Genomic DNA, 238,241 nt, shown 5'->3' with positions numbered 1-238,241 from the left:
CCCAGGAGATTCAGACACAACCTGACACGTGCTGCTGGGCACTAGGGATCCTGGGAAGGTGCACCTGGTAGTCCAGAACAGAGCCGGAAGCTAGGTGTGGTGGTGCATGCTTATAATCCCAGTACTTGGGAGGCTGAGACTGGAGGATCGGGGTTTTGAGCTCAGCCTCAGCAACTTAATGAGACCCTTTTTCAAAATAAAAAATCAAACAACAGATGAACGGATTGCAAAACTGTGGAATATATACACAATGGAATTTTACTCAGCCATAAAAAAACTCAATTACATCATTTTCAGGGAAATGGATGGAACTGGAGGACATTATGCTAAGTGAGATTAGTCAGTCACAAAAAATAAGAAATCAGATGCTTTCCCTAATATGTGAGAGCTAGGGAGAAATGGGTCATAGGAGGAACTCTTGAAAGAGGAAATCCTATATAGGAGCAAACAGGACAACCTAAAGGAGGAGAAAGGAGGGGGGAAGAAGGAAAATCTCTAAAACACACAATGTACTTAAACATATCGAAGTCAACCACTAAGCCAAGCAAGGGAAGGAGGGACGGGGAGGGAATGGGGTGGGAATTGGGTACGGGCTAAATGGGTGATGTGTACATGTCTGTACACACAAGTTTTTTACCCCAATTATGATGTATGAATATAATGTACCAATAAAAAATTAAAAATAAAATAAAAACTAAAATAGGACTGGGGGCTGTAGCTCAGAGGTAAAACACCCCTAGGTTCAATCCCCACTATCACACAAAAAACCATTGATCAATTGCTTTTTATACAAAGGTGTAATATCATTTCAACAAGTTTGTAGATATAACATCAAAAGCAATATACATAAAAGAAAAAAATTACAAATTGAACTTCAACAAAATTTTAAAATGTTTGTTCCGTGAAGAATGTTGTTATAAGAATAAAAAGATAAGCTACTGACTGGAAGAATTATTTTCAAACCACATATCTGATGAAGAACTTATGCTCATAAACATATATTCATAAAAAGTCCTAAATGCTCTAAAACTCAAAAATAAGAAAAATCCAGCCGGGCATGGTGATGCACGCTTGTAATGCCAGCATTCGGGAGGCTGAGACAGGAGGATCGTGGTTCACAGACAGCCTCAGCTACTTAGTGAGGCCCTCCGCAACTCAGTGAGACCCTGTTTCAAAATAAGGAATAAAAACTAGGGCTAGGGGTGGAGCTCAGAGGTGGAATGCCCTTGGTTCCATCCCCAGTACAGAAAGAAAGAAAGAAAGAAAGAAAGAGAAAGAAAAGTCTGCACATGATAAATATGCACAAAGGATTTGAATACATACTTAATGAGAAAAGACAAATGGGAAAAATGTACGAGAAAACATGCTCAGCACCACTATTAGGAAAATGCAAATTAAAACCATAAGGAGATTTTATTACATCCTTAATAGAATGGGTACATTTTTCTAAATATTGTGGTAAGCCAAGTGCCAACAAGGATACAAGAAAATCGAAACTTGTGCAATCCTATTAGGAATGCAAAGTAGTCAAGCTACTCCCAAAGTCAGTTTGGCAGTTTCTCGCAAAATTGAACACTTTGACTCAGTAATCCCATTCCTGAATATTTTTCTCACAGAAGTGAAAACCTGTATTCACAGAAACCTCATATATGAATTTTTCTTGCAGTTTTATTCATAATAGCCCCAAACTGGAAACTAAATCAAATGTCTTCTGTGAGTGAATGGGTAAATAGGCTACACTACTCATCAATAAAAAGAATGAACCATCGATGCTTGCAACAGCATACGTGCGTTTCAAATGTGTTATTCTAAGTGAAAACAAACAGCCTCAAAAAGAATGAATACTGTATGATTTCATTTGTATAACACTGTGGGAAGGCAAAAATATAAGGAGAGGTTAGGAGTGAGGGGAAACTCTGCACTTAATCTGTGATGACAGTTACAAGGTTTTATGCATGTGTGAAAATTCACAGAGCTGTAGAGCAAGTAGCAGTTCATTTTGCTTTATTTATTTATTGCAGTACTAGGGATCGAACCCAATGAATGGCATTCTACCTCTGAGCTACACCTCCAGACCTATTTTGTATTATTATTATTATTTATTATTATTATTATTATTATTATTATTATTATTATTACTATTACTATGGTGGTACTGGGGTTCCTGGAAGCCCTTCTACCTCCAGGCTACGCTCCCAGACCTATTTTATATTTTTATTTGGAAACAGGGTCTCTTAAGCCAGTGCAGCTGGCTTCGAACCTGCGCGATCCTCCTGTCTCAGCCTCTCAAGCGCGGGGATTACAAGCATGCACAACCACTGGGCACACCCGGCTTGTTGTTTATTTTGAAACAGGGTCTCTAAGTTGCTGAGGGCCTCACCAAGTTGTGGAGGCTGCCCTTGAACCTGTGATCCTCCTATCTCAGCTTCCTAATTGCTGGGATTATAGGCATGCATCACTATGTCTGGCTTTCTATTTAAGATTTAAAATTTAAAAAATTACAGCACAGCTGAGGCTATAGCTCAGTGCTTAGATAACTTACCAAGCATGCACAAGGCCTTGTGTTCAGTCCCCAGCACCAGAAAAGAAAAAACAGAAGAAAAAAGGCAAAATCTCTAAAGCACATGGTATACTTAAACATATCGAAGTCAACCACTAAGCCAAGCATGGGAAGGAGGGATAAGGAGGGAATGCGGTGGGGATTGGGTAGGGGCTACCTGGGTGATGTGTGCATGTATGTCTACACAAGTTTTTTTTTTTTTTTACCCCATTTTGATGTATGAATATAATGTACCAATAAAAACTTCTTTTAAAAATTCCTCCTCTCTAGCCGGGCGTGGTGGCGCACGCTTGTCATCCCCGCGCTTGGGAGGCGGAGACAGGAGGATCGCGCAGGTTCGAAGCCAGCCGTGCTGGCTTTAGAGACCCTGTTTCAAAAATATAAAAAAATAGGTCTGGGAGTGTAGCCCGGAGGAAGGAGGGCTTCCAGGAACCCCAGTACCACCAAAAAAAAAAAAAAAAAAAAAAATCCCTCCTCTCACTATTTCTCTCACACTTATACCCTCCTTCCTCCCCTCTATCACCAGTAGTCTCCTAATATAGTATCTTCCCAAATTTTACCAGGTTTTTTCCTGACCATCACATGAATCGACTTATTCCTTATATGCGGATGGCTACTGACTTTGTGTCTCCAGCCCAATACTCTCTCCTGTGTTCCAGATCAGAACTACCTAATGCCGCCTTTAACTTCACTCTAGAACAAAATCCATACCCCATTTTGCTCTCTCTCCTTCACCCCAAACCCCATCTAATTCATGACCAAGGTATACTGATTGAAATTCCGAATATTTCTGGAAGCTGTGTGCAATATTCTGTATTCTTTTTATTTGTTCGTTTTTTGTGTGTGTGGTACTAGGGGTAGAACCCAGGGGCTTTCTATCTCCAGGCTATACTCCCAGACCTATTTTATACTTTATTTGGAAACACTATTTTATACTTTATTTGGTCTCACTAAGTTGCTGAGAGCTTCACAAAGTAGCTGAAGCTGGCTTCGAACCTATGCGATCCTCCTGTCTCAGCCTCCCAGAAGCAGGGATTATAAGCGTGCGCCACCACACCCGGCTAGTTTTTTTTAATAGTCTTTAAACATCTCATCTTTCATAAGCTTATACAATTTTTCCTGAGATTGATAGGTGTTGCTGTGAAATATTTGTGTTATCACCCATTTTCCTAAATATTTTACAATTTTTCTTTTTTTATTATTTCAGGGGATCTTTTCTTTTTTTTTATCGGTGCACTGTGAGGTTCACAGTGACAGAAATATAATGTTTGTTGTGTATTTTCCTCTGGCTCCCTCCCTGGCCCCTCCCCTTCCCCATAGAAAATATTTACATTGATATAGATCACTTTATATATGAATAAGTGATTCTTTGAATTGTTTCCATCATCAGATCTTTATTTTCTCCTACCCAACCCATTCCCCAAATCATGCTTCCCCATTCCACTAGTGTTTCCCCTCATTTATCTGAAATCCTCTTCATTTTCCAGTTTCTCTCTAGCTTGCACATATGAGTAAAGACATATGACTCTTTACTTTCTGTGACTGGCTCATCTCAGCATAATATTCTCAAGTTCTACCATCTTTCTGCAAATACCATGATTGTACTCTTTTTATGGCTGAATTAAACTCCACTGTTTGTATATACCATAGTTTCATAATTCATTTGTCTGTTGATGGACACTTAGTCTGGTTCCATACTTTGACTCTTGTGAACTGTGCTGCTTTTCTCTAAGTGCCATGACCCCTACCTAGATCATATTACATGTATCACTGCAGTAGCCTCTAGCTGGTCTTTCTGTCTCCAATCTTGTCCCCTTTCTGGTTCATTCTCCATATTGCAAGCAGAATGATGAAAAGCTCAAATTTGTTCATGACTCTTTCATGGGTCTCCCAAAAGCCCATCTCTCATTATTCCCAATTCCAAAGTTTCCTCTCCACCATTCCTATCCCCATACTCTGCTTGAACCACCCTATATTTTCAGCCTCTCATACATGCCCCTGCTATTTTTCATGACTTAGGTGATTCCTGGACAGCCTCTGACTTCTTCCTCTCCAGCCCTCTTCAACTGGCTACACTGTATTTAGCCTCCAGTTTCCCATTCCACTTGTTATTTATGGTATCACCAACCCTCACAAATCTACTCTATGTCCCTTCTGGGTACTACCATCATACTATTCCAAGAGACTTGTAATGTATACCATAAGATTCTGTTTGTCTGTCTGTCTCCCTCATTGTGTTGTAAACTCCTTGACGGCAGTGATTATGTCCTATCCTTATTTTAGCACAGCCCCAAGCACAATGCCTGGCATGTAGTAAACATTCAAGAAATATTTATTGGATGAATAAATGAGAAGGGAGGGAGGTGGAAAACAATTTTTGAGATGATAGGTCATATTTTTTGACCTTTCTGTGTTTTCCAAGTTTCAGTAATGAAATGTATTGCTTTTGTAGTCAGAAAATGACATGTGTTAGAATTAAATTTAAAAGGATATTAAGCCAGGAGTGGTGGTGCACACTTATAATTCCAGTACTTGGGAGGCTGAGACAAGAGGATCGTAGGCTTGAGGACACCCTCAGCAACATAGCGAGACTCTGAGCAAATCAACAAGACCCTGTTTCCAAATAAAACATTTTTTGGGGGGAGGTGAGAGTAGAATGTTCCTGGATTCAACCCCAGTACCACAGGGGGAAAAAAGAATTGAGACCTTGTGTTCTGCTTTGAATTCTGCTCTTTTCAGTAACACCAAAAGTAATTTTCCATTATACTGAGGAACTATTGTTTATTTAAACATTTTCCTCCACTGTCCAGCATTGATATTTTATCTAATTTTTACTGTTATGATTAAGGCTATAAATAATATTAAACAAAAATCTTTTTCTTTATGCATAACCATTTCCATAGGATAGAATCCTAGAAGCAAAATGACTCGTAAGAACTTTTAATAACTTGATGTGTATGGCTGAATTGTTTTCCAGAAAGCTTATACTAATAGCTATTCTAGGATCTCCTGCAAATACATTATTTGCCCAGAATTACTGAATTAGCAAATGTCAGAGATAGAATTGAATTCAGAATTTCTCAATCAAAGTTCATTATTTCTATGTAGGTTTCAAAACCAAACATTTTTGAAATATCAAATTATTATATATTTACTACAGAAAATGTGAGAAACGTGTTGAAAATAGGGAAAATGAAAAGTTACATTTTCAACGATTTAGTGAATTTTATCAGTCTTTTGTTTTAGATACAATTTAGGGGTTAAAAATAACTATAACATTGTATATATACTTTTGCATCCTGCCTTTTTACATTTTTCACTACCGCTCCATATTCTTCATAAACACAATTTGAACAGTTGCATATTAATGTCAAATGCATATTACTATGTGAATTTTAGATGATATTTTAATATGCTTTTATTGATGTATTATTCTGCTAAATGACATCAATCAAGTCTCAGAAAGTCAAGGATTACATGCTTTCTCTCATATGTGGAAGCTAGAGAGAAAGAAAATAGGCAACACTGAATTTCCGCAGTTGTTGAGCTCACTTGTCAACTTTTTCTTTGCATTCCCAGGATTCACCATCCTCCCATGAAGCTTACCGAGTTCAATGTTGGGAACCATTCTAATCGTCGAAATAAGTCACCATGTTGGACTGAAAGCTTCACAGTTTGAAAGCATTCCATCAAATACTTGCTGTACAGACGTGTCCGGACTTTACAAATTATTTAACTTACTGACTGCACTGCAGTTTGGTAACAATTCCTTCCAGCCAGTTTTCTTTTCTTTCTTTACAACCCTCCCCCAATTTACAAAAGCCTAAATGTAAAATATATATCTTTACATTCATCTCATCAGGCAAAAGGGGATTCCAAAGACTTCCCTGGAATCTTCAGTTCCCCCAGAAAGACTCTTAATCATATCTACAGGGGATTTTTGGTACTAAGGGGATCAGCATACATTTGCTGCTTGTGTGCATGTGCATTTATAAAAATGTATATGTGCAGCACATCTATACAAAATTCCGCTATAATGTTCTGAAAATCAAGGTTAAAAACGTGAGGCTTTTATTTAATTGTGCTTTCTTCCTAAATAGTGACTTAAATATTTGCTGAGCTTTGAACCATCCCTATATGAGGTATGTAAATTTTGAGAGGGAGATTCAATACACTGTGATCAAGGTCCTCAGACTGAAAATTGAACAATAATGTAAACCCTGTTCTTGTCACAGTGGTTTCTGAAAGCACCACAGATATAGAAAAGATCAAATCAGATCAGATTTCCACTTTATTAGACATAACAATTAGTGTCTTAAAGAGTTTTAATGCCAGGCTATGGTAAAATTCTCCAATTACCCTTATTCATTTCTCTCCTCTCTAGCTTTATTTTAACCTTCATAAATTACTTTTCTGATGAAAGAAAAACTATAAGATATAAGCTACGGACCATCAACTTTATAACGAATTTTAAGTGATTTTCAGGTTTAATTACAATATTGTTCAAAGGGGTAAAGTTTCACCACTGACATTAGCCTGTGGATTAGCTAAAGATCTATGTTTTCACATCAAGGGTTAATGTGCAAGTGGTGATGACTGAACAGTAATATGCCAGTTCTTTTTTTTTTTAAAGCTTCAGTGGTATATCAGCCATTAAGATCATTTACAACCATTTCCTCATTTATTTATAATCAGCCTTTCTTTCATTCCTAGTGCCTGGATCAATGAGTAGAGACACTAATGCTGCTTCTTTATATAATGATACCTAAGAATATTGATGTTTTTCATCTTTCAACCAACACTCTAGTGCCCAGTTGCTGACAATAAAAGCCCCAACTCTTACAGAGATCAGTGGGAGTTAGAGATGTTTTACAGATATCAAGGAATTAAGCTCCTAATATTACGGTCTGGGTTACTAGATTGTCCTCCCTGAAATCTTTTGGAGTAAAATCAAATTGCCTGCCACAAAGGAATCAGTACTAGGGCTCCAGTACGTTTAACTGAGAAGGGGAGCAATTCTAACAATAAAACCTGTTCATTTGGACCCCCTAGTTAATTTTGACCAAGGTGAGACTTTTAATGTAAAGTAAATCGAATGTGGTCAGGGTTTCATTTGAAAGAATATAAGACATAACTAAAAATTATTAGGGCCAGGTGTCAGGGACTGTGTCTCAAAACTCAGAAGACTATGCATACCAGATTTCATCACGAAATCTTACATGTTCAGATGGGAAGATTTTTCTCCTCCTGTTCTCCTTCTAAAATCCTTCTTTCATTTAGGTTTATTTTGAAAGTATATTTGGTCATCCACATGGTTTTATGGTGGACAAGCCTCGCCTTCTCTTCCTATACAGTGTACTTATTCCACAGCATGTGGGCCTCAGAACACCCTTTCCCTTTCCCATCTATCATCTTCTGCCAAGAGTTTGGGCAAATCCGCTGCTATCTATGATTCAAAGTCAGGAAAGCATCAGGAACTTCTCTGATGCAGAGAGTGTATCAGCACTCACTGAAATCAGGTCACGAAAGATGGTGTCAGTAAACCACGGGGAAGCACTAGAAGGGCAAAGCTCAGGGAAGCTATCGTGCAAAACTGATTCTTTAATGCCATAGGCTTACATTGTCTTCAAAAAGACCAAGTGAGTCAGGATTTTACCTGAAGGTTTGGAGAAAAAAGAAACCCTATTCTTGTCTTATCACCTTGATCCCATTAGTTTATAGACTCTGATATAAACCTATCTGTAGATTATTTGAGTATTGACTACTGTATTTAGGCATCCACCTGGTTGGTTATTGATCAAGAAGACAAAGAAGTTAGTTAGTTTGTTTATTTTTAATTCAGGGACATTCTACCTCCAAGCTATACCCCCAGTCCTATTTTTATTTTTATTTTGAAATAGGGTCTCACTAGGTTGCTGAAAGTTTTACTACTTGCAGAGGCTGTCTTCAAATCTGCCATCCTCCTATCTAAGCCTCCCAAGTACTGGGATTACAAGCGTGTGCCACCACACCCAGCTAGAAGTTTGTTTAATAATTAACACATGCTGGTTTTACACATCTGTAATCCCCTTACTTGGGAGGCTGAGACAGGAGGATGGTTTGAGACCAGCCTCAGCAATTTAGTGAGACCTTGTTTCAAACTAAAAACAAAAAAGGAGTGAGGGCATAACTGGAAGGTAGAATGTACCTGGGTTCAATCCCCAGCACCAAAATAATAATAGTAGTAGTAATTATAATAATAATAATAATTAGCACACCCTAATCTGGCTCCTTTGCTTTCTTTTCCTTGGAGTCCTGTCCAATAACTTCTATGGGATCTCATTGTTCCAATTTTTGGTACCCTTCGTTTCCCTTCACAAAATGAAGATGTACATTGTTAAGATTCTACATCTGAAAGGTGCTATGTAACTCCCTAGTGCTCTTATATGTCTTCAGTTGCAGAACTGGAATGAAAAGTTGAACCATAACAGTATTTCTAAGCAAACAAATATGTTCCATTCTTTCTTTTATATTCTCATTGCTGATATTTTTATTACAGAAATTAGAGTATTTTGTTAATGTTCCAACAGAGTCTTTAGAAAGAGACAGAATGGAAATTATTTTCCTATGGTGCCGTTGGAAAAATTAATTCCAGTGCCCTCTGAAAGTACATAGTTGTGCTTACAGTTACCATGTCAAATATACTGTTAAAGTGACTTGACTTCCTAATGCTGGAAATACCATGGAGCATCTTAGAATGCTGAGAGCAATTAGGACAGAATTGTATCCAAAAGAGTCCCACCTTGTCCCAAAACTTAAAGTCTGCAGTCCATACAACTCTTGTTTTCTAATGTAGTATGTGCCTCTTGCCCCCAGTGGCCCCGTGTGGCACACATATTTCACACCATATGGCATTGGCCAGTGCCATAATTTCCTAGGGCACCACAGAGCCCAATCTCAGGGCTGGTTTTGCCAGGGAAAAGATGTTCTTCCCCATGTTTATGCCACATTGCAGCAAGCTCAGACACTGAACTGAACAGAGATGTAAGCACAGTCTCAGCAAGTATGTTTTAAGAATATTGGATATATGTTATTGGAATGTACAGCTGAAATTTAGCAAGGCCCCAATTGGTAGGAATATAACAATAATTTAGAACCTATCCCTTTCACTTCATACAAAGCAGGCTGCCTGGTCAACAGGAGCAAATACGTTAAAGGAATGAATCTCTGTCCTCTCCTTTAAAAAATCATCCAACAATCACAGCAAGTGAAGAACCTTCCACTTATACATTTTAAAACCTCTGCTCTCACAGTAGCTAAGAGACTTACTTGATGCAATGGACATGTTTTTGTGCAGAGGCACAGAGAGCACCTGACAAGATTGCCAGATCCGTCCACAAGTCCCATGTTTGCAGAATATTCATGAGCTCCGTCCAATCAGTAGAAAATGGTTGATGGGGAATGGAATATCTGCATTACTCTAACCGTAGCTGTAGTTTACTGTATCAAATGGTAGCCTTTGCATGTAACTATTATGTAATATAATAACAAATGGATGGCTCCTCAAAGCATGCAACCTGTGACTTGTTTACTTCCCCCCCAAAAGGGCTAAGGCTGTGTCTGGCACAGTTTTCAAAATCATTGAATGTGTTCTTTTGGAGCAGCCTGGTACACAGCCATCAGCAGAATGAATTAAAACAGACAATGAATTCAATACATCAGGAAATAGATTTTTACTAGGAATTGGTGTTAAAGGGGGGAAAACAATAAGATAAGACGTATTCAATGAATAATTGCTTTCACCCTGCTGGCTAAATCAGCAGAGGAACACAGCAGGAAAACTGGGACTAGGTCTTGGTAATATATGAAGTGTATTGGAGATCCAGGAAAAGAAAGGCACTGGGGACCTCAGCAGTTAAGCTTAAGTTGCCAATTTGCTACAAATCCTTTTTTTCCACCAATCTGCTCAAAGTGATTGCATATCGTATTCTTAAAACCATGTTTCTTGCTGCAGAAATACTGACAAATGCTGGCAAGCTTTATCTTCCTGTGTCCTTATTAAAAGTATATGCATAAAATCGTTGTTTCTTGTCTGTGTCATGGTATTGTTAAGCAATATTGGCAAAGCCTAAAGTTTTAGATTACTCCTGTAGAAGTTTCTGTATAGCTCATTTCATGGGGGTATAGCGGCGTTTATTCATTCCAGGTTGATTGATGTGCATCTTAGAATGCTGAGAGCAATTAAGACAGAATTGTATTCCAAAAGAGTCCCACCTTGTCCCCAGACTTAAAGTCTGCAGTTTATACAACTCTTGTTTTCTAATGTAGTATGTGCCTCTTGCCCCCAGACTCATTTGAAACATCTCATGTTCTGACCACTCTCTGCCATGTGTTCAGTAGTTCTTTCTTAATTCCTACATAAATATAGTTTGGGAAGTCAATAGCAATGGCTTTTAGATAGAAGCAGACCAGCCTAGTGTCACTTAATCACATTCAGTCTCTGCTTATCCTCCCATATCTTTTCTCTTTCACTTTACCAATCTAAGAAGCAAAAAGACAAAGAAGTAACTTATTTTTCTGTATCTAAGAGTGATATGAACTCTGTTTTGCTTTTTCTTATGCTTAAAATGGGGTTTATTATTCCCCTGATGAAATGTCACCTGGAAAAAAAAATACAGCGGTCCTAAGAACACCGTAGCAAAATCATACATTACTCTAAATCGTACATTACTCTCAGAGAAATATTTGGAGAGATCCTTGTTAAGTAAACCCCAAATAAGGTGTCCGTCAATATATTCACCATTTGCACAAAGTCCTTGACAGATAAGATATAGGAATCCTCTCAATTAGCCAACCAAGAAGGCAGGAGTCATTAAAAACGCCAAGCACTGGAAGCTGAAGTGTGAAAAAGTCATTGGTGACTGAATAAATGATGTAAAATTTAAGTCTTTTATAAGGGGCTCAACCCATAGAGGTTAGGCATAACAGGAAATCAGAAAAGTCTGAGATTCAATTTAATCTTATAAAAGAGTGCTTAGTTTGTCCTAGGTGAAGCTCTCAAATATCTCTGCTGAACATCCACTATCTATATTCCAGCTCACCAGCTACAAACAGCTTGAATTTGTATCATAAACACCATGTTAAAAATCCCTATCGAGCCGGGCGTGGTGGCGCACGCTTGTAATCCCCGCGCTTGGGAGGCTGAGACAACATATGAGGCAACATAAGGAGGGGTATGGGAGGGGGAGAAAGGGAAATTCCCTAAGGAACATGATGTACATTCACAAACATATCAAAGTCAATCACTAAGCCAAACATGAGAAGGAGGGAGGGGGAGGGAATGGGGTGGGAATTGGGGAAGGGCTAAATGAGTGATGTGTGCATGTAGGCCTCCACCATCTTGTACCCCATTAAGATGGATGACTACAAGGCACCAATAAATTTTTTTTTAAATTCTATCGTGCTACAAGCAAAAGACAATAACTTTAAATAAAGCATAAAAAAGAAACTTTTATATAAGATTCTTATATATAAATTTACCAAAGAAATTTAAGGCATAGACACTTAAAAGGAAACCTTATGTAAATATAAATATACATATATAAAGCTTTACATATATAAAGCTTTATACAGAAACATGTAAACACATTAACATTCATTTTCTTCATATGATAAGCAACATAATTTTTCAAATCTAATTTTCTTACATATGCAGTGATATTGAAAAACTAGTCAGTTTGAATATTAAAATATTCATTCTCACTGAGTAGCACATTTTTATGTTTTTACTACCAACTCCAGAGGGCTGGGAAATTTATGACAGAAAAAGTACTTTTGAAGCAAATTTTTTGTGGTACTGGGATGGAACACAGGGGCTTTCTACCCCCAGGCTACACTCCCAGACCTATTTTATATTTTTATTTGGAAACAGGGTCTCACTGAGTTGCTGAGAGCCTCACTAAGTAGCTGAGGCTGGCTTCGAACCTGTGTGATCCTCCTGTCTCAGCCTCCCAAGAGCTGGGATTACAAGTGTGCTCCACCATGCCCAGTGTTTGAAGCAAATTTCTTTTTGTGTGTGTGTGTGTGGTACTGGGATTCCTGGAAGCCCTTCTACCTCCGGGGTACACTCCCAGACCTATTTTATTTTATTTATTTGGAAACAGGGTCTCTTAAACCAGCGAGGCTGACTACAAACCAGCGTGATCCTTCTGTCTCTGCCTCCCAAGTGCCGGGATTACAAGCGTGCGCCACCACAGCCGACGAAACAAATATTTTAAAAATATTTGAATATGTTTGTGGTTTGAAAGAAATTTTCCTCATAAACCTTAAATGAAATATTCAAATCAATTTTACAAATTAGGACAATCTCAGACCCAGATCCTGACAATACTCTAAAATAAATCTAGCTGTAGCATTTAGGAATTTCAATGAAAATGAAATACAATTCACTGTAGAGGGAATGCAGAAGTTTTCCTGTTGGAAAAAATAACAAGTCAAAAATTGTCATCAAATTATACTTACCAATCCAAGTCAGACCACGTGTAAATTGCTCTGTACAATTAGAAAGCACTTATTAATGTGGTTCTGAGGGGCCCAATACTATTGTAATCCTGAAGTTGCTTCTGGACCCCAAAGAGTCTTGTGTGGCAGGACTACTGGTTTCTGAGGGCTGAGAGTCCTTTGAGACCTAAAAAGATCAAGAAGAACTGGGCATGGTAATCCCAGTACTTGAGAGGCCGAAACAGGAGGATCACAGGTTTGATGCCAGCCTCAGCAACTTAGTAAGACTCAGTTTCAAAATAAAGTAGGGTAAGTTAGTCACAAAAAAGAATAAGAAATCGGATACTCTCTCTAATATGTGGAAGCTAGGAATAAAATGGGTCATAGGAGGAACTTTAAATGAAGGAGAAACTATGAATGAGCAAATAAGGCGAACTAACTGAGGGGATGAGAGGGGGGAAGAGAGAAATCTCTAATGTACATGAAGTACATTCACAAACATCGAAGTCAATCACTAAGCCAAACAGGAGGAGGGAGGGGGAGGGAATTGGGGAAGGGTTAATTGGGTGATGTGTGCATGAATGCCTCCACCATCTTGCACTCCATTAAGATATATGACTACAATGCACCAATAAAAAATTAAAACAAAGAAATAAATAAAATAGGGCTCAGGAGTAGCTCAGAAGTAGAATGCCTCTGGGTTCAGCCTCCAGTGCCATAAAACGCAAATAAGAGGGAACACCTGGGGAAAAAGCCAAGCAGTGATTTAAGAAAAACATTTTAAACCATTTTTACACTTGACTGTCATTTCCTCTAAATTTTGTAGTTATTTCTAGCTGTGTATTTTCCTCTTTTTTATTTGTATTGCTATTTTTTCATTTTTATTGGTGCATTGTATTCATACATCTTAATGGGATGCAAGATGATGGAGGCATACATGCACACATCACCCAATTAGCCCTTACCCGATTCCCACCCCTCCCCTCCCCCTCTCTCCTTCTCATGTTTGGCTTAGTGATTGACATTGATATGTTTGTTAATGTACATCATGTGCATTAGATATTTTCCCTCTTCCCCCTCCCATCCCCTCAGTTAGGTCGCCTTATTTGCTCATCTATAGAATCTCCTTCTTCATCTAGAATTTCTCCTATGTCCCATTTTTCTCCTTAACTTTCACATATTAGAACATCCGATTCCTTATTTTTTGTGACTGACTAATCTCACTTAGCATAATGTCCTACAGTTCCATCCATTTCCCTGAGAATGATATAATTGTGGGGGTTTTTTATGGCTGAAAAAAATTCCATTGTGTACATATCCCATAGTTTTGTAATCCATTCATCTGTTGATGGACACCTTGGCTGGTTCCATAGTTTGGCAATTGTGAATTGTGCAGCTTTGAACATAGATACACATACATTAGTTTGGTAGTTTGGTTTCCTTTCTTTGGGGTAAATACCCAGCAGTGGTATTGTGTATTTTCAATAAATAAAAATTACAGTTTTGTTGAGAATAAAGTTAATTTACTTCTTCTATGTCTATCCTATTAGCTGAATGATCCAGAGACTACTTAAGATTTGCTATCATTCTATCATTGCCTTAGCCTAATTAACAAAACCCACCTGGAACACCTACTTCGAAGTGTCTGTGTATATATGTGTAGTATTGGGGATTGAACCCAAAGGCTATACTCCCAGCCTGCCTGTTTTGGAACTGGGGTTTCAAGCAAGGGGCATTGTACCTCTAAGCAACATTCCAAGGTCTATTTTATTTTTTATTTTGAAACAGGGTCTTGCTAAGTTGCTGAGGGTCTCACTAACTTGCTGAGGATGACCTCAAACCTGTGATCCTCCTATCACAGTCTCTCAAATACTAGAATTACAGGCATGCGCCACCACATTGGGCCCTAAATATTATTTTTAAATACTTTCATTTGTCATGAAATTGCTTTTCTACTTCTACTTCTAATTCACCTACTTTGTATTACTATAAATATTCCCCCCTCTTTTTCCCTCCCTCCTTTCCTCCCTCCATCTCCCTCTCTCCTTCTCTCACTTGAGGCTGAGCCCCCAAACTCTATTATTTTTTAATTTATTTACTTTGGTACTTGGAATTGAATCCAGGGACACTCTACTTCTGAACTACACTCTCATTCTTATTTCATTATTTTATTTTGAAACAGGAAATTACTAAGTTGGGGAGGGTCTCACTAGATTGCTGAGATGGGCGAACCTGCATCCCTCCCGTCTTAGCCACCTACTGGAATTACAGCATTCACGATGACACCCAGCCTGTTTTGGTTTTTGTTTTCAAACAAGGTCTTGCTAAATTGCCGAGGGTCTCATCTAAATTGCTAAGGCTGGCCTTGAACCTGCCATCCTCCTGTCTTAGCTTCCAGAGTACTGATATTACAGATGTGGGCCACCACGACCTGTAATGACTATTTTCAAAGATTAACTACAGTCTTAGTTTATCAACGTTTTTGCAGTACTGGGGATTAAACCCAGGGCCATTCTAGCTCCAAACTATGCCCCCAGCCCCTTTTACATATATGTGTGTGTATGTGTGTTTGTGTGTGTGTGTGTGTATGTGTGTGTGCAGAGTTTCACTAAGTTGTGGAGAGGCTGACTAAGTTGCCAAGGCTAGCCACAAAACTGTCCCTGCCTCCCAAGTACTGGGGTTACAAGTATGCATCACCACACCCAGTTTACTTTTGGAGTTTTGAAATAGAGTCTCAGTAGGTTGCGGAGAGACTCTCTTAGTTACTGAGTCTGGTCTCAAACCTGTGATCCTCCTGTCTCAGCATCCCACATACTGGGATTATAGGCATACATTACCATGCCCAGCTCTTAGTTTATCATTCTTAAAATATATTTATTAGATGTGATCTTTAATGCTGCCCAATCTAACTTTTAAATCTAGTCCTTCATAATAAGAATCATCACTGACAAAAGTTAAACATCTTTTGAATACTGTTGACAAGAAATGAAGGACGAATAGAAAGGAGGTAGAGACAATGTTTGAAACCATTTGAGGTTGCCTTACACATTAGTTCAAACACCCCTTTCAGAATCTAAAACTATGGATACAACCCACATAGAAATACATGTGCATACAAGCGTACACACATACACACAATTTTACAATTTCAGAATGTTTCAAGAGAATCTTTGATACAGTCACATACCCTAGTTATGAATTCTACCTTGAGACTAAGTGCATGCTTAGCTAACATGAATCCTGGTGTTTTATCCCCAGTACCACAAAAATATCCCACCTTAAATTGTGTTCCATTTTTACATAACCATCAAATCAAATAAGTATACTTGAATGTGACCCTGTGCTACATAATCAAACCCCTACAAGTTAGTAATCAATGCAAAGTCTAAAACTAAGTTTATTATATTTTCAGAGTTGCTATTTCCATAATCTTACATCCCATTACCTGAGGCTTTGGAACAGTTGGATGAGCAGCAGCATGGTCGTTGCTAAGGATATCAGAGAGATGGGCTGTGTACACAGCAGGTACTATATAAAGTCCTCTCTTCAGACAACAGGGGACCAAATGCTTCTCATCAAATTCAAGGAATCTGAAAATGACAGCTCTTGGAATAGTTAGCTCATGTCAGTGTTATTTTTAGTGGCACTGACATTGGTTTTTAAATGTCAGAAATGGGATTTTAAAGAGAATTTTCTCTTACAGGCATTATATTCATTTTACTCAATAACTCTTTGTCATTTATTTGATCTTGAAAGTTGGATGCCTTGTTTTAATACCTCTTTAATTGTGTATGAACTACGTGACATTGTTAATTGTGTATGCTACATGACAGAGTTTCTGAATGTGTGGAACCCAAAGAACCACTCAGGGGAACAATTGTTGGAACTCATTTAGGGCCAGAAACAATTTATTTTTGCCTCTAGCCAGAGTGGAAAACCTGATAATTCATGGGTGATAAGCTAGTGAGTAGTTGGGAAAATTATGCCCAGACTAAAGGGTGCTCTAGAGCTGCTGAGCAAACCTTAAAACAAATATTAAATAGATAATATAGCCAGGCATAGTGCATTCCTATAATCCCAGGTTTGAAGCCAACCTCAGCAACTTAGTGAGACTCTGTTTCAAAATTAAAAAAATAAAATCAGTCTGGGTGGTATAGCTTGAAGGTAGAGTGCCCCTGGGTTCAATCCCCAGCACCACTATACATACATACATACATACAGACATACACACACGTGTGTGTGTATATATATATACATTATATATATATATATATATATATATATATATATATATATATATTCACAAATAACTTTACTGTGTCCCAAAACTCAACAATGTTTTTTGTACTGAGGATTGAATGCAGGGGCAATCTACCTCTTAGTTACATCCTCAGACTGATTTTCTTTTCTATTTTAAAACAGGGTCTCACTACGTTGCCAAGACTGGCCTTGAACCTACAGTCTTCCTGTCTAGGCCCCCCAAGTACTGAGATTACAGGCATGTGCCACCAAACCAGGCTTCAAGAATATTTATAGTAACAAGTATATCTATCACCCAATATAGGGAAATTCACAACATCTGGCATCCAATAAAAAAATTACCATGTGCTCAAAGAAGCTATGCAATGCAACCAATAAAGAAAATGCAATGAAATCAGACATAAAAATGACAGTGATAATAAAATCTGTAGAAAACACTAAAACAGTTATTATATCTATATTCTATATGTTCAACAGATAGCAGAAAATATAAGCTTATTAAGAAGAAACATGTAGCCAGGCATGGTGGTGTACACCTGTAATCCCAGTACTTAAGAGGTTGAAACATGAGGATCACAGGTTCGAGGACAGCCTTTGCAACTTAGCAAGACCTTGTTAAGTAAAATAATAAAATAATTTTATAAATTTAATAAATAGTAAGAATCTATAGCATCTGTAACACAGCCTTCTCCCTCCATTTGCAACACCACTACCCAGCTCAATATAACCTAAGCTCTGCCCCCATGTTGGTGCAGCCAGTTAACAGCAAAGACTCCAGTATCTTTGCTAGAGCTCACCAACAATTCCCACTCCATTCCTTCAATTCTGTGTGACAGAAGTTCTATTCTGGTCAAGGGTGACTTAGAACTTTGAGACTCTTCATTCATCAGCCTATGACACATGAAGATATGGTACAGAAAGTTCAACTCCAGTCAAGGCAGACTGAGAATATTAGTGCCCCACTCATCCTAATACACACTTCTTCATTCAGCAGAGATTACATACCAGGAGAAGCAAGGTAAGAAGACCAAAGGTACTATCCCCAGTCATACCCCTACTCATAAAATAGGGCTTTTGGTCAAGAGAGATAGGCCACTTTTCTGTGAGCAATTCTGAAGTAACTGGTAAGGATGTTTTGCCCAAGGGGAGAAGCAGATCATGAGAAGAGATAGCTCAAATCTCTCCACAAGGGAAGATAATTTATTTGAAATATGGTGTGGGAGAATTTGTTTGGAAAAATCTTTGGGAAAAGTAACACATTAGCAATTAATAGAGTCTAATGGGTAGGTATAATAATAACAGAGGGAGACAGTTTAATGGATCCGAGAAAGAGACAGTAAAATAAAAACAGCTCTGCAAAAATTATGTCATCCCATAGGGACTGTGTGCGCGCACAAGGCTGTATCCACAAGAGACTGACATATACTTCACATTGCGGTAGAAATAGACTTTACTAAAATAGTCTGAGTTTCTAAAGTAAAAAACAACAAACTCCAAAGACAGGGTGATCATTTCCAAGAGTTTTATCCCAAATGTCTGATTTTTCAACCTAAGAAATTATGAAACATACAAAGAAGCAGAGAAGTATGACCAGAACACAGGAAAATAATCAGGTTACAGAAACTGCCATAGACAAAGACTTCTAAGCCCCTAGAATGAGTATGTTCAAAGAATTAAAGGAAACTATGCTTAGAGCAATAAAATATGATGATAATATCAAATAAAGTACATCGTAATTTGCAAGGAAATGGATAGAACTGGAGAACATTATGCTAAGTGAGATTAGTCAGTCACAAAATGTAAAATCAGATGCTCTCCCTAATGTGCAGAAGCTAGAAAGATCGCAGGTTCAAGGGCAGTCTTAGCAAGTAGTGAGACTCATCAACCTAGTGAGACCCTGTTTCAAAATAAAAATAAAATAAAACCAGACTTGGGGTGTAGCTCAGAGGTAGAATGTCCCTGGGTTCAAACCCCAGGACTAAAAAAACTAGCATACGTAAAGACAGATATGGATGCTTCTGCAAGCAAAAGAACAGAGAGAAAAAGAATGAAGGAAATGAACAAAGAAATCATGACTGAAAACTTCCTAAATGTAATAAAAAAAACTTAATGAATTCCAAATAGGATAAAGGTAAAGAGATATACACACGGACACATAAGAGTAAAATATTGAAATCCAAAGACCAAAATAAAATCTTAAAAGCAGCAGAAAACTTAGCAATCTAGTAAGACCCTGTCTCACAAACCTTTTTTAAAGAGAAGAGTATATCCTAGAGGTACAATGCCCTGGGGTTCAAATCCTAGTAAAAAAAAAAAAAGATTAGCAGAGAAAAATGACTCAGTAAAAATAACACTTGATTTCTTACCTGAAACAATATAGGCCAGGAGACAGGAGAATGAAATAAAATGCTAAAAGAAAATAAAGCTATCAATCAAGAATCTTAAATCCAGAAAAACTATTTTTTCAAAGAACAAGTAATATCAGCAAAATTGCAGAATAAACATCCCCATTCTCTTGTTCCCCCACAGAAACATTGTCAGGGGGAGGAAAGCAAAAATTATCAAGCCCAATTTTGTCACAAATCTAGAAAACAGTCAAAGGTATACAACAAACAAGCACTAAATCAAGAAAAAGGGAACTTGAAAATGGCAGAAAAGCTTTGTGGCCTGAAGTAGTAGCAAACCATGTTCCCTGGGAGGGGCGGGGGTTGGTCTCTGGATCCAAAGGGAGTAATGAGGAATATTCACAAATTATTGTGCATGTCTGTTCTAACCTGAGGGACACCTGAAGGAGTGCTGCACGTGGGGAGCATTTCTGGAAAAATACTGCAAAGAGAACTAATAACCCACAGATGCCTGAGGCTAGAGATAGTTGAGACAGTACACCCCTAAGGCCAGAGAGAAAAAGCTGGGGAAATTGTTAGGAAAGTGAACACACTGAAAAGCAATCATGTAGCTGGGTGTGGTGACACATGCCTGTCATCCCAGGATTTGGGAGGCTGAGACAGGAGGATCACAGGTTTGAGGACACCCTCAACAATTTAATGAGACTCTCAGCAACCTAGTGAGAATCTTGTTTCAAAATAAAAAGGGCTTGGAGGTATAGCTTGGAGGCAGAATATCCCTGGGTTCAATCCCTAGTACCAACAAAAACAAAAAAGCTACAATTTACATGGGGTTATTTAGAAACCCATGTGCATATCCATGGCAAAATGCACGCTTAAAAATGCTGAAGATCCAAGCTTTCGTGTTTGGGTTATCCCTAGGCTCAGTACAAACCTATTTAAGTGTAGAAGGACTGACCTGCCCATAGCCATTCTGCAAAGACTAAGAGGTGTTTTTTCTTGGGGGGGGGTTGCTTGTGTGTGTGTGTGTGTGTGTGTGTGTGTGTGTGTGTGTGTGTGTGTTTTAAGCTCATGATACTCAAGAAAATCTTTGTCAAACATTACCTGAACATGAGCTAAAGAAAGTGTCTTTATCTGAGTGTGGTGGCACACATCCCATAATCCCAGTATTGGGGAGGATGAGACAAGAGGATCACAGGTTCAAGGCTAGTCTTAAAAGACAAAATAGGGCTGAGATGTAGCTTAAAGGTAGAATGCCCTTGGGTTCAATCCCCAGTATAAGAGAGAAAGAAAGAAAATAGAAAGTAAGAAGGAAGGACAGACTTGTCACACACACACACACACACACACACACACACACACAGAATAAAGTCTATATAAAAATAGCTCATAAAAGTCACTAAACAAAAGTACTACTAGAGCCTTCAAAACAAAGACAAAACCCCCAGAAAACCCTGATGTTACAGACTTGTGTCCTTCCCCCCAAGTTTTCATAAGTTGAAGCCCTACCCCCTAGATGTGATTATATTTGGATAAACAGCCTTTGAGAAATTGTTAAAGGTGTTTAGAGGTGTTTGTATCTCAGTGGTAGAGCACTTGCCTAGCATGTGCAAGGCCCTGGGTTTGATCCCCAGTGCCACAGAAAAAGTTTAAAAAGTTCATTAGGGTTAAATGAGGTCATAAGAGTGGAGTCCTAATGCTATGCTCATAAGAATCAGAAGACATCTAAAGAATAAGAAGGTGACCTTCCGCAAGCCAGGAAGACAGAGCTTGCCAAAAACCAACTCTGCCTGCACCTGCTGGCACTCAGGACCTTGGACTTTGAGCCTTCAGAACTATGAGAAAACAATGTCTGTTGTTTAAGCCACCCAGTGGTTAAAAAAAAAAAAACAACTAGAAAGTAATCACAGAATAAAAGAAAAGTCATAATTATGTGGAAATAAAATGCTGCATTATTAAATGAACAGTGGGTCAAAGAAGAAGTCACAAAGGAAATTAGATACTATTTAGATGACCATAGCAATTAGATGAAAAAGAAAGAAAAGGCATTCAAATTGGAAAGAAAGAAGTAAAACTATTCTTTTTTTTTTTCTTTGAGGGTTTGGGGATAGAACCCAGAGGCATTTGACCTCCGAGCTACACCCCCTGCCCAATTTTTTATTCTTTATTTTGAAACCGGGTCTCACTGAGTTGCAGAAGGCCTCACTAAGTAGCTGAGGCTGGCCTTGAACCGGGATCATCCGTTCTCAGCCTCCCAAATGCTGGGATTACAAGCGTGAGCCACCACGCCCGGCAAACTATTCTTATTGACACATGCTATAAAGAAAATCAAAAGGAAGCTATAAGAAAGCAACTAGATTAATAAATGAATGTAGCCAGATTACATGGTTCTGGAGCACTGGACAAGAAATCCATTTTGCTTCTATAAATCAGCAATCAGTAATCTGATAAGGATATAGAGAGTAATTCCATTTACAATGGTAACTTAAAACAATTTTAATTAAGGAGGTGAAAGACTTAAACTGAAAACAAGATAACATTGTTTAAAGAAAATATAAATACAGGGATATCCAGTGCTCATGGATAGGAGGCATAACATTGTTAGGATGGCAATACTACCCAAAGAACTCTATGCGATTTCTATTAATGTCCCAACAGCCTTTTTCAAAAATATGGAAAGGCTGATCTCTAAATTCATATGGAATCATAAGTGGCCCTAAATAGCCAAAATAATCTTTTTTGTAGTGCTGGGGATTGAAACTGGGGCCTTGCACATGCTATTCAAGCACTCCACTACTGAGCTATACACCTTGTCACTGTGAAAATAATCTTGGAAAACAGAACAAATTAAGGACATTTACATTTTTTGTTTTTTAAATTAGTGCATTGTAATCATACATCACATTGGAATACAAGACTTGAAAGGATATACAAGCACACATCATCCAATTAGCCCTCATCCAATCCCCATCCCATTTCCTCCCCCTCCCTCGATCCCATGCTTGATTGGTGATTATCTTTGATACATTTGTTTACGTACCTCATGAGTTTTAAAGAGGTTTCATCCTCCCCCATCTCATCCCCTCTGATTGGTCATCTTAATTGCTTCTCTATAGGGCCCTTTCTACAACTCAAACTCCTGTTACCCCTTTCCTCCTAGTTTTTGCTAATTAGGGGAAGCATCTGGTTTTTATTTTCTGTGATATTTCTCTGTGCATGCCGCATTGCAAGTTCCAATCCCACTCTTGACGGCTCCAGTAGAGGCCTGGCCACCCGGAGGACTCTGATCCCGACCTCGCTGGCTCCAGCACCAGCCTTGCCTCATGGGAGGCCCCGATCCTGGCCTCGCTGGCCTATGCACCAGCTTTACCCCTCGGCTGGCTCCTATCCTGGCCTCGGAGGCCCCAGCACTAGCCTTGCCTCACGGCAGGCTCTGATCCCGGCCATGCTGGCCCCGGCACCGGCCTAGCCCTTTGGCAGAGTCCAATCCCGGCCTCGGAGGCCCCAGCACCGGCCTTGCCTCCTGGCAGGCTCCAATCCTGGCCTCGCTGGCCCTGGCACTGGCGTAACCCCTCGGCATGCTCCGATCCCGGCCTCCGAGGCTTCAGTAGTGGCCGTGCCTCAGGGAAGGCTCTGATCCCGGCCTCTCTGGCCCCAGCACCGGCCTTACTCCTTGGCAGGCTCTCATCCCTGCCCCCATCACCGGCCTTGCCTCATGGCAGGCTCCGATCCCAGAATCGCTGGCCGGGCACCGGCCTAACTCCTCGGCAGGCTCTGATCCAGGCTCCAATCCCAGCCTCACTGGTCCTGGCACCGGCCTAACCCCTCAGCAGGCTCCAATCCCGGCCTCAGAGGCCTCAGTAGCGGCCTTGCCTCATGGCAGACTTGGATCCTGGCCTCGCTGGCCCCGACACCGGCCTTACTCCTTGGCAGGATCCGATCCCGGCTTCGGAGGCCCCAGCACTGGCCTTGCTTCATGGCAGGCTCTGATCCCAGCCTCGTTGGCCCTGGCATCAGCCTAACCCCTCAATTATTATTTATTGGTGCACGATAGTCTCACATCATGATGTGGATCATGTTGACAGTGACATATATTCACACAGTATTTGGTGTCCTCCCCCCTCCCCACTTCCCCCTTTTCCCTCCCTCCCAATACTGAGTGTCCAGGTTAGCTATGTTATATTCACATGTTTACACATATTCAAATGTAGCCTTTCCATTAATTAACATCAGCCTTCTTTCTCCCCTACCCCTCCTTTCTGGCTTCGCTGAGGTTTCACCTTCATTATCTGGAGTCCCTGTAGTATTCCCAATACTCCCTAGTTTGAGCATATTAGAGAAAACATATGGCTGGGCGTTGTGGCACACGCTTAGTAATCCCCGTGCTTGGGAGGCGGAGACAGGAGGATCAGGCTGGTTCGGAGCCAGCCTTGCTGTCTTAGGAGACCCTGTTTCCAAATAAAAATATATAAAATAGGTCTGGGAGTATAGCCCGGAGGTAGAAGGGCTTTCAGGAACCCCAGTACCACCAAAAAAAAAAAAAAAAAAAAGAAAAAGAAACTTATGTCCCTTCTATTTCGGTGCCTGGCTGGTCTCACTTACCATAATGTTCTCCAGGTCTTTCCATCTTCTTGTGAATGACATTATTTTGTTCTTCTTTATTGCTGAGTAGAATTCCATTGTGTATATTTCCCATAATTTTGCAATCCATTCATCCGTTGAAACCTTACTAATAAGCTAAAGTAATCAAAACAGTGTGCTAGAGGCTCATAGACATGTAGACAATGCAATATAAATGAGGATTCCCAAATAAATCCCTAGGTACATAACCAATTTATTTTTCACAAGTATATTAAATCCATTCAGTTGATTTGGGTGTGGTGAAATCCATTCAGTGGATTTGTGGTAGGTGTGGATCTCTTCAGTAGGAAGAAAGCAATCTCTTCAACAGGGGGTGCTGGTATAACTGGAAATCCACAGAGAGAAGAGGGAAGTTGGACCCCCACATTGTACCATATAAAAATTAATTTAAAAAGGGTCAAAGACTTAAATATAAAGTTATAACCATAAAACTTTTCAAAGATGTATTTACCCATTTTTAGTTACTATAACAAAATACTTGAAATGGATGCTTAATAAAGAAAAGATGTTTATTTAGCTCATAATATTGTAAGTTGGAGGGCACTGAGCTGGCATGTGTTCAGCTCTGGTGAGGACTTGTGAATGGCATCTGATGAGTGGCATCACACTGCAGACAATGAGTACAATAGGGAGATATGACGGGACAATATAGGAAGCTAAGGACAGGCCAGCCTCACTCCTTTATATTAACTAACTCAGCAAACTAACTCTACAAAAGCAGCATTAATTTCTTCTGAGGGTAGTGCTTGCAATGAACAAATCATCTTCTTACTAGGTTCTACCTCTTAAAGGCCTCACCATCCCTCACATTAGCCCACTGGGGAACAATCTTCCAACTCATAAACCATTGAATCACAAATCACACCAGAAGAAAACATAAGAAATATATTCATGACATTGGATTAAACAATTTATTTATTTATTTATTTATTTATTTATTTATTTATTTATTTATTTGGTGGTACTGGGGATGGAACCCAGGGGCCTTCTACCTCCGGGCTACATTCCCAGACCTACTTTATATTTTATTTGGAAACAGGGTCTCTTAAGCCAGCTGAGGCTGGCTTCGAACCTGCGCAATCTTCCTGTCTCAGCTTCCCAAGCATGGGGATTACAAGCGTGCACCACCACGCCCAACTTGACAATGTATTTTTAGATCTGATGAAAGAATTGCAAGCAAAAACAACAGCAAAAATACACAAATTGAACTTTTGTACATCAAAGGACATTATTGAAAGAGTAAAAGAACAATCCACAGAATTAAGAAATATTTACAATCATATGGTTGATAAGTTTGATATTCAGAATATGTAGAGCTACTACAACTGAACAGCAGATCACTCAATTTTAAAATGGGCAAAATGCCTAGAATAAACACTTATCTGAAGAAAGTATACAAAAAGACAATAAGCATATGAAAAAATGCTCAAAATCATTAGTCATCAGAGAAATGAAAATCAAAATCACAATGAGATACTACTTCGCACCTACTAGGAAAGTTATACACTCTAAAAACAAACCCAGAAAATTCAAAGTGTTAGCCAGGTTGTGGAAATATTAGAATCCTCAAACACTGCTATTGAGAATGTAAAATGATGCAGTCACTATGAGAAACACTTTGGATTTCATATGATACAGAAATTTTACTCCTACAAAGACATACAAAAGAAATAAAAACAGGGACTCAAACATACATAAAAGCAAGTGTGGTGAGTTTGAGGCCAGCCTGGGAACATAGTGAGACCCTGTCTTAGTGTAAAAGGGGGCAAGTAATTCTTCAAGCAGAAGAAAGTATGGGCAACCTAAGTGTCCATCAAAAGATGAATGAATTAAAAAAAAAAGTGGAGCTGAGTCTGGTGGCACACACTGTAATTCCAGTACTTGGGAGGGTGAGACAGGAGGAAAGATCACAGGTTCAAGGCCAGCCTTGGCAACTTAGCAAGACCTTAGCAGTGTAGCATGATTCTGTTTCAAAATAAAAAGGACTGGGTTATAGCTTGGAGGTAGAATGTCCCTGGGTCTACTCCTCAGTGCAAAAAATTGTGGTATATACATACAATGGATTATCATTCAGCCTTAGAATAAAGTTCGGATACATGCTACAATAGGGATAAACCTTGAAAACATTATGCTAGCATGCTGTGTTTGAGTCAGAAGCAGGAAGAGATAAGAATGTGTGTTCTGACGTCCTGACTCATGAGTCTAGCACTTATATGTTTATTTGCTGCTGTCAAATAGAATGTGATGGGGCTACAGAATGAAGGAAAGAAGTTGAGAAATTTAAGTGCCTGACTCGAGACCTGAAACAGTTCAACATTTAGACAGGTAATTGGATTCCAAACAAGAAAAATATTTGAATATGGATGCTATTCTTAGATTTATACAGACATATATTCAGAAAGAAACAAAATATCTGAGAACAGCAAAACCAAATGTATCAGCCTCAAAACAAATCTTAAGAGAGAAAAGGATACAAAAAAATCAATAGTTTGTTCAGACGTGGTGGCGCACGCTTGTAATCCCGCGCTTGGGAGGCGGAGACAGGAGGATTGTGCTGGTTCGGAGCCAGCCTCGCTGACTTAAGAGACCCTGTTTCCACATAAAAAAGTTAAAAAAAATAGGTCTGGGAGTGTAGCCCGTGGGAGTGATTCCCGGAGGTAGAAGGGCTTCCAGGAACCCCAGTACCACCAAAAAAAATCAATAGTTTGGTAAGATACTTTATCAAATTTGCAAGTAAAAGAGCACTCAGACTAAAACATCAGCAACTCTTGAATTATATCAAGGATACAGTGAAAAAGTTATCTAGTGATGTTATTTATGAAGCTGAATATAACAACATCTACTCAAAAATATTCTTTCAACATAAAACTACTGTGTGACATACCTAGCAACAGTAGTGAGGTGTGTTTTGAAGATTGGTTATAAATTTTTCCTGGTGACATGAAATTTTATCAATAAAAGCATTCAAAGGAAGGGAAAACATAATGCTAAGTGAAATAAGCCATACACAAAAGGCCATATGTTTTATGATTCCAATTATATAAAATATCCAAAGTAGGCAAATTCATATAGACAGAAAATAGAAATTAGAAAACCCTGAGGGGAGGAGAGAATGAGGAATTACTATTTAATGGTTAAGAAATTTACCTTTTGAAAATGGACAGTACTGATGCTTGCACACTGAGATGTACAAAACACCTCAATGGACATGATGTACATACACATATTTATCAACTGTCAGTCAATGTCATGCATGGGGAAGTGCAGAGGGAGAGGGAGTGAGTGGGGACTGGGGGAGGGCTCATGGAGCTTTGTGTGTACATATGCCTTCATTACTCTGAATTTCAATACAATGTATGATTGCAATGCACCAATAATAAATAATAAATAAATTACATTTATAATGCAGACTAAAAATAAAATGGTTAAAATGGTAAACTGTACATATACATAGTCTACCATAATAAAAATTAAAAAGAAATAAAGACTTCTTTAAGCAAACAAAAATGAGAGAATATGTTGATATTACCTAATTAATAAGAAATATGAGCTGGGCCTGGTGGTGCATGCTTGTAATCCCAGTATTTGGGAGGCTGAGACAGAAGGATATCAAGTTCACTGCCAGCCTCAGCTACTTAGTGAGGCCCTCACAACGTAGTGAGACCCTGTTTCCAAATAAAGAATAAAAAATAGAGCTGGGGGTATATCATGGAGGTAAAATGCCCCTGGCTTTAATCCCTACTTCTGCAAAAAAATTAAAAATAATTAAAAAATTAAAATAAAGAAGTTATTTGGCTTGAAAAAAGTAACCTCGAGAGTAATTTAAATCCACAAAAATATCATACAGTATTATAAAGATTATTATATGTATGCATGACCGAAATTTGTTATAATTATTATATAATTATAATTACTTATAATTGGTAATTATAATTTGTAACATTCTCCTTCTCCTAATTTTTTTGGTACTGGGGATTGAACCCAGGGGCATTCTATCCTCAAGCAATACTCCCAGCCTTTTTTATTATTTATTTTGAACAGGATCTTGCTAAGTTGCTGAGGGTATCACCAAGTTGCTGAGGCTAGCCTGAACCTGTGACCCTCCTGTCTCAACCTTTCAAGTACTAGAATTATAGGTGTTCACCATAATGCCTAGTGTTAACAATAAGTATATATTCTATTTTGGGGCTGATAACCTAAGGAAACATAATATATTTGGCAATAATGGAACAAAGGAGATGGGAGGGGGCAAATTTATATCAAATAATAAGGAAGTGATATTGAATCCACATGAAACAATGAAAAATACAAAAAATAATAAATAAAAATTCCAAGTTAGAATTTAGGTCTTAAATGTGCCTCAAAGGTATATTGTTGAAGGCTTAATTCCCAATGATGGCATCATGGGGAGCCAGTGAAACCTTTAGGAGGCGAGAGCCTAGTAGAAGGAAGTTAGGTCATTGGGGACATGCCTCTGAAAGATATATGGGCCCCTGCCCATTCTTTTTTCTCTCTTTGCTTCATGGACATTATGAGGTTAGCAACTTTGCACCACCGCACACTCCCCACCATGATGTTCTGCCTGACCACAGACCCAAAGTGATGGGTTAAGTGGCCATGGACTGAAACTTCTGAATCTGTGAGCCAATATAAATCTTGCCTTCTTTTCAGTTTATTTTTCTTAGGTATTTCGTTGTAGCAATAGAAAGCTGGTATGTTCTATAAATATATACCTGTTCTTTTATCAATTATTTTTAAGTCACTATCTTTTATTTATACTTTGTTATTTTTATGCATGCAGTCATACATCTTAATGGCATACAAGATGGTGGAGGCATACATGTACACATCACTCATTTAGTACTTCCCCAATTCCCACCCCATTCTCTCCCCTTCCCTGCTTCTCATGTTTGGCTTAGTGATCGACTTTGTTATGTTTGTGAATGTACATCATGTACACTAGGGAGTTTCTTTCTTCCCCCTCCCATCCCCTTCAGTTAGGGCACTTTATTTCCTCTATGGTTTCTCCCTTGTCTAGAGCTTCTCCTATGACCCTGTTTCTCCCTAGCTTCTGCATATTAGGAAGAGCATCCGATTTTTTACTTTTTGTGCCTGACTAATCTTATTTAGCAAAATGCTCTCCAATTCTATCCATTTCCCTGTAAATGATATAATTTTATTCTTCTTTATGGCTGAGTAAAATTTTATTGTGTATATATCCCAAAGTTTTGTAATCCATTCATCTGTTGATGGACATCTTGGCTGATTCCATAGTTTGTCAATTGTGAATAGCTATGCATGCATTACTTTGGCTTACATTCTTTAAAAGACAAAAAATTACATAAATTAATAAATGTGATAATATATCGATCAGTGTTCAACATATATATACACATAATATGCATAACAATGCTAGTAGAAAGGGAAAGAAGATGAAATAGAGCTACAAAAGGGTAATGTATTTATGTGTTATTGGAATTTACTATGTATTATACCTTGAATTTAACATGTCCCCCTAGACCTCATGGAGATAAGACAGTCATTTTGGAGGCAGGCCTTGGTTGCTGAGGAGGCATGTGGCCTTATGGATTACATGTGGTTATTTTTTCCCCTTGCTCGCTTTGGCCCCCATGTCGTGAGAGCACAGCCCTTGTGCTTGGCCTCAGCTTCCCACTACAGTGCCCTGAGTTCTGCAGATGCAACCTGGCCAAATGTGGATTGAAACCTCCAAAACTATGAGTAAATATTGGTATCAGGTATTTTTGGTCACAGCAGTGAGAATGCTGAATCTGTGATACTGTCATATAATGAAAAATAGTTATTTGGTTCTTGGTTCTTGGAATACAGCTTCTAAATCCCTTAGAATCTCTTGAGTATCAATAGTCTTTTTGCATGCTAATACAATGACTGATGGCTGAGAGATGGTAGCTTCAAGGTAGAGACTGATTACCTGGGAAATCATTTGTGTGATTAGTGTTGAAAATTTTAGCTTCACTCTCTCCCAACCACACCTCTAGGATAAGAAGAGAGGCTGAAGGTTGAATTGATCAAGAAAGGCCAGTGCTGTAATCAGTCATGCCTATGTGAAAAAAATATATACAGCTCTAAGAAACAGTGTTCAAGGAGCTTCCTGATTGGTGAACAAGTGGAGTTTCTTGGAGTGTGAAGCGCCTGGAAAGATCATGGAAGCTCTGGGCCCCTTCACACATACTTTGCTCTATGCATCTCTTCATCTGGCTATTCTTCTGTATTCTTTGTAGTATCCTTATAATAAACTAGTAAACACAAGTATTTCCCTGAGTTCATTGAGCCGTCTAGCAAATTGATGAAACCCAAGGAGGAGGTCTTAGGAGCCCTCAGTTAATAGTGGCTGGCCAAAAATACAGATAATACAATCTGGAGCTTGCAACAAGCATCACAAAGTGGGAAGTAAGAGGCAATCTTGTGGGACTGAGCACTTAACATGTGAGATCTGATGCTATTTTCAGGTAAGACAGTGTCAAAATTTAATTGAATTAGAGGGCATTCAGTTGGTGTCCAGTGGAGAACTGATCCCTTGGTGAAAATCCCCACACATCTGGTATCAGAAATGTGTTTAGTGGGCCGGGCGCGGTGGCGCACGCTTATAATCACCGCGCTTGGGAGGCAGAGACAAGAGGATCTCACTGGTTCGAAGCCGACCTCGCTGGCTTAAGAGACCCTGTTTCCAAAGAAAAAAATATATAAAAATAGGTCTGGGAGTATAGCCTGGAGGTAGAAGGGTTTCCAGGAACCCCAGTACCACCAAAAAAATAAAAAAATAAATAAAGAAATATGTTCAGTGTATGAGAGTAGTAAAACATCTTGTTTATTCCTATTCATAATGGAGTTTTTAAAAATATTCTAATAGAATTTAAAGTGTGGAGATTCCTCAGAAAACTGAAAATGGATCCACCATATGACCCAGCTATACCACTCTTGGTTTCCAAAGGAACTGATATCAGAATATTATAATAAGACATGTATATCTATGCTTATAGAGGCACAATTCACAATAGCCAAGTTATAAAAGCAACCTAAGTGTTCAGCCACAGATAAATGGATTACAAAATTGTGGCATATATACACAATGAAATTTTACTCGACAATAAAGAAGAAGAAAATTGTGTCATTTACAGAAAAATGAATGGACCTGGAGAACATTATGTGGAGTAAGATTAGCCAGTCACAGAAAGTGAAGGGTCATATGTTTTCTTGCATATGCAGACGCTAAGGAGTAATCAGGATACAAGAGGGACCTTAGATAATGGAGGAGAAACTGCAGTGGAGTCGGGGAGGGGTCTAGGGGAAGGGGGTGGGGGAGAGAGAGAATCAATGAAGGAATCACTTCCACTGGCATCATGTACATATGTGAGAATGCAATCTCAACCTCAGTACTCTGTATGGGGAAAGGGGACATAGTAGGGAGGGAGAAAAAGGGAAGCTCACCAAATGCTGTGTGCATGTATGTCACTATCACAATGAACTACATTATTATGTGAGGCTATAATGCACCAATGAAACTATAAAAAAGGCCAAACCTCCTAAAAAGAAAATTCCATTTGTGAGTATGTGGGGGTGGGGGTATTGGGAATTGAACTCAGAGGCATTCTACTGCAAAGTTACACCCCCAGCCATTTTTTAAATTTTTGAAATAGGGCCCTACTAGGTTGCTAAGAGTCTCACTAAGTTGCTGATCTTGAACCTGTAATCCTCCTGTCTCAGCCTCCCAAATACTGGAATTACAGGCAGCATGCAAAAGAAAGCATTTCTTTTTTTTTTTTTGGGGGGGGGGGTCTGGGGATGGAACCCAGGGGCATTGGACCTCCAAAGTACACTCCCTGCCCTATTTTTTATTATGTATTTTGAAACAGGGTCTCACTATGTTGCAGAGGGCCTCACTAAGTAGCTAAGGCTGTCTGCGAACTGCGATCCTCGGTCTCAGCTTCCCAAATGCTGAGATTACAAGCATGAGCCACCACGCCCAGCTAGCATTTGCTTTTATAATAGCATCAACATGATTTAAAGATTTAGGAATAAATTTAACAAAGGTCATGAGATAGTTTTACAATGAAAACTAAAAAATAGTTGAAAAATTTAAAGAGGACCTAAATAAATGGAAAGATATTCCATGTTTATAGGTTGGAAGACTTAATATTAAGATATCAATATTACACAAAGGACACACAGATTCATTATGATCCTGATCAAAATGCTTAATGTCAAAACTTACTACTGAGTTACAGTAATCAAAACTGGCAGAAATATAGACACATAAAAAAGTATTGAGCCGGGGGTGGTGGCGCACGCTTGTAATCCCCGCGCTTGGGAGGCTGAGACAGGAGGATTGCGCAGGTTCAAAGCCAGCCTCAGCTACTTAGTGAGGCTCTCAGCAACTTAGTGAGACCCTGTTTCCAAATAAAATATAAAATAGGTCTGGGAGTATAGCCCAGGGGTATAAAATCCCCTGCATTCCACCTCCAGTACCACACACAAAAAAATAGATTTAAAAGGAGTCAAACGTATATTTAAAAGGAGTCATACAATGTATATTCTCTGACCACAGTGGAATTAAATATGGAAACAATAATAAAAAAGAAATCTGGAAAATTCTATAAATAGTTGAAAGTTAAGTGACACACTTCTAAATAACCGTAGATCAAAGAAAAAATAAAAAGGAGGAATTAGAAAGTATTTTATCTCAATGAAAATGAAAATGCAGTACATAAAAATTTGTGAGATACAGCTAAATTGATCTTAATAGGGAAATTTACACCATTAAATGTTAATATCATAGAAAAGGTCTAAAATCAAAATGTGGTCCCCAGAACAATAACTTCAGCATCACCTGAAAACCTGGTAGAAATGCAAATCCTTAGGCCCTAACCTGGACCTACTGAATTGAAACAGTGGGAGGGACCAGAAATCTGTGACCCTCCAGGTGCTTCTGCTTCACAGTCAGGTTTTGAGAACCATTCCTAACTAAGTCATCACAAAATCTCAAGCAGAACTGGTTGCTGACACACACATTTTCTGGGTCAGGTAGATAAATATTTTGGCTTTGGAGTAAACTAAATCCACACTGCATCATAAGGGTTAACAGATAAAGATTAGAATTTCAGTAAGAACTTGAAAGCAACATTTGTCAGGGAAGGTAATGAGAGATCTATTAAACCCAGTTTGTCATATGACAGTCTCTAAAAATCATCGGGCGTGGCAGCGCACGCTTGTAATCCCAGCACTTGGGAGGCTGAGACAGGAGGATCACGCAGGTTCAAAGCCAGCCTCAACTACTGAGTGAGGCTCTCAGCAACTTAGTGAGACCCTGTTTCCAAATAAAATATAAAAAAGATCTGGGAGTATAGCCCGGAGGTAGAAAAGTCCCTGGGTTCTACCCTCAGTACCACAAAAAATATAAAAATAAAGGGGGGAAATATAGTTAAGTTCTAGTATTCTAGATTCAAGAGGTAATCCATTCTATACCAAGATATTCTTTCCTCCCCTCTAATCTTTGCTGACTTTCTTCAACTTTCATTCTAAGATACTGCCTTCTGTTCTTTTCTGTTCTTTTGAACAGAGGCCCACAGTAGCTGCCTATGGGACCATGAGAGTATAATTAATCAAGTAGCCACCACTGTTAAAATGTTTTAATATCAATGTAAAATGGGATCACAGTTTTACAAGCAAATTTTAGAACACACTGATTGATTTTTAAAATGTTCCTTTCCCTCTCAGGAGCTTAAATATGAACACAAATAAATCTTGGGAAATTTTTAAAGCATATTTTTTCCATTTTAAGACATCTACAATTGAAAAACATGCAAAATAATTAATCTCCAAATCAAATTATTTTCCTCTAGTAGAAGCATCCAAAATAAAATGAAGTATTTGCATTTACTTAATTGGTCATGAGATCCAGCAGGAAACTCCTCTTTCCTCCTTTCCTCACACTTCAGCAAAACTACCACCAATTCCTTTCTAGAGGATTCATGGCATTAATAATACTTTTCTCTCTCCCTTGTAAACAACAAGACATCGCTGGGGCTGGTCAATAAATTAATGTTCTAGTTCCAGTTACTGAAAGTGCCCCACCATCTTCTTCACTGTATTAGAGCTTGGCGAGGCAACTACCAACAATGCACCTATCTGGGTAACAAGTCATGAGAAACATGATGAGCAGAGTGAAGAATTAACCACACATTTGGATTTCCCAATTAATTGAGGATTATCAATGAACTTGTAAAAAGCCAAGGGGCATTGTTTTTCATTCCTCTCCAAGGTACTACTTCATACAGTACCAGAAGTAAAGAGAGGAAAGTGATGATAGCACATACATGAAACCACCCAAGAGCTAAAAGTACACTAAACAAAATGCAATCTTTAGTGAGCCAAAGAACTGACTCTCCTTTGGGTTTTATTTGTGGTCGAAAGCAACTTCTAAACTAAGGAGATCATGGATTAGGGAATAATGTCAATGCACTGAGGGTTCACCAATTTGCATTAACATATGATTTTAAATTTCCATCTTTTCTAAGGGTTACGGGTATGCTTCATTGTTGGATTTGGTATCAACTATCAAGAAATAAAATTAATTAACCCCAAATATTTCATTTTTACTATACCTACTTTCAAAGTTATAAAGCATCTTTAACGTATTTTTCTCTACTACTCCTCAAGCAGATTAGTAAACAAATAGAGACTCAAACCATTTAAGTGTAATATTATACAAGACATTTCATTTTCCTTCAATAACTTAGTCTGTTCCAAAGTATTTCTGTCCAAAGTGAGTAGGTGCAACAGGATGGACTTCAGTAGTTAAAATTGTGATCTCTGGAAATTCTTGAATGATTGATTTGGCACCTTCAAAAGATAAAAGAAAATCTGTTGTTACAGCAGGATTTTTGGAGAACACTAGGTGGAACTTAGGAATTTTAGAATCATTGTCACTAGCTCTAATATTGACAAGGCCAGAAAGCAATGGATAACTAGTCTGGTGTAGTTAATCTCCTCATTTATATAATGTCTGGTATCTGAAAAGCTTTGATAGTAGACAGACAATGCCCTGCCCTTTCTCTAATATATTTGTAGAATCAATTATGAATCATTTGATTTGTAAATCATATGGTTTATATTCGTGATCTGAAAATGAGTTATTGAGGTATAACAACTTTTCTCCTGAAGAGTCTGTTTTGGTTTTATTTTAAAGGTAGTAGAATAGTGAATACAGTTCTTCTTTAAAAAAAAAAAAAAAGAGCCGGGCATGGTGGCGCACACTTGTAATCCCAGCATTTGGGAGGCTGAGACCGGAGGATCGCAGTTCGTGGACAACCTCAGCTAATTAGTAAGGCCCTCCACAACTCAGTGAGACCCTGTTTCAAAATATAGAATTTTAAAAAATTGGGCAGGGGGTGTATCTCGGAGGTCAAATGCCTCTGGGTTTCATCCTCAGACTTGCAATAAAATAAAATAAAATAAAAATTAAAAAAAATCACACACAAAATGAAGGTTTCCCTAGTGGAACACTATGGAACACGTACAAAACTGGAACAGGTTTTGTACAGGTTCTAATGGAACCTGTACAAAACTGTTTTGGTGCATCAATGCAAGCTGGCTTTTTAAAAGTAACAACTCTAGCATTGGGGGAGGGAGAGAGGCAGGGAATTAAGACTAGCTGAGCCCCAGTCAAATTAAAAAGCCACTGCAAAACTGCCACAGAATGAGAATTTTTTCAGCTCTAACGTCAAAGAATAGTCTGCTAATGAGTACTATTACAACTAAAGTGATTACATTTTATTGCCAAAGGTGGATAATTACTGGATTATCTCAATGCTGACAATGCCATCAGTTATGATATAAAGGATATGATGATCAAGCAAATCACCCTTTGTCACCATCAATGTTTGAAATGAAGGTGATTTGGGGTTACAAAACAACAAAGTAACAGAACAGGCCATAATTCCTATACAAGAGCTTACTGAAAAGCAGCCTTCCTAACTAGGTACCCAGTAGCTTCTTCAGGATTAGATGGGACTTAGAATATTTGGAAATGAGGAAATACCCTGACTAGAGAAGCCATTTCTTTCTTTTGCTTTTCAATTATGAATCAAATACAAATCCATTGTAGGATAGTTATAAAATTCTCAAGTTCGCTTTAAAAATACAACTAAAATTGCCAAGAATCTCACTATTCTAAAATATAATCTTTATTAATACTGTGTGTACATTTTCAAACCAAAATTGAAATAGTATTGTTTATTGGTTTAGTGCCTCATGTTGAAGAAATATTTATTAGGTTCTTTATTAAATATAAGTCTGATTTTGATCATCAAAATAGTCATAATTTGTATTGGTCATCTCTAAAATTGGACTATTTTAGAGCCCAATGCTACAATTGTTTATACTGCTTTTTACATTTGTCATCGCTATTTTCTATGTGTGTGGTATTGGGGATGGAACCCAAGGGCATTCTACCTCTGAACTATATCTTAGCCCTTTATTTTTATGTCATAAAATATTTTTCAAAAAATATGATTTGAGCTGGGCGTGATGGCGCACGCTTATAATCCCAGCATTTGGGAGGCTGAAACTGGAGGATCACGGCTCGCGGACAGCCTCAGCTACTTAGTGAGGCCCTCCGCAACTCAGTGAGACCCTGTTTCAAAATAAAGGAATAAAAAAATGGGCAGGAGGTGTAGCTCGGAGGTCAAATGCCTCTGGGTTCCACTCCCAGACCCGAAAAAAAAAAATATATATATATATATATAATTTGACAGTTACATTTTTTTCAGTACTGGGGATGAAACCCAGGGGCACTGTACCTCTAAGCTACACCCCTAACTATATTTGTTTAAGTCTTTTTAACTTTTTGTGGTACTGGGGATGTAACTCGGGAGCATTCTAACTCCAAGCTTTACCCCCAGCCCTATTTTTTATTGTTTATTTTGAAACAGGGTCTCACTGAGTGGCAGAGGGCCTCACTAAGTAGCTGAGGCTGTCTGCGAACCACGATCCTCCTGTCTCAGTCTCCCAGATGCTGGGATTATAAGCATGGGCCACTATGCCCAGCTTACATATTTCCAGATGTATATTATTTACTCATTTCCTTGTTAGTCATTTATACTTTCAAATTTTTTCTTTTTAACTTTTTCTGTGGTACTGGGGATTGAACCCAAAGGCATTCTACCTCCAAGCTACACCCTCAGATCAATTTTCTTTCTTATTTGGAAACAGGATTTCACTAGGTGGCTGAGAGCCTCACTAAATTAGCTTGCAATCCTCCTGTCTCATCTTCCCAAATACTGGTATTATAAGCACGAGCCATCACACTGGGTTTCAAATTTTTTCTTATACTAAATAATTCTATGGTGAACATCCTAGAAACTAAAATCCTACAAGCATCTATGATTATTTTCTTAAGAAATGTTCCCATCTCTCCTAGATCGTATAGTAAAAAAAGCTAGATTCTTAAATTAGGCACCTATTTCACAGAAAATGGAGAACATAACTTTCTCGCTATACCCTTTTATTTGGGGGGATCTGGGGATGGAACCCAGGGGCATTCTACCTCCGAGCTCTACCCCCTGCCCTATTTTTTTCTTTAGTTTGAAACAGGGTCTCACTAAGTTGCGGAGGGCCTCACTAAGTAGCTGAGGCTGTCCGCGAACCACGATCCCCCTGTCTCAGCCTCCCGAATGCTGGGATTCCAAGCGTGCGCCACCACGCCCGGCTCATTATGCCCTTTTAGCGAGAGTCCAACTTAAAAAACTTTTCATCTTCTTGCAAATTCACAAGAAGATGGAAAGATCTGGAGAAAATTAAGTGAGATCAGCCAGGCACAGAAAGAGAAGGGACATGTTTTCTCTAATATGCCCAAACTAGGGAGTATTAGGGATACCAGAGGGTCTCCAGATAATGGAGGGAAAACCTCTGCAAAGCTAGAAAGGAAGGGTTGGAGAGGAAGAAGGCTGAGGTTGATTAATCGAGGAGCTACATCCAAATATGTGTAAAAGTACAAATGTAGTATGGTTAACCTGCACACTCATTGTTGGGAGAGGAGAAGGGAAGCAGGGTGGGGGGAGAGGGCACCAAGCACAGTCTAAATGTATGCCATTTTTAGTATGATCCACATTAAAAATAAATAAATAAATAAATAAATAAATAAATCTTTTTTTCATGCCGGGTGTGGTGGCACACGCTTGTAATCCCAGCGTTTGGGAGGCTGAGACAGGAGGATCATGGTTCGCGGACAGCCTCAGCTACTTAGTTGCCCTTTGCAACTCAGGGAGACCCTGTTTCAAAATAAAGAATAAAAATAGGGCTGGGAGTGTAGTTCGGAGGTAGAATGCCCCTGAGTTCCATCCCCAGAACCGCAAAAAAATTAAAAATATAATAAAAACTTCTTTTCACTTCACATTGCAAGGCTTACTTCAGAAAGACAACAAGCCTGACTAGAACCTTTAGTTTTTTGCTGTTTGGGAGTCGTTCTCAGGTTCTGGTGGGAAGCCAGAGGAAACAGGAACCTTTCAGCAATTTGCAGGCTCTTCCCAAATAGGGCCACCAGGAAAGCAACTGTAATTCTTTTCAACAGGGTTAGTTCATACTTCTTCATTTGAATTGGATATTAGAAGGGTATAAAATAAGCTAGGGATGGTGGCAGGTGCCTAGTTAGGAGTCTGAGGCAGGATCACTTGAGCATAGGTAATATAGGAAGACCACATTTTTAAGACCTCATTTTACTTTATTCATTGTACTGGGGATGGAACCCAGAGGCATTCTACCTCCAAGTTATATCCTAAACCGATTTTATTTCTTATTTTGAAACAAGATCTCACTAAGTTGCAGAGGGCCTCACTGAGTCGCTGAGGTTCACTTTAAACCTGTGATTCTCTTGTCTCAGCATCCCAAGTATTGGGGTTACAAATGTGCACCTCCACTCCCGGCGTTAAGACCCCATTTTAAAAGAAAAAGAATAAAGCCAGATGTGGTATGCACTTGTAATCCCAGTACTTGGAAGGCCAGGAGGATAGTAGGTTTGTGGCCAGTTTCAGCAACTTAGTGATACCCTGTTCCAAAATAAAATAGTTAAAAATAGGGCTGGGGGTGTAGCTCAGAGGCCAAATTCCCCTAGGTTCCATCCCCAGTACCACAAAATAAAATAAAAGAGAGAGAATGGTATGAAATATTATCACTAAACTTAGATGACAAACATAAATTATAACCACCAAAATTAGATTTAGATTCAGTACAGAGGTAACTAAACTTCTCCTCTGGATGACCAGCTGGACAGGCATACACTTAGCCAGCTCATGACATCTGGAGCTCTAGGTACCCCCAACACCATTCCTTTATTCTTGAATTTTTCAAACTAATTATTATAGTATGAACATAAATATAGGTTTTATCTCTTGCCAACCCCCCAAAACAAGAAGCACTATATAATACTACTTAAAGGAAATACTACTCATTAATTATAATTTCAATGATAATAGGCTTTTTAGCTTAAGTCTCAATTAATGTCATATTTTTTTTGGTGGTACTGGGGTTCCTGCAAACCCTTCTACCTCTGGGCTACACTCCCAACCTATTTTATATTTTATTTGGAAACAGGGTCTCTTAAGCCAGCGAGGCTGTCTTCAAACCTGTGTGATCCTCCTGTCTTCACCTCCCAAGCGCAGGGATTACAAGCAGGCACCACCACGCCCAGATCGATTAATGTAATTTTTATTTATTTTATTTTTTATTTTTGATGGTACTGGGGTTCCTGGAAGCCTCTACTGCCAGGCTATACTCCCAGGCCGATTTTATATTTTTTAATTTGGGAACAGGGTCTCTTAAGCCAGCGAGGTTGGCTGCGAACCAGCACGATCCTCCGGTCTCCGCCTCCCAAGCAAGGGGATTACAAGCGTGCGCCACCACGCCCAGCTTAATGTAATTTTTAAAAATCAATACTTTGGTAAAATTTTAGGCTTAATGAACTAGAAGCCTTCCTTTTATTTATATGCTTACCTACCATTCCCCAATACTTATACAGTACTTTAGCTAAGGCTCTGTATTGAGAAAAGGGCTTTTGTTACTGAATTCACTTAATACTTTTAACTATAATGGGCTTATTGGCTAAACCCTCAACTAACACAAATTTTAAAACTCAACATTTTATTAAAACTTTAGGTTTAATAAAGTAGGCCCCCCTTTCTATTCCTGTGCTTACCTAGCACTCCCCAATATTATGGAGAATCTTAACTAAGGCTTTATATTGGGGAATTTGGACTTTTTTCTGAATTTACTTTTAACTTCAATTATAATGGGCTTTATACATTCTCAATACTTACACAACACTTTTAGCTAAGGCTCTGTATTGGGGAAGTAATTTTTTTTTCTATTTTCTTGGTTAACTCACCATGAGGAGTAGAGAAGAGACTAAGTAGGATAATAACACTGGGCTGTACTCCATGTTCTATGAGAACCTTTACAGCTTCAATTACAGTATTTCCAGTGCCTGAAATCAAATCACAACAAAATGCATTAGTAACATTAACATTCATTTCAAAATGTCTTTGAAGTAAGGGCAATATAGCAATCTAACCTAAGATACCACTAGACAAGGTTTCATTTAAAGGTATTTGTTGTTTGGTATAGTTATTAAACACACAAAGATACTTAAATGCATTTAGTAGTTGAGATATCATGTTTAACATATCCCCTCTCACCTCCCTGAGAGACAATTATGATCTGGAAAAGCTGAAGAATGAGGATAGAATAAGAGGAAAAATATTAACTTCAGAGAAGATAAATCCTTGAGAAAAGTACCTCTGTACACATTAGGCCAGAGACAGAACATGAGTCAATGTATTTCCTATGTTCTATATATTTTGCGCCATTAGGTCTTTAGCTTAGATGTGTTCATTTCAAGAGAGAAGCTCTCTGGTGATAATAGTTTGACTATGTATATTCTCTTATTGCACAATGAAATTTCAATGGTGAACTACCTAGGGCCACTCCAAGTCCAACCGAGAAAACCCCTTTTAGAAACTGTTTTTGCCAATTGGGATACAAAGAGAGACTCCAGACAATGAGAAGAAACCTCAAGGAGCCAGGGAAAAGATATAAGAGTAGGGGTGGAGGAAGACGTAGGTTCATTAATAGAAATCCTACCATAGACTATGTGTATACAGGTGAATATATACTAACATCAATCTGGGTATTCTGTATTGGGAGGGAGGGAAGTGGGGAGGGGGGACCAAGAGCATGTGCAGGTATGTCACTGGCAACATGATTTCCATTACGATGTGAGACTATAATGCACCAATAAAAAGCACACACGAAAGAAACTGGATTTTGCCTTTTATGTAAGGGTTCCTAGGAGATAAGCACTAGGTTCAATTTGAACCCTAATGAAAGGTTCCAGGCTAAACTCCAGCCACTCACTGAGAATTGGATACATCAGAAGGACTTTTCTCCGGTAAATGTCTGGAGGAAACTTGGCATAATAGACTTTGGCTCTCTGTGTCTCCTCGTCACTCTGAATCAGGATCTTTCCGATTCGAATGGATCGACAGCAGTCTCGTAACCCTTGTTCCATTGCCTCACCTGGAAGAAGGAAATAAAAAAAAATCAAGGAAAAGGGAGGGAAAACAGGTTGAGAGACAGTCCTAAGGTCAAAGAAGAGTTAGTCACTATTATTAATTCAAAAGAGATATTATCAAGAAGGATGCAGTTCTTGAGGGGCTAAGAGCTTTTCCTTCTGATACACTCATTGTTTGGTGGCACTGGGGATGGAACCCAAGGGCATTCTACCTCTGAGCTACACCCCAGCCCCATTTTATTTTTTATTTTGAAACAGGTCTCGTGGAGTTGCTGGGGCTGGCCTCAAACCTGTGATCCTCCTGTCTCAGCCTCCCAAGTACCGGGATTACAGGCATGTGGCACCACATCCGGCTGTATCTATTCTTAATACACATTAATGAGCCAGATTTACTGGTGGCTTTTAAGTTTCAGAATTGCCATGCTTCCCTGATCACAGGAATAAAGTGTTTGGCTGAGCTGCTCTCTGAGCTTTTCCAATATCAGGAACATTTTTACTCCAGTTTTAAAGAAGCCTTTGAACCATCCAATTTGTCACTTTAATCTGAAAATATAAAAGATTCATGGAAGAACAGGAGCTGTACCCCAGAGGACCCCTTTTTAGATCACGTTGGTATCAGGAGACATCACTTAGTCCAGCAATGAGTTCACTGGCAGAGGTTTTGCTACAAACAGTGAAAATGTAGTGTATTGTTCACCCTCCCCCAGAGAACTGTTGCTGCTATCACGGTCTTGGTTTCTAAACACAGCTATTTCTGTGTCTGAATTCCTTTAAAGAAGCATTTGTCAAAAGTCCATCCTCAAAATTTCAAGCCATATCAGAATTCTATCAGTACTAGTGTTTACTTAACATTTTTTTAAAAAACTGATTTCATTTACACTTCTCTTTTTTTCTTCTACAGATTGACTGCAGAGGCATTCTACCTCTAAACTACACCCCTAGCCCTTTAAATTTTTTTTTTGTTTTACCTAACTTGGACAACCATTGGTGGGAGGGGGAAAGGGAAAACGGGGGTGGGGGGGAGAGGGCACCAAATATAGTTTAAATGTATACCATTTATGTTCAATAGAAAATTGGTTTAAAAAATATGTAAACTATTCCATGTAAAAAAATAAAACAATACTTTATGGACTTTGATAGATGATTTTATTAGGAATATATAATACATTTTATATATTTGTCAACAATAAAAAATAAATAAAATTTCTTAAGACAGTAAAAAAAATAAAACAGGGTTTTGCTAGGTTTCTGGAAGTCTTGTTACTTTGCCGAGGCTGTCCTCAAAACCGTAGTTCTCCTGTTTCAGCCTCCCAAGTCCTGGCGTAGATGTGTGTGCTATTAGGCCTGACTCATTTACATGTATTTGAAGAGGAAACTTTATAACACTACAGTAAACATAAACCAGCATGTGCAAGACTGTAGGTTCAATCCCCAGCACAAAAATGACCCCGAAAACAAAACAAAACAAAACAAAAAAACCTCAACTAAGTCATCTGGTACACTCTAGGGGTACAAGGACCGTGCTGGTGCCTCTACAGAAAGAGCTGGACTGAAAGAGAATAAATTGTTTCCATTGTCTTTATCCATTCTAAAAAGCTGAACATTGTCCTGAAAATGTTAACCATTCTTAAGAACTACCTTCCTTAAAAAGGCAGCCTAAGGAACTTGCTGTGGTGGCACATGCTTGTAATCCCAGTACTTGGGAGGCTGAGACAGGAGGATTGCAGGTTTGAGGACAGCCTCACCAAGTAGGGAGACTCTCATCAACCTATCAAGACCCTGTTTCATAACTAAAATAAAATAGGTGGCTGGGCATGGTGGCATACTCTTGTAATCCCAGCATTTGGGGGGTGTAATTCCAACATTCGGGAGGCAGAGACTGGAGGATCACGGTTTGTGGACAGCCTCAGCTACTTAGTGAGGCTCTCAGCAACTCAGTGAGACCCTGTTTCAAAATAAAGAGAATAAGCCAGGCATGGTGGTACATGCTTGTAATCCCCGCGCTTGGGAGGCTGAGACAGGAGGATCGCACGGGTTCGAAGCCAGCCTCAGCTACTTAGTGAGGCTCTCAGAAACTTAGTGAGACCCTGTTTCCAAATAAAATATAAAATAGGTCTGGGAGTATAGCCCGGAGGTAGAAAAGCCCCTGGGTTTCATACCCAGTACCACAAATTAAATAAATACATAAATAAATAAATAGAATAAAAACTTAAATACATAAATAAAAATAAAATAAAAAATAAGGCTGGGGGTGTAGCTAGGAGGTACAATGTCCCTGGGTTCTGTCCCCAGTACTGGAAAAAATAAAATAGGACTGGGAGTATAGCTTAGAGATAGAATACCCATGGATTCAATCCCCAGTAAACAGACAAACACACACACACACACACACACACACACACACACACAGCGCATTAAATTCCCATTTTACCTGAGATATTCAATTGTTCACAAACAGGACTGCATAGTCAGAGGAGAAAAGGGAGTAATGTGTATATATGTTTAAAAATCCTTGCTTCCAGTGCAAGCAAGCGGGACTTCCACTGCTTGTGAAAAAAAATCTTGTGAAAAAAAATGTTTGCTAAATGGAAATAAATATCATAATGGGTATAAGTTCAAATTAAAGGCATACAATTATACTGTACAAGTGTAAGGGACTCAAAAGATAAAATTAAAGCCGCGTGTGGTGGCACATGCTTGTAATCCCCACACTTGGGAAGCAGAGACAGGAGGATCAGCAGGTTCGAAGCCAGCTGCGCTGGTTTAAGAGATCCTGTTTCCAAATAAGAAAATAAAAATAAATAGGTCTGGGAGTGTAGCCCGGAGGTAGAAGGGTTTCCAGCAACTCCAGTACCACCAAAAATTTTTTTTATGTATTGAACAAGTCCAGTAGTAAAGTTCTCTGCAATGAAATCAGAGTTGGGTGTGATAGCACACGCCTGTAATCCCAGTATGGCCAGCCTTGGCAATTTAGTGGGGCAGCAACTTAGTGAGACCCTGTTTCAAAATAAAAATAAAATAGGGCTGGGGGAGTATCTCTGAGGTAGAACACCCCTGGGTTCAATCCCCAATACTGAGAGAGATAGAGATAGAGATAGAGATACAGAGAGAAAATATCTTTTCTTTAGCCAGGTATTCAAAAGTTATTCAGACTCTTGAATTTATGCCATATTATTCCTTTCAGTCTTCAATCTGTCCTGTTTTCCCAAGACAGTAGCATCACGTCTCTCTATTCTCCCACCCTCCCCTGAATCTTTTTGAAAGCTGGCTTGCTCATAGGAGCAGGCCATTAGAGAAGATGTTCTGCAGTTAAAATTAGCCAAACTTAGCAGCACACAGACCATGAGTCCAAGGCACCAGGAAGACAGGCAACACAGGTGGTGAGATTTAAGCTAAGGCAGGCTGCAATTATGACAGACAAGCCCACTTCTCTACTGGAAAACAGCAACCGTTTCTATGCATGCAAGAGACAATATGACACATTCACAAACCTACCGCTTCTCATTATGCTGACCCCACAATTCCCCTTCTCAAATTTCACTCCTTCATATTTGTGCCCTGTTGGGATATAAAACAAAAGAATTTATTTTTTTATCACTGGCACAACCTATATATAGGTTTCATCATTGGAGCACATCACTGGAGTGCCTACGCAGATGGGTACAAAGCAGCCCTTGTCCAGACACACCATGTAATGCCTAAGGTTCCCTGTGAAAGTAACGAGATGAGCTATGATTTTTCATAGATATTTCTTAATTCCTCCTACAAAACCCATGGGGATAACTGGGAGAAGGCAGACTTCATCGAATAGGAATAGCACTTATTATAGCACAATATTCACATACACGTTCCTCAAATTGAATTCAAAGGCAAATCCCTGCACTCTGAGAATGCTATAAACCCCATCAATTCAAACTGAGACCCCACTGAGAGCCACAGTAGAATTCTCCTCGTTCTATCCCTTTATATGAGCCTCTATTCTGCCTTGAAATAGGAGAAAGAAGCCGAAGCAGTTATTAAGCTACTCGACCTTTGGTCTCATCCTGGATCTGTGTCAATTCTGATGTTACAAGCGAGGCCCCCAATTTCCCACAAATTCAAGCCTTTGAATAGAACATTTTCCCATTATTTACTAAAGAACCACATCAGAATTTCAAATCCCCGAATAAGGGATTGGGGGCTATTTTCTATTGAAATAAAGCACTTTCTCCAATTTTCATCATTTTAAAATTTTCTTTTCTACTCCTCATCCCATTTTTACCTGCAGTCTCAATGACAAACCAGCTTCTCCCATTTGTTAACACCAGCAGCTTCCTACCAGAGGTGAAGATAAGCTGCCAGCAAGTCTTAACTCTGGTCCCAATGGGCCGTCGTTGGAGGCAACACCTGCCTGCTGAAGTATACTTATTAACCTTTAACTTGAATCGACAAGCAAGCCATTAACAAAAAGTCACCTGCACAGATTTCTTTACTAAATGTCTCAGAGTGTTTTTAAAAGATGTTTGAAAGAATAGCTCTCCTAGACTCCTCATTTTGCACACTGAGGTTACTCCGACTGTTTTCCTTCCATTTTCTTCCACACTAGCTTGGAATTGTTATAAAGAAAAAAACTGTTTTGTTATTAAAATAACTCTTTGTTCTTTTTTATAATTTTACTGGTGCATTGAAATTATGCATCATACTGAGATTCGCAGTGATCCCAATATACGTGCACACAGCACTTGGTGTATTTCCCTCTGGATCCCACCCCTCACCCTGCTTCCCCCTCCTCAAACATGTTAGCGGGATTGGTAGCGATACCTTCATACATGGACATTACATTATTTGAACTGTTTCCTTCCTCAGTTCTCCTTTTTCCCATCCTCCTTCCCCTGCTCCATTCCCTTCCACTGTTGTACTGGTCTCTCTCCTCATTTATCTAAAATTCCTTTTGTTTCCTCTTTTCTCTCTATCTTCCATATAACAGAGAAAACATACACATGACCCTGGACTTTCTGAGACTGGCTGTTTTCACTTAGCATACTATCCTCTTTGGACATAAAAAAGCAAAATTATGAGGAAAAATTGAAAATAGCATCTTGGGTACCTGTTGGAGTAGTCACCGTGCATTCCTTGTATGGCAGCTGATTCAACCCCTCTTCCACAACCAGTCTGATCTAGAAAGTCAAAGGAACAGTAAGTTGAGAGTCTGCTGAGAGTCCCCTGCTAGCTGTTAGCCTCAGGAGGGAATAGTAAACAGTCAGTAGCATACTAGGCAAGGGTTTAGCTTATGAAGGTAAGGAAGGGGTTCTCTCATGTGTTAGATGCATGGTAGATCCCAATGCCAGGCCTACTAGACATTCAACCTCTGTTAAGCACATGATCACCACCAAAGGGCTCCAATATGCCTTCTGATTCCCAACCAATCAGTCCAGGCCATGAGAGAAGCAAAACCCCAGCAAGCCACAAAAGTCACAGTGGGCACACTTATTAGTAATGTACTTCTGGTGACTCTGAAAATAGTACCCACTGCGACTTTCTCTGCTTTGAAATTGGTAAGTTGGATCCTTTTTAACAAAGGCCCACCATGATGCGAATGAAGCTTCCAAGCTCTTGTGAGGAAATAAATGAATGGATGGACTGAATGTACTGAGCCTGAAGGAGGATCCAGCAGAACGTACTGGAGCTTCTCAGCGAAAGAAAAGGCTCGTAGCAATCAGAATGTGTGATAGGGAGGAAAGAACCACTCAAAACTATAAGCAAAGGGTTCCCAAACCAGATACGGTATTCCTACAGGCAACAAAAGCCTACTATAACAATGGCAGTATCGAGCCTGCAAAGCACATTTTCTCCAATCAATATTACATTAGTGATTAAGAATCAGGAACAGCAGAGAGAAGCACCAGGCTCCGTGCACTGTTATCACAACACAACACCCTGCTGCCATTAAAAGAATCAATTCTAAATGGGCTAGCGCTCTGTCAGCCTGTGGCATCAGAGCGAGGGTCCAAAAACCTCATGAATACGATGAGCATACACACACTCATCTCCAGTCACCACCTTCAGTGAATATTTATGTTTCAATGAGCAAATTACAAGGTAGATGAGGATTCTTTCCCTTGAAGAGCCTAGACCTCTTCCTTTTTTTCTTCTCCTCCTCCCCCTTTTTTCCTCCTCCTTGTAACACTCCTCTAAAAAGAGTCTTGTCTCGAGCCCCACCCACTGCAACCCTGCGACAGAAGTTAGTATATCTAAATATTACATAAAGACCAAAAGACAGATGACGAAAATGTAAAGGAGCTGGGGGTATATGTCAGGGGCAGAGAGCATATGCAGGGTCCTGAGTGTGATCCACAGTGGGAGGGAGGGATGGAGGAAGGGGCTGGTATGGTGGTGCACACCTCTAATCCCAGTACTTGGAAGGCTAAGACAGGAGGATCACAGGCTCAAGGCCAGCTTCAGGACTTAACAAACCCATTTCAAAATTAAAAATTAGAGCTGGGTGTGGTGGTGCAGGCTTGTAATCCCAGCATTCGGGAGGCTGAGACAAGAGGATTACAGTTCACAGACAGCCTCAGCTACTTAGCGAGGCCCTTTGCAACTCAGGGAGACCCTGCTTCAAAATTAAGAATACGAAATAGGGCTGGGGGTGTAGCTCGGAGGTAGAATGTCCCTGGGTTGCATCTGCAGTACTGCAAAAAATTAAAAATTAAAAAATTGGTTAGGAGTTTAGCTTGGAGGTAGGATGCCTCTGGGGGGGGGGGGAGAAATCAGTGATCTGAGGGCTAGGGAAGCCAACCCTGGCATATTCAGGATATAATTAATGTCTACTATAATGGGACCCCTTGTGCTAGAGGAGATGGCATAATAGAAATCCTCAACAATAAAAACCTGAACAGCTGGAGGCTCTTCCACAACCAGGGCAGAAGCTCCCCCACCCCATAATCAAGTCGTTCAAAGCCAACTGCAGAGAACAAAAAGATCCAAACTACCATCCTCTCAGGTAAATTATGCCATAAAGTCCTTATTATCTCATTTGGCAAGGATAACAATGCCTGCTATTTCATGGAAGTATTTTATAATAACCACGCACAATTAACTCCTACTTCCTATAGAAAAGAGCACATGTGCCTGGTATGGTGGCATATGCCTGTAGTTCAGCTACTCCAGAGGCTGAGGCAGGAGGATTGCTTGAGCCCAGGAGTTTGAGGTTAGCCCGGACAACAGGGGAAGACTGTGTCTCAAGAGAAAAAGGAAAGAAAAAGGAAAGAAACATGAAGAAAATAAAAGAAACAGGAACACCTTTCTACCAGTGAACACAAAAACCCTGTTCTCTCCACAGCAGCCATTAAGACACAAGTTCCTTCCTCCTTGGACCTGTTATTTGGTTTGATCAAAGCATAAAACAGAATGACCTATTGCCCCAGGAATGTCAACCCCATTTATCTTGGTGCTATCCAAAGGTTATTACTGACTCTGAAAGCTCAAATCATTTGAAATGGAATTGGTCTCTGAACAAAGAATATTTAAAGCCAAACACAGAACATGAGTTGTCTACATTCCTTTGAAATAAATTCTCCAAGGAAAATCAAAATAAATTGTTCTGTGTCTTTTTTATACATTTCCTTTAATAGTCTTCTTTCTACTATTTGATGATAACTGTGAGGTTAATAAGCCATATTTCTTTTTCCCCAAACTTAAGTACTGACAACAGTATTGAGATTGTTTGTTTTTTTGTTTGTTTTTTTGTGGGTCCGGGGATGAAACCCAGGGGTATTTGACCTCCAAGCTACACCCCCTGCCCTATTTTTTATTCTTTATTTTGAAACCGGGTCTCACTGAATTGCGGAGGGCCTCACTAAGTAGCTGAGGCTGTCCGCGAACCGCGATCCTTCAGGTCTCAGCCTCCCAAATGCTGGGATTACAAGTGTGAGCCACCACGCCAGGCTCAGTATTGAGATTGATTGTAAACTTGACAAAAACAGGGGCCATGTCTATATTCTGGACTGTGTTACCCTCCTCCCTCAACACAGCCTAGCACAATGCCTGATTCACATGAGTCCAGTGGATGTTTCATGAATGGATGAAGACAAATAACCAGAGGAGAAAGCATATCAACTCCATTCCAAGCACAGAACACTCTGAGGTACAAATGCAAGTAGGAAACACAGTGGTCATTTGGAAGACAAACTAATTTGCCCTGAGATTCCCCCCAGATGACACTAGCTAAACAGAACTGAACTTGGGCAATCCTTATTAGAAAGTCCCTGAGGAAAGTGTAGACAGTTTGATTTAATATGTCCATATATAGCACAGAGCAGAAGAAAATAAATAGCACCCCTCCCCCAAGTAAACTACAAAAGGTGTATTCGTTTGTGTGCGTTAGTTAGATATCACAAGGGTGACTAATACATCTCCTTTACATTGCTTTTCTTTTTATGTACTTCTCTTCATTGCCCTAAGATGAGGCATTGAAGAGTTGCTAAGATTCAGCTAAGAATCAGCTAAGCAAGCTTCATCTGTGAGAAGGCCAGGGAATGAGTTCGTGGGCAAGGCTTTGAGGTGAAAGGGGAAGAGGCAGAACTTTAACGCAGCAATGGGAAGAACACTTCAGAAGCCTAGCAAGCGAACGGCTATTTGGTATAATCTCTCTCACTCCCAGGATGCTCTCAAACAAACAAACAAAAAAGCCCCTTGGCCTATCATGATTATGTCACTAGGTACAATAATGAAATAAAAATGGAAAGCCTCCACCTACCAAACGGTCCGCAGAAAACATGAAGTCCCCTCTACTGGCTGTCCTAAAAAAAAAAACAGTACAAGTTTTAGTCTTAGAGTTTGAAATAAAATATTACTTAACACATACAGTCACACTGATATTAAGTAAGACCTTTTACATACTAAAAGCTTAAATGCTTATGTTTACAAACGGTTACTGAGGCATAATATATTTTACTAGAGTGCAGGTATCAAAATGGGATAAGCTGCCGGGCTTGGTGGTGCACAGCCCAAGCTGTCTCCGCGCTTGGGAGGCGGAGACAGGAGGATCACGCAGGTTCAAAGTCAGCTGTGCTGGCTTAAGAGACCCTGTTTCCAAATAAAAATATAAAAACAGGTCTGGGAGTGTAACCCGGAGGTAGAAGGGTTTCCAGGAACCCCAGTACCACCAAAAAATGGGATAAGCTGATTAAATATTATTGGAAATGCTTAATTGCTATCAATGTAAAGGACAGAAATTAAAAAGATCATGCAGTCCTCCACTGAGCTGCCCAAGTATATATTATCAACCAGAAGATGGAAAAATGCTCTGGAACATGGCAGCCCAAATTGAGAGGAAATTCTACAGAAAAGAAAAACAGGTTCTCCCACCCCTTCCCACCCAAGTCAACCTAATCTAAACCACATATTATAGAGATAAGTAATCCATCTATTTTATCTCTAATACCTTTGTAGGGAGGGGTATTAGAGATTCAATTCAGGGGCATTCTACCTTCAAGATATACCCCCAGCCCTTCTTAAATTTTTGGTTTTTGAAAGAGTCTTGCTAGGTGATGGATAATCTCACTCTGCTGCTGAGGCTGGACTTGAACCTGCGATCCTCCTGTTTCAGCTTCTCAAGTACTGGAATTACAGGCTTGCACCACCATGCACAGCTGTCTCTAATGCTTTTTGGAATTCTATTGGTACAAGTAAATCTTCTCTTTTTGCCACTTCTCTCAAAGATGTGTAACCTAGTCTCCAAGACCTCATTCCCAAATTATCTGTTCCTTTTGCCTGTTTCTTTTTCAAACAAGTTCTCCATTCTGTCATTTCCTAAATATTTCCTTCTGGTTTATACCTTCATATCCTGGGGTATGCAAGTAAATAAAAATTCACAGTTGCTCCTACCTATAACCTACCAACCAGCCAAAAAGGGAATATTAAAGGACTGCAATTCTTTCTGTATGGAAAATCTAGTATTGTTTCTTGCTCTTCATCCATGTATGTTAAATAGTCTGACTGGATGGGTAGATTTAAAGTTTATGTACTTTAAAATGCAGAGAGAGCTGAGCATGGTGTCAAGGCTTGTAATCCCAGTACTTGGGAGACTGAGACAGAAGGATCATAGGTTCAACACCAGCCTCTGCAGCTAGTGAGAGCCTGTTTCAAAATAAAAAAAAAAGAATAAAAGAGAGCTGAGGGTATATCTCAGAGGTAAAATGCCCCTGAATTCCATCCTTAGTAACACACACACACACACACACACACACACACACACACACACACACTCACACACATGCTGAGATAGGAAGATTGCAGGTTTGAGGCTAGCCTCAGCAATATAGAAAGAATCTCAGCAACCTAGTAAGACCCTGTTTCAAAATAAAAAGTAAAAAAGGGCTGGGGAGATAGCTTGAAGGCATAATACCCCTGGGTTCAATAACCCGTACCACACATACAAAAAAAATTTCCAACTGCCTATCCAGAGCATACCTAACCTATTCCCCAACACAACATCAAAATGGCATATGTGAGCACAGATTATAAGCACCACTCTTTTTTTCAAGCTGCATTCACTTTTTCTGACATGGGAAAGCAATCACATATCCTGACGAATGGTACTGGGTTTTGTAGAATAATCACAGTTGTATCATATGATAGACATTAACTCTTTAAAATACAGACCATAGCCGGGCGTTGTGGCGCACGCTTGTAATCCCCGCGCTTGGGAGGCGGAGACAGGAGGATCGCGCAGGTTCGAAGCCAGCCGGGCCGCGCTGGCTTAGGAGACCCTGTTTCCAAAATGAAAATGTAAAAATAGGTCTGGGAGTGTAGCCCGGAGGTAGAAGGGCTTCCAGGAACCCCAGTACCACACACACACAAAAATGCAGACCATAATTGAGCATAACAAGAATATAGGTCTGTGTTCTTCATGTATAAATATTCCCTACATTTAGAAAACTCTATCCACACATGCACAGAGAACCCATTTAAAATAAGCTCTGTTTTGTGTACTGTAGGCCTTTTGTTTCTTTTGCGGGTGTGTGTAGTATTGAGGATTGAACCCAAGGACATTCTGCCTCTGAACTATACCCCCAGCCCAATTTTTTTAACAGAGTCAAAGTTGTGGAGAGCCTTGCTACATTGCTGAGACTATCTTCAAACCTGGGATCTTCCTGTCTCAGTCTCCCAAGTAGATTACAGGCATGCAACACTACACCCAAGTGCACCTTTCATTCCTATAATTAATCTTCAAACCGTGCTTGTCAAGGAAGTAAAAAGCAGTGAACTATAAACTATTGTTCAGTCTGCTAGACTTACACAAACTTGTCCAGACAACCTAAACACAAATTTTCAATAGGCAAGTACACCTGGATTTGTCTTGAAAAATATATCCTGGGATATATGTATATACACATATATGTATATTATACATATGTATCTATATGTATATATACCTATATTCTACCAAATTTTTACTTTTGAAATGGTGTTTTGCTAAATTATCACCTGCTGGCTTCAAACCTTCAATCCTCCTGTCTTAGCCTCCCGTGTAGGATTACAGGCATATACCACCATACCTGGCATAAATATTTTTTATATTTCTGAAATTACTCATCAACTATTATACAGAAAATTTATATTGGCTTAAGTGAGCAGAGCTTTCCAAATATGCTATTTTAATTTGGACAAACAAACATGTTAACACATTGCATACCCTCTCAAAAAATTAGCTCAAGTTAATAACGTTTGCATAATAATCACCTCTATATTCTAAAAATGGATATATACTAATATCTTGATGGTTATTTGACCTACAATGAAAGCATTCACTGTTGCAACTTACCTGCTACAAACAGTATTTACTAATCTACCACCTGTTGTTTTAGATAGACTTCAGATCTATACTGTTTAAATCAATTTAGAAATAAAAATCAAGCTACAATACAAGAGAGTGACTACAAAATATACGGTGACTACATTTTTAAAAACTCATAGTGGCCTTCAATATCACATTTAAAACCTTAATGTTGTTGTTGAGACTACAGTATCAAAAAACAGATATTTATTTGTCAGATCAATCAAGCCACACACATTCACTGAGCCCTTACTTTAGGCCCAACACCAGGCAAAATTATTTGTTAATAAAGATGTTTTCATGTAAACCAGACCCCACGTCCTATTCACTCCACATGCTCTGTTTGAAATCATAACACTAATCAATTTTGCCTCAAAACCATTTAAGACAAATTCTTCTCCCTGAAAACAAAGATTTGAAAGACATTAATCATCTTTTATCTGGTAACAGTGTCAAGTAAAATCTAATGTAAAATTATCACAAAGCAAAAAATACACAGAGACATATCCCTGGGATATTATATTAAATATATCTACATAATCAAATATAACATATTTAAACAGACAGTAATAGTCAAGCATTCATGATTTGAAGCATGGAAATCTAATATTAAACTAAGCATCTTTTAAATTGTACAACCCCCAAGCAGGTTTAACAATGGAGAGCTATCTGAGAACACACTTTTCTTGACACCCCCCCACAAAATGTGTCACACACCTGAAGCAACAAAATGAAAGCCAAAAGCAGACATATTAAAAAGCGATCTCCACATAGAGACAATAAAAGAACAAGATTCATATTAGAAACCTAATCCTTACTTTAACATGGATTGGTTAAACCTGAATCTTCTCTACATGTTAAGTATGACTACCTATAAAAGAACTTAAAATTTCCACCTTAAGATTGCCATAGCAATTGCTTATATTTAAAAACATGTATTTCTCACAGCAAACCATGCCAAGATAAAGCCTCTTTGTGTGTGTGAGTGTGTATGTGTGTGTATTAGTTATTGGGGATTAAACTCAGCCATTCTACATCTGAGGTACACCCCTAGCCCTTTTTTATTTTTTAATTTGAAACACAATCTTGCTAAGTTGCAGAGAGCCTCACTACATTGCTGTAGGTGTCCTCAAACTTGTGATCCTCCTGTCTCAACCCCCCCCCAAGTAGTAGGATTACAAACCACTATGCCTGGTTTAAGATGAAACCTCTAGAGGGGCGTGGTGACGCACGCTTGTAATCCCAGTGCTTGGGAGGCTGAGACAGGAGGATCACACAGGTTCGAAGCCAACCTCAGCTACTTAGTGAGGATCTCAGCAACTTAATGAGACCCTATTTCCAAATAAAATATAAAATAGGTCTGGGAGTATAGTTCAGAGGTAGAAAAGCCCCTGGGTTCCATCCCCAGTACCACACACACACACACACACACACACACACACACACACAAAAGATGAAACCTCTTAACAATCTCACTGACTTTTTTTTTTTTTTTTTTGCGGTACTGAGGATGAAACCCAGGGGCATTCCACCTCTGAGCCATACCCCCAGCCCTATTTTTTATTCTTTATTTTGAAACAGGGTCTCACTGAGTTGCACAGGGCCTCACTAAGTAGCTGAGGCTGGCAGCGAAACTGCTGTCTCAGCCTCCTGAATGCTGGGATTACAAGCATGTACCACCAACCAGCTCTCACTGACCTTTTTTTTTAAAGACTAGATATTTTCTTATAATCCACAAGATATTGAAAAAATTAAAGGAACTTTTATAACATTTAAAAATTAAAATTTCAACTGAAGATCCTATCCCTTCTTTTTGTTGTTTATTTGGTACTGAGGATTGAACCCAGGGACATTCTACATCTGACCAACACCCCCAGCCCTATTTTACTTTTTATTTTGAAACAAATTCTTACTAAGTTGCGGAGACTGGTCTTGAACCTGTGATCCTCCTGTCTCTACCTCCCATGTACTTGGATTACATGCCATGAGCTACCATGCCTGGCCTATTTCATATTCTTCTAAATATGCCTCGCTACTACTACTATTACCATTGCTGCTGCTGCTACCGTTGCTACTGTTGCTGCTACTGAAGGAATTATCTAGTGTTGGAGGACATCCTCTCTTGATACAATTAACATTGTATCGTAGTAGATACTGCCATTTGACTACTCTGTTTCTTCTCTCTGTTCAGAATAAACTTGACAACCTCTGCCATTTTTTTCACAAAAACCAATTTAACAACTGTATTAACATTTTCACAAATATAATCTAAAACCTGACCACATAACTCAGAGGAAGAAGATTTATTTTCTCGTGGCTTCAGTCCATGTGAGATTAGGGACCACGGATCTCAAGGTATGGTGGTGAGAAGCAGATAAAGGGGGAGCACAAAGCTGTGTTCTCACATCATGGAGGCCAGAAGCAAGTGAGAGCTCAGGTGGAAGAGACACCATATATAATCCCCAAAGCTCCACCCTAGGGACCTACCTTCTCTAGCCATTCACTACCAGCCTGGGCCACCACCCAGAGGGATTTATCCACTGCTGGGATTACAACCTTCATGATTCAACTATATCAACCCTAAATATTAATAATTATTAAATGAGCTATTTAGTGAACATTTTATATCTAACTATAACACCAACTATGTAAGTGTGTATAGGCATGTGTGTATACATTTGTGTGGATATATCCCCAAATCATAAAGGCTTATTTATAAAGCTTTTCTAAAAAGATCCATGAAGTTATAAGAGGTTCCTAATATTATACATGCATTATTCTCTTTTTTCCCAGAGACCACCATTTATAAAAACCTTCCTTGGAGTATTAAGCACTTCTGGTGCATTATCTCTTCAAACCCTAACACAACCTTAAGTAGAAAATTCTACTATTATCACCACTTTGGTAATGTGAACACTGAGGCTTACAGGGGTGAGGTACTTCAAGGTTCTTCCTAGCCTGAAGCTCCCTGATTTCAGTTCACTGAGTAAATTCATTATTTCTATTTTTGCTCTAATAAGGCAAAGTTACTCCAAGGTAGCCAATTTTAGGCATATTTTATGATATTCCCTCCCTGTGAATCATACTGTCATTTATGTACAATGCAAACAGTGACAGTAAAATAAAGAGCCTGGCAGACAAATAAAATATCAACATGTTCCTTTTGAAGAGGGAGAAGATTTCATGGTAATACAGCTTATAAACTGTATCTACTAAGGTTATCACTTATAAGAATACTTCCTTCCCCAAAATGACTAAAGAAAAGTTAGATATGGTAGCACATGCCTGTAATCTTGGTACTTGGGAGGCTAGACAGGAGGACCACACGTTAGAGGCCAGCCTCAGCAATTTAGCAAGACATTGTTTCAAAATAAGAGTAAAATAGGTAGAATGCCCCTGGGTTCAATACCCAGTACCAGAAAAAATAAAATAATTAAAGAAAAATCTTATGGCTCTTGGCTTAAAACAATCTAATATTTATCAAATCCTAGTACCACTGAATTATCATTTTGAAGGTTTAAATATATCACCTTTTCTCCAAGAAGCCTCTACACAGGATTGTTTATAGTATTTGGGGCACGGGAAGTTGGAGTTATCAAAAAAAAATACAGGATGACTAATCAAATTTGTATTTCAAAAGCCCATGCAATATTTTGGTTACACTGATATGAAAGAAATATTTATTGTTTATTTTAATGCAAATTTAACTAAACATCCTATATTTTATCTGGCAACCCAAGTTCAGGAGGAAAACTTAAATGAACTTTAAAAGTAAGAATATTTAAAATAAGAATATGAGTTTTCATTTTATTTATTTGTTTATTGTTGTATTGGGGGTAGAACCCAGGGGCTTTTCTATCTCCAGGCTATACTACCAGACCTATTTTATACTTTATTTGGAAACAGGGTCTCACTAAGTTGCTGAGAGCCTCATTAAGTAGCGGAGGCTGCCTTCGAATCTGTGCAATCCCCTGTCTCAGCCTCCCAAGCGCGGGGATTACAAGCCTGTGCCACCAAGCCCAGCTGAGTTTTCATTTTAATATGTTACAAAAGCTTAAAAGAAAGTGATACATAAAAGCTTTTCTGGATGGACATGGCGGCACATGCCTATAATCCTAGTAGTTAAGAGGCTGGGACAGAAGGAGCACAGGTTTGAGATGAGTTCAGAAACCTAGCAAGACTCCCAGAAACCAGTGAGACCCTTTTTCAAAATAAAAAAAAAAATTTTAAAGGAAAGCTTAGGGGTATAACTCAGAAAGGCAATGCCCTTGGGCTCGATCCCCAGTACCACAAACAAATACCCCCCCAAAAAAATAGTTTATCTGAGTTCGGCAGGGTGGTGCATGCCTATAATCCAGTTCTTGGGAGGAGGATCACAGGTTTAAAGCCAGCATGTAGTAGCAAGACTCTTAAAACATAGGTGTGTGTGGTGGCACATGCTTGTAATCCCAGCATTCAGGAGGGTGAGACAGGAAGATCACTGTTTAGGGACAGCCTCAGCTATTTAGTGAGGTATTTTGCAACTTAGTGAGACCTTGTTTCAAAATAAAGAATAAACTGGGCCTGGTGGCTCATGCTTATAATCTCAGCATTCAGGAGGCGGAGATTGGAGGATCATGGTTCGTTGCCAGCCTCAGTTATTTAGCTTAGCTAGGCCCTTCGCAACTCAGTGAGACCCTGTTTCAAAAATAAAAACACTTTAAAAAATAGGGCTGGACGTGTAGCTCGGAGATACAATGTCCCTGGATTCCATCCCTGGTACTGCAAAAAAATTAAATAAAATAAATAAAGAATAAAAAATAGGACTGGAGATGTAGTTGGGAGGTAGACTGCCCACTGGGTTCAATCCCCAATACCATACACACAAAAAAAGATATGACTTCCTGCCCATTGCCCTGAAAACAAGTCAGAAAATACACACAGGAAATACACAAAAACCAAAATCATTTCCACATTTTAAACAATTTGCAGCCAGGTGTGGTGGTGCATGCTTACAATCCCAGTACTTGTGAGACGGAGACCAGTGAATACCCGGTTTGAGGACAGCCTCAGCAAGTACTGAGACTCTCATCAACCTAGTGAGACCCTATTTCAAAATAAAAATAAAATAAGGCTGAGGAGGTAGCTTGGAAGTAGAATGCTCCTGGGCTCAGTCCCCAGTGCCACAAAATATAAAAATAAAAAATTTGCAGGTGACAGATTTTCTTTTTTCTGTGGTAGGCATTTTGGTTTTGTATAAGTTCAAGTGGAAAGTTCTGAGATTCCTCCAGTTTGGGGGTGATGCCAGGCCAGGCTCTCTAGACTGATTCTGTTTAGTGTGTGGAATCCTTGGCTCACCCTCTACCCCAAATCCAATGCTGCTCAAATCACCACACAAGATGACTGGCCATTCTCCCCATGTGTGGCCCAGCCTGAATACACCATAATCATCTGTGGTGTCTGTAAAGCTATAAAAAGTCACATTCTACCCAAACATGTGCAAACAACCTTTGAGGATGAGGGCTAGGAACCTGCATCTTAAAAGGAAAAGATGTCACAGTCAGTTCTGACACACAACTTTTCTTAGGACTGCATATTTTTAAATTTTTTTTCTGGTCCTGGGAATTGAACCCAGAGGCACTCTACCACTGAGCTACATCCCTAGCCCTTTTAATTTTTTACTTTGCAACAGTATTTCATTAAGTTTTAGAGGGCCTTGCTAAAATGCCGAGGTTGGCCTTGAAACCGCTGTCCTCTTGTTTCAGTCTCCCATGTACTGTAATTACAGACATGCACTCCCATGCTCAGCTAAGAATATTACATTATTTAGATGAGTCAAATCACATGAAGCTACACTCATATTAGGGTTTCACAGGATGGTCATCCATTGTGAGGTTGAATGTCTCCTGGTGACTAAACAAACTTACAAAACTAAATGCGTTCCTACTTTAGTGCTATTTCATGGACTGAAACTGCTTGACTTTCTTCCCAAGCAGCCTGTAGAAACCATGCCAAAGCCCCTCCAAGGACGAGTATACAGTTCACAGAATGTATTCAGTAGCTCACAAAATGGCTTTACTCAGTTTCAGGAAAAAAAATAAAACTAGGTAGGGAGAATAATCTTTTAAATATACTACATTGCCTTAAAGATGAGGTCATGAAGTATCTTCAAAGTAGACAGTGCAATACACTCAGATTTCACTAGATGTAGTGCATAATGGAGGCCAAATGGGAAGGATTTGTGGTTTAATCTATTGCAATAACAAAAACAACAACAAAACAACATGTGGATGTGAAGGAGTCATTAACTTTTCCCTAGTTCACCAGTGACCCATGTATGTATGTATGGCTGAGTAAATTATCTCCTCATTTACTATTTAGACTAATACACTTTCAGAGAGAAAACCATTCCCTTGGAATTCAATAATATAGCCAATATATGTTTCAAATATTGAACATTTCCCAAAAAAAGTCATTTTAAATCAGTATAAACAATATTCTCTATCTAGCCTTCTTTGTACGTAGCCATACGACAATATGCAGTCCTGCTGGATCAGCACACATTTCCCCATGCCAAAGTCAATTCATAAAGCAAACCGTTCACTAGCTATATGCTAAGGACCCAGAGCAATAAAAGAAACAACGTGTACTTTAATGGCTTCTATCAGCACACAGTTCCATAGTGCACACATATGTTATATCAAAATAGAAAGGCACATATGCCCTGAGGAGGCCAGAGATGATAAACAATGGCACTTCCATAACTACACCTATAAAGATGTAGCTTCTCTTATCATGCACCCCACCAGCTCCTCACAGAGGTCTTATTTGTATGAGGAAATGATAACGTTTTCAAGATAAAAACAGAAGAGAAAAGCTCTGTTCTAAACACACTGTCCTGGCCTAAATAAACATCAAACCATTACCAAAAAGTGTAGTGGGTCTTGCCTGGCATGGTGCTACATGCCTGTAATTTCAGTATTTGGGAGACAGGAGGGTGGCAGGTTCGAAGCCAGTCTCAGCAACTTAGTTAGGCTCTCAGCAATTTAGTGAGACCCTGTTTCCAAATAAAATGAAAAGAACATAGGGCTGAGGGTGTAGCTCAGAGGTAGAATGCCCTTTACCACACACAAACACACACAAACAAAAAGAACTATAGTGGGTCTTTCTATAGTATATCAAAGCAGGATAAGCATTATCAGGATCTCTTAGTATTGGTTGTCAAAATAAGAATATAAGCTTCTCAAAATAAGAATGTAAGCTTAATGTGTAGTTAAATTCATTTGAGAGAGAGAGAGAGAGAGAGAGAGAGAGAGAGAGTGTGTGTGTGTGTGTGTGTGTGTGTGTGTGTGTGTGCGTTCCTGAGGACTGAACACAGAGCCTTGGCATGCAAGACAGGTACTCTACCATTGAGCTACACCTCAGCCCCTTTTAGCTGTCTTAATAAGAAGCATGCACACATCCAAACATGAAGGCCTTGAATGCCTTAAATGTGCACAGCTCTTCACAGATAATGACAATTTTCATGGGCAATATCTTGTTTTAGCCTCCCAGGTTTTTTTTTAAATTTTATTGGTGTATTTTATTCATACATCTTAATGGAGTGCAAGATGGTGGAGACATACATGCACACCTCACCCAATTAGCTCTTACCCAGTTCCCACCCCATTCCCTTCCCACTCTTTCCTCATGTTTGGCTTAGTGACTGATATGTTTGTTTGTTAATGAACATCATGAACATTGGAAATTTCTGTCTTCCCTCCACCCATCCTCTCAGTTAGGTTGCCATATTTGCTCGTGTATAATATCTCCTTTTTCACCTAGAGTTCCTCCTATGACCCATTTTTCCCTAGCTTCTGCATATTAGGGAGAGCATTCGATTTCTTACTTTTTGTGACTGACCAATATCCCTTGGCATAATGTTCTCCAAGTTTTTCTGAGGAATAAATTTCGATCAGATACATACAGATATTGTCATGTGAAAATGCTGAATATTATGCTCATTCGAGCTATGATAGTAATGGTTCTTAGCCTTTGCATTATTATAACCTTCTGTGAAATCAGAGGATCCTTGTCCCCATAAAAAAGGCACTTAAGCATATGTTCATAGAAGCATTACTCAAAATAGCTAAAAAGTGGAGACCACCCAAACATCCATCAACTGTTGAGTGGATAAACAAATCACAGCTTATCCATACAATGGAATATCATTCAGCCATAAGGAATAATAAAATGATAAAACATGGTTAACTCTGAAAATATTATGCTAAAAGAAACTAGTCATGAAAGGATTCAGTATTGTATTTCTTGTGTGTGTGTGTGTGTGTGTGTGTGTGTGTGTGTGTGTGTGTTCATGTGCATGTATACATGCGCTACAGGGGATCCAACCCAGTGTTTCATGCAGGCCTACCACTGAGCCATACACCTAGCTCTTTTCATATATATATATATATAGTAATGGGGATGGAAACCCTTCTACCTCCAGGCTACACTCCCAGACCTATTTTATATTTTATTTGGAAACAGGGTCTCTTAAGCCAGCTGAGGCTGGCTTTGAACCTGTGCGATCCTCCTGTCTCCGCCTCCCAAGCGCGGGGATTACGAGTGTGTGCCACCATGCCCGGCTCTTTTCATATTTTTATATAAGACAGGGTCTCAGTAAGTTGCCCCAGCTGGCCTCAATCGTGTGATTCTCCTACCTCAGCCTCCCCGGTACCTGGTATTATAAGCATATGTCACCCGACCCAACCAGATTCCTTTTATTCAAAATGTCCAGAATAGCAAGTGTCCCATGATCTCATTCATACATGGTGTTAAAAAAAAGTTGATCTCATAGAAGTTGAGAGTAGAATGATGCTTACCAGAGGCTGGGGAGAGCAGGGTGAGAAGAGGACTAGAGTAAGGTTGACCAAAGGATACTAAGTTACAGTTAGGTGAGAACAAGAAGCTCTAGTATACTTTCACTGTGCTATAGAGTGACTATAGATAACAACAATGTAATGTGCATTCCAAAAAGGCTTGTATAGAGGATTTTGAAAATTTGCTATGAAGAAATGAGAAATGTTTAAGGAGATATCTTTAATCTAATTGAAACATTTTGCAATGTATATATATATATATATATATATATATATATATATATATATATACATGTTGAATTAATGGTACCCCATTAGTATGTACATTCTTTATATTTTTATGTATCAGTTAATAACAAATTAAAAAAGAAATGTCCAGAATAGGCAAATCAATAGAAAATAGATTAATGATCGTGTAGACATGGGGGTGGTTAGAGTGAAATAGAGTTAATGGGTATGAGGTTTCTTGTTGTCTTGACGAAAATATTCTAAAACAAACTGTGGTATGTAATGGTACATAGCTCTAAACATAAACTACTAAATTGTACACTTTAAATGGATACTAAGTTACAGTTTGAATTGTATGGCATGTGAATCACATCTCAACAAAAATGTTATTTTAAGGCAATCATTAAAATGCACACACAAGCGTAATTTTCCAGATAATTTATGAGTGTTCCCTAAACCCATAAAACCCATCTACAGGTGCTCTACAGAAACAAGAATTGTCATCCTATTTTCTTTTCTTTTCTTTTTTTTTTTTTTTTTTTTTTTTTTGGTGGTAGTGGCAATGGAACCCAGGGGCTTTTCTACCTCCGGGCTATCCTCCCAGACCTATTTTATATTTTATTTGGAAACAGGGTGTCACTAAGTTGCTGAGAGCCTCACTAAGTAGCTGAGGCTGGCTTTGAACCTGCGCGATCCTCCTGTCTCAGTCTCCCAAGCGCAGGGATTACAAGCGTGTGCCACCACGTCCACCTACCATTCTATTTTCTTTGTTTCACAGTTGTTCTTTTAACTGCCTCCCCACAACCACAAGCCACACAGGCCTATGTCTTGTATTTTTTTAAATCACTGCTTCCTCTCTTAGATCATATTATCAGTTTTCAATACTGATTCATCTTTAACAAAGAGTATAATTTCATAAATATAATTTTAAGGGCCAGAAGCTATCTTTAGCAATCGGGCCCCTAGTACTGGCAAGGCATGGTTGGAATTCAAAAATGTCAAAGTCAAGGAATTTACAACCTCATAGACAAGATAAGATCAGTGTACAAGTGAATATACAAAGTCGAAAGTGACTCTTGCATTAAAAGGTCAGCGAAGATCAGCCGGGAAGAATGACTAAAGGAGAGCTTCCTGGCAGATGCGGACAGTTAGCACTGGGTTTGACCTTGAAAAATAGGCAGGATCTGAACATGTATAGAGGGAATGTACAGAATTCCAGATGAAAGCAGAAGCAGGGATGCTTCAAACTAGTTCCCAGGAACCAGAGGGATGGGAACCCAGGAAGGATCTCAGACTTTATTTTGTAGGATGCGAGAAGCTAAAGAAGGAATTTGAGTTAGGGAATTACCAAATCAAGGCTGTAAGTTGCAAAGACTGGTTATACAGTAATTTAGTGTGTGCTCATACGAAAGACAGAAAAACTGTAGATGAGGAAGCAATTTAGAAGTCTATTACAATAATATAAAGAAAATGTTACTAGAGTCTGATTTAGGGAGTAGTATCCTGTAGCAGCCATTTTTCAAAGATTAAGGCATGCCTCGCCACAGAAAAGGTTGTATTTTGACATGTTATAGCTATTCAACTTGTGTGTGTGCTACTGAGCACTGAACCCAGGAACGTTCTACCTCTGAACTATACCTCCAGGCCTGTTTTGATTTTTATATTGAAACAGGGTATCACTAGGGCCCTCACTAAGTTGCTGAGGTGGGCCACAAACCCGTAACCCTCCCGTCTCAACCTCCCAAGTACTGGGATTACAAGCATGCCATCACCACACCTGGCATAACTACTCATTGACAGTGCTGCCAATAAAAGCCTGATATGGTCACGTGCATTTCTAAACCAGCTATTTGGGAGGCTGAGGTAGGAGGATCACTTGGGGAAGAGGGAAAGGTCCAGCAAAGAGACTTTGTCTCAAAAAAAAAAAGAAAGAAAGAAAAGAAAGTGCTGCCAATTAAAAAAAAAAAACTAGCTGTATTTCATTATGGTACATATTTCCCTTGAGAAAAACCTAAGTTGCACATGGGTTTGGAAATGTTCAAACTAGCATTTTACCACAAAGTTCTGGCCACATAGATCTTTGGGATCAGAAGTGGCCAAAGGCTCCTTTTGGCTCCCTTTGCTCTGCTGGTAAATTTACAGCAAAACAATCTTGGTACGATTTGGATGTACAAGCTTTCATGTCACCTGGATACTAGAAATCCAGGGGGGCCGCAACACAACGATATATTTACAATAGCAAGTGCTAAAGGGTTAGAGAATCACAATAGAATTTCCTTGAAATTACTTTATTTCTATCAGTGAGACTGGAATGTTTGGTGGTTGTGAATAACCATAGATAGTCACCATTTCTGGCTTATAAATGTCCCACGTGGACAGACCCTGGTCAGAAGGCATAGGGACATTTACTGCCTGGTACCGTTGAGAATTCATCATCTCCCTACACAAAGCGCCTTAAACCTAGGAAATCGGAGACATTTGGAGGCGCGTGTCACATGACTCCCCCCGCGCTTACGTGGACACCTCAAAGAAAAGGCCCTGCCCTAATCTCCAAAGACCAGTTTGCTAGGGCCAAGAACACTCGCGTTTAGGCTTTTCACTTCCAATCCCCGCCCACGCCCCCGCAGACCCTCCAACGTCCCTTCCCCTTCCGCTCTCGGCTTACTTGTCCCGGATGATGGTCTGCAGCTCCCTGATCTGGTCATTCATAGGCAACAGCTTGAGCTGCGACCCTATCTGCCGGGAGAGCTCGCAGTCCCCAAGGAGGGAGTCCTCAGCAGATGTGCCAGCTTGGCTACTGTCACCGCTGTCATTGTTGATCTCAGAGTTCAGGCTGGCGCTGCCTGAGGCCGGAGAGTCCTGCTCGGCCGCCAAACTTGAAGGGGCGTGCCGGGCGAGGAGAGTCAGCTTGGCCACAGAGTCGCTCTTGTCCTCGGAATGATCCAGGATCGGGTCGCCAGGTCGCCGCGGCTCGGGAGTAGGGGTAGAGGCAGAGTTGACTTGCTGGTTTTGACAGGGCATGGAGTCCGGACGCTGTAACTTTGTGGCCATACATGGGACTCTGGGCTGTCCCCGCTGCTACTGAGCCCTAAGGATAAAGGAGGGTGGAGTCAAAGGAGTCGCTGACCACGTGCTCTCCCGGGCGTGCCCCCCGCCCCCGCTCGCCTCCTCAAAATCCCTAACCCCGGCTGCCCTCTCACCCCTAGGCCTCTGTCTCTGCCTTTAGCACGCTTTGTCACACGCCCGCCCGCACCAGACGTACTGCCTACGTAGACTCCCCATTGGCCACTCTCCCTGCCACTCTACAGCACACTGCCATTAACACTTTGAATCACCCCGGCTGCGTGGAATCGCACAGTAGCCCTGCAGGTGCTGCGAGGCCTGCTCCACCTGGTTGCCCCGGGGATTGTGCCGGGGAGTGAGGGTGTGGGGCTTCTGCATTCAGGACTTTGGGTAATTGGGAGAGCCAGGAAAAGCTGGGGGTGGATTCCACACTTAATGATTCACATTGTCAGACTTTGCGACTTGGCGGAGAAATCATACTTCAGTAATGGCATCTTTAAGATAGTTCATAAAAGCTAGGCTCAGGCCTGTAATCCCAGTATTTGGGAGGCTGAGACAGAAGGATCACAGGTTCAGAGACAGCCTCGGCAACTTAGCAAGACCTTGTTGTCAAATTTAAAAATAAAATAAAAAGGCTGGGGATGTAGGCCAGTGGTAGGATGCCCCTGGGTTCTCTAGTGCTACAAGAGGGGAAATAGCTGTTAAAATTAGCCTGGCAGACCACTGAAGAACCTGTTCTCTAATAGACTGTTGTACAAGCTGCAGCTTCGCAAGTGTTTTTTACAGCGAAAGCTTTTCTTGTCTGGATTGTTTAGCCCTTACATGTTACCATGGTGATTGATACCATTTCAGATGAACTACCACTTAGTTTCTTTTAAATATTTGGAAGGATGCTTAAAAAAAGCATGTGGACCTCATTATGGAGGCCTGAGGTAAGAATGTCTAGGATAGTACTTGTCAAACCTCAGTGTGTAATAGAACAGTAGAGCCTGTTAAAATGCAGGTTCTCGTGGTCCACATTTGAGATTCTAATTCAGTAGATCTGAAATTGGCCCCAAGAATTTTTATTTTTGACAAGTAGCCTAGTTATTCTGATTCTTAAAAATGGTGCTCTTTGAGAAAAGGGGACTTACATGCCTCTTTTTTAAAAGAGCTAAAACCTGAAAGCCATAAATCTAATTCTGCCAAAATAAAATTAATCGAGGGGCATTTGACAAGCCCTTTTCCTTCTCTGGACTTCACTTTCCCCATCTATACAGTGAGGTGCATTAACTATTTGAGCCCTAAACATTCTACCGATTTTGACATTCTGTAATTCTATTTTGCCTTATTCCTGTGGATTGAACTCAGGGGCATTTGACCTTTGAGCTACACCTCCAGCCTATTTTTTTTTATTTTGAAACAGTCTCACTAAGTTGCTGAGGATGTCAGCAAATTACTGAGGCTGGCTGTGTAACTGCCATCATCCTGTCTCAATTTTCCACGTACTGGGACATGTACAGGTGAGTGCCACCAGAGCCAGCTTCCAAAAAACCAATTCTAAAAATTACTTCTTCCGTGCAGGAACAAACATAACAACACATGCAGAGATTTAGGGGGAAACATAAATAACAGATAATAACAGAAATATCCAGGGCTTTGGCAGAACCTGAGCCTTGATCTGGCTTTCTGGTTTTGATTTTTTTGTTCATTTGTTATTTTGGTATTTGTGGTATCAATCAAACACGCCCCCCATTTCTCTGTTTCATCCCTCACCCTCCAGGTCTGTGGACTATTAGCTGTAATTATAATGTACAGTATTCACTTGCAAAGTAGCCATTCAATTGTTCATGCCCAGTTCAAATTAGCAGATGCACTTTCAAACCCAAAGACCTTTCATTTGCATTATGTGCTAGGTGAAAGGATGCATAGTCTTAGCCAACACCTTGATTGCACTCTTTTTAAATTTTTTTTATTGGTGCATTGTATTCATACATCATAATGGGGTTAAAAAAACTTGTGTAGACATACATGCACACATCACCCAGTTAGCCCCTGCCCAACCCCCACCCCATTCTCTCCCCATCCCTCCTTCCCATGCTTGGCTTAGTGGTTGACTTCTACATCTTGTGCTTTAGAGTTTCCTTCTTCTCCCCTCCCATCCCCTCAGTTAGGTTGTCTTATTTGCTCCTCTATAGCATTTCCTTTTTCATCTAGAGTTCCTTCTATGACCCATTTCTCCTTAGCTTTGGCATATTAGGGAAAGCATCCAATCTTATAAAAGATTTGTAAGTAGGTCGTGTGTGGTGGCTCAGGCTTGGGAGGCTGAGACAGGAGGATCACACAGGTTCGAAGCCAGCCTCAGCTACTTAGTGAGGCTCTCAGTAACTTAGTGAGACCCTGTTTCCAAATAAAATATAAAATAGGTCTGGAGGTGTAGCATGGAGGTAAAAGGCCCCTGGGTTCCATTCCTAGTATCACACACACACAAAAGAGACTTGTAAGCAGAAGAACCAGTTAAGATGTGCTGTGATTTTTTACCTCATCAACATTGAAATAATAAATGTATGCTGCTTTTTATGCTGCTGAGTCTGTAGGCATTTGTTACTCCATACATGTAAGTAAGGTGTGTGTGTGTGTGTGTGTGTGTGTGTGTGTGTGTGTGTGTATATCCTAACCTCTCTCAGGCTTATCTTCTATACATACACATGTATAAATACATATACATATGAATGTATTTTTTTGTTTTGTTTTGGGGGACTGAAATCAGGTGCATTCAACCTCTAAGCTACACAGCCTGCTCTACCTTATTTATTTATTTATTTATTTATTTATTTATTTATTTATTTATTTTTGAGTACTGGGGATGGAACCCAGAGGCATTCTACCTTCAAGCTACACTCCTAGCCCTATTTTTTATTCTTTTTTTTTTTTTTGCAGTACTAAGGATGGAACCCAGGGGCATTCTACCTCTGAGCTACACCCCCAGCCCTATATTTTAGTTTATTTATTTATTTATTTATTTATTTATTTATTTACTTAGCGGTACTGGGAATGGAATCCAGGGGCATCTTACCTCTGATCCATACCCTGGCCCTATTTTTTTTTTAGGAAATTTATTTATTTATTTATTCATTTATTTATTTTGCGGTACTGGGGATGGAACCCAGGGGCATTCTACCTCTGAGCTACACCCCCAGTTCTATTTTTTTTTAATTTTATATTTTTTGAAATAAGGTCTCACTGAGTTGCAAAGGGCCTCACTAAGTAGCTGAGGCTGTCCGGGAACCACAATCCTCTGGTCTCTGCCTCTAGAATGCTGGAATTACAAGCATGCCACCACCACACCTATCTTATTTTATTATTATTTTTTTAATTTTGAAAGAGGCTTTTACTAAATTTTGGAGGGCCTCACTAAGTTGCCAAAGCTGGCCATGAACCTGTAATTCTCCTGTCTCAGCCTACCAAGTACTGGGATTACAAGTTTTCATCACTATGACCAGTTTATATACATGTATCTCTATACATACTACATACATACATGTATATATACAATATTATATTTAACTTTCACAACCACACACAAAAGGGACATTGTTTTTTTAATTTTCACATATAGAATATAAGGTTGAGAGAGAATTCAGCAACTTCACTTTCCTACTAAAGGGATAATCTAGGAATCAAACCCAGATATTATTTCTGAAGCCCTTTGTCCTTCTACTATTTTCTTTCCAGCCAGCATGTTTTCCAAAGACATTCTTGTCATTCCACTTCAATATGAAGCATGACCAGGGTCCTCTAGAATTTTGAAGGTAAGGAACTAACCAATTCATTCACATAAACCTTTCGCTCAATGAGCTTATTCAAAACCCTTAGCACCAGCCGGGCGTGGTGGTGCGCACGCACGTTTGTAATCCCGGCGCTTGGGAGGCTGAGACAGGAGGATCGTGCAGGTTCGAAGCCAGCCTCAGCTACTTAGTGAGGCTCTCAGCAACTTAGTGAGACCCTGTTTCCAAATAAAATATAAAATAAGTCTGGGAGTATAGCCTGGAAGTAGAAAGCCTCTGGGTTCCACCCAGTACCACAAACAAACAAACAAACAAACAAACAAACAAACAAAACAAAAAAAACCCTTAGCACCTTGACTATGACTCCTGAACCTCATTCTGAGCACTGAAGATACTTACAAATTGAAATTTTTGCTCTCTAATTTCCCCCAGCACTATTTATCTACCTCCAAAAGAAATTAGAATGACCCTAAAATATCAGAAAAATGCTAAATCACTCATATTTATATTTATGCAAATGTTGATTACACTGATGTACCATCTCTCATCTATTAAAATGGAAAAAAAATTAAAGAGTGACAAGACTGGGAATACGTCTCAGTAGTAGAGCACATTGTTTGTATGCACGAAGCCCTGGGTTTGACCCCCAGCACCACACAGGGGGAAAAAGGAGAGAATGAGAGTACAGTCTGTTTGCTGTGGCCTGGAAGATCAGTTACGAGAGGGAAAATTCAAATTGGTACAACTCTTCAAGAGTGCAATTTGATAATATTAAACAAAATAGCACATTTTTTTGGTGGTATGGGGTTCCTGGAAACCCTTCTACCTCCAGGCTATACTCCCAGACACCTATTTTTTATATGTTTATTTGGAAACAGGGTCTCTTAAGCCCGCGAGGATAGCTTCAAACCTGCGCGATCCTCCTGTCTCTGCCTCCCAAGCGCGGGGATTACAAGCATTCACCACTGTGCCTGGCTAAAATAGCACTTTTTTTTTTGGTGGTACTGGGGTTCCCAGAAACCCTTCTACCTACAGGCTACACTCCCAGACCTATTTTTCTATATTTTTATTTGGAAACAGGGTCTCTTAAACCAGCGAGGATGGCTTCGAACCTGCGCGATCCTCCTGTCTCTGCCTCCCAAGCGTGGGGATTACAAGCGTGCGCCACCACGCCTGGCTAAAATAGTACATTTTTGACCCAGCAATCCTATGTCTAAGACACTACCCAAAGATACACTTCAAAAAGCTGTGTGTGGTGGTGCATTCCTGTAATCCTAGTACTTGGGAGGCTGAAACAGGTTTGAAGACAGACTCAGCAAGTAGCAAATAGACCCATCAACCTAGCGAGACCATGTTTCAAAATAAAAAATAAAAAGGGCTGGGGTGTAGCTCGGAGGTAGAATGCCCCTGGGTTCAATCCCCAGTACCACACACATATACAAAAAGATCTACCTCCAAGATGAAAATACATATGCATAGGTTATTCACTGAAACATTGTGATTACAAAATGTTTAAAGCAAGCTAAATTCTCACATACAGGAGAGTGATCAAATAAACTATGGTATATCCCCTGAAGTACTGTTATCAATTACATGCAACTGAGTAACAAATGCCCACAGACTCAGCAACTTCAAAAGCATACATTTCTTATTTCGATGTTGATATGGTCAAGAATCCCAGCCTATTTTAACTGGGTCTTCTAGAAAATTGTTAGACTGAGGCCCTCAGCTACTTTCTGGCTATCAGCTGGAATCTTCCCTCCGCTTCCCATAGTTCCTTGCCATGTGGATTTCTCCACCATTACACACACACACACACACACACACACACACACACACACACACACTTTTCCCAGAATGCAAAAGGCTTTTTATAAATGCAATTTTTATCTCTACATTTCTCTTTCTCCTATCCCTCTCACTAGTTAGGGAGAAAAATATAAAAATAAAAATCACAGAAATATGTAATAAAATAATTACTCATATTTTGTGCCTTTGGGAGCTAACTCAAGAACTATCCAAAAGTTTAAACACAGAAATGCTATTTTTGAGCCAGGTGTGATGGTGTACAACTTGTAATTCCAGTACTTGGTAGGCTGAGACTGGAGTATCACAGGTTTGTGGCCAGCCTCTGCAACTTAGTGAGATTCTTTTTCAAAATAAATAAAGAGCCAGGCATGGTGGTGCATGCTTGTAATCCCAGTACTTGATTGGCTGAAACAGGAGGATCACAGGTTCAAGGCTACTTTGTGAGGCCCTTTGCAAGTCAGTGAGACCTGTTTCAAAATAAAGAATAAAAAATAGTGCTGGGGGTGTAGCTCAGAGGTAGAATGCCCCTGGATTCAGTTCTCAGTACTGCAAAAATGAACAAATAAATAATCAAAAATAAGGCTGAGTGTGTTATCTCAGAGGTAGAATGCCTCTGGATTCAACCCCCAGCACAGAAAGAAAAGAAAGAAAGAAAGAAAGAAAGAAAGAAAGAAAGAAAGAAAAAGATCTATTTTCGGTTGGAATACGTACTTTATCATTTCTTCCCCAAACCTTCTTCTAGATTTATGTGATATTTACGACCTATGCCACAAGCTCAAGCACTTGGTCATTCTTATACATTTGTTCAATAAAAATTTATTGATCATGTACTATTCTGCATGATAGTGACATCCTACACAATGTCACAGTGAAAGGACTTCATGTTTGACCTAGTCCAACCTTATCTTTTTATAGATTAGAAAAACTAAGCCTAGAAGGAGAAAGTCACTCAAAATTCCATAGTAAATTGCAGAATCATGATTAGAACCCAGGTTTCCTAACTATCAAGTCAATGCCAATCCCATGTCTTGTAATGGATCTTCTGATTCTTTTTATACAATCCATAAGTTAACCCAAGAACCTTCCTGAGAAGAACAAAACAACTTAAAATTAGTAAGTAGCTAACAGCCAGCTTGCTGCCCAGGGCAACCTACTGCTCGTGGTTGGTGAGATTTCAACAGATGGATCTTCCAATTGGTTTCCAAACTCCAGATAGTTGATAAATGAATCATTCCTTTGTCCCTATTCTGACCGATTTGCAGCTATTTCCTCTGGCTTGCCCCACACTTAGGCTAGGGTCGTTTTAGAGTAAAGCAAGAACACTCAGATGCTTGGGCCTTCACTTCCTAACTTGTCTCCAGGTCGGAAACTAACAGAATGAATTCTGGTTAAGAATAGCTCTGTGATGTACTACATGTAATACAGTTGGTATTAAACAAACTGTTTCAGGACCTGTACTTGTGAAAAGAAGCAAGGAGGGATAAACCCTGGTCAATCTTTAGTCGTCAAATTGAATTTAACTCAGTCTAAAAGAGAATCTTCCGTGTGAGACCTACATGGATACAGCAATCAACACAACGCTGACTGTCTTCAAGGAACTTACAGTTTAGTTACTGTGGAAATAGAATGGATGGAATAGGCAAACCACTTTACTGTTGCTGGTAAGGGAGAGAAAGGAGCCAAGAAATTTAACCTGCATGATTAACTGAATCACAATTAGTCAAAGTAGGGAATAAGGAGGAAAAACAAGTTTGGGAGGTGGGAAGATGATAGAAATGTTGAATTTAAGGGACTGATGGCATATTCCAAATTTTCAGATTTGAGGTGAATTTAATTCCTTTTTGGAGATGCTTTCTAATTTCCCACATATTTAGGGAAGTGTACTGAGAATGGAACCCAAGGACATTCTACATCTGAGCTACAACCCTAGAGCGTTTTACTTTTTATTCTGGGACAGAATCTCACTTAATTACTGAAGTTCCTGCAAAATTACTGAGGGTGATCTTGAACTTGTGATCCTCCTGTCCCAACCTCCCAATTACTAGGATTACAGGAGTGTGCCACCATGCCTGGTTGTTTCCCACGTTGTTAAATGTAATGGATATAAAGGACTAAAGCTCAGGGGTAAAATTAGGCCAAAAGCCAATGTTTGAAAACCATTAAAACAGAGTTGATAGTTGAAATCATTGTATGATATAAACCAGAAAGAGAGAATAGATTGAGAAAAGAAGGAAGCCAAGAGTACAATCTTTAATAATTGCCCAAAATTGGAGTCTGAACTCATCTTTCCCTTACATACATGAATATATGTAAATTAATGTGAGTGAAAACTGAAGTAGCCAGGTGTGGTGGCACATGCTTATAATCCCAGTACCTGGGAGGCTAACACAGGAGGATTGCAGGTTTGTGGCCAGCCTCAGCTATTTAGTGAGGCCCTCTGCAACTTAGTGAGACCCTGTTTCCAAATAAAGAATAAAAAATTGGGCTGGGGGCAGAGCTCAGAGTTATGTATGCCCCTGGATTTAATTGTAGGAGCACACACACACACACACACACACACACACACACACACTGAAATAAGGAAATTTTTGTTTCCATAATTATTTACTCCATAAATATTTTGTTAAAAACACTAATCACCGTTTTTCATATTTTTTGTGGTACTGGAGATTGAACCCAAGGACATTCTACTTCTGAGCTATACCCCCAAGCACTATTTTTATTTCTATTTTGAAACATGATCTTGCCAAGTTACTGACACTGGACTCAAATCTGTGATCCTCCTGTCTCAGCCTCCCATGTGCTAGAATTACAGGCATGTGCCATCATGTCCAGCTACATGAATTACTTTTTTTTTTTGTGGTACTGGGGTTCCTGGAAGCCCTTATACATCTGGGCTACACTCCCAGACCTATTTTTTAAATATATTTTTATTTGGAAACAGGGTCTCTTAAGCCAGCACGGCTGGCTTCGAACCTGCACGATCCTCCTGTCTCCGCCTCCCAAGTGTGGGGATTACAGGTGTGCGCCACCACCCCCGGCTAATTACTCTTGAAAATTAAAAACAGCATTATGTTAAAGGAGCACATAATAAGATTTCCAAAAAGAAAATAATATTTGTATCTCCACCATGTAACAATATTGTTTTTATTTATCTATGTTTCTTTCCAGTATCTACCTACATATTTATTTATTTATTCATTCATTCATTCATTTATTTTGTGGTTCTGGAATTGAACTCGGGCCTCATGCATGCTACACAATCACTCTACCACTGAGTTACATTCCCAGTCCTCTGTCAACATATCTATTAAGATGTGCTTACATAGCTGTAACTGGAGTTTGTATACTATTTTTGTCCTTTATTAAAATTCAATTTTCCATTTTTATCTCAGATTTTATATATTTTTTCATACTTTACAGAATTCCATGAGGTTGATGTATTATAATTTACTTAGCTATTGCCCCATTGTGACAAATATTTCAAAAATTACAAATAAAAACTTGACTGACACTTTCCCTCTTTCATATTCTCTCCCCACACACACACTGGGGATTGAACTCAAGGGTATTCTACCTTTGAGCTACATCCCCAACCCTCATATTTTATTTTTTATTGTTAAACAGGATCTCGCTAAATTGCTAAGATTGGCCTCATACCTGCGATCCTCCATCTCAGCCTCCCAAGTACTGGGATTATAGGCATGTGCCACCACACCTGACTCCCTCATTCTCTCTTAAAGGCAATGATGAGAATGAGGGAGAATACAGATATGAATAATTTAGGCCTACTTCTATGCGAATGTTTTCTGTGATTCCCAGAGAAAAGTTTTTCCATTCAATCACTGTGAGTTTAAATACCTCCTAGAAGTTTCTGCAGTTCAAGGATGAGGCCATGCTTTTAATTTTCTGTAATGTCAGTTTCCTCAGAGCTTATAAACAGCTTCCCACTCATCTCCCTTATTATATGCTAAGACAGGACTTCAGATTTAGCTATTGATCCATGTTATCCTGAAGCAAAACTATGGTGCCTAGTCCTGCTCTTAGCTCTTGGGTATGCCCCCACACATAACCCTAAATCTTCGTTCAACTTTGTGCAACTTAGCTAGACCCTGTTTCAAAATAAAAAACAAAATGGGGCTCAGGATATAGCTTGGGGTCAAATGCCCTTTGGGTTCAACCATCAATACCAGAAAGAAAGAAAGAGAGAGAGAGAGAGAGAGAGAGAGAGAGAGAGAGAGAGAGAGAGAGAGAGAGAGAGAGAGAAAGAAAAGTGCTAGGGGCGTAGCTTGGAAGTAAAATGTCTCTGGTCTGACCACTCCTGTGAGTTCAGGTCTAAAAGAATTGATTTGTTTTTTCATTCAATATCAACATATCAAGCGGGGGATGTGGCTCAGTGGGAGAGTGCTTGCCTAGCATTCATGAGGCCCTGGGTTCAAAACCCAGTGCTGCGAAATAAAAAAAGTAAATCTATTTATAAAATTGACCTTTTTTCTGAAACGATACTTGGTGTTGTTTGGAATTAGCTGGTCATAAACATTCTGTGCTTCTGTAGTGCCTACAAAATAAACCCCAATTCTTTAGCATGACCTTGTGGACCTTCCATAATCCATACAGAATCCTTTCCAGTAATATCTGTTGCTATTCCCCCACATATACCTAATGCCAGATCTCTGTTTATATTGTTCTACTTGGAATTCCGTTTCCTAATAAATCACTTCAGGGGCATTTTCCTAGGCAAAGCATTCTTATGCACAGTATCTCTTATGTTTATAAACATTTGATGTAATATGTTTCATTATTACTTGTTCTTACCCACCTTCTAGAATAAAAAACTGTTGCCGAAAGAGGTGCAAAGCCAGACCTGGTGGCATGCACCTGTAATCCTAGTATTTGGGAGGCTAGACAGGAGGATCACAGGCTTGAGGCCAGTCTCAGTGACTTAGAGAGACCTGCATTAAAATAAAAAATAAGCCAGATTTGGTGGTGCCCCCTTGTAATCCCTACTCTTGGGAGGCTGAGACAGGAGGATAGCACAGGTTTGAACTCCTCTGCTTGAGGAGTTTGAGCCTCGGCTACTTAGTGAGGCTCTCAGCAACTTAGTGAGACTCTGTTTCCAATTAAAAATATAAAATAGGTCTGGGAATATAGCCCGAAGGTAGAAAGCCCCTGGTTCCACCCCCAGTACCACCAAAAATAAATAAATAAATATTAAAAATAAAATAAGGTTGGGGTGTAGTTCAGAGGTAGTGCACCCCTGTGTTCAATCGCCAGTACCACAAAAAAAGAGGCATGACCCTGGGGTTTGAACCTAATTCCATCTCACTTTAGAGTCCATATACTTTATATACATTGTTAATATATTTACCACCATCATCTAAGGGCCAAAATAAGTGAGAACCTATGCTTTGAAAGGTCCCAGTTTTCCTCTGTAAATCCTATAATCAGCAGCCTGGGAGGTCAAGTTGAGCCTATGCTTGAGGAGTTTGATTGTGGCAAATAGATTGTGACACCTGCCTTCTCCTTCCTTCTCTGTTCTAATGCTTTATGTTTTCAGGTCTGAAAAGGAAAGCACTTGAGGAGGCTGCTAATTTCTTCCCATTTACTTTGCCTCCAATTAGAACATACTGTCATCAAGTGTATTGTGGTAATTTCTTTGTAGTCATGTGGTGTCTAAATCTAGACAAGATTAAGTGAGGAAAAGAGAAGTATATGTTTTTTCTCAAATATGCATTTTAATAAAATAGGACTGTTAAACCATCTCTAATATATCTATTATAAACATACCAGAAAATATAGCTTATATACTGAAATATAGAGTTAGTAAGCCATCTCAAATATACAACTTTTTTTTGGTACTGGGAACAAAACCCAGGGGCATTCTATCTCCTGGATACACCCCTAGCCCTTTTTTATTTTTTATTTTGAAACAGAGTCTTGCTAAATTGCTAAGGCTGGCCATGAACCTGTAATCCTCCTGTCTCAGCACCCCCCAACCAAGTACTGGGATTACAAGCATGTACCACCATGCCCAGTTTCTAGTACACAACTTAAAGAGGCATTCCACATAAAAACTTGAAGTGACTTCTCTGAGCCTCACTTTCCTCATCTTTAAAGTGGTTTAATAATACTGCCCATATCGTAGAGTTGTTGTCGGTATTAAATTTGAAAATATATCTATTTTTTGCGGTACTGGGGATGGAAACCAGGGGCATTCTACCTCCAGCCCTATTTTTTATTCTTTATTTTGAAACAGGGCCTAAGTAGCTGAAGCTGTCCGCAAACCATGATCCTCCTGTCTCAGCCTCCCGAATGCTGGGATTACATTAAATAAATAAATAAATAAAGTAACAAGCAGAGCCAGGCATAGTGGTGCATGCTTGGGATTCCAGTACTTGGAAGGCTGAGACAGGAGAATTATGGGTTCGAAGCCAGCCTTCACAATTTATTGAGGCAGACTCTTCATAACTTAGTGAGACCCTGTTTCCAAATAAGAAATAAAATCAGGCTAGGGGTTTAGCTCGGAGGTAGAACGCCTCTGGATTCAATCCCAAGTGCCACACAAACATGAAAAACAAATGTAACAAGCAAGGACTAAGGGTTAATATTTCTTATTGTAAGATTACATTTATGTTATAAATATTATATGGTATGTTATAAATATTATATGACACCTTATATTATGACTATAACATAACACATTTTAGAACTTTATTTAAAGAAATACAAACATCTGCTTGGACACATAGCCTATAAACCGACATGATTTTCTCATCATGGAACCACATAGAATTCTCCAGGGTAGCTCCTCCTACTCAATCTTCCCTTTCAGATAGGTAGCCACAGAGCAACACTAGAACCTGTCCTGAGCCGGGCGTGGTGGCGCACGCTTGTAATCCCCGCGCTTGGGAGGCTGAGACAGGAGGATCGCACAGGTTCGAAGCCAGCCTTGGCTACTTAGTGAGGCTCTCGGCAACTTAGTGAGACCCTGTTTCCAAATAAAATAGAAAATTGGTCTGGGATTATATAGCCCAGAGGTAGAAATCCTCTGGGTTCCACCCCTAGTACAACCAAATAAATAAATAAATAAATAAAATAGAAACTGTCCTGACTCCGTACTTGGGGACAGGTTCCAGATGACCTGCTGGGCACGATGGCATTAACAATATTATCCGAATATTTGTGGTGAACCATTCATGCTGTGGCAGCGCCTTTTGTAAATCCCTGACTCCCGAGCTGATATGCAGCTCTTTAGAGAATAATGTAAAGGAAAGCCCTCCTTTTATGTTGCTATGAGGTCAAGGTTGCAACAAGCACAAAACAGCAGTGGTTCCCGTTTTCATGCCGCTGTTATTTTTTAAAATATTTAAATTATTTATATATTTTACAAAAACACGCCCCAAGGCACTTTGTCAAAAATCTGAAGGTCTGAAACTTAACAAGGAAATAAATACCATTGAAAGTCAGGATTTTCCAGGACTAACACAGAGGGGGTAAAGGGGTGACGCTTCTCTTGCTCATTGTGATCAAGAGAAATCATGTATTATAGGGAACCAATTAAGACATCATTGAAAACACACCATTGTCCTTGAATGAGGTATTGCTAACACCTTCTCCAATCACTGAGCTTTGTTACACTTCTGACAGATACAAAATCAAATAGTTGAGCTTCATCACTGAAGCTACATTTTTAAAATTTTATATCGAATGATATTTTGTGAAAACCACAACCTTAAGCAATCATAAAAGTAAGTAGGATATTTTCATCTGAATCCGAAAAGAGCTGAATTTTCTGTTCAGTAGCAGCAGTGGAGACTACAGAAACAAATTTGTACCCCCTTTTAAATGGAGTGAAATAAAATGGCTTATGTCTCTTAACTGACAGAGTCTTAAATGTTGGGGGCTCTTGAAGTATAACAGAGTCTCGGCCGTCAGCATCAAATTGATTTTACTGTGTACTTCCTCAGTCGAGACAGAACAAAACAATCAACCACCATTTGCCATTAAGTACAGGGCTGCAATCATACACGTTGTTCCATGTAGAATCTGCAGTAATAATCATTGCCCTGTAATTCTGAGTGCATTAAGACAGACACAAATTTGGAAAGATCTGACAGGCGATATTCATACTGCAGGCAAGAAAGTCGCTGAGTGGCTTCTTTATGTAGGGCTGAAGGCAGAAGTGGGACCTCTGCCATTCTTACATTTATCAGTGGCAATATATGGACAGAATATAAAGCATATGATCTCACAATCAAAACATATGCCCTAAGCTGGGCGTGGTGGCGCACGCTTGTAATCCCTGCGCTTAGGAGGCTGAGACAGGAGGATCGCACGGGTTCGAAGCCAGCCTCAGCTACTGAGTGAGGCTCTCGGAACATAGTGAGACCCTGTTTCCAAATAAAATATAAAATAGGTCTGGGAGTATAGCCCGGAGGTAGAAAGCCCCTGGGTTCCACCCCCAGTACCACACATATATACACACACATATGCACACTCAAAAAAACATATGCACTGACCACACAAATCAATCAGTTAAATAATTTTGGTAGTACTGGGGATTGAACGCAGGGCATTCTACCTCCAAACTACACTCTGGCCCCCTTTTTTTTCATTTTGAAACAGTATCTCCCTACGTTTCTAAGTCGGCCTTCAACATATGATCCTTCTGTCTTGGCTTCCCAAGTACCAGAATCATAGGCTTTCATCACCATGCCTGGCTTCACTTAAATAATTATTAAACACATGCATTCAAGCCGTGCGTGGCGGCACACGCTTGTAATCCCCACGCTTGAGAGGCGGAGACAGGAGGATTGCGCAGGTTCAAAGCCAGCAGTTTCCAAATAAAAAAAAGTATAAAATAGGTCTGGGACTGTAGCCCGGAGGTAGAAGGGCTTCCAGGAACCCCAGTACCACCAAAAAACAAACAAAAAACAACAAACATGCATTCACTCTTTTGCTAGACTCTGTGTGGGCATGATGCCAAGAAAAGAAAACATAATTTTGGCTATAAAATATTTACATTACTATGCTCTCTTCGACAACGTCAATACTAAGATGAGAACAATACAGAGAAGATTAGCATGACCCATGTGCAATGATAAACATCTGAGGTGATATCTATGCCAATTACACTGATTATTACAAGTGGTATATATTTTTTCAAATGGCATCATTGTACCCCATAAATATGTACAATTGCTATGTGTCAAGTGCACCAACAAAAGGATATTAAAGAAAAATGCTATTAATCAAAAAGGGGAAAAAGAAAATTAAAAATATATTACTACAAAGTTTAGCCAGGCATAGTGGCACACCCCTGAAATCCGAGCAGTTGGGAGGCTGAGACAGGAGGATTGCAGGTTCGAGGCTAGCCCCAGGAATTTAGTGAGGCCCTCAGCAACTTAGCAAGACCTCATTTCAACAATGAAATAGGGTCAGGGGTGTAGCTCAGAGATAGAACATCCCTGGGTTCAATCCCCATTCCTTCACACACCAAAAATGTTTAAGCACTAAAAATTAGATTTTTTGGAATTATAAATCATGCTCATGAAATAAGAGCAAATAACAAAGATAATGTTGAGTAACACCAGTGCGAAGAACAGAAACATCAATCGGGTCTTGAAATGGCCTAAATAGGATTTTAGGACTAGCAGAGGAGAGAATATTCTAGAAAAGGAAAATAAAATAGATGGACGTGAGTGGCTGGGTATATAGCTCAGTGATGAAAACACTTGCCTAGCATGGACAAGGCTGTGGGTTCAATCCCCAGAACTGCAAACAGAAGAGATGAACAAGGGAATGAAGACTGGGTTAATGGAACTAAAAGAAAGCAAAATGACTGAAAACTAAGTCAAAGAGTGATATGATGTAAGGCTCTGGTTCTTTCTTCAGTATTTTTTTCTTTTGGAGAGAGGTTAATGGGGATTGAGCCCAGGGTCATTCTACCTCCAGGATACAACCCCTACCCTATTTTATTTTTATTAGGAAACAGAGTCTCACTAAGTTGTGGAGGATCTCACTAAGTTGCTGAGGCTGGTCTTGAATCTGTGATCCTCCTGTCTCAGCCTCCCAAATACAGGGATTACAGATGTGGGCCACCACGCCTGCCTACTACTATTATTTCTTTTTTTTTTTTCTGTAATAGTGGGAATGGAACACAGGGCTACTGTACCTCTTTGCCACACCACAGCCCTATTTTTTAGTCTTTTTATTGTTGAAACAGGGTGTCACTGAGTTGCAAAGGGCCTCGCTAAGTAGCTGAGACTGTCCACAAATTGTGATCCTCCAGTCTCAGCCTCCCAAATGCTGGGATTACAAGCATGCGCCACCACACCCGGCTTATAATTTCTATTTCACAGATGTTCTAGGAGTCTCGGAAGCAAAAATTCTGGGTCTGAGGATGAAGACTGATTAGATTCTAAGATAAGGCTTTCAACTTGAGCCTTGAAACTTTTCTGATATTGTCCTTGTCTTAAAATTTTTACCACATTGCCGGGCGTGGTGGCGCACGCTTGTAATCCCTGCACTTGGGAGGCAGAGACAGGAGGATAGTGCAGTTTCGAAGCCAGCCATGCGCGCTGGCTTAGGAGACACTGTTTCCAAATAAAAATGTAAAAATAGGTCTGGGAGTGTAGCCTGGAGGTAGAAGGGCTTCCAGGAACCCCAGTACCACCATCACCAAAAAAAAAAAAAAATCTTTACCACATTCTCTTTTCCTGGATGCATGTAACTCTTTTTTTCCCGGTCCCATTTCTGGGTTCTTATTATGATTAATAAGCATAAGATCTTCAACCTCATTAGTAACCAAGAAATATAAAGTATTTTTACTTTGCAAAGCTTTTTAAAATGTGAAAAATGTGGTTAGAACACTTTCTAATTCAGTGCACTGTTGTTTGATTCAAAATTTTAATGTACCATATAATTATCTCAATTATGGGTACATAATAGATGGGTACATCTCAATATATAAATGATTCAGAGTTCATCTATTTTTTAAAAAAATACTAACAAACACACCAGGATTTCAGAATATAAAAATAGTATGTGTAGGGGGTCCACAAAACCACCCCCAGGATCAGTGATTAGCTAGAAGGACTCACAAGACTCAAAACATAGTTGTGCTTATGGCTGAAATAATTTTTTTACAGCAGAATGATACCAAGCAAAATTAACAAAGAAAAAAAGCATATAGGGTAAAATCTAGAGGAAAAAAAAGCTTCCAATTGTCCTTCCCAAGCAGAGTCACACAAGATAGAATTGACTCCTCCCACGTTGACTTGTGACAGCAGATGCAAAGTTTCTACCAAGGAAGCCTACTAAAGATTCAGCGTTAAGCTGGGTGTGATGGCACACACCTGTATCCCAGTACTTGAGAAGCTGAGACAGGAGTATCTCAAGTTCTAAAGGAGCCTCAGCCATGTAGTGATATTCTCAGCAACCTAGCAAAGACCTTGTTTCCAAACAAAAAAATAAAAGGGACTGGGGCACAGATCAGAGGTACAATGCCTCTGAGTTCAAGTCCCAGTACTACACACACTCAAACATACACACACACACACACACACGTGCACGCGCGCACAAAGACTTAGTATAAAAGATTTCTGTTAGGGGCTGGTCATACAGATAACAACTGCCTAGCATGTGCCAGGACCTCCAGAAGGGAGGTAAGTGTTCAGCTTCGGCACAGTAAGCCACCCTTGTCAGTCAAGCAATGATGGGAATCCACCTGACATCTGAGTTCCCAGATATAAGCTAAGGTCCCACCTTGCAAGCAGGCCTTCCTAAGTACAGCAGTCTCAGACTTTTTTCTACACATGTGACATCCTGGAATACCAGAATATCTAAAATTAGTATTGCCATCATGACCTCTCATCCATCCTCTTATCCACTCTATGTGATTGTAAAGTTTAGAGGCTTGAGTGACAGGAAGCATTTGTTGGATAAAAGAAATAAGAAGTGAAACCTACCACGGTGGTGCATGTCTGTAATACCAATACTTGGGAGGCTGAGACAGAAGGATTGCAGGTTTGAGGCCAACCTTAGCAACTTAACAAAACTCTCAAAAACCTAGTGAGATCTTGTTTCAAAACAAAAAATAAAAAGGGCTGGGGGGTATACATTGGAAGTAGAATGCCTCTGAGCTTTATATCCAGTAACACACACACACACACACACACACACACACACACACACACACACACGTAGTCAATAGTAACTCCATGATGCCAAACAAATAAGTTCATAATTACCTTCTACTCTGCTTAAAAATTTATCTCAACACATGAGAAGGTCCTTGGTCATGGTCATTCCTTTTCTCTCTGATACTGACTTGCCCTAGAATAATAATCCAGATTTGTCTCTTAGATTTATACAGCATTATTCCTCTGTAAATTTGATCGTGGATCACACAATGAAGTTTGAAGGCAAAGGAAAATACCTCTTGGAAAAATTTTACACTAAATAACACATTTGCCCCAGTGATCCATATACCGTTGGATGCTATCAGGCTTCTGACAAAAGACACAGATGAATAAAAGAATCTGTTATCAGTTTTTTTCCACCTAGCCCACTACATCAATCTTTAGAAGAAATTAAATGTTGGGAAGATTGTTAACCCTACCTGATGTCATCAAAGCCATCTATGGAAATGCTAAACACATTAATATCTGTAAATTCCAATGATTTGAATTATCATTGTAGCTCATGTTTATAGTGTGTTACTTAACAACATCCATCTTGTGCGCTTCTACTATCTACCAACCAAAGTGACACAATTTCCCCGAGATGACTTGAAAATGTTTCTATTCTTCCAGGTCACTGAATCCTAAGTACAACACAAACATCATATAAATAGGAAAATAATATCATTATAAGTTCAGAATTATTAGAGAGAGAAAAGACTTTCAAGGTCAAGTGTTTGGTTTATAGATGAGGCATCTGTGTTTCTGAAAGGTGAATCAATTTGTCCACAGTCACAGAGCTGGGGCTTGAACCAAATTCCGTAATTTCTTCACTGGGCACTTAGTTTACTTTGCTATGCTACTACCACTCACATTAGACATATGTTTAGCAAAATGAAATAAAAGATAATATCCCAAGTGGCAATTTAGCAATGACCCAGAAAATTCATCACCTATTTAATCACCAACAATATGATTTGATTCTTCTTTGGTCATTTCTGTTTCCATTCTCAGTATGTTCTTTGCGATGAGTTCTGGGATCCAGATATGGCTATTTCTCTTGAAATCAGAGTACCATACCCTGTTTATATATGAGGATGGAAGATCCATGTAGACAAAAGAACACATTACTGTGAAGATCCTCCTTGTATTAAAACAATGCCAAACACCCAAAAGGCATTTATTTATTTATTTATTATGTTTCTAGGAACTAAACTCAGGGACATTCTATGTTCAAGTGACACCCCAGCCCTATTTTATTTTTTAGTTTGAAACAAGTTCTCTCTCAAGGTTGCTGAGGGCCTTGCTAGGTTGCTGAGGCTGGACTTGAACTTGTGATCCTACTGTCTCAGCTTCCCAAATACTGAGATTATTTTTTTTGGTGGTACTAGGGGTGGAACCCAGAGGCTTTCTACCTCCAGGCTATACTCCCAGACCTATTTTATATTTTATTTGGAAATAGGGTCTCACTACTTATTTAAATGTTATATGTTGAAAATTAAAAATTAAAAAAATATCTAAATAAATGAAAAGACATCCCACAATCATGGATTGAAAATCTTAATACTGTTAAGATTATCAGTTGATCAACAGACTCAATGCAATCCCTGTCAAAGTTCCAATTACCCTTTATCAGTATGGAAAAGTTGTTCCTAGCCAGGTATGGTGGCTCATGTCTGTGATCCCAGTACTCGGGACGCTGAGACAGGAGAATCACAGATTCAAAGCCAGCCTCAGAAAATTAATAATGCTCTCAGCAACTTAGTGAGACCTTGTTTCCAAATAAAAACTAAAATAGAGCTGGGGATGTAGCTCGGAGGTAGAATGGCTGTCGGTTCAATCCCACTACTATAAAAAGAAAACGTTGATCCTAAAATTAATTTTAAATTGCAAAGGACACCGAATAGCCAAAATGATCTTGAAATAGAACAAAAGTGGAGAGCTTATACACCCTAATTTTAAAAACAGTGCAAGGCTACCATAACCAAGTCAATAAGGTACTGGCTTAAAGCCAGACAAACAGAGCAATAAAATACAGTGGAAGGACCAGAAATAAAATCATTTGTAGTTAATTAGTGATAAAAGAATAATCTTTTCAACAAATAGTGCTGGGAAACCAGCTATACAGAATAAATAGCATGAATTTGGACATTACTCTCAAAAATTAACTAAAAATGAAAGAAGATCTAAATATAACAGCTAAAACTATAAATCTCTTAAAGGGAAAACAGGTGAAAAGGTGAAAATCTGTATGGCCTTGGATTACAGAATAATTTTATACATACATGGGACATCAAAAGCACAAGCAATCAAAAAATAAACTGAGCCAGGCATTGTGGTGCATGCCTGTAGTTCCGGCTACTCAAGAGGCTGGACCTATAGACTGAAGCAGGAGGATCACTTGAGCCCAGGAGTTCAAAGCCAGCTTGGGCAACATAGTAAGACCCTATTTCAAAAAAAAAGATAAGTAAATTGTACTTCATCAAAATTAAAAACTTTTGTGTTTCGACACTGTGGAGAACATGAAGACAGACAACAGGATATAGGAAAATATTTGGAAGCCATAAAAGGGTGGACTGTGCGTAATAAAGAACCCCTACAAGGCCAGGTGTGGTATACACCTGTAATCTCAGTACTTGGAGGATGAGACAGGAGGGTTGCAAGTTAGAGGATAGCCTCAGCAATTTAGTGAGACCCTGTTTCAAAAATTAAGTGAGATTAGTCAGTCACAAAAAATAAGAAATCAGATGCTTTCCCTAATATGTGAGAGTTAGGGAGAAATGGGTCATAGGAGGAACTCTTGAAGGAGGAGATCCTATAGAGGAGCAAACAAGACAACCTAAAGCAGGAGAAAGGAGGGGGGAAGAGGAAAATCTCTAAAGCACACAATGTACTTAAACAATGTACTTAAACATATCGAAGTCAATCAGTAAGCCAAGCAAGGGAGGGAGGGACAGGGAGGGAATGGGGTGGGAATTGGGTAGGAGTTAAATCAGTGATGAGTACATGTTTGTACACACAAGTTTTTTACCCCAATAAGTTGTATGAATATAATGCACCAAAAAAGATGAAGATATAAAAAAATTAAAAATTAGAGCCGTGCGTGGTGGCGCATACTTGTAATCCCCGCGCTTGAGAGGCTGAGACAGGAGGATCGCACAGGTTCGAAGCCAGCCTCAGCTACTTAGTGAGGCTCTCAGCAACTTAGTGAGACCCTGTTTCCAAAAAAAATATAAAATAGGTCTGGGAGTATAGCCCAGAGGTAGAAAGCCCCTGGGTTCCAACCCCAGCATCACCAAAAAAGAAAATAAAAATAAATAAAAAATTAAGCCAGGCATGGTAGCATATGCCTGTAATCCCAGTTCTTGGGCTGAGACAGGAAGATTGCAGATTCAAGGATAGTCTCAGCAAGTAGTGAAACTCTCATCAACCTAGAGTAACCCTATTTTGAAATGAAAACAAAATAGGGCTGGGGGTGTAGCTCAGAGATAAATGGTCCTAGGTTCAATCCTCAGTACCACAAAAAATTAAAAATTTATAATGGCTGTAAGTATAGCTCAGAGGTAGAATGCTCCTGGGATCAGTCCTCAGTAACACACACACACACACACACACACACACACACACACACACACACACGAATCCCTAAAATTCAACAACTAATAAGAAAATATCCTAATTAAAATATTCAAAGTATTTGAATAGTTATTTCTCAAAAAAATGGACAACAAGCATATGAAAAGATGATCAACATCACTAGTCATGAGGAAAATGTAAATCAATGCAACAATGAGATCAATTCTCATCTACTAGTGTAGCTATAATTATAATAATGGACAATAATGAGTGTTGCCTAGGATGTGGGGAAATTGGAACCTTCATAAATTGCTTATGGAAATGTAAAATGTTTATATCAGCATTATTTATAATTGCAGAAAGTGGAAATAGCTCAAATGTCTACCAGCTAATGAAATATAAACAAAATGGGGTATATCCATACAATGGCATATTGTTCAGCAATAAAACTGAATGATATAATGGTACATGCTAGAACATAGAGGGACCTTGAAAACATTAGGCTATAATAAGTCAGACACAAATGATCAAATATTATAATTCCACTTACACAAAATTTCAAGATTAAGGAACTCCATGGAGACAAAAAAACAAAAAACAAAAAACCACAGATTAGTAGTTGTAGGGCATGAGGGAAGGCGTCCTTGATACTAACTGCTAATAGGCATAGGCCTTCTTTTTGAGATGATAGAAACATTCTAGAATTAGTGGTGAGAGATGCACAACATAGTGAATTTAATTTAGTGAATATAATAAAACCCACTGAAGTGTATACTTTAAAATGGTAAGTTCTGTTACATGAACTATTTCTCAATATGAACTGCTAGAAGAAAAGAAAAATCTAGTGTTTGCAGGGCTAAGATTATTTATATAGTATGAGGATTAAGTTGTGTTGTGTAAAGATGTATTTAATTCATTTTCTTATAAAATCTGTTTTATTCCATCGCGTCTAGATTCATTCTTTTTTTTTTCTTGGTACTGAGGGTTTTTTTCTTGGTACTAGGCATTCTATCTCTGAGGCTACACCCCTGGTTCTTCTTTTTTTCTCTCTTTTTTTCTTTTTCTCTTTCCCTTTCCTTCCTTCCTTCTTCCCTTCCTCCCCACCTCCCTCCCTTCCTTCCTTCCTTGCAGTACTAGGGCTGCAACCCAGGGGCATTCTACCTCTGAGCTACACCCCCAGCCCTATTTTTATTCTTTATTATGAAACAGGGTCTCACTGAGTTGCAAAGGGCCTAAGTAGCTGAGGCTGTCTGAGAATGCAATCCTCCTGTCTTAGCCCCTCAAATGCTGAGATTACATGTGTGTGCCACCATGCTGGGCTCCCTGATCCTTTTTTTTTTTTAGTACTGGGGGGTGGAACCCAGGGGCCTTTCTACCTCCAGGCTGTATTCCCAGACCTATTTATATTTTATTTGGAAACAGGGTCTCACTAAGTTGCTGAGAGCCTCACTTAGTAGCTGAGGCTGGCTTCGAACCTGTGTGATCCTCCTGTTTCGGCCTCCCAAGCGCAGGCATTACAAGCATGCGCCACCACGCCCAGCTTCATTTTTTAAATTTTGAGGTAGGGTTTCATAACTCACCCAGACTGGCCTCAATCTTATGATCCTCTTGCCTCCTGAGTAGAAATGATTTCCACAAATTTACTAGATATTATTTTATTTTGGTAGTCTGCTTTTATGGTTTATTGTATTAAATACAAACATCTCCAATAGCTAATATGGTATCCTCAGGCAAAATAATGCAGAAAAGATTGTGGAAAAAACTTCAAGAATTATTTTGCAGCCAGACATGGTGACACATGCTTGTACTCCCAGCATTTGGGAGGCTGAGACAAGAGGATTGCGGTTCATGGACAGCCTCAGCTACTACTTAGTGAGGCCCTTTGCAACTCAGTGAGACCCTATTTCAAAATAAAGATTAAAAAATAGGGCTGGGGGTATAGCTCAGAGATAGAATGCCCCTGGGTTCCATCCTCAGTTCAGAAAGAAAGAGAGAAAGAAAGAAAGAAAGAAAGAAAGAAAGAAAGAAAGAAAGAAAGAATAAAATATAGGGCTGGGGGTGTAGCCCAGAGATAGAATGTCCCTGGGTTCCATCCTTAGTACTGCAAAAAAAAAAATTATCTTGCAATCAGGATTAGTGAATCTGTTTAAAGAAAAGTCTCCAGGAAAAAAAAAACACAGAAATGCTAAAATTCTTACACACCATCAATATATTTGCTAGTGTCTGAGGAGCTATATCAGACATTAGAAAATGTTCTGAGGATTATGTGACACAGCAACAGATCCAACTCAGACTTGGATGCAACTTGCCACTGATGAACGTTAAGCCCTTGAGATAGTGACAGTCGTGACATAATGGTCCTTCATGGTTTAAAATGCCAAGTAACATGGACTATTATTACCTTGACTTAAGTGGAGATGCTTTTATGATTGAAATTCTGCATCCTCATGTTCTGATGAAAGAACTTTGGAAATATTTACCTTGCTCTAGATGCCAAGTTCCCTCTGTGTGCTCTGCCAGACCCTCACCCAGTGGCATTCTGCCTCCATCCAGTAGCATTCTACCTCCGTGCTGCACCCCGAGTCCTGTTTTATTTTTTGAAACAGGGTCTCTCTAGGTTGTTTACTCTCACTAAGCTAACGAGGCTGTCCTTGAACCTGCAGTCCTCCTGTCCCAAGTACTGGGATTGATTACAAGCATGTGCCACCACACCTGGCTCATTACCTCTTTTCATCTTTGTCTTCCATGTACCCCCAAACCTACTCCTCTTTCTGCATCCCCTCTCTTGCTCGTATGTACCAAATCTTCCCCCGTCAACATATTTAGAAATCATATTTCTTTCTTTCTTGCTTACTTGCTTGCTTGCTTGCTTGCTTTCTTCTTTCTCTCTTTCAGTACTGGGGATGGAACCCAGTGGCATTCTACCTCCGAGCAACACCCCCAGCCCTATCTTTTTTGTTGTTCTTTATTTTGAAACAGAGTCTCACTGAGTTGCAAAGGGCCTCACTAAGTAGCTGAGGCTGGCTGTGAACTTGGATCCTCCTGTCTCAGCCTCCCAAATGCTGGGATTACAAACATGTGCCACCACACCCGGTTCACCTTGATTTCTCTCACATTTTCCATCTGAGCAGTCACCACATACTGTCCAATCTACATGCACAATATTGAATCTGTCCCCTCCCTCTCATTTCATCTGCCACTACCCCTTTTCAGTTTCTCATCATCTCTTAACTAAACTGGTGTCATAGTTTACTTCCTTTTCTCTACTCTCTTCCTTCCAAATCCATTTTTCCACTGTCACCAAATCAGTATACTCAAAGCTGGATACAATTTCAGGAGATGCAGTGTGGGAGAAGATTTTTTTTTAAATTTTTTTATTGACTTCCGGGAAGATGGCGACTGAGAAAAGCGGGGCTTAAGAGCCCCGCTAACAACCAATCTCCATTACCACAAAATCAGCGCCTTTCATAGCCAGAAAACACCATCACCAGAGAAACAAAAAAATCACCAGGCTCCAGAGAGAAAGCGGACTGAGAACAGAGCTCAGAGCCACAGAGGAGATACACCGGCCTCATGCCCGAGGACGCGGCAGCAGCGCCATACTGCTGGCGGCACCGGCGAATTCACCGGACGGCTACAGCAAGCCGAGGTGAGCCACTGCGGAACAGCCAGGCGGGATCTTTCAGTGCAGGGAGCATCTAAAGCTCCCAGTGGCTGAGCTCAGCACACGCTGCAGGGACTCAGAGTGGAACTCAAAACCAGAGAAGAAAAAATACGCCAGCCTCACGGCCGAGGGCGTTGCAGCGGCACCATATTGCCACCGGCGGCAGCAGCAATGAATTCACCAAATCCAGTACAGCTACATCTGCGTACTCAAGAACAGTGAGTCAAATTGCGGGCCACAGAGGAGAAATCCCAGTACTGTACTCCCTGGGACTTGACCCACTGGGGGAGGGGCGGTGGCAGAGATATCACACCATAGGAGAACGTGCAACCTGGCACCCCCCATAGTCTAAAGCAGCCTCTATCGACTCCATGGGTTGGAGACTCTGTAATACAACCCAGTAAAGGAGTAGTGGGGTCAGAGATACTACAGACTTGAGATCCAGAGCACCTTAAGCGAAGTCATAGAGACCCAACAGAAGAACCCAAAGAAGGCACAAACTTCCGAAATCATGGGAAAGAGGAATAACACTGGAGCAATGAATGCCCACAACCCCACAACATCAGAACCCGATAAAACAGAAAATCAGAGATTTCTAGAAGATCAAATCAGGAAAATAACTGTAGAAATAATGGAGGTGCTTCAAAAAGAACTCAGAGAGAGCCAAAGAGAGATAAAGGATGCAATTAATGAAGTAAAGGCCTCAATTCAAAACATGAACAACTGATTAGACCACATGGAGAACAGAATCTCGCTCTTAGAAGATGATCATTCCAAAAATGAACGCATAGTTTCTAATCTAGAAAAAAATATCCAACAGCAGGAATCTGACATTGAAGAAATATGGGCCCATTTTAAGAGAGCTAACCTAAGAATAATTGGAATATAGAAGGGAAAAGAAAGTGAAACCAAAGGGATCAACAATCTCTTCAAGGAAGTAATAGCAGAAAATTTTCCAAACATAGAGCAAGAGGTTGATACACAGGTCCAGGAAACTTATAGAACTCCCGTTAGAAAGGATCGGAGAAGAGGATCCCCACGCCACATAATTGTCAAAATGACCAATGTGGAAGCCAAGCAGAGAATCTTTTTTTTTTTTTTTTTTTGGTGGTGGTACTGGGGTTCCTGGAAGCCCTTCTACCTCCTGGCTACACTCCCACTCCCAGACCTATTTTTACATTTTTATTTGGAAACAGGGTCTCCTAAGCCAGCGTGCACGGCTGGCTTCGAACCTGCGCGATCCTCCTGTCTCTGCCTCCCAAGCGCGGGGATTACAAGCGTGCGCCACCACGCCCGGCCAAGCAGAGAATCTTAAAGGCAACAAAAACAAAGGACCAAGTAACATTCAGAGGCAAACCAATTAGAATCACTCCAGACTTCCCAAACCAAGTCATGAGAGCCAGAAGGGCTTGGAGTAACATATTCCAAACTCTGAAAGAAAACAACTTCCAGCCAAAAATTTCCTACCCAGCAAAACTTTCTATCAAATTAGATGGAGAAATAAGAAGCTTCCATGACAAACAGAAACTGAAGGAATTTATGTCTTCAAAAGCAGCGCTAGAGAAAATACTCAAAGAGATTAACTACAAAGAAGAAATAGGTAACACACACCAGAACCAGAGAAACAAGATTTTCCATCCAACAGACAACTAAGATTGGTTATCTGTGGAGATTCATTATTTATGTTAGTCTTTTAACTATCTCTAAATGGTATTGTTTGCCTTTATTGTTGTTAATTTTTAGGATGTCTAGTTGGAATATTAATATACCTTCAGATATAGCATTTGGAAATATTTTATCCCATTCTATTAGTAACTTTTCACTCTGTTTACATTGTCTTTGGATATACAATATTTTTTTATTTTTTAGGGAGTTTGTATACTCTTCTGTTGCCTGTGCCATTGAAATCATATCCAAGAAATCACTGCCAATTTCAATGTTGTGAGGTTTTATGACCCAGATTTTCTTCTAAAAGTTTGTAGTATTCAGATTTATATTTAGGTCTTTTATCTATTTTGAGTTAATATTTGTATATGTGTTAGGTAAGGGTCCAATTTTATTCTTTTCCATGTAATTATTATTTTTCAACAATATTTAGTTAAAAGATTATTATTTCCTCCACCAAATGTTCGTGGAAACCTTGTCAAAAATAACTTGACAATATAGGGAAGAATTTAGCTCTAGGCTTTTATTTAACTCCAATGGTTTATATATCTGCCTTTAGAACAGTACTACACTGTTTCAATTATTGTAGCTTTATATGGTTTGAAATCAGAAAATATACATCTCCTAACTTTGTTCTTTTTCGAGATCGTTTTGGTTATCTAGAATCCATATTCCATATTAGGACAGATTTTTTTCTGAAAAATAAATATATAAATATATGATAGTTTCACCTAAAAAAAAAAAGAAAAAATATTCTCTGGTAAGAAAGAAAGCAAAAAGAAATATTGAAATGTTATCTTTATGTTATCAAAAGCTTGGTATCAGACAAATGAAACTGTTATGTGAGATTATCATTTTTAATTTTAGATAAATTGCTATAATACTAGATGTCAACCACTAAGCCAAGCAAGGGAAGGAGGGATGGGGAGGGAATGGGGTGAGGATCGGGTGGGGGTTGACTGGCGATGTGTGCAATGTATGTCTACAAAAGTTTTCTTTGTATCCCACTATGATGTATGAATACAGTGCACCAATAAAAAATAAAAAAATTTATTGGTGCATTATATTCATACAACATATTGGGGCAAAAAACTTGTGTGTACAAACATGTACTCATCACTGATTTAACCCCTACCCAATTCTCACCCCATTCCCTCCCCGTCCCTCCCTCCCTTGCTTGGCTTAGTGATTGACTTTGATATGTTTAAGTACATTGTGTGTTTTAGAGATTTTCCTCTTTCCCCCCTCCTTTCTCCTCTTTTAGGTTGTCTTGTTTGCTCCTCTATAGGATTTCCTTTTTCAAGAGTTCCTCCTATGACCCATTTCTCCCTAGCTCTCACATATTAGGGAAAGCATCTGATTTCTTATTTTTTGTGACTGACTAATCTCACTTAGCATAATGTCCTCCAGTTCCATCCATTTCCCTGAAAATTATGTAATTGAGTTTGTTTTTTTTTTTTTTTTTTGATGGCTGAGTAAAATTCCATTGTGTACATATCCCACAGTTTTGTAATCCATTCATCTGTTGATGGACATCTTGGCTGGTTCCATAGTTTGGTTGTGGTGAATTGTGCAGCTATGAACATAGATACACATACATTAGTTTGGTAGTTTGGTTTCTTTTCTTTTGGGTAGATACCCAACAGTGGTATTGCTGGATCAAATGGTAGATTTGTTCCCATTCTTCTGAGGATTCTCCATACTGTTTTCCAAAGTGGTTGCACTAATTTGCAATCCCACCAACAATGTCTTAGAGTTCCCACTTCTCCACATCCTCGCCAGCATCTGTTGTTGTTTGTGTTTTGAATGATTGCCATTCTAGTTGGAGTTAGGTGGAATTTCAGGGTAGTTTTGATTTGTATCTCTCTGATTGCCAATGATGTTGAGCATTTCTTCACACATCTATTGACCATTTGAATTTCTTCTTTTGTGAAGTGTCTATTTAGTTCATTTGCCCATTTTGTTATTGGGTGCTTTGTTTTCTTAGTGTTGAGTTTCTTGAGTTCTCTGTATATTCTAGATATTAGTCCTCTATCGGTGGTGTAGGTGGCAAAAATCTTCTCCCATTCTGTTGGCTCTCAATTGAGGTTCTTGATAATTTCCTTTGCTGAACAGAAGCTCTTCAGTTTCATGCAATCCCATGTATTGATTCTCCTTTTAATTTGTTGTGCCTTTGGGGTCTTGTTGAGGAAATGTTTGTCTGTACCTATGTGTTGTAGTGTTGGACCTATGCCCTCTTCAAGGAGCTTCAAGGTCTCTGGTTTAATTTCCAAGTCTTTGATCCATCATGAGTTGACTTTTGTACAGGGTGAAAAAGTGGGATTAATATCCAATTTTCTGCATATGGTTAACCAGTTTTGCCAACACCATTTATTGAAGAGGCTCTCTTTTTTCCAGTGTATGTTTTTGGCCCCTTTGTCAAAAATCAATTGGCTGAAAGTGTGTGGACTTGTTTCTGGGTCTTCTATTCTGCTCCATTGGTCTATATATCTGTTCTTTTGCCAGTACCATGCTGTTTTTATTACAATGGCTTTGTAATATAGTTTAAAGTCAGGTATTGTAATTCCTCCTGTGTGGTTTTTGTTGCTGAGGACTACCTTGGCTATTCTGGGATTTTTGTTATTCCAGATAAATTTAAGGACTGATTTTCCATGTCTGTGAGGAATGATCTTGGTAGTTTAATGGGCATTGCATTAAATCTGTAGATCACTTTTGGGAGGATGGCCATTTTAATGATATTTATTCTGCCAATACATGAATATGGAAGGTCTTTCCATCTTCTAAGATCTTCTTCAATTTCTTTTTTCAGTGTTTTATAATTTTCTTTGTAGAGATCTTTTACCTCCTTGGTCAAGTTTATTCCTAGGTATTTTATTTTCTTGTGGGAGATCCTGAGTGGAAGTATTTTCTGAATTTCTTTTTCAGTGGATTTATGGTTGGTGTACAGGAAAGCTTCTGATTTTTTCAGATTGATTTTGTATCCAGATACTTTGCTGAATTTGTTGATCAGTTCTATAAGCCTTTTGGTTGAGTTTGTTGGGTTTTCTAAATATAGTATCATGTCATCTGCAAATAGTGAAAGCTTAAGTTCTTCTTTTCCTATTTGTACTCCTTTGATTTCCTTTTCTTGCCTTATTGCTCTGGCTAGAGTCTCTAGTACTATATTGAAGAGAAGTGGTGATAGTGGACATCCTTGTCTTGTTCCAGTTTTTAGGGGGAATTCTTGAAGTTTTGGGAGAAGATTTTGTAATACATATAACCAGCAAAGAACTTGTAGCAGGCTATGTAAAATTACTTACAAATCAAAAGAACATAAAAATGAGCAGGAGCTTTGAAGAACTATTTTCCAAAAGAGGATATTTCAGTTGCTAATAAATAAGAAAATTTGCTCAATTTCATAGAAAAAGTACATATTACAAAAAGAAAATCAAAGTAGCAAAAGTGTAATGATATTGCACATCAACATTGTGTTCAAAATTAAAAAGACATATAAGCCGGGTGTGCTGGTACATGCTTTTAATCCCAGTACTTGAGAGGTTGAGACAGGAGGATCCTGGTTCGCCGACAGCCTCAGCTACTTAGTGAGGCCCTCTGCAACCTAGTGAGACCCTGTTTCAAAATAAAGAATAAAAAATAGGGCTGGAGGCATAGCTTGGAAGTAGAATGCCTCTGGGTTCAATTTCCAGTACCATACACACACACACACACACACACACACACACACACACACACACACACATATACATATACATATACATATACATATACATATACATATACATTATGCCAGACATGGGAGCACATACCTGTAAGCCCACTAGGCTGAGACAAAGGGATCACAGATTCAATGCCAGCCTCAGCAACTTAGTGAGACCCTGTTTCAAAGTGAAAAATGAAATAGGGCTGGGGATATAGCTCAGAGAGAGAGTGCTCCTGGGTTCAATCCCCAGTACCACACAAAAAAGATATATAATATCAAGTATTGATGAGGATGCATGGCTCAGCAATTGTACTTCTAGATCCATTCACATCACAAGACATGCATGTGCTTGCACACCAAGAAACATATAAGAATATTTATAGCAGCGTTATTCATGATGATCCCAAACTGGACCCAATGCAAGTGTTTAGTAACAGGAAGGAGACTAAACACATGTGGCACATTCATTCAATGGGATAGCACATACTAATAAAAATAAATTATACTACTACATGCAACAACCTGGCTCTATCTCACAAACAGAATATTGATAAAATACTAGATGCAGAAAAATCACTGTATGACCCCATTAAGTAAAAGTGAAAATAAAACATGACTAAGTAAAGCAAAGATTTGCTTAGTTTTATTTTGGAGAAAATGAAAGGCTTTGGTGGGGTGGGGCTTTGAGGAATTTAGCACTACTCCACTTTTTTCACCTGAGTGGTAGCTTCATGGATATGTCCACTTTAAAAAAAAAATCCACAGTAGTCAGGTGCAGTGGCTCATGCCTGTAATCTCAGTACTTGAGAGACTGAGACAGGAGGATTGCAGGTTCAACCCTGTTTCAAAATAAAAAGGGCTGGGGGTGTAGCTCAGAAATAGAACACCCCTGTATTCAATCCCTAGTAATAATAAATAATTGTCTTTAAAAATTAAGAATTAATAGAACTGTTCATTTACCTTGTACACGTTTTTACTTGAATTATTAGTCCTCACAATAAAAATGTTGAAAAAAAAGAGGATTAGAAACAAAGTGAAATCAGTTAAGGGGCCTGGATATATCAGGATATAAATTCCTGAAGTAACTGTTTAAGTTATCTTTCAGGAAAAGCCTCCAGAATCTACTCAAGGATGATTTGAAACCAATGACCGTTTGACATCATGAACTCAGAATCCCCCATGCAGAACATGATAGCTTCCCTGAAATGAAACATATGACCTGTGAAGAGACATGTTGACCCTCTCTATACCTGTACAAAAGAGCCCTACAATTTCCTTCTTACCCTTCAATCAATAAGCAGCTTTTCTCTTCTCCCCTCCTAAAAATTCCCCTAAACCAACAGAGTAGGGAGGGAGATTTGAGCTCTTTTTTGTCAGTTCATACGATTTTGACAGTAGACCTTGCAATAAAGCACAATAAAGTGCTCTCTCTCTCTCTCTCTCTCTCTCTCTCTCTCTCTCTCTCTCTCTCTCTCTCTCTCGCTCTCTCTCTCTCTCTCTCGCTCTCTCTCTCTCTCTCTCTCTCTCCCTCCCTCCCTCCCTCCCTGCCTCCCTCTCCCTCTCCCTCTCTCTCTCCCTCTCTTTCAAAAACCAGTGCCATTCTATGCACAATGGACAGTCTCAAATGTCATTTGGTGCTTAGAGAATCTGACCAGAGGGAATTTGGTCTTCAAGAAAAAAAACATTGAACTATCTTATCATGTACTCATCTTTATTAGGAAGGCCACATGAAAGGCTGTAATATTTTGTCAGGCTCCCTCTTTAGAAAGTGTTAGGGACAAAATGTCAAATTCTAGCTCTCCAATTCTACCCTACTCAGTAGAAATTCTGACATTTCTGTTATAACAATTATGATTTTTCTCAAATGCAATTTATTCTCAGAATAAGCTGGCGGTTGATAAATAGGGAAGAAGCAGGAAAGAAATGATTACACTTTAGAGAAACAAGTAGAAAGGACTTTAGCAATCATGTTGATTTTTGTGTGTGTGTGTGCTACTGGGGTTCCTGGAAGCCCTTCTACCTCCGGGCTACACTCCCAGACCTATTTTATATTTTATTTGGAAACAGGGTCTCACTAAGTAGCTGAGGCTGGCTTCGAACCTGCGCGATCCTCCTGTCTCAGCCTCCCAAGCACAGGGATTACAAGCATGTGCCACCACGCCCGGCTCCAGTACCATTTCTTGATAAGTTTATTTATTTATTTTTTTGGTGGTACTGGGGTTCTTGGAAGCCCTTCTACCTCCGGGCTACACTCCCAGACCTATTTTATATTTTTATTTGGAAACAGGGTCTCCTAAGCCAGCGCACGCGGCTGGCTTCAATCCTCCTGCCTCTGCCTCCCAAGCGCTGGAATTACAGGCGTGCGCCACCACGCCCGTCTAATCATGTTGATTTTTAAAAATTGGTATTGAGGATTGAACTTGGGGCATTCTACCTTTGATCTATACTCCCAGCCGTTTTTATTTTTTGTTTTGAAATAGGATCTCGCTGGATTGCCGAGAATAGCACTATGTTGCTGAGATTGTCTTCAATCCTTTGATTCTCCTGTCTCAGCATTTCAAGTACTAGGATTATAGGTGTGGGCAATCATGCCCAGTTATGTTAATTTTTTGTGGTACTGGGGATGGAACCCAAGGACATTCTACCTATTCTACCTTAGCCCTATTTTTATTCTTTATTTTGAAACAGGGTCTCACTAAGTTGTGAAGGGCCTCACTAAGTAGCTGAGGCTGGCCGCAAACCTTTGATCCTCTTGTCCCAGCCTCCCAAGTACTGGAATTACAAGCATGTGCCACCACACCTGGCGATATGTTAATTTTAATTAGTATATACCATGAGAACAAAAGAGAAGAATTTTAAGAAGCCCATACTTGTTTTGTGTGTGTGGTATTGGGGATGAATTTAGGGGCCTTCTACCTCTGAGTGATATCTCCATTCCTTTTTATTTTTTTGTTTTGAAATGGTCTCACTATGTTACTGAGAGTCTCCCAATGTTGCTGATGCTGGCCTCAAACCTGCCATTCTCCTGTCTCAGCCTTTGGAGTACTGTGACTATAGGTATGCATCACCACACCTGGCTGTAAGACTTGTGAGACTAAACTAGGATGACTAACAATTCCATTTTGCTTAGCAGTATCCTGGTTTTAGTAGTAAAAGTCACACATCAGCAGGGTGTGGTGCTGCACATCTATGATCCCCTGTGCTTGGGAGGTTGAGACAAGAGGATCACAGGTTCAAACTCAGCCTCAGCTGGGCATGGTGGCGCACACTTGTAATCCCTGCATTTGGGAGGCTGAGACAGGCTTAAAGGTTTGCGGACAGCCTCAGCTACTTAGTGAGGCCCCCTGCAACTCAGTGAGACCCTGTTTCAAAATAAAGAATAAAAAATAGGGCTGGGGGTGTAGCTCAAAGGTAGAATGACCCTGAATTCTATCCCTAGTAACACACACACACACACACACACACACACACACACACACACACCAAAAAAAAAAAAAAAACAGCCTCAGCAATTTAGCAAAACCCTGAATAACTTAGTGAGACCTGTTTCAAAATTTTAAAAAGCTGGGCATGGTGGCACAGCCTGTAATTCCAGTACATGTAAGGCTGAGAGAGGAGGATCACTGGTTCAAGGTCAGCCTCACAAACTTAGCAAGACTCTCAGCAACCTAGCAAGACCCTGTTTCAAAATAGAAAATAAAAGGGGCTGGGAGTGTAGCTTAGAGGTAGAATGCCTCTGGGTTCAATCTCTAGCACCACAAAAAAGTCACACATCATTCTTAAATCCCAAACTTAAGATAGCTTTTGTTGATTATTAATTAGGTTGATGATTTTTCACCCTGATCTTCATATGTGTCCCTAGAATCACACTGCAGATTAAGTGTGATTTCAAGGACTTCTCATGATATGTGATTTTTTCTTTATCTTTGTATATTTTATTTATTATGTTTATGGTACTGGGGTTCCTGGAAACCCTTCTACCTCCGGGCTACACTCCCAGACCTATTTTTATACTTTTTTATTTGGAAACAGGGTCTCTTAAGCCAGCGCAGCTGGCTTCGAACCTGCGCGATCCTCCTGTCGCCGCCTCTCAAACTTGGAGATTGCAAGCGTGCGCCACCACGCCCAGCTTATTTTATTTATTATTTTAAAAACAGAAAACACTATTACAAAATCAGTACACTTAAAAATTGATCAATCAAGCTGGGCGTGGTGGCACAGTTTGTAATCCCCGTGCTTGGGAGGCGGAGACAGGAGGATCACGCAGGTTTGAAGCCAGCCGCACTGCTGGTTTAAGAGATCCTGTTAAAAAAAAAAAGTATAAAATAGATCTGGGAGTGTAGCCTGGAGGTAGAATGGCTTCCAGGAACCCCAGTAGAAACAAAAAACAAAAATCGATCAATCAAGCCAGGTATGATGGCGCACACTTGTAATCCCAGTATTTGGGAGGCTGAGACAGAAGGGTTGCGCAGATTCAAAGCCAGCCTCAGCTACTTAGTGAGGCTCTCAGCAACTTAGTGAGACTGTTTCCAAATAAAGTATAAAATAGGTCTGGGAGTATAGCCTAGAGGTAGAAAGCCCCTGGCTTCCATCTCCTGTATGACACACCAAAAAGATCAGTCAGTTGTTTTTACTTTTTAATTTTTTGATATAAATATGCTTTATTTTTATTTAGCTTTCCCTTTACCATTATTTTATTGCAAACATTTTAACATGACATTGACAAGCCCGTCAATCTTTTCCTTTGTGATTTCATTTGCTGCTTCAAATTTTAGAGAATTCTAATCCCTATAGATTATTCTTAGTTTCAATTAAATGAAATGTCTCTTTCAGTCCCGATCTCTTATCCTTTCCTTGACCTTTGCTTTAAACATTGCTTGTTATAGGTAGACCCCAGGGCAGATCTTACTCTTAAGCCTGCAGACTTTGTTTATCTCTTACACAGAAAAAGATCAGATGAAGGGCAATGATATTTCAATTTATAAATAAAGGTTAAAGAAATCGGGCTTGTTTAGCTTTGAAATTGGATTAGTTTATTGATGTGGGGGAGAAGGATTACATGGTTCAAGTAGATGAAAGGACAGATAGTATTGAACTGTTCTCCATTTCTGTTTGAGAGTGAAAGAAAATGGACATGTTAAAGCAAGAGGGATTTAGTCTTGGAAATAGAGAAATAATACTCAGCCATCAGAATTAATATATTGGCGCCATCATCAAGAGCGCCTTAAGAAAGAATTAAATTGATCTTCCCTGTAATGTAAAGCTACAGACTACATGATACTTTTTCAAAAGTGCATAGCATTTTCTAGTTTATAAAACAATTCCCCTCGAATATTATTTTTTCTCATAATTGTTTCATTTGCACCTCATAGCAACCTTATGAACAAGGCATTATATATACTTAAGGATACTAGTATTTTGACATATAACTCCTTAGAATGAGAGTTAATTACCAAACTTCAAAGAAGTTAGCAAGAGGTACAATGTGGTTATTTTAACAATTTTATTTGATATAACTAGCATATCACATATTTTGCCCATTAAATAATGTGTATAATTCAATGATTTTAATATATTTATAGAGTTGTACAACTATAACCATGACCAATCAAAGAACATTTTGATTACCTCTGGAAGAAAATGACATACACTCTGCCATTTCCCCGGCCTTAGGTAGCCCATTAAACTATATATCATCTCTATAGATTTGGGAGGGGTACTAGGGTTTGAAGCTAGGTGAATTCTACCTATGAGCTATATCCCCTGACCTCTTTTTTTTTTGGTGGTACTGGGGATGTAGCCCTTCTACTTCTGGGCTACACTCCCAGACCTATTTTATATTTTAATTTGGAAACAGGGTCTCTTAGGCCAGCGACGCTGTCTTTGAATGTGCGCGATCTCCGTCTCCCAAGCATGGGGATTACAAGCGTGAGCCAACACATCTGGCCCCTGACCTCTTTTACTTTTTGTTTTGAAACAGGTTGCTGAGAATTTCACTACATTGCTGAGCCTATCCTTGAACCTAAGATCCTCCTGTCTCAGCCTTCCAAGTACTAGGATTACAGGCATGTACCACCATGCCCGGCTTAAATTTTCTTATTCTTGCTACCCCATGTCAAGGAATCATACAATACATTGGGGATTGTTTGTGGGTTTTTTAAATTTTCTTAGCACGATGTTTTCTAGGTCCATTCATGTTGTAGCATATACCAATCTTCATCTATTTGTGTGGCTGAATGATATTTCACTGTATGAGTATGTCAGATATTTTGTTCATCCAGTCACTACTTGATAGACATTTGGGTTGTTTCATTTGGGGGCTATTATGTATAGTCACTTTCATAATATGAATTTCCTTTTTTTGTCTGATATGAATAGTCATATACAGGTTTTTGTGTGGGTACATTTCATTTACAACTTGATTTTAAACCCCAGTTTTTTTGTTATAGGCATAATTCTAAGATGGCTCCCATGATTTTCACCCCTAGTATATATGCCCTGTAAAATGATCTCCTCCTGAGTGTGGGTGAGACTTGTAAAAGTGACATCTCTCCTCAGATTTGCTAATAGTACATGGCAAAGATGAAAATTTTACAGATTAAATCAGTTGACTTTGAGTTAGTCAAAAGGCAGATTATCCTGATTGGGTCTTCCCTAATGAGACAAGTCATTTAAAAGAGGGTCCAGGCTAGGCATGATGGCACACGCCTGTAATCCCAGTTCTTGGGAGACTGAGACAGGAATATCGCAGGTTCAAAGACAGCCCCAGCAATTTAGTGAAACTTCGTTTCAAAATAACAAATAATAAAGGCTGGGAGTGTAGCTCAGAGGTAAAATGCCCTGAGGTTCAATCCCCAGTACCCCTCACCCCTCAAAAAAAGAAAAAGAAACTGGTGTTAAGCTGGTCAGTTCTGTAGAGACCACTGAAAAACAAACACAGTACCATCCCATAGTGACCTCCACAACACAATGTACCTGCTTCTTGGGGAAGTCAATTCTCTGTAAAGAAGAGATCATGCGGGGCATGGTGGTGCAGGCCTGTATTCACAATATTTGGGAGGCTGAGACAGGAGGGTCACAGGTTTGAGGCCAGCTTCAGCAATTTAATGAGACGCTCAGCAATTTAGCAAGACCCTGTTTCAAAAAAAAAATCATTAAACAAAGAGCTGGGTGTGGTGGCACATGCCTTTGTAATCCCAGTTAGTGAGGCCCTCAGCAATTTAGTGAGACCTTATTTCAAAATAAAAAATAAAATGGGGCTGAAGGTGTAGCTTGAGATAGAATTACCCAGGATTTAATCTCCGGGACCACCACCAGAAAGAAAGAGAAAGAAAGAAAGAAAGAAAGAAAGAAAGAAAGAAAGAAAGAAAGAAAGAAAGAAAGGACTCTTACCACCAAAGAAGAAATCCAGAGTATGCAGTAACAGGAAAATTTATGTCCGTGGAAATCCAATGGAGTAATTGGGAACTAGAACCTGATACTCAGTTCAAATATTATGCAAAAGTGAGAATGAAAAAAACAAGTATGTATTTAGGTACTTTCCCTCAAAGTTTACTATACAAAGAACTTCAGTAAAAGAATTACTAAAGGATGAAGAGGGGAACACCTCAGTGGACGTGGTGTACATACATAAACTTATCAAAGCCAGTCACTGTGTTGAGCTTGGGAAGTGGGGAAGGAGGAGTAGGGTGGGAACCGGGGGAGAACTCAATGCATGCTGAGTGCATGTATGCCTCTATCACTCTGAACTGCATCACTACGTATGATTACAATGCACCAATAAAAGACAAAAGAAAGAAATGGTTATAATAATACCTCTCTGTGTATAATCAAAGATTATTTGGAGTATCAAATGAAAAATTGAGTATCTATGCATGTAGAAAATTTTCAACACAGAAGTATGGTGCATATATATATGGGGCTGAAGGTATAGCTCGAGATAGAATTACCCAGGATTTAATCCCCAGGATCACCACCAGAAAGAAAGAAAAAGAAAGAAAGAAAGAAAGTTTTAACTTCAGTCTTTTTGACTGCATCCTTTAGTAATTCTTTTTTGTTTTTGTTGAAAGAAAGAAAAAAAAATGTAGTGTTGGGGATTGAACCCAGGGTCATTCTACCTCCAAGCTACACCCCCAGCCTGATTTTTTTATTCTTTACTTTGAAACAGGGTCTCACTAGTTGCAGAGGGCAACTAAAATGCACCAATAAAAGAGAAATATATATATGCGCCATACTTCTGTTTGAAAATTTTCTATATATATATATATATTTTTTTTGAAGTTGTGGGGATGGAACCCAGGGTCATTCTACCTCTGAGCTATATCCTCAACCTTATTTTTTTTTATTCTTTATTTTGAAACCGGGTCTCACTAAGTTGCAGAGGGCCTCAGTAAGTAGCTAAGGCTGCCCACGAACCACGATCCTCCGGTCTCAGCCTCCCAAATGTTGGGATTACAAACGTGTGCCACCACACCCAGCTTTATTCTTTGAAATTGGGTCTCACTGAGTTGCAGAGGGCCTTAGTAAGTAGCTGAGGCTGCCCACGAATTGCGATCCTCCCGTCTCAGCCTCCTGGATGCTGGGATCACAAGAGTGTGCTACCATGCCCGGCTAAGTAGAGCATTTTTAAAATACAAATTGTAAGCTGGATGTGGTGGCACACGCTTGTAATCCCAGCATTCAGGAGGCTGAGACAGGAGGATTATGGTTCACGGTACAACTCAGTGAAACCCTGTTTCAAAATAAAGAATAAAAAATAAGGCTGTGGAGGTGTTGATAAGAGGTAGAATGCTCTTGGGTTTCATCCCCAGTACTGCAAAAAAATTGTTAAGGTAGGTGCTAAGGGTGTATTTTATTAGTATAGAATGATATCGAGTCTACTGTGGCCCCTATCATTTTACATATCAAATTGTGGTAGTTGTCATTTTCTTCTCCTGGGACAATAAAAAAATTCATGATTAGATTTTCACACTACTTTTTGGAGTGAAAATTCTCCATGTGCATGTCATGTTGCTGCACATTTTATGAGCAGATAAACTGAATTATTTTTTCCAGACTATCTTTTCAAGGATGTTTGTATAGCAGTTATCTTAGAAGATAGAGATAGCATTCCCTTCCAGAGATAATATTTCCTTCTAGAGCAAAGAATAGGCTTGCTTACTGACTTGGAAGGAATATTGTGTCCTTTAGAACCAAATTCCCTGTATATAAATATTCTATAGCCGGGCATGGTGGCGCACGCTGGTAATCCCAGTACTTGGAAGGATGAGACAGGAGGATCTGGGTTTTCAGACAGCCTCAGCTACTCAACCCTCTGCAACTAGTGAGACCCTGTTTCAAAGTAAAGAATAGAAGAATCAGGCTGGGAGTGTAGCTTGGAGGTAGAATGACCCTGGGTTCAATCCCCAACACCACAATTTTTTTCTTTCAACAACAACAAAAAAGAATTACTAAAGGATGTAGTCCAAAAAGACTGAAGTTAAAACTACCTGATTTAATCCTCTTATTGTTTTTATTAGTTTATATATAGAATATCTTTTTTGTGTGTATAGCACTGTGAATTGAACCCAAAGGCACTCTACCTCTGAGCTATGCCTCCAGCTTGATTTTATTTCTTATTTGGAAACAAGGAAGGTCTCACTAAGTTGTGGAGGCTCTCGCTAACTTGCCGAGGCTGGCTTAGAACCTGAGATCCTCCTGTCTCAGCCTCCCAAGTACTGAGATCACAAGCATGTACCACTCTGCCCAGCTATAGAATATTTTCAACAGGAAGACTAGATAACTCCAAATAACTATTTTCTCTCTTTTAATCCTTATTCTTTTTGATTCTGTTTCCTACTGGAATAACCATTACTTTATTGAGGACAATGTCAAATAGTATTTTGGTATGTGGGTGTTCTTGGCATATTCCTATCTTTAAGGGGAACACTAATAAAGTATTATCATTTAAAAATACTTTTTTTGGTGGTACCGGAAATTGAACTCAGAGGCATTTTACCTCTAACCTATGCCCTCATCCCTCCCTTTTTATATTTTTTAAAACAGAGTCTCACTAGGTTGCTGAGAGTTTTGCTAAATTGCTGAGGCTGTCTTTGACCCTGTGATCCTCTTGTCTCAGCCTCCCAAGTATTGAGATTACAGGCAGGAATCATCTCACTAGGCTAAATTGATTCTTTATTTGATAAGAAAGATATCTTTTATTAGATTAGAGAATATTCTATTCTTTGTTAACTAAGAATTTTGAAACTCTTCAACTGGTGTTGAATTTTTTTTTGGTACTGGGGGTAGAACCCAGGGGCATTCTACCTCCGAGGTACACTCCCAGCCCTATTTTTTATTCTTTATTTTGAAACAAGGTCTCACTGAGTTGCAGGGGGCCTCACTAAGCAGCTGAGGCTGGCTTCGAACCTGTGCAATCCTCCTGTCTCAGCCTCTCAAATGCTGGGATCACAAGCGTGTGCCACCATGCCTGGCTCGGTGTTGAATTTTTATTGAAAATCTTTCCTAGCTGGACATGGTGGCACAGGCCTATAATCCAGTACTTAGCTGAGACAGGAGGATCACAGGTTTGTGACCAGCCTCAGCAACTTATGGAGGCTCTCCACACTTAGAACCAGTTTCAAAACAAAAAAATAAAATAGGGCTGAGGGTTGAGCTCAGAGTTAAATGCCCCTGGGTCTAATCCTCAATACCACCAAGAATAAATAAAGAAAATATTTCATGAATTATATATACTTTTATGATATATATTATTTAAAATTGTTTGACATAGGGACAATTAATTACCCTGACCTAAGGGCATGTAGCTAAACTACTGACAGCTACAGAATATAAATATTGTTTTTGTGGTACTGGAAAGTGAACCCAGGAATGTTCTACCTCTGAGCTACACTCTCAGACCTTTTTAAAAACTTTTTATCTTGCCAGGCGTGGTGGCGCATGCTTGTCATCCTAGCATTTGGGAAGCTGAGACTGGAGGATCGCAGTTCGAGGACCGCTTCAGCTACTACTTAGTGAGGCCCTTTAGAACTCAGTAAGAACTTGTTTCAAAATAAGAAAAAAAAATAGGGTTGGGGGTGTAGCTTGGCGGTAGAATGCCCCTGGGTTATATCCCTAGCACCACAAAAATAAACAAAACAAAACAAAACAAAACAAAAAATAACTTCTTATCTTGAAACAGGGTCTAAGTTGCTGAGGGCCTTGCTAAGATGCTGAGGCTGTCCTCAAACCTATGATCCTCCTGTCTCAGCCTCCCACATACTGAGACTGCAGGCATCTACCATCATGCCCAGCTAAATAGATATTTTTTAAAACTTTGAGCCAACTTTGCATTTCTGGGATAAAAGCCTACTTGATCATAATGAAATTTATTTACACAATGCCTACTGAATTTACTATTTTTTTCTTAAAGGAAGTGCAACAGTTTAAAAAACAACATGAAAAGTTTCCAGTTGGATCATAATGACATGATGATTCCTTTTTTTTCATTTTTCAGTTCTGCCCATAAAGAGGGTTAAGTGCATTTAACCAAACATTAGTCTTATTTGCAAACTATTAGAGTCCAATGAATAAGCTGTAACTTTAGACACTAAAAAACCAAGATACACTCATCAATCTATGTTATTACCACTATTGATATGGCACAAAATGTAAGATAGAGGTAGATGTACAAAAATCCACATAGTTGCCAATTCTGATTGCAATTGGTTCTCTTTGAAACATCAGTTTTACACAACTGCTTATCTGGTAGCATATAATAAGCCACAGGACAAAAAAATTCTGTCATGTAAATGTAGAGTTGAAAGTTAACACTGCCAAATTTAGCAACAAATAATTGCTTTCAAGTGCAAAGAAATATGGAACTCATAAGAACACTTCTCCAGTACCCAAACAGAAAAGAAAAATCTTAAAATAAATTATCAGACACATTTATACATTTAGGGGCACTGGCTAATTTTTAGGAGGTACTAATAGTATAATTTAATTATTACAGGCATCTTGAGATTTTCATGCACTATATACTTAAATTTTTGATCTCTTAGTTTTCCTTTTACTTACATCTCCTTCTCCTAAGTGTAAGGAACTTTGCATTATGGCTAAAACATAATATTTTATCCACTTCTGTCCCATCGAATACCACTATTTGGGTTTTCATTTGTAATTACTAACAACAACAACAACAACAACAAACTCAAACGATTATCCTATTAATCATCAGCATATTAAAAAGATAAAAGACATCACTTTAGGTGGTGGGTATGTTTCTTGAAAGTACCCAGGTGAATTTACTATTTTAAAAATTATTTTTCATTTATGTCCATAAGTAAGACTGACCTATAATTTTGGCATATAGTCCTTACCTGTGTTTCATATCAAGTTTATACTATCCTCATCAAATAAGACAGACATCAAGGTAATCATGATTGACTAATGAAATATTTTTATCTCCCTTTCTTTTCAGACTCCACCAAGATAACATAAAGGAAGAAAACAGGAGTAAATCGATAAGGAAAAAGAAACTAGACTTAGAGAGAGGTAATACAGAGTCTATCAGCTAAATTATTCTTCTTAAGATCAAAAGAGTATGGTAAGATGTTAAGAAAGACTAAGGTGGCTTGTGGGTACATGATGTCCATTATGCTCTCCTTTGTAATTTTCAGTTATGATGAGATATTTCCTAATGTTCAAAGTACATAAAATAAACAAGTTAGTTTCAGAAAATAATAGGTGCTTTAAAAGTGCCCCTCAAACTTTGATGTACATATTCAGTCTGGGAATATTTGTGTGTGTATGTGTGTGTAGGGGGGTACTGGGGATTGAAGCAAGGACTTTTTATCTCTGAGCCACTCCCACTGCCCTATTTAATTTTTTTGTGTATGTTTTTGTTTTGTTTTTGCGGGTCTGGGGATGGAAACCAGAGGCATTCGACCTCCGAGCTATAGCCCCTGACCAATTTTTTTTTTATTCCTTATTTTGAAACAGGGTCTCACTGAGTTGCAGAGGGCCTCACTAAGTAGCTGAGGCTGTCTGCGAACTGTGATCCTCTGGTCTCAGCCTCCCAAATGCTAGGATTACAAGTGTGCGCCACCACGCCTGGCTTCCTATTTAATTTTTAGTATGAAACAGGGGCTCACTAAATTGCAGAGGGCCTCACTAAGTTGCTAAGGCTGGCCATGAACTTGCAATCTTCCTGTCTTAGCCTCCCAAGGGAAATTTTTAAATTCATATTTAATTTTGTTATCATCTTTCCTCCCTCCTTCCCTCCCTTCCTTCATTTCTTAGCTATATTCTCGGCCCTTTTTTACTTTTTATTTTGAGACAGGGTCTCACTAAGTTTCCCAGACTGTCCTCAAACTTGCAAGCCTCCTGCCTCAGCCTCCCAAGTTACTGGGATTCTCCTGTCTTAGTCTCCCCAGTACTAGGTATTACACATGGGTGCCATCGTACCAGGCTACTTTCCTAATATAAAATTTTATGGTCCTATATGATCTTTAGAGTCTTTCATTAAGTCTTGTGTATATCTTCTAGTGGGTAGAACAGTAGATTAGCAGCTAGAACAATGGTTCTAGAGACTCTGGGTTCTTTTACCACATGGCTCTGGTCCTTCATCTGCAAGAAATGGGTAATCTGTTATTAAGACCCAGTAAGATAATGTGTTTCTTTCTTTTCTCTTTTTTTTCTTTTTGGTGGTACTGGGGGCAGAACCCAGGGGCTTTTTTTTTTTTTACCTCCAGGCTGTACTCCCAGATGTATGTTATACTTTATGTGGAAACAGGGTCTCACTAAGTTGCTGAGAGCCTCATTAAGTAGCTGAGGCTGGCTTCAAACCTGTGTAATCCTTCTGTCTCAGCCTCCCAAGTGCTGGGATTACAAGCGTGCGTCACCATGCCCGGCTCAAGGTAATGTGTTTCTGAAAGCATAAAAATGTAAGAAGTTATTTAATCATGTTATATCTGACAATCACAAAATATTTATTGTATGGTTCTTATTTTTTGTTTTAAATTACAGTGCCACTGGACAATGCCTTACCTGGGTAGCAAGATTCAGTGGCAATATTCAGTCCTAATAGAAATTATTGGTAAGGTCTAGGATTTCTCTAATGTAGACTATTGTTGTTTAATACAGGAAGGATGCTGAAGATATGTTTATTGATGATAATATATTCATTAATAAAAGAGGTCATTGTTGGGCGTGGTGGTACATGCCTATAATCCTAGTACTTGGGAGGCTGAGACAGGAAGATTGCAGGTCTCAAGACACCTGGGCAAGTAGTGAGACTCCCATCAACCTAGTGAGACCCTGTTTCAAAATAGAAATGAAATAGGGCTGGGGGTGTAGCTCAGAGGTAGAATGCCCCTGGGTTCAATCCCCAGAATCACACAAAAATGAATGAATAAATAAATCAAATAAAGGAAGCCATTACTGACCTTTGGTCAACAAGATAGTAATAAGCTATAAACAATTAGTCATTAAGTCCTGTTAATTCTACTTCCTTAATATCCCTGGTATTACCTGGCATGGTGGCACAAGCTTGTAATCCCAGTACTTGGGAGACTGAGACTGGAGGATTGCAGGGTTGAAACCAACCTCTGCACTTAGTGAGGCTCTCAGCAACCTAGTGAGACCCTGTTTCCAAATTAAGATATAAAATAGGTCTGAGGGTGTAGCCCAGAGGTAGAAAGCTCCTAGGTTCCATCCAAGTAACCCCATATATATATATATATATATATATATATATATATATATATATATATATATATATATACACACACACACACATATATATACTGCCACTGTTACAAGCTCGGGTCTTTATTTTATTTTTTGTGGTGCTGGGGATTACAGGTGTGCGCCACCACACCCGCCTGGCCAACCTCTTAAATTTGAATTTCTATTTCTCTCTCTTTTTTTTTTGGTGGTACTGGGGTTCCAGGAAGCCCTTCTACCTACGGGCTACACTCCCAGACCTATTTTAACATTTTTATTTGGAAACAGGGTCTCCTAAGCCAGTGCACGGCTGGCTTCGAACCTGCGTGATCCTCCTGTCTCTGCCTCCAAAGCGCGGGGATTACAAGCGTGTGCCACCACGCCCGGCAATCTATTTCTCTTTAAATAACTTTCTCAAGCCGGGCGTGGTAGTGCATGCTTGTAATCCCCGCGCTTGGGAGGCTGAGACAGGAGGATTGCACAGGTTCCAAGCCAGCCTCAGCTACTTAGTGAGGCTCTCAGCAACTTAGTGACACCCTGTTTCCAAATAAAATATAATATAGGTCTGGGAGTATAGCCCGGAGGTAGAAAAGACCCTGGGTTCCACCCCCAGTACCACCAAAAAGAAAAAAAAAACTTGCTCAAGCATCCTGTTCTCTGGAAACCTGGAATATAAAATGAATATAGGAAAAAGTAAAGACACCTGCAAGGGGCGTGCATATCCTTTTTCTCTTTCTTGGGTATGGAGATTGAACCAAGGGGCATTCCACCTCTGAGCTACACCCCCAGCCCTATTTTATTTATTTTGAAAGAGGATATCACTAAGTTGCTGAGGCTGGCCTCAAAATCAGTGATCCTCCTTTTCTCAGGCTCTCAAGTACGGGGATTGCAGGTGTGCACTACTACACCCAGGTTCCTTTTTCTTTCTTTCCCAGATTTATCATTAGTTCACAGTGCCTCTGTGTAAGAGGTTCACAATTACAGCCTGGTATGGTGGCACAAGCCTGTGATTCCAGTCTTGGGAGGCTGAGACAGGAGGATAGCAGGCCAGCTGCACACAAATTTAGCAAGACTCTGTTTAAAAAAAAAAAAAGAATACATTGTATAGAGGTAGGATGTCCCTGGATTCAAACCCCAGTACACACACATCGAAGTTCAAATTTGCTTGCCTGTCTTGTGTGAAAGGTTTGCAAATTCAGCAATGAATATAAAATTGCAACTGCTTTATTGTCTCCAGGGGTTCAGGTAACATTTGCACTTGGAAATTTAGTTTCCCGGATAGCTATAAACATATTTTGACATTTGTGTTTGATTATAGTGATAACAAAGGTATAAAGGGACACAAATCTGTCTTAGAAAAATGCACGTCTGTACATATTGTTCAATTTACCATCCTTCTGCTAGTAGACTGGATTTTCAATGAAGGACTAGGCAGAAAACAAAGGGAAGAGACCTAGAGAGGCAAGTTAGCAAAGGTGAGTGTGTGTGTGTGTGTGTGTGTGTGTGTGTGTGTGTGTGTGTGTATCTGTCCCAAGAACTACAGACCAAAGAAAAACTGCCTCAAGGTTAACATAAAAGAGGACGATTAACAAAGTAAAAGCATGTACAAGAGAGGCAATGAATCTCAAAGACGAAGCAGTATCCCAGGGGCAATCGGTGGCCACAGTGTAATCTACCTCAAGGCTAGAACACTGGGAGAGTGGAGATAAGAATAAGCTTATGAAAAGTGGAGAGAGTTGGAGTGTGGCACTGAGTTGAAGCCAGTAAGAAAAGAGTGGAATGACGCCAGACTGATCAAATACAGTATTTGGGACATACATACTTGTACTCAGGCATCTGAAATTCAAACATTTTTTGTGTGGCAACCCTAGGTTAAAGAAAAAAGATAATACTACGCTGACATTCCCGGTTGTGTAAGAAAAAGGATGTCCACGTCAGGGGGAGGAGGGAAGGAGGAGGAGGAGGAGGAGGAGGAGGAGAAGCAGCAGCAGCAGCTACCTCTTAGAAGGAGGAGGAGGGGGGGAGGAGGAGAAGGAGATGAAGAAGAGAAGCTACCTCTGAGGAGGAGGAGGAGGAGGAGGAGGAGGAGGAGCAAGAGAAGAAGAAGAAGCAGCAACTACCTCTGAGGAGGAGGAGGAAGAAGTAGCAGCAGCTACCTCTTAGAAGGAGGAGGAGGGGGAGGAGGAGAAGATGAAGAAGAGAAGAAGCTACCTCTGAGGAGGAGGAGGAGGAGAAGGAGGAGGGGAGGAGGAGGAGGAGGAGGGGAGGAAGAGGAGGGGAGGAGGAAAGAAGGAAGCAGCAGCAGCAGCTACCTCTTAGTACCCTACTCTCCAGAGAAAAGCTACTTCCGGTGTCGGCCGGGACGCGGAGGGGGAGGGGCGAGGCGCGTGAGGCGGCGGCGCGCGGTCCTCCCGCGTCCCATAATCCTCTTCTCTGGGGTTCTCTTTCCCCGCTCAAGATGGCGCTGCTCGCGATACCTTCTTGGCGTTGGGCAGCCGCGGCGGCGGCTTTCGAAAAGCGCCGGTCCTCGGCGGCCGCGCTCCGGCCCCTGGCCTCCGCCTGCGGGTCAGGTCGGCGGTGGCGGGCCCCTCAGCGCGGCGCCTCGGGAAGCGCGCGAACCTTTCAGGTGAGACGCCGTTCGCGGGCAGTAGCGAAGGGCACCGGCACCGAGTAGGGGAAAGGTTGCCCTCGTGACCTCCGGTCAGCGAGAGCGAGCGTCCGGAGAAAGATGGCCAGGGCTCCCTCGGAGCGGCAGCCCGTGGGGGTTAGTAACTGGAAGGAAAGGGTGAAGGAAACCCTTGGGGACAGCAGGGAGGGACGGGGCGGGAGGTTCCGGGCAGAGGGCACCTGGGGCTCCGGCGTCTCTTAGAGAATTGGCGGTTTTGTTTTGTTTTGTTAATGTTGAGATGGGGGTAGGTACCATTTCCAGCCTTCTTACATTTCCAAATGCGAAGAAGACTGGGTTACTTTCCAAAGTTAGTAATGGCATTGGATGCCAATTTGCCGATGGTTCCAATTTTAGTCGGAAGTACCATCTTGGAGGGCACTGTACGATGACAGCATGCCACCTATAAACAAGTGGCACCAGTGAAGTACCTTGCGGACAGACGTGCTCGTCGGTAGGCAAAACCGTAATTATCTTTCTGTCCAACATGTTGGCCGCCCTAAATTCACATACAAACGGATTGTCCTTCGATCTGAACGGTGAAGAAGTGTTATGTGTCTATAGGTTAGGTTACTTCTTTTTTTTTTTAACTTTTATTATTGGTGGGCTAGGGATTGAACTCAGGGGACATTCTACCCCTGAGTTACGCCCCCAGCCCGATTTTCGTTTTTATTTTGAAACAAGGTCTCGCTAAGTTGTTGCCTCTCTGAGGTGCTGACGCTGACTGTGACCCTGAGAGTTCTCTCATTCTCCCAAGTACTAGGATTACAAGCGGTTATAGTGCCTCTTAATATCTGTGTCCATTAGTACCGCCCATGCATGAGCAGTTTGTAAAACATGATTTGTACTTGATGTACTTCAGTAACTTTTTATTTCCCACGTATTGGCGAAAGTTTACTTTTCACTACTTGTTCATCAGTCTCGTTTTAAAGTATTGTCAGTTGTGAGAACCTCTTAAATTTTGATTTTCATCAACAACCATATCATGTTGATTGCTATGCACAGGAAGCAATTTGCCTGATATTAGGCTACCAAGAGAAACAAAGTTATGCTTTCAGAGATTGTACACTTTTTTAAATTAAAAATTTTAATTGACATACACTTGTGTATATTGATGGGGCATCATGTGATATTTCAGTACATGTAATCAATGTGTAATGATCAGATTAGGGAAATTAGTATACCCATTACTACTCTAAACATTATCATTAGTATATAGCATGATATATTAGAGCTGAAAGAAACCTTATTGTAGTGTTATGCAACTTGTTAGAGGGTCAAATCAGCTCTTTTTTTTAGATGAAATTCAATAGAAACTCTAGTGTTTTTTATGTATCAAAGAAATATTATAACGGGGTATGCTGACTCAGGGCTGTAATCCCTGTATCTGAACATCTGAGACAGGAGGGTAACAGGTTCAAGGCCAGCCTCTGCAATCTAGTGAGACCCTGTTTCCAAATAAAATAAGCTAAGGCTGGGTGTGATGAAGTTTTGTCTTATATAGGTATACACACTCCTACATATATATTACAGGGACACATTGTAAAATGAAATTTTCATTTGGAGTCATGCCTACAACTACGCTGTCCAGTGGAATAGGAACTAGCTTAATATGACAATTAAAATGTTAATTTCTTAGTTGCATTAGCCACATTTCAGAGGCTTAACTGTCACTTGTAGCTAGTGGCTACCCCACTGCACAGCACAGATAATGAACATTTCTTCCATTATCACAGAAATTTCTATTGGACAGTGCTGCATTAGAAAATATTATATCCACCCCTTTTAGTTTTGTAGATGAAGAAACTTAAGTCCCAATATGGATAAATGATAGCCTTTCAGGCCATTCATATATTGTCTTCTGTGTGTTAAAGACAAAAACACCAAAACAAATTTACAACTACATACAGAAACATTACTCATATATAGTTCTAGTTCTTCTCTCTCTCTCTCTCTCTTTCTCTCTCTCTCTCTCTCTCTCTCTCTCTCTTTCTCTTTTTCTCTCTTTCTCTCTCTCTTGAGGTACTGGGGATGGAACCCAGTGGTATTCTACCTTTGAGCTACATCCCCAGACCTACTTTTTAGTCTTTTTTATTTTTTGAAAAAGGGTCTCACTGAGTTGCAAAGGGCCTCCATGATCCTCTGGTCTCTGCCTCCAGAATGCTGGGATTACAGGCATGGGCCACCACTCGGGCTCTCTTTGTTGTTTTATTCTTATGCATCTATAAGTATAATAATCCCAAGAATACCAAATAATAGTTTTTTAAGATTATTGCGTTTTAATTATGCAGAATAATGGGTTTCATTGTGGTATATTTGGACATGCAAATAATATATTTTGATTATATCCAACTATACTGTCTTGTATTTAATTACCTTTTCTGGTGTTCTTTGTTATTTAGTGTGGAGTTGAATTACAATCTGGGGTTATTTGCCTTCAATCTTACCAACATCCTTTAGTTATTTCTTGTGAAGGAGTTCTTCTAGCCACATATTCTCCTAGTTTTTGATTATCTTGGAATTTCTTGTTTCACTTTCATTTTTATATATTTTAATTTTTTTGTATGAAGGATTGAAGCCAGGGGCATTCTACCACTGAGATACACCCCTAGTCTTTTTTTTTTTCATTTTGAAACAGAGTCTCACTAATTTGCTGAGGCTCTCACTAAATTGCTGAGGCTAGCTTCACCCCATCTTCCCAAGTACTGGGATTATAGGAATGCACCACCATGCCTGGCTTGCTATTTTAATTTTTAGCATAGTCATTAACACATATTAATTGTACAAATTAATTGGTTTCACTGCGATATTCACATACATGCATATATAGTACTTTGATCATGTCTACCTTCCATTCTGTCCTTTATTTTCCTCTTTTCTCTCTCCTGTTCTCCCTTCAGTCCCCTTTTTCTTTCCTTAACACCCCTCTTCTATTTTCAGGTCATGTTTAGTTTCCACATATGAATGAAAACATGATACTTCTTTCTGTGTCAGGCTTATTTCGCTTAACATGATGTCTTCTAGTTCTGGCCATTTTCCTGCAGATGACAGGATTTTGTTTTTCTTTACGGCAGTATAATACTTCATTCTTTATAGACCATATTTTTCATCCATTCATTTGTTGACAGGTACCTGGGCTGATTCCATATCTTAGCTATTGTGAATAATGTTACAATAAATATAGGTATGCAGCTATCTCTTCTGTATACTCTCTTTACTTCTTTCAGCTATATAGCTAGCAGAAGATTGTATTGTTCTATTGTAAAGTCTTTTGAGGAAACTCCATACAGTTTTCCAGAGTGGCTGTACTAAATTGAATTCCCACCAATCATGTAATCAAGATTCTTTTTTTCCCACATCCTCAGCAGTATTGGTGGATTTTGTTTTTGATAGCCATTCTGGCTGGGGTAAGATAGAATCCCCAGTGTAATTTTGATTTGCATTTTCCTGATGGCCAAAGATATTTTAAGACATTTATTGGCCATTAGTGCTTCTTTGTGTGTGTGTCTGTGTGTCTGTGTGTCTATGTATCTGTGTGTGTGTGTGTGTGTGTGTGTGTGTGTGTGTGTGTGGTGCTGGGGGTGGAACCCAGGGGCTTTTCTACCTCAAGGCTATATTCCCAGACCTATTTTATACTTTATTTGGAAACAGGGTCTCACTAAGTTGCTGAGAGCCTCACTAAGTAGCTGAGGCTGGCTTCAAACCTGTGCCATCCTCCTGTCTCAGCCTCCCAAGCTCAGGGATTACAAGCGTTTGCCACTACACCTGGCATTAGTGCTTCTCTTGAGAAATGTCTGTTCAGATCATTTGCCCATTTTTTTATTGGAATACTTGTTTTTTTAAAAATACTTTTATTGGTGCATTGCAATTATATATCATTATGAAGGATAAAGTGATAGGAATAAACATGCACACAACTGATGTGTTTCGCTCTGGATCCCCCTCTTCCCAGTACTTGTCATTGAGATTGATACTGATAATTTTATGTATGTACATAGCATTATTTAAACTGTTACCTTTATTATGTATCTATCCCCCCTACTCCATCCTTAAACCTCCCTCCCATCTCTCCATTGGAGTCTTTACTACTTTATAGGAGGTCTCTTTTGTTACCCAGTTTCTCTCTAGCATCCACATATGAAAGAAAACATACAACTATTTCACTACCAGTGTGACTGGTTGATCTCATTTAGCATAATGTTCTCTAGTTCCATCCATTTTCTGCAAATACCTTAGTTTTGTTCTTTATTCCATTGTATGTATATACCCTGTTTTTAAAAATCCATTCATTTATTGATGGACACCTAGGCTGGTTCCATAATTTGGTTATGGTGAATAGGATGGCATTGGTCTTCTGCTACTTTTTTTGAGTTCTTTCCATATTCTGTATATTAATCCTCTATCAGATGAAGAGCTGGCTAAGATTTTCTCCCATTCTTTTGGTTATCTCTTCACTCTGTTTATTGTTTCCTTTGCTGTGCAGAAGCTTTATGAATAGATGAAATTCCATTTGTTAATTCTTGCTTTTATTTCCTGAGTTTTTGGAGTCCTATTCAAGAAATCCTTGCCTGCACTATTATCTAGAAGTGTTTCCTCTCTTTTCTTCTAGCAATTTCAGCTTTTCAGGTCTTACATTAAGGTTTAATCCATTTTGAGTTGATTTTTATACAGGGGGAGAGATGAGATCGAGTTTCAGTCTTCTATCTGTGGATATCCAATTTTCCCAGCACCATTTGTTGAAGATGCTGTCTTTCTCCCATGTGTGTTTCTGGCACCTTTATCAAGAATCAGTTGATTGGAGATGTGTGAGTTTATTTCAGTGTCCTCGATTGTATTTCATAGGTCTACAAGTCTGTTTTTATGCCAGTACTATGTTGGTTTTGTTCCTACAGCTCTCTAGTGTATTTTGAAATCAGGTGTTGTGATACCGCCAGCATTGCTCTTTTCTTGTGTATGTAGTACTGGAGACTGAACCCAGGTGCATTCTGCCTCTGAGCTACACTCCCTGCCCTATTTTATTTATATTTTTGTGGTCCTGGGGATGGAACCCAGGAGCGTTCCACCTTTGAGCTACACACCCAGCCCTGTTTTTTAATTCTTTATTTTTATTTTTATTATTTTATCTTATTTTTTGCGGTACTGGGGATGGAACCCAGGGGCATGCTAACTCTGAGCTACACCCGCAGCCCTATTTTTTTATTCTTTTTTTTTGAAACAGGGTCTCACTGAGTTGCAAAGAGCCTCACTAAGTAGTTGAGGCTATCTGCGAACCTCGGTCCTCCTGTCTCAGCCTCCCGAGTGCTGGGATTACAAGCATTCTCTACCACACCTGGCTTTTTATTCTTTATTTTGAAATGGTCTCACTGAGTTGCAAAGGACCTAACTAAATAGCTGAGGCTGTCCACGAACCTCGGTTGAGGCTATCTACGAACCTTGATCCTCCTGTCCCAGCCTCCCAAATGCTAGGATTACAAGTGTACATCATGGCGCCTGGCTCCTATTTTCTTTGTTTGTTTGTTTATTTATTTATTTATTGAGATAGTGAGGATTAAACCCAGGGGCATTCTACCTCCAAGCTACACACCCAGCCCTATTTTTTTATTCTTTATTTTGAAACAGGGTCTCACTAAATTGTGCAGGGCCTCACTAAGTAGCTGAGGCTGGCCTTGAACCTGTGATCCATCTTGTCTCAGCCTCCCAAGTACTGGGATTACAAGCGTGTATCACCACACCCAACTCTTATTTTATTTTTTATTTGAAACAGGATATTGCTAAGTTGCTGACAGTACAAATTGCTACATTGCTGAGGCTGGCCTTGGACCTGCAGTCCTCCTGTGTCAGCCTTCCAAGTACTGGGATTACAGACAGGTCTGTGCCACCATGCCCAGCTCAGCATTGATTTCTCCTCCTCCTCCTCCTCCTCCTCCTCCTCCTCCTCCTCCTCCTCCTCCTCCTCCTCCTCCTCCTCCTCCTCTTCCTCCTCCTCCTCCTCCTTTTTGCTCAGGATTACTTTGGATATTCAGGATTTTTTCTGCGTCCATATGAATCTTAGAATTGTTTTTTCTAGATATTTGAAGAATGTCATTGGTATTTTGATGGGGATTGTACTGAATCTGTAGATCATTGGTAGTATAGCCAATTTAACAATATTCTCCCAATCCAAGAACATAAGAGATCTTTCCATTTTCTAGTGTCTTCTTCAATTTCTTTAGCATTTTATAATTTTTACTCTAGAGGTTTCTTACCTTCTTGGTTAGATTTATGCCTATATATATTTTGAGGTATATGTGAGTGAGATGCCCATCCTGATTTTCTTCTGAGGAAGTTCATTTTTAGTGTATAGAAAAGCCCCTGCTTTTTATATGTTGATTTTGTAATTCTGCTACTTCGCTGCATTTTTCAGTTCTAAGAGCCTTTTGATGGAGTTTTGTAGGCTTTTCTCTTTTTTTGTGTGATAATGGGATTGTGTCTAGGGGCATTCTACCTCTGAGCTATACCCCCAATCCTATTTTATTTTGGAATAGGGTCTCACTAGGTTGATGAGAGTCTCATTACTTGATGAGTCTTTCCTTGAACCTGCAGTCCTCCTGTGTTAGCCTCCCAAGTATTGAGATTACAGGTATACACTACCACACCTGACTCTTGTAGGATTTTCTAAGTGTAGAATCATATCATTAGCAAACAAGGATAATTTGACTTCCTTCTTCCCTATTTGTATCCTAGTAGTTGGGAGGCTAATACAGGAGGATCACAGGTTCAAACCCAGCCTCAGCAACTTAGTGATACCCTATTTCCAAATAAAAAATAAAATTAGTCTGGGATATAGCTCAGAGGTAGAATGCCTCTCGGTTCAATCTCTAAGTACCACACACACAAAAAAAGAAAAATCATATTTTTGACTCCTTTGTCATTTCATCCACTTTGATATCCTTGACACATGTTATTACAGAGGTCTGAACTTTCGAGGTATTATATTGCCTAGTTCTTCATATTTCATGTATTTCTATGTTGAATTTTTCCCATTAGTTGGGATGTGTACCTCTCACTTTTATGTGAGATTCTTCTTAGTAAGCAGTTTTGATATTTCATCTTGAGATATTGTTGTATAGTTTTGAGTTTAATTCAAATTGGACTTCATAATGTAGTTTCCCTGTGGCTTCTTCAGCTGTGATGTGTTGGAGCCAGAGGGATCCTCTTTCTGTAGGTCTTGCAATGGTGTCTATTTGGTAGTTTGGGCAGGTGTGGTAAAAAGAACAGGGTATGTGAGTGCACGTTCAGTGGTTACTCCTTCAAGTGGGAATGGAAGTGCCTGTTAGGTGTTGGGGGTTTCCTTCCATTAATCCTGACTTACTTGAAAGCAGTTCTACTACTGGCTATTTCCATTGTGATGGTAAGTCTGGAGCTTTTATTACACTGTTCAGAGATTGGTGCAGCTCTAGGTTTTTCATAGGGAGAGGCAGGAGCCAGTATCACAATTTCCCCACTGTGGTATTCATCTCCAGTCTTGCAAGCAATATGTGATCTGATTGGATGGTGGAGTCACTGATGTTAAGGTTCCTTGTAGGTGTGGTGCCCATAACAGTTTTGTTATTTCTCTTGGCCATTACTCTGTGGGTTAGTGTTCAGGAGTGGGACTTCAGACCCCCATTGCCATACCTAGTCAGGAATGGGTTTCTCCTTAGGGGCTTTTGTCCTCCCTATTCTTTAATATGAAATACCCCCCAGGGATTGAGCTGGACGGTTGTGGCTGAACTAAATGCAGTTCCTCTCAGCTGAACTGTTAGTGTAGCTCAGCAGGAGAGTGCCTACCCAATGCACTCAGGTCCTGGGTTGGATCCCCAGTACTGCAAGGAAAGAAGAGAGAAAAAGCCAATAAAGTAAAAACCTAATAAAAGAACAGCATCAACTACCAAAAACTAATGGGGAAAATAATATTGAATAAAATAAAAAGCCAAAAAATAATAAAATTAATCAAAGGAAAAATGTAGCAGGAGTAAAGTAAAAGTGAGAAATGAGAAAAAGAAAAGAAACAAAAAATGAAACTTTAAAAGAAAAGACAAACAGAAAATGGCAATAACAAAAGAGTATTACTAATTCCTCTCTGCTTAGGTGCTTGAGTGAAGTCAAGGGTAGAAACTTGCAGCCAGTGCGGATGGGATGGGATTGTTTCCCTCCATGCCTTTTTCTATCTGCACCCCTTGTACAGAGCAGAGGCTGGGGTCATTCAGGCTCCCTTTCTTTCCTTTGTGGTGCTGATCAGGTGATTAGTGGGTGTGATTTGCAGCTGGAGTCCTGGAGTACCACTTAGCTGCTTTGCATGCTGGAACAAGCTAAGGTGGAACACAGAGCTCCTTACAAACACATTTTCTTCAGAGCAATTTGGATTACACACTCCTAAATCGGGGTAGTCGCTGAGGTAGGTGGGGGTTGGGGGAGCTAACACAGAATGCAGACCTCCCCAAGGATTCCTTCCAGAGCTGTGAACTTGGAGGGCCAGAGTAACCCTGGTCTCTGGAAGGTGGAGTCCTAGAGGCTATGGAGACCCAAAGATCTGGGGGGAGGTTATTGGCAAATTTTGTGTCATCTCCTGCCCATGGTTCTGGTGTCCCCAATTCTGGTTCCCATATGCTGTCACACTAGACTGCTCATCCCTCCAGACTCTAGTAACTGGCCTGGAAATTTGCTGATTCCTGTATTTCTGCAGGATGCTCAATCTTGTGCCAGTGGTGTTGAGTCTTTCTCCTAACCCCGCTGAAGGGGTACTCTCCTTCCTTCTACCACACTTCCATGCAGTTGGTACTGGGGCATTTCTGTTTCACTCTCTATTCCACTAAACAACTTCTCTGGGTTTCTCCAGGTTTCTCTCTGTCCATTGTTGAACTCCAGTGTTCTCCCATGGTCACTCATCTCAGTCAGCAGCTATCTTCCATTTGTTTTAATTCTATCTCATGAAGATACAGGAGAGGGCTGGCTGTCTCTAATCTGCTGACTTGGGAAGTCTTACTTTCATTTTTGAACCATTTGGTTTTTTTGCTACACCTCCAGCCCTTTTTATTTTTGAACCAGAATTTCACCAAATTACCTCATGCTGGCTTCTAACCTCTGATCCTCCTGTTGCAGCCTCCCATGTACTGGGATTACAAGTATGTGCCACTGGTGCAGAGTTGGGGGGGGATTTTTCTTTTAGCACTTTTTTAATGTTAACTCTCTTCTGTCCTCCATTACTTAAGAGATCTGCTGATCTTCTGGTTCCCATGTTAGTAAGGAGTCCTTTTTTTCCTCTAGCTTTCTTCAAGAGTTTTATCTTTGGCTTTCAGTATTTTTACTATCATGTGTTTGTGGATCCCTTTGTATTTTTCTTATTTGGAGTGTGTTGAGTTTCTGGGATATGTACAAGTTTATACTTGTTAATAAACTTTGAAAGTTTTCAGCCATTATTTCATCAAGTAGTTTTTTTTCTACTTTATTGCCTCTCCTGCTACACTTGTCATACATATGTTGGTGTGTTTAGTGTCTTAAATTCCTCTGAGGCTCTGTTCATTTTCTTTCACTCTTATTTTTTTTTATTTTTTGGTGGTACTGGGGGTGGAACCCAGAGGCTTTCTACCTCCGGGCTATACTCCCAGACCTATTTTATATATTTTTTTGGAAACAGGGTCTCACTAAGTTGCTGAAAGCCTCACTAAATAGCTGAGGCTGGCTTCGAACCTGTGTGATCCTCCTGTCTCAGCCTCCCAAGCGCGGGGATTACAAGTGTGTGCCACCACGCCCGGCTTTCTTTCACTCTTCTGATATTCAGGTTGTGTCATCTCTTTTGATCTATCTTTACATTCACTTTTTTGCCAGTTCATGTCTACCATTAAGCCTCTCTACTGAATTCTTCAGTTATTATACTTTTCAATTCCTGTATTTCTGTTTATTTAAAATATTTTCTGGAGCCGGGTGTGGTGGCGCACGCTTATAATCCCAGTCTTTGGGAGGCTGAGACTGGGGGATCCTGGGTTCAAAGCCAGCCTCAGCTACTTAGCTAGGCCCTCTGCAACATAGTGAGACCCTGTTTCAAAATAAAGAATAAAAAATGTGGCTAGGGCTGTAGCTCAGAAGTAGAATGCCCCTAAGTTCAATCCCCAGTACCGCAAAAAACAAAATAAAACATTTTCTGTATAATGATACTCTTTAGTGTTGCATTGTTATCACACCTTCCTTTTCTTCTTTAACATGGTGTCCTTTAGTCTTTTAGCATATTTAGAAAAGCTATTTTGAAAGCCTTTTCAATACAACATCTGTTCAAGTCCACATTTTCTCTTTATCGCTTTTTTTCCCAGGTCATACTTTACTGTTTCTTAGCATGTATCACAATTAATTTTTGAAGCTGAACATTTTACGTAATATAGCAACTCTGGGTACTGGTCCCTTCCCTCCTGAGGCTTGTTATTTGGTTGTTTAGGAACTAGGTGTATTATTTTAGTGCGTCCTCGGCTCTGTTCCTTCCCACCCCTTTGTTAATTCACTGACATCTCTTCTCGGGCATTTTTTTGGGTATGCCTACGGTCACCCTGGGGTGATAATAGTTTGGTCAGGACTCTCTGTTTTTTTTCCAGTTATGCTCCAATAATTGCTGGCAGATCATGCTGTTGTTTTCACCATGCCCTGGGGCATAAATTGTTACCCAGAATAAAGTGATCTAAATCAGATTTCTTGGATGGAATGGTTGTTGAGGTCAGTGTTGGAGAATTTTTTTGACTAGGTGGCCTCCTCACAGTTGTCTCCCTCCTTGGTTTTCTGGTTCTCTAGGGCAAACCACCTTACTTGCCTACAGTTTAGCCTCTTTGTCAAGGATTCTACCAATCTCCTCCCAGTTGCCTTGAACTTTTTCATACCCAGTTGTAAATGAAGTAAATTCTCCTGGGAAGAGATTAGGCACTACCTGGTTTTGGTTCATGTTCTTTCTCTAGGCAATATCTCCACAGGCTTAGAGCTGGCTGGAAGTGGGAGCTTGCTTCTGGACTGGGAGCTTAAAGAGGTAAGCTCTCTAAGGAAGGACCTCGAAGTATCTCTAGTACAGTTTGTATATCACTGAACTGGGAGGGGAAGGCAGGTGACTCTCTTAGATTTGTTATATTCCCCCAGGACCATCTATCTCTAGGAACTTCTAATGGTTGTTCCTTTACATTTTGCCAGTTTTGCTGGAAAGTAGGTTCAATGAACTCTTTATATTTTTCCCAGTCAGGTGTTTATATCTTTTTCTTCCTTTTTTTCTTTCTTTTTTCTTTATCTTTTGTTTTGTTTTTGGTACTGGGGATCATTCCAGGGCATTCTATCTCTGAGCCTACACCCCCCAATCTCTTTTCATTTATTTATATGAAACAAGGTCTCCTTATGTTGCTAAGGGTCTCTATAAGTTGCTCAGGCTGGCCTTGAACCTGTGTTCCTACTGTCTCTTCCTCCCAAGTATGGGGATTACAGGCATGTGCCACCTGCCTGTCTGGATCTTTTCATTTGATTTTGACTAGCTCATGTCATTTGGATAACTGAATGCAGCAAAACAGTGTGCAAGGTTTTAGGAGATATTCCCAGTGAAGTCTGATGTACCTTTTTTCATATGCTTACTTTGCATGCTCCATTTAGTAGTTGTTTTGGATAGACACCATTTTATTTTCATTTGTTGGCTCTGGCCTCATGGACAATGGATGTGATGTGTGTGTGTGTGTGTGTGTGTGTGTGTGTGTGTGTGTGTGTGATACTGGGAATGGAACCCAGGGGCATTCCACCTCCAAGCTACATCCCAGTCCTAGTTTGTTTGCTTGCTTGCTTGCTTGCTTGCTTGCTTTCTTTCTTTCTTTCTTTCTTTCTTTCTTTCTTTCTTTCTTTCTTTCTTTCTTTCTTTTTTGGTGGTACTGGGGTTCCTGGAAGCCCTTCTACCTCCAGGCTATACTCCCAGACCTATTTTTACATTTTTATTTGGGAACAGGGTCTCCTAAGCCAGCCCGGGCGGCTGGCTTCGAACCTGCGCGATCCTCCTGTCTCTGCCTCCCAAATGCAAGAAGTACAAGGCTCCTGTTTTTATTTATTTATTTATTTATTTATTTATTTATTTATTTATTTTTGGTGGTACTGGGGTGGAACCCAGAGGCCTTCTACCTCTGGGCTATACTCCCAGACCTATTTTATATTTTTATTTGGAAACAGGGTCTCACTAGTTGCTGAGAGTCTCACAAAGTAGCTGAGGCTGGCTTCGAACCTGTGCAATCCTCCTGTCTCAGCCTCCCAAGCGCCAGGATTACAAGCATGCGTGAGTGCCACCACGCCTGGCTAGGCTCCTGTTTTTTATTATTTATTTTGAAACAGTGTCTCACTAAATTGCAAAGGGTCTCACTAAGTAGCTGAGGCTGTCTGCAGCCTCCCAAATGCTGTAGATGTGATCTTTAATTTATTGTAATAATAAATTCCTCCTTTCTACTCTCTGATTTCCAACTGGCTACTGATAGTTAACCAAGTAGATAAAATTAAAACATTTCTGGTCTTCATATTAACTGAAATGGAAATATAATGACACCACCAGGCAAATAATTTTCCTATTCCAGATTTCAGAGATCTTAGTTCCTATTTAACTTTCGCAACATAAGGTACATATTAAGAAATAACAATGATTACTGAGCAAACCCAAAATGTTCTGAGACTGAAAAACAGAAAAAATAAGGTTTAATCACATGGAACTAAAAAAGGTGGGTGGTGATTTAATGATATTTAAAGCACCTGAAGGATGACTTTTTTTTCTTTTTTTTCTTGTTTTTGTGGTACTGGGGATTGAACTCAGGGGCATTCTACCTCCAAATTATACTCCCAGCCCTTTATATATTATATTTTGATATGGAGTCTCATTAAGTTGCTGAGGGCCTTGCTAAGTTCCTGAAACTGGTCTTGAACTTACGATCCTCTTGTCTCAGCCTCCCAAGTACTGGGATTATACGCATGTGGCACCACGTCCCAAAGGATAACTGTTTAATAATTACAAGCTGTTTTACTAACAGTTCAGTGATACCCAAACTTACCCAAGACTTTAGATTATGATACAAAGACATGGACTTCAGTTGAAAGAAGAGGGACTTAATGTGCATATAAGAAAGAATTTCTTACTTATCATCCTAGTCCATTTAGACTATTGTAGCAAAATACCACAAACTGTGGCTTATAAACAAAATAATTTCTCATGGTTCAGAGTGCCAACAGATTCGGTACCTGATGAATGCCCAGTCTGTTTCAGAGATGGCACCTTTTATCTGTGTCCTCACATGATAGAAGAGGCAAAGCATCTCTGTAGGGGCTCTTCTATAACTCACTTAACCCCATTTATGAGAACCCACTTTCATAATCTAATCATCTCCTGATGTACCCCCTTCACTCTTGAAACCCATCACATTGGTGATTTTTTTCATTATAGGAACTTTGGGAGACACATTCAGACTCTACCATTGTCCTTTTATTGGGAAACCAAGAAAGACTTTTAAAAATTTATTTTTAATCGATCCATAAAAACAATTATATATATTTATTAGGTACCATGTGAAATTTTAATACATGCATATATTGTATAATGTTAACTTTTAAGAGCAGAATAAATAAATATTCATGATAATTTAAATAGGTATCTTCTTAAAGATAAAACTGACTTGTATCACTCAGGGTCATACCTCACCTTATATATGGGCTAATTTAGCAGAAAGAACATTGGTAAAACAGCAGTTGCAAGAGCTAGATTCTAGTCCTGGCTCTGGTATTAGAAGATAGAAGAACAAACCATTAAATGATTATTTTCAAATCATTAGAAAAATATAAGCTATTAGAAACAGCTTAGAATTAAGAAGAACAAGATATATGGAATTGAGTTTTTCATGTTAGAGTGACAGAGTACTTAGAATTGCAATAAATTTTTGCTTTTGGTATTGGGGATTACCTAATAAAGAGTTGTGAAGAATTGTCTGTATTTAAATTATTTTTTTTTTTGTGGTACTGGGGGTGGAACCCAGGGGCTTTTTTTTTTTTACCTCCGGGCTATACTCCCAGACCTATTTTATATTTATTTGTTTGTTTAAATAAATTTTTATTGGTGCATTGTAGTCATACATCTCAATGGGATTAAAAAAAACTTGCAGAGATATACATGTACACATCACCCAATCAGCCCCTACCCAATCCGTAACCCCTTCCCTCCCCCTCCCTCCTTCCCGTGCTTGGCTTCCTGATTGACTTTGATATGTTTAAGTACATCATGTGCTTTAAAGAGTTTCCCTCTTCCCCCTCCATCCCTTCAGATAGGTCACCTTCATTGCTCCTCTCTAGGGTCCCTTCTTCATCTAGAGTTCCTCCTGTTACCCAATTCTCCCTAGTTTTTGCACATTAGGGAATGCATCTGATTTCTTATTTTTTGTGACATTTCACTGTAAATGCCATAATTTTCTTCTCCTTTATGGATGGGCAAAATTCCATTGTGTACACATCCCATAGTTTTGCAGTCCACTCATCTGTTGAAGGGCATCTTGACTAGTTTCTTAGTTTGGTAATGGTGAATTGTGCAGCTATGAACATGCTTGCTCATGCATTAGTTTGGTATTTTGGTTTTCATTCTTTTTGGTAGATACCCAGAGGTGGTATTGCTGGATCATATGGTAAGTTCGTTTTCCTTCTTCCATACTGTTTTCCCAAAGTGGTTGCATTAATTTTCAATCCCACTAATAATGTATTAGAACTTCTCTTTCTCCACATCCAATCAATTACAGTTTCTTTCTTCCTTGGAAGTCCTTCCTTTAATTTCCATACTGATTCCTACTTACTGAAATCCTAAAAGCCAGAAGGCAAGTAACTTTGAGAAGATGATTCACTCACAACTAATTTTTTTTAAATAGAGGTCACTTGGATCTGGGAATCTTCTGAGAGATGAGGTGAGGCAGTAGCAGCTTCTAGTGCTTCCTGGCCGCACAATTGCAGGGACTTGCTGGCCCTTTGCTGTGGAGCAGGCCCCTGTTCCAGCTCCGTTGCATGGCAGGCTCCAGGCCTGGCCTCGCTGGCTCCAGACCCAGCCTCACTGGGCTGCAGGCTCTGGGTTGTTTACTTTATTTGGAAACAGGGTCTCACTAAGTTGCTGAGAGCCTCACTAAGTAACTGAGGCTGGATTCGAACCTGTGCGATCCTCCTGTCTTAGCCTTCCAAGCGCTGGGATTACGTGCGTGTGCCACCACACCCAGCCTTTAAATTTCTTTTTTAAACTTCAAATTCATATATTAAAATATCTGAACAGTACATACCCACTACTGAAAGATTAGAAAAGCAAAATTAAAAAGAAATAAAAAATAAAAAGATAAAAAATAAAGAAAAAGGCAGCTGTGCTAACACTTTGTTATAAGTTATAACAATACCAGCTATTTTTAGACTGTTTTTAATTTACAAAATCCTTTTATATTTCACATATTCTTGCTGCTTCTTATTCAGTTGTTTTTCACTAGGATAAAAAAAAATATACGCTCCCTATTTGTTAATGCTTCACTGTCCAAAACAGTAATATTATACAAAGCTATTTAACTTTCAATTTAAGTTAATTAAAATTAAATTAGTTAAAATTAAAACTTTAGTAGCTTAGTCACACTAAACATAATTTAACTGTTCAGTAGTCACATGTGGATAACAGGTTATTGTATTTGACCATTCAACAGATATAGATTATTTCTCTCATCACAGAAGGTCCATGGATTTAGCCAACTGCAGATCAGAAACATTCAGGAAAAAACTACATCAGTACTGAACATTCACAGCCTCTTTCTTGTCATTATTCCCTAAACAATGCAGTATAGTAACTATTTACATAGCATTTGCATTGTATTACTTATTATAAGTTATCTAGAAGTTATTTCAAGTATATAGCAGGATATGTATAGAGTATATGCACAAGCTACAGCATTTTTTTTTAGTGGTATTGGGGATGGAACCCTTCTACCTCTGGGCTACACTACCAGACCTTTTTTTTATATTTTTTATTTGGAAACAGGGTCTCTTAAGCCAGCACAGCTGGCTTTGAACCTGTGTGATCCTCCTGTCTGTGCCTCCCAAGCATGGGGATTACAAGCGTGTACCACCACGCCTGGCAAGCTATAGCAGTTTATATAAGAGACTTGAGCATCTTCAGATTTTGGTATGGGCAGGGTATCTTGGAACTAATCCTCCATGGATACTGAGGGATGACTCAGTAGAGGAGAACATTTTCAAATTGGTTTCAGGAATATGATTCTGGCTGCAGATTGAAGAATAGATTAGGAATAGGCAGGGATTGTAGATAGGGACATCATCAGTTAGGAGGATATTGAAGTAATATAGGAGAGAAGTGATAAGGGCCTGCACTGCCTATCCTGACAATTGTCAGGATTTGTTATCAAATATTTTCGCAACATGAAAAGAGGGCAAGGTTTTGAAGCAGGAGAGTATCACTTTGCTTTTGTTACTTTATCTTATTCTTAGGGTTTTTAGAGTATAAAATTGGCATTTGAATAAAATTTGCTCATTTCCCAAAGTTCTGGGGAGGATCAAGTGAAATGACATACTCAAAAATACTATGTGAATTATAAAGTCCTTTAAATATTGCCATTACTATCTTGGCTCATAGTTCTTTAATAAAATAACATCTTTGGCAATGGATTTTGTGGAGACTGTCTATACATTTCATATGGTTAGGCTATCATAATTGTTTGCTTTGAATTTTTCTTAAGTAGCTTTTTTTTGTGGTACTGGGGTTCCTGGAAGCCCTTCTACCTCCGGGCTATACTCCCAGACCCATTTTATATATATTTTTTTATTTGGAAACAGGGTCTCTTAAGCCAGCGCGGCTGGCTCCGAACCAGCGCGATCCTCCTGTCTCCGCCTCCCAAGCGCGGGGATTACAAGCATGCCCACCACGCCTGGCCTAAGTAGCTAATTATTGACAGAGCTAGAAGGGCCTGATACAGGTCTTTTGACTCATTTCTTTCTCATCTTACTAGCTATGCCTTTCCCAACTCTCATCAATGAATTTTAATTCCTATTTAGTTGAGTCTTTGTGTACCTATTTTCTTTGGCCTTGGTAAATAGCTAGATTAAAATTATTTAAATAAACCTACTATAAAACTATCTTTTAATTCTTAAATATTAGCTTAGAACATTGCAATACATACAAAAGTAGTAAAATCATGCTATATTCTCTCTTTAGGGTTTATCACCATCTAACATAGCTCTATATTTTAAAAAAATCACCATCATTAAGTCTTTTTTGTAGTGCTGGGGATCAAATTAAGCCTTTTTTTTTTTCCCGTACTGGGGATGGAACCCAGGAGCATTGTACCTCTGAACTGCACCCTCAGCCTTATTTTTTAGTCATTTTATTTTTGAAACAGGGTCTTACTGAGTTGCGAAGTGCCTTGCTAAGTAGCTGAGGCTGTCAGTGAACCATGTTCCTCCACTTTCAGCCTCCTGAATGCTGGGATTACAAGTGTAATCACGCCCCGCAAATAAGCCATTTGTAAAAGAAACTTATTTGGCTCCTGCCATTTGGCAAACACTATCCTAGGCACTGGGGTTACAACCATGAAGGAGTCTTAACCTTGCTTTCCAAGCAACTAGAATTTTGAGGAGAAAATATATAGATAAAATAACAATTCAAGTAAGATGTGGGAAGCTATTTATTTATTTATTTATTTATTTATTTATTTATTTATTTATTATGCAGTACTGGGGATGGAACCCCGGGGCATTCTACCTCAGAGCTATACCCCCAGCCCTTATTTTTTTTAATTCTCTTTTTTGTTGTACTAGAGATTGAACCCAGGAGCATTCTACCTCCAAGCTATACCTACCCAGCCCTATTTTTTTTATCACTTATTTTGAAACAGGGTCTCACCAAATTGCATAGGGCCTCACTAAGTAGTTGAGGCTGGCCTTGAACCTGTGATCCTCCAGTCTCAGCCTCCCAAGTACTGGAATTCCAAGCATACGTCGCCATGCCTGGCTTATTCTTTTATTTTGGAACAAGGTCTCACTAAGTTGCAGGAGGCTTCGCTAAGTAGCTGAGGCTGTCTGTGAACTGTGAGCCGCCTGTCTCAGCCTTCCAAGTATTGGGATTATAAGCATGTGCCATGCCTGATGTGAGAAGTGCTTTTTTTTTGTGGTCCTGGGGATAGAACCCAGGGGACTATGGCCCCCCGATCTTTTTTTGTTGTTGTTGTTTTTTTGGTGGTACTGGGGATGGAACCCTTCTACCTCCAGGCCACACTCCCAGACTTATTTTTATATTTTTTTATTTCGAAACAGGGTCTCTTAAGCCAGCGAGGCTAGCTTCAAACCTGTGCGATCCTCCTGTCTCCACCTCCCAAGCGTGGGGATTACAAGCTTGCGCCACCATGCCTGGCCCCCCGATCTATTTTTATATTTTATTTTGAAACAGGGTCTCACTAAGTTGCTGAGAGTGTGAGAAGTGCTTTTAAAGAGCTACGTGTAAACCAGGCATGGTGGTGCATGCAGATAGGATCGAAGGCTCACTCATTAACTTAGTGAGGCTCTCTACAACTTAGTGAGACCCCGTTTCAAAATAAAAGGATAAATAAAAGGATAGAATAAATAAAAGAATAAAATGAATAAAAGGATAAATAAAAGGAGGTATAGTTCAGAGGAGAATGCTCTTAGGTTCCATCTCCAGTACCACCTCCTCCACACAAACAGTTGTGTGTAAGATTTTATGGGACCCCAGAGATGAGATCCACCTTCAATCTAGAGAGATCAGGAAAGAGGCTTCTAGCTAAATGTTGGCCTGGTAAACTAATGGAAAAGGGGCGTTTTACTTGGGAGTCTAAGACAGGAGGATTGCGGGTTCGCAGCCAGCCTCAGCTACTTAGTGAGGCCCTCTGCAACTTAGTGAGACTCTCTTTCAAAATAAAGAATAAAAAGGGGTATAGCTCGGAGGTAGAATGACCCTGGGTTCCATCAGCAGTACCTCAAAAAAAAAGAGAGAGAGAAAGGGTATTTTAGGCAAGGAATAATAAATAACATATCCCCTTTAGAAAAGCTGTAGAATAAAGAATGGATGGAAAGTCTGGAAACATTTTGTTTGGAAGGAACATACAAGGTTTATGGTAATATAGGAGAGAAGGGACAATTGCTCCACATGACCTCTGGTGGTGCTTATAGAAATGTTTAAGAGGTAAATTTGTTAAGAATTACTGAGTAGTTTGATGTTGAGGGTAAAGAATAAGAATAGCTCCCAGGTGTCTGGCTTAGCTGGGTAAATAGTGATGTTTTTAGTTAATATAGGAAGGAGCAACCAGGCATGGTGGTGCACACCTGTAATTCCAGTATTGGGAAGCTGAATCAAGAGGATCAGTCCTAGGTTCAAGACCAGCTACAGCAACTTAGCAAAATCCTCAGCAACTTAGACCCCATTTCAAAACAAAAAAGGGCTGGGTATGTGTAGCTTGGAGGCAAAATGCCACTGGGTTCAATCACTGGCACTAAAATAAACAAAACAAAATGTTAGGGAGAAGCAGTTTGGGGTGGGAGAGTTAAAGAAGATGGAGAAAATAAGCTCATTTTCAGTTTGAATGATGTGGAGTTTTAGCTGCTTATGAAATACGGTAAAAATGTCTAATATATGTGGTATGTACTCGAGAAAGACATCTGGGCTTAAAGAGAAAATTTGAGAGTCATTATCTTAGAAGTTTTTTTTTCCAGTGATAGTGGCTAACTTCTGGAGACTATATAGGATGAGAATAAATAGAGAGCCAAGGAACAAACTCCTAAACATCAATTTCTTTTTTTTTTTCTTTTTTTTTTGCGGGTCTGGGGATGGAACCCAGGGGCATTCGACCTCAGGGCTGCACCCCCTGCCCTATTTTTATTCTTTCTTTATTTTTTTATTTTATTTTTTGTGGCACTGGGGTTCCTGGAAGCCCTTCTACCTCCGGGCTACACTTCCAGACCTATTTTTACATTTTTATTTGGAAACAGGGTCTCCTAAGCCAGCGCGCGCGACTGGCTTCGAACCTGCACGATCCTCCTGTCTCTGCCTCCCAAGCGCGGGGATTACAAGTGTGCGCCACCACGCCCGGCGATTTATTCTTTATTTTGAAACCGGGTCTCACTGAGTTGCAGAGGACCTTACTAAGTAGCTGAGGCTGTCTTCGAACTGCCATCCTCAGATCTCAGCCTCCCAAGTGCTGGGATTACAAGCGTGCGCCACCACGCCCGGCTTGAAACACCAGTTTCTAAAGGAAAGAATTATCAAAGACGCATCAGTAGTGGTAGAGGTTAAAGAAGCAGGGTTGATTGGTATGCTAGAAGCCAAGATAGGAGGACATTTCAAACAAACTACAATTCATTAATACTGCTATACCACAGACAGGGTATGTAAGAAAAAATGTAAAGTTTTTGAATTTGGCAGTTTATTAGCTCAGTATTCCTAACAAAAATGATTTCTTTTCTTTGTCTGTATAGAGGTAGCTGTATTATTGGGTCTTAAGCAGTAATAATTTGGCATCTTTCTCAGTGTCTCATATCAAAGGATATGCAATGTTGATACATCTTATTCCTCTGTCATGTTAATGGCCCACGCTTGGTTAAGGTGGTGTCTACTGGGTGTGTCTGCTGAAAAGTACTGTTTTCTCCTTTGTAATTAAAAACACTTGGAGCAGAGTCTTTGCGGGTATGCAAATACCATGTTTCTCTCCTAAACTTTCACCAGTTAATTTTAGCATGCATCAGTGGATCCTTGTCTATAGTAATTATTACTGTAGTGTTTGCCTAATTACGTTTTTCTATTTCCCTTATTCCTTCTACACTTGTTAATTGGAATTCTTCTGTATGGAAGAGTTATCCCTTCTTCCTCATTTAATTGTGTATTTATTTATATTGAGATAGACCCACAGATGTAAATAAACCATAACCTATGGGTGATAATCCAATATGCTTGTTTGTTGTTCTGCTGTTCCAGCTTTGGGCATTGGGTGCTCCTTAATTTTGGCTAGGATGTCCTTTGGTCATGCCCCCCTGCTTTCTTTCAAGAACTTCATTTTCTGGCACCACACAAAGTTTCAGGTTTAATTTTTTATCTGCCCGGGCTCTGAAATCATCCCTTTTCCAAGGAATCTTATACCTTTTATTGGAAAATGATATTTAGAAACCAAAATCTGTTTGCTAGGTGACTATACATTTTAAAACGCCATCAGTTCTTAATTTCTGGGGACTGCCAGAATCGACAAATAAGAATATTTCCTGGCCCTACTAATAAAATTTAATAAGATTTACAGTAAGAAATGTTAATCATTAATTTCACATGGAACCTATGCAACTATTTAAAGGGATTTGAGAGCATTACCTATTTTTGTGATACCTGGGATTGAACCCAGGGTCATTCTACTTCTCAGCTACATACCCAGCCCTTTTAAAATTTTTAATTAATTAATTTATTTATTTATTGGTGGTACTGGGGTTCCTGGAAGCCCTTCTACCTCCGGGCTACACTCCCAGACCTATTTTTTTATATTTTTGAAACAGGGTCTCTAAAGCCAGCACGGCTGGCTTCGAACCTGCGCGATCCTCCTGTCTCTGCCTCCCAAGCGCGGGGATTACAAGCGTGCGCCACCACGCCCGGCTCCCAGCCCTTTTTTTAATTTGTAATTTTGAAATGTCTCACTAGGTTGCTGAGAGTCTCGCTAAATTGCTATGGATTGTCTTGAACCCGTGATCCTCCTGTCTCACCCTCTCAAGAGTTGGGATTATAAGCTTGTACTTTTATACCCAGTGAGAGCATCACATTTCTTTATTTTTTGTTTTTTTTAGTGCTAGGAATTGAACCCCGGGACATTCTACTTTTAAGCTACACCTTCAACACTTATTTTGATTTTTTATTTGGGAATGGTTTTGCTAAGTTGCTGAGGGCCTCACTAAGTTCTAGAGGCTGGCTTTGAACTTGCAGTCCTCCTGTATTAGCCTCCTAAATACTGAGATTACAGGCATGTGCCCACTGAGATTACCATGCCCAGCTGAGCATTCCCTTTTTTTTTTTTTTTGGTGGTATTGGGGTTCCTGGAAGCCCTTCTACCTCCGGGCTACACTCCCAGACCTATTTTATATTTTTTTATTTGGAAACAGGGTCTCTTAAGCCAGCGCAACTGACTTAGAACCTGCACGATCCTCCTGTCTCTGCCTCCCAAGCGTGGGGATTACAAGCGTGCGCCACCACACCCGGTGAACATTCCTTTTTAAAGTAGTTTTGTGGCAAAAGTTTTGATTATTTTATTTCATAAACTATATCTTCACAGATGTGACAAATGTTTCATTTGTTACTTCTTTTTTTTTCTTTTCTTTTTGGTACTGGAAACTGAACCCAGAGGCACTGAGCTACACCCCCAGCCCTATTTTATTTATTTTGAAACAATCTCCCTAAATTGCTGAAGTTCTCACAAAGTTGCTGAGGCTGGCCTCAAATGCTTGATTCTCTGTCTTAGCCTCCCAAGTACTAGGATTACAGGCATGTGCCACCATTTAATTTAATTCTAATTAAATACTGTATGTATGTATGTATGTATGTATATATATGTGTATATATATGTTTCTGTAATCAGTTACCTTTTTAAAGTATTGAGGTAAAATTACATACTATAAAGTTAATCATTTTCAAGTGAACAGTTCACTGATTTATAGTAAATTCACAATGTAGGGCAACCATCACCTCCATCTAATAACAAATTATTTCTGTCACTCCTAAGTAAAACTTACCTGTTGAGCAGTTTATCCACATTTTTCTCTCCTGTCCTTGGCAACCCATCTCTATGGATTTATCTGTCTGGAATATTTCATATAAATGGAATCATATAATATGGCTTTTTGTGCCTTCTTTCACCTAGCATTTTTCTTTTGTGGTACTGGGGATTGAACCTAGAGGCATTCTACCTCTGAGCTATACCCCCAGCCCTATTTTTTTATTCTTTATTTTGAACCGGGTTCTCACAAAGTTGCAGAGGGCCTTACTAAGTAGCTGAGGCTGGCCTTGAACCTGCTATCCTCCTGTCTCAGCCTCCTGTCCCAGCCAAGTGCTGGGATTACAAGCATGCACCACCACGTCTGGCCACTTAGCATGTTTTAGAGGTTCATCCACTTTGTGGCATGTATCATTTCATTTCTTTTTATGGCTAAATAATATTTCTTTGTATGTGTACTTATACACTGCAGGTTTTTTTTTATTCCATCCTTCTGGTGAGGACATTTGGACTTTTTCAAGTCTTTTGGCTATTGTGAATAGTGCTTTTACAGCATGTACATGTATTTTGTTATGTACCTGTTTACCATCCTTTTAGGTATATAACTCAGAGTGGAATTGCAGAATCATATGGTATTTTATATTTAATTTACCAAAGAACTCTCAAACTGTTTTCTGCAGCAGTTAACCATTTTCTATCTCTATGAGCAATGTATAAAAGTTCCTATTTCTCCATATACCTGAAACATCTTCTGTTTTTATTTATGTGTGTGTGTTCTAGAATTTTTCAGGATAGCCATCTTAGTGGATATGAAGTGGTATCTTTACTATTTTATAATACAATGAAATAATGGCAAAGAATTAAAATGCAAAATTGGAAAAGTGATGTGCGCTATAGCAGGAATTGCATGCTTCCAGGAACCCTCCTAATAGGGAGATTTGACCTTATCAATTAAGTAGGAGCCAGAATTCCAGTGCTAGGGAGGCTGAGACAGGAGGATCACAAGCTCAAGATCAGCCTCAGCAATCTAGTGAGACCCTGTTTAAAAAAGAAAAGAAAAGGGCTGGGGGAATAGCTTAGAGGTAGAATGCTTCTGGGTTTATGCCAATTAACACATTCCTTCTCTCTCTCTCTCTCTCTCTCTCTCTCTCTCTCTCTCTGAAGGATGAGTTGGAGTTAATTAGGCAAAGAAAAAAAAAGAGGGAGCAGTCATATACTAAAGCTCTGTGGTGAATAAAGGAGCACAGGGTAAGATGCTTATAAGATAAGTAGATATGGGCCAAACTATGTAGGGCCTTCTGGGTCATGTTAGGAAGGTAATAATTTTAGTAATGATAGTAAACTATTTATTCTTAGCTACTTAAGAAGTAGTCCAAGATTTCAGAAAGGAGTGTTGCATAGGGTTGGGAATTGGTGGACAGTGTATTCTTAAAAAGCTCCTCAAGTGATTCTCAGGTGGTATCTGTACAGATTTGTACATAAAAATTTTTTATGTATAGGTATATAATTATACAATCTAGTACAAAAGTTCTGCATGCTTCCATGTGTTTAGATTCTTAATTTATAGGAAATAAAGTGAGGAAGATTTTCAACAAAACAATTCTCAATAATAAATGAATAAATTAGCCAGGTGTGGTGGCGCACGCTTGTAATCCCAATGTTTGGGAGGCTAAGACAGGAGGATCCCAGTTCGAGGACAACCTCAGCTACTTAGTGAGACCCTTTGCAATCAGCGAGACCCTGCTTCAAAATGAAAGAAAAGCCAGGCATGGTGGTGCACACTTGTAATCCCAGCGCTTGGGAGGCTGAGACAGAAGGATCGCGCAGGTTCGAAGCCAGCCTCAGCTACTTAGTGAGGCCCTTTGCAACTCAGTGAGACCCTGTTTCCAAATAAAATATAAAATAGGCCGGGTGTGGTGGCGCACGCTTGTAATCCCAGCATTTGGGAGGCTGAGACCGGAGGACCGCAGTTTGCAGATAGCCTCAGCTACTTAGTGAGGTCCTCTGCAACTCAGTGAGACCTTGTTTCAAAATAAAGAATAAAAAATAGGGCAGGGGGTGTAGCTCAGAGGTCAAATGCCCCTGGGTTCCATTCCCAGTACTGCAAAAAATGAAATCAAATAAGTGAATAAATAGCCGGGCGTGGTGGCACACACTTGTAATCCCAGCATTTGGGAGGCTGAGACAGGAGGATTGGGTTTCACAGCAACCCCAGCTACCTAGTGAGGCCCTTTGCAACTCTGTGAGACCCTGTTTCAAAATAAAAAAATAAAAAATAGGGCTGAGGGTGTAGCTCGGAGGTAGAGTACCCTTGAGTTCCACCCTCAGTTCCACAAAAAAAAAATGAATAAATAAATACCAAAACCCATCTAAAAGACAAAGAAGTAAACAATCTAGTTATAGAAAAAAGAAGTATGGATCAATAGTCAATAAATATGTGAAAAATGCTCAAATTAATTGTGTGTGTGTGTGTGTGTGTGTGTGTGTGTGTGTGTGTTACTAGGGTTGAACCCAGAGGAATTCTAGCTCTGAGCTACACCCCCGGCCCTTTTTATTTTTTATTTTGAAGTAGGGTCTCACTGTGCTGCTGAGGCTGATCTGCAGTCCTCCTTGGCCTTGAATCAGCAATTCTCCTGTCCCAGCCTCTAAAGTTCTGGGATTACAGGTGTGCACCACCAACTTAATTTTTATTTTGATTGTTTCTTGTGGCACTGGGGATTGAACTTAGAGGCATTCTATCTCTGAGCTATACCCCCAACCCTATTTTTTATTATTTATTTATTTATTTATTTAATTTATTTAGTGGTACTGGGATTCCTAGAAGCCCTTCTACCTCCGGGCTACACTCCCAGACTTATTTTATATTTTATTTGGAAACAGGGTCTCCTAAGCCAGCACGGCTGGCTTCGAACCTGCGCGATCCTCCTGTCTCTGCCTCCTAAGCGCGGGGATTACAAGCCACCACACCCGGCTTTATTTTTATTTTGAAACAAGGTCTCACTGGATTGATGAAAGTCTCCTACCTGCTGAACCTGTCCTTGAACCTGAGATTACAAGTGTGCATCACCACACTGGCTCAATTTCTAATTTTTTTTTGGGGGGGTGATACTGGTGTTCCAGGAAACCCTTCTACCTCCGGGCTACACTCCCAGACCTATTTTTTTTATACTTTTTTATTTGGAAACAGGGTCTCTGAAGCCAGCGTGGCTGGCTTTGAACTTGCATGATTCTCCTGTCTCCGCCTCCCAAGTGCGGGGATTACAAGCGTGCGCTACCATGCCCAGCTTCAATTTCTAATTTTTAAATTGACAATAATTGTGCATATTTATGAGGTCTGATAATTTGCTACATGTATATTGTATAATGATCAAAATAGGGCCATTAGCATTTCCCTTTCCTTAAACTGTTAAAAAATATAAGCACAAGAAAAAAAATTAAAGAAAGCACACTCAAGTGTAAAAACATTGTTTATCTCTGGGTGGTGGGTATTTTTTTGTTCTCTTTATTTTCCAAATTTTCTACAATAAACCTAATTTATTTTTGTGTTACTGTAATGAAGTAAATATGTAGTTTAAGACTCCATTTATCATTCCCCCTTTTCTGCAGTCTTTAAATTTCTCAAAGAAACAGCTGCTAGAACTTGAGTTGCTTTCTGCCTCTGTGAATTGGTTTAGAATTATAAGCTGCCAGCATGCTGTGAGAGGTGACTTGAGCTTGCCATTCTCTATGTTGCATCTTGAATACTTGAACATTCAAGGGTTTTTTTTATTTTTATGAGATTTTGTTCTGGTGATGTAGCTTCTACTTCATTCTCCAGCTCAGATAGCTCATGGGGAAAATTATGAAGAATACATGGATTTGGTGGTAAAGGAAGAGAAGAATAAGAGAAGTGCTTTAGCCTTGCTTTCTATTTTCTCCTGATTACATTTTTGAGCCTGAATGTCTTTTCTTATTCTTTCCGCATTCTGCCTTTAAATTAAAGGAGGTGCTGGGAGTGGTGACTTGTGCTTGTAATACCAGTGACCTAGGAAGCCGAGGCAGGAGGATCACAAGTTCAAGGCCAGCCTGAGCAAATTAGCAAGATTGGCCCTGTCTCAAAAATTAATTTAGAAAGGACTGGGGATGTAGTTCAGTGGTCAGTGTCCCTGAGTTCTAACCCTAGTACTGTGAAAAATAAAAATAAGGAAATTAAAAAAGATATCAGAACAAGGCTAGGCATATAATTTCATGGAAGCAAGAAATCCTTACTCCCAAACCTATCATCTTAATTATGTATAGAAGTGAGAGCTATTCCAGATGGAAGAGAATTAAATTAAATCAGTGGTTATGTGAGCATTTTCTCAGTGAAGCATTGTAAAACTTGGTATGATAGAAGTATAAGACATGTACCTTGCCCACATTGAGTATATAGACTAATGCAATGCCTAATGTAATGTAAAGTGCTTTATGAATAATTGTTATACTGCATTGTGAGGAAATAGTGACAAGGAAAAAAGCTTGTGTGTGTTCAATACAAATGCAATTTAGAAAAATATGTTTGATCCTTGTTTGGTTGAATCTGTGGATGAGGAACCCATGGATAAGGAGTGCTAAATGCACATCAGATTGAATAAAGTGTTGAGTTAATGAAACAGCTGAGGGAGATATGACTGAAAATATCAATTGGTGTCTGCATTCAACAAATGAATTGTACACCAAATTTTGGGAGAAAGGCTTATATAAATCTGGAAAGAAAGTAAGGTAGCTGAAGGGAGGTCCAGTGTTTGGCAAAGGAACAAAGAAAGGAATTGAGTCAGGGCAGTTGAAGATTTGTATAGAAAGGTGCCAGAGCCAGCCAGCAAAAGTACAGGTACTGAAGAGAGGAGTGAGGTTGAAAAGAATTCAATTCTAAGAATTTTATTCAAAGAATACTTAATTCTATCATGGAAGGATCGCCAGTACACTCCCGGGTCGGTATCTCTACTGACTGATCCCGGGTTTATCACTCTTATCCTATTTATACAGCTCCAGGTCAATCAACCCTCGTGTTGTCCACCTGTGTGCGTAACAGATCAGTCAACCCTCATGCTGTCACCACCTGTGCGTGTACCGGTCAAGTCAATCAATCCCACCTGAGCTTCTCTCAGACTTTGAACTTTCCATGACCCCAAACCTTATTGGCTCTGGGCAAAGGACAGTCAGAAGTATTCTTAAAGGGGAAAACCTTAATGGCTCCCCACAGAAAAGAAAGAAACTGGTCAGGTAGTTCAAGCTCAAGTATGGAACCACGGAAACAAAGGCAGCCATTTGGAAGAAAAGCACTCACATTCCTTCCCTGTGACAGGGGTGGAGATGAGTCCAGTGGGTGAGATAAAGTCAACAAACAGGGGCCCAACTATGGCAAGAATGGAGGCAGGCCCCATGGCTGTGATTGAAAAGGGCCCAATGATTAAAGAGGGCATGACTACTTTTCCTCCTGATGGTTTATTTCAGTACTCAAGTAATGGTGGTTTTGTTGGGAAAAAAGGGGCCATATAGGCCTCCCCCCAGATTTCAAAGGAAGGCTTGGAAAACCACACAACATGTGACAGGGTAAGAATCCCTGGAAACAGGGATTTTTGTGAACCTGTAGGGCAATTTGTGAACCTGTTAGGGTGAAGCCAAGATTGCAAGAAAAAATCCCGCAATTTAGGAATGTCAAAAATGTGGAAAGACCACAAGGAAAGTCTGCAAGCTGTGAGCCATGGATCTAGGCTGGAAGGATGAGTATGCCCCATTGCAATCAACCAGGTCACAGGGGTGGGGTTGCCAAGGCACCTTGGAGATTACATCTCACCACCATGTTCCCTGGATGCCAGAAACAGAGCTGCAGGATCAAATGTTTGCCCTTCTGGATTTTGATACTATTTTTCCCCCTCATTTCTTTCTGTGGCCCTATTTCCCCCCTTTTGGAATGCACATGTTTACTCTGTGCCATTGTACAGTGTGAGATAGATAGTTCTTGTTCTTAGCTATTTTTAGAAAAGAATAGCCAGAACTATTCGCTGTAAGCTTAAGCAATTTTTATTATTACAAAGACAGAAAGAAGGGACAGAAATTATAAGGCACTATATCGGAGACTGACATAGTGGAGTGACTTGAAAATAAGACACTGAAGAAGCTTTTGAATACCAAACAGTTTTTATAAAGATTATTATCTCTCATCTTTGCTTACCCAATAGTCTTCCTAACTAGGTGTAGATCTGCCCATTCTCCAGGGCAAGTCTTTTGATGTGATTATAAGGATTGACTATACTATTTTAGATCTTGCTTAACCAAAAGCCTTCTTTCTGTAGGCATAGGCCCAGGTCTTTGTTAAGACCAGAATGTGTTACTTGATTAACACTGTCAGGGGTCACATGGTATCTGCCTCCTATGACAGAGGCCTTACCATACTCTGGCATTCTTGGGGAATTTTAGCCTATCTGCAAGAAGTTATTTATTATGTAAACCTGTCTTTAAAATATGAAGACCCTGGGCTACAACTCTTTTGTGTTTTTGCTAATCACTTTTGGTAAAGGAGAACTCTGCAGGGTAACAGTGCTTCCTTTTCCTGCTTGAGTACCTGCTCTGACTACTTTTCCATTTTAAAATTAATGCCAAAGCATTTGAAATCAATACGTTTTAAAATTAGTACCAAAGACATTTCCCAATACTGTCACAGGATGCATATCACTTGCTTTTTATTTTCATTTTCTTTTACAGGGTCTCACAAGTATTTACCTGAGTCTCAAAGGAGACTTTTTGAACTTTGGCACTTTTGAGTGATGCTGGAACTGTTAAGACTATTTACATTTTGTAGTGGACAAACTCTTCAGGAACAGGGATGGAATGTTAGGGCCACATATAGAGTGCTCCCTGAAGAGCTCATGTATTAATATTCAGGGTTGATACAGTTCAGTCTTGGGGGATGTAACCTCATCAGTAGATACATCCATTATGAATTTATCTGGGTGACAATCTGGGCCAGTGGAGAAGGTGGGTCCCTAGGGGTGTGTCCTTAGGTATTGTGCTTTTATCTTTGAATTCTCTTGTTTGCTTGTGCTCTTGCATCTGGGCCTTTGTGATGTGAGGAGCAGAGCCCATGTGCTCTCCCACTCTCCACTTCCCGCTGCCATGTCCTGAGATGCATAGAGCCTGACTTCACATGGACTGAACTCTAAGATCTCCAAAAACACTGAACTAATAAATCTTCCTTCCTCTAAGTTGTATGGTCAGATTTACTGGGATACAGCAGTGAGAATGTTGACTAAAACAATTTTATTTAGTACCAGGGATTAAACCCATAGGCATTCTTCCTATGAGCTATACTCCCAGCCTTTTTTATTTTTTTATTTTGAAACAGTCTTGCTAAATTACTGTACCAGTATTGGGAATGGCCTAGGAAGATTTGAGAAAGTTCTGATTATTATATTTCAAAAATTGGTGAAAGGACTTGGTTTCTGCAAAAAAAAAAAAAAAAAAAAAAAGCAGGCAACTATTCCAATGTAAATTAACCTAGCTAAAGGAATTAGCAAGTCCATAGGAGAGGGGGACTAGGGCTTCCTCAGCTTCATTCTAAAGACAGGTTTGATGGGAGGAGGGGGTTGACCTTCAACCATGACCTTCATGAAAAGAGACACCTTGGCCAGAAAGTACACCTTGGCGGGAAAGTAAGGGGAGGTACCTTACAGGGACTTTTACTACATCAGAATTACGTAAACAAGATGGAGGGTGTCGTGTATAAAAAGTTTGTTCCGTGCTTTGTATTTTGGTGAATTCATTCGAGCCACCCCCTCATGTTATCCGGTAACATGAGGCTGTAACTATCTTCTGTATCTCTATCTTTTTAATAAACTCATTTAAATCTTCAGCAAGAGTCCAGGCTATTGCATATTTATCCTTAGCTCAGGACAAGAAGCCACACTTTTTATCTTTTTATATTTTTGTGGTATTTTTTGGGAATTATTCTCAGGGGTCTAACAAAGATCCCTGGGGATGGTTCCCCCAAACGGTAACCCTCACCCCCAAACCGTAACAATTACCATGCTGGTCTCAAACCTGCAATCCTATTTTAGTCTCCCAAGTACTGGGATTGCAGCCATGAGCCACCATACAGGCTTTCATTGTCTTTTCAAAGCTCTTCTTTTTATTTTATTTTATTATTATTTTTTTATTGGTGCACTGTATTCATACATCATAGTAGGATACATACTTTTGTAGACATACATGCACACTTTTCCCAGTCAGCCCCCACCCAATCCCCACCCCATTCTCTCCCTATCCCTCCCTCCCATGCTTGGCTTAGTAGTTGACATCTAGTATTATGGCAATTTATCTAAAATTAAAAATGATAATCTCACATAACAGTTTCATTTGTCTGATACCAAGCTTTTGATGACTTAAAGATAACATTTCAATATTTCTTTTTGCTTTCTTTCTTACCAGAGAATATTTTTTTTCTATTTTTTAGGTGAAACTATCATATATTTATATATTCATTTTTCAGAAAAAAATCTATCCTAATATGGAATATGGACTCTAGGTACCCAAAATGATCTTGAAAAAGAACAAAGCTAGAAGATATATATTTTCTGATTTCAAACCATATAAAGCTACAATAATTGAAACAGTGTAGTACTATTCTAAAGGCAGATATATAAACCATTGGAGTTAAATAAAAGCCTAGAGCTAAATTCTTCCCTATATTGTCAAGTTATTTTTGACAAGGTTTCCACGAACATTTGGTGGTGGAAATATTAATCTTTTAGCTAAATATTGTTAAAAAATAATAATTACATGGAAAAGAATAAAATTGAACCCTTACCCAATCCCATATACAAATATTAACTCAAAATAGATAAAAGACCTAAATATAAATCTTAAGACTATAAACTTTTAGGAGAAAATCTGGGTCATTAAACCTCACAACATTGAAACTGGCAGTGATTTCTTGGTTATGATTTCAATGGCACAGGCAACAGAGGAGTATACAAACTCCCTAAAAAATAAAAAAAAATATTGTATATCCAAAGACAATGTAAACAGAGTTAACAGTTACTAATAGAATGGGATAAAATATTTCTAATTGCTATATCTGAAGGTATATTAATATTCCAACTAGAAATCCTAAAAATTAACAACAATAAAGGCAAACAATACCCTTTAGAGATGGGTAAAAGACTAACATAAATAATGAATCTCCAAAGATAACCAATCTTAGTTGTCTGTTGGATGGAAAAACTTGTTTCTCTAGTTCTGGAGTGTGTTACCTATTTCTTCTTTGTAGTTAATCTCTTTGAGTATTTTCTCTAGTGCTGTTTGTCATGGAAGCTTCTTATTTCTCCATCTAATTTGATAGAAAGTTTTGCTGGGTAGGAAATTTTTGGCTGGAAGTTGTTTTCTTTCAGAGTTTGGAATATGTTACTCCAAGCCCTTCTGGCTCTCATGACTTGGTTTGGGAAGTCTGGAGTGATTCTAATTGGTTTGCCTCTGAATGTCACTTGGCCCTTTGCTTTTGTTGCCTTTAAGATTCTCTGCTTGACTTCCACATTGATCATTTTGACAATTATGTGGTGTGGGGATCCTCTTCTCCGATCCTGTCTAAAGGGAGTTCTATAAGTTTCCTGGACCTGTGTATCGACCTCTTGCTCTATGTCTGGAAAATTTTCTGCTATTACTTCCTTGAAGAGATTGTTGATCCCTTTGGTTTCACTTTCTTTTCCCTCCTCTATTCCAATTATTCTTAGGTTAGCTCTCTTAAAATGGGCCCATATTTCTTCAATATCAGATTCCTGCTGTCGGATATTTTTTTCTAGATTAGAAACTATGCGTTCATTTTTGGATTGCTCATCATCTAAGAGCGAGATTCTGTTCTCCATGTGTTCTAATCGGTTGTTTGTGCTTTGAATTGAGGCCTTTACTTCATTAATTGCATCCTTTATCTCTTTTTGGCTCTCTCTGAGTTCTTTTCGAAGCACCTCTATTATTTCTACAGTTATTTTCCTGATTTGTTCTTCTAGAAATCTCTGATTTTCTGTTTTATCGGGTTCTGATGTTGTGGGGTTGTGGGCATTCATTGCTCCAGTGTTATTCCTCTTTCCCATGATTTCGGAAGTTTGTGCCTTCTCTGGGTTCTTCCCTTGGGTCACTATGACTTCACTTAAGGTGTTCTGGATCTCGAGTCAGTAGTATCTCAGACCCCACTACTCCTTTACTGGGTTGTATCACAGAGTCTCCGACCCAGGGAGTCGATAGAGGCTGCTTTAAACTATGGGGGGTGCCAGGTTGCACATTCTCCTATGGTGTGATATCTCTGCCACCGCCCCTCCCCCACTGGGTCAAGACCCAGGGAGTACAGTACTGGGATTTCTCCTCTGTGGCCCGCAATTTGACTCACTGTTCTTGAGTACGCAGATGTAGCTGTACTGGCCTCGCTGAATTCGGTGCTGCTGCCGCTGGTGGCAATATGACGCCGCTGCTACGCCCTTGGCTGTGGGGCTGGCGTTTTTCTTCTTGGTTTTGATTTCCACTCTGAATCCCTGCAGCATGTGCTGAGCTCAGCCACTGGGAGCTTTAGATGCTCTCTGCGCGGAGAAATCCCGCCTGGCTGTTCCACAGTGGCTCACCTTGGCTTGCTGTAGCCGTCCCGTGAATTCGCCGGTGCCTCCGGCAGTATGGCGCTGCTGCCTTGTCTGCCGTGTCCTCGGGCGTGAGGCCGGTGTATCTCCTCTGTGACACTGTTCTCAGTCCGCTTTCTCTCTGGAGCCTGGTGATTTTTTTGTTTCACTGGTGATGGTGTTTTCTGGCTATGAAAGGCGCTGATTTTGTGGTAATGGAGATTTGTTGTTAGCGGGGCTCTTAAGCCCCGCTTTTCTCGGTTGCCATCTTCCAAAAGCTCTTCTCTTATACATCTTCAGCCTCTCCCTAGGTTATTTATTTATTTATTTATTTATTTATTTATTTATTTATTTTGCAGTAATGGGGATGGAACCCAGGGGCATTCTACCTCTGAGCTACATACCCAGCCCAATTTTTTATTCTTTATTTTGAAACAGTGTCTTACTGAGTTGTAAAAGGGCCTCACTAGTAGCTGAGGCTATCTGCAAACCACAGTCCTCCTATCTCAGCCTCCCAAATGCTGGGATTACAAGCGTGCACCACCACACCTGGCTTCCCTAGGTTTTTTATTCTGTCTTTTCTCTTTTTTTGCAGTACTGGGGATGGAATCCAGGGGTTTTCTACCTCTGAGCTACACCTCCAGCCCTATTTTTTATTCTTTATTTTGAAACAGGGTCTTACTGAGTCTCACTCAGTGAGTCTCATAGGGTCTCACTGAGGACCTCACTAAGTAGTAGCTGAGGCTGTCTGCGAACCCATCCACAAGATAGCTTTGATGAGTGAAAAACAAGGCAAGCCCTTGAACCAGTCCTTTAGGGAGCTGTCACACAAAATCTACAACAGAGGCAAAAACAAAGTCAAACCTGGTGTGTTGATGCAAGCTTGTAATCCCAGTACTTCGGAGATTGAGACAGGATTATTGCAGGTTCGAGGACAGCCTCAGCTACTTAGTGAGGCCCTGCTAAAGAATAAAATAAATATTAAACTAAAGAATAAATAGGGCTGGGGGTATAGCTCAGAAGTCGAATGCCCCTGGGTTCAATCTCCAGTACTACACCACACACATACACACACACACACACACACACACACACACAGTCAAAATGTACAACCACATTTCTTTGAGAACAGTGTCCCTGTTTTCCCTTCTGGTACTAGCAACCCACACCTTGAATGTGGGCTGCTAATCTCATTGGAGGTTGGGGCAATGGTATGTGGGGAACAAAAACATAATACTCTTCTGAAATTTATCTACTTTGTTTTTCATTATATGCTCATCTGGTGGTAGTTAGTTTTTCATTAGATCCCAGAGTTCAGAAAAAGTTGATTCCTAACTGTTGCCAGCTTAATTATGCATTAATGAAAGGGTGATATTTTTGGAGTTCTGTACTGTTGTTTTTTCTGACATTACTTCTCTGGTTTTAACATCACAATTACACTTTTCCTGACCCCCCTCCCCCACAAACAAAATTTTGTGTATTTTGTTAACAAGAAAAATCAACCTAGTTGTTTCAAGGTTATTGAACTGCCAGGTGCCAATTAGTAAATTCTTCAGGTCCAGTGATACTGATGATGCTGTTAGGAATAGATATCTCTGTTCCACTACTTAGCTTTTTGACTTTGAGCAAGTCAGTATCTGAGCCTGCTTCTGGTCTTTAGATAGGAATAATAATGATAATGTTGATGATGATGATAATAGTACCTGCCTTGTGAGGTTGGAATGAGAATGACAGAAGATAATGCAGTGTTGAGTATTAGTCCATCGAAATAGTATGTGCTCAGTTAATGGTAGCCACTGATGTTCTTACTAGAGATGATTGTAGAATAGCTGTTCTAATACGCATTGCTGTATAATAAAATAAAAAGAGCTTAGTAAGCCCAGATCAAAATGAAAAGTGGTAAAATACTAAAATACTCAGTGAATTTGCTGAACTGTTCTGGACTAAATATCTCTGGGGATGCACTAAAATCAAATGGCTTTTTATGGTGGATGATGGTGGCAAGGCTGTTAAGAGGCTATCTCATCATAACATTTGTCTTGGTGTGACATTTATTTCTGCATCTATAAGTTTCAGGTTATAAATTCCTAAAGCATAAGGATCATATATTTAGAAATTTTTTAGTTACATACATTGTGTAAAATAATACCCTTTTTGTATTTCAATAGTTAGCACAGTTTGAGAAGTTTGTTGGGGCAGTTTAGAGCAAGGTTTGTTTACTCTTGAAACATTCTAGAGAAACTTGAAGGCTCTAGATGCTTCTTTTCAATGAAGACAGCTTTTAAAAAATAGAGCTCTTAAAATGCTTCTAGGAGAGCTGTCAGTTTTCTTCCTGGCATTATGTGAAAACAAGTGTTTTATGTATTGTATGATTATGGTCACCTCTTGGAATTTTTGAAGTACGGTTGAAAAGATGAGTGGCTAGTTGTAGAAAAATACCTGACAGATTTTGAGGGCTCAAAGAGACCTACAGGAAAATGAGAAGGAACAAAATTAAGACATTGTGTGTGTGTGTGCATGCGTGCGTGCGTGTGCTTTGAGAGTGAGTTGCATTATCTTTTGACAAAGTTCCCTTTTTATTTGAGTTGCTAATTCAGTTGGTTTGGGCAACACCAGTGTTATCAGAAATACACAGTTCCATTCTATATCATATCTCTGTTCAATTAGACCATGAGGAAATAATGGAATAGGGGTTAGCAACCTTCTCTGGCTTGAGTGCCATTAGCAGTAGTATACTAACAATTAAAAATAGGCAGAAGAAAGAAAAAGAAAAATCAATGAACATATAAAAAGAGAGGAAAAATGTAGCAAGGAGATAAAGAGAAACTACCCTTTTAAGAGGAGTACCAGATTGGTATCAGAAATTGCTCCAAATGCTTGTGCTTACCTACATCTGTTGTAGAAATAAGCTTTCAGCATGCTAGAAAGAGGCTAGATATGAATAAGCCAAAAGGAATTTAAAATTAACAAAACTGAATACCTGCTTTAATATACCTGTTCCTTCTAGTACTAATCAGGAACTCAATAGATATCATTTGTAAGCCCAGGGGTGGTGTTTCTATTTACATCAATAGTCTCTTAGTCTGTGCCTCTATTATAAGCAAATCATATCATGAATTTCCTTCCTTCCTGCCTATTATCAGCCTTTGCTGGAATGCTTATAAAGAAAACCAGGGTGTTTTGGATATGACATACATAGTACGACTTGCAGAATGACCCAAGCAAATGAAAATACTATCTTTTATGAGTTTAGAGTAATTTTCCAGGTAATTTAGTCATCAGTGGCAATCTTACACATCCATAAAAAGCAACAAATATAAATGAGCATTTATAGAAAAAAATATAACTAAAGAAAGTGGCAGATCTACTACTCATTCAAATTGTCAAGCTAAGGAACTGAGAGTTAAGAAGTATGCTTGAGGGTTCCCTTCAGGTGATCATTAGTAAACAAAAATAGTTTGATTATTACATTGCTGAAAGCTGAAATTGCAGAGTAGCAGAAATAGGTCCAATTCCACTTTAGGGAAATGTGTAACATTTCCATTCTGTGCAGAAACACAATAGGGCTGGGCATCTTTGAAGCACTGAGAGATTCATACCAATTTTTTTTCTTTGTGTGTGTTTTACTAGGGACTCAACTAAGGGGCATTCTCCTTCTGAGACACACCTTCAGTCCTAAGTCTTTTTTTTAAAAAAAAAAACAGTGTCTTGCTAAATTGCTGAGGCTGGCTTTGAACCTGCAATCCCTGTCTTGTCTTCCTAAGTACTGGGATTACAGGTATACACCACCATGCTCAGCCAGTTTTATTATGTTTCAGGGCTCTTATGCCAATAATATAATTCACTGTTAAGTGTGTCCTTGATGAATTCACTTTTAGTAAGATAAAGAGTTTGTGTTTATCCCCCAGTTTTGTGATTTAAAAGGAGTTGGTTCTGAAGCTTTTCTTAATTTTTCATATTCGGTCATTGCTGTGTGTGTGTGTGTGTGTGTGTGTGTGTGTTTCTGGAGGTCACCAGGGACTCACATTTGTTAGGCAAATGCTGTCCCCCTGATCTAAACCCCCAGCTAAGTAGTGACCAAGTTTGAGTAGTGACCAAGTTTGAGGATGACAAAAATGTTAAATGGACTTCTTAAATGACTAGGGAACAAGGAAACTTACTTCATAGAAGTTGTCTAAATATTTAAACTTACTGCTGTTATGTACCCAGGGATATGAAAATTTTATAGATAAAAGGAAAAATATTTGAGGAAGAAGGGAAAATCATTACATATTTTTTGTTGGTATGTTTTCTGTGATGGTGCAGGTGGTGGGATTTTTTTCTTTTTTTTTATGTGATACTGGGGCTTGAACCCAGGGCCATTCTACCTCTGAGCTATACCCCCCTGTCGCGTCCCTCGACCAGCGATTAAGACACGACACGAAGCTCTTCTTGCAAGCCGTTTATTCAGGATACTCGTAATGGCGGAATGGCGAAGATCTGCCTCGCGCAGGGCATTATAAACATTAACTCACCCAATCACTTCTTGCCACATCTCACTCACTCACTGGCTCACGCTCGTCAGGTCACCACCACGTCATGTGTTACGCAACCCTAGCCTCCAAATATGGAGTTGCTTCCTGCACAGCCATGTGCCTAATCAAGCTCAGAGGCAGGAAGCCGGCGCCATCTTTCAATGGCGGCTCACCACAATTCCCCCTTTTTGTTTTTATAGGCAACAGGTAAGAGCAGAGGTTTGACCCCTATTAATCACTGGCACCTTTTTCTAGGGACGGGTACTTGGGTGCCTAACCCGTGTGCAGTCAAGCGTACTCTTCCTGAGGACCAAACTTGTGCCCTCAGCTGCAGTGCTTTGCCTTGCAACCTGAGCCACTATGCCTTAGCTGCCGCGAGCCAGGCTTGGGGTGATTGTCCTGCCTCGATAGCCACACAGGCCTGTATAAACATGGCTGTATTATGATTAAAACTTTGGCGAAGACGAGCAATGCACCAGACACAAAACAACACAGCCACAACCAATAATCCCATCAAGGCCCCCAATCCAGCCCATTCCTTTAGATGATTCATGGCACGAGTTATCCAAGATGACAGTCCTTCAGCCAAACTGATGTCCACACGAGTCGAGTTGACGGTGACCACGGCAGTGCGTAATCTCTCTAGTTGGGTTTCAAATTCTCCCGTCCAGTTGCCTAAAAGATAAATTGACAACTACCGAGATAGGTTAGCAGCTTTTGTAAAGTTTTCATATTGAACGCTGGTAACACAGAGACCAGGATATCTCCATTCACATCCAAGCTGAGCAAGCTGCCATAATACCTCAACTTGTTCTTAATTTTGGTTAGATTACCAGCAGATTCCCCTGAGCTCCTAAGGGACTTCCATGCTCTAATAGCACAAAAATTTATTTGATTATAAACTTCCAAAGGAAGTCGGGTTTGGTTTTGGGCATGTAGCCCTTGTCCTAAAATCATATCTCGATCCCATTGAGGATTTCCAGCAAGAGCATTAGCAGCAGCCTGATCAGAGGCATATTCTATGTTAAAGGCCTTTCATTCCAAAAATTGTCCAGGGGTGAGGCACGCTCGTGTTAATCCATTCCAGTCCCCTGGCGTCATGCAGTTTCTAGCCAGAGCTTCCACTTGGGCTAATGTAAAGGAAGCTGTGACCCCATACATGCGAACTGATTCTGCTAATGCCTTAATGACCTTAAAATCAAGGGGTTCATAAAAACAAGCACCCTGTGTATCTTGAAAAATAGGAAAGGCCAACGGGAGCTCAGTTCTAACACGTGACCAAACTTGAGGGCAAAAGGAATTATGAGATCCCTGAGTGGAGGATGGTAAGGATGGCGGTGGCCCAGGAGGAGGATCTTGTAAACCTGAGGGCATAGGAAAGTCCGGATCTAATTTAGGCAAACGAGATTTTTTCGAGGCTGAATGAATTGACACACAGGCCATTTGTTTCTTTAACGAACCCTTTTCTTCATCAGAAGAATCAGAAGAGGAGTCTGGCCCTTTAAATTCAGACAAATTCGGATAGAGTGAGGAACAGACAGGTTCCTTTGCTTCACTAACTGCCCGTTCTGACTTATGCTTTTCAGATTTCTGTTCTTTGAGTAACTCGAGGGCGGTTTGCCCTTCCTTAATAGCATCATCATATTTTTGATCTTTTAAACAACCTTTGACCAATTTCCAAATAGGTAGAACACAGGGATTAAGGCTTCCCTGTTGCTTGGCATATTCAAGATCTCGACCAAGCTTTTCCCAACTAGGAACTGTCAGGTTACCTGAGACAGCAAACCATGGAGCAGCTCTGTCACAATCATTTAAAAATTTCTCTAAAGTAGACTCTCTAAATTCTAAACTTCTAGAATAAAGTAGCTCCTGGAGAGCCAAAAAAATTGGATGAGACTGCGAAGCCCCCATCCCAAAACTAAGCTCAAAATGAAATTCAAAAATGGTCCGCTTTGATCGCGGCTCTACCTTCGCGTTTCCGCGTCTGCTTTGACCGCAATTCCACTTTCACTTTTTCGCGTCTGCTTGACCGCAACTCGACTTTCACTTTTTCGCGTTTGCTTTAACCGCAACTCCACTTTCACTTTCCCGCGTCTGCTTGACCGCGGCTCTACTTTTCACTTTCCCGCGTCTGCTTGACCGCGGCTCTACTTCCACTTTCCCGCGTCTGCTTTGATCGCAGCTCTACTGTCACTTTCCTGCGTCTGCTTTGATCGCAGCTCTACTGTCACTTTCCCGTCTGCTTTGATCGCAGCTCTACTGGATTTGCTCTCCCCTTATCCACAGGTGAGAGCGGTTACCCGCATTTTTCGCGGACCCCCCAACTTACCAGGGGACTTACCGGTGCACCTTCCCTGACGACAGCAAGTTCTGAGCTTCACGCACGGGAGCTGTTTTTTCCCCGTACGGGCCACCAGTTGTCGCGTCCCTCGACCAGCGATTAAGACACGACACGAAGCTCTTCTTGCAAGCCGTTTATTCAGGATACTCGTAATGGCGGAATGGCGAAGATCTGCCTCGCGCAGGGCATTATAAACATTAACTCACCCAATCACTTCTTGCCACATCTCACTCACTCACTGGCTCACGCTCGTCAGGTCACCACCACGTCATGTGTTACGCAACCCTAGCCTCCAAATATGGAGTTGCTTCCTGCACAGCCATGTGCCTAATCAAGCTCAGAGGCAGGAAGCCGGCGCCATCTTTCAATGGCGGCTCACCACACCCCCCAGCCCTGTTTTTTATTCTTTATTTTGAAAAAGGATCTTACTAAGTTGCAGAGGACCTCACTAAGTATTGAGGCTGGCTACAACCTGTACCTGCAATCCTCCTGTCTCAGCTTCCCAAGTAGTGGGATTATAAGCATGCGCCACCACACCTGCTTTGGTGGAAATTTTTTGATGAGATGCTTTCTTCCTTTTTTTGTTGTTTTTACTATAATATTTTCAAAATCTTTGGAGGTCAGCAATCTATAGCACTTGGCTCAAATGCACTGTGCCACCTATTTGTGGAAGGCTGTGTGCTAAGATGTTTTACAAAATCTTTATTAATGGTTAGGAAAATAACCAAAAGAAAAATAATAATTTGTGATAAATTATAATTATATGAAATTCAAATTTCACTTTATATAAAGTTTTAATGGAACATAGCCATACTCATTTATTACTGCTTTCATTTTACCATGACAAAGTTGAATAGTTGTGACAGGGACTATATGCTTCAAATCCTAAAATTTACTCTTGAAAAGGAGCTCAAGCAAACAATCCTACTTACTATAGCATCAAGGCATAAAATACTTAGAAACAAATTTAAATGAGGGGATAAAATATCTGTACACTGAAAACTATAATACACTGATGAAAGAAAATGAAAAAGACATAAATAAATGGAATTATTCCTATTCCTGTATTCATGATATAGAAGAATTAATATTATCAAAATTTCAGGAGCCAGGCGTGGTGGTGTGCACACTTGTAATCCCAGCATTTGGGAGGCTGAGACAGGAGGATTCAGGTTCATGGCCAGCCACAGCTACTTAGTGAGGTCCTTTGCAACTCAGTGAGACCCTGTTTCAAAATAAAGAATAAAAATTAGGGCTGGGGGTGTAGGTTGGAAGTAGAATACTCCTGAATTCCATCCCCAGTACCACAAAAAATTAAAAATTAAAAAAAAATTCAGTACTACCCAAAGCAATATATATAGAGAGATTGAATGGAATCTAAAAATTTCTGTGGCAGGCTAGAGATGTCCCTTAGTGGTAAAGGGCATGCCTAGCATGTACAACAATGCTTTGGGTTCAGTCTCCAACACAAGATTAATTAATTAAAATCTAGCATTTTTTTCACAAAAATTCAAAAAACAATCTTGAAATTTGTATGGAACCATGAAAGTCAAGAAAGTCTTGAGAGGGAAGAACAAAATTGGAGGCATTATACTTCTGAATTCAACTTAAACTACGAAGCTGTAGTAATCAAAACAGTATAGTGCAAACACATCACATAGATCAGTGGAACAGGATAGCCCAGAAAGAAACCCACATGTAGACAATCATATATGGAAAGAATAGTTTTTTCAGTAAATTGTGTTGAGAAACTAGATATCGACATGCAAAAGAACAAAATTGAATCTTTTTGTCATGCACAAAAATCAACTCAAAATGGATAAAAAGACTTAATTAAAAATAAGACCTGGCCAGGCGTGGTGGCGTATGCTTGTCATCCCTGTGCTTGGGAGGTGGAGACAGGAGGATTGTGCAGATTCCCGCCTTGCTGTGTAGCTCGGAGGTAGAAGGGTTTCCAGGAACCCCAGTACCACCAAAAAAAAAAAAAAAAAAAAAAAAGGCTTGCTGGGTGTGGTGGCGCAGGCTTGTAATCCCAGCATTCGGGAGGTGTAGTGCTTCACAACTCAGTGGGACCCTGTTTCAAAAATAAAGATGCTAAAAAATAGGGCTGGGAGTATAGCTCAAAGGTATAATGTCCATGGGTTCCACCCTCAGTACTGCAAAAAATTAAAAATAAAAATAAATAAAAATAAGACCTGATTAAAAGGTTGAAAAGAGGGAGTTTAGGAGGGAGATAAAAACACCAAGTGGGTTATCAGAGACCGCTGCTTTATTCAGACCCAGCACCCTCCGGGGAGTCAGCTGGCCATGAGGGAATGGACCGATGGGCCACGTGTCTGGAGAGTTGGGCATAGTCCTGATTGGCCGGTTGAGTCACGTGGTGGATCAGAGGCACCGATGATTTATAGGCCTATGCCGATTCTCTTGCGACATCTATAGTCTCGTGATGTTTGGAGTCTCAAGGCACCTGGATTCTGCGATATCTCCGATTCTAGCTTCCAGGGTTATGCCTCCTGTTCCTGCTGGGAGATCACATGGGGGAGGGGAGGGACCCAACTTATCACTGATGAGGTACATTCACAGACATAACAAAGTCAATCACTAAGCCAAACATGAGAAGGAGGGGAGGGGAGAAGAAATGGGGTGGGAATTGTGGAAGGGCTAAATGAGTGATGTTTGCAAGTATGCCTCTACCATCTTGTACTTCATTAAGATGTAAGATTATAATGTACCTATAAAAAATTAAAAAAAAACTGAAACCATAAAACTCTTAGAAGCAAACATAGGAGAAAAGGACTTTGCTAGCCTTATCAGTGATTTTTTGGATATAGCACCAAAAACTTAGGCAATCAAAGTTGCAATAAATAAGTACATTAAAAAGCTTTTGTATAGTAAGAGAAACAATCGACAAAATTATAAAACCTATGAATTGGGAGAAAATATACATAAACTTAGTGTGTCTGATAAGTGACTAATATCCAAAATATATAAGGAGTTTATACAATTCAATCGCAAAAAAAAAAATCCAGTTTAAAAATGGGCAAAGGACCTGAGTAGATATTTTTTCTAGTGAGGACATTTAAATGCCTAACAAGTATATGAAAAGGTATTTATCATCACAGATCAACAGGGAAATGCAAATCAAAACCACCATGAAATATCACCTCATATCTGTTAGAAAACCATAGTGGAACAAGGGAGGATGGGCGAGGGAGAGGGAGAGTTAGTGAAGTATTCATTTCCAGTGACAGTGTGTACATATGTAAGAATACCAATGCCAATTTTAATGTCCTGTATGGGGCAGCGGAGACGTGGGGAGGGAACCAGGAGAAAGCCCACCAAGTGCTGTGTACATATGTTTCACAATCACTCTGAACTACATTATGATGTCACATTACGATGCACCAATAAAAGTATTTTAAGAGCTGGGCGTGGTGACACATGCCTGTGATGCCAGTACTTGGGAAGCTAAGACCAGAGGATCAAAAGTTCAAGGACAGCCGAGCAGGCTTGTAATCCCCATGCTTGGGAGGCGGAGACAGGAGGATCACGCAGGTTCGAAGCCAGCCTTGCTGGCTTAAGAGACCCTGTTTCAAAAAAAAAAAAATAGGTCTGGGAGTGTAGCCCGGAGGTAGAAGGGCTTCCAGGAACCCCAGTACCACCAAAAAAAAGAGAAAAGAAAAAGTTCAAGGACAGCCTTGTGAAGTAGTGAGATTCTTATCAACCTACCTATTGAGACTCTGTTTCAATGGGAAGTGTAACACAGAGGTAGAATGCCCCTGGGTTTAATCCCCAGTACCACATACAAAAAGAAGTATTAAAAGAAAAATGAGCTGCCTAATTAGCAGTAATAAAAAGAGATAACGGCTTGAGAAAGAAATTCACGCACATACACAAAGATAACAAGTGCTAGTAAGGTTGTAGAGGAAAGGGAACCCTGCACACTGTTGATGGGATTGTAAATTGTTACAACTATTATGAAAAGCAATATGGAACATTGTTATTCAGATATTAAAAATGGAACTAATACATGATCCAGCAATCCCTCTGGTAGTTTTATACCCTAAGGAAATGAAAACAGCATGTCAGAGATAACTGCACTCTCATGTTCATTGCAGCATTATTCACAGTAGCCAAGAGAGGAAAACAACCCAGAGCGTCCCTGGATGAAAGAGTGGATAAAGAATTTGTGGCATGTGTGTATAATGAGATATTATTTAGCTTAAAAAGATGAAGGAAATTCTGACATTTGCAACAGCACTAATGAGGCTAGATGACACATTATGTCAAGTGAAACAAGTCTGAGACAGAAAATGACCACATGATCTTACTCATATTTGGAATCTAAAAATGTCAAATATATAGATACAGAGAGTAGAACACCAGTATGGAGGTGGGGCAGAGAGGTAAGGGGAGGATAGGGAGAAGTTGGTCAAAAGCTACAAAATTGTAGTTATATAGGATGTGTTAAGTCCATAGATCTAAAGTACAGTATGACAATTATAGTTACTAATTCTATATTTTATATAGGAACTTTGCTGGGAGAGTAGATTTCAGCTGACTGTGATGGCACATGGCTATAATACCAATACTTGGGAAGCTGAGACAGGAGGGGCACAGGTTTGAGGCCAGCCCCAGCAACTTAGCGAGACCCTGTTTCAAAATAAAAAATAGTGCTGTACGTGTAGCTCAGAGGTAGAATGCCCCTGAGTTCAATTTCCAGTGCCCCCCCAACTAAAAAAGAGAGTAGTTTTCAGATGCTGTCACTATACACAAAAGTAATTACATGAGGGGCTGGGTATGTTGTTAATTTACTTAACACACACACACACACACACACACACACACACACACACACACATATATATAAAATCATTTCGCTATATATCCATGCATTGTATTGTATACCTAAATATATATAATAAAACCATAAAGTACACCATGATAAGTACTATTAAAAAGAATAACGTAGGATATTATGAATAAAAAGTGTGGGAGATTGCTATTTTTGTATATTATGCTTTTATGTTACTTCTTAGGATTAGCATTACCTTTGTTAATAAATATTCTTCTAAAATCAAAAAAGTGCCATCTAGATCTTTACAGAAAAAAAATTTACAACCCCTGTTGTAGAGTCATCAAATTTTCTAGTAATAGAAGTTCAACCTGATTTTGTGGTTTAATGAAGACCTAGGGAAAGTGAATGTCCCAGATCCTTATTGCTATGCTGTCATTTATTCAATCAACAAGCATTTATTATTTTTTTTGTGGTACTGGGGGTGGAACCCAGGGTTTTTCTACTTCCGGGCTATACTCCCAGACCTATTTTATATTTTATTTGGAAACAGGGTCTCACTAAGTTGCTGAGAGCCTCACTAAGTAGCTGAGGCTGGCTTTGAACCTGTGCGATCCTCCTGTCTCAGCCTCCCAAGCGCTGAGATTACAAGCATGCGCCACCACGCCTGACAAGCATTTATTGACTAGACAGCAGCTTCCCAAGTACTGGGATCACAGGCATGTGTCACCACGCCCAGCTCTTAAAATACTTTTATTGGTGCATCATAATGTGACATCATAATGTAGTTCAGAGTGATTGTGAAGCACATGTACACAGCACTTGGTGGGCTTTAATTACAAAATCTTAAAAAGTCAGCCTACCATTTCTTCCCCTCTCCTTTTTCTTCTTTTTTCCCCCATACCTCTCACCTTTGTCTACTTTCTAGATAGTTGGGAAGAAAACTAAGTTTTGTGTTCTACTTTTACACTTTTTTTTTGGTGGTACTGGGGTTCCTGGAAGCCCTTCTACCTCCGGGCTACACTCCCAGACCTAGTTTTAGATTTTTATTTGGAAACAGAGTCTCCTAAGCCAGGCGCGCGCCTGGCTTCGAACCTGCGTGATCCTCCTGTCTCTGGCTCCCAAGCGCGGGGATTACAAGCGTGCGCCACCACGCCCAGCTCTACTTTTACACTTTTTACTGTCAGTTATGATGTTCTCACTTATTTTCAAATGTCATTTTATGTACTTTTTGGATACATTGTAATTATGTATTATACTGAGATCTAGAGTGATAGGAACTTACATACACAAATCTTGGAGCACTTCCCTCCAGATCCCACCCCCTTCCCCCACTTGTATACTTTTAAGGTACATTAAATGTAGTTTCAAAAAATAGCAGTTTCGCTGGGTGTGGTGGCACACACTTGTGATCCCCGTGCTTGGGAGGCTGAGACAGGAGGATTGCATAGGTTCGAAGCCAACCTCGCTACTTAGTGAGGCTCTTAGCAACTTAGTGAGACCCTGTTTCCAAATAAAATATAAAATAGATCTGGGAGTATAGCCTGGAGGTAGAAAAGCCTCTGGGTTTCACCCTCAGTACCACCAAAAAAAAAAAAATTAGCAGTTTCTCTTTGAGAGTGTATTTAGAGCTTAATTTAATTGTGTGTGAGTGTGTGTGTGTGTGTGTGTGTGTGTGTGCGCGCGTGCACATGCGCGCATGTGTGCTACTGGGGATTGAACCCAGGGGTATTCTACCACTGAGCTATACCCCCAGCTCTTTGATGCCTTTTTATTATTCGGTAATTGTTCAGATGCCATAAAATAGCATAAATTGAATATGAGACTTAATTATCATTAAAAAGATGGCAGACATTAGTAAGTACTAAATTATTGGCAAGATTAATTTTGATAAAGGTTGAGTTTTACCTTAAAGAAAGAATATAGATGGAATGTGAATAGGTTTCAGTTTTATTAGCCTTTTCTCTTAGGTCTGGTCTCATTTACAAAGAGGTAGTTCTGTTGATGGCGTTAGTATTAATATTTGTTTTATAAATCTTTATAGACTGTCTACACAGAAGAGAGCATTGTGTCCATGAAGTTGTCTCTCAGATTAATTTTTTTGTGTGTGGTATTGGAGCTGAGACCCAGGAGCATTCTACCTCCAAGCTACCCCTCCAGCCCTATTTTTTATTCTTTTATTTATTTATTTTTTTTGTGGTACTGGGGGTAGAACCCAGGGACTTTTCTACCTCCAGGCTATACTCCCAGGCCTATTTTATACTTTATTTGGAAACAGGGTCTCAGTACGGTGCTGAGAGCCTCACTCAGTGGCTGAGGCTGGCTTTGAAACTGTGCGATCCTCCTGTCTCAGCCTCCCAAGTGCTGGAATTACAAGTGTACGCCACCGCCCGGCTCTTTATTCTTTATTTTATGTTATTTATTTATTTTTTGGTGGTGCTGGGGGTGGAACCTAGAGGCTTTCTACCTCTGAGCTATACTCCCAGACATATTTTATATTTTATTTGGAAATAGGGTCTAAGTAGCCGAGAGCCTCACTCAGTAGCTGAGGCTGGCTTCAAACCTGTGCGTGCCTTCTGTCTCAGCCTCCCAAGCGCTAGAATTACAAGTGTGCGCCACCACGCCTGGCTCCTCTTTATTTTTTATTTTGAAACAGAGTCTCACTGAGTTTCAAAGGGCCTCACTAAGTAGTAGCTGAGGCTGTCCATGAACTGTGATCCTCTTGTCTCAGCTTCCCGAATGCTGGGATCACAAGCGTGCACCACCACGCCGGGCTTAATATGTTTTTGGATAGTAGATAGATGGTGCTGATCTAAATGAGAACATGCATTATTATGCTCAGAAGTCATTTTCCTTCATTTTTTGTTTTTTTCTAGAATTTCTTCTTTTTCAGGTGAAATAAAACTCTCTGGTATATACATTTTACTTATGTGCTTAAATTGAACTGGTAGATAGATACCAATTTTTAGTATACTGGATTTCTTTCGTAGCCATGCACATTCATTTTGTCTATTATCTTCAATGACATAGTTTATGCTTTGTGTGTCTTTGGAGGAATGGTGTTAAAATTCAGATGCTAGATTTATTGAAGAAATAAATTATAATCTAATCAGTTTTGCTTTTTTTAAAGATCTGATTAATAATAGCAGGCTTTTAATTTCTTTCCATAAAAAAAAATCATAGAATGTCAGAGTTGGAATGGACCTTAGAGGGTATCTAATCCATTCCTCTAATTTTCTTTTCTTTTTTTTTTTTCCTTTTCTTCTTTCTTGTACTGGGGATTGAACCGAGGGCATTCTGCCTCTGTGCTACACCCCAGCCCCATTTTATTTTTCATTTTGAAATAGAGGCTCACTAAGTTGCTAGAGGCCTCACTAAGTTGCTGAGGCTGGCCATGAACCTGTGATCCTCCTGCCTCAGCCTTTCCAAGTACTGGGATTACAAGTTTGCAGCATCACATCCAGCGAATTCTTCTAATTTTCAAATCAGTTTTCACAGAATTAATATTGTTTTCTCCTATTGCCCACCTCAGTTTGTATGAGGGAGATATTTTGCTGTAAACGCTTCCCTTGGGGTTTTAAAAGTAGCACTAATCTTTATAAAAATGAATTGTTTCAGAAATGTTTATAAGTCTATTCTTTAGAACTGAGCATTTTTCCATAGAAACAGTATTATAAATAGTGGTAAGGTTCCAGGACTAACACATAAAAGGTGTTAATTATTATGTGGTTGAAATTTTTACCTTTCAAATGCTGGTGAGGATGTGGGGAAAGAGGAACTCCTTTCCATTTTTGATGGGAGTGCAAACTAGTTTATCTGCTATGGAGATCAGTGTGGAGATTCCTTAGAAAACTGGAATGGATCCACCATATGAGCTGGCTATACAACTCCTGGGTATCTTTCCAAAGGGATTGAAATCAGAGAACTACAGTAACATATGCATACCCATGTTCATAGCAGCACAATTTGTAATAGCCAAAATATGGAACCAACCTAGATCTCCATCAACAGATGAATGGATTGCAAAATTACAGTAAATACATGCAATGGAATTCTACTCAGCTATAAAGAAGAACAAAAACATATCATTCTTACGATAGAAAGACCTGGAGAACATTATGTTAAGTGGGATTAGCCAAGCACAGAAAGAGAAGAGACATATGTTTTCTCTAATATGCTCAAACTAGGGCATATTAGAAATATCAAAGGGACTCCAGATAATGGAAGGGAGGAAGAAGGTTGAGGTTGATTAATGGAGGAGCTACAATCGAAAATGTGTAAAAGTATGAATATAGCATGCTTAACCTGGACACTCATTGTTAGGAAGGGGAAGGGGAAGTGGTGGGGGAAAACCAAGCACAGTCTGAATATATGCCATTTTTAATATGATCCACATAAAAATAAAAATAAATAAAAAATAAAAATACTTGATAAATAATAAAGAAAATTTTACCTTTGCAATGAAAGATGTGTTTTTGTTTTGTGGTACTTGGGTTGAATCCAGGGGCTTTCTACTTCTAAGCTATAGACCAGCCCTATTTTTTCATTTTGAAACAGGGTCTCACTAAGTTGCTGAGGCTGGCCATGAACCTGTGATCCTCCTGCCTCTGTCTCCCAAGTACTGGGATTACAGGCACATGCCCCCATGCTGGGCTGTGAAAGATGTTTTGAATTGCTGGCTATCTCTGGAGAACAAGGAGGGATGACATTAAAAGGAGTGTGTCAGGGACTTTATTTGAATCTCATATATTAGATTGTGTAATGAGTACACATTTCTTCATTTTATTGTTTTCTGCTGTTTATATGCCTGAAATATTTGATAATTTTAATAGTGCTGTTTTAGTATTTGTAGTTCAGTTTGGATATGGACATTGAAAAACTATGTACCTTAGACCACTCGGCCATACTCAGCCATTAAAAAAAAAAATACAATTACATAATTTTCAGGGAAATGGATGGAACTGGAGGACATTATGCTAAGTGAGATTAGTCAGTCGCAAAAAGTAAGAAATCGGATGCTTTCACTAATATGTGAAAGCTAAAGTGAAATGGGTCATAGGAGGAGCTCCAGGTGAAAACGGAGATCCTATAGAAGAGCAAATTGGGCAACCTAACTGAGGGGATGGGGGGAAGCTCTCTAAGGCACATGATGTATTTAGACAAACACATCGATATCAACCACTAAGCCAAGCATTGATGTAGGGTTGGGGAGGGAATGGGGTGGGGATTGGATGGGGGCTGACTGGGTGATGTGTGCATGTATGTCTACACAAGTTTTTTTTTTATCCCACTATGATGTATGAATACAATGCACCAATAAAAAAAGTAAAAAGAAAAGAAAAACCATGTACCAGAGCCAGGCGTGGTGGCGCATGCTTGTAATCCCAGCATTTTGGAGTCTGAGACAGGAGGATCTGGGTTTGCTGACAGTCTTAGCTACTCAGTGAGGTCCTTGCTACTTAATGAGACACTGTTTCAAAATAAAGAATAAAAATAGGGCTAGGGGTTTAGCTGGGAGGTAGAATGCCCCTGGGTTCCATCCCCAGCACTGGAAAAAAAATAAAGAAAAAGAAAAAAAAAAGAAACTATGTACCTTAAATACTGATGTTTAAGGAAAAAATGGCTTGATTAGAGAAGAATAAAGAGGTAACTAGAAAATTCTAAGTAGTTTTATTAGTTCTTTCAAGAATATATGGTTTTTTGATGTTAAGTGTACCACAAATAGTCTGTTATATAAGCATGGTTTTGAGAGAGGAAAGAAAAGATGGATAGTCATTTACTTGAGATAACTGGGCAAGTTGTGAAAGGCAAAGATTAAATTGCACTTGCATAGAGCGGGGCATGGTGGTGCACACTTGTAATCCCCGCGCTTGGGAGACTGAGACAGGAGGATCGCGTAGATTCGAAGCCAGCCTCAGCTACTTAGTGAGGCTCTCAGCAACTTAGTGAGACCCTGTTTCCAAATAAAATATAAAATAGGTCTGGGAGTATAGCCTGGAGGTAGAAAGCCCCTGGGTTCTACCCTCAGTACCACCAAAAAAAAAATTGCACTTCCATATATGAGTATGGGCTTGGTTACTGTGGTGAAGAGATTCTGAAGGTGCATAAAATGTGGTAGGAGCTTGGGTTCAACACACTAACTGCAAATAGCCATTGGTATTATTGAAAATACCTTAATTCAGTAGATGCCTTAAATATTTGAAAATTCATAATTGTCAAACTATGGAAACAGCCAAGATGTCCATCAGCAGATGAATGGAAACACACACAGTGAAATGTCATACCACTATAAATAAGAACAGAAATCATGTCATTTGCAGGGAAATGGTTGAAACTGGAAAATATTATGCTAAGTGAGATTAGTTTGTCACAGAAAGCAAAAGCTCAGATGTTATCCCTTATATGTGGAAGCTAAGGAAAAATTAGGTCACAGGATGGACTCCAGACAAAGGAGGAGAAGCCTTAGTGTGGAGTTAAGGAGGGAGATGAGAGGGGGAAAGAAGACTTAAAGAGGGAAATACCTCAGTGGACATGATGTACATACACATATTTATTTCAATCGTAATGTCTTGCACAGGAAGGCGGGGTGGGAACTGGGGGAGGGCTCAGTGAGTGTTCTGTGCCTCTGCTTCAGTCACCCTGAGCTGCATCAAGAGGTATGAGTATATAATGCACCAATAATAAATATTTGAAAATATGCATAAACAGAAATTAACTTTCATTACCTTTTAGGAAAAACAGCTAATTTTCTCAATAATTCGGTCATTTTTGTGTATGCAGGCTTTGTTGATAATTTAGTTTTTGGTATTTTGCAATGTACAACATTGAGTTTTTATATTGAAACATTAGTTCAGTTATACAACTCATGGGTAGCTTAGAGAAAGCCTAAGTATTACTTGCTTTATGGGTAAGAGCAAATTATTTCCTCACTAAATTGATAGTGCATTTATGAAAGATGTGTGTCCATTTTATTTCAACTCTACTTTTGGAGTACTGCCACACAAAAAAAATGCCCTGTGTAACTTTCATTGGAGTCCATCAGCTAGTTACAAGGAAATATTTGGCAAAACTGGTCTTGGGACCAATTTAGTACTTCAGATTAAGACTAAAAGGGAACAGACACAAGGTAGGCAAAATTAGATCCAGTAAAGTGTCTTAGCACAAAAGGAGAGTGTTTAAAATGAGCATAAGAATCATATACAGAAGAAGTGGGGTTGAAGACTTTGGGGCTTTAAGAAACAAATGTGAGAAAAGAACAAAAACAGGAACCTAGAGAGAAAAGGTTGAAAAGAAACTACAATTTGACTTTTTTTTTTTTTCGGGGAATGGGGATGGAACCCACGGGCATTCGGCCTCCGAGCTACACCCCCGCCCTATTTTTTTATTCTTTATTTAGAAACAGGGTCTCACCAAGTTGCGGAGGGCCTCACTAAGTAGCTGAGGCTGTCCGCGAACCACGATCCCCCTGTCTCAGCCTCCCGAATGCTGGGATTACAAGCATGTGCCATCACACCCAGCTTTACAATTTGACATTTTAACTGAGTAATATAATTACTTTCTACCTGGACCACAAATTTAATTTTTGTCTCTTTAGGCTCGTAATGAAAACATAACCTTCTCTCTGTAACATTAGCTGTGGTTTTGATTTTATGTTTGTTTATGTGTGAGTCAGTATTTCATTGGTGTCACAAAATTCCGAAGATTAATAACTTGAAAGGAGGAAAGGTTTATTGTGGCTCACGGTTTCAGAGGTTTCACTTCATGGTTTCTTGTCCCCATTGCTCTGGGCCTGCAGAACACCATGATGGGAGTGCATAGTAGAGCAGAGCTGCTTACCAACTGGGCAGCTGGGAAGCAGGTGAGGGGGGGGAGGCTGAGTTTCTAAAATACCCTTTTATGTCTAATATACCTACTTCCACTAGGCCCCACCTCAAAGTTTCCACCACTACCCATAATGCCATCATTTGGGGATAATGTCTTCAATGCATGAGCTTATGTGTGATATTTAAGATCTAAATCATAACAGTTTTTGAGTAAAATGATAATCTTAGAATATTAACTGTCTACTCTGAAACTCTACCCTTTCTTTCTTCTTTTCAACAGTTCCCAGAATCATTAAGAAATAACACACGGCAGAGATGGGGAAAAGACAATTCAAAACAGTTATTAGATGCTACAAAGGTAAGATTAGGCCAACACATCTACATATTGTAGGGAAAATGTTCAGAGCATTTCCCAATTTTTACTGCATATTTACTGTATATTTTGCATTTCCCAAATAATTACCCTTTTCTTCTTTTTCTAAATACTGGCAAGAAGGTATGTTTCTGCTGCTAGAAATGCAAAGAGAAATCTTGGTATTTCTCTAACCCTAGAGAAATCTGTCTGAATCAGTACCTAAGAGGGTAACATTTTCCAGAAAGCTTTTATACATGTAATGGCAGCTTGTTGACACTTAAATTTATCTTGGTAGTTTGTACCTCATGTGTGGAATACTATAGTGTTTCAGGTAAGTAAAGTTTCTTTACATTATAAGATGTTCAGGTAGCAGAATACCAAGGGATTCTAAGCCCATTAAAGCTTATGTGGGTAAGTGATGCTGAGTTTACATGTTGATGGAGGTTATTTTCCATTAATGTAAGTGAAAGACATCTTTAAAAATTCCCAGTGCTTTAAAATGAGATGTGTACATCTTTATGATAGAAAAAGACTAGAAAATTAGCAGGATATCTAAATCCTGGGTTCTTCCTATTTTTTCTTTCTGATTAATAATTAGTTGCCATTAAGATAAAAAACATTGTTCTTATTTATGCAAGCTATAGAAATGAGGTACATTTTCCATTATTAAATTAAAGCTTTCAGTGTAAAAGGACTTAATCTTCTCACTACCCTTGATATCACTAAGTTATTTATACTTTAGTCTTTCGCTTTATTAAAGATCTCTTTATCTTGTGTGATATTCACCAGGCACCTTGAAAAAAATTGTTGCTTAGCCTTTTAAAGGAAAAAAAATGTCATAGAGAGACGTTGTCAGACTAGAAATTACCTTTTGATGTTTTCCTTTTACAAAATGCTTTAAGATTGCTGATCCAAAAATCAATAACCCATTTATGGCAATTACTTTTTGTATCTCAACTGGTGAGAACAAGAAGGTATTTTTGCTTTTTGTAATTCCATTTTTGTAACTTGGTCCTGAGCTGATACTCTTATACTGTGTATAATATTGATTCATATATTTGTTTGTGAAGAACTGTGCCAGTGTTCATTAATTATTGATTATTAGAACTACTGAAAGAGAATCATCATATTAACTTTACATTGCTGTGACAAAACACTTGAGAAAAATCAACCAAAAGGAGGAAAGGTTTATCTTCTGTTACAGTTTCAGTCCACAATATTTGTTCTTAACACTTTGGGCCTTTGGTGAGGCAGAATGTCACAGCAGATAACTTGTGATGAAAAGCCAGGCATAGTGGCTCATGCCTATAATCTCAGTACTTGGGAAGCTGAGACAGACGGATTTTAGATTCAAGGCCAGCCTTAGTAACTTAGCAGGACTTTCAGCAACCTAGACCCTGTTTCAAAACAAAAACTTTAAAAGCTTTATTTATTTAGCCAGGCATGGTGCCGCATGCTTGTAATCCCCATGCTTGGGAGGCAGAGACAGGAGGATCACACAGGTTTGAAGCCAGCCTTGCTGGCTTAAGAGACCCTGTTTCCAAATAAAAAATATAAAAATAGATCTGGGAGTGTACCCCGGAGGTAGAAGGGTTAACAGGAACCCCAGTACCACACAAAAAACTTTATTCATTCATTCATTCATTCATTCATTCATTCATTCATTATTTTTGTGGTACTGAGAGAGAGAGAGAGAGGAGAGAGCGAGCACACGCTTGTAATGAAGTAGAGCTAAATCACCTCATGGCTTCTGGGAAGTGGAGAGGAGGCAGGAACAAGATATATCCTTCAAGGACATGCCTCCAGCTTCCAGTAACTTACTTCCTCCAACTAGGTCCCACCTCCTAAAGTTTCTACCACCACCCTTAGCACCACTAGCTGGGGACTGACCCTTCCCAACATACAAGCCTTTGGGGGACACACCAGCCTATGAGAGTCATATGTACGTACTTTGTTGAGCATTTTTATTTATTTTTACATTAAATATTTTTAAATTATGAAAACTTTCAATATTAGAAGCTTAAATTTGAAGCCCAGTTGTTACTATGTTGTTAACATTTTCTCAAGTGATTATATATATATATATATATATATATATATATATATATATATATTTTAACAGTAATCTTAAGGCCTTTTAAAAATTTTATAATATATAAGGTAAGATTAGTTGGCTGATTTGTAGATAGCTCTATTTTATAACTGAATCCAACAAGCATTGAAATCTGTCTTGCTTATATGTAAGATACTCTGGTGTGTATACCATGGGAGGTAGACAAAATAAATTTATTTCTAATCTTTAGAAATTTACTATGTAATAGGAAAGACAACACACATTATACAGATTAACCTGACATAAGATAGATCATGAAGTATTAGAAAATACCTTGTTTCTAAATACGTATGTGACCAGAGTAAGAAAAAGTACCAGTTGGATAAAATAAACATTAATTGTAAAATAAAACTGCATATACAAGGAAAGCAAGTATAAATTAACTGTTATTACCCACGTTTACCAATAATAGAGTAAAAAATGATCAGTACTATAGTATAATGAATGATAGGGAGCCAGTATAAGTCAAAGTATAATACAGGTGAAATCTCTTAAACATTAATTTCAAAATCTATTTAGAGAAAGTGACTTTGTTATGAGGATTTGTTATAGCTCAGTATTCCTTGTACAAATGTAGCTGTTAGCTAATTCAGGAGGTGTTTTTTCGCTTTACTATGCCAGGCTAAAAAGCAATGCTTTTGTGAGTTTGTTTTGGGGATATTCACTAGATTACATTTTCCAAGCCAGATTTTATTAACATATGGAATTTTGTTATAGTTAATAGGCTACTTGTTATAATTTTCACCTAGGATCTCCAGGCATGCTCACTGATAGAAAAGAGGACATGTTGGCATGGTCACGCAGGAGGAGGACTACACACAGACCCTAAAGAAGGGGTAAGAGCAAATAGCAAGTAACTGGAAATTGATTATTGTACTTGCATGTTAGATATATGTATTTAAGATTATTATATTTTAGTATACTTTGGTTGACTCATCTAACTGTATGTTCTTTAATATAAAATCATAAAAATTGACCAAGATTATGTAGATGAGATTTTCTTTGGCTTAAAACAAACAAAAATTCATTGTTGACTAATAAAGAGAAAAAGTATTTGTAAACATAAAGCTTTGGTTCTCTAAGTAAAATTGGTTGAATTTATGATGTGATCAGTCTTTACAGAGAAGTAGGCAAGTTAGATTTAGCACTTATAACTACTTTGTGTATATGTGTTTTAAGGTAAAATTTTTCCTTTTTTAAAAGTGCTAGTCTCTCTTCAGACATGCATTTTATTTTATTTTCATTAATTAGTTATATCAATTATATTACATTAATTAATTATATTATTAATTATATTACATTTTATTTTCATTGATTAATTGTATTACATTAATTAATATATTTTCATTAATTAATTATATTACATAATACAATGTATTTGGTACTGGAGCAGCTCAGGGGCATTCTACCTCCAAGCCATACTTTCTGTCCTATTTTACTTTTATTTTGAAACGGGGTCTTTCTAGTTTCTGAGGGCCTAACCAAGTTGCTGAGGCTGGTCTTAAACCTGTGATTCTCCTACCTCAAGCCTTCCAAGTACTGGGATTACAAGCATGCGCCACAATGCCCAGCTCCTTTTTCGTTTCATACAATAAGATCCTAAAATATTGCTTAGTTTCAGGGTAAATACTCTGTCTATGATTTGTCTATTTAATCATTTGTATTCTTTATCATCATCACTGCTATTATCATTATGCAGACATGCCAAACAGTAGGGCCACTGAAATAAAAAGATTTAATTGTGTTATACTTCTAAGTGAATGAAAATGTCATTGGAATGCTGTTATACATTTTCCCATCTGGCCTTTTTTCTTTGAACTTGTTTTTATTTTCTTCTCTGAATTGACCCAACCAATATATTATATTTATGGTATCTCTGTGTAGAAATGATGCATACACAGTTGGTGGTCAAGTAAGTAAATTTTATGTGAAAGTGTTCTATAATTTGTAGAGACATAAATATATAGTTGTTATTTTATTGGTAGATGATTGGTAAGAAAATGTTTACAGTGCTTTTCTTCTTCCTTTGATTTCTAGAGCAACTTCTTTCTTTCAAGGCATTTAAAATAGTTTAAATTCACCAGGCATGGTGGCACACGATTGTATTCCCAGCATTTGGAAGGCTGAGACCGGAGGATCGTGGTTCGCAGACAGCCTCAGCTACTTAGTGAGGCCCTCTGCAACTCACTGAGACCCAGTTTCAAAAAAAAGAATAAAAAATAGGGCAGGGGGTGTAGCTTGGAGGTTGAATGCACCTTGGTTCCATCCCTAGACCAGCAAAAAAAAAAAAAAGTTTACATTCATGGGTCTGTCCTGGTTTTGTATATACTATACTTTATGGCTGTTTTTAGAAATAGCAAATTATCATAACGTAGAATTTTAAAACATTAGGCCAAATAATGAGATTTGTTTATCCATGTGTTAGTTTTAGTGATATTGATATTTTCTAGTTTTTACTATCATCTGTCACCAAGGCCTCTGAGGGATAGTAGCTAATAATGCTCTAAACACAACAAAAAATATGTTAATAAAGGAGAAGCATTCACTTCTCTTAAGATCAAGTAAATTTCAAGACAGTTTCTTTTCAATAAAACAGAACAAGGCAAAAATCATTGTAATATTTTATATTTGGTCTTTATATCTATTTTTTCCTTTTCTCTCCCATTTTTGTATTACTTTAGCCATGTTAGCTAAATGGAAGCATAATAGAGTTTAGAGAATATGCCACAAAAGAGGTAGTATGGAGTTGTAGTTGAATACTTGAGCTCTGGAGCTAGACTGCCTGGATTTGAATTGTGTCTCCATCTTTCTATTGAAATGATTCTGAGCAAGTTATTCTATCTCTGTGTGCTTCAGTTTCTTCATCTTTAAAATGGCTCTGATTATAGTACTAACAGAGATTTAAATGTGTTAATTTCTTATACAATATTAAAGCTCTTAAATAGTGTCCAGCACACAGGGGACTACTGAACACTTTCCAATAAATATTATTTTATTATTATATAATATTGTTATGCTGTTATTTTAATGTGATATTGTAAGACCTGTCCTCTATCATAGCTCATTGATTTAAAAAGTATGTTTTAATATTAGCCTTGTGCTAGCCTTTTTGGTAAGTACAGAGATACAATAATGAAAAAGACAAAGTCCCCGCTGTCTAGAAACTTAACTGTTTACATGTCAGAATATCAAAACTACCAGGTAAGGCCAGGTGTGGTGGAGCACGCCTGTAATCCCATTACTTGGGAGTCTGAAGCAGGAGGATCACAGGCTTGCGGCCAGCTTCAGCAACTTGATGAAGCCCTCAGCAACGTAGCAAAATAAAAATAAAACAGGGCCAAGGATATAGCTTAGAGGTAGAATGCCCCTGGGTTCAATGCCGAACACCACAAAAATAAAAAAATAATAAAACTACTATGTAGAAATTTCTCACTGACCAGTAATAGATTTTACCTTAAATCCAACTAAAATCGTCACTGCTTTACTTTTTATTCATTTCAACTTGTTTATTCTTTTTTTGGTGTATTGTAACCGTACATCTTGATGAAGTTCAGGGTAATAGAGGCCTACATGCTTACAGTACTTTTTGAATCCTCCCTTAGATCCCACCCTACACCCTTTCATTCCCTACCTTCCTGTGCTCAACAAATTGATTAGCGTTGATAAGTTTGTGTATGCATATCATGACTATTGAGATGTTTCCTTCCTTAAGCTTTCCCTCCCTCCTTTCATCGCCCTCAGTTAGGGCTCCTCCTCTGCTCCACTATGGGTTCTCTTCCTTTGTCTGGAGTCCTTCCTATGTCCCAATTTCTCTCTGGCTTTCACATATGATGGAGAACATCTGAGCTTTCACTTTTTGTGAGTGACTAATCTCTCTTAGCATAATATTCTCCAGTTTCATCTGTTTTCCTGCAAATGACATAATTTTGTTCTTTTTTATGGCTAAGTAGAATTCCATTGTGTATGTATCACATAATTTTGTAATTCATTCATCTGTTGATGGACATCTCAGCTGATTTCATAATTTGGCAGTTATGAATTGTGTGGCTGTAAACATAGATATGCATGCATTACTATGGTAGTCTGGTATCAGAATGGTATAGCTGGGTCATATGGTAAATTCATTCCCATTCTTCTGAGGATTCTTCCCACTGTTTTCCAAAGTGGTTGCACTAATTTGCCATCCCACCAACAGTGTATCAGAGTTCCTACTTCTCCACATCCTCACCAGCATGTATTATTTGTGGTTTTAATGATTGCCATTCTATTTGGAGTTAGGTGAAATATCAAGGTAGTGTTTATTTGTGTCTCTCTGATTCTAATGATGAACATTTTTATATATTTATTGATTTCTGTTTTCCATGTATCCTAGTCTACCATCAAAGGTTTGTATTGATGTTTTCATTTCATTTATTGCATCCTACACTTCCTTCACAGCCTTCTTTTTGATTCCTGTTCACTATCAGTTTCTTTGTTCGTATGCTCTTTTATTTGTTTCAGGCTCTTTCTGAAGTCCTTTCTGAAATTCTGGATCATTTCTACTAATAAACTTATGAATTATCCTTCTGGCATTCTCTGCAGCTCTGAGTTGGTGGGTTCTATTGTTGTGGGCTTCTGGGGGTTTATTGTTTCCTTGCTATTCTTGTTTCTCATCATTTCAGGTTCCTAAAGTCTCTTTGTTTTATTTTTTCTCTTTCTCTCTCTCTCTCTCTCTCTCTCTCTCTCTCTCTCTCTCTCTCTCTCTCTCTCATTTTCTATGTTTAATCTCTATAATATTCTAGAGATAAATTTATAGTACCTCAAGATATTTTAAAAGTGAAGAGTCTCAGCTTTGTGGGTATTCACAGCTTTCTTTTTTTATTGTAGTACTGGAGATGGAACCCACAGGCATTCTACCTCCAAATTACACCCCTAGCCTTATATTTTAGTCTTTATTTTGAAACAGGGTCTCACTGAGTTGCAAAGGGCCTCACTCAGTAGTAGCTGAGGCTATCCACAAACCTTGATCCAACTGTCTCAGCCTCCCAAATGCTGGGATTATAAGCATGTGCCATGCCTGGCTGGTATTCACAGCTTTCTGTTGAGTATCATCCTTCAATGCTGTCTTTGTGGTTTTTTACTTGTACCTTCCCTTTGTTGTTCTGCCTGTAGATCACCAGGTTGCATTTACTCCAGCCTTCTGCCCGCCTGCTGCAATGGTGGCATTAATGAATGGGGGTCTTAGGTGTTAAAGACTGGGAACTTGCCTGTTAGCACCCTAATAAGGAATAGTCTCTGAGGTGCAGGCCAGTGCAGTTTGTGTCTTGTGTGTTTTTAAACTTCTGTATGTGTGGTGCTAGGCAGCTCTGTCTGTTGGCTAGGATTGACTTGTTCTTAGTGCCCAGAAGTCCATCTCTGTGCTTCATCTGTCTGGTTCAGCCTGAGCAATAGGGGTTTAGAGTAGTCAGCTGGTATATACAAGGGCAACTTATATTGTAATCAAAGGTGAAAGAAGAGTAAGGAGGAAGGGGCTAGAGTAAGGAATGCAAGTATAGGGTTAAGTAGAAAATAGAATCAAGTAGGATTAGAGTTTAAGAAGGTTAGGATAAGGATGATGAAAAAAATAAAGATACTGAAAAGAAATGAAAATTCTATTAACCAGTATAGAATATTTAGATAAATGGTTAAGAAATGGATAAAATATAAGGCACAGGCGAATGTGTGCATTGGGAGTCAAACAATCAAACAAGAACACAGTCTCTCACACATACATATATAAGAGGAAAGGAGAAGAAAAATTTAAAAAAGGAGCCTTAAGAATAGTTTAATCAAAAGTGAGTAAGATTTTCTTGTTGGTTATGAGCTGAATTATATTGTGGCTTTGGATAGTCCCCTACTGGGTTTTCCTTTCTTTTTGGATTGAGGCTTGCTTAGGAGAGAAGTGAATGCTGCTCCAGAGCTCTGGTTCAAGCCTGTTCCTCGGCCTGCAGGGTTCCTTAGTGTGGCAGAGTGGGGTGGGAGAGCAGGGAGGGGCAGGCCCTGACTGCTGGCTGCTGGGAAGATGCTGGGGGATAGGGTTGTGGCCCAGTGGCAGGGTGCTCACCAGGTGTTCACAAGGGTTTTAGGCCTAATCCCCAGCACAAAAGGGATAGAAGAAAAAAGAAAAGAAAGGAGGGAGAAAGAAAAAAAACCAAAATGGGAAAGAAAATAATCCTACTAACAAACACATAGCAGTGATAAACAATAAAGAAACAAATAGGACAAATAAAAAACCCAAGCAAGTAATAACAAGAAAAAATTTTTGTACTTGACTTCTGTAGCCCTGTTTAAGTTCCGCTTATTACTGTAGGTTCCAAACACATTCCAAGCATTCCATACTTGCCCAGAAACCTGTACAAAAGAAGTCAGTCTTCAGCCCCAGTGTTAGGTTATCTAGTGAGACCCCGCACTAGGTGTCCCCCTGTGGTCACCTTTTTCTGTCCCATGCCACCACGGGCCTGTGCAATCCTATGCCTGGTGCCCTCGCTGTCTATGGAGTGAATCTCAGGTGGCTGGATAGAAGGGTTTTTTGGGGTTTTCCAGAGTTCCTCCTGTTGGGGGTGGGGGCAGGTTATTGTCCTCATGTCTCCACTTGTTCAGTAATTTGTTGCTTCTTTTTTCTTTTTTAGCCTTGGTGTTTAAAAGTATCCTTGAGTTTCTCTGTACTTAGTTCCCACCTCCCGTGAAGGTAGTCTGGGATGTGAAATACTACTCAACTTGGAGCTATCTAGGACAGTTAAGAGACAAGCTCGCCTTAGGATCTTGCTCCATGTCCATCTTTCTCCACCTCCTCATTGAAATTTCTTGTGTATTCTTAACAACTATTAATCAATAGTAGTAATGTATCACACACTTTAAGTTATTTAGAAAGCTTGACTATCATAAAGGGTTTGTGAAAAAGAAGTGGCAGTTATAATTTTTGGAAATTCCTGTTTTCAAAAATAGATGAATTAAGGGATTGGTATTATAATAGAATCTGGAGATTTCTAAAGGATGTTGGAACTTTTCTCCTGCAGTTACAGTCTTAGTTGTATCTTTGTGTAGGAGTATCTATTAATGAATTTAGTTAGTGAATCTGTGCTGTTCATAAGGACACAAATAATGCAGAACTTAATGAAAGGACTGCTCTTTTTTTTCTCTCCAGTAACAGGGGCATTCTACCACTGAGCTTCAGCCTCAGCCCTTTTTGAAATTTTTTTTTTAGCATTGGGGATTGAACCCAGGGCCTTGTGCATGCAAGCACTCTACTGCGGAGTTATACCCCAACCCCCATCCTTTTAAAATTTTGAGACAAGGTCTTGTTAAACTGTATAGGCTGACCTCAGATTTGCATTCTGCCTCCCAAGTACTAGAATTAGAGGATTCAGCCACCACATCCAGCTAGACTACTCATTTTTTTTTATTACTAAGAACTTTTCTTGACACACTCTTGTATGTTAGAAATACTTCTTATTAGCCGGGCGTGGTGGCGCACGCTTGTAATCCCCGCGCTTGGGAGGCAGAGACAGGAGGATCGCGCAGGTTCGAAGCCAGCCGCGCGCGCTGGCTTAGGAGACCCTGTTTCCAAATAAAAAAAAATGTAAAAATAGGTCTGGGAGTGTAGCCCAGAGGTAGAAGGGCTTCCAGGAACCCCAGTACCACCAAAAAAAAAAAAATACTTCTTATTGATTGGTTAGTCTGAATCTAATATTACTAAAAGAGATTAGCATTTACTAGAGCATTCATAGACCTTTGGCATAAATCTTGATTTAATGAGAAGTGAGACAGCAACTTGAGATTTTAAAATTGGAAGATTAGGAAGATAATGGAATACTGTGTCTCCAGGCTTGTTAAAACAAGCAGGCACATAGACGAATAGACAAGAATACCTGGATGACATTGAGATGCTCTTTTCTAGCTCTGATTTCAAAAACTATCCAGTAGCCTGTAATCTTTATTTGATTTCTCAATTTGACTTCTCTTTGGGCTAAAGACTTCACTGACTAGCCAATGTGAGTATTAGTCAGCTTGGTGATTATGTTCTTATTGTAAATTATTAAATGATTATTCAGTACAAATCAGTCTTAGATGTAACATAATCCATTTTTCTCAGTGCCTAACTACCACTAGAGAAATTCTTCATTGAAATTTCCGACCATGAGAGCTTGAAAAACAAACCCACAGTTATAGAGAAAAAAACAATAATTGTTAACACCTTTCCTCACAATTTATATTTTCTTCTCCCATCCCAAACTCATTATATACTTATATCCCTAATAATTTAGGGAACAGTCTCCAGTTGCACTCTGGATTTTTCAGTTAGACATCTGTTGAACTTGCTTGTCTTCTCTTGACCTAGCTTTTATCAAGCCACAGCTATACAAACAGTATTGAAGTTGTTGTTTTAATTATTCTTGTAATTGAAGTTACCTTTAACTTGGGCTACAGAAATAGTTCTCTTCTCTGTGCAGTTTGCCTATCCTGGAAAGTACTTCTTTAGGGAGAAGACAAAAGAAAAACTTGCTGATTTTTTTTCACCATAAATTTCACTCTTAAGTAGTTTCTTTTGAAATCAATCCCTGGGGCTGGGCACGCCAGATGGGGCCCAGGTCGCGGGACTCTGGGCCCCAGGCAGAACTGCGAGTAGCACGCCAGATCCCTGGAGAAACCAGGCCCAGTAAGACGCTGGGTTCTGGGCAGGGGTCGCGCGCGGCGCACAAAAGCCGGGGCCTGGGTCGCGGGACCCTGGGCCCCGGGCCGAACTGCGCGTAGCACGCCAGACCCCTGGAGAAACCAGGCCCAGTAAGACGCTGGGTTCTGGGCGGGGGTCGCGGGCGGGGCACGCCTAATGGGGCCCGGGTCGCGGGACTCTGGGCCCCTGCCGAACTGCGCATAGCACGCCAGACCCCTGGAGAAACCGGACCCAGTAAGACGCTGGGTTCTGGGCGGGGGTCGCGGGCTGGGCACGCCAGATGGGGCCCGGGTCGCGGGACTCTGGGCCCCAGGCAGAACTGCGAGTAGCACGCCAGATCCCTGGAGAAACCAGGCCCAGTAAGACGCTGGGTTCTGGGCAGGGGTCGCGCGCGGCACACAAAAGCCGGGGCCTGGGTCGCGGGACCCTGGGCCCCGGGCCGAACTGCGCTTAGCACGCCAGACCCCTGGAGAAACCAGGCCCAGTAAGACGCTGGGTTCTGGGCGGGGGTCGCGGGCGGGGCACGCCTAATGGGGCCCGGGTCGCGGGACTCTGGGCCCCTGCCGAACTGCGCATAGCACGCCAGACCCCTGGAGAAACCGGACCCAGTAAGACGCTGGGTTCTGGGCGGGGGTCGCGGGCTGGGCACGCCAGATGGGGCCCGGGTCGCGGGACTCTGGGCCCCAGGCAGAACTGCGAGTAGCACGCCAGATCCCTGGAGAAACCAGGCCCAGTAAGACGCTGGGTTCTGGGCAGGGGTCGCGCGCGGCGCACAAAAGCCGGGGCCTGGGTCGCGGGACCCTGGGCCCCGGGCCGAACTGCGCGTAGCACGCCAGACCCCTGGAGAAACCAGGCCCAGTAAGACGCTGGGTTCTGGGCGGGGGTCGCGGGCGGGGCACGCCTAATGGGGCCCGGGTCGCGGGACTCTGGGCCCCTGCCGAACTGCGCGTAGCACGCCAGACCCCTGGAGAAACCGGACCCAGTAAGACGCTGGGTTCTGGGCGGGGGTCGCGGGCTGGGCAAGCCAGATGGGGCCCGGGTCGCGGGACTCTGGGCCCCTGCCGAACTGCGCGTAGCACGCCAGACCCCTGGAGAAACCAGACCCAGTAAGACGCTGGGTTCTGGGCGGGGGTCGCGGGCTGGGCACGCCAGATGGGGCCCGGGTCGCGGGACTCTGGGCCCCAGGCCGAACTGCGAGTAGCACGCCAGACCCCTGGAGAAACAAGGCCCAGTAAGACGCTGGGTTCTGGGCGGGGGTCGAGCACAGGGCACGCCAGCTGGGGCCCGGATCGCGGGACTCTGGGTCCCTGCCGAACTGCGAGTAGCACGCCAGACCCCTGGAGAAACCGGGCCCAGAACAGAAAAAGATAAAGAAAAATATCGGAGAGGTGGTAAGAAAGCCGTTATGGATGCCAGGACACTGGAGATGCAGACAAAACTTATCTAAATGCACTGGAACTTATGGAAAAATTCGCCGTGAAAGAGGACTGCTATTTCTCTATATTGTTAAGAATCTCAGACATCACATATAAGGAGAGAGTTTAGCGGAGACCAAGGAGAAATGCGGTGTTGAAAGAGTTCTTCGCGATGGTGGTAGAGACTTGTATTCAGGAGAAGCAGAAACCGGATCTTACCAACTTTATTTTTTTGGAGAAATTACACCAAATGTCGAATGCTACCATCACGCATGCTTAGGAACACTGGACAACATTCAGAGTGGAAAAAGAGCCTGGGAAGGATTTGAAACGGTGGAGGCAGTGGCAATGCCAGTGGCCAATATTCGGGGGAGGCAGAGATCTGATACATTACAACTGGAACCTTTGAAATACTAACCACAGAGACAGTGATCGGAACCTGCTTAGGGGTTAGGCGGGCGCCGGGGCCAGTGGCCGACATCGGAGCTTGCTGTGAGGCAGGGCCACTACTGAGGCCTCCGTGGCCGGGATTGGAACCTGCAGAGGGGTTAGACCGATGCTGGGGCCAGCGAGGCCGGCATTGGAGCCTGCCATGATGCAAGGCTTGTGCTAGGGCCTCCGAGGTCGGGTCCGGAACTTGCTGAGGGGTTAGGCCGGTGCTGGGGTCAGCGAGGCCGGCATCGGAGCCTGCCGTGAGGCAAGGCCAGTGTTGGGGCCCCCAAGGACGGGACTGGAGCCTGCTGAGGGGTTAGGCCGGTGCTGGGGCCAGCGAGCCTGGCATCAGAGCCTGCCATGAGGCAAGGCCGGTACTTGGGCCTCCGAGGCCAGGATAAGAGCCTGCCGAGGGGTTAGGCCGGTGCTGGGGCCTCCGAGGCCAGGATAAGAGCCTGCTGAGGGGTTAGGCCACTGCTGGGGCCAGCGAGGCCGGCATCGGAGCCTGCCTTGAGGCAAGGCCGGTACTGGGGCCTTGAGGCCAGGATAAGAGCCTGCCGAGGGGTTAGGCCGGTGCTGGGGCCAGCGAGGCCGGCATCGGAGCCTGCTGTGAGGCAAGGCCGGTACTGGGGCCTCCGAGGCCAGGATAAGAGCTTGCCGAGGGGTTAGGCCGGGGCTGGGGCCAACGAGGCCGGCAGCGGAGCCTGCCGTGAGGCATGACCAGTGCTGGGGCCTCCGAGGCCGGGATCGGAGCATACCGAGGGGCTAGGCCGGTGCTGGGGCCAGCGAGGCCGGCATCGGAGCCTGCCTTGAGACATGACCAGTGCTGGGGCCTCCGAGGCTGGGATTGGAGCCTGCCGAGGGGTTAGGCCGCTGCTGGGGCCAGCGAGGCCGGCATCGGAGCCTGCCTTGAGGCAAGGCCGGTACTGGGGCCTCCGAGGCCAGGATAAGAGCCTGCAGAGGGGTTAGGCCAGTGCTGGGGCCAGTGAGGCCGGCATCGGAGCCTGCCTTGAGGCAAGGCCGGTACTGGGGCCTCTAGGCCAGGATAAGAGCCTGCCGAGGGGTTAGGCCGGTGCTGGGGCCAGCGAGGCCGGCATCGGAGCCTGCCGTGAGGCAAGGCCGGTACTGGGGCCTCCGAGGCCAGGATAAGAGCTTGCCGAGGGGTTAGGCCGGTGCTGGGGCCAACGAGGCCGGCAGCGGAGCCTGCCGTGAGGCATGACCAGTGCTGGGGCCTCCGAGGCCGGGATCGGAGCATGCCGAGGGGTTAGGCCGGTGCTGGGGCCAGCGAGGCCGGCATCGGAGCCTGCCGTGAGGCAAGGCCAGTACTGGGGCCTCCGAGGCCAGGATAAGAGCCTGCCAAGGGGTTAGGCCGGTGCTGGGGCCAGCGAGGCCGGCATCGGAGCCTGCCTTGAGGCATGACCAGTGCTGGGGCCTCCGAGGCCGGGATCGGAGCCTGCCGAGGGGTTAGGCCGCTGCTGGGGCCAGCAAGGCCGGCATCGGAGCCTGCCGTGAGGCAAGGCCGGTACTGGGGCCTCCGAGGCCAGGATAAGAGCCTGCTGAGGGGTTAGGCTGGTGCTGGGCCCAGCGAGGCCGGCATCGGAGCCTGCCTTGAGGCAAGGCCGGTACTGGGGCCTCGAGGCCAGGATAAGAGCCTGCCGAGGGGTTAGGCCGGTGCTGGGGCCAGCGAGGCCGGCATCGGAGCCTGCCGTGAGGCAAGGCCGGTACTGGGGCCTCCGAGGCCAGGATAAGAGCTTGCCGAGGGGTTAGGCCGGTGCTGGGGCCAACGAGGCCGGCAGCGGAGCCTGCCGTGAGGCATGACCAGTCCTGGGGCCTCCGAGGCCGGGATCGGAGCATGCCGAGGGGTTAGGCCGGTGCTGGGGCCAGCGAGGCCGGCATCGGAGCCTGCCGTGAGGCAAGGCTGGTACTGGGGCCTCCGAGGCCAGGATAAGAGCTTGCCGAGGGGTTAGGCCGGTGCTGGGGCCAACGAGGCCGGCAGCGGAGCCTGCCGTGAGGCATGACCAGTCCTGGGGCCTCCGAGGCCGGGATCGGAGCATGCCGAGGGGTTAGGCCAGTGCTGGGGCCAGCGAGGCCGGCATCGGAGCCTGCCGTGAGGCAAGGCCGGTACTGGGGCCTCCGAGGCCAGGATAAGAGCCTGCTGAGGGGTTAGGCTGGTGCTGGGGCCAGCGAGGCCGGCATCGGAGCCTGCCTTGAGGCAAGGCCGGTACTGGGGCCTCGAGGCCAGGATAAGAGCCTGCCGAGGGGTTAGGCCGGTGCTGGGGCCAGCGAGGCCGGCATCGGAGCCTGCCGTGAGGCAAGGCCGGTACTGGGGCCTCCGAGGCCAGGATAAGAGCTTGCCGAGGGGTTAGGCCGGTGCTGGGGCCAACGAGGCCGGCAGCGGAGCCTGCCGTGAGGCATGACCAGTCCTGGGGCCTCCGAGGCCGGGATCGGAGCATGCCAAGGGGTTAGGCCGGTGCTGGGGCCAGCGAGGCCGGCATCGGAGCCTGCCGTGAGGCAAGGCCGGTACTGGGGCCTCCGAGGCCAGGATAAGAGCTTGCCGAGGGGTTAGGCCGGTGCTGGGGCCAACGAGGCCGGCAGCGGAGCCTGCCGTGAGGCATGACCAGTCCTGGGGCCTCCGAGGCCGGGATCGGAGCATGCCGAGGGGTTAGGCCAGTGCTGGGGCCAGCGAGGCCGGCATCGGAGCCTGCCGTGAGGCAAGGCCGGTACTGTGGCCTCCGAGGCCAGGATAAGAGCCTGCCAAGGGGCTAGGCCGGTGCTGGGGCCAGCAAGGCCGGCATCGGAGCCTGCCTTGAGGCATGACCAGTGCTGGGGCCTCCGAGGCCGGGATCGGAGCCTGCCGAGGGGTTAGGCCGCTGCTGGGGCCAGCGAGGCCGGCATCGGAGCCTGCCTTGAGGCAAGGCCGGTACTGGGGCCTCCGAGGCCAGGATAAGAGCCTGCCGAGGGGTTAGGCCGGCGCTGGGGCCAGCGAGGCCGGCATCGGAGCCTGCCGTGAGGCAAGGCCGGTACTGGGGCCTCTGAGGCCAGGATAAGAGCCTGTCAAGGGGTTCGGCCGGTGCTGGGGCCAGTGAGGCCGGCATCGGAGCCTGCCGTGAGGCATTACCAGTGTTGGGGCCTCCGAGGCCGGGATTGGAATCCTGCCAAGGGGTTAGACCGGTGCAGGGGCCAATGGCCAGCATCGGAGCCTGGCGTGAGGCAAGTTCACTCCTGCGGCCTCCAAGGTCGGGACCAAAGCCAGCTTAGGGGTTTGACCGGTTCAGGGGCCAGCGAGACCAGAACTGGGTCCTCCCATGAGGCAAGGCCGCTGCGTGAGCCAGCGAGGTCCGGATCAGTCCACTGAGTAGCCAGGCCACTACTGGGACCATCAAGAGTGGGATTGGTACTTGCAACACAGCATGCACAGAGAAATATCGCAGAAAATATAAATCAGACGCTTCTCTTAATCAGCAATAACTAGGAGGAAAAGGGCAACAGGAAGAGGTTGAGCTATAGAAAGGGCCCTATAGTGAAGCAACTAATGTGATCAATCAGAGGGTATGTAATACTGGAGGACGGAGCCTCTTTAAAATGCAGGAGGTACATAAACAAATGTATCAAGGTAAATCACCAAAGAAGTGTGGGATGGAGGGAGGGGGAGGGAATGGGACGGGGGCTGGAGGAGGGCTAATTGGATGATGTGTGCTTGTATATCCTCTCAAGTCTTGTACTCCAATGTGATTGATATATGACTACAATGCACCAATTTAAAAAATAAATTAATTAAAAAAAATAAATATTGGCAAGAAAAAAAAAATAAAGTGAAATGTAACATTAACCTGATTAAATAGGTCATGATGCTTTTGTGCAAAGTGCACATGGAATATCTTAACAAATAAATACTTTACATGGTTTATTGTAGGCATTTTTCTATCCTTTCAGTGATTTCTGAATATATTTTGTGTGTTTGTTCATGCATACTTTATGTATATCTATAACTCATCCTTCATGCCAAGAAAAATTGCTAATGGTCATTGCATTTTCTCAGTAACAAAATTGTAAAGAGTGATTTAAAAATGAATAGACTAAGTTTAAAATATGTAATTTACAATGTCAAGATATTATAATTACCATACTGTCAAATAAAAATAATCAATTAAAAAAAAAAAAAAAAAAGAAATCAATCCCTTGTTTAGTTTATTGCTATTAAAATTTAGGAATGCTTAGAATGCTTAGATAAATTCCTCTTCAACTAAGGAAAAGGTGATTCTGGTATCTTTATCAAAAAACTGTTTTCTTTTTTCTTATTCTTTTACTTTCTTATCAGTACCCAGTGGGCATCACTTCCTTGAAACGAATGAGCTCTTAGAGGGAAATTTTGCTGTTTTTCATGCTTGATACTCTCTTCTGGTTAGTGATACTTGCCTGAAAAGCAAAATATGTTTTTAATTTAGTAATATAAGTATTTTTAATATCTAAAAATTCTACCAAGTGAGCTGTTCCAGATATTTTGATATTTTTTATTCTTCTTATGCCTTCTACATGATTATTAACTAAATGTCCACTTACAGCACATTGGCCATGAAATTACTCTCCTGTAGGTCATACTGTCAAATTGAGCACTGCCTTAAGCAGTGTGATTTGTGGCTTCCACTTATCTAGTCAGGTGCTTCAGGTTTTGTTTATGTATAGTCATGTATCCCATAACAAAATTCCAGTCAACAATGGACAATATAGAATTATAATGGATTTGAAAAATTCCTATTGCTGCCGGGCGTGGTGGCGCACGCTTGTAATCCCCGCGCTTGAGAGGCAGAGACAGGAGGATCTCGCAGGTTCAAAGCCAGCAGCGCGCGCTGGCTTAGGAGACCCTGTTTCCAAAAATAAAATAGGTCTGGGACTGTAGCCCAGAGATAGACGGGCTTCCAGGAACCCCAGTACCACCAAAATAAATAAATAAATAAATAAATTCCTATTGCTTGGTGATCATGTAGTCAAAGAAAAGGCATGAGAAAAGGAAAGTAGAGAAGAGGAAAAAGAACAATCCCCAGACATCAACAATCTCTTTAAAATGTTTAAAAAAAATGAGCCCATGAGCCCAATGTTGAAAGGTTTTCATTAATAGAGAGGAATATTCATGGTACATTATCTTACAAGCAAATGTATGACGAAAAAAATAGAAACAAACCAAGCAAAACCACCATGGACATATTTCTGAAAAGAGTACTACCTCCTCTAGAACAGACTCAGGGAGGAAAGTCCTTTGAGAGAGATGCTAGAGGAAGATATCTTTGTCATGAGAAGTGTAATGGTTTGGATTTAAAATGTTCCCCTATCCCTCGTGGAAACTAGGTAGCTCTGGAAGCCAGGGGCTTGGTTGTAAAATCAGAAGTAGATATTTCCATTACAATGGAACCTGAGCAGGCCAAGTTTGGCTGGAGGAGGTGGGTCCCTGGGGTGTGGCCTCCTTCCCCTTGCTCCCTTTCTTTTGCTTCCAGTCTCCGTGATTTGAGAGCAAGTCCTTATAGTCTCCCTCTCTTTGCTTCCCGTCGGTGTCATGCCCCGAGATCCAGATGCCATCCTCACATGGAATGAGCCCACAATTCCAAGGAAACAGCAAATCTTTCTTCTAAGTTGTGCGGTCAGGTTTACTGGGATATAGCAATAACAATGCTGACTAAGACAAGAGGCGACAGCTCCATGGGTATTAAACACATTACCCCTGAACACCTTCCAGTGGGGCAACATGTGGAAGTGGAAGATGATGTGGAAGTGGAAGTTATTGATGATCCTGACCCCATGTGTGTGTTTTGTGTCTTAGTTTTTAAACAAAAAGTTAAAAAAATTAAATAGAAATTAATTAAATTAAATAAATTAATTAATTTAATAATTAATTAAATAAATAAATTAAATTAAAATTAAATAGAAAAAAGTTATGGAATAAAGATATAAAGAAAATATTTTGTAGAACTATATGATGTGTTTGTATTTTAAACAATATTATAAGAGTATAAAATTAGAAAGTTTATGAAATTAAAGTTATATTAAACTGAGATTAATTTACTATTGAAAAATTTTTATTAATTAGTATAGCCTAAATATATAGTGTTTGTAAAACCAACAGTAGTGTACATTAATGCCTAGGCCTTCACTAATGCCTAGGCCTTCACATTCACTCACTACTCACTCATTCATGCAGGGCAACCTCCAACCAGTCAGGGAGATGCAAATCAAAACTACCCTGAGATGTCATATATCCAACCCATATTATAATGGCAGTCACTACGAAGTCAAACAGCAGTAAATGGTGGCAAGGATGTTGGAAAATAGGAACTCTTTTACACTGTAGGATTGCAAATCAGTGCAGTCACTATGGAGATCAATGTGGAGATTCCTCAGAAAACAGGGAATGGATCCACCATACAAATCAGCTATACCACTCCTGGGCATCTTCCCAAAGGGACTGAAATCAGAATATTATAATGACACATGTATATTCATGTTTATAGCAGCACAATTCACCATAGCCAGATTACGGAACCAACCTAGGTGTCCATCAACAGATGAATGGATTATAAAATTGTGGCATATACCCACAATGGAATTCCACTCAGCTGTGAAGAACAAAATGATGCCATTTGCATGAAAGTGGATAGACCTGGAGAACATTATGTTAAGTGAGATTAGCCAGTCACAGAAAATGATGGACTGTATGATTTCTCTCCTATGCAGAAACTAGGGAGTAATTGGGATACCAGGGGTCATCAGAAACTGCAGTGGAGCCAGGGAGGCGGGAAGGAGGGGAGGATCAATGAAGAAAGCAGTTCTTTTGACAGTATGTTCATATGTGAGAATGCCAATCCCAATTCAGTACCCTATATGAGGAAGGGGGGAAAGTGGAGGGAGCCGGGGAAAGCCTGCCAAGTGGATGTCACTGTCACTGTGGTTTACATTATGCTCTGAGACTATAACACACCAATAAATGTATAAAAAAGTCCTTGGCTGGACATAGTGTCACATGCCTGTAATCCCAGCTACAAAGGAAGCTGAGACAGGAGGATCACAAGTTCGAGAATAGCCTGGTCAACATAGTGTGACCGTGTCTCAAAATAAAATAAAAAGAGCTGAGAATGTAGCTTAGTAGTGGAGTGCTCTTGGGTTCAATTCTCAGTACTAGAAAAAAAATGTGCCTCAGCTTCTGCTATGCCTCTTGGATTTGGCTCCAACTTTTTTTTAAGAAACGACATTATTTTTCAAACTTTATAGTTTATCTAAACTAAAACTGAAGTCATGTCCTTTACAGCTTAATGGACTCATAATGCATGATTACACAACTTCAGAACCCATTTTGTTAAATGAAGTGGTGACATTTTATGCACTATTAAGCCAACTAGAATAATTTTCTTGCTCTTAGCCATAACTTCTTTGTGTCCTTATTGAAAAAATTCTGGGATGTGTTGTAGAAGGTTTTGACAGGAGAGACTGTTTCTAAAGAGATATAGAAGCAGGGTCTTTTTCTTGTTATTTCATCAAGAAAAATATGGCAGACAAAACTCATGAAATGGGAAAGTGGTTGAAATGTCCCAGTTTGTGTTATAATGCATTGCATTATATTTATTTTATAATAGTTCAATTGGAAAAGTGGATTTTAGAATTACTGTCTTATTTCCTTTTTAACTGCATTTTCAGTGTGTGTAAAATAGAGCATTAAGAAATTTATTTTTAGCATTTTATATTTTTGCCATCTTATATATTTAAAGTTGTTCAGGATGGTAGTCCTTCTGTTTTCAGCACAATATAAACAGTTTTATTTCTGTTATTCTTTGTGCAATAAATTGCCTAAAAGACTAGCAAAATAAATTTGTCAGCCCTATGGGGATAATCATAATATAAAAGTACTCTGTATTATATAATGCACTGTTTGGGATTTCTTATAAATTAACAATTTTCCCTATTCCTTGCTGTGCAAATCTACTTGAAATTTTGTAATTTTCCCCCCTTTGAAATGAATTAAAATTTTTTCTTTGATGTGAATTATAGAAAATACAAGCAAGCCAAAAGTAGAAAATCAATGATTCCACCTACTCATAGTTACTGTCGTTTACACTTTAACAACAGTGGTATTGCTTTCCAGATCTATTTGTATGCACATGTAAACTCATACCCATATCATAATTTTCCCAAAAAATATGAGTGCTTCGTTCTGCTTTTTTTCCTTTAGTATATTTCTGAATGGCTGTTTTGTTGTGTGCATTCAATCTAATTTATTTTTACTATTCTTCAGTGTTGATAATTTACACTCTTTCCAATTTTGTTTCTATTAAAACAGCATGGGCACTGGGCATGGTGGTGCAGGCCTGTAATCTCAGTACTTGGGGGGTTAGACAAGAGGATCGCAGGTTTGAGCAACCTAGTGAGACTCTCAGAACAAACAAAAAAGGGCTGAAGTGGGACTTACAAGCAGAATACCCTTGGGTTCAGTCCCCAGTGAGAGACAGACAGACAGACAGACAGACACACACACACACACACACACACACACACACACACACACACACACACACACACCAGAATGAGCATAAACATCCTAAAAGGTGAATTTTCTTTTTTATATTTACTATTGATTGCCTGCATTTGGTATTAGGTTACAATAGGGAATACAAAACAGAGTTATTGCTCACATAATATTTCCATTTTAGCAGAAGAGGAGATATCAATCAAATAATCATACTGCTGTGTGTGGAGATTATATCTGATATGGGTATTCTGAAAAAAAATGGGATCGTATTTTTTTGTTGGTGTTTTGCTTTTTGAGGAACTGATTGAACCCAGGGGCATTCTACCTCCAAGCTACACCCTCATCCTTATTTTATTCTATATTTTGAAACAGAATCTTGTTGCTAAGTTGTGGAGGGCCTCACTAAATAGCTGTGCCTGACTTCGAACTTGCAATCCTTCTGTCTCAGCCTCCCAAGTACTGGGATTACAAGCATGTGCCACCATGCTCGGATTGGAGATCCTGTTTGTTTCTTTGTTTGTTTGTTTGTTTGTTTGTTTGTTTTGTGGTACTGGGGATGGAACCCAGGGGCATTGTACCTCTGAGTGATACCCCAGACCTGTTTTTTAGTTAGTTAGTTAGTTAGTTAGTTAATTTGTTTACTTATTTATTTATTTAATGGTACTAGGGATGGAACCCAGGGGCATTCTACCACTGAACTATACACCCAGCCCTATTTTTTATTCTTTATTTTGAAACAGAGTCTTACTGAGTTGCAAAGGGCTTACTAAGTAGCTGAGGCTGTCCGCGAACCATGATCCTCCGGTCTCAGCCTCCCGAATGCTGGGATTACAAGCGTCTGCCACCAGCTTGTCTTTTTATTTTTGAAACGGGGTGTCACTGAGTTGTGAAGGGCCTCACTAAGTGGCTGAGGTTGTCCATGAACCATGATCCTCCAGTCCCAGCCTCTGGAATGCTGGGATTGAGAGCCTGTTTTTTGATAGAAAGCAACAGTGGATCCTGATGCTGGTTGGGGAAGGCTTCATTGAGGAAGTGCTGCATAAGCTGGTAGCTAACTAGTTGAAAGAGGGGTGTGTTTGGTAAAGGTCCTATGGCAGAAGGGATTGTGGATGTTCAAGAAACTAAAAAGAAAAGAAACCAGTGTAGTCTGAACACTGGGTTCTTATAAGACTTGGCTGGGGGTTTTATAAGGTAGTTTGGTCAAGTATATCCTTATAAATTATATTACAGACTTTGTTATTCTAAGAATAAATTATATTACAGACTTTGTTATTCTAAGAATGGTAGGGATTCGGCTGGAAGTGATAGCTGATTATAGGGTGAATTTATTAGACAGGGAACAGTCAATTACGAGGTTGTTGCATTATTTTAGGTGAGAATTGATGGTAGCTTGGATTATATTGGAAATGGAAAGAAGTAAACCGAGTTAAGAGATTTTTTTTCAAGAATAAAATGGATTTAACTTGGAGCTTATTCTTAGAACTTTTTAGTATAAAGTCCCAGGAGTAGGATTTTTGAGACAAAGGGAAGATTTATTTTTGAAGCTTAAAAGAGATATCCAATTGCTTTCCAAAAAGATTATTTCGGAGTACTATCTATTAATAGAGTAGTAGAGTACTCATTTCATCAGCAATGAACATTATCTTCTATCTTTATAGTAGCTTTTCCAGAAATTGTGAAATTAAAATTGAGAAATTAAAATTTTCTGAATGGGGATTATTTTTCAAATATAATAATAAGTATTTTGGGAATAGATATATGTATTGACCTCCTTATTTTGGTTTTAGAAAGTATGGATTTGGCCGGGCATGGTGGCGCACACTTGTAATCCCCGCACTTGGGAGGCAGAGACAGGAGGATCGCGCAGGTTCGAAGCCAGCCGTGCGCACTGGCTTAGGAGACCCTGTTTCCAAATAAAAATATAAAATAGGCCTGGGAGTGTAGCCCGGAGGTCAAAGGGCTTCCAGGAACCCCAGTACCACCAAAAAAAAAAAAAAAAGTATGGATTTTATTCTTAATATTCTACCGCTAAAACCAAAATTAAGTCAAGACTTGATGTGAATGCTGCCTCAGGAACATGTGAAAAAAAAATGTGAGCTGATTTAGGTCAGATTAAGCATGACTGGAAAAATTGCATTTATTTTTTATTGGTACACTGTATTCATACATCATAGTGGGATACAAACTTTTGTAGACATACATGCACACATCGCCCAGTCAGCCCCCACCCGATCCCCACCCCATTCTCTCCCCATCCCTCCCTCCCATGCTTGGCTTAGTAGTTGACATCTAGTATTATAGCAATTTATCCAGAATTAAAAATGATAATCTCACATAACAGTTTCATTTGTCTGGTACCAAGCTTTTGATGACTTAAAGATAACATTTCAATGTTTCTTTTTGCTTTCTTTCTTACCAGAGAATATTTTTTTTTCTATTTTTTAGGTGAAACTATCATATATTTATATATTTATTTTTCAGAAAAAAAAATCTATCCTAATATGGAATATGGACTCTAGGTACCCAAAACGATCTTGAAAAAGAACAAAGCTAGAAGATATATATTTTCTGATTTCAAACCATATAAAGCTACAATAATTGAAACAGTATAGTACTGTTCTAAAGGCAGATATATAAACCATTGGAGTTAAATAAAAGCCTAGAGCTAAATTCTTCCCTACATTGTCAAGTTGTTTTTGACAAGGTTTCCACGAACATTTGGTGGTGGAAATAATAATCTTTTAACTAAATATTGTTGAAAAATAATAATTACTTGGAAAAGAATGAAATTGGACCCTTACCTAATCCCATATACATATATTAACTCAAAATAGATAAAAGACTTAAATATAAATCTTAAGACTATAAACTTTTAGAAGAGAATCTGGGTCATAAAACCTCACAACATTGCAATTGGCAGTGATTTCTTGGATATGACTTCAATGGCACAGGCAACAGAAGAGTATACAAACTCCCTAAAAAATAAAAAAAATATTGTATATCAAAAGACAATGTAAACAGAGATAAAAGTTACTAATAGAATGGGATAAAATATTTCCAAATGCTATATCTGAAGGTATATTAATATTCCAACTAGACATCCTAAAAATTAACAACAAAAAAGGCAAACAATTCAATTTTGAGATAGGTAAAAGACTAACCTAAATAATGAATCTCCACAGATAACCAATCTTAGTTGTCTGTTGGATGGAAAATCTTGTTTCTCTGGTTCTGGTGTGTGTTACCTATTTCTTCTTTGTAGTTAATCTCTTTGAGTATTTTCTCTAGTGCTGGTTTTGAAGACATAAATTCCTTCAGTTTCTGTTTGTCATGGAATCTTCTTATTTTTCCATCTAATTTGATAGAAAGTTTTGCTGGGTAGGAAATTTTTGGCTGGAAGTTGTTTTCTTTCAGAGTTTGGAATATGTTACTCCAAGCCCTTCTGGCTCTCATGACTTGGTTTGGGAAGTCTGGAGTGATTCTAATTGGTTTGCCTCTGAATGTCACTTGGCCCTTTGTTTTTGTTGCCTTTAAGATTCTCTGCTTTGCTTCTACATTGGTCATTTTGACAATTATGTGGCATGGGGATCATCTTCTCCGATCCTGTCTAAAGGGAGTTCTATAAGTTTCCTGGACCTGTGTATCAACCTCTTGCTCTGTTTGGAAAATTTTCTGCTATTACTTCCTTGAAGAGATTGTTGATCCCTTTGGTTTCACTTTCTTTTCCCTCCTCTATTCCAATTATTCTTAGGTTAGTTCTCTTAAAATGGGCCCATATTTCTTCAATGTCAGATTCCTGCTGTCAGATATTTTTTTCTAGATTAGAAACTATGCATTCATTTTTGGATTGCTCATCTTCTAAGAGCGAGATTCTGTTCTCCATGTGGTCTAATCGGTTGTTCATGCTTTGAATTGAGGCCTTCATTAATTGCATCCTTTATCTCTTTTTGGCTCTCTCTGAGTTCTTTTCGAAGCACCTCCATTATTTCTACAGTTATTTTCCTGATTTGATCTTCTAGAAATCTCTGATTTTCTGTTTTATCGGGTTCTGATGTTGTGGGGTTGTGGGCATTCATTGCTCCAGTGTTATTCCTCTTTCCCATGATTTCGGAAGTTTGTGCCTTCTCTGGGTTCTTCCCTTGGGTCACTATGACTTCGCTTAAGGTGCTCTGGATCTCGAATCTGTAGTATCTCTGACCCCAATACTCCTTTACTGTGTTGTATCACAGAGTCTCTGACCCAGGGAGTCGATAGAGGCTGCTTTAGACTATGGGGGGTGCCAGGTTGCGCGTTCTCCTATGGTGTGATATCTCTGCCACCGCCACTCCCCCACTGGGTCAAGTCCCTGGGAGTGCAGTACTGGGATATCTCCTCTGTGGCCCGCAATTTGACTCACTGTTCTTGAGTACGCAGATGTAGCTGTACTGGACTCGGTGAATTTGCTACTTCTGCCGCTGTTAGCAATATGGCGCCGCTGCTACGCCCTAGGCCGTGAGGCTGGCATATTTCTTCTTGGTTTTGAGTTCCACTCTGAGTCCCTGCAGCTTGTGCTGAGCTCAGCCACTGGGAGCTTTAGATGCTCCCTGCGCCGAAAGATCCTGCCCGGCTATTCCGAAGCGGCTCACCTCGGCTTGCTGTAGCCCTACGGTGAATTCGTCGCTGCCGCCAGCAGTATGGCGCTGCTGCCGCGTCCTCGTGCGTGAGGCTGGTGTATCTCCTCTGTGGCTCTGAGCTCTGTTCTCAGTCTGCTTTCTCTCTGGAGCCTGGTGATTTTTTTGCTTTTCTGGTGATGGTGTTTTCTGGCTATGAAAGGCGCTGATTTTGTGGTAATGGAGATTGGTTGTTAGCGGGGCTCTTAAGCCCCGCTTTTCTCGGTTGCCATCTCCCGAAAAATTGCATTTCTGTTGATATTTGTCATAACCTTATCTTTATTCAATATACTCAACACCAGTCCCCTTACTTACCTAAACACAGTATTGTAATTCTGCTCTACCATGAGTTTAGACTTAGGACTCCAATATTTACTAAAAAGAAGGAAGTATTTTTTAAGTTTTATGTAGTTTTTGTAGCTTAATAGATAAAAATCAATGTATAGTACATGTGCCTCTCCATTACTGAATAATGCTTTAGTAGTATGAGGGTTACTGTTGCTAACAGAAGGAAATTTTAAGAGCAAAAAGCAAATTTTTAAAAGCAATTGAAACTTTGTTTCTTAAGAATATCTCCTTTTTGGAAATGTTGGCGTTAGATTCAGCATATGTTATATTTGTAATGCTTTCATGTATTTATCAAGCATTTCTATAGTTCTACATTATTAAAGTATGGTTACACTTGAATTGACATGTTACTTTCTTGTTTTCTCTCTTTCAACAGTTAAAAGATGTTGATACTCGGAAAATCATAAAGGCAATGCTATCTTATGTATGGCCTAAAGATAGGCCAGATCTGCGAGCTAGAGTTGCCATTTCATTGGGATTTTTGGGTGGTGCAAAGGTAAGACTGAGAGAAATTTTGCATTGTTTTGTTACTATAACTAAAAAATACTATATTTTCTAGTCATGAACCCTGAGATAGTGTAAGCCTCTTTTGGGAGGAGCATGTCCAACTTTAATCTTCATTTAGTGTTTTTTTCCCTTTTTTATGATGGTATTGGAGATTAGATCCAGGAGCATTTTATCTCTGAGCTACACTGGTCTCAGTAGGTTGCTGAGAATCTTACTGTGTTGCTGAGGCTGGTCTCAAATCTGCAATCTTCCTGTCGCAGCCTCCCAAGTACTGGGATTACAGGCATGTACCACCATGCCCAGCTCCTCATATCATTTATATGATTATTTTATGCAGTGAGTAGAATTTATATTATATCATGGAATTTATCTCTGGATTGGACATCTAACATCCTCAACTCAATGATATTTGCTCCTAAAACCAGATGCAGGAACATTGGCTGTAACAAACATAAGAAGCTTCATAAAAGAAGTTCCTCAGAGTCTTGTTGGCTCTTATTTATTATGTATTTTTGAGTAAGTATAGTCTCCAATTTCTAGTTAATTAAAAAGAGGATGAAGGTATTTTAGGCATATTGATAATACTAAGTGGTAAAAGTAGTTGTTCACATCAAAGGGGAACTAAAAATGGAAAGACACTGCACATTTCAGTAGCCTCCTGTTTTTCATCGTACTATAGAACAAAGTTAATACATGACTGTTTTCAAGGTAAAATCTTTATTTTCAATTTATTTCAAGTTTAAATTCAGACAAGCATACATATAATGGTATAATATGTTGCCATGATGAAGAGCATGTTCTCTGGAGTCAGACTGTCTGGGTTTTGCCACTAAGTTACTCTATAAGAGGGGGCAAGTTACTTGTCTCCCTGCTCCAATTTCCTAATTTGTAAAGTAGGTTTGTTATAAAGACTAAGAACATTAACCTACAAGAGGCTTAGAGCAGTGCCTGGCAAGTAGTAACACAGAATGTAAGTGTTAAAAGGAACTTAAATTTCCAAAAATATGGCTAAAACTCTGCTTTAAATTATAAATGATATTTGGTCAGCTGGGTGTGGTGGCGCACACTTGTAATCCCAGCATTTGGGAGGCTTACACAGGAGGATCTCGGTTTGCAGGCAGCCTCAGCTACTTAGTGAGGCTCTTTGCAACTCACTGAGACCCTGTTTCAAAATAAAGGATTAAAAAATAGGGCTGGGGGTGTTGCTCAAACAAATAGATAAAACAAAAAAATAGGGCTGGGGGTGTTGCTCAAACAAATAGATAAAACAAAATAAATGATGTTTGGTCATAATTTGGCCATTTCTTTTACATAAAAAGATTAATATTTTGTTCATAACCCAGATTTTGCCACTTACTTGTTTTCTATATTATATATTTACTCATTTTTCCTACTCTAAAATATATTGGGAATTTACATAGCATACTGATTGGGCACTGCAGGGTATTCAGATATGACTAAAGCAAGTTTCCTCAAATCATACAGGCTAAGGCAAGTTTTCTTTTATAGCTAAAATACAAGGTAGATAACAAATTATTTGAATAACTACCAGACATATGTTGTGGGTTTTAAAGGAAAGAGAGGAGTAACCACCAGCATGAGAACTCAGGAAGCTTTCACAGGGAGATGGTGACAGCCGAGACAGACCTGGATCACTGAGGAGGATTGGTATAGGTGTAGAAATAATGTGAACAATAACCTTATAAAAGCATATAGTATATGTAGAGATATAAATATTCCATCTTGGCTCCAATAAGGGAAAATATTTCAGAAGAACTGGATGTAAGCTTGGAAAGATAGAAAATTCTATTTTGAGTAGACTAATAAGGTTAACTGTGCTTTGGGGAATTATTCTGGCCCTGTTGTAAAAGGCAAAGTATGGATACCATTCCTATTAGTTCCATGTGTTCATTCATTGAGTATTTACTGACTAGTAATGAGAGTAATGTAATAATCTAGGTAGGCAGTAAAGCAGTGTGTACCAAAGTGATGATAGAATTGGTAATATGGAATGAAATATACCAGATATGTTGTGAGTCAAAAAGAATCAGCAACAGATTGATTATTAGATATGAAAGAAAGAGAATAGGATTAAATGATAATACCAGGAATAAAAGAATGATAATGCCCTTAACAGTACTTGGAAGTGAGTAAGAAGATTTTGTTTGGGGAATGAAGATCTTGGTTTTGGATATGTGAAGTTTGAAATGCTAGTGCAAGATCTAGGTAGTAATTCATTCAGCTGGTAATACAAAAACAAGACAAGTTACGGAAGGAGCCCACGATTAGAGAGATTAAGAGGAGATAGTTTAAACAATGCAAACTGGTGAGCTCCCCAAGAAAAAGGTCAGCAATAGAAGCTGACTAGAGACTAAACCTTTGTTCTGTAGGAAAGTAAAATAATAGAAGGAACTGGAAAGGAGTGATTGAAGAGATACGAGTAAAACCAACATAATTCACAATCCGACCCTGCATTTTCATGTTTCCTTTCTCATCCATGGGCTCTGCTGAGTATTCTCCCAATGAATTGGACCAATTCCCAAGAGAGTACTTAAATCAACATGCCAAGCAACAGATCAGGAACAAGACATCTATTCTCAACAGAGGGAACAATATTACATCTAATTTTGGTAGTTAATGTTGAAATTTTTTAGCTTTCATGTTCATTTTTTAGCACAGTACTGGTTGCTGGATTGTAGCTTTTTTTTTTTTTACGGTACTGGGGATGGAAACCAGGGGCATTCTACCTTTGAGAGAAGCCCCCATCCCTAATTTTTTATTTTTATTTATTTATTTATTTATTTATTTATTTATTTATTTATTGGTGCTGGGTTGGAACTCAGAGGCTTTCTACCTCCAGGCTATACTCCCAGACCTATCTTATATTTTATTTGGAAACAGGGTCTCACTAAGTTGCTGAGAGCCTCACTAAGTAGCTGAGGCTGGCTTTGAACCCGTGCGAGCCTCCTGTCTCAGCCTCCCAAGCATGGGGATTACAAGCGTGTGCCACCATGCCTGGCTTTTTATTTTTAAAACCAAGTCTCACTGAGTTGGGAAGGGCCTCCGTAAGTAGCTGAGGCTGTCTGCGAATCCAGATCCTCTCTGGCCTCTGCCTCCTGAATGCTGGAATTACAAACTTGCGTCACCACCCTGGGCTCTAGATTGTATTTTACATACAAATTACCTAAGGATAAAAAGATGATTCTGAGCTCTTGTGCAAGGCAAAATTAGCATACTGGCCTTTATTTTATTAGTTGAATATAAGTACCTTGCTGACAAGTAAAGGCCTATCATTTTCTGGACTTTCTTTTGAATGGAAGAGAACAGATTAGAGTATGACTAATTAATGTAGTCAAAAGGAGACACAGGTAATAATGTTTGTATTAGGATTTACTTTTAGAGGAGTTCCAGTTCTCCAAAATTATGGACTTCTATTACCTGGGGACAGGTCAATATCAGGGTATGAAATCTAGATCTAAGCTAATAGAAAGTATTGCATTAAATGCTTGTAAAACTAATTGCAGATTAATACAAATGAATATAGAAAGTTCTTAAAACATATATTTCATTCTTTTAGAATTGAGAAAAGAGAAGAAACTCACAGGTTGTTATGATGAGTGCCTGCTAGTACTTTCAAAGCATATAATAACAATTTTCTTTTTAATGGACCATAGAATAATTTGAAGCATACAGAGCAGAGTAGTAGCATTAACCTTTCAAAATACCATTTTTTTCAGCCTATGTACTGTTTGCAGTTTAAAAGTGGTCACTCTTCTAAACTTTTTTTGGGAGGGTACTAGGGATTGAACCCAGGGGCATTCTCCTTCCGAGCTACACCCCCAGCCCTATTTTTTATTCTTTATTTTGAAACAAGGCCTCACTAAGTTACAGAGGCCCTCACTAAGTAGCTGAGGCTGTCCGTGAACCATGATCCTCCTGTCTCAGCCTCCCAAATGCTAGGATTACAAATATGTGCTACAACAGCTTGCCTCCAGTCCTATTGTTCATTCTTTATTTTATTTTGTTTTATTTTTGCGGGTCTGGGGATGGAACCCAGAGGCATTTGACCTCCAAGCTACATCCCATACCCTATTTTTTATTCTTTATTTTGAAACAGAGTCTCACTAAGTTGCGGAGGGCCTCACTAAGTAGTTGAGGCTGTCTATGAACTGCCATCCTCTTGTCTCAGCCTCCCGAATGCTGGGATTACAAGTGTGTGCCACCACACCCGGCTATTTTTTATTTGTTGAAACAGAGTCTCACTAAGTTGCAGAGGGCTTCCAGGCTTGCTGCAAACCTACAATCATCCTGTCTCAGCCTCCCAAGTACTGGGATTACAAACCTGTGCCACCATACCCCCTTCTTCTAAACTTTAAGAAAAACTGGTTATTGGCTAGGTGTTGTGGTGCATGCATTAATCTTACTACTTGGGAGGCTGAGACAGAAAGATTACAGGTTCGAGGCTAGCCTCATCAATTTAACGAGGCCTTCATCAGTTTAGCAAGATCCTGTAATTTCAAAATAAAAATAAAAAAGAGCTAGGGGGTGTGGCTTGGATGTAGAATGTCTCTGGGTTCAATCCCAAATACCAGAAAAAACTGATTTTTTAAAGCAGTATTGTGTGTTTTATAATTGGTATGCAAAGATAGAGCTGGGCATGGTGGCACCCACCTATAATCCCAGTACTTAGGAGGCTGAGACAGAAGAATCATAGGCTTCAGGCAGGCCTCGGCAACTTAGAGAGAACCTCAGCAACTTAGCGAGATAAAACAAAAATTAAAAGGTCTGGGGGTGTAGCTCGGAGGTAAAATGCCCCTGGGTTCAATTCTCAGTACAAAAACAGAAGTAGTTAAAAAAAACAAAGATATAGGTTCCTTTTATCCCTAATTTCTTTAGCATCTTTATCATGAATGGGTATTAGATTTTGTCAAATGCTTTTTCAACATAGTTGAGATGATCATATGATTTTTGCCCTTAGTTCTATGAATGGAGCAAGTTACATTAATTGACTTATTTATATATGTTGAAATATCCTTGCATCTCTGGAATGAAACCAGCTTGGTCACAAAGTATTAATTTTTCTTAATGTGGTTTTGAGTGCAGATTGTTAGTATCTTTTATTTTTGGTGGTACTGGGGGTGGAGCCCGGAGGCTTTCTACCTCCCGGCTCCACTCCCAGACCTATTTTCTATTTTATTTGGAGACAGGGTCTCACTAAGTTGCTGAGAGCCTCACTAAGTAGCTGAGGCTGGCTTCGAACCTGTACGATCCTCCTGTCTCAGCCTGCCAAGTGCAGGGATTACAAGTGTGGGCCACCACGCCCAGCTGCTAGTATCTTTTAATTAAGAGTTTTTGCATCTGTATTCATTACTGATAATTAGTTTGTAATTTTCCCATGGTATCATTATTCAGTTTTAGAATTAAAGTGATACTGGCTTCATAGAATCAGTTTGGTAGTATTCTACTGTTTTTCTATTTTATGGAATAATTTGAGAAATACTAGTTTAGTTCTTCTATAAAGGGCTTATAGAATTCAACTGGGTATCTGTCTGGACTTGGACTTTTCTTTGATGGAAAACTTTTTTATTTAAGTTTTCTCTGTCCTCTTGGTTCAATTTAGGTATGCTGTGTGTGTCTAAAATAATTTAGGTTGGTTGCATGTGTCTCTTTGTTCTAGGTTTTCCAGTTTATTGGAGTATAAGGTTTTGAAATAGTTTCTAATAATTTTCTGCATTTCTATACTATCTGTTGTGAAATCTCTATTTTCATTTCTTATTGAAGTAATTTGGTTTTGGTCTTTCTTTTGGTTAGCTTGACTAAGGGTTCATCGATCTTTATCTTTTCAAAACACTAGCTTTTTTTATTGATTATTTGGATTTTTTGTTTTTTATTTCACAGAAGCTCAGGAAATTGAAATGAGAATTAATAGGATGACATTAAATTAAAAAGTTTCTCTGCAGCAAAGGAAACCATAAAGAGTCTAAAGAGGGAGCCTATAGAACTGGAGAAGATCTTTGCCAGCTATTTATCTGATAGAGAACGAGTATGTAGAATATACTAAGAGCTTAACAATGTAATACTAAAAAAACCCAAATAACCCATAAAAAACAGGTAATTGAATTGAATAGACACTTCTCAAGAGAAGAAATATAAATAGCCAATATATGCAAAAACATTTGATATAATTAGCAATCAGGGAAATGCATATCAAAATTACACAGAGATTCCATCTAACTGCAGTTAGAATGACAATTATCAAGAGTATAAACAATAATAAATGCTGGCAAAGATGTGGGGGAAATAGGAACTGTTATATTCTGTTGTGAAACTACAAATTAATACAGCTGCTATGGAGATCAGTTTTCAATATTTCTAAGAAGTCTGGGAATGGAACCACCATGTGATCCAGCTGTACCTGTCCTGGGTATCTTTCGAAAGGAATTGAAGTCCTAAGATTATAGTATAGTAATACATTTTTATAGCAGCATGATTCCCTATAGCCAAAATATGGAACCAGCCTAGGTGTCCATCAACAGATGAATGGATCTCAAAACTGTGGTATATACATATACAATGGAATTCTATTCAGCCATAAAGAATAAAACCACGTCATTTGCAGGTAAATGGATGAAACTAGAGAACATTATGTTAAGTGAGATTAGCCAGTCTTAGAAAGCGAATAGGCATATTTTCTCTCATGTGAAAGCTAGAGAGAAATTGGGTAACAAAAGAGGCCTCTGATAAAGGAGTAGACTTCAGTGGACTGATGGAGGGAGTTTAGGGGAGGGAGGAGAGAGTATAGATACGTAACAGTTTAAATAATGCTACGTACATACATGAAACTATCAGTACTAATCTCAGTGACATGTATGGGGAAGGGGAGGGGGTAGGGAGGGATCCAGAGGACGTGTCATGTGCTTGTCTATTCCTATCACTCTATACCTCATTATGATGGATTATTACAGTAGACAAATAACAGTGTAAAAAAAACAAAGATGGATTGCCCTCCACTTTCATACCTTGGTTCCTTATTTTTCTTCAAATCTAATTGTATGCTCTGACATATAAACACTAGGTCCCATGATACTCTGGTCCTCCCTACCTCCTCTACATATTCTGGGAAGTTTAGTGCAGGGTTCCGGAACTTTCTCAGCTCTAAATGCTATCCAGTTGTGTGTGTGGTAGTTGTGGTATATGAATAGGTCTGAGGCATTGGTGAGATGGAAGAAAGAAAGAAAACAGTGTCAAGAAGAAAGGGAAGAGGATCTCTTGCTGAATGTATGGGACCATCTACCTATTTATTTACCATTGAATGCTCTTTTTTTTCCTGAGGGTCTTAAGGCTATCATCATCTCCAATAAAGATTTTAAAGATATACTTTATTAATAGAGGTACTCTGTGGCCCAAGTAGACAAGCAGGGAGATTGTATTCCTTGTAGCAGTATTCTAATGTGTTAGGGTTCTGCATGAGTTATATTTTAGGACTTCTGCTACACAGTGAGAGACAGAAACAGACAGCATTATTTGTCCTCAAGTCATTTGCAATGTCTTTTATTACCATTTGTATATATCATAGGAGTATCACATCATCATTAATCTGAGGATTTTGATATCTTTTAAGATTTTTTAAAAGTAAAATCCAACCTTTTTGATAGTATTTACATAAAACTATGCCAGGATGAGGGAAAACATAAAACATATTTACTGAAACAAAGTTACTGAAATTTGAAAATCAGATATTACCTTTAATATTCCTCAAAAAGTTTATATATTCTCTGACCACCATCAATTTGCAAACTGCTCCATTGACAGGGAAATTTGGGGCAAAGGAAATTAAAGTATCAAGCCTATCAAGTACTCTCAGTCTATTAGAAATCAGAATAAGCTATCCATAAAATTAAAATAACTTCAGGAGATAGTAGGATTAAAATAAAATCAATACCCTCTTTCTTGGAGGGTGCAACTAATATATAAAGTAAGGAATAATGTCTATATTGGTTATACTTTTTTGTGGTACTGGGTATGAGACCAGGGGGCATTGTACCTCTAAGCTCCATCCCCAGCCCTATTTTTTAAATTCCTTTTTATTTTTGAAACAGGGTCTCACCGAATTACAAAGAGCCTGGCTAAGATCCTCTGGTCTCTGCCTCCCAAATGCTGGGATTACAAGCATGCACCACCATGCCTGGCCTCGATTATGCATTTTTTGAGTGACTGTCAGGTACAAGATATTGTGCTAGGCAGCTGGAATAAAAACAGTTAATAAAAATGTTGACCTTGGCCAGGTGTGGTGGTGCATGCTTGTGATCCCAGCTTTTGGGAGGCGGAGACCGGAGAATCATGGTTCACCTCAGCTACTTAGCGAGCTCCTTCGCAACTCAGTGAGACCCTGTTTCAAAAAATAAAAGACTGAAAAATAGGGCTGGTGGTGTAGCTTGGAGGTAGAAAGAATGCCCATGGGTTCCATCCCCAGTACCACAAGAAAAAAAAAAAAAAGTCGGCCTTGGCTTCCTGAAGTTGCAGTGTATTAAAGGTAAAAAATAAGGATAAAATACCTATGACATAATAACATCTAGAGGAAGACAAAAATAAAGCGCAATGGGGGTGCCAATGATTAGGCTTTTAGGGAAGGCTTCATGGAGGAGCTGGTATTTTCTGATAATTATTTTGACATTTTGTAACTTCATATATTTTATGCAACTCTTGCTTGACTGGTTTTTTAAAATATTTCTGAAAAACACTTTTTAAAATGAAACTGTGCTATTTGAAATCTTTATTTAGGTTAAGAAGGATGACTTATACCCTGGAGTATTTTTTAATTTTTAATTTTTTTCTTTTCTTTTTCTTTTTCTTTTTCTTTTTCTTTTTCTTTTTCTTTCTTTCTTTCTTTCTTTTTTTTTTTTTTTTTTTTTTTAGTACTGGGGATGGAACCTAGGGACATTCTACCTCTGAACTATACCCCCAGCACTATTTTTTATTTTGAAACAGGGTCTCACTGAGTTGCAAAGGGCCTCAATAAGTAGCTGAGGCTGTCCACGAACCTCGATCCTCCTGTTGCAACCTCCCAAATGCTGAGATTACATGCATGTGCCACCAACACCCTGCTTAACCCTGGAATAATTTTAATTAAAATATAGAGAAATTTTAGGTTTACAGAAAAACTGAACAATAAATACAAAGAGTTATTATATACCTATTTTCCCTCCCACATATTCAGTGTCTTCTGTTATTAATATCTTGTATTGATGTGGTACATTTCCCTAAAAAATTGGTGAGTCAATTATTTAAAAAGGTACATTATTAACTAAGTCCATAGTTTACATTAGAGTGTACTTTTTGTATTATATACTTTGTGGCTTTGGATAAATGTATAATATCATGAATCCATAAAGAAGAATTTCACCACCTCAAAACTTCCATGTGATTCAGCTATTCATCCTTCATTTTTTCTCCCCAAATTCCTGGCAAGCAGTGATCTTTTACTATCTCTTTTCCAGAATGTTGTATGTTTGGAATCTTACAGTATGGAACCTTTTCAAACTGGCTCCTTTCATTTAGCAATATGAACTATAGGGTTTTTTTTATCTTTTTGAAATGTGATAGTTTATTTCTTTTTATTGCTGGATAGTATTCCATTGTATGGATATAACAGTGTGTTTATCCAGTCACCCATTGAAGAACATCATGGTGGCTTCCAGATTTGGGGAATTATGAATAAAGCTGCCACAAACATTTATACCCAGAATTTTGTGTGGACATAAGTTCTTAACTCATTTGGGTAAGTACTAAGGAGCGTAATTGCTGGGTCATATGGTAAGAATATGTTTAGCTTTTTAAGAAACTTCCAAACTGTTGTCTTCCATAGTAGTTGTATCACCACCTGCAGTGAGTGAGAGTTCCTGTGCCTCCACATGCTCACCAGCCTTCAGTGTTATGTTTTAGATTTAAGCGCCTTCTGATAGGTGTGCAGTGGCATTTCATTTTTGTTTCTAATCTGCAATTGCCTAATTTTATATGCTCATTTGCCATCTTTGTTAAGTCATCTGTTCTTTGGCCCACTTTAAAATCAGTGTGTTCCTTTTACTGTTGCATTTTATTTTAGTTTAGTTTAGTTTATTTATTTATATTTTTGGTGGTACTGGGGGTGGAACCCAGAGGCTTTCTACCTCCGAGCTATACTCCCAGACCTATTTTATACTTTATTTGAAACAGGGTCTCACTGAGTTGCTGAGAGCCTCACTAAGTAGCTGAGGCTGGCTTGATCCTGTGTGATCCTCCTGTCTCAGCCTCCAAAGCGCGGGGATTACAAGCATGCGCCACCACACCCGGCTACTGTTGCATTTTAAAGTTATTTGAATATTTCAAATGGCAGCCCTGTGTCATATGTGTCTTTTGCAAACATTTTCTCCCAGTCTGTGGCTTATCTTTTCATTTTCTTGGTGGTTCTTTTGCAGAACAGAAATTTCTACTTTTAAGGAGAACTTAGATTATTTAATTTAGAGCTCTTCTAATATCTTCACTCACTGATATAATTTTCCCTCTAAGCATTGTTTCACTGCAACCCACAGATATTGACAAATTGTATTTTTATTTCACTGTAGTTTTGAAATATCTTAAAATTTCTCATGAGACTTCTTTTATCCATGTGCTATTTACAAGTATATTGTTTAATCTTTGGGATATTCTAGCTAGTTTTTGTTGTTGATATTTAGATTAATTCATTATTATCTGAGAGCATACTGTATATAATGTTATATTCTTTTAAATTTGTTAAGATGGATTTTATGACCTGGGTTGTGGTTTATATTGGTGAATGATCTGTGTGGGCTTAAGAAGAATGAGTTTTCTACTAATGTGGGGAATAAGTATTCTGTATGCATCATTGAGAGTCAAATGATTGATAGTCTTATTCATTTCAACTATATCCTTAATGATTTTTTGCTTGTTATTTCTGTTAATTACTGATGGATTGTTGAAATCTTCAGCTCTGCTAAAGGATTCGTCTGTATTTTTCCTGCTGTTCATCAGTTTTTGCCTCATGAGTTTGTTTTTTTTTTTTGCTTCATGAGTTTTTGTTTTGCCTCATGAGTTTTTGTTTGACATTTCGATAAGTGCATGTACATTATGATTGTTACATGCTTTAGGATAATTGGCCCCTATATCATTATGTAATGCCTCTCTGTTTATCCCTGTTAATTTTCCTTGATTTGTAACCTGCTTTGTCTGAAAATAGTTAATACAGCTTTATTTTGATTAATGTTAGCATGGTATTTGTTCTATTGTCTTTATAGTTAAGATGGGGTCTGTAATTGGGTCTTTATTTTTAGCCCATCTTTATAATCTATCTTTTCATTAATATAGATTATTCACATTTAAAATAATTAGTTGATACAGTTGTGTTAATATCATTTGTTGTTCTTTTTTGGGGTTTGTTTTCTTCCAGTCTGTGCCTTCCTTCTGGCTTTTTGTCGTAGTGAGCTATACTCCCAGCCCTTTTTGTTTCTTATTTTGAAACAAGATCTCAGTCACACGTGGTGGTACACACCTATAGTCCCAGTACTTGGAAGGCTGAGACAGGAGGATAACAGATTCAAGGCCAACCTCAGCAACTTAGTGAAACCCTCAGTAACTTAACATGACCCTGTTTCAAAATAAAAAAATAAAAATGGGTTGGAAGTATACCTCAGAGGTAGAATGCCCCTGGGTTCAATCCTACAATCCTCCTGTCTCATCCTCCCAAATACTGGGATTATAAGTGTTCTCCATCATATCTAGGTTCCTTCTGGCTTTAACTGAGCATTTTATATAATTCTGTTTTTCTCTAAATTTTTAACATTTAAATTATACTAAAAAATTTTTTGTTTGCCATAGAGTTTGCTATATACATTACAACTAATCTATATCCACTTTCATATAACATTATACTACTCCCATGTGTAATGCACACTTTATTCCTCCTGTTACTTATAGATTGTTAGCATTCATTTCATTTATCCATATGCTCTAATTACTCAATACATTTTTGCTGTTATTATTCTTCAGAAACTATCTGTTAGGTCAATTAAGAATAATGTTTTTATTTTATGTTAATTTATTCTTTTTCTAACATGCTTCCTTCTTTTCCGTAGAACTAAAGTATTGACCTTTATAATTTTCTTTCTCTCTGAAGAACCTTTTTTTTTTTTTTGGGTGATACTGAGGTTCCTGGAAACCCTTTTTTGGGCTATACTCCCAGACCTCTTTTTATATCTTTATTTGGAAACAGGGTCTCCTAAGCCAGCACAGCTGGCTTCGAACCTGTGCAATCCTCCTGTCTCCTCCTCCCAAACATGGGGATTACAAGCGTGCGCCACCAACACCTGGCTGAAGAACTTCTTTTAAGCAGTTCTTTCAAAGTGCTTGCACAGCCAGCAGATTGCCTCAACTTCAGGTTTTTTAGAAAATATTTCCCCTCCACTTTTTTTTTTTCTGGTCTGGGGATGGAACCCAGGGGCATTCGACCTCCACGCTACACCCTCTGCCCTACTTTCATTCTTTATTTTGAAACAGGGTCTCACTAAGTTGCGGAGGGCCTCACTAAGTAGCTGAGTCTGTGAACCACGATCCTCCTGTCTCAGCCTCCTGAATGCTGGGATTATAAGCGTGTGCCACCACGCCCAGTTTTGCAAAGTATAATTTTAAAAATTTTTCCTGCTTGTTCTCTTGAAATATTTCTTTTGTTCCTTTTTCTTTTTTTTACTGCTGGTATTTCCTGTTTCACATACCCTGTACCTTTTGTAATTGTCCTATAGTTCTTGCATATTCTGTTCTATTTTTCATTATTTTTGTTCTTTGCTTTTTACTTCATGAAGTTCCCATTGGCATACATCTTCAAGGTCACTGGTTCTTTTATTGTCTCCTGTGTACCAATGAGCCTATCAAAAACATTCTTCAGTTTCATTATAAGTTTCTGATAACCTTTTGGATTTTCCTTAGAGGGCACCCTTCCTCTGCTTAAATTTCCCATCTGTTCTTGCATACTTTATGTGGTGTTTTTACATTAGTGACTTTATCATATTAATCATAGTCTAATCATAGTCATTTTAAGTTCCTGGTCTAATAATTCCAATGTCTCTTATACTTTTATTAGTGCAGTGCAGTTATCCTAAGCAAACCAACCATATTGGTCAGTGATTTGGCATCATATAGATACATCATACCTCTTGTTGTCCTTTATGCTGTCTTAGTCCATCTTCTGTTGCTATAGCTGAATACCTGAGACTAGGTAACTTAGAAAGAGTAAGAGTTTCAGCTGAACGTGGTGGCACATGCTTGTAATCCCAGCATTTGGGGGATGAGACAGGAGGATCATGGTTCAAAATAAAGAATAAAAAATATGGCCGAGGGTGTAGCTCCGAAGTAGAATGCCCCTGGGTTCTATCCAAAGAAAGGAAGAAAAGAGAAAGAAAAAAAGAAAGAAAGAAAGAAAGAAAGAAAGAAAGAAAGAAAGAAGAAAGAAAGATGTTAGTTTCTTTGGGCTTATGGTTCTGGAGGCTGAGAAGTCCAAGAATACAAAGTTGGCATCTGCTCAGCTCCGAGTAAGGGCCTTGTGCTGCTTCAACGCATGACAGAAAGTGAAAGGAAAGTGTGTATAGAGACAAACATGATGGATGACCTTGCTTAATAGTAGCTTGTTTTTTGCCCAGTGGTATAAAAGCATTAACATCTTTACATACAATACTCCCAAAGAGGAAACAACCAAAATTCCTTCAAGGTGAATGATTGAATAAATTCTGATGCATCCATGGAATAATGCTCAAATAAACTTGATGAACCTCAAGAACATTATACTGAGTGAAACAAAAGTCAGTCTCAAAAGGTTATATATACTATATGATTCCATTTATAGAATGTTCTCATTATGACCAAACTATAGAGATCAAGAACAAATTAGTAGTTGCTAGGGGACAGGGATTGAGGTGGGAGCAGGTCGGATGGGAGTGGATACAAAGAGGAAGCACAAGGGTACTTGTGATGATGCGGTAGCCCTGTATCTTGATTATGGTGGTGATTACATGAATCTGAACATGAATACAGGTTAAAAATGTGGAAAATTTAATGAGTACTATATTTTAACAGTAATATACTGCTGTAAACGTTCTGGTTTTGCTATTGAACTATGACTAAGATATCATCATGGGATGCTGGTTTATAGATACATGGATCTCTTTATACTAATTTTGCAACTTCCTATGAGTTTATAGTTATTTCAATATAAAAGGTTTTTGTTTTTATATTTGTTATTTTATTTTGTGTGTGTGTGTGTGTGTGTGTGTGTGTGTGTGTGTGTGTGTGTGTTTACTGGGGATTGAACCCAGGGGGATTCTACCTATGAGCTACTTACCCAGCCCAATTTAATTTTTTTATTTTTGAAACAGGGTCTCCTTAAGTTGCTGAGATTGTCCTTAAACCTGCAGTCTTCCTGTCTCAGCTTCCCAAGCACTGGGATTACAAGTGTGGGCCACTACACCCAGCTTCAAAGGTTTTTAAAAATAGATTCTTATTTGTCTGGGATGGTTTAAGTCACTTCTGTTGATGGTGGAATATTAGCAATGACCAGTATTTGCCTCGTTCTACCCTCAGCCTATCACAAGGCCAATGAAACCCTATACATAATGCTAATGAAAACATCAACACATAACCCTTCCTATTTTATTAGTGTATATTTTTCTTTTTAAAATTACTTTTATGGATAAACTGGCAGTATTCAGTTATAATAAGAAGTAGTGCCATGTTCTTAGCATTGTACTAACTAACTATACCTTTTCTGCCAATAAAAACACAGGACTGATGACATACATATATTCTACATACTTAGAAGAATGTTCTTAAACTTGACCAAACGCAGAAATATTTATAAGAAAGTACATTTAAATTGAGGATTTTGTACCATTCATGACCTGCTATATATTCTCTTGTATTTTGAAAGTTATAAACCTTTTGGTTTGGGTGGGGTACTAAGGATTGAACTAGGGGTGCTCTACCTCTGAGCTATACCCCCAGCCCTTTTTAAAAATTTTTTTTGCTTTGAAACAGTGTCTCACTATGTTGCTGAATCTTGCTAAGTTGTTGAGGCTGGTCTTGAATCTGTGATCCTCCTGTCTTGCCTTTCAAGTACTGAGATTACAGGCATGCACCACCACTCCTGGAAACCTTAAAAGTTTTAAGCAGTCTATCACTTAAAGTTGCATTTTTTTTAAAGCATTCTAAAAGCTGCTATGTGTTTTAGTGTTATATTGTTGAATGTTAGAATGCCTGCTTGGTTGCTAAGAGATTGTATATACATTACCTTGAAATTGTGATTGGTAAGATTTACATGGTTCCTATCAGTTTTAGCTAAACTTAGACTCCTTGGATATAAATTCTTATGCTTAACAAAGATGGACAGCACAATAATGGCATAAAAGCTAGGATTTCAGTGTTAAGCTGTATAGTACTATTTTCACATTATTAATATGTGTTGATTTAATTTTCTCAAAGAAAACTTTGACAGTGTAACAGACTTCTTGTTCCTGAATGATGTTTGATGTTTTTCATATTGTATCTCTCGAGAAAATATAGAAAATATGTGAATGATTAAATATTTGCTTTGCATATATGAAAGTATTGTACTTTTATTTTTTTTTTTGGTGCTGAAGATGGAAACCCAGGGCATTCTACCTCTGAGCTATACCCCAGCCTTATTTTGTATTCTTTATTTTTGAACAGGGTCTCACTGAGTTACAAAGGGCCTCACTAAAGAGCTGAGGTTGTCTGCAAACTGCTATCCTCCAGTCTCAGCCTCCCAAATGCTGGGTTACAAGTGTCAGCCACAATGCCCAGCTTGTAATCTTAATTTTTCAAAAATTTATTTTTATATTCTCCTGGAGATTTAGGTTGGTGAATGAACGCATAGTTTGGTAGTGAAATCGGCAGGTTGTATGGCATTAAAACAAAGGATCTTTTTGTGGAGCAAATAGATCTATCAGTGTTTAAAATAGCGAATCAGTCACAGTACTTGTAATTTATCAGTTTTTCAAATCCTTATTGCTATGTAATTTCAGTTTTGCCATTTTCTTGGTTAACAATCATCTTAAAAGTATTTATTAAATACTTACTATACACAAAGCATTATACTCAGCATGAGCAAGGCAAAAAGAGTAACGTGACAGATGATCAAAGGTATAGTAGGAAAGCAAAATGTGTACAAAAATAAATTTAACAAAGCAATTTGGTGTTAAGTGCCTTGAGCTCTATAAGATTGCAGATTATAGAAAGTGCATTTTTCATTGGCTGGTAAAGGATGATTTCATGAAAAGCAGGAGCATTGGACTAATTCACATGGCTTGTAAATGCATATTAACATGGCAGTGTGATGTAGGAATCCTGAAACGACAAAGATTTTATCTTTATAAATCAGGGAAATCATTCTAATACCAGTAAATGATTAATATCTAAACATTGCCATAAATACTACCTTATGGTAAGTATTTGTACTTTTAGAATAATTATTTTATATGTGATGTGTAATTGTTGTTTTTATGTTTTTAGGCCATGAATATTGTGGTTCCCTTCATGTTTAAATATGCTGTAGACAGCCTCAACCAGATGTCGGGAAACATGCTGAACCTGAGTGATGCACCAAATACAGTTGCAACCATGGCAACAGCAGTTCTGATTGGCTGTATGTGTGATTCTTTAATCTGTCTACAGGTGTTGACTTTCTTCAAGAAGATTTCATCATATTTCAGCAGATGACCTTTTCATCACAAACACAACTAGCATTTTGGATATTTGTTGTTTTATGTGAGGTTTTTAATAGGTGTTTTAAAAAAATTTTCTTTGCATGATATTCTTTGCAAAAATTCCATGATAATAGTAGCATTTTCCACATTGTAGCAAACAATAATAAGAAATGGGACATTAAATTTATAACAACCACTTCTAATAGGCTTCTTATAATATACCTTTCCAGTAAGGCCGCTTATTTTTCTTGCCATTATTGTTAGCTATTAAATAGAAAGAGCTAAATGATAATTGATATGTACATTAATAGTTTATTAAAATGTATCCAATAGCCATGACACAAATCTACAATTGAAAGAAAAATATGAAATCTCTGTGTCCCCATGCATTAGAAAGGACACTTAATGAGGCTTGGGAGACATAAGTGGGAGCATGCTTTTAGTCAAGGCACTTGAGATTGCAATTTAATCATTTGTTATTTGAGGGAATTGAATTAGATCAAAAACCTCATCTGACATTGTACATGTATCCACAATAAGGCCATATGGGCTATTATGGATTAAAACTATTTTAATTGGAAAAAATCTTTCAACATCTGAAATCTGAGGAAAATAGCACTGGAAGAGATTCATGATGATGGAAAGGTTAGTTCTCATTAGGGTAGATAATTTCTAGGTTTCTCTTAATGCAAATATTCTATGATATACCCACTGGCTGAATTATTCATTGTATAAACATTTTCTAAGCCTGTGCCATTTTTACACTCCTGATTCTAAATGTTTTTTTTTTCTGTTTAATGTATTATTAGATGGTGTTTCGAGAGCTGGAGCTGCCTTATTTAATGAAGTTCGAAATGCAGTATTTGGAAAAGTAGCCCAAAATTCAATCCGAAGAATAGCCAAAAATGTCTTTCTCCATCTTCATAACCTGGATCTAGGATTCCACCTGAGCAGACAGACAGGAGCTTTATCAAAGGCTATTGACAGAGGAACAAGGGGTATCAGTTTTGTCTTGAGTGCTTTGGTATTTAATCTTCTCCCCATCATGTTCGAGGTGATGCTTGTCAGTAGTGTTTTGGTAAGTAAAGCATTTTTTATTACAAGCTTTTTATCTTACATTCTCTTCGTATTTATTTGCTAGTTTTTTTTTTTTAATTTGGAAACAGGGACTCCTAAAGCCAGCGAGGCTGGCTTCGAACTAGTGCCATCCTCTTGTCTCCACCTCCCAAGCGCGTGTGCCACCACACCCGGTTTATCTTACATTCTCATTAGTAGCAGTTGAATACTTGAAGCTCTTCTATATTTTATGCCCATCATAGGTTTGAAAATAAAATTCTGTGGTTTCAGAAAGGTTATGTACTTTGCTTAATTATTTTACCACAAGCTTCAAAGGACTGTCCAAGTTCTTTATCAAGTTGTTATTATAAAGTACTGTTTAGTCCTACACATAGATGAGTGATTAGCTAGTGCTTGCAGTGTATTTTTTTCCCTCTGTGTGTGTGTGTGTGTGTGTGTGTGTGTGTGTGTGTGTGTGTGTTACTGGGGATTGAATCTAGGGGTATTCTACCTTACCCCAGCGACATACCCCAGTCCTTTTTTTTATTTTTTGTTTTAAAACAAGGTTTTACGAGGTTGCTGAATGTCTTTCTAAATTGCTAAGGCTGGTCTTGAACCTGAGATCTTCCTGTACTAGGATTATAGGTGTGCATAACCATTCTCACCTTTGTAACTTTTTTTTAGTGGTACTGGGGATTGAACCCAGGGGCATTCTACCTCCGAGCTATACCCCCAGGCCTGTTTTTTATTTTTTTATTTTTAAGCAGGTTTTCTAACTTGCTGAGGCTGGTCTAGAACTTGGCAATCCTCCTGTCTCAGTCTTCCAATTACTGGGATTACAGGCATACACCACCCTACCCAGCTCTTCATGTTCTGATTAATATTGTTGACTGAGGGTTGCTGTTCTGTATTATAAACTGTTTTGACAAGAGCAATAACTGTTTCATTTCTTTGACTTCTTTTTTCCCAGTATTACAAATGTGGTGCCCAGTTTGCATTGGTAACCCTAGGAACACTTGGTGCATACACAGCCTTCACAGTTGCAGTCACACGGTGGAGGTATGGTATTCCTCAGAAGCCAGTCAAGGTTCAGAAATTAGTGATGCTTTTATAACATGCATTTCATGCCTGTGCAAATCTTTGTCTTACAGAACTAGATTTAGAATAGAAATGAACAAAGCGGATAATGATGCAGGTAACGCTGCTATAGACTCACTGCTGAATTATGAAACTGTGAAGGTAATATGTTTAATTATACTTTCCCTCTACCTTTCATACTGCACTAAGATTTGTTCTGCTGTTTAATAGGTGCTGTAAATTAGAGCTTCACATTAGGATAGGATCTCTAGGAGTGATGGAATAATACTATTTTTTTCTTTTGTTTAGAAATTGCCCTGTTTTTCCTCTTCAATTTTTATTTGGCAATGTTAGAATTTTACCTTCTGAATTAACATATAAAAATGATCATAAATTATTAGAATCTTGATTCAGAATGAACCTTAAGCTAATCAAGCTGACATGTAAGTTCTTGACCCTTTGATCCCTAAGGGTGCATTTGTTCATTTTCCATCTAAAATATAGTTACTGAAATCTTCTGATATACAAAGCACTGTTTTAAGTGCTGTGTTGAGGGAGTATAATAAACAAATCATTGTAATGTAACCCCTGCCCTTCTAGAATTCTATAATCTACTAGAAGAGTTAAAATGAGTATGTAGATAACTAGATAAGAAGACATAATGTGGCGAGGGTAGAGTGAATTGCCAATTCTGAGTCTCAGGGGATCTGAGGAAGGCTTTGTAAAGTAAGTGTCATTGAAGGTTTTTTTTTTTTTTTTTTGGGTTCAGATTAGCGAGGCATTAAGGAAATGTTTTATTGGATGAATTTTGTGGAGTTTTCAAATACAATCTATCATAGGAAACAGCAGGAGTACCACAGTCTGATGTCTTGAAAGTTATTTATTTTTTTCTAAAAGTACTAAATCTGTTTTAAAGCATCACATTAAGTTTGAATCTCAGTAAACAAAGCCATGTCTTTTTATATGTCAATTATTTTTACAATGCATACAAACTTGTAAACAGATACAATAAAGTAGCTTAAATTAAAAGGTATTTAAATTAAAAGGAACTAAGGTATATGTTTATCTACTGGGTAAGTGATCTAGGCCAAGTTTCTTGTTTTTTCTTATAAAAGTCTTAACAAATAGAAAATCACCTTTTAATAGTCTGCAGTACAAACTAGTATCTATATATGAATTCTACTGAAACATAATAATTACTTTAAATGACATATCTCAATTATACCTGTCTAGTTATTATTTTCATATTTTGCAGTATTTTAATAATGAGAAATATGAAGCACAGAGATATGATGGATTTTTGAAGACATATGAGACTGCTTCATTGAAAAGTACCTCTACTCTGGCTATGCTGAATTTTGGCCAAAGTGCTATTTTCAGTGTTGGGTTAACAGCTATAATGGTGCTCGCCAGTCAGGGAATAGTAGCAGGTAATGGATCTGATCATCACATTATTTAACTTTTATAAGTAAAGATTAATGAAAGGAATGTGTATATTAATTTTAAAGGATGTTCAATAAAGTGCTTTAACATTTTTAGAGTGCTTTTTGTATTGTATCAAAATATATTTTCTTAGTGTTTGAGTTTGGTTGTTTTTTGGGGTTTTTTTTTGGGGGGGGATGCTAAAGGTACAACCCAGAGGCTTTCTACCTCCAAGATACACCCCTAGCCCTATTTTATTTTTTTATTTTGAAACAGGGTCTTGTGAGGTTGCTGATACTGACGTTGAACCTGCTACCCTCCTGTCTCAGCCTCCCAAGTACTGGGATTATAGGCATTTTCCACCACATCCATCTATGTTTTCTTCTTTGAATTTTTTTTAACATTCTGTTTAGTACTAACTCATTGATTGGAATTACTGTTTATTCATTTTTTTTCTTGGTATTGGTGATTGAACCAGGGGCATTCTACCCCTGAGCTATACTCCTAGCCCTTCTTTATATTTTCTTTTTTTTTTAACAGGGTCTCCTTAAGTTGCTGATGCTGGTCTTGAACTTGCAATCCTCCTGTCTCAGCCTCCCAAGTACTGGGAATACAGGCATGCACCAACATACCTGACCTGTTGATACATTTTCTTGTGTGTGGTACTGGGGATTGAACCCAGGGGCATTTTACCTTTGACCTACACCTCTGGCCCTTATATGTTTTTGTTTTGAAACAAAGTCTTGCTATTTTTTGTTGTTGTTTTAGGTACTGGGGATGGAACGCAGGGGTATTCTACCTCTGAGCTATACCCCTAACCCTGTTTTTTTATTCTTTATTTGGAGACAGTGTCTCACTTAAGTTGTGGAGGGCCTCACTAAGCAGCTGAGGCTGTCCTCCAACTGTGATCCTCCTTTCTCAGCCTAAGTACTGGGATTACAAGGTATTGTTATATTGCTGAGAGTCTTGCTGTGTTCCTGAGGGCTTCACTGTGTTGCTGAAGCTGCCCTCAAACTTGCAATCCTCCTGTCTCAGCTTCCCGATTTATCGAAATTATGGGCATGCACCACCATACCCAGCTATTTATCCATTTTATGGGTCTATAACATGAATTGTTTAGGAGCGACTTTGATTTAGCATCTAATATTTCTAATTTTTTCTTATAGGCCTAGAAAACAATGTTGTTAATTTAATGTTTAGTCCAAAGGACTAAAATACAACCAAGCCAACTTATTTTTAGCATTACCATTAACCTTGTAAGGCTTTTTATTTGCATAACACTTCAAAATAACTGGAAAAGCTTATAGTTTTCATCTAAAATATTTTTTTTCTCTGGCAATTGCATATTAAGGTACCCTTACTGTTGGAGATCTCGTAATGGTGAATGGACTGCTTTTTCAGCTTTCGTTACCTCTTAACTTTCTGGGAACTGTATATAGAGAAACTAGACAAGCACTCATAGATATGAATACCTTGTTTACTCTACTCAAGGTAGACACCCTAATTAAAGTAAGTAATCTCTTTTGTACCTTTTCAAAAGTATGTGAGTGTCATCTCAGTATTAGTGGATTGTTGTCATTGGATTATTTTAGGGGAATATTCTTATATTATCATTTTAGCAAACCTGTTCTTTCATGTAGGAATTGACTGTCATGTATTTTATTTTTTATTTATTTTATTTTTATTACAGTTTTTACTTCTATGTTTAAAATACTTGACCATATTAGCAAAGATTATTATACCTAGAAACTAAGGTTTGGTAAAAAAAAAATTGTACTTACACACTGTATTAACTTTTGCTAATAATGATGCAGAATGTAGGACTGCCTCTCTTCCCATCCTGTCTCTTTACTCTCCTGTCCATCTCCCCTTCCCCAACCCCTACCCCAAGTTGCCAAGCAACCAAAGCATTCAGCATTTTTTACCTTGGCAGTGAGTAGTGAAAACAGAAATTTTAAAAGCATGCTTGGAAATAGTATAAATCCACTTATACCAACCTTCTTTCTCCTATTATTTTTTTTCTCTCTCTCAAAAAAAAAATATATCTGCAAAGCTGTACTCTAGGCAGTGTGTAAAGTGTTTTTTTTTTTTTTTTTCATTCTCTTCCTCCCTGCTAGGACAAAGCAATGGCACCTCCCCTTCAGATCACATCACAGACAGCTACAGTGGCCTTTGATAACGTGCATTTTGAATATATTGAAGGACAAAAAGTCCTTAGTGGAATATCTTTTGAAGTCCCTGCTGGAAAGAAAGTGGCCATTGTAGGAGGTAGTGGGTCAGGGTGGGTAATCTAGTTTTTTATAACATTCTTCATTACTGATTGGCAAATCCGAATGTGATTTTTTTATTCTAATGAAGTGATTACTGTGGTTTAAAATGGGGTTTCGATGGAAAGGGAAAGAGGGAAATTCTCTAATGTGCATGATGTACTTTAACAAGCATATCAATATGTTTGTTAAATGTGTAAGCCAAATATGAGGAGGGATGGGGAGGGAATGGGGCTGGAATTGGGTAAGAGCTAATTGGGCAATGTGTGCATGTATGTCTCCACCATCTTGTACCCCATTAAGATGTATGACTACAATGTACCAATAAAAAAAGAATTTTTAAATGAGGTTTCGCTAATGCCAATAGGAGCTAAATGATATTTCCTCATTCCAAATTTAGGAAAAGTACAATAGTGAGGCTGTTGTTTCGCTTCTATGAGCCTCAGATGGGTAGCATTTACCTTGCTGGCCAAAATATACAAGACGTGAGCCTGGAAAGCCTGCGGAAGGCAGTAGGAGTGGTACCTCAGGTATTTAAAAACAAAAAAATACAATTTGGGGGAGATATATTGGATTGGTGAATATGTAACTAGAATAGTTTGAATCCAAGGAGTCAGTGTGCCAATGAAATAGGTAGCATTAGACCCTACAGGTAAAATTCTGTTACCAAAAGAGTATTTTTTTAAAAAAAATTTATTGATACATTTTAATTGTACAAGATAGTGAAATTCCTAGAGATATATTCATGTGCTATATTCAGATAGCATAATTTGGCCTGTTTCCTCCCAAAAAAGAAGTTTTTAAGAAAAGGAGTAGATGGCCAGGCTTGGTACTGTCACCCCTGTAATCCTAGTACTTGGGAGACTGGGACAGAAGGATTACAGGTTAAAGGACAGCCTCAGAAAGTAGTGAGACTCTCAGCAACCTGGTTACTCTAGGTTAGACTCTCATCTACCTTGCTACTCTAGACTGGAAGAGGAAAAGATTAAGATTATAGCCAGCTTTAAGCCTTATTAGTTCTGTGTTCCTAGATCTCAGTTTACCCATCTCTAAAATAATGGTACCATTTATCTTATAGTTTAGGATTATTATGGTAGAGATAATATCTATGTATATGTAAAGCATCAAACACAATATCCTTTGCATGATTGATTTGTAAATGAAAACTAAGCAGCTTTTATATAGTAGATTTATAATTATAATATAATTTGGCTGCCAACCTCAAGTTTTTGTGCCTATGTTTACCACTGTTGCTCTCAGTAACAAGCACAATACATGAACCATAGTAAGCAATATAAATGAATGATTTGGGAGGGTAAATAAATTCAAAGTAAGATTAGAAAAGATAAGCTGGGCATGGTAGCAAATACCTGTAATCCCAGTACTTGGGAGGTTAAGTTAGGAGATTTGCAGGTTTGAGGGTTCGATTCCCCATACCAAAAAGAAAAAAAGACAAAAAGTAGATGGTCTTATATGACGTGGGATTTTCTTATGTTGAAAGCTTAGAGACCCAGGTGTGGTAGCCCATGCCTGTAGTCCCAGTACTTAGGAAGAATCACAGGTTTAAAAGCAGCCCTGGAAACTTAGCAGGGCTCTCAGAAACTTAGCAAGAGGAAGGAAGGAAGGAGAGAGAAAGACTTGAGAATTAGTTGCAGCTAGTATTTATTATGAAGTTGATTACTGGAATCAAAATCAAATTCCTGAAAGAACAGATCAAAATATTGGAAAGAGGGAGGAAAGAAATTCTTAAAGTGATAGGGCAGGGATATGTACTTTGTAAAAGGGCCCCCAAGTTATCCAAAACATGACAGTCTTCTCTGACTACCTTTGAGAATCCCAAATTTTAGTGGATATAGGTCACATAAGGAGATTAGAGAAATTCCCATTCTTTCCATATCCTAGTTCTGACTTTGTAGAGCATGTGGTTCCAAAACCTGCATTTTTGAATATACATCCTAGGTTATTTGGTTTTGATTTTCATTCTTAAAATCAAAAGGTTAGTTGTATTGGTATTTAATTGTTAAGAATGTGTAATCTGGATGGAACTTCTTATGGGGTGGGGGGATTGCAAGCTAAATACTCAGCCCTGATTTTTTATTTTGAAACTGTATTTCTCTAAATTGCTGAAACTGCTCTTGAACCTGGAATCTTCCTGTCTCAGCCTCCTAAGTACTAGGATTACAGGCATGCTGCATCCTCTGTTGTTCTGATCCATGGTTAGTAGACTATGCATTGAGGAACACTTAACTAAACTGTTTGCCAACTAAACTGGATTCTGAGCTGTGATACCATAGGGCTCAGTGTCCTCATTCATATAACTAGATTCCTTTCATTCTCTTGAGCTCTGCAGCAGTGACCTTCATCCTTTTGAAAAATAAAATATTTTATTCACAAAAGAAAAATATACATGGCCAAGAAAAAAGATGCTGACCCTGAGAGAACACCTTAGCCATATAAATCAAATGAAGAATGGGGTATTACTTTATACCTATCAGATTGACAAGGATTTTGAAATTCTTAATATCTAGCTTGGGCAAAGATGTATAAAATGGACAGTCTGTTGTTTTGCTGGTAGAAATATACAGCTTTCTTAATAAGCAGATTGGTAACAAATATGAATTGTCAATAATTTTATCATAGGAAATTTTAGTATGGAGTTAAACAGAAATATGGTACGTACAAAGATGTTTATTATAGTATTTTAGCAAAAGTTGGAAACAATATAAGTATCATACAATAACTAGATGGCTAAGGTATCATCATAGAATCAAATATCATGCAGCTATTTATAAATACTGTGTTTTCAAAGATACCAAGTATTAATAATATACAGATACAAAGAGCTTATGTGTAGGCTTATTCATATATGTTAAAAGTCTGAAATTATACAGAACAAGCCACTCATGGTGATTAGCTCTGGAAAGGGAGATGGGATTGCGTGGATATGGAAAGCAATAAAAAGAGCTGTCATGTTTTACTTTTTATGCTTTCGTATTTCTCTCTATGATTAAATTTTTTGTAATGAATATAAATATATGTATGTATTCCTAACCTGTTCCAGGATGCTGTTCTCTTCCATAATACTATTTACTACAACCTCTTATATGGAAACATCAGTGCTTCACCTGAGGAAGTGTATGCAGTAGCAAAATTAGCTGGACTTCATGATGCAATTCTCAGAATGCCACATGGATATGACACCCAAGTAGGGGAACGAGGACTCAAGCTTTCAGGTGATCAAGGACTTTAACCTGCCTCCCATTTGTATATGCCCTTCGAACTAGTTTGTCAGAGCCATTTATATTATTGCTATGTGCTCAGGTAGATCTATGTTAATTTATAAAACAGGAGATTCATATTAAAGGAGAGCCAAAATTGTTATTCATCTGGGAATGCAGTAAGGGTAGTTAAAAATAATTTGATAGTGAATAGGGTCTCTCTTATTATAATTTTCAGGGCATGTTTTCAATATTTCAGGCCTCCTTATACAAATTAATGGTCAACTGTAGAATTTGGGATTCTGCAGTTGTATTTTTATGAGAAATAAGCTCATTATCTGTTCTTTATATTACAAGTACTTCTCAGTGAATGGCATTGAAAATGTCAATATTAAAGAATCAACAAAGCAAAAACAATATCTGAAATATGGAAATTTAAATACATGAGACTATGAATATCTAAATTTATGTTTTAGCATAAAAAGTGCCCTTGAGCCAGTATTTCAATAATACTTTTAGACTAAAAGCTAACATTTAGCTTTAGTTAAGTTTCAATAAAATGTCTGCATTTATCTGTTTTGGGGGGGTTGTGGGTGGTGCTGGGGATTGAACCCAGGGGCATTCTACCTCCAAGCTACACCCCCAGCCCTCTTTATTTTGAAACAGGGTCTAAGTTTTGGATAGCCTCATTAAATAGCTAAGACTGTCTGCGAACCCAGAACCTCCTATCTCAGCCTCCCAAGTAGTAGGATTACAAGTGTGTGCCATCAAGCCTGGCCATTTCTTATATTTTAAATGAAATGCAGTAGGAGGTTCTGTAGAGCAATATTTGTACCATTATTTGTACATTATTTTGTACCAAAATATAAATATATAAAATGACAAAATTTTTTGGAAGTTTTATAAAAATGCCTTTTCTGCTAAGTTATTTAAATTCCAAAAGTATTTTGATATCTAATGTCCAAAGTATATATTGATAACTCAGAAAACATACATCACGTATATTTATATTCTTTGTTCTAGTTTAGTTGAAGAGGAAAAATAGAGTAGTGATGATATAAAGCAAACATAGAATCCCTATACTTCTTCACCACACTCCACCTTAATTTATTCAAAACATTAAGTACATTTCATGTACAAATTACTGTGTTAAATAATATTAAAAGTCAAAAAGGTGAAGCATAAACAGACCTATTAAGAAATTTTCATCTATTAAAAAGTTTCAATTTAGGTTTTGATTTTTTTTTTTTTTTTTTTTTTTTTTTTTGCAGTACTGGGGATTGAACCAGGGGCATTTTACCTCCAAGCTACACCCCCATCCTTGTTTTTTTTTGTTGTTGTTGTTCTCTATTTTGAAACAGGGTCTCACTAAGTTGCAAAGGACCTCACTAAATAGCTGAGGCTGGCTGAGAACTTATAATTCTCCTGACTCAGCCTCCCAAGTACTGGGATTACAAGTCTGTGCCAACATGCCTGGCTACTTTTTGAAAATTTTAAGCAAAGATTATTTTCAAGTTAAGTTGGTTTATGGTAGTTATTGGATTATATCTTGGTAGTTTAAGTTGTTTGAATCCTTCCAGTTACCTTCACACTTTACATTATAGGAATACTTTTCAATTAGCTAGCCCATCCTCAAGTTAAATATCCATTTAGCTAGTTCTGATGATCCTCAATTTACCATGTAATATACATTAGACCTCTTAATCCATGACTTTATCTCTGACAGCTTTACTGTATTCTGTTTTCTAATCTTTTTCCCTCTGCTTGACTCTGAGAGGAGGAATGCCTAAAGAAAACCTGTTCTTATCCAGTGTCCATTGCCGTATAGCCAAACCTCTTAAAATGAGCAATTTATTACTTAGCATCTATGCTGATAAATTATGTTTGAAAATAAATGTTTTCTTCTCCAAGTTTTTTTTTTTTTTTTTTTGTGTGTGTGTGTGTGTGTGTGTATGTATGTATGTGTTACTGGGGATCGAACCCTTCTACCTCTGGGCTCCATTCCCAGACCTATTTTTTATACTTTATTTGAAAACAGGGTCTCTTAAAAGCCAGCAAGACTGACTTCAAAACTGCGTGATCCTCTTGTCTCTGCCTCCCAAGCGCGGGGATTACAAGCGTGCGCCACCACTCCTGGCTCTTCTCCAAGTTTTAAAATACTATTGAATACAATTAAATCTTTTGTTGGTTTCCACTTGAAATTGGAGAGGCCAGTCAAAACTAGTTCTTCCTCTCAGGTGCTACTTCTTTGAGTTTTCAGCTACTAAATTGATAGTGGAAAGGCAGATAATTTTGATAGGAGAATGTTGCTGTTGTGAGATAGAGGAAGATGTGGCTATCATGAATATAAAATTAATATTAGACTTAATATTAATATTAGACTTATATTTTATAGGTCAAAGATGATAATTATTGAACATGTAAAAACAGTGTGTAATATACCAGGTAATCAACTGGTAGTTTGTTTCCTGAAGATGTTACTGCAGCTGAAAAATGGAAACTTTTCAGACATCACTAAATCAATGTATAATGGAAAAGAAAAAAGACTAAAGGGCACATATTCAGCAAGGCATGATATTCTGTACTTCCAACTTAGTTTAATGTAATAATGATCTTAGACCTACAGGATTCCCAGTGATAAAAGAAAGGTTTCTTTATATTTCACTCTTTTTTTTTTTAGAACATATATATTTCTTAAGTATTCCCATTTTTAGAAATACATGTGGACTGGCCGGGCGTGGTGGCGCACGCTTGTAATCCCCGCGCTTGGGAGGCAGAGACAGGAGGATTGCGCAGGTTCGAAGCCAGCCGCGCGCGCTGGCTTAGGAGACCCTGTTTCCAAATAAAAATGTAAAAATAGGTCTGGGAGTGTAGCCCGGAGGTAGAAGGGCTTCCAGGAACCCCAGTACCACCACAAAAAAAAAAAGAAATACATGTGGATAAGGCACATTGTGATAGGGAAGAATATTGGACTAGTAGTCAAATCAAGTCTAGTCTTATATTCTGCTAGAACTTGCTCTGTGACCTTGAACAAATTATTTTACCTTTCTAGCCCTCTGTTTCTTTTTTTAGTTTTAAAAAGGCTGTTATGCCAGGGACCTATAAATAATAGCTAAAGGGAAGTAAGAAAGTATCTACTATGTAACCATAATTTTGAAAGCTACTATAAAAATACTAGCTTTCAGTCTAAAAAATTATTGAACATACTGGCTAAAGAACACTTTTTATGTTAAGACAAAAATTTAGATATTCATAGTCTCGTGTCTTTAAATTTCCAAGTTTCAGGTATTAAATTTGTTTTAGCTTTGTTGATTCTCTAATAACTGAAATTTTTCAATGCTGTTCACTGAGAAGTATCTGTAATATAAATAACATAGTTAATGAGCACATTTCTCATAAAATGCAACACTAGAATGCTAGGTTGTTGCTTCCCTTCCTCATTTTTATTTTTATGCCTGCCACAAAGTCAGATTTCCGTATTACATTTACGTTCAATGAAATATACTTTATCAAAAGATATCACATATGAGTTTAGGCTGTATAATTCAGTAAAGTGATTAGGAATATAGATAAATTTCAGAGGTATTACTTGGTGGTTGTAATTGATAGGAATACTAGCAATATAAAATACTTCTATTTTATGTTTTCTTAAATTGAATTTTTTCTTTACCAGGAGGAGAAAAACAAAGAGTAGCAATCGCAAGAGCCATCTTGAAGGACCCCCCAGTCATTCTGTATGATGAAGCCACTTCATCATTAGATTCAATTACTGAAGAGGTAATTGAAGATGAAAATGTAGAGCTCTAATGTTTGCTTTAGTTAAGTTTCAATAAAATGTCTGCATTTCTTTGTATTTTAAATGAAATTCAGTAGGAGGTTCCGTAGAACAAAATACCTATTCCTCTTTTCTATATGGCAAATGTTGAGGGTAAGAATGCCACAGTGTGTGCACATCATTAAGTATCTTTGCAAGCATGTCTCCTTTTGGAACTATGGGACATCTTATTCTGTTGTTGTATTACCCTTGCACCTTGCAAAATTGTATGAATTGCCTAATCTGTTGACAGAGAAGGGAGTTATTTTGTCTCTCTCCTGTTACCATTTGACACTCATTAATACAACTCATGAAAGTGATTGTGACACACTGCATACCAGAAAGCCTTTCACTTCTGAAGCAACTATTGAGGTGCAAGTCAGGCACACACAAACTTCAGCACTGATACACATTTGTATTCATTTCACAGGAAGTGTTGTAAAATACCAAGATGTTGTGACCCCCATCTGTGTTCTAGTTAGAACCCAAGCAATTGCATAACACTTTAAAACAGCATCTTTATACTACAGGCAAAAGTCTCAACAGCAATAATTTTATTCACAAATCCCCTTAATGTAGAACTGAAATAGGCAGATGTTATCGGTTGCTCCATTCACCTATCTTTTAATTTAGTACATGGCATAAAACCTTGTATTGAAGAACAGGTACATTTTCAGATTTATAGGTTCTATGACATAGTATTTTATATAGAGTTCATTTTAAGACATTATTTGATCAGTATGTTTATTTGTATGTTTATTTATTTGTATGTTTATTTGTATGTTTATTTATTTTTTTATTTATTTTGGTGGTACTGGGGTTCCTGGAAGCCCTTCTACCTCCGGGCTACACTCCCAGGCCTATTTTATATTTTTAAATTTGGAAACAGGGTCTCTTAAGCCAGCGAGGCTGGCTCCAAACCAGCGTGATCCTCCTGTATATTATATGTTTTAAATATACTGATCAAGCCGGGCGTGGTGGTGCACGCTTGTAATCCCCACGCTTGGGAGGCAGAGACAGGAGGATCGCGCAGGTTCAAAGCCAGCCACGCACGCTGGCTTAGGAGACCCTGTTTCCAAATAAAAAAATATAAAATAGGTCTGGGAGTGTAGCCCGGAGGTAGAAGGGCTTCCAGGAACCCCAGTACCACCAAAAACAACCCCATGTAATTCCAAACTGAATTGGTTAACATTAGTATTTCTTTGCGTTTGTTTGGTTTCCTTATTTTTTTGTTTTTACAGTGCTATAGATTGAACCCATTTCCTTGTACATGCTAGATAAATGTTATACCACTGAGCTACATCTGTACTCTTATTTTATTTTGAGACATGATCTCAAACTTGAAATCCTTTTGCCTCAGCCTCCCAAGTAGCCACTGTGCTAAGCTAATTTATTATATTTAAAATGAACCTTAAGCAGTACCAGATTCTATTCATTATGGTAAGAGCCTACTTACAAGAACTTTATACCTAAAAATGTGTTGTACATACAAATTCAAAGTCCTATCAATAGTATTTATTGGAGTTACATAGCTTTACTATATCAGAGGACGTAATCCATTAAGAGTTCACAGAAGCTCCTAAGGGAAGGAATTCCCAGGAGATTAGCAGATTTTAATGGGTCTTTTTAAAACATCCAGAGCACTCAGTAGGATATCAGAGTTTAATCTCTTAAGGGTAAGAAAGAGGAGTTTCCACAAACATCAGTTTTTCTTAGTACTGGCCCTGCCTTTATCAGTCTGCTCTAGTAAAATATGTTTTCTTTTTGAGTAGCCATCGGCTCTCAATAGTTTTATACCTTTAATCATAAAATGTTTAGAAATATCTATATAAGCCAGGTGTGGTGGTGCACGCTTGTAATCCCAGCATTTGGGAGGCTGAGACAGGAAGATCTCGGTTTGCAGCCAGACTCAGCAACGTAGTGAGGCCCTTTGCAACTCAGTGAGACCCTGTTTCAAAATAAAGAATAAAAAATAGGGCTGGGGGTGTAGCTCGGAGGTGGAATGCCCTTGGGTTTTATCCCCAGTACCACAAAAAACAAAGAAAAATCTATATGAGTCAGGCTCGGTGGCACACACCTATAATCCCAGTACTTGGGATGCTGATATGGGAGAATTATAGGTTTGAGGCCATCGTGCAGTAACTTAGCAATGCCCTGTTTCAAAAAAAAACCCATAGGGATGGCATGTAGCTCAGAGTGGGTTTGATGTCTGCAGGAAACCAGTGGGTATATCCCCCCTAACAATGCTCTTTCCATCTGGCTAGCAGTACATAGACACAGGTTGTCAAGTATAGGTGAATATATATATAACTCTCTTATATTTTATAGGCAATAAATAAAAATATATTTTCCAGAATGCATTCAGAGTGTTTCTCAAAAGGAGATTTTTTTAAATGAAAAACATGGATGTCTTATCTCCCCTCTGTCTTCTGAGTTTGAACCAAGAAAGAATAAATGTTTATGTACTCTTTGAGTCTATCTTTCCTTGTATTACTTTTAATTTCTCTCCATTTTATTCTCATTCATAAACATATCTGGCTGTGCTCCTGATATCATTAGAGTTGCTATTTATTTGGTTGCTTTTTAAGTATGCAAAATATTTACATTCTCCTATATTTGTATTTTAAAGAAATGTTGCCAATACTAAAATATTCACAGTAATTTTTCTATGACTGTATAGTCATATTTACCTTCCCATTCTGCTTGCTTTTTCTGTTCTTTTTAATATTATAAGTCAAGTACTTGGTTCTGGCATAAATTTTATATATTAAAAATTAATTGGCATTTTCTATGTTTCTTTAACAAAGGTATGATTATTTTAATTTACAAAGGTATGATTATTTTAAGTTACCTACTGGATAGATATTTTTCTCTTAACTCTTCTTGTCAAATTTGCAGACTATTCTTGGTGCCATGAGGGATGTTGTCAGACATAGAACTTCTATTTTCATTGCACACAGATTGTCAACAGTGGTTGACGCAGACGAAATCATTGTCTTGGACCAGGTATGAGATTAACTTTGACATTTAGTATTTGAAGAAAATTGAAAATTTTTATAGATACAGGGAACTTAAATATTTTTCTAATAAAATATACTGAATTTGTGTTCTTTGGATAAGAACGAATTCTGATGGGATTCTGTTTTTAGCCCCTTATGTAGGAAATAGCACATGTTATTTGCAAAAAGAAATAAACTGTGTTAACTTTCTCTTTATTAAAAAAGCACAGGTTTGACTGGGAAGACATAAAATCTTGATAGAAACATGTTTTCCAGGGTATATATATAAAATAATTTTTCTGCATGCATTTTTGCTCAGTGTCTTTGTTGTGATATATATTTTCATTTTTCTAGTACTGCACATACCCTTGATGTCTAAAATAACATTACCATAAAATAAAGTGGTCATTTTCAAACATGGCCATTTTTATTTTTGCTTTTCCTTATGGAGAAAGTAAGAAAATGGATAGCCTGCTGTATCTCTTCTGGGGGAATTACTATACAAATGTACGATCTAAATGTTCTGAACAAATCAGAGTACCACTATTGTGTTTAGCTGATTTAAATACTATAATAATTTTCCTTTTGTACTTTCTGTTAGGACCTCTTCTTCCCACTTCTTAGAACTCAATCATATCTAACATTGTTCAGTTTTCCATGTGACAACCAGCCTTTTCTTTAGTTTTTCATCTTTAATTCTTTATAATTTTGAAAGCCTGTTTAATAGGAATTAAGAAAAAAATACTACATGCTTTCTATTATGCTGAGTTATCAAGAAGGAATTTGAGGCGCCCAAGTATCAGAGGAAGGGAAATACACAGCATGAGGTTGAAAATAACAGAATTAAATGTTTGTATCAGAAATAGAGTACATTAACAAAGAAAGGAGAAGTTAACTGTAATTCAAAACATACTGAAAGATAGGACCATGGGTCCTCTTATTGCCGCTGACTCCAAGATCTTTGCCAACCAGTTGTTTATTTCTGTTATCACTGCTCATTCCTTCATCTTCTCTGGAGAAACAAAAGTAGTCTCAGAAAAAAATAATGTATATCTGAGGATTCCAACAAAATGGTCTGCTATGAAATCTATCAATGGAGGCCATTCCCATGCACAGAGAGCTTCCAGTCAGCTCTTAATGCTCCATTATTAAATGTTAGTGTATAATAAAGGAAAGCCTCAAAAACAGAAAAAAGGAACTCAGTAGAAAATGTAAGCAATGCAGAGAGCATGAGAAACTTATTCCCCAGAGGCCATGGAAAATACAGCATTTCTTACAAAATAAAAAGGGTAAGCCAGGCATGGTGGTGCACGCGTGTAATCCCAACGCTTGGGAGGCTGAGACAGGAGGATCGCGCAGGTTCGAAGCCAGCCTCAGCTACTTAGTGAGGCTCTCAGCACCTTAGTGAGACCCTGTTTCCAAATAAAATACAAAATAGGTCTGGGAGTGTAGCCCAAAGGTAGAAAGCCTCTGGGTTCCATCCCTGGCACCACAAAAAAAACTAAACTAAAATTTAAAAAGGTAGCTGCTACTAAGAAAAATAAAGGGTACCTTTCTAATATAATTTCTAGGACATATAATTAAATGAAAAAAAAAGATATAGCATGCAAAAGAGCATATGTACATGTGCTTATGAAAAAACATAAAGAGCCGGGCATGGTGGTGCACACTTGGAATCCCAGCATTTGGAAGGCTGAGACAGGAGGATCGTGGTTCACGGACAGCCTCAGCTACTTTGTGAGGCCATTTGCAACTCAGTGAGATCCAGTTTCAAAATAAACAATAAAAAACAGAGCTGGGGGTATTGCTCGAAGTAGAATTCCCCAGGGTTCCATCCCCAGTACCACAAAAAAAAAAAAAAAAGAACCGGCATGGTGGTGCATGCTTGTAATGCCAGCATTTGGGAGGCAGATACCGGAGGATTGCAATTCACAGACAGCCTCAGCTACTTAACATTTTGCAACTTAGTGAGTCCCTGTTTCAAAAAATAAAAAATAAAAAGAATTTTAAAAAGGACCAGAGGTAGAATGCCCCTGGGTTCCATCTCCAGTGCAGGAAAGAAGGAAGGACGGACGGACAGACTGATGGACTAAAGAAATTGGTATGAATAGGATGAGAAAGGGTCTCAGGAGATATGGAAGGGAATGAAATTTTTCTGAGTATACTTTTTATATTGCTTTTACTTTTGAACCATGTTAGTATTTTTATATATTCAAACAATTAAATCAACAGAGATAGAAACAAAACAATGTGCCACCACTCTGGGCTACCCCAAAGGAAATTGGAACTTAATTAAGGTTGTTGTTGGTAGTATTATTTTTTAAATTTTTTTATTGGTGCACTGTATTCATACATCATAGTGGGATACAAAACCTTTTGTAGACATACATGCACACATCGCCCAGTCAGCCCCCACCCGATCCCCACCCCATTCCCTCCCCATCCCTCCTTCCCATGCTTGGCTTAGTGGTTGACATCTAGTATTATAGCAATTTATCCAAAATTAAAAATGATAGTCTCACATAACAGTTTCATTTGTCTGATACCAAGCTTTTGATAACTTAAAGATTACATTTTAATATTTCTTTTTGCTTTCTTTCTTACCAGAGAATATTTTTTAGGTGAAACTATCGTATATTTATATATTTATTTTTCAGAAAAAATCTATCCTAATATGTAATATGGACTCTAGATACCCAAAACGATCTCAAAAAAGAACAAAGCTAAAAGATATATATTTTCTAATTTCAAACCATATAAAGCTATAATAATTGAAACAGTGTAGTACTGTTCTAAAGGCAGATATATAAACCATTGGAGTTAAATAAAAGCCTAGAGATACATTCTTCCATATATTGTCAAGTTGTTTTTAACAAGGTTTCCACGAACATTTGGTGGTGGAAATACTAATCTTTTAACTAAATATTGTTGAAAAATAATAATTACATGAAAAAGAATAAAATTGGACCCTTATTAATCCCATATACAAATATTAACTCAAAATAGATAAAAGACCTAAATATAAATTTTAAGACTATAAACTTTTAGGAGAAAATCTGGGTCATAAAACCTCACAACATTGAAATTGGCAGTGATTTCTTGGATATGATTTCAATGGCACAGGCAACAAAAGGGTATACAAACTCCCTAAAAAATAAAATATTGTATATCCAAAGACAATCTAAACAGAGTTAAAAGTTACTGATAGAATGGGATAAAATATTTCCAAATGCTATATCTGAAGGTATATTAATATTCCAACTAGAATTCCTAAAAATTAACAACAATAAAAGCAAACAATACAATTTAGAGATAGGTATAAGACTAACCTAAATAATGAATCTCCACAGATAACCAATCTTAGTTGTCTGTTGGATGGAAAATCTTATTTCTCTGGTTCTGGTGTGTGTTACCTATTCTTTGTAGTTAATCTCTTTGAGTATTTTCTCTAGTGCTGGTTTTGAAGACATAAATTCCTTCAGTTTCTGTTTGTCATGGAAGCTTCTTATTTCTCCATCTAATTTGATAGAAAGTTTTGCTGGGTAGGAAATTTTTGGCTGGAAGTTGTTTTCTTTCAGAGTTTGGAATATGTTACTCCAAGCCCTTCTGGCTCTCATGACTTGGTTTGGGAAGTCTGGAGTGATTCTAATTGGTTTGCCTCTGAATGTCACTTGGCCCTTTGCTTTTGTTGCCTTTAAGATTCTCTGTTTGGCTTCCACATTGGTCATTTTGACAATTGTGTGGTGTGGGGATCCTCTTCTCCGATCCTGTCTAAAGGGAGTTCTATAAGTTTCCTGGACCTGTGTATCAACCTCTTGCTCTATGTTTGGAAAAATTTCTGCTATTACTTCCTTGAAGAGATTGTTGATCCCTTTGGTTTCACCTTTTTTTCCCTCCTCTATTCCAATTATTCTTAGGTTAGTTCTCTTAAAATGGGCCCATATTTCTTCAATGTCAGATTCCTGCTGTCGGATATTTTTTTCTAGATTAGAAACTATGCATTCATTTTTGGATTTCTCATCTTCTAAGAGCGAGATTCTATTCTCCATGTGGTCTAATCAGTTGTTCATGTTTTGAATTGAGGCATTTACTTCATTAATTGCATCCTTTATCTCTCTTTGGCTCTCTCTGAATTCTTTTCGAAACATCTCTATTATTTCTGCAGTTATTTTACTGACTTGATCTTCTAGAAATCTCTGAATTTCTGTTTTATCGGGTTCTGATGTTGTGGGGTTGTGGGCATTCATTGCTCCATTGTTATTCCTCTTTCGCATGATTTCGGGAGTTTGTGCCTTCTCTGGGTTCTTCCCTTGGGTCACTACGACTTCACTTAAGGTGCTCTGGATCTCAAGTCTGTGGTATCTCAGTCCCCACTACTCCTTTACTGGGTTGTATCGCAAAGTCTCAGATCCAGGGAGTCAATAGAGGCTGCTTTAGACTATGCGAGGTGCCAGGTTGCGCGTTCTCCTATGGTGTGATATCTCTGCCACTGCCACTCCCCCATTGGGTCAAGTCCCTGGGAGTCGGTACTGGGATTTCTCCTCTGGGGCTCGCAATTTGACTCACTGTTTTTGAATACGCAGATGGAGCTGTAGTGGACTCGGTGAATTCGCTTCTGCTGCCGCTGCTGCCGGTGGCAATATGGCGCCGCTGCTACGCCCTCGGCCATGAGGCTGGCGTATTTCTTCTCTGTTTTTGAACTCCGCTCTGAGTCCCTGCAGCGTGTGCTGAGCCCAGCCACTGGGAGCTTTAGATGCTTTCTGCGCCGAAAAATCTGCCGAATGCCGCCGGGTTCTTCCGCAGCGGCTCACCTCGGCTCACTGCCCGCCGCTCCTTCTGGAGCCTGGTGGGCTGTTGCGTGTGTTGGTCTGTAGCCGTAGCCGTCCAGTGAGCTTGCTGCTGCCGCCGGCAGTAAGGCACTGCTGCTGCGTCCTCGGCCGTGAGGCTGGCGTATCTCCTCTGTGGCTCTGAGCTCTGTTATGAGACCCCCCTCCTCTCTGGGGCTGTTGATTTTTTTTTGTTTCTCTGGTGATGGTGTTTTCTGGCTATGAAAAGCGCTGATTTTGTGGTAATAGAGATTGGTTGTTAGCGGGGCTTTAAGCCCCGCTTTTCTCGGTCGCCATTTTCCCGGAAGTCCTGTTGGTAGTATTATATGGATAACTATTTTGTATAGATATTAAGGCTGAGTTTATATATTGGTATTAGGAATACAGGTATCATTTGGGAGAATAAAGATGGAAATATGAAGTGGTCAAAGAAGAGGAAGAATCTTGTGGAACAGAATTATCAGAATGAGTTTATGATATTAGAAAAGTGTTATAGCTAGGCATGGTGGCACATACTTGTAATTCCAGTACTTGAGAGGCTGAGACAGGAGGATCACAGGTACAAAGCGAGCCTTAGCTACTTTGTTAGGCCCTCCACAACTTACTGGGACCCTGTTTCAAAATAAATCATAAAAAATAAAGTTGGGAGTATAACTCAAAGATAGAATGACCCTGAGTTCAGTCCCCAGTACCTCAACAATAAGTTAATTAATTTAACAATGTTCTACCAGGCATAGGTGACACACACCAGTAATCTTATCCCAGTATTTGGGAAGCTGAAATAGGGCCCCAGGTTTGAAGACAGCCTGACTAACTTAGTGGAACCCTGTCTCAAAATAAAAATTAAGAAGGGCTGCAGGTATGGCTCCATGGTAGAGTATCACTGGGTTCATTCTCTAGTACCACAAAAATAAATAAGCAAATAAATAATGTTCTAGATCTGTTCACTGAAAAGACCTAGAAGCAACGAAAACCCAGTAGTAATGAGTGTACCTGTCATAGAGATCTTAGGCACTAAATACTCTTTCTCACTTAAAATGAACCAAAACTCCTTGGAGGAATAACCGATTTTAGATCTGGGGCAGGGAAACTAATGAGCTCACATCACAAGGACATAGAACCATTTTGAATGGGCTCCCACTGGCCAAATTTGGAGTAATCAGAGTATCAAAAAGAATTAAGATACTAATGAATTGGAACACATTGAATTATAAGCTAATCTCTGCATCCATAATGATACTGCTAAAGCAAAACATGCCCAGGGGAAAGGGAAAACCCATCTACGAAGAATGCTAACTAACACAGGTATAAGGAATGATGCATTTAGAGAAATGAAGAGTTTGCAACCACCATTGTAATTGATTCATATAAAGACCATCACAAGCTACTGAAACTATGGTAAACAGCTATGGAAAATCCCACAATTTAAAGTATATTCTATAGATTACTTATTACACGGAGAAAAGGTACTTTTTTTTTTTTGGTGGTACTGGGGTTCCTGGAAGCCCTTCTACCTCCGGGCTACACTCCCAGACCTATTTTTGCATTTTTATTTGGAAACAGGGTCTCCTAAGCCAGCGCGCGGGGCTAGCTTCGAACCTGCGTGATCCTCCTGTCTCTGCCTCCCAAGCGCGGGGATTACAAGCGTGCGCCACCATGCCCGGCGAAAAGGTACCTTTAAAAAAAGAGAAATATGAGTTTGGCTTGGTGATGTACTTCTATAATCCCAGTACTTGGGAGGCTGAGACAAGAAGATTGCAGGTTGGAGACCAGCCTCACCCACTTGGCAAAACCCTGTTTCAAAAATAAAAAAAGAGCTGGAGGTGTACCTTAGAGGTAGAATGCCCCCAGTTTCAATCCCCAGCACCATAAAAAAAATGAGCTGGACCTGGTGGTGCAGGTTTGTAATCCCAGTACTTGGGAAGCTCAGACAAGAGGAACACAGGTTCGAAGACAGTCTCAATAATGTAGTAACACTCTCGGCAACCAGCTAGACTCTTTCAGATCGAATATATATATATATATTCATATTCATCATAAAGATAAAAAGGAACTGGGAGTATAGCTCCAAGGTAGAATACCCTTGAGCTTGAGTTCAATCCCCAGTACCACAAGAAAGGGAAGGAGGGAAGGAGGAAGGAAGGAAGGAAAAAAGAGAGAAAGAAAGAAACCTGGCCAGGTATGGTAGGATGGTAGACCATTCCTATAATCCCAGCTACTCAGGAAACTGAGGCAGGAGGTTTGAGACCATCCTGGATAAGACCCTGCTAATCAGTCAATCAATAGAAAGGGCTATAGTGCCCCATGATTCAATCCCAATTGCCGGGGGAAAAAAGTAATCTGAAAGGGCCAAATATTCACAGCAATAGATGGAAAGGAATTAAAAATAGACACCAAGCCGGGCGTGGTGACGCACGCTTGTAATCCCCGCGCTTGGGAGGCGGAGACAGGAGGATTGCACAGATTCAAAGCCAGCCTCACTGGCTTAAGAGACCCTGTTTCCAAATATATGTATAAAATAAGTCTGGGAGTGTAGCCCGGAGGTAGAAGGGTTTCCAGGAACCCAGTACCACCAAAAAATAAATAAAAAAAAAATAGACACCAGGATGCAGTATCATAAAATTTCAGGCTTAATGCTAATAGAAAAGAATCTAAGATATCGGAGAAGCAGGGAAATTGAACTAATAGATTACCCAGTATAGTTGATTATGAGGAAAAATAGTGATCAAAAAAGGTTTCATAATTAAGAAACACACTTTTAAGAGATTTATAGTAGTGGCATAGAAAACTAAACAAATGAAAAAGTGAGGCAGTTACTAAGTCTGAGAAGATTTTTTTTAAAACTATATGAGAGTACACATTTCATTGACCTCCTTTCTTTTATATATGTGAGCAGGTTGTTTTTTTACATTCTATAGAAATAATTGAAGGTCAGCTAGCAGAATAACTATAACAGTAATGGTGCAGTCTCCTTCAGACACAAAATTTTATAAAAATTATTTAAATATACCAGGTAAGTTGTAGATCTTTATAAATGCCTGGCCTATTTTCTTTATTGTGATACTAGGGAATTATGTGACCATTTAGTGTTTTTTTTATGAAACTAGGATTTTAAAAGGTTATTTACTTGAGGAATAGTATAATGTAATGTTTCACAGCGTAGGTTTTCAGATTGACAGCCTGGGATTAGAATTCCAGCTCTAGCAATATAGGTAATACACTGTTAAGACAAATTGAACTTCAGTTTTGTTGGTTTTTTTTCCCTATTCTAAGCAATGGGCATAATTTCTGCTTCCCATTCCTGTCATGAGGATTGCTGAAACTCTGTTTCTTATGCAAAAAACTACATGAGAATATATATATACACATATACATATATATATATATATATACATATATTCATTCCTAGTACCTTCTTGGCTTAATGGGAAATACCTAGTCATAATAAACAGGGAACCAAAATTTGTAATATAACTGATGCTATTAGGAGAGTGAAGAATGGGGAAGTGGGAATGTGCATACTTTAAGGGTACTGAATTTCTCCATCATTCACAGTAGGAAGCCAGTAGATAATGTCAGAAATTAATAGATGAAGTAGTATAACACACACAATACTCAGATATGGACACACAGTTATTTTCTTTAAGGGTATGTTTATAAAGGGGCTTATCACCATAAATACTAGTAAAAGTAACAGAATTAAGCTGGGTGTGGTGGCACATGCTTGTAATCCCAGTACTTGGGAGGCTGAGACAGGAGGATCGCGCAGGTTCGAAACCAGCCTCAGCTACTTAGTGAGGCTCTCGGCAACTTAGTGAGACCCTGTTTCCAAATAAAATATAAAATAGGTCTGAGAGTATAGCCCAGAGGTAGAAGGCCCCTGGGTTCCACCCCCAGTACCACACAAAAAAAAAATTAAAAAGTGACAAAATTCCTTTGGTCTCCCAACATGTTTAACAGTAGCCATCAAGAGACAAATTAATTGAAGATCACAGCTTGGAAACTACCAAACCTATGCAAGGTTAAGTTTAATATCCATTGTTAACAAAAATAGGTAGTAAAAGAATTAAACTTTTCCTTTTCATGAAATCTTTCATATTTCATGAAATCTTTTTTATTTTAAAGTGCACATAAGGATTGCAGGATATTATTTCTAAATCCTGTAAATCCCTGTTTAAATAACACTACTTTTGATTTGAATATTTGCTGATTACAGAAAATATCACCTCTGTACATTTTTAGCCTTCCCTTTTTACCCTTCAAAATGAAAAATAAAACATTAAAGTTTTTTAGTAAAATGGTGTTTATGGCATTGGGAATTTGATAGTTTTTGTTTACTCACTGGGTCTGAGTAACTCAACAGTGAAGACTGCATTTCTACCTCAATTTCTCCCACTTATACTATGAGTAAGGAATTAATAGAGTCATTTTAATGAATATAAATCCTTCAAAATCCTTAGTTATGAATTATTACATATTTTTAGTTATTTTGTTATTTAAGTGACCTTTTTCTGTGTTTCTCCTGTGTTTGTTTTTAGGGGAAGGTAGCAGAACGTGGTACCCACTATGGCTTGCTTGCTAACTCTGGCAGTATCTATTCAGAAATGTGGCATGCACAGAGCAGCCGTGTGCAGAACCATGATAACCCCAAATGGGGTGCAAAGAAAGAAAACATGTCCAAAGAGGAGGAAAGGAAGAAACTACAAGAAGAAATTGTCAACAGTGTGAAAGGCTGTGGAAACTGTTCCTGCTAAGTCACATGAGACATTCATTTTCTTGTCTTTGTTTTCTTTTCTTTTGTTGTTGTTGTTGCTGCTGCTGCTGCTATTGTTTAGTTCTGGACTATGCTTCAAGTATAGTTCTGCACTGAAGCTGAATTGTTTAATTAAGAAAACATACATTTTCATTTTCAATAATCCTTTTAAATAAGATTTGAAGGAGGATGTCAGTTTTATATCTTTCAGTCTGTTTAATGTGGTGTCTATATTTATCCCCAAATTATTTTGTTACTGCATTGGTTATGCTTACTGAATAATTTTTATAGTCATTTGACTTTACCCCATTACCTTTTTTTGAGACTTGGTATCTATAGCCAGATGAATCAGATTGGTTAAAAAATGTTTATACTTTTCTTTTGTGGTACTAGGGATGGAACTCAGGGGCATTCTACCTCCGAGCTACCCCTAGCCCTATTTTTTTCTTTATTTTGAAACAAAGCCTCACTATGTAACGGAAGCTGTCCACAAACTGTCATCCTCTTGTCTCAGCCTCCCAAGTACTGAGATTACAAGCATGTGCCACCATGCCCAGTTAAAAATGTTTATAGTTTTTAAAGGTTCCTTTATGCTAGCAGTTTAGAGAGAAAGTATCTTTTTCTTAAAATAGAAAAAAGAGGATGGTGTAGCTTCACTATTCTTTTTTTTTTTTCATTTTTTTATTGGTGCACTGTATTCATACATCATAATGGGATAAAAAACTTTTGTAGACATACATGCACACATCACCCAGTTACCCCTACCCAATCCCACACCATTCCCTCCCCGTCCCTCCTTCCCATGCTTGGCTTAGTGGTTGACATCTAATATTATAGCAGTTTATCCAAAATTAACTGATTATCTCACATAACAGATTAATTTGTCTGATATCAAACTACTCTTTCCCCTCCAACTAAATTAATTCATTGATGAGAACATTAGATTTTAAGCCAGGCATGGTAGTACATGCCTGTAATCCCAGTACTTGGGAAGCTGAGACAGGAGGATCACAGGTTTGTGGCCAACCTCAGCAAATTAGTGAGGCCCTGATTCAAATTAAAAATAGGGCTGGAGGTATAGCTCAGAAATAGAATGCCCCTTGGTTCAATACCTAGCACATACAAAAACGAAAGAAAATTAGCTTCTAAACATATTTAAAGTTAGAAATAGATATATCTTTTATTGTTTGGATATCTTAATAGATACCTATACTTAACAAGTTTTTAAAGTATTTCCAACTATATACTTTTTGGAAGAAAAAGCTTAAATCACATGTTGGTATATAGAATATTCTTGATCATTAACCAGCACCATAACTGTCATCTATAATTGGCATTTTATTTTTCCACCAAAATGAGGTGTTGATTTGTGGAGTGTTTTATTTTTGGTTTTGGTTTTGGGCAAAAATTCATACATTTTTCTTGAAAGACTTATAAACCCTAATGTAATTTGATAGTTGCTACTCTGGGAGCAATCTATAAAGCTTAGGAAAGCCTTTTCTATTTCTGCCTTAAGTGCACTGCTTTTGTTATCTGAAGTTATACAAAGAAACAAATAGATGCTCTGCCTACATGTGTGCACTTACCATCTTCATGCACATATAAATCGCTGTCCACTTAAAAATTATTAAAGACTTTGGATAAATGGGAAAGGATCTCTCTCTCTCTCTCTCTCTCTCTCTCTCTCTCTCTCTCTCTCTCTCTCTCTCTCACACACACACACACACACACACACACACACACACACACCACTTTAGAGGACCAGGACTCTTAATCTATGTTGACACATCAGAATAACTTTATTATAAGCTCTTCCTTTTTCAGTAATTTAAAGAGTTCCTTTAAGCCTGACATGTCAAGGAACTCCAATAATACAATCAAATTTAACTTGAAAACAGAAAAAAGTATTACCAGCTAGAAATAGTTATTAAAATGATAACGTGTTCACTTGAAGTTTTTCTCTTAAACCTAGCTTAGTAGTGAGCACCTGTAGGCCCAGGTTTTTAGAAGGCTGAAGCAGGAGGATCACTTGGACCCAGGATTTTGAGGCCAGCTTGAGCAACATAGGAAGACCCTGTCTCCTACAATTAAAAAGAAAAAAGTATTCCTCTTTCCCAGTATGAAGTTGCTTTAATTTGTTTGATAGTAATCAATCAATATGGGAAAAAAAACTTGTGTTTCTAATGAATGGCTACATGACCACATATATGAGGTTTATTTGGCAGTTAAAGGTCCTGAAGTACTTACTTTATTGGTTTGCAGTTGTAATGTATTTCAAGTGATAATTTAGTATGGGATTAATATTTTTGTTTTATATTGTTGGTGTTGGTGGGTAAATAGTGAAACTTAGCTAACTTTAGGCAATTTGGTAAGTAATAGTTGAGGCCAGTATTTCATAGTCTTTGATACCAAAGTAAGTGATGCAGGATCTTGCCTTTAAAGTTGAACTTAACATTTTTAAGTGTAATCTTCTGCAAACTAGATTGGCTTTGTTTTGGTTTGTTGGTGTTGTTGTTGTTTTTTTTTTTTTTTTTTTACATTGAAGCAGTAGATCTTATTGCTGTTCTGAAAGAAATAAATCAGCTACACTACTGGAAATGTGGTTGAGTC

At 39.3% G+C, this 238,241-nt stretch overlaps 2 protein-coding genes across 4 annotated transcripts; one reads left to right on the top strand and one right to left on the bottom strand.

Moving 5' to 3' along the window:
• Positions 1–35,056: 35,056 nt before the first annotated feature.
• On the bottom strand, positions 35,057–65,818 carry UPRT (uracil phosphoribosyltransferase homolog; the record flags this gene model as incomplete). Its single annotated transcript, XM_080719084.1, has 7 exons — positions 35,057–35,163; positions 40,700–40,798; positions 41,728–41,889; positions 45,380–45,442; positions 46,971–47,040; positions 50,622–50,664; positions 65,433–65,818. 7 exons carry the CDS (start codon positions 65,816–65,818, stop codon positions 35,057–35,059), a joined length of 930 nt encoding a protein of 309 aa, XP_080575210.1.
• A 47,539-nt stretch (positions 65,819–113,357) lies between these two features.
• ABCB7 (ATP binding cassette subfamily B member 7) lies at positions 113,358–235,632 on the top strand (the record flags this gene model as incomplete). Of its 3 annotated transcripts, XM_080718619.1 has the most annotated exons (16): positions 113,358–113,525; positions 166,700–166,777; positions 169,637–169,723; positions 193,306–193,425; positions 210,006–210,138; positions 211,009–211,277; positions 212,226–212,314; positions 212,407–212,494; positions 213,588–213,762; positions 215,106–215,263; positions 215,872–216,035; positions 216,422–216,551; positions 219,083–219,254; positions 222,913–223,016; positions 225,952–226,059; positions 235,417–235,632. In XM_080718619.1, the coding sequence occupies 16 exons, from the start codon at positions 113,358–113,360 to the stop codon at positions 235,630–235,632; spliced, it is 2,259 nt and encodes a 752-aa protein (XP_080574745.1). The 3 variants fall into 3 exon arrangements, with proteins under 3 accessions (XP_080574745.1, XP_080574746.1, XP_080574747.1); XM_080718620.1 differs by lacking the exon at positions 166,700–166,777; XM_080718621.1 differs by lacking the exon at positions 193,306–193,425.
• Positions 235,633–238,241: the final 2,609 nt, after the last annotated feature.

This window comes from Muscardinus avellanarius, assembly GCF_963383645.1.
Source record: "Muscardinus avellanarius genome assembly, chromosome: X".
Taxonomy (NCBI): domain Eukaryota; kingdom Metazoa; phylum Chordata; class Mammalia; order Rodentia; family Gliridae; genus Muscardinus; species Muscardinus avellanarius.
Note: the sequence above shows the minus strand (reverse complement) of the source record. Positions and strands in the feature narration are given on the sequence as shown.